A 288358-nucleotide genomic window follows, 5' to 3' on the forward strand; every position below is an offset into this window, starting at 1 on the left:
ATGGTCATTATGGCCAAACAGTTCTATTTTTGTTTCATCAGACCAGAGGAGATTTCTCCAAAAAGTACAATCTTCGTCCCCATGTGCACGCCATCGGGCATGGTTGTAGACTATTCATGTGCGTTTTATTGAATGACATAAATCTGGATGATGAATGAGTCTCACACATTGACCATAACATATTTTTTCAAAGGAAAAAGAAATATGTTAATAAGGCAATTTTAAGTGGTTAGTTGTTTTGGTAATCATATTCCCTCTATGAGCTCTGATTTGTCATTGTGTCATTTTAAATGGTACTGAGAGACTGGTGTCTCACAATAGATGTGCTCTTTCACCTGCTCCCCTGTCAATTCTTTGCTGTATGAAGAACAGTAGTTTAATACACAGCAGTTCCTCAGTTGAAAGTGCTTGAATCCTGGTTACACTGCATTCAATCTGAGAAAAAGTTTAAAGCCAATACCAACTTATCAACTAGTATGAAGCAGTACAACATTTATGATTGATTGACTGCCAAGCCTGATTTGTAAATTAATTCAGGATTTGCCAGAGTAAGTTCTCACTGCCACACACACTCATTACTAACCCTGTATTTTCATTAATACACTATTGGGGAATTAAATTCAGGCTTTATATTTTTCTCTTTCAGCACGAGAGAAGGGACATGGGGGGACAGCAGTGGTGGTAAAGGCCCCTTCCTTAGTGGGACGTCCGGCTCTTGAGGCTGGGGAGTGTCCCTGTCCTGCCCTTCTCTGGGCTAGCTGTTGTTCCCCTCCTGGCATTGGGCCAGCAGAGCTGCCATTATGGGGGCTTTGTTGGTTCTGGGAGGGTAATTGGCCAGCAGAAGCCATCTCTGCACCCTCTAGGCTTAGTGACAGCCAGGAGAAAGACCCAACTCCCCGTGTCTGCTGTGACAGCTGCCTCACCCAGCCACTCAGGCCTCACCCATTGTCTGAGGTTTCCTAATAGCTGCCTATGTATAATAAAGTAAAAAAACATGCTTTTATAAAGAAAATACATTTTTAAAAAGAAAGAAAAAACATGTTTTTGGAGGGTTTTGTTGTGAGGTGCAAATTTTACATTCTCATTGAAAGGTTGTGGTGCTGTTGAAAATTGAAGTCCCATCAGTCCATGCCGACCTCAAAATTGCTAACAGACCATTTTCTTCATAATTTTCTATCGCCTCAATGGACAGTATATTCAGATTAGACCTCCTCAGAGGCTGTATTCTATGTCCATCTCTAGCTGTCCATTGCCTGTCCACAATGTCAAGTGTTGGAAGTTGTGGTAACCATGGAGCTCCACATAGACAGAGAGAAGCTTATTGGGGGGGGGGGGTTCCTCCTCCACTCCCAGACTGCGGGCCAGGCAGAGCGGGTGGGTGGGTAGGAGGGCTTGTCCTCTCTTCTCCCTGAATCTAATGGACTGCCAGCCAGGAACACTCAATCTGTCATCAGCTGTCTGCCAGGCTATGCCGGGGCAAGTCCCTCCCCGTCACTGCCCACACTCTCTGGCTGAGTCAGGTCACACCCCAAAGGCCAGGGGATGAGCCGCTGTCTACTGGGAAGCCCTACTCCAGGCTAGCTGCCATTACATGTTGGGAAATACTCTCTGATCCCACCCAACTGGGATCAGTCATGCCTACTTACTATAGTTAGGGATGGTTTGCCACTCTTTGTTTGTTTACAAGCACGGTGCATTATGGAGTAGAAGTGCTACCTCTTTATTGAAACTGTTGTAATATAGGCAGTATGTTGAAATTTGTAGTTGCTCCAAAAACCCAAATCTAATGAGAATGTTAATTTATCACTTAATCACGCTTGATACTTTGTGTAAAGTTGTGGTATCAGATTTGACTTTTTCACCCCAAAAATTGAACCAAAAATAAGAGGCATATTTGAGAGGAAAACATGTCTGAAATGTTCCCTTTTGCCAAAAAATGACATGCTTGAAATTGGGGTTTTACAGTTGAGGACAGCAGTATTTTTTAATGAGGCAAAAGTCTAAAAAGTTATGGTTTTGTAAGCTTTCCAGAATCCCTTAGATGCTGCTAGGAAATGACAAGTCTGCTTGTATTTATGCCAGTCTTCAAATCAAACTTTGTCACATGCTTCATAGGTGAAACGCTTACTTACGGGCCCTTCCCAACAATGCAGAGAGAAACTTAAAAAGAATAGAAAGATAATAACACAAGGACTAATGTCCTTGATGAGTGACGATAACTTGGCTGTATACACAGGGTACCAGTTCTGAGTCAATGGGCAGGGGTACGAGGTAATTGAGGTAGATATGTACAGATAAGTAGGGGTAAAGTGACTAGGCAACAGGATACAGTTGAAGTCGGAAGTTTATATACACATAGGTTGGAGTCATTAAAACTTGTTTTTCAACCACTCCACAAATTTCTTGTTAACAAACTATAGTTTTGGCAAGTTGGTTAGGACATCTACTTTGTGCATGACACAAGTCATTTTTCCAACAATTGTTTACAGACAGATTATTTCACTGTATCACAATTCCAGTGGGTCAGAAGTTTACATGCACTAAGTTGACTGTGCCTTTAAACATAATGGAAAATTCCCGAAAATGATGTCATGGTTTTAGAAGCTTCTGATAGGCTAATTGACATCAATTGGGGGTGTACCTGTGGATGCATTTCAAGGCCTACCTTCCAACTCAGTGCCTCTTTGCTTGACATCATGGGAAAATCTAAAGAAATCAGCCAAGACCTCAGAAAAAAAAATTGTAGACCTCCACACATCTGGTTCATCCTTGGGAGCAATTTCCAAACGCATGAAGGTACCACGTTTATCTGTACAAACAATAGTACGCAAGTATAAACACCATGGGACCACACAGCCGTCATACCGCTCAGGAAGGAGACGCATTCTGTGTCCTAGAGATGAACGTACTTTGGTGCGAAAAGTGCAAATCAATCCAAGAACAACAGCAAACGACGTAACATAGTCAACTTAAATCCGGGTAACTCAAATGAGTATTATATGTTACATTTGGTATGGTTACATAAGACAGATGGTTGCAAGTTCGAATCTCATCATGGACAACTTTAGCATTTTAGCTAATTAGCAAACTTTTCAACTACTTACTACTTTGCAATGGGATGCACAGGAAGAGAACATAAGGAGCACTGGATTTAATAAATTAGTTTTGCGGCCAACAGAAATTCCCAATACAGTTATGTAGTTGTAGGCATTCAGTACATTCGGAAAGTATTCAGACCCCTTCTTTTTTCCCACATTTTGTTACGTTACAAACATATTCTAAAATAGTAAATCCAATTGATTGGAGATGGTTTGGAAAGGCACACATCTGTCTATATAAAAGGTCTCACAGTTGACAGTGCATATCACAGCAAAAACCAAGCCATGAGGTCGAAGAAATTGTCCATAGAGCTCCGAGACAGGATTGTGTCGAGGCACAGATCTGGGGAAGGGTACCAAAAAATGTCTGCAGCATTGAAGGTGGAACCACCAAGACTCTTACTAGAGCAGGCTGCCCGACCAAACTGAGCAATTGGGGGAGAAGGGCCTTGGTCAGGGAGGTGACCAAGAACCCGATGGTAATTTTGACAGAGCTCCAGAGTACCTCTGTGGAGATGGGAGAACCTTCCAGAAGGGCAACCTTCTCTGCTGCACTCCACCAATCAGGCCTTTATGGTAGAGTGGCCAGACAGAAGCCACTCCCCTCAGTAAAAGGCACAAGCCCGCTTGGAGTTTGCCAAAAGGCACCTAAAGGACTCTCAGACCATGACAAACAAGATTCTCTGGTCTAATGAAACCAAGATTGAACTCTTTGGCCTGAATGCCAAGCATCACGTCTGGAGGAAATCTGGCACCACTCCTACGGTGAAGCATGGTGGTGGCAGGATGATGCTGTGGGGATGTTTTTCAGCGGTAGGGACTGGGAGACTAGTCAGGATCTAGGTAAAGATGAACTGAGCAAAGAGATCTGAGATCCTTGATGAAAACCTGCTCCAGAGCACTCAGGACCTCAGACTGTGGCGAAGGTTCACCTTCCAACAGGACAACGACCCTATGTACACAGCAAAGACAACGCAGGAGTGGCTTCAGGAAATGTTTCTGAATGTCCTTGAGTGGCCCAGCCAGAGCCCGGACTTGAACCCGATCAAACATCTCTGGAGACACTTGAAAATAGCTGTGGAGCGACGCTCCACATCCAACCTGACAGAGCTTGAGAGGATCTACAGAGAAGAATAGGAGAAACTCCCTAAATACAGGTGTGCCAAGCTTGTACCATCATACCCAAGAAGACTCGAGGCTGTAATCACTGCCAAAGGTGCTTCAACAAAGTACTGAGTTAAGGGTCTGAATACTTATGTAAAATGTGATATTTCCATTTTTTTATTGTAATAAATTTGCTAAAAAATCTCAACATGTTTTTGCTTTGTCATTATGGGGTAGTGTGTGTGTGTGTGTGTGTGTGGATTGATGATGGAAAAACTATTTAATCAATTTTAGAATAAGGATGTGTCGTGTCTTTGACTATGCCAGATTAATTGCTATGACATGCTATTCAATAAAATAATTTCTCCGTAATTAATATTACCTGATTGAGCTAACCATGTAAACGTAATTAACTAGAAGAGGGACACCACGAAATAATATTTATAGAGCTGTTATCTTCCGAATAAACTCTTAAAGATTTAGTAATATTTTACATCCATAGCAGTCACATTAATCGTCATTTTATTCAGTCTCATCTGAAAGTGGTAAATCCTTGGTTATCTGCAAGAATCCTGGCTAACAAGTTGAATCAGCAATACAAAATTGGGTTTAATTATTTATTTACTGTGTTAGCTGTGTTATCGCAAATACAGTATCTTATGCATTCTAAATTACCACCCATTTGAAAAAGGAAAATGCAATAAATATTTACTCTGAGCTGAGCTTCAGTAGGTTGGTGGTAGATGGACGACCGTATCGCCAACCCGAGTCCTCTGTCCTTTGAAGAATGTCTCTGGTGGTCACTGGATTCGTTGGAGTAGCGTCGATGTGTAGTAGACGGGATACTCTGACTGTCCTTCCTAACCTGCGTTTGTAGCAGCTGTTGCTAACTCAACGGCTAGGAGGTATCACTTCTGTAGTGAATACGAGTTCAAAGTTCATACCATTTACAACCAAAGTCCATGCTGATGTTGGCTTAGTTCTGTAGTTATTATCTGAACCATTCTGACATCGGATCGTCATCCTAAATGTACCCGGAACAGGAAGTTATATTTTTGTCAATGGCTTTTATAGTGGAGGGAGAGGGGTGTGTCTGAAAAGTTTATAACCCATGTCTCTTCACAGGGGCGGGCCCCTAGTTGAGCAGAAGCCCAAATTTATGAAAATCCAAATCTCTCATTTGGAAGCTAAAATTACATTTAATCTCTTCACAAATAATTTAATATTCAAACATTTGAATTAAACAACAATTCCATGTGAATCCGATACCTCTGACGTTTAGACTTTCCACAGTAGAGTTTATGTCATTCTATCATTGATGAGAATGTGTCAGAGGGCAACCGAACTGACATAATATACCTTAAGTACCACCGCATATGTTCAGTTGGTCGGATTACCAGAATATAGTTCATTTCCCCCCACTTCTGATGTTCCCAGAATCTCTATGTTAACCAAGGGGTTTTCTTATGTCACATCAGTTATAGTAGGGAGAGGGAAAAGGGGGGAAAGAGGTATTTATGACTGTCATAAACCTACCCCTAGGCCAACGTCATGACAGATGTAACGTAACAAAATGTGGAAAAAGTCACAGGGTCGGAATACTTTCTGAATGCACTGTATATGTGATTTCTTTAGAATAAATTAAAACTATGGTGGAATCAATCAATTATATATCATACAATGTGGCTAGACTGTTCTTCATTTCAGTTCGGAGATCTTATGACAAATGTTTGTTTCAACTCCACCAAAAATGGCACATAGCTGATTAGAGAAGGCTACACTTGGCTACTTCAGAATGCAGTTTGAGTGTCTGTAATAAACTAAAAGAACCTAAGGTGAATAACAAGCATAGTTTCTGCTGCCTGCATTTTCTGGTTGCTATAGGACCATGCATGTAGTGGAAACCACTGAAAACCTGAACGTGTAATCATTGTGGGGAACTCTTGCCAGGGTTGTTCCCCAAGTGCCATGCTGAATAAAGATTAAATCTCTTTTTACTTCATGTTCTGCCGGTCGCAAGCGTACTGACTTGTTTTTATGTGCCTTTTATGTTCATATAAGAATAGGACAGAATATATTTTTTATATACATTTATAAGTTTCTCAATGAGGAAAGAAGTTGCTAAAAAAGTAGCAACGCTCAATGAAAATCTCAATCTTATTGATCTGCATGTAAGGACATATGACCATGAAAGGATCACAATTTAGCCTGTTTTGTTTAACCATCTACAAAGTGGAATATGTACGCATAATTGATCAGCTACTTTCTGTTGATTGGCTGCATAATCTGTCCATGTAGGTTTAGCCCAAGGAGAACTTTCCACGAGCCCTATTGATCGTCCACATATGGCGACCCCTTCTATCGACCATCACTCCCACACCTTCTGATTTAATCTCAACATCACATTTTCTAAAGGACTTACCAATAGATGGAAGCACAATGGAAACGGACAAGGTCATAACAGAACTGGTACCACCTAAAAAAAAAATATGTTTGCATAATCCACATGACTTTCCTCCTGTAATCACAATTCTACATTGTTTAATATGCTCTTGAAGTCAAATTCTTCCCCTTTATTTGATCTCCGAATCACATCTTCTCGTTACATTAACACGTCTGTATTTACAATATTATGCCTTAGAGAAATCTGACCAGACCCAAAGTATTGATCATACTACCTTCCTTGCATATAATGATTTTCAAGACCAATCGTAGCTGAGTGGCAATATAGATTGGGATGTTAAAATTTCACCCCTAAAGAGTGAATCTCTTTTCACTGACCTACCTGTGCACAGGTCAAGGGTAATAGGTTGTTCCGGCGCCGACCGAGATGGCCGCCTCGCTTCGCGTTCCTTGGAAAATATGCAGTATTTGTTTTTTTATGTGTTATTTCTTACATCGGTACCCCAGGTGATCTTAGGTTTCATTACATACAGTCGGGAGGAACTACTGAATATACGATTAACGTCAACTCACCATCGTTCCTACCAGGAATATGACTTTCCCGAAACGGATCCAGTGTTTTGCCTTCCACCCAATACAATGGATCTGATCCCAGCCGGCGACCCTACGCGACGCCGTAAAAGGGGCAAACGTAGCGGTCTTCTGGTCAGGCTTCGGAGACGGGCACATCGCGCTCCACTCCCTAGCATACTACTCGCCAATGTCCAGTCTCTTGACAATAAGGTTGATGAAATCCGAGCACGGGTAACATTCCAGAGAGATATCAGGGATTGCAACGTGCTCTGCTTCACGGAAACATGGCTAACTCAAGAGACGCTAACGGAGTCGGTGCAGCCAGCTGGTTTCTTCACGCATCGCGCCGACAGAAACAAACATCTTTCTGGTAAGAAGAGGGGCGGGGGGGTATAACTTATGATTAACGAGACGTGGTGTGATCATCATAACAACACACAGGAACTCAAGTCATTCTGTTCACCTGATCTAGAACTCCTCACAATCAAATGTCGACCGCATTATCTACCAAGGGAATTCTCTTCGATCATAATCACAGCCGTATATATTCCCCCCCAAGCAGACACATCGATGGCCCTGAACGAACTTTATCTGACTCTTTGTAAACTGGAAACCACACACCCTGAGGCTGCATTCATCGTAGCTGGGGATTTTAACAAGGCTAATCTAAAAACAAAACTCCCTAAATTCTATCAGCATATCGATTGTGCTACCAGGGCTGGTAAAACCCTGGATCATTGTTATACTAACTTCCGCGACGCATATAAGGCCCTCCCCCGCCCTCCTTTCGGAAAAGCTGACCACGACTCCATTTTGTTGATTCCAGCCTACAAACATAAACTAAAACAACAAGCTCCCGCGCTCAGGTCTGTTCAACGCTGGTCCGACCAATCTGATTCCACGCTTCAAGACTGCTTCGATCACGCGGATTGGAATATGTTCCGCATTGCGTCCAACAACAACATTGAAGAATATGCTGATTCGGTGAGCGAGTTCATTAGGAAGTGCATTGACGATGTCGTACCCACAGCAACGATTAAAACATTCCCAAACCAGAAACCGTGGATTGACGGCAGCATTCGCGTGAAACTGAAAGCGCGAACCACTGCTTTTAACCAGGGCAAGGTGACCGGAAACATGACCGAATACAAACAGTGTAGCTATTCTCTCCGCAAGGCAATCAAACAGGCTAAGTCCCAGTACAGAGACAAAATAGAGTCGCAATTCAACAGCTCAGACACAAGAGGTATGTGGCAGGGTCTACAGTCTATCACGGATTACAAAAAGAAAACCAGCCCCGTCGCGGACCAGGATGTCTTGCTCCCAGACAGGCTAAATAACTTTTTTGCCCGCTTTGAGGACAATACAGTGCCACTGACACGGCCCGCTACCAAAACCTGCGGGCTCTCCTTCACTGCAGCCGAGGTGAGTAAAACATTTAAACGTGTTAACCCTCGCAAGGCTGCAGGCCCAGACGGCATTCCCAGCCGCGTCCTCAGAGCATGCGCAGACCAGCTGGCTGGTGTGTTTACGGACATATTCAATCAATCCTTATCCCAGTCTGCTGTTCCCACATGCTTCAAGAGGGCCACCATTGTTCCTGTTCCCAAGAAAGCTAAGGTAACTGAGCTAAACGACTACCGCCCCGTAGCACTCACTTCCGTCATCATGAAGTGCTTTGAGAGACTAGTCAAGGACCATATCACCTCCACCCTACCGGACACCCTAGACCCACTCCAATTTGCTTACCGACCCAATAGGTCCACAGACGACGCAATCGCAACCACACTGCACACTGCCCTAACCCATCTGGACAAGAGGAATACCTATGTGAGAATGCTGTTCATCGACTACAGCTCAGCATTTAACACCATAGTACCCTCCAAACTCGTCATCAAGCTCGAGACCCTGGGTCTCGACCCCGCCCTGTGCAACTGGGTCCTGGACTTCCTGACGGGCCGCCCCCAGGTGGTGAGGGTAGGTAACAACATCTCCACCCCGCTGATCCTCAACACTGGGGCCCCACAATGGTGCGTTCTGAGCCCTCTCCTGTACTCCCTGTTCACCCACGACTGCGTGGCCATGCACGCCTCCAACTCAATCATCAAGTTTGCGGATGACACTACAGTGGTAGGCTTGATTAACAACAACGACGAGACGGCCTACAGGGAGGAGGTGAGGGCCCTCGGAGTGTGGTGTCAGGAAAATAACCTCACACTCAACGCCAACAAAACAAAGGAGATGATTGTGGACTTCAGGAAACAGCAGAGGGAGCACCCCCCTATCCACATCGACGGGTCAGTAGTGGAGAAGGTGGAAAGTTTTAAGTTCCTCGGTGTACACATCACGGACAAACTGAATTGGTCCACCCACACAGACAGCGTTGTGAAGAAGGCGCAGCAGCGCCTCTTCAACCTCAGGAGGCTGAAGAAATTCGGCTTGTCACCAAAAGCACTCACAAACTTCTACAGATGCACAATCGAGAGCATCCTGTCGGGCTGTATCACCGCCTGGTACGGCAACTGCTCCGCCCACAACCGTAAGGCTCTCCAGAGGGTAGTGAGGTCTGCAGAACGCATCACCGGGGGCAAACTACCTGCCCTCCAGGACACCTACACCACCCGATGTCACAGGAAGGCCATAAAGATCATCAAGGACAACAACCACCCAAGCCACTGCCTGTTCACCCCGCTATCATCCAGAAGGCGAGGTCAGTACAGGTGCATCAAAGCAGGGACCGAGAGACTGAAAAACAGCTTCTATCTCAAGGCCATCAGACTGTTAAACAGCCACCACTAACATTCAGCGGCCGCTGCCAACATACTGACTCAACTCCAGCCACTTTAATAATGGGAATTGATGGAAATTATGTAAAAATGTATCACTAGCCACTTTAAACAATGCCACTTAATATAATGTTTACATACCCTACATTACCCATCTCATATGTATATGTATATACTGTACTCTATATCATCTACTGCATCTTGCCATCTTTATGTAATACATGTACCACTAGCCACTTTAAACTATGCCACTTTATGTTTACATACCCTACAGTACTCATCTCATATGTATATACCGTACTCTATACCATCTACTGCATCTTGCCTATGCCGTTCTGTACCATCACTCATTCATATATCTTTATGTACATATTCTTTATCCCTTTACACTTGTGTGTATAAGGTAGTAGTTGTGGAATTGTTAGGTTAGATTACTTGTTGTTATTACTGCATTGTCGGAACTAGAAGCACAAGCATTTCGCTACACTCGCATTAACATCTGCTAACCATGTGTATGTGACTAATAAAATTTGATTTGATTTGATAATAAGCACACATAGCAAACCTGCACATACTCACATCAGCATTCTCTCTGTATCTGTCACGTTCCTGACCTGTTTTCCCTTGTTTTGTATTTATTTAGTATGGTCAGGGCGTGAGTTGGGTGGGTTGTCTATGTGTTGTTTTCTATGTTGGGGTTTTGTGTGTTCGGCCTGGTATGATTCTCAATCAGAGGCAGCTGTCAATCGTTGTCCCTGATTGAGAATCATACTTAGGCAGCCGGGGTTTCACGTGTGTTTTGTGGGTGTTTGTTCCTTGTTAGTGTTTCGCCACACGGGACTGTAACGGTAGTTTCATTTTGTTGTTTTGTATCGCATATGGTTTTTGTGTTATTAAATTACCATGGAAACTAACCACTCTGCATATTTGTGCGATCCTTCTCGCCTCTCCTCGTCCGATGAGGAGGACGACATAGACTATCGTTACAGTATCCCCCATATATGGAGAAAGAGCTCTCTCATTCTATCACTAAACTAATGGGGTCGGTCTCTTCCCCCCCACCCTTCTTAATCACCCCATCCCAGATTGAACCTAATTAATGTTGCCGTCCTGCATCACTCACTGGCTCTCTATCTGACAGAAACACTATTTCAGGCCCATTCAGGGATAGCTGCTACTCTGCAGCCCTGTCAGGAATGTGTCCTGGCTGAGTGAGAAGGTGGAGAGAGAGATAAGAGTTATTTATCAGTGGAGTTGAGCCCCAGAGTGATCCCAGTGGCAGGGTAAGGAGAGAGGTGGATTGGGGAGAGGAGAAGAGGGATTGGGAAAGTGGATTGAGGAGAGAGAGGAATAAGGAAAGAGAGGGAAAAGGGGCTTACGGGAGACAGCCTGTCCAGTCTTCCAATTCCACCCTCCTGATGCGAGGCTCCATCCCTGCATCCTTGGGCTCGTTTGGGCAGCCCCCGCTGCTTTGGTTTTAATGAGAGTGAGAGACAGATGAAAGAGACAGAGCGGTTGAGGCTGCTAACCCAGTCCCCCCTCCGACCCCTCACTGCGCTCCTCATCCCTTTTATTATGCTCAGGCTCACAGTGCTAGCCCTCCAGCAGCACTACATCCAAGAATGTCACTTTTTTAGGGAACAGAACTACTGTACAGTATACAGTATTGTGCCATAACATTCACAATAGTGCTATGTGAATTATGCAAAATGGAATGGAATTCATTTTTTCAGACGGTACCAATCATTTGTGCTCTCTCGTAAAATGTCAATTTCTATTGTGCTTCCATCTATTGCATTGACAAAATGTTGTGCCTTTTTACATCATAAACCACAAAAATGGTATGCTTCTACTTGTGAAAAGAAAGGCAGAGTATACCAAGATTTGTAATAGTACTCCCAAGCTCCAGAAAGAAAAAAATGAATCTGACATACATGTCTCAGGTTTAATTATGAGCATGAAAAGGTTTGAACCTGGCGTCACAGACATGTTATGCTACTTTGAGATTACCTGACTAGATCCACCACAACAGACTAAAAACATATTCAAATAATTATACATTATAAAAGCTATTCAGAATTGGGTTGTGTACATGCATGTAAAATGTGCATCTGGACATACAGTAGGAACAAAAAAATACTTTTGGGAGCAGAAAATCCCTGTTCTTACAAACATGTCCCCAACACAAGAACACATTTTGGATGTGCAGTGCATATTGCCTTGTTTGAGAGAAAATCTGTACACTTATTTACATTTTCTGCTGGTAAAATGTAGGTCAACATTCAATTAGATGTATTTTTATTAAACATAAATACATTCCCGGTATCCAGTAACAGGAAGGACCCTTGTGAAGAGGTTGTCTGGGGTTCCAGTCATGGACATCACACAGTCTAATCACTGCAGGATCTCCTACTGAGACCACAGTGTCAGAGCAGCCTACTGTTAAACGAGCTGCTTATCAGTCAGTCAACATCATACAGCATTAGACATCACAGTCTTCACAGACAAGCCCAGGCTGTATCTGACAGACAGACCATGATTGGCAAGGGAAAGGATTGACATTTTCTCAGATGCAATTGCACAATCACACCTTTATTCATAAAAAATTTGGTAAGTGTTAAATGTTTATAATGATAGTGCCTAAAAGATATTACGGAACAAAGAATCAAAATCATTCACACCTTACAAACGCACTGCTTGGTCAATTGATTTTTGAGATGAAATAACAAAGCAATGGTTCCCCCTTGTGGTGACTATGGCTCCAAACAAATGCTTTTCATAGATCCAGAGTTAAAGGGGAAGTTCACCCATTTTAACATGTTATTTTCACTCTTTCTGAGCTTGTAGCTGATCCCCCAAACAGTTTTGTTACAGAGAAAAATGTTTGTCACAATTTGATGGGTCAGGACTTGCCATTGACTACAATGCACTATATAAATCTGTCTAAAATATGTTATAAAACGCTCCATAACACTCCAAACCAACTCCTATTACATCAGAATCTCATTATGGACGATGTCCCTGCACAATTGTATTTTCATTTTTTCTCCCACTGTGGTATAAATGCATGTTTGAATGATGCGGTTTACAACAAAACTATGCAAATATGGATTTATAGGACAAAGGAATTTTTCAAACGTTTTGTGCGGAGACATTATCCAGAATAAGATTCTGAAATTAGTTAGTTGAGTGTTTCATAACACAATGTAGTCTATGGCAAGTGATGACTAACTAAACTTGCTTATTTTTTACAGTTGGGGATCAACTACACGCACAGAAAGAGTGAAAATAAGGCCCCATGTAAAAATGGGTGAACTTCCTCTTTAAGACTGGGAGATTCAAAAAATACTAACAGCTTGAGCCTCTGTTACTATTCAAATGTTGTGGATAATATATTTACAATGTATAGAAAGCCATCAAAAAGGAAATACATCAAAACAAAGATGAATTTTTGGTTTAAAAAGTGCTCACATTCTTGCCGATAATACTTGGGTCTGACGAATTGTATAATTGTTCATACATCCAAAGGCATAGAATTCTATTTGTATCTTATGCCAAACAGGGGGAGCTATTCCAAGTCAGAATGTAATTACCCCTGTGACCTACCCTTCTCAAACCACCACTAAGTATTTTACACCATGTGGGTCCTTCTCACTGACGAGTCCTCATCCAGTCCTTTGCTTATTGACCTCTCCAATGACAGCCTGCATTTTCTTGACTGATTGCATTATCACACGGAAGCTGTCGTGGAAGCTTGCCATTCCCTCCTGCATCCACGCTGCCTGTAGTTCTACAATCCACCTCAGGATTCCATCCAGCTGCTCTTGGACCTCTCTCTGCTCCTCCAGTTCAGCCAGCAAGGCCTGCCTGCCACACACCTCTGCCTGGTACACCAGTTGCAGCTCCGCCAGGGAAGACTCCAGATTAAAAACCTCCTCTAAACGTTGAAAGTACTTTTTGTGTGGCTGGTCATCAGGTAACAACACATTAGGCGGGACTGAGGGGACATTGTTGACTAAAACAGTTTCCATGCGACAAGACAGACGTTTGAAGCGTTCCTGAAGGAATATCTGCAACTTTTGGGAGCATTCTCTTGCCCTTGAACATAGTTGCTCTCCATTGGGCTCAGTCCCGCTTAGTTCTCACGAACACCGCTTCTACAACGAGCAGTAATTCATTCAGGCAGTCCTGAAAGGCGCTGTATACCCTCACCATGCAGGTCTGAGGGGTGAAACCAAAGAACTGTGCCCCGTACAGCTTGAGGGAGGAGGGAGACATTGCTTCCTCTAGAAAAAAGGCAGAATATTGTGTTTACATTGGGATAGCTCTACTCTGTATTTATATTGGTTAATACTGCTGTCTGTCTATTCCTTCAAGGACCACATTGGAAATAGGGCCTATCCTCTTGGCTCTAATGTGCTCTTGATGTTAGTGTAGCCTAACTGTAAAAATTCACCCAAAATGAAACAATCAAAACGCTCTTTTTGTCTTATTTATTTATAATTTTTTATTGTTTTTTGTCTTCTTCGATGCTGTTTGGATTCCAATAAATGTTGTATTATCGCCACCTACTAGACTGGAGTATAACTTTGATAGATGTTTTTGTGTGTGTATATATATATACATACAGTTGAAGTCGGAAGTTTACATACACTTATGTTGGAGTCATTAAAACTCGTTTTTCAACCACTCCACAAATTTCTTGTTAACAAAGTTTTGGCAAGTCGGTTAGGACATCTACTTTGTGCATGACACAAGTAATTTTTCCAACAATTGTTTACAGACAGATTATTTCACTGTATCACAATTCCAGTGGGTCAGAAGTTTACATGCACTAGATTGACTGTGCCTTTAAACAGCTTGGAAAATTCCCGAAAATGATGTCATGGCTTTAGAAGCTTCTGATAGGCTAAGGCTAATTGACATCAATTGGAGGTGTACCTGTGGATGTATTTCAAGGCCTACCTTCTAACTCAGTGCCTCTTTGCTTGACATCATGGGAAAATCAAAAGAAATCAGCCAAGACCTCAGAAAAAAAATTGTAGACCTCCACACGTCTGGTTTATCCATGGGAGTGTCACATTCGTCGTTAGAATCATCGGACCAAGGTGGAGCGTGATATGGTTTCTACATATTTATTTAGTGAAACGCACAAAAACAGTAAAGAAAGAACTAAACGTGAAGTCAATAAAGTGCTAACAGGCAACTAAACATAAACAAGATCCCACAAACACAGGTGGGAAAAATAACGACTTAAATATGATCCCCAATTAGAGACAACGATTACCAGCTGCCTCTAATTGGGAATCATACAAAAACACCAACATAGAAAAGAAACTAGAACACAACAGACATAGAAATACTAGATCACCCCCTATTCATGCCCTGACCTACAATACCATAGAGAAACAATGGCTCTCTATGGTCAGGGCGTGACAGGGAGCAATTTCCAAACGCCTGAAGGTACCACGTTCATCTGTACAAACAATAGTACGCAAGTATAAAAACCATGGGACCACGCAGCCGTCATACCACTCAGGAAGGAGACGCATTCTGTCTCCTAGAGATGAACGTACTTTGGTGCGAAAAGTGCAAATCAATCCCAGCAAAGGACCTTGTGAAGATGCTGGAGGAAACAGGTACAAAATTATCTATATCCACAGTAAAACAAATCCTATATCAACATAACCTGAAAGGCAAGGAAGAAGCCAATGCTCCAAAACCGCCATAAAAAAAGCCAGACTACGGTTTGCAACTGCACATGGGTACAAAGATCGAACTTTTTGGAGAAATGTCCTCTGGTCTGATGAAACAAAAATAGAACTGTTTGGCCATAATGACCATCGTTATGTTTGGAGGTTAAAGGGGGTGGCTTGCAAGCCGAAGAACACCATCCCAACCGTGAAGCACGGGGGTGGCAGCATCATGTTGTGGGGGTGCTTTGCTGAAGGAGGGACTGGTGCACTTCACAAAATAGATGGCATCATGAGGTAGGAAAATTATGTGGATAAATTGAAGCAACATCTCAAGACATCAGTCAGGAAGTTAAAGCTTGGTTGCAAATGGGTCTTCCAAATGGACAATGACCCCAAGCATACTTCCAAAGTTGTGGCAAAATGGCTTAAGGACAACAAAGTCAAGGTATTGGAGTGGCCATCAAAGCCCTGACCTCAACCCTATAGAACATTTGTGGGCAGAACTGAAAAAGCGTGTGCGAGCAAGGATGCCTACAAACCTGATTCAGTTACACCAGCTCTGTCAGGAGGAATGTGCCAAAATGCATCAACTTATTGTGGGAAGTGTGTGGAAGGCTTTCCAAAATGTTTGACCCAATTTAAAGGCAATGCTACCAAATACTAATTGAGTGCATGTAAACTTCTGACCCACTGGGAATGTGATGAAAGAAATAATAGCTGAAATAAATCATTCTCTCTACTATTAATCTGACATTTCACATTCTTAAAATAAAGTGGTGATCCTAACTGACCTAAGACAGGGAATTTTTACTAGGATTAAATGTTAGGAATTGTGAAAAACTGATTTTAAATGTATTTGGTTAAGGTGTATGTAAACCTACCGACTTCAACTGTATATATACACACTACACTCAAAAAAATGCAACATACTAAATCTATTTAGTCCTACATCAGGCCAACAGCCTGAAAGTATGGGACACCACCACTTAACACACCCTGTAACTCTTCTGATGTCAAATCTCACACACCCAAATACCTCTCTGCAGCTGCCACCACAACCTCTATTTTCTGCGACTTCTGTTCCATCCCTGCAGTACTGGTGATAACCATTGCTATAAATGCCAAAAATCCAATCTTACTGAAACATACATCACTTGTTGGTTTATCCCTCTGTACTGGTACAGATCTACTACTCACACCACTCCTCTCAGGATCCCTCCCCCTTGACCCATCTTCCTCTACTTTCTTCACTGCCTCAGCATATGACAACTTCTGCACTACTCTAACCCTGAAAACCTCAACCTGCCTCTCTCGCACGGGACATTTCTGATCCCCAGCCCAATGGGCACCCCTACAATAAACACATACCACTACTTTCCCCAATGCTACACATTCCTTTCCCCCATGCTACGCATGCCCTTCTGCACACTTCTCACACATAGGAACCACCCTGCTACACACTGTTGCCACATGTCCATAAGCTTGACATCTGTAACAACGTACTGTATTCTGCACAAAAGCTCGTACAGGATAACTTATATATCCTAACATCACTTTGTCAGGCAAAGACTCAACATCAAAACTCAAAAGAACAGACAAGCACTTTTTGTCAGTGGTCGTTTTCTTCTTCTATGGTATATTGGCTTTCGCACAATTTAGTGTGCATGTTGCCACCTACTGAAGTCCCAAAAACGTTTCTGCCTCAGCCACAATAATTTTCAGTTTCTTTTAGTTCTTTGACACTTGAGCCGTAAAGTTTATAACTGTGGCAATGAACGCCACAAAATCTACCTCTAATCTTTTGACTTGCAGCAAACATTTACTACTGGCTGTGGTGCATCCACTACCATATCTTCAAAAGGGTCACTTGTTTTCTAAACTCTTTTAATAGCCATAGGAGATTCGATTGACCACTCTAACTTTTGCCACCTCAATCTTCTTCACCCTTACAGGGCACTCCAGGAACTCAGGATCATGTTCCCCACCACAATTGCAACACCATCGTCATTCTACACACCGTTCTTCAGTTTCTCTGTCCATTTGCACAGACTTGAAACATGTCCAAATCCGTAACAATTTTTACACTGCCATAGTTTGGAAAAAGTTCTTACAGTGTATTTTACATAACCAAGCTTCACATGCACAGCTAGCTGTTCATTACCAAAAAACAACAGGACTGACAGACTTTCTTATTTTTCTCCATTCACCCAGCGTGTCAGACACCGGGCACCACCTGAACATCCGTCGCCACCCCTGAGATGACTCCTTTGAAGGGCGTTCTGTTCTGAAGTAGGGCTGTTGCTGTGACCGTATTACGCCCACACCGGCGGTCACAAGTCATGAAGGCAGTCAAATTCCACGTGACCATTTCGTCACCGTAATTAGGCTTCTCCAAGCTCTGATGCTGCTGATGGTCATTAGTAGCCTACCAAACTTGCCTGGTACTCAGCACTCTAGTTTCTCTAATCACTCTGACCATCAATGCAAATGTAATCGAAAATCTAATCAAACAGTTCATGTGTCAAGACTTCCACCGAAGTCGGTTCCTCTCCTTGTTCGGGCGGCGTTCGGCGGTCGGCGTCACCGGTCTTCTAGCCATCGTCGATCCACTTTTCATTTTCCATTTGTTTTGTCTTGTTTTCCTACACAGCTGGTTTTCATTTCCCTTATTAATTGTTGTGTATTTAACCCTCTGTTCCCCCCATGTCTTTGTGTGGAATTGTTTGTTGTTAGTGCTTGTGCACATGTTTACTGGTGCGCGTCGGGTTTTTGTACCCATGTTGGTTATTCCTTTATGCCGTTGGTTTTGCAATTAAACTGCTCCGGCTATTACCTAGTTCTGCTCTCCTGCGTCTGACTTCCCTGCCACCAGTTACACACCCCTTTACACCATGAGAGCCCATGAGCTCATGTTGCGCAACATTTCTTTAGGCTATGCAATTGCACGAGAAAACAGAGTGATGGCCTCTATTAAAAAGAGGAGGATCCCGTCAGCTTTCTATAGGCTAGTTCTACTATATTTATTTCTCAACTTTCTTAATATTAAGCACATTGCTTATCTTTACAACAGGAGTATAGTGTACCTGGCTGGCATGAAAATGAACCACGGGAAAAGCGTCCTCCATTCGCTATTTAAGTGCATAGATGACATGTATTTTTTCCCGCTGCCCTTGTTTCAAGACGAGTGCATGATAATGGTTCATTCTAAATCAAAACAAATGTCACACATATATTATTTAGTATATGTAAAGACAAGATTAAATCCAAAATATTCTGATGGGTGACAATATTAGCCTATCACTGATTTTTCAAATCATAGTGACACACCTCATGTAGCCTAGCCCATAGGCCTATATGTTTTGATAAGGTTTGTATCACAACTAAAGTGGCCAAATAACTTGTCACGATCGCCTTTCTGTGGAAGAGAGGACCAAGGCGCAGCGTGATACGAATACATCTTCTTTTAATATAACGAAGACAAAACAAACACTTTTACAAATATACAAAAAAACAACCGTGAAGCTACAAACCTACGTGCACACATGCAACATAGACATAGACAATTACCCACAACCTGTCTAATGCCTATGGCTGCCTTAAATATGGCTCCCAATCAGAGACAACGATAGACAGCTGTCTCTGATTGAGAACCACTCAGGCAACCATAGACATACCTAGACACCTACACTGAACACAACCCCATAAACTCTACCAAAACCCCCTAGACACTACAAACACCCTCGACTAGACAAAAACACACAAACCTCCCCCATATCACACCCTGACCTAACTAAAATAATAAAGAAAACAAAGATAACTAAGGCCAGGGCGTGACATAACTTCTTAAAATTTAGCACATTAATCCACTTTACAAGGGGTGTAGAGCGTAACTGGCATACATAAGCAGCGTGTGAGTTTCAAGTTTGGGGAAGATAATTTCATCATAAAAATGCACTTTTATAATAAAAGCCTTACATGCATAATCACATTTGCGGTCACTTTTAATAATGGTGTTTTCCTGCTAACTGAGCATTTGTGCTTATAGCCTACTGCCATGTGCACATTGCTGTGCTTATAGTGTGAAGAAATAGCCTAATAGTTTATCAACATTTAAAGCTAAATGTTCTGATCTGTTGCATCAGCCACATTGCATAACAAAGTTTTAGTTGTTGTTTACATTTACATTTACATTTAAGTCATTTAGCAGACGCTCTTATCCAGAGCGACTTACAAATTGGTGCATTCACCTTATGATATCCAGTGGAACAACCACTTTACAATAGTGCATCTAACTCTTTTAAAGGGGGGGGGGTTAGAAGGATTACTTTATCCTATCCTAGGTATTCCTTAAAGAGGTGGGGTTTCAGGTGTCTCCGGAAGGTGGTGATTGACTCCGCTGACCTGGCGTCGTGAGGGAGTTTGTTCCACCATTGGGGTGCCAGAGCAGCGAACAGTTTTGACTGGGCTGAGCGGGAACTGTACTTCCTCAGAGGTAGGGAGGCGAGCAGGCCAGAGGTGGATGAACGCAGTGCCCTTGTTTGGGTGTAGGGCCTGATCAGAGCCTGAAGGTACGGAGGTGCCGTTCCCCTCACAGCTCCGTAGGCAAGCATCATGGTCTTGTAGCGGATGCGAGCTTCAACTGGAAGCCAGTGGAGAGAGCGGAGGAGCGGGGTGACGTGAGAGAACTTGGGAAGGTTGAACACCAGACGGGCTGCGGCGTTCTGGATGAGTTGTAGGGGTTTAATGGCACAGGCAGGGAGCCCAGCCAACAGCGAGTTGCAGTAATCCAGACGGGAGATGACAAGTGCCTGGATTAGGACCTGCGCCGCTTCCTGTGTGAGGCAGGGTCGTACTCTGCGAATGTTGTAGAGCATGAACCTACAGGAACGGGTCACTGCCTTGATGTTAGTTGAGAACGACAGGGTGTTGTCCAGGATCACGCCAAGGTTCTTAGCACTCTGGGAGGAGGACACAATGGAGTTGTCAACCGTGATGGCGAGATCATGGAACGGGCAGTCCTTCCCCGGGAGGAAGAGCAGCTCCGTCTTGCCGAGGTTCAGCTTGAGGTGGTGATCCGTCATCCACACTGATATGTCTGCCAGACATGCAGAGATGCGATTCGCCACCTGGTTATCAGAAGGGGGAAAGGAGAAGATTAATTGTGTGTCGTCTGCATAGCAATGATAGGAGAGACCATGTGAGGATATGACAGAGCCAAGTGACTTGGTGTATAGCGAGAATAGGAGAGGGCCTAGAACAGAGCCCTGGGGGACACCAGTGGTGAGAGCACGTGGTGCGGAGACAGATTCTCGCCACGCCACCTGGTAGGAGCGACCTGTCAGGTAGGACGCAATCCAAGCGTGGGCCGCGCCGGAGATGCCCAACTCGGAGAGGGTGGAGAGGAGGATCTGATGGTTCACAGTATCAAAGGCAGCCGATAGGTCTAGAAGGATGAGAGCAGAGGAGAGAGAGTTAGCTTTAGCAGTGCGGAGCGTCTCCGTGACACAGAGAAGAGCAGTCTCAGTTGAATGACTAGTCTTGAAACCTGACTGATTTGGATCAAGAAGGTCATTCTGAGAGAGATAGCAGGAGAGCTGGCCAAGGACGGCACGTTCAAGAGTTTTGGAGAGAAAAGAAAGAAGGGATACTGGTCTGTAGTTGTTGACATCGGAGGGATCGAGTGTAGGTTTTTTCAGAAGGGGTGCAACTCTCGCTCTCTTGAAGACGGAAGGGACGTAGCCAGCGGTCAAGGATGAGTTGATGAGCGAGATGAGGTAAGGGAGAAGGTCTCCGGAAATGGTCTGGAGAAGAGAGGAGGGGATAGGGTCAAGCGGGCAGGTTGTTGGGCGGCCGGCCGTCACAAGACGCGAGATTTCATCTGGAGAGAGAGGGGAGAAAGAGGTCAAAGCACAGGGTAGGGCAGTGTGAGCAGAACCAGCGGTGTCGTTTGACTTAGCAAACGAGGATCGGATGTCGTCGACCTTCTTTTCAAAATGGTTGACGAAGTCATCCGCAGAGAGGGAGGAGGGGGCGGGAGGGGGAGGAGGATTCAGGAGGGAGGAGAAGGTGGCAAAGAGCTTCCTAGGGTTAGAGGCAGATGCTTGGAATTAATTTGGGATCTATCGCATCCCACAACTGTCTCAGACTATGTTTGGAATATTTATTTCTCACACAGAATAGGTCAACTTTTGTACTATTGGGGATAGTATATTGACATAGGTTTGTGCTTTTGCTGTTCGTTAGACCTACTCATCTTGTCAGCTGATTAAAAGTAAATATGGACAGTGCTTCCAATATCTTCAATATGCACCTCGGAATTGGATAAGGACTCATGCAGTTGCATCCCCGATGTGTCTGTCTTCACTTGTAGTCTGTGAGAAAGACCCGATCACGTGATGGAGAGCCATGTGAGTGAGAGGTGCTTCAGAGCGCGCAGGACTCAGTGAGAAGGGCATTCTGGGCCAAGGCCGCAAAAGGACACTGGTCGCAAAAGGCATGGATTTTTTTAGGGTGCATTACGGCCACACAAAGGGAATGCCGCTGGGAAATTCGAGGCATTATTAAGTGCATGTCAAATTGTGAATGAGAGACTGATAAAGTGTATACAGCTGGCGCAAAAAAACAAAGCAGAGCTCCTGCCTTTCAAGGCACTTTTTTCAAATCATCATTAGAGTCACATCATGCAGCCTTACATTTGTAGAACAACTAAAGTTACATTAATAACTCTAAATTGAGTACATAGGAGTACGTATTTCTTTGTTAAGCCCTCAACACAGAATAGCCTCATGTGCGCACTCCCTCAAATCTTTGGAGAAAATATCCTTTCTATTTTATTCAGCTTTATTCAATTGTATTCTTCATACTATAAAATAATATAAAATAATGCCATGGAATTCTAAGCAAATCTTGTCTGCTAAATTAACTAGTTAGCCCACAGCCATTTGGCACAGCCAGATCAGAACCTAACATAAGGACAACTCAGAGTATGATATTCTGTTCTTCTGAAATAGACTACATTTTCTTCATTTCATGTTTCTTTAGACCTGTCTAAAATAAATAATTGATTTACTGTGAAGGTGTAGGCTATATTACATGGATTTATTAGACTTTTTAAAATGTTGATGTTCCAAAGGTCTGCATCAGTGGCTTGTAGGCCACGTGTGGAAGCCAGGAGATGCTATTTATTTATTTATTTATTTATACAATTTCTATTTAACCTTTATTTAACTAGGCAAGTCAGTTAAGAACAAATTCTTATTTACAATGATGGCCTACCAAAAGGCAAAAGGCCTCCTGCGGGGACAGGGGCTGGGATAAAAATAAATTTAAAAAAATAAATATATATAGGACACATCACACCAAGAGAGACAACACAACACTACATAAAGAGAGACCTAACACAACAACATAGCAAGGCAGCAACACATGACAACACAGCATGGTAGCATCACAACATGACAACAACATGGTAGCAACACAACATGCTAGAAGCACAAAACATGGTACAAACATTATTGGGCACAGACAACAGCACAAAGGGCATTAAGGTAGAGACAACAATACATCACGCACAGCAGCCACAACTGTCAGTAAGAGTGTCCATGATTGAGTCTTTGAATGAAGAGATTGAGATAAAACTGTCCAGTTTGAGTGTTTGTTGCAGCTCGTTCCAGTCCTTAGCTGCAGCGAACTGAAAAGACGAGCAACCCAGGGATGTGTGTGCTTTCGGGACCTTTAACAGAATGTGACTGGCAGAACGGGTGTTGTATGTGGAGGATGAGGGCTGCAGTAGATATCTCAGATAGGGGGGAGTGAGGCCTAAGAGGGTTTTATAAATAAGCATCAACCAGTGGGTCTTGTGACAGGTATACAGAGATGACCAGTTTACAGAGGAGTATAGAGTGCAGTGATGTGTCCTATAAGGAGCATTGGTGGCAAATCTGATGGCCGAATGGTAAAGAACATCTAGCCGCTCGAGAGCACCCTTACCTGCCAATCTATAAATTATGTCTCCGTAATCTAGCATGGGTAGGATGGTCATCTGAATCAGGGTTAGTTTGGCAGCTGGGGTGAAAGAGGAGCGATTACGATACAGGAAACAAAGTCTAGATTTAACTTTAGCCTGCAGCTTTGATGTGTGCTGAGATAAGGACAATGTACCGTCTAGACACATACTCCCAAGTACTTGTATGAGGTGACTACCTCAAGCTCTAAACCCTCAGAGGTAGTAATCACATCTGTGGGGATAGGGGCATTCTTCTTACCAAACCACATTACCTTTGTTTTTGAGGTGTTCAGAACAAGGTTAAGGGTAGGAGATGTCTGGAGATGCTAAATGTGTTTATGTTAATTAACGTCAATTACCGTGAGACCGACAGTTATTTGCTTGACAATCACCGGCTGACGGAATTTCGTGACCGCCACAGCCCTACTCCGAAGTTCAAAGCATGATTCTGGATTATTTTGAGGCCCACTGCAATCTGTCGGTGGTTGTCAACTGGTACTACACAATGTTGTACGCATAGTATCGCCGCCTACAGATCTGGAGGCGCACATAAAGTGTTTGAACCTCTGGGTTAAACTAAGAACTCTGTGGTTGAACCAGGCTTTGGACCACAAGGCACAAGGACCACTGTGGAGACTGGAGACCCAAGAAGCCCAACAACGAACCATATGACCATTTTCACACACAAAAACGCATTGAATTACTAAAATGTTTAAAAAAAATCTATTTCAAATAGACCACATTTCTTTGGCTGCAAATGTAAGATTTATATCTGAGAATTGAGACCGCATCTATGGGCAGCTATAAAGACAAAAACTGAACTAATAAGGACCTTTAGCTAGATTTTCTAAATAGAAGGCTAGGTATTACTTTTGTCTAGACATAACATAATTAAAGTCCAAATCAAACTGCCTCAACTCCCACCCTTTCACCCGAAGCCAAACAGAGACATTCAATCTCCATTTCAATTTACATTTGTTGTTTGTTTTGCTTTTTATGCGTTTTGAGATTTTCTGTAATGAAATGCGCTATTAAAGCAAAATAAATATTATTATTATTAAGAATTTTGTATTATTCTAAATCTCCAGAATTCTGCGATTTTAGACCAGTAGGCCACAATTCTAATCTCATTACAATGCAACAAAATGGCTAGAACTACAGAATGAAGAACCAAAGAAAGAACCACTAGCCTGGACCAGAGTCATATATTTAGAAAATACATGGCTCTGACCTGGACCATCCACATTATAAAACTACAGCATAATTTCTTAAGTGTGTACTTTTTTTTAAACTCTTGACAACTGCATGAATCCGACCAACAGGTGAGTCAGAAAATAATATGTAGCTAAAAGTGTTTCAGTATCAGTAAGAAAAGTAGGCCTATTCACTAGTATTAACTAGATTATACCAGATAGCCTGAGGGTATCTGAAGTTCGAAATCTGGCATGGTCAGACAGTTGTAAGAAAAAGAAAGGAAAAAGATTCACACAGAATAAAAAATTATTAATACACTTTCTCCACATATCAATGCAGAGACGGGATAGTGAGGTGGAGAAAGAGATGACTGAAAGTGAGGAGATGGAGAAAGACATTAATAGAATACTGAAATGTAGAGCATGCAAAGGGAGAATGAAGAGAAATGGGTGAAACATAAATGGAGGAGGGAATTAAGGAGGAGGAAATAAAGCTAAACCAGTTGCAGAATGAGTAATAGCAGGCACAGTACTCCATTTAACCAGTCAAAGTTCAGGGAGGTCACAAGTCACCTAAGTATCATACTATAGATATGGAGTAATAATAATATCTCAGATCATTGTCTAACATAAAGTGCATTCGGAAAGTATTCAGACTCCTTCCTCCTTCCCCTCCTTCCCCACATTTTGTTACGTTACAGCCTTATTCTAAAATGATTTGGAAAATGTTTTATTTAATCCAATCTACACACAATACCCTACAATGACAAAGCAAAAACAGAAATACCTTTTTTACATAAGTATTCAGACCCTTTGCTATGAGACTCGACATTGAGCTCAGGTGCATCCTGTTTGCATTGATCATCCTTGATGTTTCTACACTCCAAAAAGAAAAGGTTCCTGGAGTATCCTTTAGGTGTTCTTCAAATTGAAACTGTGAGGGAACCCCTAAGTTCTTTGAATAACCCTTCAAAAGGGTTCTTCAAAGAGCTCCGTTTAATGGATCCTCGAAGAATCTTTTGGGGTTCATTTTTGTTATTATTATTATTATTATTATGAATAATAATACTCATAACAATAACAACAATAACACAATATTTGAGTTCTTAGTGTTTATTATGATTTTAGTGGCAAAGCAGAATAAGATCATTCAAATATGAGGTTGTAGCGGTATTAATTAGAGAAGGGTAAAGAAGATTTTGTTCGGGCGCCAGGCAGGTATTAACCATGCCGAAAGAAAAATAGTAGAACAGCGAGAGTACCACTACCAGACCCACACACATCAGCAGAAGAGACTGCCTAGAGTGTAGCCTGTTGACCAGATAGCCAGCAAAGAGAAAAAAGAATACACACCCTATAGATCCCACATCACAGCACAGTCCTTCCACAATTCTTGGTAACCCCACCAAGCATACTTCATATAATAATAATGGCAGAGCAAATAAACAGCAACTTCATACAATAAAGAATGAACCCAGTCATCACACAGAGGATTTGCAATAGTTTGTATTCTCTTCCAGTGGAGGAGTGCAGAGGGAATGAATGTGGGGTGTTCATATACACACTAGTCCAGCTCCAATGAACTTCAATGCATTTAGGAAAATAGAGTCTGTTGCAGAGTAAAGCACTGGAACATAGCGGGAAGAGAAAGAGAGAAAGGGAACAAGAGAGGTCTTAGCTGTGGTCTTGAGGTTGCAGGTGTACGGTCTGACTGTCCGATGGTGTGTTGGGTTGTAGTTTAACGCTTCGCAACAATGTTGCTACTAATCCCTTTGATCCATAACCGTCGCGGTCCCACATGAGAACAACCACGTCGTCGAGCGATCACACCGAGGATTGATTTAAATACTGTATAACTACATACGCTGAAGACAAACAAAAAACTTCTGCAGCATAGCACACACAATCAAAACTGTCGCGCCACCCAAGAGCTCCTCCCCAAAGAGCTGAACGAGCTCTTTTATTTCCTCCTTCCCTACTGCTCATGCGCTCTTAAAGTGGCAGCGCACGGTGAAGGCTCCGTGCAGGATTTCGCCACAAGGTAAACTCCCAACAGAACCCCAAGTCCAACGAATGGGTATACTGTATCATCTGGCATGTTGATGTTAATGTGTTGATGTTCTCCGTATCCATAGCCAGAATTATTTTGCAGTGCATGATGATCGAACAGGTTTCCTGTTATATTCATCAGAGGTGTAGGGCGGCTGAAGTCTGTGAATCCAAAAAATAGTAATTATACTGATGATTAACAAAACATGCACACAACAGTATTCATAGCTTGGTTTTTGTTGTGAATGTGAAACAAAAAAAACTGTTTTGATAATACCTTGTCCATAATGTAGAGGCCTATGGGATATTCATTGAAGAGGTAAGGGAGGAGGATGGTAAATGTGATCTGCATAACATGCCAATACCAATTGACATACCTCTTGTATGCCTCCTTGTCTGTATACCTGCAGACACAGACACAAATGTGAGCAGTTCAGTCATCTGCACCCTATACAGCTAGACTTCAACATATTCTTATAGCCTCTTTGGTGATTGATATCCATTGAATTGTGTCCATTTTAGAAAGATTTGCAAAATTATAAAAGATAGATATTATCATAATAAAACAATATCAATTTAGATCATTCAAGGGACACACCTTACCTTAAATTGAGGAGTGACTGCACCTGCTGTCCTTTCATTATTCAAATCCAAATATTTCAGTTGGGCAGTTAGGTTCCTGCAAGAACCCCCACCAACTAAGGAGGTTCCTTGATGAACATATAGTGTTCTTGGAAGAACCTTTTAGGGGTCATTTTCAGTGCCAAGAACCCTAAGGTTCTTCAAAGAACTTTGAGGATCTTAAAAGAACCCTTGATGAACCCCTAATTTTTAGAGTGTACAACTTGATTGGAGTCCACGTGTGGTAAATTCAATTGATTGGACATGATTTGGAAAGGCACACAGCTGTCAATATAAGGTCCCACAGTTGACAGTGCATGTTAGCGCAAAAACCAAGCCATGAGGTTGAAGGAATTGTCTATAGAGCTCCGAGACAGGATTGTGTTGAGGCAAAGATTGGGGGAAGGGTACCAAAAAATGTCTGCAGCATTGAAGATCCCCAAGAACACAGTGGCCTTCATCATTCTTAAATGGAAGAAGTTTGGAACCACCAAGACTCTTCCTAGAGCTGTCTGTCCGGCCAAACTGAGCAATCGAGGGAGAAGGGCCTTGGTCAGGCAGGTGACCAAGAACCCGATGGTCAGTCTGACAGAGCTCCAGAGTTCCTCTGTGGAGATGGGAGAACCTTCCAGAAGGACAACCATCTCTGCAGCACTCCACCAATCAAGCCTTCATGGAAGCCATTCCTCAGTAAAAGGCACATGACAGCCCGCTTGGAATTTGCCAAAATGCATCTAAAGGGCTCTCAGACCGTGAGAAACAAGATTCTCTCGTCTGATGAAACCAAGATGGAACTCTTTGGCCTGAATGGACTTGGCCTGACTGGACTTCCGGTGCCGACAGAGATGGCCGCCTCGCTTCGCGTTCCTAGGAAACTATGCAGTATTTTGTTTTTTATGTGTTATTTCTTACATTGGTACCCCAGGTAATCTTAGGTTTCATTACATACAGTCGGGAGGAACTACTGAATATAAGAGCAACGTCAACTCACCATCATTAAAACCAGGAATATGACTCTGCCGAAGCGGATCCTGTGTTTTGCCTTCCACCCAGTACAATGGATCTGATCCCAGCCGGCGACCCTAAACAACGACGCCGTAAAAGGGGCAAACGAAGCGGTCTTCTGGTCAGGCTTCGGAGACGGGCACATCGCGCTCCACTCCCTAGCATACTACTCGCCAATGTCCAGTCTCTTGACAACAAGGTTGATGAAATCCGAGCAAGGGTAACATTCCAGAGAGACATCAGAGACTGTAACGTTCTTTGCTTCACGGAAACATGGCTCACTCGAGAGACGCTAACGGAGTCGGTGCAGCCAGCTGGTTTCTTTACGCATCGCGCCGACAGAAACAAACATCTTTCTGGTAAGAAGAGGGGCGGGGGTGTATACCTTATGATTAACGAGACGTGGTGTGATCATAACAACATACAGGAACTCAAGTCATTCTGTTCACCTGATTTAGAATTCCTCACAATCAAATGTCGACCGCATTATCTACCAAGGGAATTCTCTTCGATTATAATCACAGCCGTATATATTCCCCCCCAAGCAGACACATCGATGGCCCTGAACGAACTTTATCTGACTCTATGTAAACTGGAAACCACACCCTGAGGCTGCATTCATCGTAGCTGGGGATTTTAACAAGGCTAATCTGAAAACAAAACTCCCTAAATTCTATCAGCATATCGATTGTGCTACCAGGGCTGGTAAAACCTTGGATCATTGTTATACTAACTTACGCGACGCATATAAGGCCCTCCCCCGCCCTCCTTTCGGAAAAGCTGACCACGACTCCATTTTGTTGCTTCCAGCCTACAAACAGAAACTAAAACAGCAAGCTCCCGCGCTCAGGTCTGTTCAACGCTGGTCCGACCAATCTGATTCCACGCTTCAAGACTGCTTCGATCACGTGGATTGGGATATGTTCCACAATGCGTCCAACAACAACATTGACGAATACGCTGATTCGGTGAGCGAGTTCATTAGAAAGTGCATTGACGATGTCGTACCCATAGCAACGATTAAAACATTCCCAAACCAGAAACCGTGGATTGATGGCAGCATTCGCGTGAAACTGAAAGCGCGAACCACTGCTTTTAACCAGGGCAAGGTGACCGGATACATGACCGAATACAAACAGTGTAGCTATTCTCTCCGCAAGGCAATCAAACAGGCTAAGTCCCAGTACAGAGACAAAATAGAGTCGCAATTCAACAGCTCAGACACAAGAGGTATGTGGCAGGGTCTACAGTCTATCACGGATTACAAAAAGAAAACCAGCCCCGTCGCGGACCAGGATGTCTTGCTCCCAGACAGGCTAAATAACTTTTTTGCCCGCTTTGAGGACAATACAGTGCCACTGACACGGCCCGCTACCAAAACCTGCGGGCTCTCCTTCACTGCAGCCGAGGTGAGTAAAACATTTAAACGTGTTAACCCTCGCAAGGCTGCAGGCCCAGACGGCATTCCCAGCCGCGTCCTCAGAGCATGCGCAGACCAGCTGGCTGGTGTGTTTACGGACATATTCAATCAATCCTTATCCCAGTCTGCTGTTCCCACATGCTTCAAGAGGGCCACCATTGTTCCTGTTCCCAAGAAAGCTAAGGTAACTGAGCTAAACGACTACCGCCCCGTAGCACTCACTTCCGTCATCATGAAGTGCTTTGAGAGACTAGTCAAGGACCATATCACCTCCACCCTACCGGACACCCTAGACCCACTCCAATTTGCTTACCGACCCAATAGGTCCACAGACGACGCAATCGCAACCACACTGCACACTGCCCTAACCCATCTGGACAAGAGGAATACCTATGTGAGAATGCTGTTCATCGACTACAGCTCAGCATTTAACACCATAGTACCCTCCAAACTCGTCATCAAGCTCGAGACCCTGGGTCTCGACCCCGCCCTTTGCAACTGGGTCCTGGACTTCCTGACGGGTCGCCCCCAGGTGGTGAGGGTAGGTAACAACATCTCCACCCCGCTGATCCTCAACAGTGGGGCCCCACAAGGGTGCGTTCTGAGCCCTCTCCTGTACTCCCTGTTCACCCACGACTGCGTGGCCATGCACACCTCCAACTCAATCATCAAGTTTGCGGACGACACTACAGTGGTAGGCTTGATTACCAACAACGACGAGACGGCCTACAGGGAGGAGGTGAGGGCCCTCGGAGTGTGGTGTCAGGAAAATAACCTCACACTCAACGTCAACAAAACAAAGGAGATGATTGTGGACTTCAGGAAACAGCAGACGGAGCACCCCCCTATCCACATCGACGGGACAGTAGTGGAGAAGGTGGAAAGTTTCAAGTTCCTCTGTGTACACATCACGGACAAACTGAATTGGTCCACCCACACAGACAGCGTTGTGAAGAAAGCGCAGCAGCGCCTCTTCAACCTCAGGAGGCTGAAGAAATTCGGCTTGTCACCAAAAGCACTCACAAACTTCTACAGATGCACAATCGAGAGCATCCTGTCGGGCTGTATCACCGCCTTGTACGGCAACTGCTCCGCCCACAACCGTAAGGCTCTCCAGAGGGTAGTGAGGTCTGCACAACGCATCACCGGGGGCAAACTACCTGCCCTCCAGGACACCTACACCACCCGATGTCACAGGAAGGCCATAAAGATCATCAAGGACAACAACCACCCGAGCCACTGCCTGTTCACCCCGCTATCATCCAGAAGGCGAGGTCAGTACAGGTGCATCAAAGCAGGGGCCAAGAGACTGAAAAACAGCTTCTATCTCAAGGCCATCAGATTGTTAAACAGCCACCACTAACATTTAGTGGCCGCTGCGAACATACTGACTCAACTCCAGCCACTTTAATAATGGGAATTGATGGAAATTATGTAAAAATGTATCACTAGCCACTTTAAACAATGCCACTTAATATAATGTTTACATACCCTACATTACTCATCTCATATGTATATGTATATACTGTACTCTATATCATCTACTGCATCTTACCATCTTTATGTAATACATGTATCACTAGCCACTTTAAACTATGCCACTTTATGTTTATATACCCTACATTACTCATCTCATATGTATATACTGTACTCTATACCATCTACTGCATCTTGCCTGTGCCGTTCTGTACCATCACTCATTCATATATATTTATGTACATATTCTTTATCCCTTTACACTTGTGTGTATAAGGTAGTAGTTGTGGAAGATTGTTGTGTTAGGTTAGATTAGATTACTTGTTGGTTATTACTGCATTGTCGGAACTAGAAGCACAAGCATTTCGCTACACTCGCATTAACATCTGCTAACCATGTGTATGTGACAAATACAAGTTGATTTGATTTGATTTGAATGCCAAGCGTCACGTCTGGAGGAAACCTGGCACCATCCCTACGGTGAAGCATGGTGGTGGCAGCAGTATCATGCTGTGGGGATGTTTTTTTCGCGGCAGGGAGACTAGTCAGGAACGAGGGAAAGAGGAACGGAGCAAAGTACAGAGAGATCTTTGATGAAAACCTGCTCCAGAGCGCTCAGGACCTCAGACTGGGGCGATGGTTCACCTTCCAACAGGACAACAACCCTAAGCACGCAGCCAAGACAATGCAGGAGTGGCTTCGGGACAAGTCTCTGAATGTCCTTAAGTGGCCCAGCCAGAGCCCAGACTTGAACCCGATCAAACATCTCTGGAGAGAACTTTAAAATAGCTGTGCAGCGACGCTCCACATCCAACCTGACAGAGCTTGAGAGGATCTGCAGAGAAGAATGAGAGAAACTCCCCAAATACAGGTGTGCCAAGCTTGTAGCGTCATACCTAAGAAGACTCGAGGCTGTAATCACTGCCAAAGGTGCTTCAACAGAGTACTGAGTAAAGGGTCTGAATATTTACGTAAATGTTATTTTTTCATATTTTTTATTATTATCACTATTTATTTTTTTAACTGTTTTTGCTTTGTCATAATGTGGTATTGTGTGTAGATTGATGAGGGGAAAAAATATTTGATCAATTTTAGAATAAGCCTGTAATGTAAGAAAATGTGGGAAAAGTCAAGGGTTCTGATTATTTTCAGATGATCCATCAATGTAAAGGTATGGAAACTAGAAGTGCCCAGAGAGACAGGGCAAAGCAGGAGAAAAAGGAGAGGAAAGAAAGATGGAGAGATGTTGGATAAGAACAAAGTAAAAGAGCCGCTCAGAGCTAAAACAGCAGAGAATGGTAGAAGTGAGGAAAAATAAGGAGGGTGAAAGCCCACCTTGTGGGCGTGGCGATGAAATATAACGAAAAGAAACAGAGAAAGAAACAGAAAACGTGTTGAAAAAGGCTTACGGCATAGAAAAATGGATGACGTACATCCCAGACCTCAAATTGAGGAAGATGTAAGAACCCAATGCAGATGGAAGAGAAAATAATGTCAGCTGTCATTGGTCAAAAGTTAATTGCTATGTTGATTCATTTTGTCGAATATTTCATAAATAAAATAATATGAGCAGAAGAAAACACAAAATATTTAAAAAAAGTACAAAATGTAGATTAAAGGTGGATGTGGTTACTGGATAATGCAATGCAAGTTAACTTGCAGACATACTGAATATATTTGAAATACTGTGGCTAAGTTCTTAACTGAGCTATAACAACAACGAACTTCTTGATGGATGAAAAATACATGGACGAAAAGGCGGTCCCATGTAGACAAAATCTCACTCCCCCTTCTCCCTATTCGCTGTAGAGACATACGCGGACCAATTAAGTATTGCCATTGTTTGGTCTACCATATGATTGACAGGTTTGTGGTTCGCTCAAACAAAATAAACAAACCAATGACAGATAACAAAAACTCACAGAAACTCCCCTTTATCACACCCTGTGATGACGTGTCAAGAAAGTGCCGGAAGCGTTCAGTTGTGCCAAAATGGCTTATCAGACTGTTCAGCAGGAATATTTACAGATTCCTTTTGTGACTCGGGCATACACAACTGCCTGTGTCCTTACTACCGCTGCTGTGGTAAGATATTTTAATTTAATCTGAAACATGTTCTTGTCGGCAATGTAGATGGGGTAAGGGCTTGGCCGTGGATGTCAGTCTGCTAAGGTTAGCTAGTAGCTAACGCCGTCTCGTTGGCAAAACACTACGAACCAAACGGGGAGGGACCTACCTGGATTTGTCCAATAGAAACTCTAGTTTTCGTTGCGAAACGAAACGTTTGACACCTGCTTGGACTAATGATTACATCCCAACAGTGTACGTCAATTAGCTACTGTAGACAGCTGTGTTAGTGTCGCCAAATAAACGTTATTGTTTGGACTGTAGTTGGGCTGTCACCGACCTTGATATAATTGATCAAATTTGCAAGGCTCAGTAACTAGCGCAGGTCTCCAACCGTTTTCTAGTATGAATTCTACTTTTAAAAAATGAAACACGTCGTGAGCTACTCATTTATTTTCTATCTTTCAAATAGGCATATTGTTCTCTTCTCTCCCCTGCAACTCTTCAGGTCTTTAGTGTACAAGAGAAAGGAGTGCACTGTTTGTCAATATACATGGTAAAATAATGGTTAATGAAACATCTATAATGGAGGCCCTATAAAATCTACTTGTTTTCCCTCATTCTGTTTTATATTTTCCCAAATTGTTTTCTCAGTTTTATTTTCACAGTTTTATTTTCACTGTTTTTAGATTTTTTGGGGGGTTTCACCCTCAAAATTAGAATTGTTCATAGTGAAACAATGACATTTGATTTTTTTTTTTGGGGGGGGGGGGTCTGGAAGAAAATGAGCATTTTTTTCATTTGAGTGCAGTTACTCTTTAATTGCACATCTTGTGTGCTTTCAAATGTGCCAGTCTAGTGATGGTACTGTAATGCTTCTGCTCATTTCATGGCAAAGTTTGCAAATAATATATACAAATTATATATATATTACTCATCATAGACTAGGTAAGCCTTCTTTTGCATTTAACATTCAATTGAGAAGGTTTTTGGGAAAGTATTTCTGTCAACCCACCAGACTGTTATCCCGACCCGACAACTTGCTTCTAGTGATGAACATTCCGTCTTTTCTGTGAGGTATATCATTTGATTCTGTTCACATAAAGGAAACCTTCATTTGGCTCCCAAACGGCTTAGTTCAGTAAAGCTTAGAAGTTGTTATTTTTATTTAACCGTTACTTAACTAGGAAAGTCAGTTAAGAACAAATTCTTATTTACAATGACAGCCTGCCCCGGCCAATCCCGGACGACGCCTGGCCAATTGTGCGCCACCCCATGGGACTCCCAGTCATAGCCAGATGTGATACAGCCTGGATTCGAACCAGGGACTGTAGTGATGCCTCTTGCACTGAGATGCAGTGCTTTCGACCACTGCACCACTCGGGAGCCCGATTGACCTAAAACCATGAAAAAAATAAATAGTACATTTCTAATTGAAAGCCTACAGTTGCCTACCATTATGTCAGATCGTGAAATGTGAGTAAAAATACATTAGATGACCTGCAAAAAAAAAAGGACACAATTTAACACACTGAAAAAGTGACTGGACCACTACAGTGCATTCGGGAAGTATTAAGAAGCTTAACTTTTTCCACATTTTGTTTACGTTACAGCCTTATTCTAAAATGGGATACATTTTTTATTATCAGTCTACACACAGTACCCCATAATGACATAGCAAAAACAGGTAAGCGTATTAAAAATAAACAGAAATTGCATTTACATGGCCTCCCGAGTGGCACGGTGGTCTAAAGCACTGCATCACAGTGCTAGCTGTGCCACTAGAGATTCTGGGTTCGAGTCCAGGCTCGGTCGCAGCCGATCACGACCGGAAGACCCATGGGGCGGCGCACAATTGGCCCAGCGTCGTCCGGGTTAGGGGAGGGTTTGGCCGGCAGGGATGTCCTTGTCCCATCGCGCACTAGCGACTCCTGTGGCGGGCCGGGTGCAGTGGACGCTGACATGGTCGCCAGGTGTACAGTGTTTCCTCCAACACATTGGTGCGGCTGGCTTCCGGGTTAAGTGGGCATTGTGTCAAGAAGCAGTGCGACTTGTCTGGGTTGTGTTTCGGAGGATGCATGGCTCTCGTGCATCCTCCGTACGGGAGTTGCAGTGATGGGACAAGACTAACTACCAATTGGATACCACGAAAATGGGTAAAAATAATATATATATATATATATATATTTTACAGCCTTGAGTCTTCTGGGGTATGACGTTACAAGCTTGGCACATCTGTATTTGGGGAGTTTCCCCCACTCTTCTCTGCAGATCCTCTTATGGTTGGATGGGAAGCGTCGCTGCACAGCTATTTTCAGGTCTCTCCAGAGATGTTCGATCGGGTTCAAGTCCGAGCTCTGGCTAGGCCAGTCAAGAATATTCAGAGTCTGGTCCTGAAGCCACTCCTGCGTTGTCTTGGCTGTGTGCTTATGGTCGTTGTCCTGTTGGAAGATGAACCTTCGCTCCAGTCTGAGGTCCTGAGCGCTCTGGAGCAGGTTTTCATCAAGGATCTCTCTGTACTTTACTCCATTCATCTTTCCCTCGATCCTGACTAGTCTCCCAGTTCCTGCCACTGAAAAACATCCCCACAGCATGATGCTGCCACCACCATGGTAGGGATAGTGCCAGGTTTCCTCCAGACGTGACACTTGGTATTCAGGCCAAAGAGTTCAATCTTGGTTTCATCAGATAAATCTTTTTCTCCTGGTCAGAGTCCTTTTAGGTGCATTTTGGCAAGCTCCAAGCGGGCTGTCATGTGCCTTTTACTGAGGAGTGGCTCCCGTCGGGCCACTCTACCATAAAGGCCTGATTTGGTGGAGTGCTGCAGAGATGATTGTCCTTCTGGAAGGTTCTCTGATCTCCACAGAGGAACTCTGGAGCTCTGTCAGTGACGATTGGGTTCTTGGTCACCTCCCTGACTAGGGCCCTCCTCCCCCGATTGCTCAGTTTGGCCGGGCGGCCAACTCTAGGACGAGTCTTGGTGGTTCCAAACTTCTTCCATTTCAGAATGATGGAGACCACTGTTCTTGGGGACCTTCAATGCTGCAGACATTTTTTGGTCCCCTTTCCCAGATCTGTGCCTCGACACAATCCTGTCTCTGAGCTCTACGGGCAATTCCTTCAACCTCATGGCTTGGTTTTTGCTCTGAGATGCACTGTCAACGGTGTGACCTTTTTGTATAGACAGGTGAGTGCCTTTCCAAATCATGTCCAATCAATTGAATTTACCACAGGTGAACTCCAATCAAGTTGTAAAAACCTCTCAAGGATGATCAATGGAAATGGGATGCACCTGTGTAGATAGATTGAGGATTTTTTATTTATTTAATCAATTTTAGAATAAGGTTGTAACATGACTGTGGGGAAGGGGTCTGAATATTTCTGAATGCACTGAAGGTCCATTATCTTTTCTACATACTTTATAGCTGGTTTAAGTTAACACTGAAAGTGTTTTGCCATCCCCAAAATGCATTAACATAATTGTAAAAAAAAAATGATACATTGTTCTTTTACATTTTTTGGCCCGCCTAAGGATTTCAGTGGCAGACAAATCCCTGTTATTGCCTACCTTTTACCTAACTACCATTTTGTACGCCAGATATGTGTTAATTGTGCGTTACATGAAAGGTCTATACAAGGGCCCAAAAAATCTTTAAATGTTTTGCCTGATTCAGTTTTTGCTCTCAATCACTTTTTTAATAGAAAACCTAAATTGGATATTCTAAGTCCACAACACTGCTTAAACCATGTCGGGAGGCCACTTTTGAAATTTGGGGGGGAATGAATTGAATTTTTGGTGTAATTACCCTTTCAACTGAGCTGCACTGGGGTCGAAGTGCCGTCATGGTTAGATTAAGACACTGCTGAGCCGGCGCAAGATATGGGTTTGAGAATGTTTCATTGAACAACAATTAAGCTGATTGGCTTACACTGCCATTTCAAAATGGCTGCGGTGTCTACTGCTAGCTAGCATGAGGATGAAAAGGGCATTTTTCCAGAAAAACTAGCATTATTTCAATCTTCTCAATGTTTCAGTTTGGATTAAGGTCAAATTTGGAGTACAGAGGCATATCCCATTGCTACATTGAGGTACGTTTTCCGCCTCCTCCGTGGCGTCTTAATTTAACCACGATGGCGTTCTGACCCCAGTGCAGCTCAGTATAAACAAACGTAACACAAGAGTTGGAATCTGCTGGCTATTGTAAGTGCGAAGTTTGCAAAACAAATGGCTACTGGATTGATGCAAATCATCATATCATTCTACCAGGTAGGCATAGGCAACTTTGTAGTTAAGATTTAATTGAAGGTTTTTGGGAAAGCCTTTCCATCTCTACCAGAAGGTTATCATAAGCATCATCGCTAACGGCTACACGAAGTGTAGACATACAGTACGCGCGCAACACAGACCAGGGCATTCCTGTGCCGAAAATACGAATCACTGATGCATATCAAATCAAGTTTTATTTGTCACATGAGCAGAATTCAACATGAGTATACCTTACCACAAGCCCTTAAGCAATTATGCCATTTTGTTCTTGAATTATGATTAATTTGGGCAAGTTAATGCATTTTCTAATAAGTTCAATACGTGTAATTGATTTCCTACTAAATTCAATAGCAATTTTTTAAAATATATATTGTTGAATTACGTGTTAATGTTTGTATTCCGTGATTCTGTCCGCGTTCTCTGCAACAGATTCTATAGGGCCCTACTATACAAAACGCCACCATCGATTTTTCTACTACCTTGTTCTTGGAAATTGACTTTATTTGTTCACGATTCGTCGAAAAGTGTCTTAAATGTCAGTGTGACAGCGCTAGCTGCGCCACCAGAGACTCTGGGTTCGCGCTCTGTCGCAGCCGGCCGAGACCGGGAGGTCCGTGGGGGTGACGCACAATTGACCTAGCGTCGTCTGGGTTAGGGAGTGTTTGGCCGGTAGGGATATCCTTGTCTCATCGCGCACCAGCGACTCCTGTGGCGGGCCGGGCGCAGTGCGTGCTAACCAAGGGAGCCGGGTGCACAGTGTTTCCTCCGACACATTGGTGCGGCTGACTTCCAGGTTGGAGGCGCGCTGTGTTAAGAAGCAGTGCGGCTTGGTTGGGTTGTGTTTCGGAGGACGCATGGCTTTTGACCTTCGTCTCTACCGAGCCCGTATGGGAGTTGTAGCGATGAGACAAGATAGTAATTACTAGTAATTGGATACCACGAAAATTGGGGAGAAAAGGGGGTAAAAAGATGAAAAAAAGAAAAATGGCAGTGTGCAGGTGGGTCTACAAAAATCTGAAAACTCAGAGATATTAAATCCATGTTTTGAGAGATGCCTCTTGAATGTGTGTAGATCTTTGTTTTGGTCGCACTGTGTTGCATGCTGTCATCTACTTGCAGCTAAAATGACGAGGGAACTCCTCACTCTGTGAAAAACTTGGATTGATTATCTTTGAGTTTTTGTAGAGCCACTTACAACTTGACAGACTTTTCTAAGATACTTTCTTAGTTCTAGATTCAGTAAAACATTTCTCGGCGACAACGGGTTAGTAGAAAAATCTATGGCAGTTTTTGTATAGGGCTTTCCTGTAACGCCAAGTACGGAAACATGGTTATCACATCAGGCGTACAAACTGGTAGCTACTTTTGACCTTAGTTAACCTCAGCATGCTAACCATAAAGTTGCAGTTTATCAAATCAAATCAAGTTTATTTCATATAGCCCTTCGTACATCAGCTAATATCTCGAAGTGCTGTGCAGAAACCCAGCCTAAAACCCCAAACAGCAAGCAATGCAGGTGTAGAAGCACGGTGGCTAGGAAAAACTCCCTAGAAAGGCCAAAACCTAGGAAGAAACCTAGAGAGGAACCAGGCTATGAGGGGTGGCCAGTCCTCTTCTGGCTGTGCCGGGTGGAGATTATAACAGAACATGGCCAAGATGTTCAAATGTTCATAAATGACCAGCATGGTCAAATAATAATCAGGAGTAAATGTCAGTTGGCTTTTCATAGCCGATCATTAAGAGTATCTCTAGAGTACCGCTCCTGCGGTCTCTAGAGAGTTGAAAACAGCAGGTCTGGGACAGGTAGCACGTCCGGTGGACAGGTCAGGGTTCCATAGCCGCAGGCAGAACAGTTGAAACTGGAATAGCAGCAAGGCCAGGTGGACTGGGGACAGCAAGGAGTCATCATGCCCGGTAGTCCTGACGCATGGTCCTAGGGCTCAGGTCCTCCGAGAGAGAGAAAGAAAGAGAGAATTAGAGAGAGCATACTTAAATTCACACAGGACACCGGATAAGACAGGAGAAGTACTCCAGATATAACCAACTGACCCTAGCCCCCCGACACATAAACTACTGCATAAATACTGGAGGCTGAGACAGGAGGGGTCAGGAGACACTGTGGCCCCATCCGATAATACCCCCGGACAGGGCCAAACAGGAAGGATATAACCCCACCCACTTTGCCAAAGCACAGCCCCCGCACCACTAGAGGGATATCTTCAACCACCAACTTACAATCCTGAGACAAGGCCGATTATAGCCCACAAAGATCTCCACCACGGCACAAACCAAGGGGGGGCGCCAACCCAGACAGGAAGATCACGTCAGTAACTCAACCCACTCAAGTGACGCACCCCTCCTAGGGATGGCATGGAAGAGCACCAGTAAGCCAGTGACTCAGCCCCTGTAATAGGGTTAGAGTCAGAGAATCCCAGTGGAGAGAGGGGAACCGGCCAGGCAGAGACAGCAACTTTATTAACTGCTATTAAAAGGAATGTCAAGAATTCCAAGATTGGTGGTTCATGGTTGACTTTACTTAGAATTTTCAGACGAGGTGTATAATCAGATAGACCAGCTGAACTACTGATTGAATTATGTTTTCTTTGCACCCACCCTCAGCAATTAGAACTCATCACACCTTTCCAACTATACTTCAATCCTGATTTGATACTAAGGAATTATCAGGTGAGTACATGCAATTATCTGCCGTTTAGCTACTGTATCAGGTATGAAAAACAATTTGGAGTTTTTAATCTTAGGCCTTTTGTGTAAATGTAGCAGGTTTTTAAAAAACTATGTGAGATGCAAGGTTGACTGATTTCTCTGTTCTGTCTTGTAGGTATGGAGACTCATAACCAACTTTTTATTTTTCGGGCCAGTTGGCTTCAACTTCCTTTTCAATATGATTTTTTTGTATCCTTTTTCCGCTGCACATGTCTTGCTCTGAGGTTACTTGTGAAATTGATGTTTGCATATTTTTTTTCTTCCCCTTTGATTGGAAGCACTATGCTACTCATAAAATGCTTGTCTTGAACAAGACTAGCCATATTTCATTCATTTGTAATCATGATGCATCTGTCTAATTATAGGCTAAGTGTTTGCTTTGCACTTGCCAGATTTCCTTAACCGTTGGCTTCCAGGTACCGATACTGTCGTATGCTGGAGGAGGGCTCTTTTAGGGGCCGCACCGCTGACTTTGTCTTTATGTTCCTCTTTGGTGGCCTTTTGATGACTGTATCCTTGTTCTACTGTTACTGTCATGGTCTTCGTTGATACTGCAGGAGTCAAGACATGTTCAATACCACATAGACTTTATATATTTGTCACATTCTTAGCAAGCTTCTGATTGAGCTCTTATTAGGGCCTACTGTTGTACAATGCTGTATGTGTGTACATTAAATATATATAGGCCTATGTTATCTACAGGTGCCCTTATGAGAAGCTCTTGAGAAACAGTCACACACCTTGCCCCCTGATTTCCTTTCAGCTGTGTTTAGGCTAGTTGTCATATTTATCATTAACTGGTTGGCTGCAGTTAATAGCAGCATAACCTAAGTAAAGAGGAAATCAACAAAAATAATTCTGACTGTTTATGGACTGCAAAACACCCACTGTATGCCAATTCAATCCACCAATAACTTTTTTTTTTCTCAGTAAGCACATAGATATTTGGCACCTTTGTGAGTCTGGTATTCTTGGGCCAAGCCTTCACCATCATGCTGGTGTACGTGTGGAGCAGGCGCAACCCCAACGTTCGCATGAACTTCTTTGGTCTGCTGAACTTTCAGGCGCCCTTTCTCCCGTGGGTGCTCATGGGATTCTCTCTGCTGCTGGGGAACTCCATCATTGTGGATTTACTAGGTACCAGTCACCCTAACCACCATGAATCTTTTCTGTAATGCATCAACATTATTAATGGCTTTAAGATCCAAAAGGGCATTGCCTTATTGAGGAGTGGGACCGGTACGATACCAGTATTGCGATACACGTAAGTATCGTGGCAAGGAAAAAGAACACAAAGTGGTTTTAACTCCTTCAGGAAAACAGCCCTAATGTTGTCATCCAGAGTCACATTTATTTATTTCCCAAGCTATAGCACACAATATTTTACATACAGCAGTTTTTTAAAGCACCAAAGAGTTTGATTTGCTTTATGTTTTCATTTTTGCCATGAAAAGAATATCGCGATCCTGATGTCGTCACATCCCTAGTGAATTAACTGGTCAATGTACTCCCTTCCCTAAGGTATCGCTGTGGGTCATGTCTACTTCTTTCTGGAGGATGTATTCCCAAACCAGCCAGGTGGTGGCAGATGGCTCAAGACTCCTTTTTTTCTGTAAGTTTGGCCATTTATAAGTTTGATATGGTTCTAGTCCAGGAATGAATGTATTATTGTCTTAGGATTGAAACTGCAGTGTTTAGGCCATGAGTCTGCTGAGAGATGGTAATGTTGCTGGAGAGACAGGGGGCATGTTAAGTAAGTAAGCAATAGTTATTCTTATATGGATATTGCCAACATTAACAATGTTATAATAACCAATGTTTTGGCATGGTCTTCTCAAGGTAAGCTGTCCTTGGAAAAGGCCATAAAAAAAATGGTTTGTTGATTGGTATGATGATTCTAGAAAAGGAAAGGCACATCAATAGCTAAAAGTAGAAATATACCATTCATTTATCAGATCAGCAATAGCGATGGGGGAAAAAATTGATAGGTACATGTCGCAATATTATTTTGGACGATATTATATTGATACTTTCACTCCAAGTATTGATTTGTAATAAATCTTATTTTTAAATAGTGAGCCAACATGTTTTCAGCCCTTTTATTTCCATGACTGATCAAAACTAATTTCTCATGCTCTCTGCAGCAGACGTGGTGAGCAAAATGTTTGGAATATCAAAACACAACAAAATCACAGTACAGAATCGTGATACAAATCGTATCGGCACCTAAGTATCGTGATAATATCGTATCGTGAGGTCCCTGGCAATTCCCAGCCCTAATGAGCAACATACAGTGCATTTGGAAAGTATTCAGACCCCTTGACTTTTTCCACATTTTGTTAGGTTACAGCCTTATTCTAAAATGTATTAAATTGTTTTACTTCCTCATCAATCTACACACAATACCCTATAATGACAAAGCAAAAACAGGTTTTTAGAAACTGAAATATATCACATTTACGTAAGTATTCAGACCCTTTACGCAGTACCTTGTTGAAGCGTCTTTGACAGTGATTACAGCTTTGAGTCTCTTTGGGTATGACACTACAAGCTTGGCACACCTGTATTTGGGGAGTTTCTCCCATTCTTCTCTGCAGATCCTCTCAAGCTCTGTCAGGTTAGATGTGGAGCGACGCTGCACAGCTATTTTCGGGTCTCTCCAGAGATGTTCGATCGGGTTCAAGTCCGGGCTCTGGCTGGGCCACTTAAGGACATTCAGAGACTTGTCCCGAAGCCACTCCTGCGTTGTCCTGTTGAAAGGTGAACCTTCATCCCATTCTGAGAACCTGCCCCAGAGTGCTCAGGACTTCAAGGCTTTCTCTGTACTTTGCTCTGTTCTATTCCTCAAGCCTGACTGCTTCACCGTAGGGATGGTGCCAGGTTTCCTCCAGATGTGACGCTTGGCTTTCAGGCCAAAAGAGTGAAATCTTGGTTTCATCAGACCAGAGAATCTTGTTTCTCATGGTCTGAGAGTCCTTTGGGTGCCTTTTGGCAAACTCCAAATGGGATGTCTAATGCCTTTTACTGGGGAGTGGCTTCAGTCAGGCCACTCTACCATAAAGGCCTGATTGGTGGAGTGCTGCAGAGATGATTGTCCTTCTGGGAGGTTCTCTGATCTCTACAGAGGAACTCTGGAGCTCTGTCAGAGTGACCATTGGGTTCGTGGTCACCTCCCTGACCAAGGCCCTTCTCCACCGATTGCTCAGTTTGGCCGGGCGGCCAACTCTAGGACGAGTCTTGGTGGTTCCAAACTTCTTCCATTTCAGAATGATGGAGACCACTGTTCTTGGGGACCTTCAATGCTGCAGACATTTTTTGGTCCCCTTTCCCAGATCTGTGCCTCGACACAATTCTGTCTCTGAGCTCTACGGGCAATTCCTTCAACCTCATGGCTTGGTTTTTGCTCTGAGATGCACTGTCAACTGTAGGACATTTTTATATAGACCGGTGAGTGCCTTTCTAAATCATGTCCAATCAATTGAATTTACCACAGGTGAACTCCAATCAAGTTGTAGAAACATCTCAAGGATGATCAATGGAAACGGGATGCACCTCGGCTCAATTTCGAGTCTCATAGCAAAGGGTCTGAATACTTATGTGACTTGTTAAACAACATTTTACTCTTGTTTAGGCTTGCCATACATAAGGGTTGAATACTTATTGAATCAAGACATTTCAGCTTTTTATTTTGGATAAATTAGCAAACATGTCTAAACTTCATAATTATGTGGTATTTTGTGTAAAATTATGTATTTAATCAATTTTAGAATACGAAATGTGGAAAAAGTCAAGAGGTCTGAATTCTTTCAGAATGCAAAGTATTCAGACCCCTTGATTTTTTCCCACATTGTCACAGCCTGAATTTAAAATGGATGAAATTGAGATTTTGTGGCATTATGTTTTTAGAAATGTTTACAAATAAATGAAAAGCTGAAATGTCTTGACTCAATGTATTCAACCCTTTTGTTATGGCAAGACAAAATAAGTTCAGGAGTGAAAATGTGCTTAAGTTGCATGGACTCACCGTGTGCAATAATGGTGTTTAACATGATTTGTAAATGAGTACCCCATCTCTGTACCCCACACATCAAATAAAATGTTATTTGTCACATGTTCCGAATACAACAGGTAGACCTTACTGTGAAATACTTACAAGCCCTTAACCAACAATGCCGTTCAAGAAAGAGTTAAGAAAAGATTTCCTAAATAAATAGTGACACAATAACGAGGCTATATACAGGGGGTACTGGTACCGAATCAATGTGAGGGGGTACAGGTTAGTCAAGTTATTTTGTACATATAGGTAGGGGTAAAGTGACTATGCATAGATAATAACCAGCGACTAGCAGCTGTGTAAAAACAAAGGGAGGGAGGGCATGTCAATGTAAATAGTCCGGGTGGCCATTTGATTAATTGTTCAGCAGTCTTATGGCTTGGGGGTAGAAGCTGTTGAGGAGCCTTTTGGTCCTAGACTTAACGCTCTGGTACCGCTTGCCGTGCGATAGCATAGAGAACAGCCTATGACTTGGGTAACTGGAGTCTTTGACAATTTTGGGGGGCCTTCCTCTGACACCGCCTGCTATAGAGGTCCTGGATAGTAGGAATCTTGGCCCCAGTGATGTACTGGGCCATACGCACTACCCTCTGTAGAGCCTTACGGTCAGATGCCGAGCAGTTGCCATACCAGGCGGTGCTGCAACCGGTCAGGATGCTCTTGATGGTGCAGCTAGGTGTAGAACCTTTTGACGATCTGGGGACCCATGCCAAATCTCCTGAGGGTGGAAAAGGTGTTGTCGTGCCCTCTTCACGACTGTCTTGGTGTGTTTGGACCATGATAGTTTGATGTGGACACCAAGGAACTTAACTCTCGACCCGCTCCACTACAGCCCCGACAATGTTAATGGGGGCCTGTTTGGCCCACCTTTTCCTGTAGTCCACGATCAGCTCCCTTTGTCTTCCTCACATTGAGGGAGAGGTTGTTGTCCTGGCACCACACTGCCGGGTCTCTGACGACCTCCCTGTAGGCTGTCTCATTATTGTTGGTGATCAGGCCTACCACTGTTGTCGTCAGCAAACTTAATGATGGTGTTGGAGTCGTGCTTGGCCACGCAGTCGTGGGTGAACAAGGAGTACAGGAGGGGACTAAGCACACACCCCTGAGGGGGCCCCAGTGTTGAGGATCAGCGTAGGAGATGTTGTTGCCTACCCTTACCACCTGGGGGCGGCCCGTCCGGAGTCCAGGATCCAGTTGCAGAGGGAGGTGTTTAGTCCCAGGATCCTTAGCTTAGTGATGAGCTTTGAGGGTACTATGGTGTTCAACGCTGAGCTGTAGTCAATGAATAGCATTCTCACATAGGTGTTCCTTTTGTCCAGCTGTGAAAGGGCAGTGTGGAGTGCAATGGAGATAGTATAATCTGTGGATCTGTTAGGGCGGTATGCGAATTGGAGTGGGTCTAGTGTTTCCGGAATAATGGTGTTGATGTGAGCCATGACCAGCCTCTCAAAGCACTTCATGGCTATTGACATGAGTGCTATGGGTCGGTAGTCATTTAGACAGGTGACCTTAGTGTTCTTGGGCACAGGGACTATGGTGGTCTGCTTGAAACATGTTGGTATTACTGACTCGGACAGGGAGAGGTTGAAAATGTCAGTGAAGACACTTGCCTGTTGGTCCACGCATGCTTTGAGTACACGTCCTGGTACTCCGTCTCGCCCCACGGCTTTGTGAATGTTGACCTGTTTAAAGGTCTTTCTCACATCGGCTTCCGAGAGCGTGATCACACAGTCGTCCGGAACGGCTGGTGCTCTCATGCGTGCTTCGGTGTTGCTTGCCGGGACGCGAGCATAAAAGGCATGTAGTCAATGAATAGCATTCTCACATAGGTGTTCCTTTTGTCCAGGTGGTAAAGGGCAGTGTGGAGTGTTGACCTGTTTAAAGGTCTAACTCACGTCGGCTACGGAGAGCGTGATCACGCAAACCAACTCTCTTTCCACCCATACATTTCTTCCAGGGTCGTTGCTCCATCACCTCGGCTGTTTTACACCTAAGCCTATATCATTAGTATCAAGAATTGAAAAGGTAGCATAAATAGCTTGTATAGAAATATATAATATACCTTTCTCTCGCTTAGAGAAGTGCTTCTGTAAATTTTAATCACTTTATCCCATTGTCAACCAGCCCGCCACACACTAGAGACAACCCTGTGACAATACCTAATCCATCCATTTTCCGGTGTGTATCGGAAGAATAATCATCCTTTTACATTTTTTATATTCAGATGTATTTTTTAAATGTAAAAGGTTAATAACACCAATTATTTTAGGATCATATAGGCCTGTTCCAATAGAGAACCTAGGCAGGTATTTAATTATATAATTGTTTGTCCTAGCCCCACAATAAATCTATTTGTTAAGTTTTATCTTAAAAGGTAATCGTTCCGATTCACATCGGCGAACAAGGGCCGCACTCTTAACAGCTTTTAAGTCATTACCCGACCTCTACAATTAGGCTATATCATATTAAACTAAAAAAACAACCTTGGTATTTATAATGTACAATCTTCAAATTAAATAAAGAAAAAATCATAAAGAAAAAAGGTCAGCCTTACCTATCTTCGCCTTCCCCTAAATCAAAACCTGATATTACGTCCATATAGTCCAAAGTTCCATATTGTCTAAAAAGCATAAGTTCATCATACCCATTCTGCATTACCATAAGTCTAACCTTATTTTAAGTCCAAACGGCATGAATATAAAATTAAAAAGTTGTTAATGCAACAAAAAAAACAAGTACAAAACAATGTTTTTGTCAAAAACAAATGAATCCATATTTGTAGTGCGGCGCAAATATATATATATATATATATATTTGGGACTACTTCAACAGGAGATAGCTATCACTCACAGCCACGTTGTAATCTTCGAGTCCTTGAACATTTTGTTGTTTACCTAACATTTATCAACCACTAGACGAACGTTCTGTTTCTCTGCTCGGAGCCTTTTGAAAGTGGGGTACAGGGCACATCGTCTCTCCACTATTTCATGAGGAAATTGTTCATTAATAGAGAATGGGGTGTTCAATTCCCTACCCTGTTGTAACAAGGCAATTTTCATTTTGTAGTGGGTTAGCATAACTACGATCGGACGGGGCCATCCCTCTGCTCTGCCACCGAAACGGTGAGCTCTTTGAAAATCAATTGTTTCCACCTGTTCGTCTGACACCTTGAGATTACGTTTCATGAACACCTTGACTTTTTCCCTCTGACAGATAATTTTCGTTTTTGTTCTCCTTTATTCCCATTTATAACAATTATTTTTCATAATAATGCACTTTAGATAGTAATTCGGCTGTCATTGTTTTATCATCATACCGTAGCCTCTCTGAAGTGTCTTTAAGGGAGTCCACGGTAGTTTTCAATATCTTATTTTCCGCTCGTATTTCTCCCATAATTTTATTATTGTAATCCATTCCTGTTTTTGAAGCCTCAACCTCCCCCAGTAGCCCAGGCAATAGATCCAGTTTAACTGCTCTCTCATGCTTGTAAGCAATGCTCTATCTTCTGGAGACGTAGTTATAAAAACGTCCCCCTCCAATGTTAAATTAAGAATTTTAGACGGCGGCTTCCCTCCGGTTTCGCTTGCAGAACTCGAGGAAAGGTCTTCCCTTGTTCGCTTCGATGTATCCGTTTCTTTTTCGAGCAAATCAAAATTCTGATCAATAAATGGTTCCAGATTCTCTATTATCCAGAATGTTTGTTTCGTAGTTATCAGCTAATCCTCATTTTTTTGTGTGATTAATTCATGGAACAAGCTGTGCTTGCTTACCACGCTGCCACGTCATCAACACCTGTTTTAGTACTTAAGCTCCCCCTCCTACCCGATAGTCTCCAGATTTCCATCTAACTAAAGGCAATTTTAAAGTATAGTTTCACCAGGTCATCTAACTTGGCATTTCAACGGTGGCGCGCACAACAACAGGGAGACGTGCACTTAAATCCCATACATTAATCTGGAAATATAACCAACTTTATTCTCAATGTATTTTGTTTATTCTCAACATATTGCAACTTTATTCACGAAATGTTATTTACTTTTCTCAAAATATTGGCACTTATTTTTTGCATGATAGTACTTTAAAAAAATATGTATTATTAAAAGTATCTTAAGCATATTGTACCTTGTTTTGGTTTGTGTATATATAACCTGTCTGTTATTTTGTCTCTACCACAGTAAAATGCTGTTTGACACTCCAGAAGAAGATGCCAACTACAACCCCCTTCCCGAGGAGCGTCCAGGGGGGTTCGCCTGGGGAGAGGGACAGCGCCTCGGGGGTTAATCTAGCCCCCCACCACAGGATCACTTTATAATGGACATTCCCTCAGCGAGACAGAGGGACTATTATTATTATTATTTTCTTGACTTATTTCTCTAGTTCTGGATGGAGAACGCCAATATCCAACCAGAGCTTTTCTGAGATTGGTGTGTGGCTTACATCTCCCTGAAACTATTCTATAAGCCAGACTGTCACTTTAAGACCACATGAGGACATAACAACAGCAAGGGACTTTTGATGGGGAACCTTTGGCTGTGTTGATGTTTGGCTTTATCTCTGGGGGAATATTGTCAATATGGGAAACGGAGGCCAAAATTGAATGAATTCAGATCTTGAGGGTTTTTTCCATTTTACTTTTAAAAATATATATATAATTAACGTGTGGCGAATGTAGATATTGCTGGATATATTTTCTTTGTCAGTTTTTTGTAAGGCGTTCCATATTTGATTTATTTCATTAATGTGATTTCAGTCCCAAAAGAGTGCTTGGATGCACTAGGCATCAACAATGTGAACTCTTGCATAACTTACATATTGAATAAAAGCACACATTTTGTTTATTGCAACTGTAGAAACAATTATTACTGTAACTGCAAACAAATCAAACTGCATATGTTATTTACCCTCCTCTGGTAGAAGGCAGTGTATGGAAGGTTTCAGAACTTTAGTTCAAAGGGGCAATTGGTACACCCATTTTTGGACTATATACTAATTGATTCTTAAAGAATATAATTTGTAAATCCCTCATGAGCGTAGTTCAACTGTCAGAACCCAAAATATAGATTGTGTGTATTTATACTCTGGTCAATATTCATATTGAAACTACACAGCTTCTCTTTTTTCTATACCTTCTAACTACAGGACAATAAGAGTTTCAATTACAAAGTATACCCTGAAACACAACTAAATTGTGTTGAATTCTTAGTTATAAGAAAGTACACATTGTAACAAGATATCTTCTCGGTAAATACCAGGCAGCTATACCAGTTGGCAGAGGACTGAAGTAAAGCATTACCAAATAAATTAGTAAACATTAAAGCTGTATCAGCTGAAGATGAGGATAGTCATAGTTGTACTAATATCTATTTTGGTCTAGCTGGAGTATACATTATGTGCCACCACAGTGTCTTTAAAATAGGCTCTGTTGCCTCTGGCCTTATCCCACATCATCATAGTCCTCCTCACTCTGACAGTCTGCTCCGATGTCATCGTAATCCTCTGAGATGCTGTCACGGTCATGGCACACGTCCTGACACACCACTGTCTCTGTGTGATGGTATGGCGGAGGGGCCTCGTTATCTACTTTCACATTGTAGGGTAGCTCTGCAAAGTTCTCACAGTTTTCGATCTCTGGAAAGCAAAGACACATTATTGACAGTTGAAGCTGCCCAAAAGGTGTTTTCTTACTGTGTGCTTAAAGGTTCCTATTGTGAATGTTATACACAACAGATTTATCCTTGTGTAATATTACTCCCATTGTGTGCTCATGATTGCATTTTAAGGCTCATCCCATGAAACCTGATGCTTACTGGGGTAGGATGTGAGAAACTGTGTCCTGGGTGGTAAAGGAGTCAAATCATCCTTCAGATCTTTGGGATGATATTTGCTGCTCCTGGATAAGGGAGAAACCCAAGAAATTAGGTGTCCACCTTGGAAAATACTTTTGACAAGCCCCCTCTCCCATCCCCGGACTACTGAAAATCCCTAAAACAAATGGCCCTATATTGTTGATTCAAAGGTTTGAGGGGAATAGAGGACCACAATGGTGGTTTTGTGTTAATGAATGATGAGTCAACAAAATCACTCTATAAATATCCATTGAAATGTTAAGTTATATCAACTGAATAGTGCAAGACACTTACTGGGCATAAGACTCAGGGATTGTGTGACTTGGCCAATTTGTATTGTATTGTTCAGCAGCTGGAAAAAAGATGATAGTTGTTGAGACAATGTGCACAGACTTTGAAACAGATAGTTCATATCAACAGTGTCTAGTATAGTCTCTGTTGCCTCTGGCCTTATCCCACATCATCATAGTCCTCCTCACTTTGACAGTCTGCTCCGATGTCATCATAGTCCTCTGAAATGCTGTCATGACACACGTCCTGACACACCTCTGTCTCTGTGTGATGGTATGGCGGAGGGGCCTCGTTATCTACTTTCACATTGTAGGGTAGCTCTGCAAGGTTCTCATAGCTTTCGATCTCTGGAAAGCAAACACACACATTGAACAGGTGCCCAAAAGGTGTTTTCTTACTGTGGGCTTAAAGGTTCCTATTGTGAATGTTATAACACAACAGCTTTATCCTTGTGTAACATTACTCCCATTGCGTGCTTATGATTGCATTTCAATGCTCATCCCATGAAAACTGATGCTTACCGGGGTAGGATGTGAGAAACTGTGTCCTGGGTGGTAAAGGAGGCAAATCCTCCTCCAGATCTTTGGGATGATATTTGCTGCTCCTGAATAAGGGAGAAACCTGAGAAATTAGGTGTCCACCTTGGAAAATGCTTTTGACAAGCCCCCTCTCCCATCCCCGGACTACTGAAAATCCCTAAAACAAATGGCCCTATATTGATTTAAAGGTTTGAGGGGAATTGAGGACCAAAAGTGTGGTTTTAATTGTGTTAATGAACAACAAAACCAATCTCTATATAATGTCAATAAAAATGTAGGTTACATATACATCAGCTGAAAACAGAATAGTGCAAGAGACTTACTGGGCATAAGACTCAGGGATTGTGTGACTTGGCCTATTTGTATTGTATTGTTCAGCAGCTGTAAAAGAAATATGATAGTTGTTGAGACAATGCACAGACTTTTAAATAGACTGTTCAAATAAGTAGTGATGAAAATGGACCTGAAATTCTAACAATAGTGCTTTTAGTGATGTACACTGAACAAAAATATAAACGCAACATGCAACAATTTCAAGATTTTAATGAGTTACAGTTCAGTCAGTCGATTGCAATAAATTGATTAGGCCCTAATCTATGGATTTCACATGACGGGGAATACTGGTATGCATATGTTGGTCACAGATACCTTAAAGAAAAGGTAGCGGCATGGATCAGAAAACCAGTCAGTATCTGGTCTGACCATCATTTGCCTCAAGCAGCATGACACATCTCCTTCACATAGAGTTGATCAGGCTGTTGATTGTGGCCTGTGGAATGTTGTCCCACTCCTCTTCAATGGATGTGGGAAGTTGCTGGATATTGGCGTGAACTGGAACACGCAGTTGTGCGCGTCGATCCAGAGCATCCCAAACAATGAGTGACATGTCTAGTGAGTATGCAGGCCATAGAAGAACTTGGACATTTTCAGCTTCCAGGAATTGTGTACAGATCCTTGCTACATGGGGCTGTGCATTATCATGCTGAAACATGAGTTGATGGCGGTGGATGAATGGCATGACACTGGGTCTTATCGCGATATCTCTGTGCATTCAAATTGCCATCGATAAAATCCAGTTGTGTTCGTTGTGTGTAGCTTATGCCTGCCCATACCATAACCCCACTGCCACCATGCGGCAATTTGTTCACATAGTTGACATCAGCAAACTCCTCACCCACATGATGCCAGACACGCTGTCTGCCATCAGCCTGGTACAGCTGAAACAGTGATTCATCCGTGAAGAGCACACCTCTCCAGCGGGCCAGTGGCCATCGAAGGTGAGCATTTGCCCACTGTAGTTGGTTACGACACCGAACTGCAGTCAGGTCAAGACCCTGAAGAGGATGACAAGCGCACAGATGAGCTTCCCTGAGAGGGTTTCTGACAGTCTGACAGTCAGAAATTCTTAATTTGTTCAAACCCACAATTTCATCAGCTGTCCGGGTGGCTGGTCTCAGACGATCACGCAGGTGAAGAAGCCAGGTGTGGAGGTCCTGGGCTGGTGTGGTTACACGTGGTCTGCGGTTGTGAGGCCGTTTGGACGTCATGCCAAATTTTCAAAAATTACTTTGGAGGAGGCTTATTGTAGTGAAATTAACATTAAATTATTGGTAACAGCTCTAGTGGACATTCCTGTAGTCAGCATGCCAATTGCACTCTCCCTCAACTTGAGACATCTGTGGTGGCATTGTGTTGTGTGACAAAACTGCACATTTTAAAGTAGCCTTTTATTGTCCACAGCACAAGGTGCACCTGTGTAATGATCATGCTGTTTAATCAGCTTATTGATATGCCACACCTGTCAGGTGGATGGATTATCTTGGCAAAGGAGAAATGCTCACTTACAGGGATGTAAACAAATGTGTGCACAAAATTTGAGAGAAATAAACTTTTTGTTTGTATGGAACATTTCTGGGATCTTTTATTTCAGCTCATGAAAGATGGGACCACTTTACATGTTGCAACACTTTACATGTTGCATTTATATTTTTGTTCAGTGTAATAGCATCATTGAAAAAACCTACCTTTCTTGGAGATACACTTGTTGATAAAGACAAAGATGAGGCCTATTACCAAGGATACAAAAATCATTCCAAGAACCACCCACAGCAAGAACTCTCGTAAAAGTGCCATTGGGGATCTAGTCCACTGCAAACAAAAGTGCCAAAATATACATGTAAGTAACTGATTATGAACTTGAGATGAATTTGAGGACCTCATGAATTCCACAGAAATGGCTACTTGAAATATTTTGCAAGGAAAGTAAATGAGTTGTGGGCACACATCAACATTGTTCTGCATTTCAACTTTTCAATTCAGTGCTTCAGTGCTTTATTGGAAACATGAGGAGGACTTTCAACATTTAAGTTTTGTTCTGAATCTCCATGGCATGTCACTTCCCCTTTTCTGACCTGACCAGGTCATGTGGTTATTTTATACTGCACTGTATATGAGCAGACAATTGTACTACATCAAAGGTGTAAGGCAAAAAGTGATTAGATTTTTACATAATATGTTGTTGTGACATCTCTGATTCTTCAGCTTTTTTGACTGTCAAGCTCAATCCTGAGCACCCTTACATATACACTACCGTTCAAAAGTTTGGAAATGTTCTTGTTTTTGAAAGAAAAGCAATTTTTTTTGTCCATTACAATAACATCAAATTGATCAGAAATACAGTGTAGACATTGTTAATGTTGTAAATGACTATTGTAACTGAAAACGGCACATTTTTTATGGAATATCTACATAGGCGTACAGAGGCCCATTATCAGCAACCATCACTCCTGTGTTCCAATGGCACGTTGTTAGCTAATCCAAGTTTGTCATTTTAAAAGGCTAATTGATCATTACAAAACCCTTTTGCGTCGTGCCTAAGAACAGTCCTTAGTCGGGGTATATTGGCCATATACACAATCTTCGGGCCTTATTGCTTAATTATATAATTGACAAATAATTTACATATAATACAAATTTACATTTTAACTATAATGAATGTTAAGTTTTAAAATGTCTCATTAACCATGTTTACAAAGAAGCATTTTCTTGTTCTTATGACAATAGAATACACTCAAAATGATAGCATATGCCTTACCTTACAAGGAAAGCCGAACAGCTGAAAACTAGGGTTGTGTGGGTAAATTATATTCTCACTTCTAAGCTGTGTACAGAAGATAGGGAAACTCTTATGGTGGCATGATGCATTTCTGAGATCTGCAGCCAACTCATTTCCTCTCAATCATATTTAAGGAACTCCCAGCTACTTCCCCCACCCATCACTCCGCTCTACTGGTTCAGATACTTTTATAGACCCTGTTGAGACCATGCAGTGTGTGAGGATGGGTGAGACAGTGAGGGGGGAGGGGGGGGGGTGAGTGTGTGTGTATGTGGCTGTTAATATTATCTAATTTGTTAGCTAGTTGGTATGGATAGTTCAACAAGTAGTTTGAGTCAAAGTAATATTGTCTTGGGTGAAAGCACCACATACTGAATGGCATCACGACATCTAGGATGTGATCTCTCGACTGATGGTGCGTTCAAAACAACTCAGAACTCAGAAACTCAGACATTTCCGACTTGGACTCGTTGTAGAAATGCCGCGTTCAAAACAACTCAGAACTCAGAAACTCAGACATTTCCGACTTGGACTCGTTGTAGAAATGCCGCATTGACGTCAATTTGGCAACTCGTAAATACAACCTTCCTACTGGGAAACGTGCATGTGAACGCCCCTCCAATCTGTAATTATGACTAGGAAAATTGGGAATGATCTCTTGACCCCGATCTTTCCCACATGTTGAACTTTGACACCATGCACCACTGAAAATGGCAACAAACACAGTGGTCAATGGTGAGAATGGTTATTGCGTTCCTTCCAAGCTCTGAGCACGTGAATGCCCAAATCGTTCCTCTGAAGTAAGCAAGTCGTTCCTCCGATCACTCCGACACGATTTGAATGCGGAAAAAGATGAGCTTCGCGTTTCCCCACTTGGAAATGATCAGAAGCAGCCAATAGGAAGCTCTACGCCAGGGGTGTCAAACACATTCGGTATTCAATGTATGGTTTATTTTATAAAATATAAATTTCGTAAGGATTAGGTTGTTAAGAGTGTACTGATACGAGTAGGACACGTGACATCCTAGCAAAATTGAGAAAGTCATAAACCCCGCCTATTTCTACATTGTATCTTCTTAAAATGTGATTTTAAACCTAACCACACGGTTAACCTTATGCCTAACCCTAATCTTGAATTAAAACAAAAAAGCACATTTTTGTTTTCAGGTATTTTTACCATATAGCCAAATGTTCATTTTGTGGCTGTGGTAACTAGTGGAAACCATTGTGTGTCGTTCACACGCGTATCTGCCCTCATGATCCCACCTGATCTTGCCTCCTACCGACTGCCTTCCATTTTTTAATAAATGCAATTTCGTTGTTAGAGCGGCCACTAGAGTATCTAGTCAATATAATGGATAATCTGGGATGTAGCCATTTGTGACTGTGGTAACTAGTGGAAACCCCCGATATTTATGTGGTAGTGTTCACACATGCGCAGTGAGCTGCTTCCCCAATGACGTTGTCTTCCATGTAGCAAGCGCTTCAAGCAGGCTGTTTTCTTGGACACGCCTAGCTAGCTAGCTTTCCTCCAACACCGCGCCGGTTATTGCAATTCCATCCCCTGGAAACCATGGCCGACCAGGCCTCGGGATCCGCCCGGCAGCCCCAGCATGACGGTAAAGATTTGTTATTTTTTGGTAGTCTTTATGTGGTATAGTCTCGAGCTAATCCAGATAATTAAACGGCCTGTGAATCATCGGGCTCAGCAAGCACCATCACCCGACGTGTCACTCCCTCTCCCTGGACATTATTTCAATGTTCTCAATGCTGGATATATTCAAACATAGCGAGCTACACAGGCCTAAAACTAGATTTCCATACGTTGTTGGAAAATAAATGCACCCATCATGGCGCTAGCTAGCTAGTCGAACGGTGTTGATGTTAACTAACTAGCTAGTTAGCTACCACTATACCTGTCATTGTTGTTTTGAAGCCCTTGACAGTAGGCGAGACCATCGACGCAGTGGAAACTGGAAAGGGATAATGCTGGCAGTCACATTTGTACAAGTATCAAACGTTTTCGAAAACAGTGTTTATTGAAACATTAATATTCTAACATTTAGCTAACGTTAGTTTTCCATCCCCATGTTTGCTAAATGTAGTTGGCTGCATAGCTTTTGTCTACTCTAACTAACAGGGGACTATCCCATTCATAGATGCTAACTGCTTTAGCTCCTATTGCCCGGGGGAGTTTTCATTAGAGCCCGACGCTTGCTCTAAACGTTATTAACGCACATCGCTTGCGGTAAGTTTTTGGAAACGCAGTGAGAAATAATTTTCAAAAAACAAAATGTTAAATTATTACACACCTTTTTGTTAGGGTTAGTGTTCCTATGTCAACAATGGACTAACGAAACAAATAGCAAAGTATCGTTTTCGGGTGGAATTTTTCTTTAACAACGTTTGATTATGGAAGAAACTGGGGAGGAAGTGTGCCTACACAACTTGTTGATCTGTGTAAAACGGCTACAGTAAGTGTTTTAATTTTTTAAATTTTAAATATTTCTCGCTGATATGAAAGATAAGGGGCATATGTTTAAAAAAAACAGTTTGAGGATTGACTTTTCTACATGTTAAAAGACCTTGTCTGAATTTGTAGTTAACATGGAGCCAAATGCGGGCCAATGTACACGGAGAAGGGTTTTCGAGAGCTAGCAGGGGACATGGACCAATTTTGAGTTTCAGACTCTAGCTAGTTTGCTAGTAGTAGCCACACAGATACATTGTTGGCCAAAATGTCTTGATAAATTCAGCCTATGACTGAATAAAATTTACAGGATTCTTGCCGATTTTGTCAAACTATCTACACCAGATCTTTCAATGGAGATAATGAGTTGTGTCAATGGTTGTTCTGTTACTGATGTCATCCCACTCTGAAATATGTCATGCTCTGCAATATGCACAAGCTGACATTTTCACACCTCTGTTCATTTTAATGGCCTCTGACTTGTATGCCATTTCTAGGAGTTGTCCAAAGTAGAGGTGCTCAATATCTGTCCTCAGTTTAGAACAATGTTTTTGGTTCAGTGTGTTTTTATAGCGACTTTGAGATTCTACTTCTAATGAAAAGTGCTATATAAAATACTATTATTATTATTAATGAGGCTACATTCACCAGGTGCTAAATGAGTGCAATAACAAACTTAATTGACTAAAGTAGAGGTCGAACGATTAATCGGAATGACCGATTAATTAGGGCCGATTTCAAGTTTTCATAACAATCGGTCATTTTGGACGCCAATTTTGCTGATTTTTATTATTATTATATATTTTTTTTACACCTTTATTTAACTAGGCAAGTCAGTTAAGAACACATTCTTATTTTCAATGACGGCCTAGGAACGGTGGGTTAACTGCCTTGTTCAGAGGCAGATTTTTACATTGTCAGCTCAGGGATTCAATCTTGCAACCTTACGGTTAACTAGTCCAACACTCTAACCACCTGCCTCACGAGGAGCCCGCCTTTTACGCGAATGCCGTAGGAAGCCAATGTAAGTTGCTAGCTAGCATAAAACCTATCTTATAAAAAAATAATCAATCATAATCACTAGTTATAATTACACATGGTTGATGATATTACTAGTTTATCTAGCGCACTCGCGCAATGCGCACTCGCGAAAAAGGACTCGTTGCTCCAACGTGTACCTAACCATAAACATCAATGCCTTTCTTAAAATCAATACACAGAAGTATATATTTTTAAACCTGCATATTTAGCTAAAAGAAATCCAGGTTAGCAGGCAATATTAACCAGGTGAAATTGTGTCACTTCTCTTGCGTTCATTGCACGCAGAGTCAGGGTATATTCAACAGTTTGGGCCGCCTGGCTCAATGCGAACTAATTTGCCAGAATTTTACGTAATTATGACATAACATTGAAGGTTGTGCAATGTAACAGGAATATTTAGACTTATGGATGCCACCCGTTAGATAAAATATGGAATGGTTCCGTATTTCACTGAAAGAATAAACGTTTTGTTTTCGAGTTTCCGGATTCGACCATAATAATGACCTAATGCTCGTATTTCTGTGTGTTATTATGTTATAATTAAGTCTATGATTTGATAGAGCAGTCTGACTGAGCGATGGTAGGCAGCAGCAGGCTCGTAAGCATTCATTCAAACAGCACTTTAGTGCGTTTTGCCAGCAGCTCTTCGCAATGCTTCAAGCATTGCGCTGTTTATGACTTCAAGCCTATCAACTCCCGAGATTAGGCTGGTGTAACCGATGTGAAATGGCTAGCTAGTTAGCGGGGTGCGCGCTAATAGTGTTTCAAACGTCACTCGCTCTGAGACTTGGAGTAGTTATTACCCTTGCTCTGCATGGGTAACGTTGCTTCGAGGGTGGCTGTTGTCGATGTGTTCCTGGTTCGAGCCCAGGTAGCGGAGAGGAGAGGGATGGAAGCTATACTGTTACACTGGCAATACTAAAGTACCTATAAGAACATCCAATAGTCAAAGGTATATGAAATACAAATCGTATAGAGAGAAATAGTCCTATAATTCCTATAATAACTACAACCTAAAACTTCTTACCTGGGAATATTGAAGACTCGTGTTAAAAGGAACCACCAGCTTTCATATGTTCTCATGTTCTGAGCAAGGAACTTAAACATTAGCTTTCTTACATGGCACATATTGCACTTTTACTTTCTTCTCCAACACTTAGTTTTTGCATTATTTAAACCAAATTGAACATGTTTCATTATTTATTTGAGGCTAAATTGATTTTATTGATGTATTATATTAAGTTAAAATAAGTGTTCATTCAGTATTGTTGTAATTGTCATCATTACAAATAAAATAAAAAAATCGGTGTTGAAAAATCATAATCGGTCGACCTCTAGACTAAAGACAGGCTTTGCAAAAGGCAACACTGATCTGACGATTTTACCGCTTAGTATGGCAAATGCACCTCCCTCGACCGCAAAGCGCTACAGAGGGTTGTGCGGACGGCCCAGTACATCACTGGGGCGGCGCTCCCTGCCATCCAGGACCTCTATATCAGGCGGTGTCAGGAAGGCCTGAAAAATTGCCAAAGACTTCAGCCACCCATGCCATAGACTGTTCTCTCTGCTACTGTCCGGCAAACGGTACTGGAGCATCGGCTTTCGAACCAACGGCTTCTACCCCAAGCCATAAGACTACTAAATAGTTAATTAAATGGTTACCTGGACAATCTGCATTGACCTTATCTTGTACTGATTCTATGCACACTCACAAGACTATATTCTGTTTATACACATTTACATACACTACTGTACAGACACACACGCATACACACATGCAGACACATTCACACTCATCCTATGCTGCCACTCTATTCTTTATTTTACTCTTACTATTATCTATCCTGATGCCTAGTCACTTGACCCTGACATTATGTACATAGCTACCTCAAATACCCCAGCACAGTGTTATGGTACTGGTACTCCCTGCATATAGCTTAATTCTTGTCTATTTTATTCCTCTTGTGTTTCTATTTGTCTTTTAACTCTGCACCATTGGGAAGGCCTCATAACAAGCATTTCAATGTAAAGTCTACACCCATTGTATTCGGCGCATGTGACAAATACATTTTTATTTGAATGGGAAAAGCTGTACAGTATGTAGCCTAAAGCTAGTGGAGAGAGTATCCCAGAGTAGGCCAAAAACCCCAAATCAAAGACTGGAACTGGCAACTAGTGTACTTTTTGAGCTGGAGATTGACTCTAAAAAGTAAATTATATTACTGTGCTATTTATATAACCATTATGTTGGACACAAGGGATATCAGGCAACTTATGCTATCTTATATGTAATGAAGTTGAATATTTTACCAACTTGGAAACCCCCTGGAGTTTGTTGATGATCAGGCCTGTGTCAAAGTCTTTGTTTAGTTCATTTGGGCATGTCTTTCTGGTCAAACCTCTTGCTTACACAGTCACTATGCTAATACAGTCATTAAATACTAATTTGATTCTAGCCCTAGAATGCTGCTTGGTATTTTGAACGGCATAGGTATTGTCCTTTTGGATTGGCTACAATTAGCGAGATTGATTTGTTTCCGAGCTGGTCATGGGTGCACCTCAGCCATGCTCAAGGTCCTAAACAATATCATAATTGCCATCAACAAAAGACTATACTGTGCAGCCGTATTCATCGACCTGGCCAAGGCTTTCAGCTCTGTCAATCACCGCATTCTTATCGGCAGACTCAAAAGCCTTGGTTTCTCAAATGACTGCCTCACCTGGTTCACCAACTACTAGTTCAGTGTGTCAAATCGGAGGGCCTGTTGTCCGGACCTCTGGCAGTCTCTATGGGGGTGCCACAGGGTTCAATTCTCGGGCCGACTCTTTTCTTTGTGTACATCAATGATGCCGCTCTTGCGGCTGGTGATTCTCTGATCCACCTTTACGCAGACGACACCATTCTGTATACTTCTGGCCCTTCTGACTATCCTGACTATCCTACTGATCCTTGACTTCGGCGATGTCATTTACAAAATAACCTCCAACACTCTACTCAGACTGCATCCAATTTGCTATCACAGTGCCATCCGTTTTGTCACCAAAGCCCCATATACTACCCACCACTGCGACCTGTATGCTCTCGCTGGCTGGCCCTCGCTTCATATTTGTCACCAAACCCACTGGCTCCAGGTCATCTATAAGTCTTTGCTAGGTAAAGCCCCGCCTTACGTCAGCTCACTGGTCAGCATAGCAGCACCCACCCGTAGCACACGCTCCAGCTGGTACAGTTGAAGTCGGAAGTTTACATACACTTATGTTGGAGTCATTAAAACTCATTTTTAAACCACTCCACAAATATATTGTTAACAAACTATAGTTTTGGCAAGTCTGTTAGGACACCTACTGTGTTCATGACACAAGTAATGTTTCCTACAATTGTTTACAGACAGATTATTTCACTTATAATTCACTGTATCACAGTTCTAGTGGGTCAGAAGTTTATATACAGTAAGTTGACTGTGCCTTTTTAAACCGCTTGAAAAATTCCAGAAAATTATTTTATGGCTTTAGAAGCTTCTGTTAAGCTAATTGACATCATTTGAGTCAATTGGAGGTGTAAATCCTTTGGAGCAATTTCCAAACACCTGAAGGTACCATGTTCATCTGTACAAACAATTGTACGCAAGTATATACACCATGGGACCACACAGCCGTCATACCGCTCAGGAAGGAGACGCGTTCTGTCTCCTAGAGATGAATGTACTTTGGTGTGAAAAGTGCAAATCAATCCCAGAACAACAGCCAAGGACATTGTGAAGATGCTGGAGGAAACGGGTACAAAAGTATATATATCCACAGTAAAACGAGTCATATATCGACACAACCTGAAAGGCCGCTCAGCAAGGAAGAAGCCACTGCTCCAAAACCGCCATAAAAAAGCCAGACTACGGTTTTCAACTGCACATGGGGACAAAGATTGTACTTTTTGGAGAAATGTCCTCTTGTCTGATGAAACAAAAATAGAACTGTTTGGCCATAATGACCACCGTTATGTTTGGAGGAAAAAGGGATGTTGCAAGCCAAAGAACACCATCCCAACCGTGAAGCACGGGGGTGGAAGCATCATGTTGTGGGGTGTGCTTTGCTGCAGGATGGACTGGTGCACTTCACAAAATAGATGGCATCATGAGGCAGGAAAAGTATGTGGATATATTGAAGCAACATCTCAAGACATCAGTCAGGAAGTTAAAGCTTGGTCGCAAATGGGTCATCCAAATGGACAATGACCCCAAGCATACTTCCAAAGTTGTGGCAAAATGGCTTAGGGACAACAAAGTCAAGGTATTGGAGTGGCCATCACAAAGCCCTGACCTCAATCCTATAGAACATTTGTGGGCAGAACTGAAAAAGCGTGTGCGAGCAAGGAGGCCTACAAACCTGACTCGGTTACACCAGCTCTGTCAGGAGGAATGGGCCAAAATTCACCCAACTTATTGTGGGAAGCATGTGGAAGGCTACCAAAATATGTTTGACCCAAGTTAAACAATTTAAAGGCAGTGCTACCAAATACTAATTAAGTGTATGTAAACTTCTGACCCACTCGGAATGTGATGAAAAACATAAGAGTGATTTATTTCAGCTCTACTATTATTCTGACATTTCACATTCTTCAAATAAAGTGGAGATCCTAACGGACCTAAGCCAGGGAATTTTTACTAGGATTAAATGTCAGGAATTGTGAAATTGAGTTTAAATGTATTTGGCTAAGGTGTATGTAAACTTCCGACTTCAACTGTACATTTCACTGGTCACCCCTAAAGATAATTCCTCTTTTGGCTGCCTTTCCTTCCAGTTGTCTGCTACAAATGACTGGAACGAATTGCAAAAATAACTGAAGCTAGAGACTCATATCTCCCTCACTAACTTTAAGCATCAGCTATCAGAGCAACTTACAGATCATTGAACCTGTACATAGCCCATCTGTAAATAGCCCATCCAACTACCTCATTCCCATATTGTTATTTATTTTATTTATATATATATTTTTGCTCCTTTGCACCCCAGTATCTCTACTTGTGCAATCATCTTCTGCACATCTATCACTCCAGTGTTTATTTGCGAAATTGTAAATATTTCGCCACTACGGCCTATTTATACTCTTACTTCATTTGCACACACTGTAATATAGACTTTTCTATTGTGTTATTGACTGTACGTTTGTTTATCCCACTTGTAACTCTGTGTTGTTGTTTATTGTCACACTGCTTTGCTTTATCTTGGCCAGGTCGCAGTTGTAAATGAGAACTTGTTCTCAACTGGCCTACCTGGTTAAATAAAAATCTGTCCACCAGTTAGACCTCCATTTATTGTATTATAAACAACACCAACAGGGATTGTTGAAGTGAAGACCAAGTGACCCTCCCACTCAGTCCTGCCTTGGCAATACCAAAAATGTAGTTATGGATTGCCCCTCGCAAAAGCTCTTACGAAGGCCTTGAGGCCGATACGTAAAGCTTATTAAAGAGCAGTGATACTATCAATAACAGTGCAGGTTTCTTTTTTTTTTTCTCATCTTATTCAACTGTTACCATGCACCTGCAACAAAGATAGCTCAGATGTGCGAGTGCCTTTTTAAATGTTCCCTTTAAATAAATTAAATCACTGCTTTCAGGCTGGTTGTATTGCAGTGTGTAGACAAATACCTATTATACTTTTTTTCTGGAAGTTTCTTTAGTGTTCTTGTTTTGTCCTTTCCCTTAGCGGTGCTCCAGCAGCGAGTGGCAGCCCTGGAGCAGGAGAGAGCTGAGTTTGTCAAGCGCAAACAGCAACTGGAGTCTGAGTTCAACCAGAAACGGGCCAAGTTCAAAGAGCTCTACCTGTCCAAAGAAGGTGACTGTTCAATCTGCTGTCTACATTATGCCATGTTGCTAATGGTAAACTTGTGTAGTTAGCTTCATGAATATGGACCCTGGTCTCCTGGAACATATCCAACCTTATCATGGGTTACCTCCTATATTTTCCTCACCGTTCCTCTCTTTCCTCCCAGAGGAACTGAAGTGCCAGGCAGCGTCTCTGGAGGGGGCCCAGTCGGAGCTGAGTCGTGTACAGGCCCAGCTGGAACAGGCCCAAGCTGACATGGAGAACATCAAGGCGGTGGCCACTGTGTCAGAGAGCACCAAGCAGGAGGCCATTGACCAGGTCAAGGGACAGTGGCAGGAGGAGGTGGCCTCCCTACAGGCCATCATGAAAGGTACTGTAGCTAGGCTAACTCTATATATTGCCGCCTCCTGGCCCTAATTTTGCCATTCAGTATCTAGTTGGTGACTCTGTTGGAAGGATTCCAGTAGCTGTAAATAACCCATGTAACATTTCCTCTAGACTAGGCCTGCATGAATGGCAGTCATTTTGATCCCATGTCATTGCCATGCTTCTGTTACAGCCTGGATGATGTAGCATCTTAGCTTGACACGCAGAAATGAACATAGAATAAAAAATTGTCAGCAGTTTATTTCATCCCTGGGGATCAATTTGTTAAATTGAGTTGAGTAGGTATACAGTAATGAGACTGATTTGAAAATCTACTGCTACTCTTTACACTGAGGATCAGTTATATGAGCACATTGACTGGTACTGTGTTGTGTTATCTCCCCTCCCCCCTCAGACACAGTGCGTGAGTATGAGTTGCAGTTCCACCAGCGCCTTGAGCAGGAGCGTGCCCAATGGAACCAGTACAGGGAGGTGGTGGAGAGGGAGATGGGCGAGCTGAGACACCGCCTCTCTGAGGGCGGCCAGGAGGAGGAGAACCTGGAGAACGACATGAAGAAGGTTGGCTGGTTTCACACCGGGGGGGGGGGGGGAGATCATCAAAGTACATTAATCCTTTCATCAGTGTTGGGGTCAATTCCATTGCAATTCAATCAATTTAATAAAAACAAAAAATCTCCATAGAGAAGCCTTGAAGAGAATTGGAATGTGACTCGATTTGAATGTGTTTTCCCCCAGGCCCAGGAAGATGCAGAGAAGCTACGGTCAGTGGTAATGCCTATGGAGCAGGAGATAGCAGCTCTGAAAGTCAAACTGACTGTGGCAGAGGACAGGGTGAAGGAGCTGGAGGCCTCGAAGGTTAGTCAAAAGAGTCTGGAAAGGAAAACAAAGACTTTTACAACACAGACAAGATCTCCATGCTTATTTTATTACCAAAACAATCTTATCCATCCAAGATGTCAATTGCAGTATGGGTTATATCTAGACTGGGGTAGGCTAGATTCAGCCGCGGGTCGATTTGACGGAGTGGATGGTCAGGGGGCCGGAACCTAATTATAATTTGTACACTGCAAATCGACCACAACTAAGCCTAAAAAGAGATTTGTATTTGAAAATGACAATTTCATTCTTTGAATTACAATGAGACACGATCACATGCGTCTCTTGGGAACAGATTTCCTAAATTAAACACATTTTTTGCTGAATTCCTGGTGATTTATTATTTTAAAAAATTTGCCCAAAACTTTTTTTTATTTTTTTTAATATCCCTTGCGGGCCGGTTTTGGCACGCAGGCCGCCTTTTGCTGACCCCTAATCTAGACCATTTGCAGAGGAACTTGAATTTAGGATCATTATTTATGACATTTACAGACAAATAATCTAGGCAAAACTGTCTGAAGTGATACAGTGGAAGAAATACTTCCTAAAAATGTCTTTCAGTTTAACTACACTGCTCAGAAAAATAAAGGGAACACTTAAACAACACAATGTAACTCCAAGTCAATCACACTTCTGTGAAATCAAACTGTCCACTTAGGAAGCAACACTAATTGACAATACATTTCACATACTGTTGTGCAAATGGAATAGACAAAAGGTGGAAATTATAGGCAATTAGCAAGACACCCCCAATAAAGGAGTGGTTCTGCAGGTGGTGACCACAGACCACTTCTCAGTTCCTATGCTTCCTGGCTGATGTTTTGGTCACTTTTGAATGCTGGCGGTGCTTTCACTCTAGTGGTAGCATGAGACGGAGTCTACAACCCACACAAGTGGCTCAGGTAGTGCAGCTCATCCAGGATGGCACATCAATGCGAGCTGTGGCAAGAAGGTTTGCTGTGTCTGTCAGCGTAGTGTCCAGAGCATGGAGGCGCTACCAGGAGACAGGCCAGTACATCAGGAGACGTGGAGAAGGCCGTAGGAGGGCAACAACCCAGCAGCAGGACCGCTACCTCCGCCTTTGTGCAAGGAGGAGCAGGTGGCGCACTGCCAGAGCCCTGCAAAATGACCTCCTGCAGGCCACAAATGTGCATGTGTCTGCTCAAACGGTCAGAAACAGACTCCATGAGGGTGGTATGAGGGCCCGGCGTCCACAGGTGGGGGTTGTGCTTACAGCCCAACACCGTGCAGGACGTTTGGCATTTGCCAGAGAACACCAAGATTGGTAAATTCGCCACTGGCGCCCTGTGCTCTTCACAGATGAAAGCAGGTTCACACTGAGCACATGAGCACATGTGACAGACGTGACAGAGTCTGGAGACGCCGTGGAGAACGTTCTGCTGCCTGCAACATCCTCCAGCATGACCGGTTTGGCGGTGGGTCAGTCATGGTGTGGGGTGGCATTTCTTTGGGGGGCCGCACAGCCCTCCATGTGCTCGCCAGAGGTAACCTGACTGCCATTAGGTACCGAGATGAGATCCTCAGACCCCTTGTGAGACCATATGCTGGTGCGGTTGGCCCTGGGTTCCTCCTAATGCAAGACAATGCTAGACCTCATGTGGCTGGAGTGTGTCAGCAGTTCCTGCAAGAGGAAGGCATTGATGCTATGGACTGGCCAGCCCGTTCCCCAGACCTGAATCGAATTGAGCACATCTGGGACATCATGTCTCGCTCCATCCACCAATGCCACGTTGCACCACAGACTGTCCAGCAGTTGGCGGATGCTTTAGTCCAGGTCTGGGAGGAGATCCCTCAGGAGACCATCTGCCACCTCATCAGGAGCATGCCCAGGCGTTGTAGGGAGGTCATACAGGCACGTGGAGGCCACACACACTACTGAGCCTCATTTTGACTTGTTTTAAGGACATTACATCAAAGTTGGATCAGCCTGTAGTGTGGTTTTCCACTTTAATTTTGAGTGTGACTCCAAATCCAGACCTCCATGGGTTGATAAATTTGATTTACATTGATCATTTTTGTGTGATTTTGTTGTCAGCACATTCAACTATGTAAAGAAAAAAGTATTTAATAAGAATATTTCATTCATTCAGATCTAGGATGTGTTATTTTAGTGTTCCCTTTATTTTTTTGAGCAGTGTATGTCATTTGAGTTACTGATAAATTACTTGTTTTCATTCTGAAGGTAAAGGAGCTCAATCATGTCCTGGAAGCAGAGAAATCCTGCCGCACAGACCTGGAGATGTACGTGGCGGTGCTCAACACTCAGAAGTCAGTCCTTCAGGAGGACGCAGAGAAACTACGAAAAGAGCTCCACGAAGGTGACACACTCGTAAAGCTTTCTTTTTAAGCAAGCTGTTAGCAGTTGATGCTATTCTTTAATAACACAGACCCCAAAGCAAATCAGGGGGAGGAAAATAGGTTTATTCAAATAGGACGAATCATGTTTGGATGTAGATGGTCATTCTCCCCTGTCCTCAGTGATGCTCTCCAGTGATTCTCCCCACAGAACAAAGGGACAGCATGTAGTTTTATAACCCAGCCCTAGCCTGTGGTTGACCAATTAGAATTCCTTGCAATAAAACTGGGCCAATGGCCAAATAACAAGTATCCTATTTCAGGCTCACTGTAGACAAATTCCTCCCATTAATCCCCTATTACAGAAAAAACACTATTTCCATTAATCGTTAGTACTCTATTGACTTTTAGTCTTCTGTCTCTCATACTCTATTGACCTCTTGTCCTCTGTCTCTGCGTTGTGTATTTATCTTTCAAATATTCTTATACTGTCAAACATAAGGATAAGAGATGTAAGACATTTCAATACAGAAGTACAGCACAGTATTGTCCCTTTTTTTTTTCTATCTCTCTATATATATATCTGTCATGTTTCTTCTTCCATGGTCAGTGTGTCACCTCTTGGAGCTGGAGCGGCAGCAGCACAACCAGCTGAAGCACACTTGGCAGCGGGCCAACGACCAGTTCCTGGAGTCCCAGAGGCTGCTGATGAGGGACATGCAGAGGATCGAGAACGTGCTCTCTTCTGAGCAGCTCCGGCAGGTGGAGGAGATCAAGAAGAGGGACCAGGTACGCACACCTGGAGTCAGAAGGGGTGTGGGGGGGTTAGTGGCCTGGTGTGTGTCTTGCCGTGCAAGATTGAATCAGACAATATATGAGGAATAGAGTAAATACTGACAGTGTAATGACAGACAATTTGACGTGATATTGTGTGTGCATGTGCTCTTATGGGAATGCCAGTCAGTTAAAAAGGCTAGAATACCCTGTCAAAGTGTAGTCCATTTATTGACATTGTGTTTGTTTCCCCAAGGAGGAGGATGAGAAGGAAAGGATCAGCCAGGCCAAGGAGCAGAACGAGGAAGACAGGACAGAAACCGAACCTTTAGAAGACTCATTCCTTGGGCTCAGTATTGAAGAGGTATGGATATGATGTCACCAACACCTTACAGAGAGCACATGCCTCAGACACACGCGATCTTCTCTCTTTAAAACATCTCTTCAGTTCATATTGAATATGAAATGGCCATAAAATCTGGACATTGTAACTCCACATCTTTACAATGACTTTGGGTCTCGTTGAATGTATAAGGTAACCTCTCCACCTAATCCGCTGTGACAAGCATGGTCAATTGTGGTCTGAAATGCCATCTCCTTAAATGTCTTGGAGAATTTCTTTAATGACACTAACATAAGTATTCCAGAAATTGGTCTAAAGCATGTGATTTTGTTCAAAGCACTATTCTCTGACAATGTACCTCTCATTTCCAGTTTTGACATCGCACTCACAACCAAAGCACATCCCCACCCATTTTCTTTCTTTCGTTCTCTGTCATTTTGAGTGTCTGAGGCTGTGTTTATACAGCCACCCAAAGAACCCAAATCTGATTTTCTTTCTATATCAATTTTTATTTTCTGACTCGCACTGTTTTACATGTGACCCATATTAGATTTGCACATTCACACAGATGCAATGCTTATTTCCTGTCACTGGTTGTCATGGTAACGCGTGGAAAAAATATATCAGACAGGTTGCATATGGAGGATTGGGTTTGTATCAGGATTCAGATCCACATGTGGAGGTGGTATAAATGGGAAGTCAAAAGATTAAATTCCATGTTTTTTTTGCTCTTTACACATTAGGGAAAAGATCGGATATGTAAATAATTGGCAAAAGATCTGAATGGGCTGACTGTGAACGCAGCCTGAAGTGCTACTCATCTACTTCTGATCATTACAACCATTCCCTCCCTCCCTCTTCTCTACTCCAGCCCCACAGTGCCCACGGCTCCATGCACTCCTTAGACTCTGACATGGTGGCAGGGGGCCCTATGGACCTCTACAAAGACGGCCTTCGGAGGGTCCAGTCCACAGACAGCCTGGGTTCCTCTCCTAGTCTCCAGGGCCTGGGGGGCTACAACCATAAGGCCAAGTCGGCCAGCCACCTAGACGAGTCCGACTTCGGACCCCTGGTGGGGGCGGACTGCGGGGCCCCCGAGGGCCTGGCGGGCTTTGGGGACACGCTATCGGTCAGCTCCATCCAGCTGACGGCCGGCCACTTCCTGCTCACCAAGGTCTTAAATCAACCTTTTATTAGACTTTCATGTATTGTGTCTGTAAAACGATCGATATTTTTAAATGCAGTTTTAAATAATGATTTGTTATGATCCAGGACCAGGAGAAGGCTATAAAGGCCATGACGCCGGAGCAGGAGGAGACGGCCTCGCTGATGTCCAGCATCTCCCACGCCCACGACACCACCTTCCTGACCCCGTCAGGCTACCGCCTGGTCAGTGACCAGGAGTGGAACCTGCTGCAGCAAGAGGTCAGACAGTTTCATACAGTGTTTTGGTTCATTTAAATTGTTTGATGTTTTTGTTGGGCTTTGTTTTTCAGTACAATATTGTCCGCTATACGTTGTTTACATGGTAACCATTGTTGGCTTGTAATCCCTTAACTACTTTGGTTCAAAAGCACCAATAAGTATAATTTAGTACCAAGTACTGTATTTGTTACTATTAGGAAAATACAATGTAGCCTAGTTGTTGAAATGGTACAGTAGAATAAAGTAAACATTCTTTACACTGCTAATTTAGAGTTTAGTTTAGTCTGCACACATAGACAGCCTGGGGTTTCTATATAAATATTTTGTATTTACCATGTGGTATTCCTCCTAACTTCATTCTTGTCTGTCTGTCACTAGGTGAAGAACGCAGGAAGGAAGTTGGGACGGCGGTGTGACATGTGTTCTAACTACGAAAAACAGCTGCAGGTCATCCAGGGCCAGGAGGCAGAGACACGCGATCAGGTAACGCCCTGTCTCTCATTCCCTGTGACACTCTATTACAGTTTAAATTTCTGTGATGTATACACCTATGTCAAGGATACTTAAAGGGAAAGTTCCTCCCAAGATCAAAGTCATCTTTAGTGATATTTAGTCTTTCTGTATTCCATGTCATATGTGTGGCTCCCACTAAGCTACATGCATTAGAAATCTGACCACAAGAATCCTAAATTAATGGGGGAAAGAAAAAGTGCAAGTTAGCTGGTGCCAATCTTTCTCATTCATTTGTCTCTGTATCTGGTCTCTCAGGTAAAGAAGCTCCAGGTGATGCTGCGGCAGGCCAACGACCAGCTGGAGAGAACCATGAGTGAAAAACAGGAGTTGGAGGACTCTGTGAAACAGGGCAACGAGGAAACCACTGCAAAGGTCTGTCCTCCTTACACACATTAACACACTTCAGAGTCCAAAAAGTGTCAAGGATAGTAAAGCGTCAGGTAATCTTTATGCTTAGCTCTTTTGTTGTTTGAGGAGTTATTTTTAATCTTCAAAGAATGTACAGTCGTGGCCAAAAGTTTTGAGAATGACACAAATATTAATTTCCACAAAGTTTGCTGCTTCAGTGTCTTTAGATATTTTTGTCAGGTGTTACTATGGAATACTGAAGTATAATTACAAGCATTTCATAAGTGTCAAAGGCTTTTATTGACAATTACATGAAGTTGATGCAAAGAGTCAATATTTCCAGTGTTGGCCCTTCTTTTTCAAGACCTCTGCAATCCGCCCTGGCATGCTGTCAATTAACTTCTGGGTCACATCCTGACTGATGGCAGCCCATTCTTGCATAATCAATGCTTGGAGTTTGTCAGAATTTGTGGGTTTTTGTTTGTCCACCTGCCTCTTGAGGATTGACCAAGTTCTCAATGGGATTAAGGTCTGGGGAGTTTCCTGGCCATGGACCCAAAATATCGATGTTTTGTTCCCCGAGCCACTTAGTTATCACTTTTGCCTTATGACAAGGTGCTCCATCATGCTGGAAAAGGCATTGATCGTCACCAAACTGTTCCTGGATGGTTGGGAGAAGTTCCTTGGCTGAGAAGCAACCCCACACATGAATGGTCTCAGGATGCTTTACTGTTGGCATGACACAGGACTGATGGTAGCGCTCACCTTGTCTTCTCCGGACAAGCTTTTTTCCGGATGCCCCAAACAATCAGAAAGGGGATTTATCAGAGAAAATGACTTTACCCCTGTACCTTTTGCAGAATATCAGTCTGTCCCTGATGTTTTTCCTGGAGAGAAGTGGCTTCTTTGCTGCCCTTCTTGACACCAGGCCATCCTCCAAAAGTCTTCACCTCACTGTGCGTGCAGATGCACTCACACCTGCCTGCTGCCATTCCTGAGCAAGCTCTGTACTGGTGGTGCCCCGATCCCGCAGCTGAATCAACTTTAGGAGACGGTCCTGGCGCTTGCTGGACTTTCTTGGGCGCCCTGAAGCCTTCACAACAATTAAACCGCTCTCCTTGAAGTTCTTGATGATCCGATAAATGGTTGATTTAGGTGCAGTCTTACTGGCAGCAATATCCTTGCCTGTGAAGCCCTTTTTGTGCAAAGCAATGTTGACGGCACATGTTTCCTTGCAGGTAACCATGTTTGACAGAGGAAGAACAATGATTCCAAGCACCACCCTCCTTTTGAAGCTTCCAGTCTGTTATTTGAACTCAATCAGCATGACAGAGTGATCTCCAGCCTTGTCCTCGTCAACACTCACACCTGTGTTAACGAGAGAATCACCGACATGATGTCAGCTGGTCCTTTTGTGGCAGGGCTGAAATGCAGTGGAAATGTTTTTGGGGGGGATTCAGTTCATTTGCATGGCAAAGAGGGACTTTGCAATTCATCTGATCACTCTTCATAACATTCTGGAGTATATGCAAATTGCCATCATACAAACTGAGGCAGCAGACTTTGAAAATTAATATTTGTGTCATTCTCAACTTTTGGCCACGACTGTACAATGCTTACGGTTGGAATGTGGATAAATCAGGATACGTCATTCTTTTTCTGTAGATTGTATGTTCAGTTATCCTCTGGAGTATGTGTATTTCTTGCTTTGTCCCAGGTCGCTGCTCTCATGCAGAGAGTCCAGGAGTCCGAGTCACTGCTTAAAACACTACAAGAGGCCTTCAGTCAGGCCAAGCGGAACACACAGGAACAGATGGTGAGCAGCACTTCTCTGCTACAGCCTCTCAATACAGCCTCTGTTTGGGCCTCCGGTGTCTCAATAGTGTCCGTCTGTGCCAGAAGGCCTGTGTAAATAAAGTTAGCAGCAAAAGCATTTGAACATTCCATCGCTGCGTGTGCCTTTTTTGATTTAGTGATTCAACCAGCTTCTTGCTGTAATTAAGAAGGATGTTTATCTTGCTGAGGAGAGAGCTAGTGGAAATGTTATGGAATGTTCTGCCTGATAGTAGACGCTTGACCTCTAATCACACTTGTAGTCTCTGTGTCCTTCAGTCTGTGTCCGGCAGTTCCATTTTACAGTACATTGAATCACCAGGAGGAAACAGGATGGTGCCACATGATTTGACGGAGTGCTGTTTTTGCCATAATCAGGCTGTGCTGATGCAGTCCAGGGAGCAGGTTGCTGAGGAACTGAGCAGACTGCAGAGGGACAACGACAGCCTAACAGGCAAACACAGACTCCACTTATCTCTCCAGCAGCAGGAGGACTTCAAACTACCCACCATGGTGCAAGTACGAGACAATCATTCACAGCCACCATTTTGAGAATTGCTCTCAGGCGCATCTCAATAGTCTAAAGGAGAGCCCCCTTCTTTTTTTCACACTAATTCATAGATTTACAGAAGAATGTCTCTTGACATCTGAATAATAAACAAGAGTTCATTGCAAGGACCATCCAGGCTCTTCATTTTTTCCCCCGTGCTTACATGGCATTGACAAAGATGAAAACATCAGTCATATTCCACATTTAAATGCAAGGGGGATAAGGTGATATGTATTTTATTCCTAGATTTAGTCAAGTCATGTTCTAAGACTTTATGTTCCAAATACATAGATTCTGCACAAATGATAGTGTTATGTCATGTTAATGTTGTAAAAAACAGAACACCTGGAATTGTAAAGATCTAGTAATGTTAGCAGACCTGCACAGAATCTGTCGTTCAGAACTGAAACCATCACCTTGACTGACCAGGTACTATTTCACTGACTGGTTAATGAACTGGCAGGGAGAACATACTAGGGCCCTTCAGGGTGTTAAAGATTCTATAGTGTACTTGTTGACTGCTTTAACATGAACAAGTCTTTAGAGTGAATCCAAAACTTGATGAAAATGCAGTATCTAAACTCTCGTAACCACCATAATGGTTATTGGCGTCTTTTCCTTCCATATAAACTCATATCTCAGTATTCAATTTAAAAAAACAAATTTAAATGAGGGATTGAAATAGGAATACATTGGAGTAAATGAAGAAAACAAAAATCTTGGAAGAACTGATAGTAACAGTATGAAAGGGATGGAACAACTGGGTCTGAAATGTATGAGTAAGTCACCATACACATCTCCACGTGCATGGTCCCCAGAAGCAGACGGCCGTCTGGTTCACACCATCGAGCTATTTACATGTCCATCAGGTACTTCTTTCACCATTCATATACCCATTGTGACTCACTTAAATTGGTACGTGCAACTATTTCTGCTCCCCTCTAGGAACTACAAGCCCTGGTGCTGCAGTTGCGGGAGGACATAGTTGTGGTGCGCACGGCTGCAGACCACCTGGAAGAGAAGCTGAAGGCGGAGATCCTGTTCCTGAAGGAGCAGCTCCAGGCAGAGCAGTGCTTCAAAGAGAACCTGGAGGACACACTACAGCTGGAGATAGATGGCTGCAAGGAGGAGATAGGTGAGGCTCACCTTCCCATTCCTTAGGCTTGACACATAAGGATAGATGAGAACCATAGATGTATATTTGACATATAGCTCTGGGAAAGATTAAGAGACCACTGCAAAATTATTTGTTTTTCTGGTTTTACTATTTGTAGGTATGTGTTTGGGGAAAATTTTAAATTATAGTTTTATTCTATAAACTACTGACAACATTTCTCCCAAATTCAAAAGAAAAATATTGTCATTTAGAGCAGTTATTTGCAGAAAATGACAACTGGTCAAAATAACGAAGATGCAGTGTTGTCAGACCTTGAATAATGCAAAGAAAATAAAGTTCATATTCATTTTTAAACAACAATACTAATGTTTTAACCTGTAGTTCAGAAATCAATATTTGGCAAAAATCTGGGTTATTCTAATCACAGTTTTCATGCGTCTTGGCACGATCTCCACGTCTTTCACATTGATGTTGGATGACTTTATGCCACCCCTGGCACAAAAAATCATGCAGCTCGGCTTTGTTTGATGGCTCGTCACCATCCATCGTCCTCTTGATCACATTCCAGAGGTTTTCAATGGGGTTCAGGTCTGGAGATTGGGCTGGCCATGACAGGGACTTGGATGTGGTGGTCCTCCATCCACACCTTGATTGACCTGGCTGTGTGGCATGGAGCATTGTCCTGCTGGAAAAACCAATCCTCAGAGTTGGGGAACATTGTCAGAGCAGAAGGAAGCAGGTTTTCTTTCAGGACAACCTTGTACGTGGCTTGATTCATGCGTCCTTCACAAAGACAAATCTGCCTGATTCCAGCACCCCCAGATCATCACCAATCCTCCACTAAATTTCACAGTGGGTACGAGACCTGGAGAGCCCTACAAGCTACAGTGTCTCTCACCCACTGTGTGAGACACTGTCACTTTGTTGTGCTATAATCCTCATGCTCATTAATCAAGATATCTATTGATTAATGTGCCAGATTTACCGAAAGTTTACATTTCATCTGTAGATGTTTATCTATGGCTCTGAGTTGAGCTATCTGGACACCTGTTGAGGAACTGCTGGTGCAGAGTGAATATGAGCAATAAAGAATCTTGAGTTGCATTTAATAAGAGCCAGATATGCTAAATATGATGCTTAGACGTCAGCTCAAACTTGTATGGCTTACAGTAGTTTCAGCGCTACAAATTACAGTAGAGTTAAGGGATTAAACATGTGCTGAGCAAGTGTTCAGATTCACGGTCACATACTGAACCCATCAGCGCAACTGAACTCGGCTTCTACACCATGAAATTGCCTGTCTTTTCCTTTGAATTTCATCAAAGCCTCGTTCTCTGAAGATTTTTCCCCCCTCTCCTTTGTACTCAAACATTTTTCTCCTTTCCTTTTTTCTCGGTTGGTGACTGTTGTTCAGACATCTTGGAAGGTACGAAACACACTGTCTGACGAACCTTCTTTAGGCTGTTTGTGTGTTAATGCTGTACATGTTGGATTAATGACTGTATGACACTGAAACTCACTCACTGCAGTAATGTTTTTGAAAATGTGGTATGCCAGATTGGTATGGGAATGAGAGGATTATGGACATGACATAGCACCTGTTATATGCTAGCATCGTCCAGTCATAGCCATTCACTTCAATCTTCTAAGTTAGCATGGTTATGACTAACCATGTAATACCATTAATATGGCATAACATCATAGCTTTCTTTTTTGTTTATTTTTGTCTTCAGAAATGTTAATCAAACACACTGCTTAAAGTGCGGAAAAGTTGTTGAATTCTGGCCCAAGTTATGAACACTTGATTGCTCTGTGTGTCAGTCTAATAGCATGGAGTATTTTGTTTGCATGCTTAGTAACACACACACACCTCACACTACACACACCACTCTCCTTGGCAGAGGAGATTCGCTCCCTTTAAGACTAGCCACACAGCGCTGATGCATTATTCATGAATTGACAACTAATTTTCCAAGACCTGCATTAGAATTCTAGAACGCATGTCTGGGGTTGACGTTCTGATTACCATCATAATGATACTTTATGTATCTGTTTTTTCTTTTCCCCAGCGTCATTATCCAGTCTGAAAACTGAGCTGCAGCGAGTGAAAGCCGAGAAAGAACAGGTACATGAACTGTAGGGGGACTGCATGAGTCACGCCTCTGAATGTGAAGTCAGATTGTCTTGAGTGGCTACCTTCAATAATGTAATCCCAGCTAAGGCCTAAACCACTGGCTTGTTAGATTAGTAGTTGCTGTTTGAAATGTATGGAACAATATGTACAAATGTAGGTGTGAATGATTTATTTACCATCACCAATGTCAAATCAAATCAAATTTTATTAGTCACATACACATGGTTAGCAGATGTTAATGCGAGTGTAGCGAAATGCTTGTGCTTCTAGTTCCGACAATGCAGTAATAACCAACAAGTAATCTAACCTAACAATTCCACAACTACTACCTTACACACACACACAAGTGTAAAGGGATAAAGAATATGTACATAAAGATATATGAATGAGTGGTGGTACAGAACGGCATGGCAGATGCAGTAGATGGTATAGAGTACGGTATATACATATGAGATGAGTACTGTAGGGTATGTAAACATAAAGTGGCATAGTTTAAAGTGGCTAGTGGTACATGTATTACATGAAGATGGCAAGATGCAGTAGATGATATAGAGTACAGTATATACATATGAGATGGGTAATGTAGGGTATGTAAACATTATATTAAGTGGCATTGTTTAAAGTGGCTAGTGGTACATTTTTACATAATTTCCATCAATTCCCATTTTTAAAGTGGCTGGAGTTGAGTCAGTATGTTGGCAGCGGCCGCTAAATGTTAGTGGTGGCTGTTTAACAGTCTGATGGCCTTGAGATAGAAGCTGTTTTTCAGTCTCTCGGTCCCTGCTTTGATGCACCTGTACTGACCTCGCCTTCTGGATGATAGCGGGGTGAACAGGCAGTGGCTTGGGTGGTTGTTGTCCTTGATGATCTTTATGGCCTTCCTGTGACATCGGGTGGTGTAGGTGTCCTGGAGGGCAGGTAGTTTGCCCCCGGTGATGCGTTCTGCAGACCTCACTACCCTCTGGAGAGCCTTACGGTTGTGGGCGGAGCAGTTGCCGTACCAGGCGGTGATACAGCCCGACAGGATGCTCTCGATTGTGCATCTGTAGAAGTTTGTGAGTGCTTTTGGTGACAAGCCGAATTTCTTCAGCCTCCTGAGGTTGAAGAGGCGCTGCTGCGCCTTCTTCACAACGCTGTCTGTGTGGGTGGACCAATTCAGTTTGTCCGTGATGTGTACACCGAGGAACTTAAAACTTTCCACCTTCTCCACTACTGACCCGTCGATGTGGATAGGGGGGTGCTCCCTCTGCTGTTTCCTGAAGTCCACAATCATCTCCTTTGTTTTGTTGACGTTGAGTGTGAGGTTATTTTCCTGACACCACACTCCGAGGGCCCTCACCTCCTCCCTGTAGGCCGTCTCGTCGTTGTTGGTAATCAAGCCTACCACTGTAGTGTCATCCGCAAACTTGATGATTGAGTTGGAGGCGTGCATGGCCACGCAGTCGTGGGTGAACAGGGAGTACAGGAGAGGGCTCAGAACGCACCCTTGTGGGGCCCCAGTGTTGAGGATCAGCGGGGTGGAGATGTTGTTACCTACCCTCACCACCTGGGGGCGGCCCGTCAGGAAGTCCAGGACCCAGTTGCACAGGGCGGGGTCGAGACCCAGGGTCTCGAGCTTGATGACGAGTTTGGAGGGTACTATGGTGTTAAATGCTGAGCTGTAATCGATGAACAGCATTCTCACATGGGTATTCCTCTTGTCCAGATGGGTTAGGGCAGTGTGCAGTGTGGTTGCGATTGCGTCGTCTGTGGACCTATTGGGTCGGTAAGCAAATTGGAGTGGGTCTAGGGTGTCCGGTAGGGTGGAGGTGATATGGTCCTTGACTAGTCTCTCAAAGCACTTCATGATGACGGAAGTGAGTGCTACGGGGCGGTAGTCGTTTAGCTCAGTTACCTTAGCTTTCTTGGGAACAGGAACAATGGTGGCCCTCTTGAAGCATGTGGGAACAGCAGACTGGGATAAGGATTGATTGAATATGTCCGTAAACACACCAGCCAGCTGGTCTGCGCATGCTCTGAGGACGCGGCTGGGAATGCCGTCTGGGCCTGCAGCCTTGCGAGGGTTAACACGTTTAAATGTTTTACTCACCTCGGCTGCAGTGAAGGAGAGCCCGCAGGTTTTGGTAGGGGGCCGTGTCAGTGGCACTGTATTGTCCTCAAAGCGGGCAAAAAAGTTGTTTAGCCTGTCTGGGAGCAAGACATCCTGGTCCGCGACGGGGCTGGTTTTCTTTTTGTAATCCGTGATTGACTGTAGACCCTGCCACATACCTCTTGTGTCTGAGCTGTTGAATTGCGACTCGATTTTGTCTCTGTACTGGGACTTAGCCTGTTTGATTGCCTTGCGGAGAGAATAGCTACACTGTTTGTATTCGGTCATGCTTCCGGTCACCTTGCCCTGGTTAAAAGCAGTGGTTCGCGCTTTCAGTTTCACGCGAATGCTGCCGTCAATCCACGGTTTCTGGTTTGGGAATGTTTTAATCGTTGCTGTGGGTACGACATCGTCAATGCACTTCCTAATGAACTCGCTCACCGAATCAGCATATTCCTCAATATTGTTGTTGGACGCGATGCGGAACATATTCCAATCCGCGTGATCGAAGCAGTCTTGAAGCGTGGATTCAGATTGGTCGGACCAGCGTTGAACAGACCTGAGCGCGGGAGCTTGTTGTTTGAGTTTCTGTTTGTAGGCTGGAATCAACAAAATGGAGTCGTGGTCAGCTTTTCCGAAAGGGGGGCGGGGGAGGGCCTTATATGCGTCGCGGAAATTAGTATAACAATGATCTATGGTTTTTCCAGCCCTGGTAGCACAATCGATATGCTGATAGAATTTAGGGAGTTTTGTTTTTAGATTAGCCTTGTTAAAATCCCCAGCTACGATGAATGCAGCCTCAGGGTGTGTGGTTTCCAGTTTACAAAGAGTCAGATAAAGTTCGTTCAGGGCCATCGATGTGTCTGCTTGGGGGGGAATATATACGGCTGTGATTATGATTGAAGAGAATTCCCTTGGTAGATAATGCGGTCGACATTTGATTGTGAGGAGTTCTAGATCAGGTGAACAGAATGACTTGAGTTCCTGTGTGTTGTTATGATGATCACACCACTTCTCGTTAATCATAAGGCATACCCCCCCGCCCCTCTTCTTACCGGAAAGATGTTTGTTTCTGTCGGCGCGATGCATGAAGAAACCAGCTGGCTGCACCGACTCCGTTAGCGTCCCTTGAGTTAGCCATGTTTCCGTGAAGCAGAGCACGTTGCAATCCCTGATGTCTCTCTGGAATGCTACCCGTGCTCGGATTTCATCAACCTTATTGTCAAGAGACTGGACATTGGCGAGTAGTATGCTAGGGAGTGGAGCGCGATGTGCCCGTCTCCGAAGCCTGACCACGAGACCGCCTCGTTTGCCCCTTTTTCGGCGTCGCACAGGGTCGCCGGCTGGGATCAGATCCATTGTATTGGGTGGAAGGCAAAACACTGGATCCGTTTCGGGAAAGTCATATTCCTGGTAGGAACGATGATGAGTTGACGTTAATCGTATATTCAGTAGTTCCTCCCGACTGTATGTAATGAAACCTAAGATTACCTGGGGTACCGATGTAAGAAATAACACATAAAAAAACAGAATACTGCATATTTTCCAAGGAACGCGAAGCGAGGCGGCCATCTCTTTTCGGCGCCGGAAGTTATCATATCAATGTGTTATGTGAAAGCCGTTGTAAATTAATGAGGTTATCAGTTTTCACCAACCATTGTTCCGGAGAGCTACAGGGGGTGCAGGCTTTTGCTCAAGCCTCGCACGTACACACCTGAATTAACCAAGGTCTTGATGTTTAGTTGGTTACTTGAATTGGGTGTTTGAGTACTGAGCTGGAACAAAGGCCTGTGCACCGAACTCTCTACCAGAACCAGGGTTGGAGACCATTGGCTTAACCTAATTGTTTTGCTCTGCATCGTAGTCTGTCTAGCCTAGCTGACGCACAGATCACGTGAAACAGCGAGAGGAGCTGTGTCCCACTGGTCTGGACAGGAGGCTGTTATAATTCCATATTCCGCTCTTATCAAGAGCTGACACATTGATCGTTTTTTCCCCCCATGGGGGATTAAGACCTCTCGTTTGGATTTGAAAATCAAACAGTTGTAATGGAAGGAGGTGACACTCCGTGTGTGGGTGTTTGAGTGAGAAAGACACAGAGGAGAACCTACCAGTAAGGCACAGCCCCCTTCATTATCAACACATCGTTCCAACAACATCAAACAGCCTCCCCAGACTGTGAAATCATGACTTTGAGTTTGGTAGTAGACTGTTTGTGCCAGTAGTTGATAATAACTGTGATGTGCTCATTTCCCAGCTGGAGAGCAGCCTGGCAGAAAAGAGGAAGACATTAGCGAGTGTCCAGGGTCTGAAGAGCAGTCTGGAGGAGCAGCTCAGAGAGCTCACCACAACCAAGGTCAGAGGTCATTCACTGCTCAGACATACCAGACAGCCTGTATCACAGAAGGTTGGTGGCATTTTAATTGGGGAGGACCGGCTTGTGGTAATGGCTGGCGCGGAATAGGTGGAATGGTGTCAAATACACAAACACGTTTCCGTGTGTTTGATGCCATTCCATTGGCTCTGTTCCAGCAATTATGAGTCATCCTCCCCACAGCAGACTCCACTGGCCTGTATGTTACAACTGGCCACTGCTGCTGTTCCTTTCTCAACTATCTGTGATGAGTCTCAGCATCGAGTGGTAGTGATACTCAGTGTGCTGTGTGTGGTGACAGACGGCCCTTGAGGCTCAGGCGTTGGATGAGAAGGACAAAGCCCTACGGTTGCAGACGGAGCTGGATGTTAGTGAGCAGGTGCAGAGGGACTTTGTCAAGCTCTCCCAGACACTCCAGGTATGGACAGTACTGCTGCTGGGTTACCATGGCCACTAGGCTCTCTGAGATCACAAACGGTGTTTACTCTTCAGTTGGTGGTGTTTAACATTCATAGATATATTCCGGTCAATAGGGCAGAAAATGCGCCTCCAAAATATGTGTCCTAGGTTATGTACGACCGTGCCGCTTTGTCTATTGGTAGGCAATGCATGCCTTCCCCTAAAATTGGAGGAACACTTACTTGCTTGTAAAATGCATAATAGTATTCAATCAACATTTGTGATGTAGATCTTAGCCATACCTTTCTCTTTGACAAATGGATCTGTACCTTGTCTGACCCATAGAAATAGAGTGAATTCATTCTATTTCTATAGTCTGACCTTACACTTGATAGGTGGGTCCGCATGATAGTGGTGTTACTATGGCAACATTACTCCAACTCTTATAGTACACCTCTTACCATGGCAACCATGAAGACACCTTGGTTGTCGAAACGTTGGATATTACATTTTTGCATCTGAGCTCCTAGAGTGTGCGGCTCTCCTTTTATTTTCAACCATATACAGCACCTCATTAGTGCTCATTACACTATTTGATAGTGACTTATTTTACTGTATCTCTGATGTGCGTCATCTACATGGCTGTATGTGTATTTCTAGATCTAGTAAATTCAATATAAATAATTCACTCTTCCCCCTCAGGTCCAGTTGGAGCAGATCAGACAGGCTGACTCTTTAGACCGTATCCGAGCCATCCTCAACGACACCAACTTGACTGACATCAGCCAGCTCCCAGAGACATGATACCCTTGGCTGAAACTCCATTCTCCCTCCTGCCCCTCATTTCCCTCTATCTCACTGGCCTAATGACATTCTCCCACCTTTCCAGGCCACTCCCCCACTTCTACCACCCAATGGAAGGATTCTGGAGGGGTGTGGGTGTTTTTAAATGAAGTCTAAATCCAAGATGGAGGACAAAAATCTATCATTACAGGAGAAAAGGCCTTTTCTGTATAGGATTTGAAGTACACAAGGCAGGAGTGAAGGTGAACACTACTACTAAGAGGTTGTAAATAACTAAATGACTGTTTCCTGCAGTGGCAATTCTTGTCTTTCCTGTGGTTCTACTGTAGACATTGGACTGGCCATATTAGCCCAACCAAAGGAGGAGTTTGTAGTCTTCTTCTAAGGCACTTTCATCTCCAACTTCTCTTTCAGGTAAAGGGAACAAATGGATCCATACAATTTCTGCAAGTGGTTAATAAAATGTTCTCGCTCCCACTTAGTTTCTTAGTCTTGCCCCCTTATGTTTACTGTTAATCTCCTTTTCTCGCTCCATGCAAGGGTTTTTCTGTATTTTTACTATTTTTCTACACTGTAGAATAATAGTGAAGACCTCAATTTTCCAATTGACTGACCTTCATGTCTTAAAGTAATGATGGACTGTCATTTCTCTTTTCTTATTTGAGCTGTTCTTGCCATAATATGGACTTGGTCTTTTTCCAAATAGGGCTATCTTCTGTATACCACCCCTACCTTGTCACAACACAACTGATTGGCTCAAACACATTAGGGAAAGAATGAAATTCCACAAATTAACTTTTAACAAGGGAAAGGGGGATACCTAGTCAGTTGTACAACTGAAGGCACACCTGTTAATTGAAAGGCATTCCAGGTGACTATCTCAATGAAATGGATAATCCATAGAACTAACTAATTGACTAATTCTTCTTAAGGGTGGATTTTTCATGGTCTGGGATCACCGTTGACAATATTCCTTTGATTACATTTTCAGTGTGTCATGCCTGAATGTTAATGGTAACTCATCGATGAAAAGTCTCTCTGGTTTTTATCCCTCTTTTGCTGAGAAAATGCACTCTTGTCTCTACCTTTTCTATGTATTTCATATTTCACTCGTATAGTTTTGTTTCTGGCTGCACCACAAATACTCTTTTGAAATGAGGGGGCTTTGACCAGGATATGTCATTTGTAAAGTCTGTCCACATTGAACACTACCTGATTCATCAACACTGTCCCTAGTGTCATGGAGTTTCTGGCACAACTTCTTGAGCACATTCTGAAGTTGCTTAAAGGCCCAGTGCTGTCAAATGTGATTTCTACCCTGTTTTTATGTCATATTGTACAACAGCTGATGAAACTAACACTGTTAAAAGTGTTATTTCCTGATAGTTGCTGGTTGAAAATACAATCTACACAGGACCTTCTAATCAGCAGGTTTGCATGGGCGGGGGTTTTGGCTTTCTGTAGTGACATCAGCATGTGTTAAATTGGTCAATAGACCAATAAGAAAGAGTTGCAAACCTCTGTCAATTACAGCTGGTATTCAGTTTTCCACTGCCAAGACAGTCCTAACAAAATTCTTGCTTGAGTGTTTTTCCTAAAAAGTAATTTTTACCAATTTTAATGGAAATCTATTATAGTAAGGTACCTTATTGTTACCCAGAAATTATTTGATATTAATATAAAAATGGTTCATTTGAGCTTTTTTAAGTCTAGGTGTCATGTCTCATTGGAAATGATGAATAGTGTGAAATCTGACTCATGGTCAGGTTTTACTAGGTTTCCATGGAACTGGTTGAGTACTCTTCCTGTTAAATTAGATCCGGTCATATTTTTCTGTGTTGGTTTCATGTCCCTTTTTCTTGGACAGAACTGTCAAATCATCCTGACAGATAATCACTGAACCCTAAGTGGGCACTAGGAGATGGAATTATTGAATCAGAATGAATATGGTTTTGGCAATGAAGGCTATGATCATTACTAATAGCAAGAGCTGTACAAAATAGAGGTCTCTAGCATCAGAAAAGTTCACCAATATAACGCACATTTTCGATATGGTTTGTCACTCAAGCAATCCCATCAGGCAGTTCACATGAAAGAGAATGGTTGGCTTTGGGGAGAAACTTTCCACATTAGAATTATCTACTTAATACAGACTTTTAGAAACACGTAATGCACCGTGAAGTATTTGCATTTTAATTTCTCTAAAGGAATGAACCTCTAGGCAAGGATTTAAATGGTGGTAGTGATGGACTTAACAGTTTGTGGATTTAATTGTGTGTGGTGGGTAAAATGCGTTTTCATTCATTGGCTGAGGTGACCGCAGTGCTTACAGCACTTAGGGTTGCTCTATGGAAAATGTTTAGACATGACCGCATGATTTATTGCTTTTAACTGTTGTAAAACAATCATCCTTATAGGAAAATGTTTCCTTAACACTGAACATAATACGACAATGTGATTTTTAAGGATTCATTGAATCTTTGACTTGCATGTACTACATCTGTATCAATTGGATACATCTGTAAATGTCTTGAGTTTATCAGAATCTTGCAATGTTTTGAGAGGATATGAGTAAGGAAGCCAGATTAACTTGCGCTGAAAGAAATGAATGTTTATGGCTTGTAAAATGATTGATTCTGTGTAATATTGTGAATTCCCTTCAGACCTGGGTTCAAATACATGTGTATTTTAAGTATCAAAGCTCTATCATTATAGTGATAATCACGAGTCACTACGACATGTTCACAGTACCCCATTCATTTCGAAGGAGTTGAATATCTGTCTATTTCAAATTGAATTCGTAACAGTCAGCATTAACAAGGCTTTTTGGTTCTATCATTTCTATAGAATAACTTGTCTACCCTTCCCTTGAATAGTACTGCTGTGTGTAATTGTCTTAAGGTCCTCAAACAACCCCTTTATTTGGGCTTTGAATAAACACATTTCTTGCGCTCCTACAGTTACTGAAATTCCAATGAAAAATGACAGTGGCTTTCATTTAAGACGTTTTAATTTAGGATTTCACTGTGGCGTAATGTTTCCTGCAGAACAGTCATTCTGATAATGGTGGGAGGAATCTTTGCAAAAAAGTTATTTTTGCATGCTTTGACTCTTCTGCTAGGGCCTCTTGCAAATGTATATACAGTACTGTGTACATTTCTGTATATATCTAATAAACCAAATTGTACTTTATGGAATGTGTGACTGTACCTCAAACACAATGGACCATTGGAGGGCAATCCTGTAAAAGGCTCTTAGTAGAACCCATAAAAAAACACTGGACAGCACAGCCTGTGAGTTCCAGATACTTAGTGACTAAAATGCGAAATGCATCTTGTTCAGAAAGCTCTTCCAACCGAGGATTGAAGATGTTTGCTATGGAAAACTATTACTTGCAATAAATGAATTTACATTTTTATAAACATTTCCCAACTTTTATTGCCCAGGTGGTACCTGACTGTCAAGATTTAATTTAGTTATTTCTCAGATGGGATTAAATATTTTCAGCATGCTTTCTGGTTTTTGTTTAAGTCGACACCGAAGCACTTTTTCCAACCTGAAAATTACCACTACCAGAAAAAAAACAGCCCCAATGACTAATTTCCCTGATTTTGGCAATGAAGCCATTTACCTACTTCCCCAGTCTGAACAGGAACAGCTGGCATGCTAACCTCCTGTCGATGTCATTGCGCTAACGTTAATTAGCATTGGCTCGTGAAACTACCTCAAACTTTCTTCATACTGGACGCAGAGACAATGGTATCCACGATGGTATTGTTGCAAAAAAATACCCCAAAATATTTAAATATTTTAATTGTGTAGCCCCAGTTTTAAAAGATCATGAGTAGAGTTTGCTACAGTTGATATAAACTCAATGCATCAAAGAATGTGTGGAGATTAAAAACTGCTGTCACACTTGAACCATGAGACCAACTCCCCTCCAAGGTGACAGCCCTGTAAATCACAGACGGGAGCAAGTCATGCAATATGAGAAACTGAGGTAAGTGCCTATTGGTGAAGCTGAAGAAAAGATCTCTACCCAGACCAGTATGTGGGGCTAACTGTTCATGCGGAGTTAAAATAAACACATTTGAAAAATAGGTAGTACTGTACATGCATTACTTTTATTCTCCAGATACCATTAATGTATATTTGTCTGTATAAAACCTTATGAAGACTCATGTATACAACATTTTCCCATTTCAATGACTGGTTCCAAAAATCTGACATGGCTGACAATGCCTTATGAGTCAATGAGTTGACATGTCATGAGACAGACTATTTTAGCAAGCGTTGACTAAGTATTCACAATAGCGCTTCATTATTATTTTGGTTGTTTGGAAAGCAGTGGGATAGCTGTATATGAAGGATGGCTCCTTTAACGGTCTCAGAAACTGAAATGGTTCTTGATGTCCTTGATCTGTTTCATAATTTCTCCTATGTGCTCTCCCCTGGAAGAGAGAGGGAAACCACACTGCTAGATCATATTAAACAAGACTGAGGACCAACATTAAACAGTAGGGACAACGTAAAAAATTTGGGACCATCTCCAAACAAAACGGGTCAATGGGTATCATACAGCCAGCAGGCTGGCATAACACCCAGGGAAGAGCTGCTCATACTCACTGTTCTTTTATAACCTCCTGGACACACTTCCTCTGGTGCGCGTTGAGGGCGACAGTAGCCCTGGCTGGAGACACCCCTTTGTCCATCTGTTTCTTCTGGTACTCCTTCTTCATATTTACCTGGGAGAAGATAAGACACTAGCCCAGTTATTACTGTGAACCAGTACGAGGCTCCATGAGGATGACGGCGACCCCAAGAGGGCAGCTCACCTGTTTGATGCCGTTGCCCAGGTGACGCAGCTGGTCGTTGATAGTCTGGAGCTCTTTCTTCATGTCTTTCTCACTGTCAGACAGAACAGGCAGCTGACTGCGCAGACTGCCCAGAACCTGCTTCACCCTAGAATAGTTGATGTAATAGAAGCTCTGAAGCAGATAGCTTTTTTGAGAGAGAGTTAATCAGTTCTTATGTTGATTGAGTGTGACTGTTTTGAAGACTTTAAAAACAAAATGTTTAAACAAATGTAGACTTCTGAAACAAGCCATGAAGATTAGATTTGAAAGAGGAGCGTAGAGTGACGGGTGTAGCTAGCTACCTGTTCATGGTGGCCTCCTGGCGATACTTGACATCCTCGTACTTATCAGCCAGACGCTCTGCAGACTCTCGCAGGCTTTTCCTATTGATAGAAAAATAAATACAAGATGAGGAATAGCTCCAAAGTATATGAAATGCATGGTAAAGCTCATGAAGCCTCAGTACTTCCATCACTGTAATTCAAAGAGTTCTTTTTGGCCTCTAATTGCATTATCAACCCCAGACTGCCAGTCATACCAAATCAGTCACATCACATTCAATTACATATGAATGTGACCTCATTGAATAATCATATTATATGTACACTGGGAGCAAACAGGATAATAAATACACATGAGCACATTTCTACCACTGCTGATAACTGATGCACTGTAAGACGCATTGTCTGAAGCCTTTCCCACATCTGCAGCTACCGCTACCTATTCTTCATGCAATACATGTCCCTGTCTTTCACTTTACCTCATTCTGTAAATAGAAAAGGCATAGCATAAGTGAAATGCATTAGTATTACAATGTTTCATTATTATTTTAAGTGCTTTCATTGTTATAGCACAATTCTGAGTTGCTGTAAGCCTTGGGAGTGCATAGCTATGGGCATCAAGCACTAAGTTTATTGGGAAACTCTATTTACCTTTCCTCTCTGCACAGGGCCAGGTCCTCAAGCTGTTTGTTATTCTGTCCTGTCAGCAGTTTCACCCTGAATAAGAAAAACCAATCAACAACATGCTTCCTGACATGGCTGTGTCCGATTACCCATACTTGAGTTCTAAATAGTATGCTTTTTGGGTATGCCTGAAATGTTTTATAGTATGTGAAATTTTGAACGTTTTGTATGCTTTAAATGTCAGGATGTCATACTCAGCATACTTTTCATCAAGTAGAATTCGCTGAACACATTGAGGAAGAGAATAGTCTTTTCACATTCACGTGTGTTTGACACAGCTGATAATTAGAATAGGGGAAGCGCTCTACAAAAATGTACGATAGGCGGGGAACAAACACGATTGAGATTTAGATGACGCCTTCTCAGTATGGATGAGTAGTATGTTGATATGTGTTGCTTACTGCATACGTTTTTACACAAAGTACGTTATAAATAGTATGTAATAATATTAGTACACAGTATTGAGTTTTAGTAAAAAGTAAGCAAGAAAGATTTTGTACACGGCCTGTGTGTGAGTGAGTGTATGTATCAGAACTACAACTACAAGTGATCATGTGTGTTGTTGATTAAATATGTGTGTATTTATCTGTTAATGAGTGACATTTACCTTCTCTGCATCTCCTCGCGGGCCTTATCCTGTTTGAGGATGTACTCCTCTCTGAACACCTGGGTGGCTCTGCTCAGCAGCTGGAGACACTCTGGAGGAGGGGACGATGTGTCCTTGTCCCCTGCCCTAAAAGCACAGGACAACACGACTGAGTCCACACAATAAACCAAGCATAATAGTGGTCTTTTTGTTTATAGCGGAAGCTGGGCATTCGGTAAAATTTGATTTAACCGTTATAAGGCAGTTCATTGAGAATAAATTGTCTTTCCAAAAACAGCCACAAGGGAGGATACTACATGTCAAAATGGCTCAGCATGATGCCAAAGCATGTTGCTATGGAGTCAAAATAAGCATCTGTACAAATCCAAGATCATCCTACAGGGGTGTTTTCAATGTACTGTGGTGAGTGTGTTACCTCAGCATGAGAGGATTGGTGGAGCTTCGGGCCAGGATGTTTCGAATGTGCTGCTCAAAGTAGTCGTTGTGCAATCCATGCAGAGGAGAGCTAGCTGAGCCTACCCCTGGGTAGGAACACAGCAGGGGAGGAGAGGGAGGCCGGATGGAACTGCTAGGACACACATAGACATGCACCATCAGCCTGTGACACACTTTCCTATCTATATATTTTTAAAATGTTTTTGACTGATAATGCTCCCTATATAGGGTTGCACATTTTGGGGAATATTCAGAGGTGGAAACTTTCTGTGGGAATTAACGGGAATATATGCAAATTAATATTAATACCATTTAAACGTAGATGTTTTTTGCATTGGATATATTTACCATATCATATGGACAGAAACAAACCTTTTACCTTATCATAAGTAGACATAATTACAAATTATTAAATCCTTCCAATAGAAAAACGAATTGAATTGAACTTTAATTAAATGAGTTGACTCTTCACATGGGATGATTTCATTTAACAAAAGGGAATATTGAATAATCCATCGCATCTCCCAAAAACATTTTTAACATACATCTGTAAAATAAAAAAATTATAGTCTAGAAACAAAAGCTTTGGTTATCTTCCTCTCAGGCTTCAATGTCTTCTCCCTGGACATCCTCAATGTCCACCTCTTGAACATCAGACTCTGTGGCCTCATCTTCACTGTCACTTTCCAACCTTGTTGTGTACAGATAGATAGTTAAGTAGTTAGATTAAACAACTCTTTTGTAAGATAAATGTTTTTAAATGAAACATGTATGGAAACAGGTGAATTAACACTCCTCAGTTAGCAGGCTCAAGCAAGGTAAAACCACATGGTAGCAAAAACTAACTAGCAGAAATTGTTGAGTAGAAATGATTTAAACACACTTTGCTGTAGGTTACTATTTACTAGTTAATAAAAAAAACACGTATGTCATATAAAATATACTCACCCCACCCAGTATTGTAATCAAAACTTCCCAGAAAGCATGTAATCCTTGGTTCAGACAGTGTAGTAGTGTGGGCTCAATAGCATCTCATTAGTGTGCAAGATCTTGAGAATCAGCTGTACATGGGATAGAAGAGTGCACTGCACATGTGATGGAAGAATGCACTGTACATGCAGAGGGTTGCAATTCCATTGAATTGGGGATAGTTTAACCAAAATATGCCACAAGACCTAGAATTGCCTTATGTGTATCCCACAAAAAAAAGGTTAACTGTTATAAGCTAACTTTTTTGATGAATTTAAGCAAAAATTCCAGGCTTAACTTCCCATGGAAAACTTCCGGAATTTTGCGGAAAGTTCCCGACCCTTTGCAACCCTACCCCTATATAATGAAATAAAAAAGAATAGGCCATTATCATTCCAGAATTGACTATCAAAAATGTAATTGACCAAAACACCATACTGAACCGTACAGGAGAGGCAGCAGTAGACACTCGTAGGTGCTGGTAATGCAGATCATGGTGGCACCCAAAGACAGGTCAGACACAATTCAGAAGCCCAGTACTGGAGCTGACAAACTGTGGCCAAAGAGTGAGAGAGAGATGTTTTTTACATTTTATTTTTAAATACACGAGCAAATAACATTTACTGCCACGTTGACAATCTATGACAACAGTCCCAAGTTGGTACTTATGACTAAGGGGTGCCAAGCAGAATCTCAATCTATTCAATGACGTCATATTAATATCTGGTGCCTTGATAGTTGGAGTGCTACCTGCTACTAAGAGGCCTGGTACAGAGGATGTGCTCTACGATGCAGCGGTGTTCAGCAGCCAGCTCCTGAAGACTATCCTTGTCCTCCTCATCTGTGGAGAGAGCATTATGGCACATCAGGCAAATTAATGCACTAACATGCACTAACCACCTCCGATGTATGTGGTAAACAACGCAATTGAATTGACACCCCATCTGGACATGAAGGCCTCACCTGACTGGAGGAACTTGTGCAGTTTGTTGAACCAAGTGAGGCCTACACTGTGCACTCCTGCCTCATGCGTGCAGTGGTATCTGTGCTGGCACAGTGGGTCTGCAATAGGGCATGAAGCAAGTTTCAATGAAACATAAAGAATACCACAGAAGAAAAAAAATCACATTCAAAGTACATTTGACAAACATGATGATGGGGTGTGGACTTTGAGACATCGAGACCTGGTGAGAAGCATCAATGGATCCCATTTTAGCATTCAACTATATCAACCAATCAGCATGACTCACTCACCTCTGTGCAGTCTGATTGGGCAGGTGAAGTCAGACTCCACAGGAGGCTCCTCCTCCCCAGCGGCTAGTTTGAGGGTGAGCTCCAGCTCCACACACTCAAACACATAGAGAGAGGGCACCACCTCCGAGCCCCGCATCCACCTCTCCACTGCCTGTCAATCACACACAGAGAAGAAAATTCCTCCATGGACATAGCGTGAGGTGAAATGTTCAGAATTGTACAGATATATGTAACGAATAGAGCCAACACGATTCCCTGTTCTACTGGATAGACAATCATCTGTTTATCACAGAACATTTCTATCGAAATATTCTGTAACGTTGCAGTCTAGTACAGTACTTACTCCTGTTTCCTCCTCTGCTTCCAGCACCACGCAGTGATACAGTGTGCCCGTTTCTGTGGCGATGACCAGGATGTTGGGCACGCAGGGCAGACAGAGCACGGCACAGGCGTCGTAACCATAGTTATCCTCTGCCGCGGGGTACATGGGTAAGGGCCCACTGGGCTTACTGAGGCTACCCGAACTGAAAGACAGAAAAATAGGGTCTAGGAATGAGATTCAAATGAGATTCCTATTATGGATGATATTTTATTACATTTTCCTCAAACAGTAGCATAATATACTGAACAAAAATATAAACGCAACATATAAAATCTCCCATCCGCACAAAAGGCGTATTTCTCTCAAATGTGCACAAATTTGTTTACATCCCTGTTAATGAGCATTTCTCCTTTATAATCCCTCCACCTGACAGGTGTGGCATATCAAGAAACTGATTAAACAGCATGATCATTACACAGTTGCACCTTGTGCTGGGGACAATAAAAAGCTACTAAAATGTGCAGTTTTGTCACAACACAATGCCACAGCTGTCTCAAGTTGAGGGAGCGTGCAATTGGCATGCTCACTGCAGGAATGTTCACCAGAGCTGTTGCCAGATAATTTAATGTGAATTTCTCTATCATAAGCCGCCTCCAGCTTCGTTTTAGAGAATTTAGCAGTACGTCCAAACGGCCTCACAACCGCAGACCACGTGTAACCACGCCAGCCCAGGACCTCCACATCCGGCTTCTTCACCTGCCGGATCGTGTGGGAACAGCCACCTGAACAGCTGATGAAACTGAGGAGTATTTATGTCTGTAATAAAGCTCTTTTGTGAGGAAAAACTAATTCTGATTGGCTGAGCCTGGCTCCCAAGTGAGTGGGCCTATGCCCTCCCAGGCCCAACCATGGCTGCGCCCCTGCCCAGGCATGTTGAAATCCATAGAATAGGGCCTAATTCATTTATTTAAATTGACTGATTTCCATATATGAACTGTAATTCAGTAAAATCGTTGAAATTGTTGCATGTTGCGTTTATATTTTTGTTCAGTATATATTTATAAGGTCGACTGAATAAGCCCCACCGTGTTTTATTCATTGGAATTCAATCAGACCAAGCCAGAGAACACAACTAACTGGAAGCCGACTCTGGCTTTCCCAGCCTCATACAAATCTTGGTCAACCGAGTCATCTGTTCTTTCAACCAATTGATTGTTCGAAAATTTTAAACGTGCATATCTCCATACATACAGTGCATTCGGAAAGTATTCAGACCCCTTGACTTTTTCCACATTTTGTTACTTTACAGCCTTACTCTAAAACCGATTAAACATGATACATTTTTATCAATTTATACCCAATAACGACAAAGTGAAAACAGGTTTAGAAATTTTTGCAAACGTATATACAGTGGGGAGAACAAGTATTTGATACACTGCCGATTTTGCAGGTTTTCCTACTTACAAAGCATGTAGAGGTCTGTAATTTTTATCATAGGTACACTTCAACTGTGAGAGACGGAATCTAAAACAAAAATCCAGAAAATCACATTGTATGATTTTTAAATAATTAATTTGCATTTTATTGCATGACATAAGTATTTGATCACCTACCAACCAGTAAGAATTCCGGCTCTCACAGACCTGTTAGTTTTTCTTTAAGAAGCCCTCCTGTTCTCCCCTCATTACCTGTATTAACTGCACCTGTTTGAACTCGTTACCTGTATAAAAGACACCTGTCCACACACTCAATCAAACAGATTCCAACCTCTCCACAATGGCCAAGACCAGAGAGCTGTGTAAGGACATCAGGGATAAAATTGTAGACCTGCACAAGGCTGGGATGGGCTACAGGACAATAGGCAAGCAGCTTGGTGAGAAGGAAACAACTGTTGGCGCAATTATTAGAAAATGGAAGAAGTTCAAGATGACGGGCAATCACCCTCGGTCTGGGGCTCCATGCAAGATTTCACCTCGTGGGGCATCAATGATCATGAGGAAGGTGAGGGATCAGCCCAGAACTACACGGCAGGACCTGGTCAATGACCTGAAGAGAGCTGGGACCACAGTCTCAAAGAAAACCATTAGTAACACACTACGCCGTCATGGATTAAAATCCTGCAGCGCACGCAAGGTCCCCCTGCTTAAGCCAGTGCATGTCCAGGCCTGTCTGAAGTTTGCCAATGACCATCTGGATGATCCAGAGGAGGAATGGGAGAAGGTCATGTGGTCTGATGAGACAAAAATAGAGCTTTTTGGTCTAACTCCACTCGCTGTGTTTGGAGGAAGAAGAAGTATGAGTACAACCCCAAGAACACCATCCCAACCGTGAAGCATGGAGGTGGAAACATCATTCTTTGGGGATGCTTTTCTGCAAAGGGGACAGGACGACTGCACCGTATTGAGGGGAGGATGGATGGGGCCATGTATCGCGAGATCTTGGCCAACAACCTCCTTCCCTCAGTAAGAGCATTGAAGATGGGTCGTGGCTGGGTCTTCCAGCATGACAACGACACAAAGCACACAGCCATGGCAACTAAGGAGTGGCTCCGTAAGAAGCATCTCAAGGTCCTGGAGTGGCCTAGCCAGTCTCCAGACCTGAACCCAATAGAAAATCTTTGGAGGGAGCTGAAACTCCGTATTGCCCAGCGACAGCCCCGAAACCTGAAGGATCTGGAGAAGATCTGTAGGGAGGAGTGGGCCAAAATCCCTGCTGCAGTGTGTGCAAACCTAGTCAAGAACTACAGGAAACGTATGATCTCTGTAATTGCAAACAAAGGTTTCTGTACCAAATATTAAGTTCTGCTTTTCTGATGTATCAAATACTTATGTCATGCAATAAAATGCAAATTAATTACTTAAAAATCATACAATGTGATTTTCTGGATTTTTGTTTTAGATTCCGTCTCTCATAGTTGAAGTGTACCTATGATAAAAATTACAGACCTCTACATGCTTTGTAAGAAGGAAAACCTGCAAAATCGGCAGTGTATCAAATACTTGTTCTCCCCACTGTATATAAAAAAACTGAAATAGCTTATTTACATAAGTATTCAGACCCTTTGCTATGAGACTCGAAATTGAGCTCAGGTGCATCCTGTTTCTATTGATCATCCTTGATGTTTCTACAACTTGATTGGAGTCCACCTGTGGTCAATTCAATTGAATGGACATGATTTGGAAAGGCACACACCTGTCTAAATAAGGTCCCACAGAACAAAAACCAAGCCATAATGTCAAAGGAATTGTCCGTAGAGCTCCAAGACAGGATTGTGTTGAGGCACAGATCTGGGGAAGGGTACCAAAAAATGTCCGCATCATTGAAGGTCCCCAAGAACACAGCCTCCATCATTTGTAAATGGAAGAAGTTTGGAACCACCAAGACTCTTCCTAGAGCTTGGGGGAAAAAGGGCCTTGGGGGGAGCAGGGCTTAGGTCAGGGAGGTGACCAAGAACCCAATGGTCACTCTGACAGAGCTCCAGAGTTCCTCTGTGGCGATGGGAGAACCATCCAGAAGGACAACCTTCTCTGTAGCACTCCACCAATCAGGCCTTTATGGTAGAGTGAACAGACGGAAGCCACTCCCCAGTAAAAGGCACATGACAGCCCGCTTGGAGTTTGCCAAAAGGCACCTAAAGGACTCTAAGACCATGATAACAAGACTCTCTGGTCTGATGAAACCAAGATTGAACTCTTTGGCCTGAATGCCAAGCGCTTGTAGCGTGATACCCAAGACTCGAGACTGTAATCACTGCCAAAGGGGCTTCAACAAAGTACTGAGTAAAAGGTCTGAATACTTATGTAAATGTGATAGTTTATTTTATAAAAATGTCACAAAATTCTTAACCAGTTTTTGCTTTGTATTGTGCAGATTGATGAGGGTAAAAAAGTAAATAATAATAATTGTATCCATTTTAGAATAAGGCTTTAACGTAACAAAATGTGGAAATAGTCAAGGGATCTGAGTACTTTCCGAATGCACTGTATGTGTTTTAATAAAATCAACTATATGCACTGAGATCGTTTGATGCTTTAAGAGCACTGTTTGATGAAATAATTAAGAGACAATAACTCAAGATGGAGCCAAAGATCAAGATAACCAGAAGGAAAAAAACCTGTTCCCGACTCCCCTCCTCCCGCTGCTACTGGCCTCGCAGATTCCGTCATTATGCTCCTGAAGTTGCCGGTAATAGGCTACAAAAGGGGTCAGAAACTTTTTTCATGTGGAGGGACAATTTACAATTAATCTTACCATTTCTACCGAATGTCTTCGTATCTCAAAATCAATGTCATGTGGTTAATATAAATTATATCTAAATAATACAAATCTAAAAGTTTTAAATTAATCTAATGCAGGAGCGCCTGCCTCTGCCAAATGGACACATTGTCCATACACCGTTGCTGCTTTTTGACTGTAAAGCCAGTTTAACACTAGTGTACACACCCTTATGTTAAACTAGAGAATGTGTTTCCATAGCTAGGGCTGTCGGTGAGAACTTGTGAAGAGCAGAATCAACAACCTCTGTGTAATCAAAACAGATGGTCTGTGAGAAGGTGTTAAAATTCACAGTTAGCCATTGTTATGTAAACAGCGGATAAAAAGTACCAGTGGCCTTTCTTTGGCCCCAAGTGAGAGCAGGTCCGTCGAAGCCATGGCCCAGTGAGACACGGGTACCGACAGACCCATGTAGATGGAAACCGAAAAGTCTGAGCCTTTAGGGTAAAACACTGGGGTAAATCCTGTATGGAAATGCACGACGTGAGCTATTGGCAGGAAAATAACTTAGCACAAAATGCAGAATAGGCCTAACTTCCATTGCTAACTAGGTAAAAATAGTCTACATAAAGCCAACAAACAAAAACATTGCAGGTAGAAAATGTCCTGATAAAAAATAAATATCCTATAAAACACATTGTCTATGCATGGCAGTTTGTTCATGTTCTTTCAATCACATTCCTCTCTCTACTTCGCCTGTCTGCAACTACTGTATATCAACTATATCCAGCCTGAAGCTTGTGCTAGCAAACTTGCAACATTGTCTCAACTATTCTGGTCTCTCAGAGTTTCCCAGCTCAGGACAGACACACCTGTATGTGCGCACAGTATAAGAATAAATCAGGTATTTTATGACGTTTGCACTGGATCAGAGCATGACATTTTTCTGTTTCACACCAAGGCTAGGTGGTTATCGAAAGGGAGAGAGCTGGAAAGATTTTTCAAATACACAAAATGTAATTCTCAATGGATGTAAAAACAGACTTTGTTTACATGCCGTTTGAGGTGAAGAAAACATTTATTTGAGAAGCTCCACAACTCATTAGTGGTGGTGAGATAAGACAATCAGATATACTATCAGCCATCCCCAAATGTGCACATTTATACATTTGCGCACAGGCCAGTTAGCCGAGACCTACTTCTATACGTAATCACCAGTAGTCCATTTTCATTAATCCCCATAATTTATCATCTACAATGTTTGTTTGGATTCTGTTAATGCATTCAATATATTATTAATGTAGTCGTTTAATGTTCTCATTGTCGGAGTGGAAACATTTGCAGATCTCATAACCTATGCTACACTTGCGAGAAACAAGTTTTGGTTTATTTCATTCCATTTACGGGTTTTGTCAATTTATTCATTGTCTTTTGTTTGGAGCGCTCCTGTCAATGTTGAGTAAGGACGTGTTTTATCCTTAGTAAGGACGTGCTTTACCCTTACTCAACACTGACAGGATCGTGCCAAACAAAATAACGAATAAATTGACAAAACTCGTGAACGGAATTAAATAAACCAAAACTTGTTTCTCACAAGTGTAGCATAGGTTGTGCACTCTGCAAACGTGAGAACAGTAAACGACTGTAATAATAACATATTGAATGCATTAACAAAATCCAAACAAACACTGTAGATTAGAAATGATGGGGATTAAAGGAAAATGTACTACTGGTGATATATGTAATGGGGAATTGCTAGACTAACAATCAAAGGTCAAACAATTCACACAATGAAGTTATGAAACACTGAATGCGCACGAATTGGCGGGAGAAAGCTCATTCTGGAAAGAGGCTTGGCAGCCTTCAAGTTCGGAACTCAGGTAATTGTGCATCAAGACACTGCCTCTAAACCCCTTACCTGTGTGCGAGGCTAGTGTAGCTGAGATAGGTCTCTCCATTCTGATAGAGTATGTAGAGAGGGTACACCAGCACACCCTCCTTAGACCGCTGGCCTGTGAGCTGTCGAGGGGTACGTGCCACTGGTCCAAAGTCGAACGCAACAGCAATCTCCCCCAGAGAGGCTGCATAGGAGCGCCTGAGAAAGAGAATTGAGCGACAGATCTCATTAGTAAGCCAGATAGCAGGGTGTAGGTCAATTATATTTTGATTTGGTCAATTCAGAGGATGAAATAACTCACCCTTGAGTGTGTACACTGCTGTCCTCCTCTGATTGGAACACTGATAGCGCTCTAGCTGGAGTCTGAGGCTCTTTCAACCCATAGAACCTATACACACCAATACAATGTCAATGCAGTGCAGTTGTACGGCCAATACAGTGTAAAACTACTAATAGCCACATAAATCACTCGTAGGAGCTGGTGGTGCAGATCACAGTGGGGCACAATAGCTAACAAACCCATTGATTGATGAGACAAAAATATATTAGTGCTTTATAAACGGCATTGTGCATGTTCACCTGATGGTGTTGTCAGAGGTCAGCAGCACTAGGTGGGGCTCCTCCGTCTCACTGGGGAACCAGGCAGCCTGCCGCAGGGTCACTGAGGCTGAACTAGTAAAGAATCGCTCAGCTACAGGAATAGTCCTGGTAGAGGGTAAACCACGTTTCACTCAGCAGAGAATCATTTATTATTCTACCCCATGGAATAGAGTCAACACAGGATTTAGAGTGGTGTAAGAATGTTATTTGATATGAACCAAAATATGGGATTTTCTTTGAACTCAAGACAATAAGTGTGGAATGGGGATACTTCCTTACAGTAGGCTATATGGGCCACTTAGTTCCAGCCCATGACACGATTCTGTTCTAGTTTATTTTTCTCTATGATACAGGTGCTTCCTAACTGTTCAAGTAGGGACCCTGCAGAGTGTTCTTCAGATCCCTAAAGGGTCCAAGATATATATTTAAAAAAATGCTTTGTTGGAAATCTGAGTCAAGATAGTTATTTATGATAGAAATGGGAATTGGGATAACGTTTCATACTCACTTGCGGTTAACTTCGCTCCGTCCTCCTTCAAACTCAGACCTCTTGCCCCACCGCTGTGGTAATTCTAGAACGGTGGCACCCCGTTGTCCAATGAGTGCGACATGGCACTGTGTTGGGCTCAGCAACACCTGGCATACTTCGGACCGTGGTGGTTTGATGCACAACAGAGTCTGAGAAAAAAATATATAAAAAAAATACACTGACTACAAAACATGACAGACTGACCAGGTGAAAGCTATGATCCCTTATTGATGTCACCTGTTAAATCCACTTCAAATCAGTGTAGATGAAGGGGAGGGGACAGGTTAAACATAGGTTTTTAAAGTCTTGAGACATGGATTGTGTATGTGTGCCATTCAGAGTGTGAATGGGCAAGACAAAATATTTAAGTGCCTTTGAACAAGGTATGGTAGTAGGTGCCAGGTGCACCAGTTTGAGTGTGTCAAGAAGTGCAACACTGCTGGGTTTTTCCTGCTCAACAGTTTATCAAGAATGGTCCACCACCCAAAGGACATCCAGCCAACTTCACAACTGTGGGAAGCACTGGAGTCAACATGGGCCAGCATCTCTGAGGAAAGCTTTCGACACCTTGTAGAATCCATGCCCCGACGAATTGAAGCTGTTCTGAGGGCAAAAAGGGGTGCAATTCAATATTGGGAAGGTGTTCCTAATGTTTTGTACACTCAGTGTAGATGCTAACATTGATTAGAAGTTGATTAAGTCAGTGGCATTGTCCAGAAACAATCCTTAGTAGAGGTCGACCGATTATGGTTTTTCAACGCCGATACCGATTATTGGAGGACCAAAAAAGCCGATACCGAATAATCGGCCGATTTTACATTTTTATTTGTAATAATGACAATTACAACAATACTGAATGAACACTTATTTTAACTTAATATAATACATCAATAAAATCAATTTAGCCTCAAAAAAATAACGAAACATGTTCAATTTGGTTTAAATAATGCAAAAACAAAGTGTTGGAGAGAAAGTAAAAGTGCAATATGTGCAATGTACGAAAGCTAACGTTTAAGTTCCTTGCTCAGAACATGAGAACATATGAAAGCTGGTGGTTCCTTTTAACATGAGTCTTCAATATTCCCAGGTAAGAAGTTTTAGGTTGTAGTTATTATAGGAATTATAGGACTATTTCTCTCTATACCATTTGTATTTCATTAACCTTTGACTATTGGATGTTCTTATAGGCACTTTAGTATTGCCAGTGTAACAGTATAGCTTCCATCCCTCTCCTCGCTCCTACCTGGGCTCGAACCAGGAACACAACGACAACAGCCACCCTCGAAGCAGCGTTACCCATGCAGAGCAAGGGGAATAACTACTCCAAGTCTCAGAGCGAGTGACGTTTGAAACGCTATTAGCGCGCACCCCGCTAACTACCTAGCCATTTCACATCGGTTACACCAGCCTAATCTCGGGAGTTGATAGGCTTGAAGCACAGCAAAGAGCTTCTGGCAAAACGCACGAAAGTGCTTTGAATGATTGCTTACGAGCCTGCCTACCACCGCTCAGTCAGACTGCTCTATCAAATCATAGACTTAGTTATAACATAATAACACACAGAAATACGAGCCTTAGGTCATTAATATGGTAGAATCCGGAAACTATCATCTCGAAAACAAGACGTTTATTCTTTCAGTGAAATACGGAACCGTTCCGTATTTGATCTAACGGGTGGCATCCATAAGTCTAAATATTCCTGTTACATTGCACAACCTTCAATGTTATGTCATAATTACGTAAAATTCTGGCAAATTAGGCGGCCCAAACTGTTGCATATACACTGACTCTGCGTGCAATGAACGCAAGAGAAGTGACATAATTTCACCTGGTTAATATTGCCTGCTAACCTGGATTTCTTTTAGCTAAATATGTAGGTTTAAAAATATATACTTCTGTGTATTGATTTTAAGAAAGGCATTGATGTTTATGGTTAGGTACACATTGGAGCAACGATACGCACCGCATCGATTATATGCAACGCAGGACACGCTAGATAAACTAGTAATATCATCAACCATGTGTAGTTAACTAGTGATTATGATTGATTCATTGTTTTTTATAAGATAAGTTTAATGCTAGCTAGCAACTTACCTTGGCTTCTACTGCATTCGCGTAACAGGCAGGCTCCTCGTGGAGTGCAATGTAATCAGGTGGTTAGAGCGTTGGACTAGTTAACTGTAAGGTTGCAAGATTGAATTCCCCTGAGCTGACAAGGTAAAAATCTGTCGTTCTGCCATTAAGCGAGGCAGTTAACCCACCGTTCCTAGGCCGTCATTGAAAATAAGAATGTGTTCTTAACTGACTTGCCTAGTTAAATAAAGATTAAATAAAGGTGTGAAAAAAAAAAAAAACTTGAAATCGGCCCTAATTAATCGGCCATTTCGATTAATCGGTCGACCTCTAATCCCTAGCCCCTTAGAGATTTGAGAAGATTTCATTAGGTTTAGGCAATATAATAGCTCCACCTTGGCCGAGCTAGGTGGAATATTTGCCATATTGCCTACACCTATCCAATCCTCTCAGATCTCCACAAGTGCTAAGGTGTAGTATATAGAGGTAATGTGTTGTTTCTGGACAAGGCTCGAACCAGTATCTGGGCAGAGGAGGAGATGATAAATATGTCTCCTCTCTAGCCCAGTTAGCTACCATTCATTTACCCATTAGACAGCTCTGCAAGTGTTATGTCAAAATACTGTATGTTCATTAATCCCCAAATATGGAGTTTACTGCTGTCACGCCCGGTATGTACTTCCAAAAAAGGTACACGTTTATTTTATACGAGCAACCGAAAAAATGAATCATTCATTACTGTCGCACACAGGTCAGCTGATCCAGCAAAGGTTGCAGTATCCTGAAAGCTTATTATTATTTATTTATTTAACTAGGCAAATCAGTTAAGAACAAATTCTTAATTACAATGACAGTTAACCAGGGAACAGTGGGTTGAACTGCCTTGTTCAGGGGCAGAACGACCTTGTGAGCTCGGGGATTCGATCCAGCAACCTTTCGGTTACTGGCCCAACGCTCTAACCGCTAGGCTACCTGCCGCCCCATTTTATCACCTACAACAGTGTATGAATGTCATATCAACCTGTTGTTTCACATGCGCTACACGGAATGCAATAATATTTAAATTAAGTACACAATATAGGGTATGTTTTTAGTGATCTTCCCGAAGAGGTGGACTTACATTATACAGATACATTTTTATTTAGACCTTTTTTGGAAGTTCACACCGGGCGTGATGGCAGTAAATGACGATAGTTGCTAAATCTTGGCCTCCACTCCAAAAAATATTATTCAGGGTAAACTTAAACGACTAAAACCAGATATAAAAAAATGTATGTAGAAAATATAATGGAGCTATACATTTTTTAAAATAAGATCATCTTTGAGAACTAACAACCACCAGAATGAAAACTACAGTCCAAAAATGTCTAGGCATGGGGACCCCATTGATTTTGCTATGTTTGAGTCACTCAGATAGCATAAGAACATGCATAAGCCATGGCAAAATGTGTAGAATTGCAGGAAAATAGCTTTAAAGTCACTGTCCAGTGTTCCAGATTCCTATGAAATATGACCTATAATTACTTATGAAAGTTTCCCTACCAATTTTTTTTATTAAGTATGTTAAAACTTCTCTGATCTACGGATCCCGGATACGGGTTTGAATTCGACAACATACGGTGATCGCCACAAATAGTCATATTAAACATTCCTGAAAATACAAGTGTCTCACATGCTTCAAAAGCCTAGAATCTTGCTAATCCAACTGCGTTGTCAGATTTAAAAAAGGATTTACTGCGAAAGAATACGATGCGATTATCTGAGCACAGAGCCCCATACCAAACTACTTTTTCAACCAGTACAGGCGTAACAAAATCACAGATAGCAATGAAATAAATCGTTTACCTTTGAAGATCTTGCTCTGTTTGCAATCCCAAGGCTCATTGTTACACAATGAATGGTCTTTTGTTTGGTTAAATCCATTTTTATAGCCTAACACTAAACATTTTGTGAACGCTTATCTCGTTGAATTTCATGTCATTAAATTTTCGACGAAACATTCGATGGAAATACACAGACTAAACCTGACTTTATCCAGTCACGTTTGGTTTCCTTGCAATCAACTGTTTGTTTGTAACACAACCAAATTTGATGGGTCATTTCGCGGGACGTATTGACCCGAAAAAAACGATTGGAAGACAACAAGTAACGACCTCATTGTGCACCAATTATATGACCGCTGTTTCGTTGATTGACTGTATTTTAACCCAATGACCACTGATCGTCTTGAAATCTAGCTGGGTAGATAGCCAATGAGCAGAGGTAAACGGCAATATCTAATGTTTGTGTTTTGGAAGACCAACCCATGTAGTACACTCCGGCGTAAAGATCGTCATTCGCCATTGAAGTTCCATACTGGAAGTAGCCAAACTTGATCGTGAAAGTGAAACATATGCTTTTGGAAGACGACTCAGTTAGCGACCATGACTCAAATGGAAGCATATTTTTTGAACGGAGAGGACATTGTTTTGGACTGGTAAGTTCTTCTCATGCTAATGCCGTTGTTTGAAATTAATAATATAAAATATTATTTCTGATTGTTTTTACATTTTATTTGCAATATATAAAAATGTAATGAAATGTGTAAAGTACACATTGGCTATACTTCCTCCAGTGGCATGCTTCCTCAGTCTACATATTATGGATTAGAGGGAGCATGGTCGAGATGCGTGTGTCTGCCGCCAACGTGTCCATCCCCCTCTGAAGCTGGTTCATCCAGCTGGACCCCTGCTGTCTCTGGCTCCACACCTCCCGGGCCATCTAGAGGTAAACTGTTCATATTTACTCTTGAGGGCTATATAAATTGATTTGATTTGATAGAGGACGGAGGGTCTTCCAAATATTGAAAGTGTGTAAATAGTTACCCATGTTATTTTGTAAATGTATATTTTTTATTTCTTCATATTTTTTTCCCCCTATTTTTTTGGGGGGGGGGTGTTAGAATACCATTTTGGTATTTTGTATATAGTTATTTGTTTCAAAATGTATACCTTCACCAATTTGGCCACTTGGGTACATTTGGGCTACTTGTGTGGGACACCTGGGTGACTTCATGATAAATGTCATGTAGCACACTCATTTTGGAAGTTATCATTCTGAAACTTTGCACAAGTACTGTTGCCCTCTTATGTTTTCCACTGAAATTGTCCCCATATTCATATCTAAATGTTTGTTTTATCTTGTTCATTTTAAAGATGATGATACAACAATTAAAAAGAAAAAACGTATGGTTTTTTCATTGTATTATCTAAACCAAATCTATTGTGTTATATTCTCCTACATTCAATTCACATTTATACAAACTTCAGAGTGTTTTCTTTCAAATGGTACCAAGAATATGCATATCCTTGCTTCTGGGCCTGAGCTACAGGCAGTTAGTTACATTTGGGTATGTCTTCAGGTGGAAATTGAAAGAAGGAGGGGGGTAGATCTAAAAGGTTAAAGCAGCTTTCTGTGTTGGAATGAAGTGGGCGTACCCCAACAACCGAACCGAGTGGCTGAAAAAATATGAATATGAGTAGACCACTGATTAGCCAGTTCATCCTCTTTTAGACCGCTGATTGGCTAGCTCATCCTCCTCAGGAGTAAGGCATCATACTCTATGAATAAATGGCAAGCATTTTATAGTTTGAGGTGGAGTTTAAGTCGTTTTTCCCTATTTATGCTTTGGCCACAAATACGAATACAGGACGAGTCAACAACATTATTTGGGTAGGAGTTAACAGAATATGAACTTTCAAAAGTTAGATTTTCACTGGACAGTTACTTTAAAAAAAAATCTAATCTCCATGACAAAATATGTAGAATTGCAATTCTAAACGCATTCTGCTAATTTAGCCAGCGCTGCTGGAAAAAAATTCTAGGAAACATTGGGTTCAGGCAAGGCCAACGTGAAAGTGATTGCATATTGTGCCAGGAATTAATGGGAGTGGCAACTGACTGTAATTACACTGCAGAGACTATTCTATCTAATATAATTCGTTTAAAAAAACTTGTCAGAAAGTAGCTAGCTAGATTAACAACCAACCTTTAAAAACGCTATCTAGTAATTTAACGTTACTCACCTGGTATTTCACACTCTCAAACCTGTTCTCTGAATTGAGCTCCCTCAGGTTTGTCGTGTAAAAAACACTGTCTGCGTCATCCCACAAGAATATGTCACCATTGAGGCAAAATGTAAGACTCTTTGCAGTTCTTCTGCAATTCGCTTTGGGTTCCAAATCGAGTTCCTCTCGTAATTTATAAAAAATATCATGACTTGGTAGCTCGCTTCGCCATCGCTCTCCAGCAAACACCGCCATTTTTCCTGTCGTCTGAAAATTACGATTTTAGAATCCTGCCAATGAAAACGAGCTTCAGGATTCATTCAACTCAATAATCCAATCAGATCCAAAGGCAAACTGAATATGTAAAAAAAAAAGAAGGAATTTGAGTTTTTACAACCACTGACATTGAAACGAAAGTTACCTCAAGAGTTGATACATAGTAACAGCGTAGTTGCTACAAAATGATGCTATGTAACAACATTTTGGGGTATTTAGGAAATACAGGACTTCAGTAGGCAATAATAAAATACTGCCAAACAAAATTGTGGTAGAGGTTTATTACTGTTTATAACCTTTGCTTATAAACGACCATGCCTACCTGTGGTTGTCAGTGGCATTACATATTAGCTGCAAACGTGGTAAGTATGTGTCCCTGCATCTTGTATTGTCTCCGCCAACAGAAACGTTCCGTTCTCGCTACGCGGTCTGCTTCAACACTACACGCGCGTGCGGCTGTGCTATTCACTGCGAACGACATGGAACCAAATGGGTTTACAAACGAAGTCGTCTGAACTGCTTGTGAATGAATACAATGTCCCATTTTAAGGACACGAACTCTATCCCAGACGGGTACAGGGCTCTGAACACCAGTGAATTGCAGGAGCTTTTACAAGATGAAGAAAAAATGGACCAGATCGTCCGACTCAATGAGAAGGTATTTGGTTTTACAATGTGATAACTATCGAATAAAACCACAGTTTTGCTAAATGTATCTCTCAGTTACATGTGGTTGATATTACATTTTCCAGACTATTAGGCTACATTCAAACTCAAATAGGTCTCAACATTATGTTCTCTGCTGATTTCTATAGAGCGCGAAATAATTGCTTTGATGCCTCATCGTATGGCACATCATGTAGGCTATAGGCAATGCATGAGCTGCTTTATTATCCTCCTATGACACTATATTATTGTGCGTGGCTTCCAATGAGAAAAGCCTTTAATGTTTCCCCCCACGTTATCCTTCAATCCGATAGAGTTTACGTGAATGTAAATAGTATGTACAATTGACATTGTTCACATTCCATTCGTTTTTTACAGAATGTTTTTCCATACCAATCGACCTGAACAGGGAATTCCTGCTTGCCATACAGGACATGTTCAGTGAGCAGCAGGATCAACCTATTCAAAATGCTATAAAGGCACTAAAATGTTCCTTTGAAAACATATAATCGGTCTCTCTGTCCCGCACACATGCACATTTAAATGCAAATGCACCTCATTCTGTCTTTCTGTCTTATTCCTCACTAGAACATATATTCCTAAATGTAATGTTAAATTACTAGGGCAGTTTGTTCTTGTTCTATTTGTCTTGCACAGTTCAAAAAATTGTGATTCATGGTACATAGCCCTCTGCTTGAACTCATCAGGTGTGGCATTCATTCTTGGACAGAGAGAAAATCGTTATTCATTTGGGACTGGATGCGCATGTGTCCAATTCAGATCAAGACATGACATTTGAAACCTGCCTCACTGCTGCAGCGAATGAATTAGAGAGATGTTTCCAAAGTGGTTGCATCTCACTGAGAGAGGCCATGGAATGCTCCCAAGGGACTGGATCACAATTACTTAGCTAGAGGCATGTTAGGGATTTCAGTAATGGTTGTAGTAGCAGATGCATTCGACTTGACCAAGACATTTGATTGAACATACATTTATAAAGTGTTACATGCCAGTAATAAGCTAGGCAATATGATACTGTAGGTTAGTTGAGACATTCACACACAATTCTCATTTACAGTTTGTGTAACTAAACATCAGTAGGGTGTCTGGGTATGCCCCCCTCCCATTGTTTTTCCTGCAGTTGTCATTGTTAGTTTAATAAAGCCCACATATGCATGGTTGGCTGACATGTGAGCATGTGGTAGTGGTAGTTGAACTTATTGTACGGGCTGGCTCCACAACCACGATCCACTGGTGAGCAGCGCTGACAATTCATTAACACTTTGGGGTCTCCAAGTGCAACCGCTCTGAAAGGGTCATTAATGGCACAATAATGGCACAACAATGGACGCTTGTGTATATAGCCCACCTCTCACTAGCTACTGGCTAGCTCCCTCTAGAGAATGTTCTCAGCCTCCTGACTGGCATAATTGCTATCCTCTACTGGCTCCATGGGATTTGACATGGGTAGTAAGCACTAACTGGGAAAATTAAATTACAGTCATCTGGACACTGTAACTGCTCCAGTTGAAGACACTCAGTCCCTGAGCACCTCAGCTTACCACAAATGGCAGTGAAGGAGCAGAGCAACACTCAAGCCCTTTTCCCCCAAGACAAATCTAGCTGGTAAATTCTTGCAGATTGTACAGACTTGATGGAAAATGAGCCAGTATCCTCACGCTGGCATATTAATTCATAACACATTCATCATGTTTGTATAATATATTTCCCAATATCAAATGTCAAACAATTATATTTTATACTAGGTTCTAGAGGTCGACCAATTAATCGGAATGGCCGATTAATTAGGGCCGATTTCAAGTTTTCATAACAATCGGTAATCGGTATTTTTGGACACCGATTTGCCGATTATAAAAAAAAAAAATTGTTACACCTTTATTTAACTAGGCAAGTCAGTTAAGAACACATTCTTATTTTCAATGACGGCCTAGGAACGTGGGTTAACTGCCTTATTCAGGGGCAGAACAACAGATTTTACCTTGTCAGCTCAGGGATTCGTTTTTGTAATCTTCCGGTTACTAGTCCAACGCTCTAACCACCTGCCTTACATTGCACTCCACGAGGAGCCTGTGTGGCAGGCTGACTACCTGTTACGCGAGGGCAGCAAGAAGCCAAGGTAAGTTGCTAGCTAGCATTAAACTTATCTTATAAAAAACAATCAATCTTAACATAATCACTAGTTAACTACACATGGTTGATGATATTACTAGTTTATCTAGCGTGTCCTGCGTTTCATATAATCGATGCGCCTACTTCGACAAACGGTGATGATTTAACAAGCGCATTTGCGAAAAAAGCACTGTCGTTGTACCAATGTACCTAACTATAAACATCAATGCCTTTCTTTAAAATCAAAACACAAGTATATATTTTTAAACCTGCATATTTAGTTAATATTGCCTGCTAACAGGAATTTATTAGACTTAGGGATGCCATCCTTTACATAAAATACGGAACGGCTCCGTATTTCACTGCAAGAATAAACGTTTTGTTTTCGAAATGATAGTTTACGGATTCGACCATTTTAATGACCAAAGGCTCGTATTTCTGTGTGTTATTATATTATAATTAAGTCTATGATTTGATAGAGCAGTCTGACTGAGCGATGGTAGGCAGCAGCAGGCTCGTAAGCATTCATTCAAACAGCACTTTTGTGCGTTTGCCAGCAGCTATTGCGCTGTTTAGGACTTCAAGCCTATCAACTCCCGAGATTAGGCTGGTGTAACCGATGTGAAATGGCTAGCTAGTTAGCGGGGTGCGCGCTAATAGCGTTTCAAACGTCACTAGCTCTGAGACTTGGAGTAGTTGTTCCCCTTGCTCTGCATGGGTAACGCTGCTTCGAGGGTGGCTGTTGTCGATGTGTTCCTGGTTCGAGCCCAGGTAGGGGCGAGGAGAGGGAAGGAAGCTATACTGTTACACTGGCAATACTAAGGTGCCTATAAGAACATCCAATAGTCAAAGGTTAATGAAATACAAATGGTATAGAGAGAAATAGTCCTATAATTCCTATAATAACTACAACCTAAAACTTCTTACCTGGGAATATTGAAGACTCATGTTAAAAGGAACCACCAGCTTTCATATGTTCTCATGTTCTGAGCAAAGAACTTAAACGTTAGCTTTCTTACATGGCACATATTGCACTTTTACTTTCTTCTCCAACACTTTGTTTTTGCATTATTTAAACCAAATTGAACATGTTTCATTATTTATTTGAGGCTAAATTGATTTTATTGATGTATTATATTAAGTTAAAATAAGTGTTCATTCAGTATTGTTGTAATTGTCATTATTACAAATAACAACTAAAAAAATGGCCGATTAATCGGTATTGGCTTTTTTGGTCCTCCAATAATCGGTATCGGTATCGGCGTTGAAAAATCATAATCGGTCGACCTCTACTAGGTTCACATACATTTTTATTGTATATCCAGTTTTTGTGTCTTCACAGAAACTGCCACATCAGTACATTTTCAGCTCGAGAAGTTCACACAACATTGTACTTTTTTCCAAATCTGAAGTGCCCTTCAAGTGTTTTTGTCAGTGCCGGTAAACACTGTCTGGTGGTTTGCTTTACAACCAGTGCATCATCACAAGCACAGTCCCAGGGGCTCCTGGACCTCCCCCTTGCTAAACAGGGGTAGGAGCAGCCACAGTAGGAAATGGAAGGTCTGATGCTATTCCTGTTTAGGGAAAAACGCTGGTGATTATGAATAGCCATGGATGACAGGGATTTGGAGTGAAATAAGCGGTACAGTGTCCTTGTAGTCGCAGGAAATTCAAGGGAGAACAGTGGAGCTGCAGTGTCTTTGTGTACACAGTGCTTATTTTGACTCTGGGCCAAATGCTCCGGATTCCACAGAACATGGGGCTCTGATTGCCTTGCAAATGATCATTATACAAACCACAAGTGTGAGAGAAATGAACAGTAAGACACTTGTGAAGGGACTGAAGTAGCCCAGTGTTGAGGGAGACTATTGAAAAACACTTGGAGCTAAATTACACTTTAGCAAAATCACAGGAACTGTTAGACACTGCTAGAATCTTTAGAGCACTTTCAAATGGGCTGCAAAGATTTGTGGTTTCTCTAAATTGCATGCGGGCCACACAGTGTGGCGTCATAGAAGTAGTTTAATACCCTGTAGACTTTGCCATCTTGCCTGCTGTGACGTGACAATGCAGATATTTCAAGCTGTTTCGATGACAATAATTAAGTATGCACAAAGAGGTGTGACAAGCCTAAGAGACAGGATATTGGCCCAGATACAAAAACTAGAGGGGCTCAGTTTAGAAAGTTCAAATGCATTTGGGAATGGAAAATATACTCCATAAACCTACAATGAATAACTAGACTAAATGTTAACATTCAGATTATTTTACTACATGGAATGAGTGTTTTAAATATTTAATTCTCAATTAAAATGAATACAGAAGTGGAATGCAAGAAGCAAATACCCCACATTTGGAGGATTCGTAACACAGAAAGGAAATCCAACCTCAAAGCAAACACACACAAGTCAAAATGTGTTTTAAAATCTTTTTCATGCTTATATATTTTAATTTGAACACATTTTAAAGTTACAATATTCTTAAAAGCAATCAACAAGTAATCCAGAAAAATGTAGCCTCTTGGGCATATTCTTGTTCAGATTAAGTCGTCAATGAAAAGGTATTGAAATCATTTATCACCCCACTAGATAATCTCCATAAAGTAAATCTTGACCTGACAAAGAAAAGTTGGTCAAGAAACAGTTCCAGAGAAAAGTGTTTGCACAGTATCTTGGGTAACATCTGTGGAATAAGTCACACATTTTCCTGATGACTTTCATGTCAACATGTCAGTGTCCACCGTCATTGGTTGCTTTGAAAAGTGTCACCTGACCGGCAGTAAAACGGCAGATGAGATGTTTCTCGGGGTTGAATTCTAACCTCTCAGCATCAGATGGTCACATATGCAGCCGTGATGTCCAGAGCCATGATCCAATTGAAGCCACAGTCTTTTATTCCCTGTGGCTTCCTAGTGGGCAAAAACTGGTTGAATCAACGTTGTTTCCACGTCTTTTCAATGTGATGACATTAAATCAACGTGGAAAACTGATTGGATTTGCAAAACGTCATCAACATAAGGGCATTGTGTTTTGTTCACCCAACTTTAAACCTAAATTCAATAACATGGTGAATTTGTTTCTTGATTTCACATTGAATTCACATTAGTGACAACTCAACCAAATGTAAATCAAAACTAGACGTTTAACTGACATCTATGCCCAGTTGGTTGTGACTGAGATCAGTGGAAATCATATTTCAAGCCATCACTACTTCATTAGATTATGCATTTATCATGTTGTACAGTACATCCTCCACAGCGTATTTTTTGTCATTGTAACACACAGACATACTTCTCATTTGTGTATACAGTCAGTCAGTTAGTGGTCTGAAACATCTGCATGTCCTTACATACCCAATCCTCCTGATGATGCTGAGGGAGAAGGCTGGGCCCTAAGCAGTTCTGAGAAGGCCCCTTCATTCATTTGAGAATGGGAGCCCTTGATAAAAAAGTCCCTAAGACTTTTTGTTCTTCTCCCCTATTTGATTCATCATTTTAAAGAACACAGATTAAAGCCTTGCTTATACATTGCACACTCCCCTCTCCTTTCAGCCTATCATAGCTAAATGAAATACTTTTTTCAAAGTGATTCTTCAACCTCGAAGTCTGAGACGATTAGGGGTTTAAGTATCGAAGGGGAAATAAATGTATTTTGGACCCGCAAAGCTTCTTTGATTATTACAGTGCAAGGTTTGTAAAAAGCCTGATATGTCCAGCCAGACACTTTCCACTGAACTGGATTCCCGGGAGCGATGACATAGTTTTGTAGTTGGCCAAAGTTAGAAACAGCCTTCTTCATGCTGACTGCCGAGTGAAGCTTTTAATTAGCAATTGATTATCACCCTGAGCCAGAAGTCTTGGACTCAACCCTCTTCTCAGATAAGGTGGGCAAATTTGAAATGTTCTCTCATTCCCTGTACATAGAACTGGCTCCAATTAAAGAAGAAGTCTTATCTAGCATCTTGCTCTGCGGTTTCAGCTTGCAGGAATGGAAATATTTAATCCGAAGAAGACTATATTCCCCTCCATTTTGGGAGGTGTGAGGCATACAATGCGCCTTTGCTTGGAGACCACTATGATTGGATCAGTGGTTTCGGACTTTCTCTGGCTGGGGGGTGGCATTCGCTTTGGTTTCCTGTTGCAAGAAACTCATGTGGTTTCAGTCGAGAAGTGAGGGTTATACGTAAACTCTGAAGTCGAAAGAAACCGCTGTTGAGGAGCCATTGACTGAGCATTTCAAAACTGCTGCAAGAAAACTCAGTGCTACCCAGCTGCATCAATGACAAAGATTACTATCAGTGATTGTGACTCAGTAACTTGGGAAACATACCAATACAAGCTGTAGATAATAATCCTCCCACCTAATTCCCTTTGGCCACTCTGCAACAGTACGCCCTCTCAGTCTCATTAATTTTACCTCACTTAACCCCACTTTCTGATGTCACTGAGAAGTTCTTCCTCCTTGGCTCTTTTTCAGTCTAAAGCACTTTCAACTGACCCACTTTGTTGTGTGTTTGTTCATGATGCAATGAACATAAATTCTCACATTCCTGTAAGCAAATTAATTTCAAGTGGAGGCATGCCCCATGAGGACAGCCAAACTGTTTTTGGTCATGAGCAGAGTATTAGGCAAAAAGAGGCAAAAATCTCATTATCATTTAACAAAATAAACAATTTATCCTCGGTATGCTTTGGTGAGCTCAGCCAGAGTTAACAATATCCCTGAGGTTTTAAACAGTGCAATTGGCAGCTAAAGAATTCATAATTTTACTTCAGGCAGAATAGCGAATCTCAATAAAAGCCTCCACGCTCTTTTGACTTCAGACAATTTGAGTTAACAGTGGGGTTTGTGGTTTGCCATCCTGTCTGTGCTATGCAAATTTCGTTTTAGGAACAAGATGGACGGAGCTACAGATGACAAGCCACAGAATCCCTTCATCATGCAACTGTGTTTTTCTCATTGGGTCTAAAGCGATGCATAGCAAAAATGCCACTGGACGCACCATTAGTCCTGACCACTGAACCGCTGGCATACTTTGCAATACATTTTCTAATTGTCCTTTAGTTTGGGGATTATTCCCATATATTGACACTTACTTAAATGCAAAATACATTTTTGTTTAATTGAAACCTTTCACCTCGATCAAACCGACAGCGCCATTGTGTACACCAGAAGTACATACATTTCCAATGGAATGTTGCATTTGCCTTGCACCATTGCATTGCAGGCAAACACAACCACTATTTATCCAACATATGCATCAAATTGTGTGCGTAGACTTGACAGAAATAGTAGCAAAAGGTAAATGTTGAACTTTTGTTGCACATACATTACTAGTCAAATGTTTGGACACACCTACTCATTCCAGGGTTTTTCTTTGTTTTTACTATTTTCTACATTGTAGAATAATAATGAAGACATCAAAACGATGAAATAACACATATGGAATCATGTAGTAACCAAAAAAGTGTTAAACAAATCTAAATGTATTTTATATTTTATATTCTTCAAAGTAGCCACCCTTTGCCTTGATGACAGCTTTGCACATTGTTGGCATTCTCTCAACCAGATTCATGAGGTAGTCACCTGGAATGTATTTCAATTAACAGTTGTGCCTTGTTAAAAGTTAATTAATGCGTTTGAGACAATCAATTGTGTTGTGACAAGGTAGAGTAGGTGTACAGAAGATAGCCCTATTTGGTAAAATACCAAATCCATATTATGGCAAGAACAACTCAAGTAAGCAAAGAGTGTCAGATGTGTGCGTACTGGTAGCGAAGTCAGGTGCAGGAGAGCAGAGATTTGTGAACAGGCGGACACTTTATTTAGGCAAAAGTGCAAAACGCGCAAAACAGTCACAAGAATTATGTTTAACAATAAACATCTTTGTGAAAAAAATAACACGGAAAAAACAAGCCAGTCTGGCGCGTCAACAATACACACGTAACACAAACAATCTTACACAAAGACATGATGGGGAACAGAGGAATAAATACATGTAGATTGATTGGGGAATGAAAAGCAGGTGTGCAGGGAACAAGACAAAAAAACAAATGGATACATGAAAAATGGAGCGGCGATGGCTAGAAAGCCGGTGACGTCGACCGCCGAACGCTGCCCGAACAAGGAGAGGAGCCGACTTCGGCCGGAAGTCGTGACAAAGAGAAATGACAGTCTATCATTATTTTAAGACAGTCTATCATTATTTTAAGACATTTCAATATGGAACATTTGTGAACATTTATTCAAGTGCAGTCGCAAAAACCATCAAGCGCTATGATGAAACTGGCTCTCATGAGGACCACCACAGGAAAGGAAGACCCAGAGTTACCTCTGCTGCAGAGGATAAGTTCATTAGAGTTAACTGCACCTCAGATTGCAGCCCAAATAAATGCTTCACAGAGTTCAAGTAAGAGACACATCTCAACATCAACTGTTCAGAGGAGACAGCGGGAATCAGGCCTTCATGGTCGAATTGCTGCAAAGAAACCACTACTAAAGGACACCAATAATAAGAAAATACTTGCTTGAGCCACAAGCAATGGACATTAGACCGGTGGAAATCTGTCCTTTGGTCTGATGAGTCCAAATTTGAGTTTTTTGGTTCCAACCGGCTTGTCTTTGTGAGACAGAGTAGAGGAACGGATGATCTCTGCATGTGTGGTTCCCACCGTGAAGCATGGAGGAGGAGATTGGGATGGTGCTTTGCTGGTGGCACTGTCTGTGATGTATTTAGAATTCAAGGTACACTTAACCAGCATGGCTACCACAGCATTCTGCAGCAATACGCCATCCCATCTGGTTTGCACTTAGTGGAATTATCATTGGTTTTTCAACAGGACAATGACACCTCCAGGCTGTGTAAAGGCTATTTCGCCAAGAAGGAGAGTGATGGAGTGCAGCATCAGATGACCTGAACTCCACAATCACCCGACCTCAACCTAAATGAGATGGTTTGGGATGAGTTGGACTGCAGAGTGAAGGAAAAGCAGCCAACAAGTGCTCAGCATATGTGGGAACTCCTTCAAGACTGTTGGAAAAGCATGAAATACATTCCAGGTGACTACCTCATGAAGCTGGTTGAGAGAATGCCAAGAGTGTGCAAAGCTGTCATCAAGGCAAAGGGTGGCTACTTTGAAGAATCTCAAATATAGAATATATTTTAATTTGTTTAACACTTTTTTGATTACTACATGATGCCATATGTGTTATTTCATAGTTTTGATGTCTTCACTACTATTCTACAGTGTAGAAAATAGTGAAAATTAAGAAAAACCCTTGAATGAATAGGTGTGTCAAAACTTTTGACTGGTACAATATATCCACAAAAATGTTGGATTAGATCATGGGAAAGTTTGACTGAAGAATTTATTACGCAGTATTGATGCAATGATGCTGTCGGTCTGATTGAGGCGTTAGTCTGTGGAACTGTCACTATTAATGACTCTACATGTATACATTTTCTTGCCTGTGGTATGAAGATTCTTGAAAGTGTAAGCAATAGCCTGACTTTAGTCTTGAGTTTGGTTTTTGAACAACTTTAAAGGGCTGATATGTGAAGTAAGCAAAATGTTACTTCGCTAGTGCCAAGTCATCAACTGAATCCTCCCAGTGTGTATGCCAAAGCCACAAGCGTATCATGCGGTCCATGTGTAACATGAGCGAGGCTCTTGACCAGGAATTCAAAGTCCGCTATTTGCCAGAGGTGGAAAGTCACATTGGTTTGGGAATGTGGCCTATAAGTTATTTTTTTAACATCAATTTTTATTGATCTTGTTTAACACATCTTGACTCAACCGTCACATGAAATTAAGTATCAAGTATCAAGCCCTCAGTTTTATTAACCCTGACTGGGAAAGTCCTTTGATATATTCAATATTTAGTATAGACCTACTGCTTGAAGTTCACACCTTGGAACAGGTTTTTGTTCTTAAGTAACTCACCATCAAACATTCATGTATATACAGTACACCCTTGTTCCTTCCTGTGTTTCTGGCCCTCAATGACCCTGCTGTTTCTCACAGTTTCATACTTTCCACATTGACTAACCCCTTTGCTGTTGCTTTCTCTGCTCAAACCCTGTGAGAAAACATTTTCCAGCTCAATACATTTCAAACTCAGTGTGTAGAGCATTTCCTGCAGAGTGAGGTTAACCTTGAAGATCTATTGTTGCTTGACACATTTTTTATTTAACTATGAATTCTGTGAAGGCTCAGTTGAGCAGATTTGTAAACATCAGTCTTTAAATAGCTAAATAAATATGTACATTTCTAACTGTTATGCCAACTTTAAACTCCTATTTATCAAGATGCTATAAGGTGGTTGATACACGTACACCTGTATTACTGGAATACTATTTTAAACATGGCACCCTACCATCACAGTCTGCTATTGATTCAGTTAATCCATTTACCTTTTCTTTGTGTGTGCTGAGCTGTACATTCTCAGGGTTCTGACTCCATGCCCGTCTCCAGTTTCAGGAGCTGCAGGTGGACAGAGAGATTCTGCTGACCTCCAACCGGAGTTTGGCCGAGGAGAGCCTCGCCAGGCGACCCCGCCTCAACAACGGCAAACTCCAGCTGGCTGAGAAATATAGGGATCTGACCAATCTGGCAACCGCCTGCCGTGAAAAACAGAGCCGGCTCGGTGAGTCTACATGTGACCAAGAGAGGCAGAGGAGAAAGGAAGATTGTCTCTGTTTCTGGGTGTACATGGAATATTGCTGTCAGCCATGAGTCAGGATTAAGAATATAAAAATACATCTGGATAAGAATTTATGGAAATATAATGTCTGTGTGCGGAGTGATCATAGACCAGGGAACGAGAGTTTGATGAGCTGTTGTAGCTGACTATTTTTTAGGTAAGCCGCAAATTCTACAATGGTTTATTAATAACATCTAAACAACCCCAGGGTGTGTGCCTTTGTGTCTGTGGAAACACATCACAGAGAAACAGTGTTCCATAACAACGCCCTAATGTCGGCTGTTTAATTTATGAGGCCCGCGCTGATCAGTGTCGCAACCTCTTGTGTGGATTGTTATTACATTTGACAGGTTGGTGGGTGAAATCTGCTGGCATTGTTGGGATCCAAACTCTGGACCTGGTCCATGCCCCTCCCCTCCAGTCCCGCTCATGGGTGTGAGAGGCGAAGGTGGGGTCTTGCAGAACTATTGTGTCCCCATGGGTGAGCTCAGGCAAAGGGGTTCCCACCTGGCTGTTCCACCCCTCTTTCAACACTAGCCAAGAGTAACCACTGGAGCATGTATGAAATATGACTCCTGCTCCACATGAGCCTGTTTCATTTCCCAAACAGTTAACAGGGGCGCTCCTCTGCTAAGGGACCTGTTTTTTAAAATGTTTATTCTATTTGGCCAAAAGGACTGAATATTGTGTTTCTCCTGGTTTCCTTCTTGGCAGTGTAAGAAGCTGACTGTTTTCTCACGGTCAGACAGACTCGCACATCTCAGGGTCATCTTTGACTCGCTGAATCAAAGAATATGTTATTTAAACAGACAAACAAATAAACAGAATACAAAATAACATATTTTTTCTTGTGGTACTGTTCATGCAAAATGCTGAGCTACCCACAAGGCCAAAGTAAACTAGGCAGAAACCTCAGTACCCAAAGGAGCGCCATCACTCTAACCTCCTCGGGCTGAGTAATTGCATGGTTTAGTCCGCGGTGGCCCTCATTGCCTTACCTCGTGTTTTCTAAGAGACAAAGTGGCCCCTTTTTGGGGCAGTCCTTCCGAGACTTGAGAGAGAACTTCAGTCTCGCTGTCTTGTCGTAGCCCTTTACACTCAGTTGAAAATGGCAGATTTGGGCACTAATAAGTGCTTAAATTGAAACATAGTGGCTGCACAGTAACATGCTATACATGATGCCAGAGATCTGGCTCTGCACTTCACAGCACTGTATGGGTTTTGACTGACAGAACTGCGCCCGACAAGAAGTTGGCCCCATCCCTCCCAGTAATTGGAGAACTTTAGAAATGTTTTGGGTTGGCTGAGTGAGGGAAAAGCTGTAAATTAAGATTACTCTATGTATTTGGAAAGACAAGACATTGAGGATTATAAAAAATACCGCTTGGATGTCATAAAAGGAAGCCAAACACCCGTGAGTCCAAATGTACACTTCACATTTCCAAATCATAAAACTCATGTCATATACAGTGTCAAAGTTTATGATCACCATGTTTGATGTACAGCTACAAGATGACATAGCGTCATACCCTGGGTTGTTCTGAACAGAATGAGCCTATGTTTGTTTATTGTGAAGAAAATTTGCCGCGTCACACTTCACCTGAATGCATTTATGACCTATGTTCCCTCAAAAAAAAATATCACTGAGCAAATTTCAGGTCTGCTGAGCGCAAACATGAACGTTGTGAAAACTTCCGGGACACGTTTACTGTGGACACAGGCTGTACCCGCTTTAAGAAACAGTTTTAAGTAGGCTACTATGGCTATTTGATCATAATGTAGGACTATCAGTGTGGGCCACAATCAAAAACATGCATCCCATATCATTTTAACATGGAAATAGCCGTTCACTCTTCAGCCTACAGTAGCAGCCAATGTGTGTTCAATGTAGCTCTACATTCTATGAGACCTTTGAAAAAAAACATGCAGCGCTTGACATTAACTTGTTTATAACCACTTGTCCTTCAGACAAGGAGGTAACTGAAAATGTTGTGTTGTTTGATGCAAGAAACCACTTTGCAAAATAAAATGCATCATTATTTCCATGCCGTTATTACAGAGAATAAGGCAAATCATGCTACCCTCTGCCAATTGGCTACTTAGCTTATTCAAGCTTATTCAAGTCTCAAAATACAACACTGCACCTTTAAGACAAAGAAGCTCTTTACCTGACTTGCTTTTGAAAGATGAAATGCACACGTTTTGTAGGAAGCAATCACTCACCCATTGCTGACTACAACTTATCTGTAACTGGATTAATAACTCAGTAACTAGCAAAGGATATGAACAAATGCACAACTGTGCATACTTCACTACATGTAGCTCTGGCTTTGATCTCAAAACAAGCACATCTACTCAGGACCGCTCATGCTGTAAAGACAGTCCAGCTCAAGGTGAATGGCACAGATCCATATATGGCAATCGTCTATTTGTATATAGGCCTGCTGCAGCTCTGATTGGTTATGGCGTACCGGTCTGTGTAGAGTATGGGCCTGAGTCGTGCCTGTCAATGCAATAGAATCCTACTCAGATGCATTCTCCCTACAACAAAATCTCTTGCATAGTTAGTTTTGTATACTAAGTTTTGCATTGTTCATTTTGTTTCGGTATGTTGCATTGAAAGCGACTAATATTGTGTTAATTTGATCACAATTCCCACAGTAAAGGGAAAAGTTGATAGTGTTAACTAACGGGGAAAACTCTAGAAAGTTGAGTGAAGTTCAATCTCGTGTTTCTCTGTGCGGGCTTATATTTATTCTGCATAGTAGTCCCGGGGAGCTGCGTGCCCGCGCACAGTTTAGAGGGAACATTTCTCATGTCTCCTTTCTATGCACACCAAAATTACGATCTGTTTCTCTGATTTGCCTTGTGAAACCTAACACTGAAACCTAACACACACAATCATATTTTATAACATAGCTAGTTATGTTGGCAATAGAACAAGCTTTCAAATCATGCCTACCTGTCCCAGATTGCCATTTATAATGGATCGTTTTTGGGATTGTGTAAACAACAGTAAATGTGTGAGGGTGGGTTGTGTTCTAAATGAAACGACTACAAGTGTGCTTGCTCTAGTTCCTCAATGGCACGGCTAGGAGAGCAAAAAAAATAACAATTCTTTGAGTCATAAAAGTGCATTGACATTGCTTAGGAACTGTGCACATTTGGAGACACCAGTTAGTCCTTTCACTCAAACCCTTGTAATGTTTTAGTCATATGTTGCACCTATATAGACCAAATCCCACGAGTGTAAAGGGTTAAACGGTAATCTTTGTTTGAACTCCACTCGGCTCTTCAACAACCCGGGCTCAGCGTATTGCGAATGAATTATTTAGATTATGGAAATTTAGGGGAGCACAAAACAAAGTCTAGATTAGCTATAAATCTCCCAGGTGCACCAAGTCATGCAGTAGATATGAGGACAAGCATAGGAATGAGATTGCAACACCTCCTAATCCTACTTCCATTCAATCCCACTCCCAACCTGCATTTCCCTACGGCCTCAGCCAGTGTTCTAGCATTCAAATCAAACAAGGAGATATTAATTATTTGTTGACTTTAACACCCCCCCAACTGTTGTACAGTCCAAGTGGTGCTGCAAATCTACACTACAGGTCAGTTTTAGAATACCTACTCATTCAAGGGTTTTTCTTTATTTTTACTATTTTCTACATTGTAGAATAATAGTGAAGACATCAAAACTATGAAATTAGTTATTTTATGTCAAATTCTTATTTACAATGACAGCCTACTAGGGTGGGTGGGTTAACTGCCTTGTTCAGGGTGACAGATTTTAACTTGTCAGCTCGGGGATTCGATCCAGTAACCTTTCGGTTACTAGCCCAATGCTCTAACCACTAGGCTACCTGCCACCCCTGAAATAACACATATAGAATCATGTAGTAACCAAAAAAGTGATAAACAATTCAAAATATATTTTATATTCGAGATTCTTTGAATAGCCACCCTTTGCCTTGATGACAGCTTTGCACACTATTGGCATTCTCTCAACCAGCTTCATGAGGTAGTCACCTGGAATGCATTTCAATTAACAGGTGTGCCTTGTTAAAAGTTAATTTGTGGAATTTATTTTCTTCGTTCTTGCGTTTGAGCCAATCAGTTGTGTTGTGACGGGGGGGGGGTATCTGGAGATGTGTTCTTTGGTCTGCAGTCCAAATTGGAGATTTTAGGTTCCCACCGCTGTTTCTTTGTGAGACGCGGTGTGGGTGAACGGATGATTTCTGCATGTGTATTTCCCACCGTAAAGCATGGAGGAGGAAGTGTTATGGTGTGGGGGTGCTTTGCTAGTGATTTATTTAGAATTCAAGGTACACTTAACCAGCATGGCTAACACAGCATTCTGCAGCGATACGCCATCCCATCTGGTTAGGGCTTAGTGGGACTAGGATTTGTTTTTCAACAGGACAATGACCCAACACACCGCCAGGCGTGTAAGAGCTATTTTACCAAGAAGGAGAGTGATGGAGTGCTGCATCAGATGACCTGGCCTACACAGTCCCCCGACCTCAACCAAATTGAGATGGTTTGGGATGAGTCAGACCGCAGAGTGAAGGAAAAGCAGCCAACAAGTGCTCAGCATATGTGGGAACTCCCTTGAAGACTGTTGGAAAATCATTCCAGGTGAAGCTGGTTGAGAGAATGCCAAGAGTGTGCAAAGCTGTCATCAAGGCAAAGGGTGGCTATTTGAAGAATCTCAAATATAAAATATATTTTGATTTGTTTAACACTTTCTTTGGTTACTACATGATTCCATGTGTCATTTCATAGTTTTGACATCTTCACTATTAGTCTACAATGTAGAAAATAGTAAAAAAAAAAAAAAAAAACTTTGACCGGTAGTGTATACGAAAGGCTTTTGTCTGCTGCTCTCCCACTAGCTGGTAGTTCAAAGACAATGGCACATGACTGTGTAGATAGTTGCTTCGAAAAGCCTCTTAAGGCAAACGGCCCACCCCTCAGGCTGGGTTTTTGCTGCTGTAACTGTGTGCAAACTCACCAGCTAATGGTCATGGGAAAGATTGGGCGCATAAATGCCAGCAGGAAACTGAGCAGTTGTCAGGGGATTTGGGGGTGGAAAGGGGCCTTGTCTTTGCTTAGCAGAGGCATGATGTTGACAGGACGACAGTAGAGCTGCACCAGTGGGGTATGTTAGAGCTCTTAAATGCTTTAGCAGAGCAGCAGCCGCTCGGTAGAGGAAGCCGTAAAACTCCTCTTCTTGAGCCTCATGGGTGAAACTCAGAAATATGTAACTTTTTACTCAATTGGGGATAAAGCAGGTGCTGCTCAGATCCACAGATGTTTAAATCAGTTAAATTGTTGAACACCTATTTTGATGTTTAGACGGATTTATCCATATTATTTACAGAGGAAATCTCAAAAGCATTCGATTTAAATTAACCCTCATGTACAACAGGCATGTTTTGAAGCCAATCGTTCCTCCCCTTTTATCCCCTTCTACAGCCTTAGCAGCTGTCCAATGATGGAAGGAGGGTGGAATGTTCACCTTCTTGTCACCACACACACACATACTGTCCCAACACTCCAGCTGCACCAACAAAGCAGGATGGTTGGGAGTCCGTCCTTCCTCCACAAAACATCTGATTCTCATTTGGCCAGAGAAGAGGGGAAAAGGGGGAAAAAAGGAACAATTCCTGAGGCAAGAAATCGCAGAAGAGTTACACTGTGTTCTGGCTCAACGTATTGTGTGTATTGCGTAATGCAGCTTGCTTAGAGATGGAAGACATCAAGTGCGGAATGTGGTCAAGGTTGCTGTGGTCACAGGTGGACCTGCAGCCTTTGTCTGTTTGTCTGTCACTTGTCACATCAACTTCCCACCACCAGCTCACGTTCTATTATTTTCAGCTTGTTCCCACTATTGATAATTAGTAGTGTAATAACCTTGTTAAAACCAGGTATAGAGTTTATTTGTTATAATTAATTGGTATTAGATTTAAAAGGTGATCGAATTGCTCCTGAATTGTAATGTCGTTAATGCATTTATTTTGAATAAATATTTATTTAATGTACAAGTGAATAGGTTGGTTTACTTTTAAGTTAAAATGTTGACCACTAAGGTAGCTTGTTAAGCTGTGGCCAATGGGAGAGTTGACCTCGTTAACAGGAGGCCTGGGGGAAAGAGACATTTTCAGTGTTGGTGAAGAAAAACTATAAAAGATGATGAGAAAAGTATAACAAAACCCATATCTACTGAGTTTTGAAGGGAAATACTGATTTTATTTTATAATATAGTTATTATTTTGTTAAGAAAGACTTAGTAGAGACTGAAGCTACCGACGTACCGTCTCATCGTGGAAGTATTTGACAGCTCGAGGTTAGCCTAGCATCGTGTGAGACTTGGAGAGAATTGCTTGTGGAAGATTAACAAGTTCATGTTTCTATGGGATATCTGTTGCTCCTAAGGAGTACTGTCTGCATTGATAGCTGTGCTTGCTGTGGATCTTGTGACACCTGCACGGAACTGCTATAAGTTACTTCATTGAGGAAATGTCTACGAGTAGTGAGTAACCACAACGGTGGGGTGCTTCGGGACTTTGTGTGTAGTATTTTTTTTTTTGCTCCAACGCGCTCCAACAGGTCTAAGCAAGCTTGCAAGTAATTTGGACATGGGTTGTGCACGACTCATTGGGGTTCATTATTTTTATTTATTTTGATGTGGCACATTGAAAATGTGGTAATATACATCTTGAACCTTATCTCTGTTGCATTGGTGGAGTCATTTACTGTTTCAGTGTCATTTAATGCATGGGAAAGCATATCCTTATATAATAACAAAAATCTATAATCAGTCTATCTGAAGTTAATACCCTAGCGCACACCTGTCACCATCGTTACTCGCACCTGCGCGACATCAGACTCCCCTAGACTCCATCACCTCCCTGATTACCGTCCTTATATATATGGCACTCCCTTTGGTTCCTTCCCCAGGCGTTATTGTTTCTGTTCCAGTGTCATGTCTGTGTGCTGTTAGTGGTTCTTGTTTTGTATTATATTCTGTTTGTTTTATTAAAACACTCACTTCCTGAACTTGCTTCCCAACTGTCATCGCACATCGTTACAACCCTAGCGAGTTTACAATAGGGATTCTTATTGGAGATGTCCTTCTCACCTAATGTCCCATGTTGTTCAGATATTCTAAGTAAGGTAATGTTGTGAGAGTCAAATTCGAGCCTGGTAAGAGGGTTACAGTAGTATTGACTTCCAAGTTTAGATATATTTCTCCCCCTCGTTTCAAATTACTGTCAGCACTGAGGCTTAGGCTTATTTGTGGGATTCAAAATACCCAGAAGGTGAATTCAGAGCTGTTTCCCTTTGAGTTGTGAATTTTGTTTGCGCAAGTTTGGGCTCTAACTTCTGACAGAAAGTAGGCAACAAATCTGATCTATGTATTTAGAGTTTCTTATTTTTCTCTATAGACGGCATGTGTTTCCGACGTCACCTCCTCTCTTCAGAACACACAGAAAGAAACCTGTGGTTGATGCTTCCGCCCACATTGAATGTACACAGAATGGGACTGCTGCAGAAAAGTATGCCCCCCTGCTCTACAACGTGGGCTCTTCCCACCCACAGATATCTTTCAGTGTGACTTGAGATACATCTGGAACTATTACAATAAATTACAATAAATCAGGTCATTATACATGCAAACGTGAAAAGAAGCACCAAGACAAACAAAGCCCACTTCTCTGAGTGACCATGAAGCGCAAGGCTTTTATTGGCCGCTTACACTCCCACGGCTTCAGACTGATTGGAAGCCAGCCACTTTACTGCTAGGGTGTGAGATTGCACTGTGACTGGTGGGAGTCAGTAATTAAGTCAGTTTCATTTTGGTATGTGTGTTGGTGGGGGTAGTTATCAAAGTTGGATTAAGGCTACTGAACTCCCCTTATACAGACCTTACCACATGGGGGGAGAATGGGGCCCTTTGCAGGCTTTTGTACTCAATCCCCCTGGGAATCAAACCACAACTGCCAGATAGACAAAGACAGCCCTCACGTATGTGTAACAAATGATACATAAAGTAGTTATGTAACAAATGGAGAACAGTTTTTCTCAACATTGCACATTCCAATGGGAATTGTGTACCCATAGTTTCACACAGCATTGTACGAGAGAGAGAGTAATCTCTGCAGCATGAGGAGACCTTCAGTGGCCTGAAGTCTTTTTTTTGCCCGCACCCATATTTAACTATATTCTTCCCATGACCTTGACCTTTTCGAGATCTGTTAAATCTGACGTGAGGGGGGAGGGAATTAAACATGTTAGCATTTGCCTAATTAAACATGTTAGCATTGGCCTATGTAAGGAGCTTTCCCTCCATTACCTCACACAGTGTAGGCCTGCTGTATACTGCCAAGTTGTCATAAAGAGATTGTGAAATAATTAGCTCGATGTCTAATATTTTGGGGAGCTGTAAGGAGAAAATAAAAATGCCCAACAAATGTGATATAGTGGTGAGCTGTGAAAGCACACATTGTAGGAAGATATCTAGAGACAAAATCCTTCACCTTTCAACGAGCCTGAAGGTGTAATCAATCTTGCTGGATTTGTGTTTTGAATTCTTCTCATGTTATTCTCATGTTAGCTGCTGAAGGCACTAGAAGATGCAAACGGTGTTGCTATTGTCAGACTGTAGTAAAGTAAAGATGAAGCCACTCGGCTCCAATCTGGAGTGCTAGCACTGCTCTAACCTCCTCTGCACGCACACAGTCTTCTTGGATCTGAGGAGAGCTGAGAAACCATTCTGTACAAATCTCATTACACAAGATGCTGGGGCCTCATTTATAACCGTTTCGTAAGTTTCACACTAAATATCTGCGTGCGCCATTTCTGAAAAGAATACTGACATCTAAAAATATTGAGATTTATAAACTTGGCGCATGCCATACATAGGCTATGCATGTTTTCCGTTCTAAATCAGACCTGTTGTAAAACTGCTGTGCGTGTGTGTAACATGGTGGGTTATGTGTCCACTTGACACTTCAGAAATATGTATCTGAAATACTATATTCTATTATCATATTAACATGTGTACGAGTTCACTATGTACATGTCCAGATTTATTTACAGTGCCGTCAGAAACTATTCACAACCCTTGACTTTTTTCACATTTTGTTGTGTTACAACCTGAATTTTAAATGTATAAAATTGAGATCAGTGGCGGTCGGTGACGTTTAAAATGAGGGAGGACAATTTTTATTTTATAAGCATGGCCTTATTTCTATTACAGCATATTGGATGACTGCATTCATATTCCATTAACCCAGCTCCATGTAACACCCAGCTCCATGTAACATTAGGCTACTACATGATATTCAAATTTTCCGTATACCCATCATGAGGTTGCTAAAACCTAGCCTATGAATTAAAGTTCACAACGTAGGTGCACAGGTCGAGATAAACATTTGAGTAATCAAGGTGACAAACTGTGACACATTCAATACCGCCATGCAGACTCTTTCCTGCATTTAGCTGATCTAGGGTGTACTGTAATACTTAGTACAACAGTTGCAAACAAGAGTTTCGATTGGACAAATTCATGTATGTTTATCCTCATTTTGTTTGCTTCCGTTTAACTTTTTTCAACAGAATCGGCGGAATGAATACACCCCTTGTCACGCCCTGACCGTAGAGAGCTTTTTACGTCTCTATTTTGGTTTGGTCAAGGTGTGATTTGGGTGGGCATTCTATGTAAATTTTCTATGTTTTGTATTTCTTTGTTGTTTGGCCTGGTGTGGTTCTCAATCAGAGGCAGTTGTCTCTGATTGAGAACCATACTTAGGTAGCTTTTTCCCACATGGTTTTTGTGGGTAGTTGTTTTCTGTTTTGTGTCTGCACCAGACAGAACTGTTTTCGTGTTGTTCTATTTTTGGTTATTTTGTCTCAGTGTTCAGTTTTAATAAAGAAAGCATGAACACTTACCACGCTGCTCTTTGGTCCACTCCTTCTTCAGACGACGGCCGTTACAGAACTACCCACCAGAAACGGACCAAGCAGCGTGGTAACGAGGAGCAGAGGGTTCAAACTCCTGGACTTGGGAGGAGATATTGGACGGACAGGGACAATGGAGACAGGCTGGGGAATATCGCCGCCCGAAAAAGAGCTGGAGGCAGCTAAAGCGGAGAGGCGGCGATATGAGGCAAGGCAGCGCAGCAGGAATGAGAGGCAGCGGGGGGGGGGGGAACGGGGGGATTGGCGGAGTCAGGCGATAGACCTGAGCCAACTCCCCGTGCTTACCGGAAGCAGCGTGGTACTGGTCAGGCACCGTGTTATGTGGTGAAGCGCACGGTGTCTCCAGTGCGCGCTCATAGCCCGGAGCGCTATATGCCAGCCCCCCGCAAGTGCCATGCTCCAGTGCTCCCCCACAGCCCGGTTCATCCGGTGCCTCCTCTACGCACCAGGCCTCCTGTAGGCACCAGGCTGTCTCTGCGTCTCCTCCCTCCAGAGTCGCCCTCCAGTCAGGAGCTTCCAGCGACGCCCTCCAGTCCAGAGCCTCCAGTGTTGCCCTCCAGTCAGGAGCTTCCAGCGACGCCCTCCAGTCCGGACCCTCCTGAGGCGCCCTTCAGTCCGGAGCTCCCAACGAGGGTCCCCAGTCCGGGGCCCGCTACGAGGGTCCCCAGTCCGGGGTCGGCGGCGAGGGTTCCCGCACCAGAGCCGCCACCGCGGAGAAATGCCCACCCAGACCCTCCCCTATAGGTTTAGGTTTTGCGGCCGGAGTCCGCACCTTTGGGGGGGGGTACTGTCACGCCCTGACCGTTACACCCCTGATCACATGCAAACACAGTTCACTTTGATAACAGCCACATACAAACAGCATGATCATTTTGCTCTTTATATAATTCCTTCTCGCATCTATGAGCTCTCCTACTCTCAGCTGTCGTGCACAACACAACAGCTGTCTGTGACCAGACGAAAAAACATTTCCAAGCCAAACCTTCATATCATTACCGCTAACCGCTACACACAGTCTACATTGATGTCACCATTTTAGCAAACGTCATAATCAACATAGCTACTAGAACTAACGCGTCAGTAAACCCGCTACAATAACGCAATACAGTGTACAGTCAGCAATCAGTTTAGCAGTTACCCGGTGTCAATACATTAATAAAACCAAAAGTTTACCTTTCCTTGGAAGAGTTCTAGTGTTGGATGGCCATAACCACCTAGCAAACATAGCATCACTCTCTGTTTGAGCTGGGTTTTTGAGTAGGCTGAACTAGCTAGCTGCATAGCTAAGTGAAAGTAAAAAAAATAACTAAATATAGCTAGCTCTCCCACTCTTGCTTCTCCTTCATTTTTAAATGAATAAATTTGTTCAAACTGTTCAACTATTGTATTTCTCTCACTTTGAGTCAACTACTCCCCATATATTATGCACTGCATAAATGTACGAGATTAAATGTAAATGTACTTCAGTACTAGATTCATTCTCTGATTCTTTGATTGGGTGGACAACATTTCAGTTCATGCTGCAAGAACTCTGATAGGTTGGAGGACATCCTCCGGAAGTTGTCATAATTACTGTGTAAGTCTAAGGAAGGGGGTGAGAACCATGAGCCTCCTAGGTTTTGTATTGAAGTCAGTGTACCCAGAGGGGGACGGAAACTAGCTGCCCTCTGGCTACACCATGCTGCTACCCTACAGAGTACTGTTGAGGCTACTGGAGACCTTCATTGCAAAACAGTGTGTTTTAATAAATTATTTGGTGACGTGAATATATTTAGTATAGTTATATTTATAAAGGATAACTTTTGAAATGTTTTTCACTGAGGAGGATGGTCCTCCCCTTCCTCCTGTCAGAGTGTGTGCAACTGGTCAAAGGAAGTCAGGTGCAGGAGAGCAGAGATTAGTGAACAGGCACACTTTAATCAGGCAGAGGAAAACAGCCGGACGCAACTGCGTCAACACTTTGGCCCAAGGAACAAGCGATAGCGCACAAAATCACACAACATGGTACAAAATAACAAAACCACGGGTTAACAATACCCGGCGCAAAACCAGCCTGTAGCGTCACACACGTAACGAACGAACAAAACCACACACAGACATGGGGGGAACAGAGGATAATATACATGTAGAGTAATGAGGGGATGTAAACCAGGTGTGCGGGAAAACAAGACAAAACAAATGGAAAATGAAAGGTGGAGCGGCGATGGCTAGAAGACCGGTGACGTCGACCGCCGAAAGCCACCCGAACAAGGAGAGGGACCGACTTCGGCGGGAGTAGTGACAGGAGCCTCCACTGATTTAGATTTTTTTTGTCACTGGCCTACACACAATACCCCATCATTTGTACAAATTAATTCGAAATGAAAAGCTGGAATGTCTTGAGTCAATAAGTATTCAACCCCTTTGTTATGGTAAGCCTAAACACGTTCAGGAGTAAAACATTTGCTTAACAATTCACATAATAAGTTGCATGGACTATGTGTTTAATAATAGTTTTTAACATGCTTTTCGAATGACTACCTCATCTCTGTACCCCACACATACAATTATCTGTAAGGTCCCTCAGTCGAGCAGTGAATTTCAAACACAGATTCAACCACAAAGACCAGAGAGGTTTTCCAATCCCTCGCAAAGAAGGGCACCTATTAGTCGATGGGTAAAATAAAATTAAAAGCAGACATTGAATATCCCTTTGAGCATGGTGAAGTTATAAATTACACTTTGGATGGTGTATCAATACACCCAGTCACTGCAAAGATACAGGCGTCCTTCCTAACTCAGTTGCCGGAGAGGAAGGAAACCGCTCAGGGATTTCACCATGAGGCCAATGGTGACTAAAACAGATACAGAGTTTAATGGCTGGAAAACCTGGTTCAGTTTGCTTTCCACTGGGAGATAAATTCACCTTTCAGCGGGACAATAACCCAAAACACAAGGCCAAATCTACACTGGAGTTGGTTACCAACTGAGTGGCTGAGTTAAAGTTTTGACTTAAATCTGATTGAAAATCTATGGCAAGACCTGAAAATGGTTGTCTAGCAATGATCAACAAGCGATTTGACAGAGCTTGAAAAATTATAAAATGGGCAAATGTTGCACAATCCAGGTGTGGAAAGCTCTTAGAGAGTTACCCAGAAAGACTTACAGCTGTAATCGCTGCCAACGGTGATTCTAACATGTATTCACCCAGGGGGTTAATCTAATCAAGATATAATAAATAACTAAAAAATGTAAATAAATGTTAGAATTTTTCTTCCACTTTGATATTACTGAGTATTTTGTGTACATCGTTGAAGGGAAAAAAAGACAATTTAATACATTTTAATCCCACTTTGTAACACAATCAAATTTGTCCAGGTTTACTGTATATGTGTACAGTGCCTGTTAGATATTGGAAGCATCTTGGGATGTGCTTTACTATTGTATTGCTGTAAGAGCGAGTTAGCTTGCATGCTCTAATTGTAATGGCCGCAATAACTCCCTGCTAATTCACAATGATTTTCACACTACATTTTACATATAGTCATTTAACAGACACTCTTATCCAGAGCGACTTACAGGTGCAATTAGTTAAGTGCCTTGCTCAAGGGCACATTTTTCATCTAGTCTGCTCTGGGATTTGAACCAACAAACTTTCGATTTTTGTCAAATCAAGAATCTACAGCCATCAACATACTGTTCTCCTGCACATCTAATGTGCTTCTTGTGTCCATCGTCAGAATAAACACCAATCAACTGGGATCGCTGGCTGGACAATCCTTTCTTTAAAAACATAACGCAAGAGTTACACTGGTGCCGAGACCAGTCTTCTTGTCTTTGTTGGACATCTGTTACATGTGAACAAGCATTAAAACTTTGCCTGGAAAACACCCTCCATTCACCTTTTATGGTGACAATAACACCCTCTATTTGCTGTATAATTTGCCACTATTGGAATTAGACCACTGCAGTTTGTAAAAGAAAGTGCAATGGCATATTTGATCACATTTCTGCAGAGGTTTGGGCGAACATTTAGATATTTTACTGTGAACTTTTCAAACTAAACATGCATGCTGCCTATAGCGAGTGCCTGTCCATGCACTCTGAAAGATTGGTTGCATATTGGAAAATGTGCATGTGTCAGCATATGGTCTCACAAGGGGTCTGAGGATCTCATCTCCGTACCTAATGGCAGTCAGGCTACCTCTGGCGAGCACATGGAGGGCTGTGCGGCCCCACAAAGAAATGCCACCCCACACCATGACTGACTCACCGCCAAACCGGTCATGCTGGAGGATGTTGCAGGCAGCAGAACGTTCTCCACGGCGTCTCCAGACTCTGTCACGTCTGTCACATGTGCTCATGTGCTCAGTGTGAACCTGCTTTCATCTGTGAAGAGCACAGGGCGCCAGTGGCGAATTTGCCAATCTTGGTGTTCTCTGGCAAATGCCAAACGTCCTGCACGGTGTTGGGCTGTAAGCACAACCCCCACCTGTGGACGTCGGGCCCTCATACCACCCTCATGGAGTCTGTTTCTGACCGTTTGAGCAGACACATGCACATTTGTGGCCTGCTGGAGGTCATTTTGCAGGGCTCTGGCAGTGCTCCTCCTTGCACAAAGGCGGAGGTAGCGGTCCTGCTGCTGGGTTGTTGCCCTCCTACGGCCTCCTCCACGTCTCCTGATGTACTGGCCTGTCTCCTGGTAGCGCCTCCATGCTCTGGACACTACGCTGACAGACACAGCAAACCTTCTTGCCACAGCTCGCATTGATGTGCCATCCTGGATGAGCTGCACTACCTGAGCCACTTGTGTGGGTTGTAGACTCCGTCTCATGCTACCACTAGAGTGAAAGCACCGCCAGCATTCAAAAGTGACCAAAACATCAGCCAGGAAGCATAGGAACTGAGAAGTGGTCTGTGGTCACCACCTGCAGAACCACTCCTTTATTGGGGGTGTCTTGCTAATTGCCTATAATTTCCACCTTTTGTCTATTCCATTTGCACAGCATGTGAAATTTATTGTCAATCAGTGTTGCTTCCTAAGTGGACAGTTTGATTTCACAGAAGTGTGATTGACTTGGAGTTACATTGTGTTGTTTAAGTGTTCCCTTTATTTTTTTGAGCAGTGTATATACAGTGGGGAGAACAAGTATTTGATACACTGCCGATTTTGCAGGTTTTCCTACTTACAAAGCATGTAGAGGTCTGTAATTTTTATCATAGGTACACTTCAACTGTGAGAGACGGAATCTAAAACAAAAATCCAGAAAATCACATTGTATGATTTTTAAATAATTAATTTGCATTTTATTGCATGACATAAGTATTTGATCACCTACCAACCAGTAAGAATTCCGGCTCTCACAGACCTGTTAGTTTTTCTTTAAGAAGCCCTCCTGTTCTCCACTCATTACCTGTATTAACTGCACCTGTTTGAACTCGTTACCTGTATAAAAGACACCTGTCCACACACAATCAAACAGATTCCAACCTCTCCACAATGGCCAAGACCAGAGAGCTGTGTAAGGACATCAGGGATAAAATTGTAGACCTGCACAAGGCTGGGATGGGCTACAGGACAATAGGCAAGCAGCTTGGTGAGAAGGAAACAACTGTTGGCGCAATTATTAGAAAATGGAAGAAGTTCAAGATGACGGTCAATCACCCTCGGTCTGGGGCTCCATGCAAGATTTCACCTCGTGGGGCATCAATGATCATGAGGAAGGTGAGGGATCAGCCCAGAACTACACGGCAGGACCTGGTCAATGACCTGAAGAGAGCTGGGACCACAGTCTCAAAGAAAACCATTAGTAACACACTACGCCGTCATGGATTAAAATCCTGCAGCGCACGCAAGGTCCCCCTGCTTAAGCCAGTGCATGTCCAGGCCTGTCTGAAGTTTGCCAATGACCATCTGGATGATCCAGAGGAGGAATGGGAGAAGGTCATGTGGTCTGATGAGACAAAAATAGAGCTTTTTGGTCTAAACTCCACTCGCCGTGTTTGGAGGAAGACGAAGGATGAGTACAACCCCAAGAACACCATCCCAACCCTGAAGCATGGAGGTGGAAACATCATTCTTTGGGGATGCTTTTCTGCAAAGGGGACAGGACGACTGCACCGTATTGAGGGGAGGATGGATGGGGCCATGTATCGCGAGATCTTGGCCAACAACCTCCTTCCCTCAGTAAGAGCATTGAAGATGGGTCGTGGCTGGGTCTTCCAGCATGACAACGACCCGAAACACACAGCCAGGGCAACTAAGGAGTGGCTCCGTAAGAAGCATCTCAAGGTCCTGGAGTGGCCTAGCCAATCTCCAGACCTGAACCCAATAGAAAATCTTTGGAGGGAGCTGAAAGTCCGTATTGCCCAGCGACAGCCCCGAAACCTGAAGGATTTGGAGAAGGTCTGTATGGAGGAGTGGGCCAAAATCCCTGCTGCAGTGTGTGCAAACCTGGTCAAGAACTACAGGAAACGTATGATCTCTGTAATTGCAAACAAAGGTTTCTGTACCAAATATTAAGTTCTGCTTTTCTGATGTATCAAATACTTATGTCATGCAATAAAATGCAAATTAATTACTTAAAAATCATACAATGTGATTTTCTGGATTTTTGTTTTAGATTCCGTCTCTCATAGTTGAAGTGTACCTATGATAAAAATTACAGACCTCTACATGCTTTGTAAGTAGGAAAACCTGCAAAATCGGCAGTGTATCAAATACTTGTTCTCCCCACTGTATAATACAGTTGAAGTTGGAAGTTTACATACACTTAGGTTGGAGTCATTAAAACTCGTTTTTCAACCACTCCACAAATTTCTTGTTAACAAACTATAGTTTTGGCAAGTCGATTAGGACATCTACTTTGTGCATGACACAAGTAATTTCTCCAACAATTGTTTACAGACAAATTATTTCACTTATAATTCACTGTATCACAATTCCAGTGGGTCAGAAGTTTACATACACTAAGTTGACTGTGCCTGTAAACAAATCAAATCAAATGTATTTATATAGCCCTTCGAAAACCAGCCTAAAACCCCAAACAGCAAGCAATGCAGGTGTAGAAGCACGGTGGCTAGGAAAAACTCCCTAGAAAGGCCAAAACCTAGGAAGTAACCTAGAGAGGAACCAGGCTATGAGGGGTGGCCAGTCCTCTTCTGGCTGTGCCGGGTGGAGATTATAACAGAACATGGCCAAGATGTTCAAATGTTCATAAATGACCAGCATGGTCAAATAATAATAATCACAGTAGTTGTCGAGGGTGCAACAAGTCAGAACCTCAGGAGTAAATGTCAGTTGGCTTTTCATAGCCGATCATTGAGAGTATCTCTACTGCTCCTGCTGTCTCTAGAGAGTTGAAAACAGCAGGTCTGGGACATGTAGCACGTCCGGTGAACAGGTCAGAATTCCATAGCCGCAGGCAGAACAGTTGAAACTGGAGCAGCACCACGGCCAGGTGGACTGGGGACAGCAAGGAGTCATCATGCCCGGTAGTCCTGAGGCATGGTCCTAGGGCTCAGGTCCTCCGAGAGAGAGAAAGAAAGAGAGAAAGAGATAATTAGAGAGAGCATACTTAAATTCACACAGGACACCGAATAAGACAGGAAAAGTACTCCAGATATAACAGACTGACCCTAGCCCCCCGACACATATCCTACTGCAGCATAAATACTGGAGGCTGAGACAGGAGGGGTCAGGAGACACTGTGGCCCCATCCGATGATACCCCCGGACAGGGCCAAACAGGCAGGATATAACCCCACCCACTTTGCCAAAACACAGCCCCCACACCACTAGAGGGATATCTTCAACCACCAACTTACCATCCTGAGACAAGGCCGAGTAAAGCCCACAAAGATCTCCACCACGGCACAACCCAAGGGGGGGCGCCAACCCAGACAGGAAGATCACGTCAGCGACTCAACCCACTCAAGTGACGCACCCCTCCTAGGGACGGCATGGAAGAGCACCAGTAAGCCAGTGACTCAGCCCCTGTAATAAGGTTAAAGGCAGAGACTCCCAGTGGAGAGAGGGGAACCGGCCAGGCAGAGACAGCAAGGGCGGTTCGTTGCTCCAGAGCCTTTCCGTTCACCTTCACACTCCTGGGCCAGACTACACTCAATCATATGACCCACTGAAGAGATGAGTCTTCAGTAAAGACTTAAAGGGTGAGACCGAGTCAGCGTCTCTCACATGGGTAGGCAGACCATTCCATAAAAATGGAGCTCTATAGGAGAAAGCCCTGCCTCCAACTGTTTGCTTAGAAATTTTAGGGACAATTAGGAGGCCTGCGTCTTCTGACTGTAGCGTACGTGTAGGTATGTACGGCAGGACCAAATCGGAAAGATAGGTAGGAGCAAGCCCATATAATGCTTTGTAGGTTAGCAGTAAAACCTTGAAATCAGCCCTTGCCTTAACAGGAAGCCAGTGTAGGGAGGCTAGCACTGGAGTAATATGATCAAATTTTGGGGTTCTAGTCAGGATTCTAGCAGCCGTATTTAGCACTAACTGAAGTTTATTTAGTGCTTTATCCGGGTAGCCGGAAAGTAGAGCATTGCAGTAGTCTAACCTAGATGTAACAAAAGCATGGATACATTTTTCTGCATAATTTTTGGACAGAAAGTTTCAGATTTTTGCAATGTTACGTAGATGGAAAAAAGCTGTCCTTGAAACAGTCTTGATATGTTCGTGAAAAGAGAGATCAGGGTCCAGAGTGACGCCGAGGTCCTTCGCAGTTTTATTTGAGACGACTGTACAACTATCAAGATTAATTGTCAGATTCAACAGAAGATCTCTTTATTTCTTGGGACCTAGAACAAGCATCTCTGTTTTGTCCGAGTTTGCAGCCATCCACTTCCTTATGTCTGAAACACAGGCTTCTAGGGAGGGCAATTTTGGGGCTTCACCATGTTTCATTGAAATGTACAGCTGTGTGTCATCCGCATAGCAGTGAATGTTAACATTATGTTTTCGAATGACATCCCCAAGATGTAAAATAGGTTCCTAAAACGGAACCTTGAGGAAGACCAAAATTTACAGTTGATTTGTCAGAGGACAAACCATTCACAGAGACAAACTGATATCTTTCCGACAGATAAGATCTAAACCAGGCCAGAACTTGTCCGTGTAGACCAATTTGGGTTTCCAATCTCTCCAAAAGAATGTGGTGATCGATGGTATCAAAAGCAGCACTAAGGTTTAGGAGCACAAGGACAGATGCAGAGCCTCGGTCTGACGCCATTAAAAGGTAATTTACCACCTTCACAAGTGCAGTCTCAGTGCTATGATGGGGTCTAAAACGAGACTGAAGCATTTCGTATACATTGTTTGTCTTCAGGAAGGCAGTGAGTTGCTGCGCAACAGCTTTTTCAAAATGTTTTGAGAGGAATGGAAGATTCGATATAGGCCGATAGTTTTTTATATTTTCTGGGTCAAGGTTTGGCTTTTTCAAGAGAGGCTTTATTACTGCCACTTTTAGTGAGTTTGGTACACATCCGGTGGATAGAGAGCCGTTTATTATGTTCAACATAGGAGGGCCAAGCACAGGAAGCATCTCTTTCAGTAGTTTAGTTGGAATAGGGTCCAGTATGCAGCTTGAAGGTTTAGAGGCTGTCACGTTCTGACCTTAGTTCCTTTTTTATGTCTTTATTTTAGTTTGGTCAGGGCGTGAGTTGGGGTGGGCATTCTATGTTGTTATTCTATGTTTTGTTCTGTGTGTTATATTTCTATGTGTTTGGCCTAGTATGGTTCTCAGTCAGAGGCAGTTGTCGATCGTTGTCTCTGATTGAGAATCATACTTAGGTAGCCTGTTTTCCCACTATGGGTTGTGGGTAGTTATTTTCTGTGTCTGTGTTTCACCATACAGAACTGTTTCGGTTGTTTGTTTGTTTGTGCTTTTGTTATTTTGTTCAGTGTTCAGTTGATTTATTAAAAATCTAATTATGGACACTTACCACGCTGCACATTGGTCCGATATTTCCTACTCCTCCTCATACGAAGAGGAGAATCGTTACAGAGGCCATGATTATTTTCATCATTGTGTCAATAGATATAATACTAAAACACTTGAGTGTCTCTCTTGATCCTAGGTCCTGGCAGAGTTGTGCAGACTCAGGACAACTGAGCTTTGGAGGAATACGCAGATTTAAAGAGGAGTCCGTAATTTGCTTTCTAATGATCATGATCTTTTCCTCAAAGAAGTTCATGAATTTATTACTGATGAAGTGAAAGCCATCCTCTCTTGGGGAATGCTGCTTTTTAGTTAGCTTTGCGACAGTATCAAAAAGACATTTCGGATAAACAGCTTGGAAAAGTGCAGAAAATGATGTCATGGCTTTAGAAGCTTCTGATAGGCTAATTGACAGAATTTGACTCAATTGGAGGTGTACCTGTGGATGTATTTCAAGGCCTACCTTCAAACTCAGTGCCTCTTTGCTTGACATCATGGGAAAATCAAAAGAAATCAGCCAAGACCACCACAAGTCTGGTTCATCCTTGGGAGCATTTTCCAAACACCTGAAGGTACCACGTTCATCTGTACAAACAATAGTACACAAGTATAAACACCATGGGACCACGCAGCCGTCACACCGCTCAGGAAGGAGACGCGTTCTGTCCCCTAGAGATGAACGTACTTTGGTGCGAAAAGTGCAAATCAATTCCAGAACAACAGCAAAGGACCTTGTGAAGATGCTGGAGGAAACAAGCACAAAAGTATCTATATCCACAGTAAAACAAGTCCCATATCAACATAACCTGAAAGGCCACTCAGCAAGAAAGAAGCCACTGCTCCAAAACTGCCATAAAAAAGGCAGACTATCATCCCAACCGTGAAGCATGGGGGTGGCAGCATCATGTTGTGGGGGTGCTTTGCTGCAGGAGAGTCTGGTGCACTTCACAAAATAGATGGCATCATGAGGTAGGAAAATTATGTGGATGTATTGAAGCAACATCTCAAGACATCAGTCAGGAAGTTAAAGTTTGGTCGCAAATGGTTCTTCCAAATGGACAATGACCCCAAGCATACTTCCAAAGTTGTGGCAAAATGGCTTAGGGACAACAAAGTCAAGGTATTGGAGTGGCCATCACAAAGCCCTGGCCTCAATCCTATAGAAAATCTGTGAACAGAACTGAAAAAGCGTGTGCGAGCAAGGAGGCCTACAAACCTGACTCAGTTACACCAGCTCTGTCAGGAGGAATGGGCCAAAATTGGCCCAACTTGTTGTGGGAAGCTTGTGGAAGGCTTCCCGAAACGTTTGACACAAGTTAAACAATTTAAAGGCAATGCTATCAAAAAGTAATTGAGTATATGTGAACTTCTGACCCACTAGGAATGTGATGAAAGAAATAAAAGCTGAAATAAATCATTCTTTCTATTATTATTCTGACATTTTACATTCTTGAAATAAAGTGGTGATCCTAACTGACCTAAGACAGGGAATTTTTACTGGGATTAAATGTCAGGAATTGTGAAAAACTGAGTTCACGTGTATTTGGCTAAGGTGTATGTAAACTTCTGACTACAACTGTACGTACTGTTTATAAATGAGGCCCCAGGTATGCATTTTATCCGCCTCATCTACATCCTAAAAGATTTCTGGGAACTCTACCAAACTTGTCAGAGGGAGGCATAGCAGATGTCAGCACAGTGCCTTTATGTTATAAAAAGCTTGAAACATTGCAAAGAGACAGGGTGACACATTCAGGAAACATCACTGTGTGTCTCTTTGTGTGAAGCCCATCAAGCTCATTTTATCATCCCCATTCAAGAGGAGCAGCAGCAGACCGCAGTATTTACAGTATCTCCACATACCAAAGAGAACACCCACTGTTATGTCAGGAAGAGTGTGTGCATGTGTCTGGGGGAGAGGGCTTTCATTTCGCTGAATAAAATGGTCTAGGAGCTTGCGTGCTTTGTCTTTTTCATCCTGACCTAATTTGAGAGAGAAGACATGTTGTGCTATGTAGGCATCTAAACCGGGCCAGGGTCCTGCAGAGTTATAATTTACTGCTGACCCACTGGCTAATTTTGAGGGCTCTAATACACCAAACCCTGCGACACCCCACCTGTGATATTATGACCTATTTGCGTAGCATCAGTATACAACAGTATGAGCTTCCACGTTAGACGTCTTAATATGAATTCCCATATTAATTTGACAGGACACTACCATTGGAAAAGGACATTCCTGTGGACACATGTCCTTTTATTTTTATTTAACCTTTATTTACCTAGGCAAGTGTCACGTCCTGACCATAGAGAGTCCTTATTTTCTATGGTGGAGTAGGTCAGGGCGTGACTGGAGGGTTAGTCTAGTTTATATTTTCTATGTGGGGTTCTAGTTCTGTGCCAGCTCCACGCACCAGGCCTCCAGTGCGCCTCCCCAGTCCGGTACATCCTGTGCCTGCTCCCCGCACTCGCCCTGAGGTGTGTGTCACCAGTCCGGTGCCACCTGTGCCGGCCCCACGCATCAGGCCTCCAGTGCGTTTCCCCAGTCCAGAGCTTCCGGTGACGGTTCCCAGTCCAGAGCTTCCAGACGACGGTTCCCAGTCCAGAGCTTCCGGTGATGAGTCCCAGTCCAGAGCTTCCGGCGACGGTTCACAGTCCAGAGCTTCTGGCGACGTTTCACAGTCCGGAACCTCCAACGACGGTCCACAGTCCGGAACCTCCTGAGACGGTCCACGGTCCGGAATCTCCTGCGACGGTCCACTGTCCGGAACCTCCTGCGACGGTCCACGGTCTAGAACCTCCAGCTCCAGGGCAGGAACCTTCCTCTGCGCCGATGCCCAGTCCGAGCACGGCGTCCAGTCCAGCTACAAGGCAGGAACCTTCCTCTGCGCCGATGTCCAGTCCAAACACGGCGTCCAGTCCAGCTCCATGGCAGGAGTCTTCCTCTGCACCGATGTCCAGGCCAGGGCCGGTGTCCAGTCCCGCTCCATGGCAGGAGCCTTCCTCGGCAGGTCCTCTAGGTCCAGTCCAGGCACAGTGTTCAGCCTGGGTCCATGGCTGGATCCGCAGGATGAGCGGGTTCTTCGGCCCGCACCAGAGCCACCACCAAAGATGGTTGATCCGCGGGATGAGCGGGTTCTTCGTCCCGCACCAGAGCCGCCTCCGATGCTAGCGGATCCACGGGATGAGAGGGTTCTTCGTCCTGCACCAGAGCCGCCACCGACACTAGACACTCCCCCAACCCTCCCTTTTAGTTTCAGGTTTTGCGGCCGGAGTCCACACCTTTGGGGGGGGATACTGTCACGTCCTGACCATAGAGTCCTTATTTTCTATGGTAGAGTAGGTCAGGGCGTGACTGTGGGGTTAGTCTAGTTTATATTTTCTATGTGGGGTTCTAGTTTTGTTTTCTATGTTGGTGTTTTCTATGTTGGCGCACTGGAGGCCTGGTGTGTGGAGCTGGCACAGGACGTACTGGGCTGTGAAGGCGCACTGGAGACCTGGTGCGTATAGCCGGCATCAATTGTACCGGAACTTTAACACACTTCGCACAGTGACTACGAGGAGTTGGCACAGGACGTACTGGGCTGTGAAGGCGTACTGGAGAGGCCTTTCTAGGGAGTTTTTCCTCGCCACCGTGCTTCTACACCTGCATCGCTTGCTGTTTGGGGTTTTAGGCTGGGTTTCTGTACAGCACTTCGAGATATTAGCTGATGTACGAAGGGCTATATAAATACATTTGATTTGGTATGATTCCCAATTAGAGGCAGCTAGCTATCGTTGTCTCTAATTGGGGATCATATTTAAGTAGCATTTTTCCACCTGTGTTTGGTGGGATATTGTTTATGGGTAGTAATATGTCAGCACTCCATTGTCATCACGTTTCGTTCTTGCTTTATTGTTTTGTGCGTTTCACTAAATAAAGATGTGGAACCCAGATCACGCTGCACGTTGGTCCGAGTATGCTTCAAACGATCGTGACAGCAAGTCAGTTAAGAACACATTCTTATTTACAATGACGGCCTACCCCGGCCAAACCAGGACGACGCTGGGCCAATTGTGCGCCGCACTATGGGACTCCCAATTACAGCCAAATGTGATACAGCCTGGTCCTTGCATTGGTGTCTATATGCAGTGCTGCAGGCATACCAGTCAGCAGTAATGCTATCTAATAGCCATTGACAAGAGACAATGTCAGCTGCAGTTCAATCATAAAATCGGTCTTCTTTCTGTTGGCTTGCTTGGAGAACAGACCTTTTCAAATGTGCAAAATCCTAAATCCTCTGCTGTGGGTGTCAGCACGCCAACCGCCACTCCCAGAGGTTGGGGGTGGTGTTGCTCCCCCCCTACACCATTTCCCCCAGAGGTGGACCCGCTACCGCTAGTGCTATTGTGTTAGCCAGTTACCCTTCAGGCCTGCTGAATTATTTCTGCCCTCAATGTAGGTCACATGCAGCTGCTCCTGTAGTGTTTTGATGTCTCCTCCCATTACACCCCAACATCTGTAGCACAGGGTCATGCACGTGACACGCCTCACCCCACCATTTCCCACATGCATGGTTCTCACGCATTTGGAGATACATGTTCACACAGCTCTTGCCAGAAGAGGCCTTAATGTTGGTTTGGATTATTCATGTTCAGGCAATGGAGACATGAACGGAGGCGTAGGTACAGAGTTGTCATGGGCTTGTTATTGGAATGTTTACTATGGTTTGTTGTTTTTGTGTGAACACTGCCTGTGGTGCTCTGTATAAATCATTAGCATGCTAAAATCCATTATCACAGGTCAACTGAAGTGACATGTTAAAGGGAACATCTTGTGGAGACATGTTCAACTAAAACTATGCTGAAAACACCACTAATTGGCTGGACAAACAAGGAGATCTGTGTACAATTAGCTATTATGCATTTTCTGAATAACAGTAGGCCTGTTTGCCACAGCTGTTGGGCTGGTCTTTGCATATCCTGCATTTTTAGCTCCATCTGTCTAGATACAAGGGTGGGGGCTTCTCTCTGTAGTGCAGAAAGATAGTGTCATCACCGTGACCTTTCTTAGCTCCACGGTTACACTGGCCAACTTGCCTGGGCCACTTACTACCCTGCGGCCGTAAACAAATGAGGGCACGTTAATATGATGACACGTTTCCATAGTAACAGCAAAGCTACACGTCAAGGGACAAGCCCCCATTTTTCATCAGCTGGGTTGAGCTAATAGATTGTGTTTGCCTTATTCCCCTGCCCCGGGGCCTACTGATGACACTGCAAACATTATTCAATGGAAGTGGAGCCTTGCTGTGTGAGGATGCCTCTTTCTCGTGTTGACAGGCTGAGAGAGAAGAGCTAGAGGCTTTTCTTAATTTGAGCAAACCTCAATGTTTTTAAATGTTTACTCACAGGTAACATTTACAGCTCCCCAGCCCCTCACACACCCCTAAAGGGGACTACAGACAATACGCAAACAGGGCCAACGGGACGTAGCGCAGTGTTGCAATGTCGTTTTGCGCCACAAAAGAGGCAGTTCCTTGTAATACCTGGAAATTGAGACCCGACGTATCATTCCTTGCGAATACTGAGGGGCAGTATTAAGTTGGTTTTGCAATGTAAGTCCCCGCCCCTGTGTCTACGTCATATATTTTCCGGTATCCCTTCTGGTGTAAACACAGAACAGATGGTCTGCTACTTTGCTTCTACTACTTGCAAGCTTCCTTTTTTATTTGAGATTTGCTAAGTGCAATTTTGTCTATGTCCAGTTTGGAGGAGCGTCTGTGCGAGCCGATGAGACAATAGGAGAACCTTTACAACCCTTCGATGCGGTTATATTCGGACAAGCCAGCAAAAGTCAACAGCTGGAGGGAGATATCACGAAATTTGAACACCGATACTGATATCAAAGAAACATGTAGAAAGATTCGGAACTGGTATGTTCACAATCTGAAAAGTGAATTTGGCAAGAGGAGTGGGGCTGCTGGTGGTGTATGTCCCACCGATTCTCAGACAACTAGATTGGCTTTGTGTTCACGTGAAACATCAACAGACAGACACCGATATGCCAGATACAGTATGTAGTCGTTATGCAACCGAGTCCTTTTGTACATTATGTGTGTGGGTGTTTGTGATCTTATGTTTAGCAGACCTAGTTAGAACATATGACATCAGCTCTTTTCTGGATGCGGGAAACTGTGAGTGGGAAATATTCAGTGCTTGTGTTATAATAATGATGTCAAGTTCAAACATCAGAAAACAGACGGTGTGTTGTGTGTGTTAATTAGATTGAGATGTTTATGAAATCCATTTTAACTCCATGGAGCCCATGGAGATATTTTAAGATTGCTTGCATTGTATTCTAATGTATTCGCCATGTGCTTGTACTTGTTGGATGTGGGTGATGTTTTGGACAGTCCAGAGATGGAGATGAGGGCCCATCTACAGGTGGTTCATCGCCCCTTGATTCATCATCTCCCCAGCCTGGTTCATCACCTGTCCGGCACCTCTCTCCAACACCTAGGCCCTTCTCACAAACACCCAACCCACTGTCCAGGCGCACCTGTGCCCTCTGCCATGCAACTCCATCAACCTCCACCCCATCTCCCTGACCCATCTCTCCGAGAAAGACAGCTGAGGATCCTTTGGACACTGACATTATGCAGTGGGTGGATGACTTAAATAAACTGCACCAGGAGTTACAGAAACAGCAACAGAGTCCAGCAAAGGCCGTCTACGATGTCATGGTACAATGGATGATGTCTATTCCTGATCAACGTCTCCTGTTTGTCTCACCGCAAAAACTGTTGTGTGCTTTTTTTCTTTCTCATTCATACATACATTAGGGTGGTGGGTAATTTACTGGGGATTTTTGTGCAGTACAGTAAAGTTGTACTGCTTTGTACATGATATCAAATCCCCCCAAAAATGTATTGGTCACATACACATGGTTAGCAGATGTTAATGCGAGTGTAGCGAAATGCTTGTGCTTCTAGTTCCAACCTTGCAGTAAAATCTAACAAGTAATCTAACAATTTCACAACAACTACCTTATACACACCAGTGTAAAGGAATTAATAAGAATATGTACATATAAATATATGGATGAGCGATGGCCGAACAGCATAGGCAATATGCAGTAGATGGTATAGAGTACAGTAGATACAGTTGAAGTTGGAAGTTTACATACACCTTACACGGAACCCAAACCGGCTGTGCGCGTGCGCCATCGTGCACTATCGTGCACTATCGTGCATACATTTATTTGTCCCCCTACACCAAACGCGATCACTACACGCAGGTTAAAATATCAAAACAAACTCTGAACCAATTACATTCATTTGGGGCCAGGTCGAAAAGCATTAAACATGTATGGCTAGTTAGCTTGCACTTGCTAGATAAATTGTCCTATTTAGCTAGCTTGCTGTTGCTAGCTAATTTGTCCTGGGATATAAACATTGAGTTGTTATTTTACCTGAAATGCACAAGGTCTTCTACCCCGACAATTAATCCACACATAAAACGGCCAACCGAATCGTTTCTAGTCATCTCTCCTCCTTCCAGGCTTTTTCATCTTTAAACTTATATGGTGATTGGCATCTACACTTTTACCACGACAACCGGCATAAAACATTTCGTCTTTCAATCACCCACGTGGGTATAACCAATGAGGAAATGGCACGTGGGTACCTGGTTCTATAAACCAATGAGGAGATGGGAGAGGCAGGACTTTCAGAAATAGGAATGACTTCAATTTTAGCCCTTGCAACGCAGACGCTCGTTGACGAGCACGAGCAGTGTGGGTGCAATAATTGAAAAACATAGATTTCTAAATTTATTTTGCGATTTTCCGGTCTGGTCAGCCTGTTAGCCAAATACATTTAAACTCAGTTTTTCACAGTTCCTGACATTTAATCCTAGTAAAAAATACCCTGTCTTAGGTCAGTTAGTATCAACACTTTATTTTAAGAATGTGAAATGTCAGAAAAATAGTAGAGAGAATGATATTTCAGCTTTTATTTATTTCAACACATTCCCAGTGGGTCAGAAGTTTACATACACTCAATTAGTATTTGGTAGCATTGCCTTTAAATTGTTTAACTTGGGTCAAACGTTTCGGGTAGCCTTCCACAAGCTTCCCACAATAAGTTGGGCGAATTTTGGCCCATTCCTCCTGACAGAGCTGGTGTAACTGAGTCAGGTTTGTAGGCATCCTTGTAGGCCTCCTTGCTCGCACACATTTTTTCAGTTCTGCCCACAAATTTTCTATGGGATTGAGGTCAGGGCTTTGTGGTGGCCACTCCAATACCTTGACTTTGCTGTCCTTAAGCCATTTTGCCACAACTTTGGAAGTATGCTTGGGATCATTGTCCATTTGGAAGACCCATTTACGACCAAGCTTTAACTTCCTGACTGATGTCTTGAGATGTTGCTTCAATATATCCACATACTTTTCCTACCTCATGATGCCATCTATTTTGTGAAGTGCACCAGTCCCTCCTGCAGCAAAGCACCCCCACAACATGATGCTGCCACCCCCATGCTTCACGGTTGGGATGGTGTTCTTCGGCTTGCAAGCATTCCCCTTTTTCCTCCAAACATTAGGATGGTCACTATGGCCAAACTGTTCTATTTTTATTTCATCAGACCAGAGAACATTTCTCCAGAAAGTACGATCTTTGTCCCCATGTGCAGTTGCAAACCATAGTCTGGCTTTTTTATGGCAGTTTTGGAGCAGTGGCTTCTTCCTTGCTGAGCGGGCTTTCAGGTTATGTCGATATAGGACTTGTTTTACTGTGGATATAGATACTTTTGTGCCTGTTTCCTCCAGCATCTTCACGAGGTCCTTTGCTGTTGTTCTGGGATTTATTTGCACTTTTGCACCGAAGTACGTTCATCTCTAGGAGACAGAATGCTTCTCCTTCCTGACCGGTATGATGGCTGTGTGGTCCTATGGTGTTTATACTTGCATACTATTGTTTGTACAGATGAACGTGGTACCTTCAGGCATTTGGAAATTGCTCCCAAGGATGAACCAGATTTGTGGAGATCTACAATTTTTTTCTGAGGTCTTGGCTGATTTCTTTTGATTTTCCCATGATGTCAAGCAAAAAGGCACTGAGTTGGAAGGTAGGCCTTGAAATACATCCACAGGTACACCTCCAATTGACTCAAATTATGTCAATTAGCCTATCAGAAGCTTCTAAAGCCATGACATCATTTTCTGGAATTTTCCAAGCTGTTTAAAAGGCACAGTCAACTTAGTGTATGTAAACTTCTGACCCACTGGAATTGGGGTAGAGTGAATTATAAGTGAAATAATCTGTCTGTAAACAATTGCTAGGAAAATGACTTGTGTCATGCACAAAGTAGGTGTCCTAACCAACTTGCCAAAACTATAGTTTGTTAACAAGAAATTTGTGGAGTGGTTGAAAAACGAGTTTTAATGACTCCAACCTAAGTGTATGTAAACTTCCGACTTCAACTGTACATATGAGATGAGTAATGTAGGGTATGTAACCATTATATAAAGTGGCATTGTTTAAAGTGACTAGTGATACATTTATTACATCCAATTTTGAATTATTAAAGTGGCTAGAGATTTGAGTCAGTATGGTGGCAGCAGCCACTCAATGTTAGTGATGGCTGTTTAACAGTCTGATGGCCTTGAGATAGAAGCTGTTTTTCATTCTCTCGGTCCAAGCTTTGATGCACTTGTACTGACCTCACCTTCTGGATGATAGCGGGGTGAACAGGCAGTGGCTCGGGTGGTTGTAGTCCTTGATGATCTTTTTGGCCTTCCTGTGACATCGGGTGGTGTAGGTGTCCTGGAGGGCAGGTAGTTTGCCCCCGATGATGCGTTGTGCAGACCTCACTACCCTCTGGAGACCCTTACGGTTGTGGGCGGAGCAGTTGCCGTACCAGGCGGTGATGCAGCCCGACAGGATGCTCTCGATTGTGCATCTGTAAAAGTTTGTGAGTGTTTTTGGTGACAAGCCAAATTGCTTTAGCCTCTTGAGGTTGAAGAGGCGATGTTGCACCTTCTTCACCACGCTGTCTGTGTGGGTGGACCATTTCAGTATGTCCGTGATGTGTACGCCGAGGAACTTAAAAATGTACACCTTCTCCAATACTGTCCTGTCAATGTGGATAGGGGGGGGTGCTCCCTCTGCTGTTTCCTGAAGTCCACGATCATCTCCTTTGTTTTGTTGATGTTGATTGTGAGGTTATTTTCCTGGCACCACACTCCAAGGGCCCTCACCCCCTCCCTGTAGGCCGTCTCGTCGTTGTTGGTAATCAAACCTAACACTGTAGTGTCGTCTGCAAACTTGATGATTGAGTTGGAGGCGTGCATGGCCACGCAGTCATGGGTGAACAGGGAGTACAGGAGAGGGCTGACAACGCACCCTTGTGGGGCCCCAGTGTTGAGGATCAGCGGGGTGGAGATGTTGTTTCCTACCCTCACCACTTGGGAGCAGCCCGTCAGAAAGTCCAGGACCCAGTTGCACAGGGCTGGGTCGAGACCCAAGGTCTCGAGCTTAATGGCGAGTTTGGAGGGTACTATGGTGTTAAATGCTGAGCTGTAATCGATGAACAGCCTTCTTACATAGGTATTCCTCTTGTCCAGATGGGTTAGGGCAGTGTGCAGTGTGATTGCGATTGCGTCGTCTGTGGACCTATTGGTGCGGTAAGCAAATTGGAGTGGGTCTAGGGTGTCAGGTAGGGTGGAGGTGATATGATCCTTGACTAGTCTCTCAAAGCACTTCATGATGACGGAAGTGAGTGCTACGGGGCTGTAGTCATTTAGCTCAGTTACCTTAGCTTTCTTGGAAACAGGTACAATGGTGGCCCTCTTGAAGCATGTGGGAACAGCAGACTGGGATAAGGATTGATTGAATATGTCCGTAAACACACCAGCCAGCTGGTCTGCGCATGCTCTGAGGATGCAACTAGGAATGCCGTCTGGGCCGAGGGTTAACACGTTTAAATGTTTTACTCACGTTGGCTGCGGTGAAGGAGAGCCCGCAAGTTTTGGTAGCGGCCGTGTCAGTGGCACTGTATTGTCCTCAAAGCGAGCAAAGAAGTTGTTTAGTTTGTCTGGGACCAAGACATCGGTGTCCGTGACGGGGCTGGTTTTCTTTTTGTAATCCATGATTGACTGTAGACCCTGCCACATACATCTCGTGTCTGAGCTGTTGTACTGCAACTCTACTTTGTCTCTACACTGACGCTTAGCTTGTTTGATCACCTTGCGGAGGGAATAGCTACACTGTTTGTATGCTGTCATGTTTCCGGTCGCCTTGCTATGATTAAAAGCAGTGGTTCGCGCTTTCAGTTTGGCGCGAATGCTGCCATCAATCCACGGTTTCTGGTTGGGGAAGGTTTTAATAGTCACCATGGGTACAACTTCACCGATGCACTTGCTGATAAACTCGCTCACCGAATCAGCGTATACATCAATGTTATTGTCAGATGCTATCCGGAACATATCCCAGTACACGTGATTGAAGCAATCTTGAAACGTGGAATCAGATTGGTCGGACCAGCGTTGAACAGACCTGAGCACGGGCGTTTCCGGTTTTAGTTTCTGTCTATAGGCTGGGAGCAACAAAATGGAGTCGTGGTCAGATTTGCCAAAAGGAGGGCGAGGGAGGGCTTTGTATGCGTCGCGGATCCAGAATCTTTCCAGCCCGGGTCGCGCATTCAATATGCTGATAAAATTTAGGGAGCCTTGTTTTCAGATTAGCCTTGTTAAAATCCCTAGCTACAATAAATACAGCCTCAGGATATGTGGTTTACAGTTTACATAAGCTACGTAGATGAGATTAATGTCTTGGGGGGTCTGTCCTTATTGTCTACAGCTGGACATTAATTTCTCCCCCATGTAACAAAGCAGGAAGGTCTCCATTAAAAGGCCACTACACATGACCATGTACAACCTTGTGTTATGTCGATGAGGTTAATGTCTCGAGGGTTTAGCCTTATTGTCTACAGCTGGACAGCCATTCTCACCCATTTGCTATAGCAGGAAAGTTCTCATTAATAGGCCACAACACAACACAAGGTTAGGTAAATGACTTGAGGGTCTAGCCTCCCAAAAAATACGGAAAACTGAAAAAAGAATGACGTGATGGTCATTATAGTAATAAACCAGAAGAAGAGAATGTATGTGTGCACGTTTTCCAAACCATACTCCAACATTTTACTGTAGGGTGCCATGTGTGATAGCAGCATCCTGGAAAGACACTTAACCTGTTGATGTGAGGAAGTAGTCCTTGAGGTTGTTGCACACGTCTAAAGCAACTCTGGTTTCCCTGTCTGCCGACATGTTTTTTGGGTCAATGAAGCTGATGTCCGCTTGTACCACCTCCTGGAAGCAGGCCCACAGTCGGTGTGGAGTGGTCAACAAACGTTGGGTGGATGTACCGTATTGATGAATCTGTGTTGTCTATGATGCAAAGGTAGTTGTGGAAGGCCATATAGGCCTTCACAATGGTCTCAGCTTTCTCTGGATCCTCCATCTTGCAGCAAGGATCCCAAAGCAGTTCTCTGAAATTCTTCTGGCTCTTGAGTGGCGGTAGTTGTAGATCTTCTTGGCGTAATCAAGGCCAGAAGAATCTTTGAATAAAATTTGTGTTTCCATTAGTATTGAACAGGAACTTGAAAGCTATCAAATGTGTACTGTAACAACTGTGTAGCCTACAGTTGAAGTCGGAAGTTTACATACACCTTAGCCAAATACATTTAAACTCAGTTTTTCACAATTCCTGATTCCAATTCACAATTCCACAATTTAATCCTAGTAAATATGCCCTGTCTTAGGTCAGTTAGGATCATCACTTTATTTTAAGAATGTGAAATGTCAGAATAATAGTAGAGAGAATGATTTATTTCAGCTTTTATTTATTTCATCACATTCCCAGTGGGTCAGAAGTTTACATACACTCAATTAGTATTTGGTAGCATTGCCTTTAAATTGTTTAACTTGTGTCAAAAGTTTTGGGTAGCCTTCCACAAGCTTCCCAATTTTGGCCCATTCCTCCTGACAGAGCTGGTGTAACTGAGTCAGGTTTGTAGGCCTCCTTGCTCGCACACGCTTTTTCAGTTCTGTTCACAGATTTTCTATAGGATTGAGGCCAGGGCTTTGTGATGGCCACCATAATACCTTGACTTTGTTGTCCCTAAGTCATTTTGCCACAACTTTGGAAGTATGGTTGGGGTCATTGTCCATTTGGAAGACCCATTTGCGACCAAGCTTTAACTTCCTGACTGATGTCTTGAGATGTTGCTTCAATATATCCACATACTTTTCCTACCTCATGATGCCATCTATTTTGTGAAGTGCACCATACCCTCCTGCAGCAAAGCACCCTCACAACATGATGCTGCCACCCCGGTGCTTCACGGTTGGGATGGTGTTCTTCGGCTTGCAAGCCTCCCCCTTTTTCCTCCAAACATAACAATGGTCATTATGGCCAAACTGTTCTACTTTTGTTTCATCAGACCAGAGGACATTTCTCCAGAAAGTATGATCTTTGTCCCCATGTGCAGTTGCAAACCGTAGTCTGGCTTTTCTTTATGGCGGTTTTGGAGCAGTGGCTTCTTCCTTGCTGAGCGGCCTTTCAGGTTATGTCGATATAGGACTCATTTTACTATGGATATAGATAGTTTTGTACCTGTTTCCTCCAGCATCTTCACAAGGTCCTTTGCTGTTGTTCTTGGATTGATTTGCACTTTTCGCACCAAAGTACGTTCATCTCTAGGAGACAGAACGCGTCTCCTTCCTGACCGGTATGACGGCTGCGTGGTCCAATGGTGTTTATACTTGCGTACTATTGTTTGTACAGATGAACGTGGTACCTTCAGGCGTTTGGAAAATGCTCCCAAGGATGAACCATACTTGTGAACCATACTTGGCTGATTTCTTTTGAATTCCCCATGATGTCAAGCAAAGAGGCACTGAGTTTGAAGGTATGCCTTGAAATACATCCACATGTACACCTCCAATTGACTCAAATTATGTCAATTAGCCTATCAGAAGCTTCTTAAGCCATGACATAATTTTCTGGAATTTTCCAAGCTGTTTACAGGCACAGTCAACTTAGTGTATGTAAATGTCTGACCCACTGGAATTGTGATACAGTGAATTATAAATGAAATAATCTGTCTGTAAACAATTGTTGGAAAAATGACTTGTGTCATGCACAAAGTAGATGTCCTAACCGACTTGCCAAAACTATAGTTTGTTAACAAGACATTTGTGGAGTGGTTGAAAAACAAGTTTTACTGACTCCAACCTAAGTGTATGTAAACTTCCAACTTCAACTGTATGCTTTGGACATAGGCCCCCATCCTCTTATTGAGATACCAGATCACTTTCATGTGAGACATATCATTGCAACGTATATATTGGTACTATTTTCATATCATATGTGTATAGTTGCATGTATTTAGCGTATCTTAACTGGATATGGCCGGTACCTTGCATCGCAGACTGCCATCAGGACCATTGAGAAAAAGCCCTTGTAGTAATCGCTGCCCGAGTTTGCCAGGTCTTGGATCCGAACATGTTTTCCGTCGACAGCTCCTGCACAATACGGATAATTCCAACGATCCCCAAAATCTCTGCAGATTTCTGCCCATTGTGCTATGGAGGGATAAACAAAAAAAATAATCTTTCAAGACATGCCAGATAGCCTGGCACACTTCCGTGACGATGGCACAAACTGTTGAGATTCCTAGCTTATAAATTATAACTTGCAGTGATACTTGTCCGTGTGCTGCCACTCGCCAAAAACCAAAGGGTCACACAGCCTTTGTGCAGCAATTACGGGCAAGCTGTGAGTTCTCTCGTACGAGATGTAAGGGGAAAGCCGCTGAAGCAAGTCGTCAAATCTGGCAACCGACATATGAAAGTATTGAACATGTCTTTCCTTGTCAATGCTTTGCATAGGTTGTACAAGAGACGTGTATTCTCCATTTTCTCAGTTTTTTCTTTCTTCTTCTTCTTCTCCTGAGTAGTAATAGCAGTTCAATCTCTTGCTGTTCAAGCTCTAGCAAAAGCAATTCAAAAAGAGACATGTTTGCTTCTGTGGCTAAAAAGTTGTATCGTAAAGCATTGAACACCAGACTAGCCTGACATGTAGCTAGCATTTGTAAACAGGCATATAACACCGGATCCGGAAGTTCAAACGTCGTCGCTAGCTAGATTGAAAAAGAGTTCCTCGGCTCCTCTTGCTTGGTAGCTTCTCTGGTTCCCTAAGCCCCTAGTGGATATACACTACACAAGGCGGACTTCCTCTCTGGGGAACGACTCCACCCACGAACATGCATGCATGTACTGTAGATCTACGCACGTTAATCGTGTAGACCCCTTAATGGACGGATCAAAATGTACAGAATGGATACCTGGAAGAAAATGGGGAAGGGTCATACTTTTTCAATTTCAGTCCAGGGGATGGGCATGTAATTTGTAATTGATGAAATTTAAATATTTCTCAGGGGTTTTAGAATTAGTTGCTAAGCTATATATCGATGTGTGCCCATCACACTGATTGAAGTGGATTTAACAAGTAATTTAACAAGTAAGTTTTTCACACTCAGTGTATAATGTGATCTATAACAGTGCTTTGGTTTGCGAAACAAGCTGTAAAATACCCGGGAAAGATGTGATTCCGATGCATATTGGGATATCGTTGTTTCGTGTCTTAGACATTCAGAGGCTGACTTTGCTTGGGAAAAAATTAAATTATGTCACTAGCAATTGATTAAGCTATTCACTTCAGCCACCCCTCAGAGCCTGGTTCCTCTCTAGGTTTCTTCCTAGGTTCCTGCCTTTCTAGGGAGTTTTTCCTAGCCACCGTGCTTCTACATCTGCATTGCTTGTGGTTTGGGGTTTCTGTATAAGCATTTTATGACATCTGCTGATGTAAAAAGGGCTTTATAAATAAATGTGATTGATTGATTGACTTTCTGTAAAATAGAAGAGGTTTAAACCCAGATAGCTTTTAGGGAATCACTTGTGACCTTCTCTCATTGGGTTAAGGTAGGCCTAACTTTTCAAAGTACCATTCCCAGATTCCTAATGATGTCTCAGATTTAATCAATCGACAGCCCATGCATCCCATGAGAAACCGGGGAGCCACAATGGAGCAGGAGTCATGTGACAGCTCTCAGTTGTCTCTCTCCAGAATGAAAGGACTCCCCCAACCCCCATAGCCTAGCCTATACTGTATGTCCACATCACATTTCATTAATAACGCTCTGTATTCCACACAGCCTGCTCAAGGATCTTTACCATGAGCCACAACCTTCTGGCCTGCAGCCCTGTGTATCAGAATTCCTGCGGTGCCATGTAATGCTTACAGTACGAAGAACCGTTTCTAAATCTGCATATTTAAGGCTCTGGTCTGTCCAACAAGTGAGGGTAAACGGTAGACATGTTCTCTGCAATCCATTTTGTTGAAATTATTATTTGGGGGTATAGAGGAGGGTCACTTGTTTTATTTTCAAGCATTCAGAGAGGGTTTAGGTCAAATATATTTTGCTGGAGGCAGGGCCATCCATTTTCATTTCAGAGGTCCGATTTTGAAATAATGTTCATTCCCTGAAAGGATATTTGTTTTTAAATGATTTAATCTCACCTGGTTTCTCAGTGACTAAACCGCCCTCAGTCTTGAGCTAGTCATAAGTCACTGTTTTGGTAGGCTCTTTTTCTTAACTGTTCCCTCTGTCACTGTCATTCCCTGTGAATAAATTATGTTTCTTTGTCCTTGCAGAGGCCGACATACAGAAGCACAGCCTCCAGACAGCACAGAATCTTCTCCAGGAAGATGTGGCGCGTGCTGAGGAACAGTCTGAGGTAAATCCAAAGCCTGAACTCTAATGTTTAGTCTTAGCATAAACAACTGAGTGTGTTCTTTGCATTGTCAGCACTAGTGTAGTATAATTGAAAAGCCTCCATGCCAGTCAACAGCCAGGCCACTTTTGTTCATTCTGCACTCCGGTAAAGATGGACAGATTACTGCTTATTCTAGGAATAGTCCATGAAACTCATGCACACTTGAGTATTCAAGAATGCAGGAGTTATGATCCACACTGTACTGTTTGCCTTTTTCAAGTGAGATTTAAAAAAAAATAAAAAATGTTTTCTGTGCACTATACTACATCTATCTGGTCACGATTTCAATAGAAATGTCTACAGTTTGAAAGAGAGCATTTGCCTAGACCTTTTGATTTCAAAAGAACAGGGTCTTTCAAATGTTAATTTGCGCATTAAACACACAATGTTATTGACAACCAGACAGTTAACAGAAATCCATACATGTGGATGATCCGCTCCATTTCCAAAAATGTCCACCTAGACTGAGCAATAGTGTAATCACTGTTCAAATCAATCGACAGCCCATGCATCCCAAGAGAAACCGGGTAGCCACAATGGAGCAGGAGTCATGTGACAGCTCTCAGTTGTCTCTCTCCAGAATGAAAGGACTCCCCCAACCCCCATAGCCTAGCCTATACTGTATGTCCACATCACATTTCATTAATAACGCTCTGTATTCCACACAGCCTGCTCAAGGGTCTTTACCATGAGCCATAGCACAGAACCCCCCCTAACGCTTCATCTTAGTACGTGTGATATTCCGCAAATACCTGTGCGTGAAGGAAGACAGGGAATATTGATAATGTTTACAGTGCTGGGAAATGTAACACTCAAACACTGACATGGTTGGGTGGATTTACAGATATAGGCCTACCTTTGATGAATTATAGCATGTGCCTACATTTACATAAATGTGTATATTCAGCTACTTTTTAATGTGTACTGCAGGTTAACCGTCACGGTTTACTGAAAGATGTAAATACCTCAGTAACCTAAAGCTTCAATTTGATATATCTACACTCAACAAAAATATAAATGCAATATGTAAAGTGTTGGTCCCATGTTTCACAAGCTAAAATAAAAGATCCCAGAAATATTCTCTAAAAGCTTATTTCTCTGATCAAGTCTATGTGAAGGAGATGTGTCGCGCTGCATGAGGCAAATGGTGGTCACACCAGATACTGACTGGTTTTCTGATCCACGCCCCTACCTTTAAAAAAAAGGTAGCTGTGACCAATAGATGCATATCTGTATTCCCATTCATGTGAAATCCATAGATTAGGGACTAATGAATGGGTGGACCTGGCTCTCAAGTGGGGGGGCTATGCCCACCCATGGCTGCGACCCTGCCCAGTCCATAGATGAATGAATTGATTTCAATTGACTGATTTCCTTATATGACTGTAACTCAGTAAAGTATTTTAAATTGTTGCATGTTGCGTTTATATTTTTGTTCAGTGTACTTTCAGCTCGATACTACAACCTATACACTACCCAGCAAACATGCCCACATTGGCACGACGTGGGCCCAATGCGGTCTGAAATGTATAGGCTGCCTACATTGGGCTGATGCAACTTTGCTTATCGGCTCCACATTGGCTCCAATGCGCGTGCATTGCAATGATGTCCAAGGGGGAAAACGATGGCAATGTCTGAATACCCATATTTGCATCCTAAATAGGAGGCCGTTTAAGTATGCGGGGAAATAAAGTTTAATAGTATGTGACATTTCGAAAATCTAGTATACTTTAAAATGCACGGATGTCATAATACTTTTGGCTTTGACAACAGCTGATCAATTAGATATGGGGATGCGCTACCGAAATTAACGAATAGCGGGAAACAACGCCATCGTGCATGACGTATTTTCAGTATGCGAAAATAAAAATGTTGCATATTATGTGAATTTTCTAAAAATGAGTATGCTTCAATGCCAGGATGTTATGCTAATTTCGGCTCTTCATCTGGCATATCCGCATTGGAAGAGGTGGGCTGCGAGTAATAGTCCTTAGTTCTCTTCAAGTAGCCAAACAATACAACTAGCCTACTTAAATGGTGCCGAATAGCGATGTTTCTGCGGTGGTGTTCAATAGTAGGCCAAGTAGTTTTTGTTCTCCTTCAAATTAACAAGATAATTGCATCGTATGCTTTTTGTTTTCTCATTGAAAAGTGTTTCTTGTTAGCTTGGCCTTTGTCAGAGCTTTAAAACTAAATAATAAACCATATTTTGATTTCTGAATGTGTTGGCAACGGGGACTCTGGGTGTGGCTGCGTTATTGATGTTAATCAGACCTTTAATTTTGATATTGTTTGTTTTAGTTTTGTAGGCTAGGCTACCTATTTAATTATTTAAGTATGGATCAAGCTTCAGCAGTCAGTCTGATCTCGTTCCCAATTAGCAGTGCTTTACATGCTGACCAGACCGGACACGTCGGGTGCGCGAGCGTTGCAAAATAAATTTAAAAATCCATGTTATTCAATTCATGTTATTCAACGAGCGTCTGCGATGCCAAGGGCTAAAATAGAACTCCTTTCTATTTCTGATGCAGATCGAGCTGAAAGTCCTGCCTCTCCCATCTCCTCATTGGTTTATAGAAGCAGGTACCCACGTGCCATCTCCTCAATGGTTATACCCACGTGGGTGATTGAAAGACGTACTGTTTTGCCGGTGGTCGTGGTAATACTATGAAAGTTTAGATGCGATCACCATATAAGTTCAAAGATGAAAAAGCCTGGATGGAGGAGAGATGACTAGAAACGATTCAGTTGGCCGTTTTATGTGTGGATTAATTGTCGGAGTAGAGGACCTTGTGCATTTCAGGTAAAATAACTCAATGTTTCTATCCCAGGACAAATTAGCTAGCAACAGCAAGCTAGTTAAATAGGACAAATTAGCTAGCAAATGTAAGCTAACTAGCTAAATTGCCATACATGTTTAATGTTTTTCGACCTGTCCCCAAATTAATGTAATTGGTTCAGAGTTTGTTTTGATATTTTAACCTGCGTGTCGTGATCGCGTTTGGTGTAGGGGGACAAAATAAATGTATGCACGATAGCGCACGCGCGCAGCCGGTTTGGGTTCCGTGTTAGTTTTATGTTGCTGTCCGGCGTTTCTGAAATTGCGATGCAGCAGACGGTCTACGTTTTTCTGTGCAATAGCCTTTCGATTTTAACATTAAAAGGTTTTATGTGTACTAGGATATTTGATTTCATTTATATACAGTTACAGTCAAAAGTTTGGACACACCTACTCATTCCAGGGGTTTTCTTTATTTTTACTATTGAGATAAAGCCAAGAGTGTGCAAAGCTGTCATCAAGGCAAAGGGTGGCTACTTTGAAGAATCTAAAATCAAAAATATATTTTTATGATGATTCCATATGTGTTATTTCATTGTTTTGATGTCCACTAGAATATAGTAAAAATAAAGAAAAACCTTGGAATGAGTTGGTGTCCAAACGTTTGACTGGTACTGTATGTTACAGGACTATGGTTTCACTAATAAATATTGAAATTGAACCAAATTATCTGTTTCTGTCGTCAGTCCATTTTAAATAGGATAGATGGGCTACGGTATATGTCGAATGTGATAGTCTGCCTATAACTTGCCTGAGTAGGGCCTATAACTACATTCCTATTCTATTCAGAGTTTAGATAAATTAATTGAATTGGAAATGAGCTATTATCAGGCTGGTTAATGCTATGCACGTCTGGAATTTTGAAAAATCCACCCGCACTCTGCCACACACCTACTCAGCCAGTCAGGAGCCGCTACTGCGTTGGTTGCAGCCGTGGCATACTGCATACTTTTTACTAAATGGTACGTGCTAAATAGTATGCGACAATGAGTACATATTATGCAGTTTAAGTATGTAGTATGCTAGTATGGGTATTCGGATATGGCCTATGTTGTTTTCAGTAACTTATTTGTTCTTGTAATATCGCAAACAGATGTGGCTAGCCCATCTTAATGTTTCCAGCTTTAAGGTATTTAGCAAAGACAACCAAGTTGTTGCTTTCATTCATACATTTTATTAGAGAAACTGTTAAGTCTAATATGTCACATGTACTTAAAGCTGGAATCCTTAAATGGTGAAACTGCCACATCCATTTGCAATATCACAACAACAAAGAAAGTTACTGCAAACAACACTTTTTTTTCACCTCGGAAATCATTGCACGTGTGCTAGAAGAGCATACTGCATTTTTTTTTACCATGCTGCACGACGCTCCTCAGCTTGACAAAAAAAAACTATCACGGAGGTGGGGCGGCCAGTGGCACAATTTCCCCCTACTGCGGATTCCATCTTTGTCTTTTTAAAGACTTCAATGTTGACAGTGTACAAGATCAAATATTTTTGGCGTCACACAACAGAACACTCTCAGTAATGGTTGCACAAAAAGAACTGTGTGCAAACCATATCCCAAAATATTCTAATGAGCCTCTGCCTCTATATTATGAAGTAGCTAGGCTTGGTGTGGGCTAGCCTGTGCACACCTTGCCAACCGCACAGGGCCAATGGAAATGGAGTCACGGGGTCAAGTTTGCTGGGCACATACCGGTATGTTTTTACCCTTGTGTGAAAGGTTATTTTTTACCAAACAATTTGTGCAACCTCGACACATTTAATCCGCCCTCGTACTGTCCTAGGTGATAAAACATTTTTATTTGGCGAGGAACACATGGCGCAACACATTTATTGAGCTTGATCCATTAGCAAGTGGTCCTTGTAATCCTTCATTTCACAAACCCTTTAAGTAGGTGACCGAATGCATAACTGTGAACAGACTACAGTCCTATACAGCACATTCCCATCAAGAGAAAGGCTTACTTCCAGAGACTACCCCCCCACACACAATCCTTCCAACAGTTTTGATTTATCCATGCAAGGCTGTCCAGCTCACAGACTTAAATAAACTGTGCTTCCTCCACCTCATACAACCCCGATTGATGGCTCCATGACTCAAAGTTGTTAGGGCAGCAGTCAGCCTGATTGATTGGGTGACCCTCATCATAATAGGACTGTGTTGAGTGATGGCTCTTAGCCAGCACTGAAAAAACATGGGTCTCTCAAAAATAGACGACCCTCAGCCCATTTGTTTATGAGATGGATTTCACACAATTTCTCTAACGTATGGCATTAAGGGTGGGACCTTTTGCGTGTTCCAGCCTTCTAACACCATTTGGTTTTATGTATCGCCGCACTATCTTTGGCGGCTCCCTGTTGAAGACGCCAGATTTCAGCCCCAGAGGCTGAAGGTAATATCATAGTGTTGATTATGTCAAGCCCTCTACAGCTGGCAACTGTGAAGAAAGAAACAGTGTCCAGGGCAATTATGGTGGTACTGTGGGGACCATTTGCGCTGATCCGATATGGAAGAGACACAGTAATGACCCAAGCCTTTTTTGTGTGCGTAGCCAGTAGCTGCCTGTTAATTGAGTAATTTCCATTGGCTGTGCTCAGACAGAGGTTAGAGTGTTTGGGGAGGTGGGCTGTGCGTGCATACTAGACTGTCATGAATTATTCACTCCCCCCATACTGGGCTAGACGGGTCTTCCACCTGCTCCCCATCACTGGGGGCACAGTTGCCAGTCAGACTGATTACAATCATTCTAGGGCTGTTCCAGTGGAAGTGTGGTGAACACTGTATTAATGGAAAAACATAAGTTAATGTGAAATCTACGTTTACATGTGGGGCTGTGTTTGAACTGTTCCCAGGGGTTGGGAATCCTTTTGTTTGAATTCCTGTCTTCTGATACCCGTTTATTTGTGGGCCTCTGATTTGCAGGACCTCCTGGAGAAGTTCATGGAGGGGAACGTGCCCCTGGAGGGGTTTCTGGACTCCTTCCAAAGCTCCAGGAAGAGCTACCACATCCGCCGTGCTCAGGCCGAGAAAATCCAGGAGTTCAACCGAGCCAAACGGAATTCCAGCAAACCCAAAAAGCCAGAGGAGCGAGAGGACAAGATTCGGGACGAGAACCCGGAACCCCAGCGGACCAACGGCTTCATGGCCCAGGGCCCGCCCCGGGTCTTCCAGCTCCGCTACGGCCTCACCCCCGCCATCCTGCTTCCCCACTTCCCCCTGCCACCATCCTCCACCACCTCGCCATCTGCCCCGACCCACACCAGTCTACCTCCGCTGGACTCCCAGCCGGGCCAGACCCAAATCCTGAGCCCCAGTACCCCGCTCTCTGGACATGGGCATCCTGTGAACCTACGGGTCATTGGACAGTTACCCGGAGGCTGGTCAACCAGACCGATGCGGTTACAGCAGCTCTATAGACCCGCCCCTCACCAGCCTGAGCCTCCATACCGATAACAGAGGCATGGGCCCTAGAGGTCTCTAGACATGGAACCAAACAGTGGCTACCAGACTCATGCACGCAAAGATGGCTTTTGAAGCGTTTGTGGAATTGATCTGAAACATATGTTCGCCATCCATGACACAAAACGTAAACATACCTAAAATGGGATATAACCAGAAGCCATAAAGCACGGAATAAGTTTAGTTGAAAGCAAGGGAGTAAATGAAGGAGAAACAGGGCATGGTTTTCATTTTTATTTGAATGTTACACTTCCAGGGCGTCACAGCTATGATAAGGAAATGTCACAGATGGACTAGTGTCTCCAGCTTGTCATAAAGGACCCCATTGTCCATCCATCCGACTGAGAATTGCAAGGTTTCTATGAAATGGCCTGGTGTCGTTTTGCTGATGATCAATAAAGTCCAAATCATGGTTTTTATTATTAACCTAAATCCTTGTTGTTACTTGTTTCATAGTTAGATCCGAGCAAAACAGTCATATTTATGCAGCTTTGGAACCATTTCCAAGCCATCTTTCTGAAATTGCAACACAAAGATGAACCAAGAACACGATATGTGGCAGTGTTTATGCAGCTTCCCTTTTCAAATGCACATTTAGGGCAGATGGTCTTCAAAAAATGGTGTTGTCACATGGATTGTTACAGTCATTGTTATCTTTGGACCGGCTCCCAAATAGGGCTACATTTTCTAAAAGGTCACCAAGATTCTCAGCCGAAGTTGATTACCGTCACAAATAAACCTTGAAGAGCGCCAAACTCTGTGTTATTTCACAAACAGTGTTGAAGCGTTCACATTGGCAAATTATTTACTTATGGAAATCCTATTTGAAATGACCAGCAACAAAGGCTGTTTATTTATTCTGATAGATGAGAAACTGCATTTACATTTTAGTCATTTTATACAGAGCGACTTACAGTAGTGTGTACATACATTGTTTTTGTACTTTTGCATACTGGTCCCCCATGGGAATCGAACCCACAACCCTGGTGTTGTAAGCACTATGCTCTACCAACTGAGCCACACAGGATCTTTCAGGACTTCAGCTTTTTTTTCTCCTCCCAACTGAGTAGGAGAGCATGTACATTTTATCTCAGTGAGAAAGCCAACCTTCTGCAGGCTGATCTTAGACAGCACATACTGTTATGATTTAATATGAAACAATTTATTTCCTCAAATTTCCTTACTACCAGTCCAGCATATAAATGCACTTTGGGGAAAATAGGATAATTAAGCAATAAGGCCAGATGGGGTGTGGTGTATGGCCAATATACCACGGCTAAGGGCTGTTCTTATTCACGACACAACGCTGAGTGCCTGGATACAGCCCTTAGCCTGGGTATATTGGCCATATACCACACCCCATCGGGCCTTATTGCTTAAGGCTCCAAGGTGAGGGTGAACTTTATAGCTCAGATCTTGTGCCCTCTCATAGGAGAAGCCTGCCAGGGCAAGCCAGAGCGAACAACCAAGACTTCACTGTGGTCACAAACAAGTCTTCCCCTATGTCCTCAATATGTTATTATGGCAATAAGATTGTACGGAGCTTATAAGTGACTTAAGGGCCAAGAATTAGAGGACTTTATTTAGCCCACATTAATTGTTGACCAGGCCTTTCAGCTCATGTTGGAGTACTGAAGTTACTCGTGTTTTAACATTTGTGACAGTGTGGATTCAATTATAACCCAGATATTAGGCCTAATGATAATAAACAGAAGCTATCACAAAAGTCTTTATGAAAGGGAATGGTGTACATATCAATGTGAGGTTTCCATTCTGTTTCAGGATCACAACTAAAGCTTTTAGCATTTTGTCCAGTATAGTATCTTTCTCTTCCCTCCTCAAGGTAACTGAATACTCCTGCATCTTTCCTGAAAATGGATGGGAATGTGAATTACAGTACATCAAATTGAATGTGGTGGTTATTCACTAGCCAAAAACAATACTATTGACATGAAAAGCCCACAGCTTTTCATATCAGTGGATTGTGGTTGCAAGCGCTTCTACAAAATGCCCAGTGTATGTCAAAATGTATCAGTGTGTATTCCATTGAAAATGAGCACTATATAACACTCAAGTCAAGTCAATTTCTCCTTTCTGCCTGTTGTGTATTTAACTGCAATGTCTCAGTATGAATGCGTGTGGCGTATGAAAATATGAGTGGGGCATGCCACTCCGAATAAGATCATGGCGTCTCAGTAGGTAAATGTCTACTTGTATGGATGTCTGGACACTGAACTGCCAGTGACCTGATTGCGTGAGGAGAAAAAAACAGAGTCGGCGCTGTGTATGGTGAAGCAAACTAAATGAGAGACAACAATGATTCGTTACAATACTTACATCACTTACTATGAATTCATTGATCTCATTATTTAAGCTTGGCCTACATCATTCAACATTATCAAATCTTATGCTAAAGCCTACAGTATATCGTAAATTAAAGACGTTGGCCTTACTTGTATTCCCTGCAGGCGACACGCAGAAAGCCTGGCCATCTCGCGGTTGACCCCCCCCCCCCCCCCCATGGGTCATCTGGAGTCTCATCAGCCTCATGTGCTCTCTCTAACAGGCCCCAGGGGCAACACAGTGGCTGGACAGAGGGGGCAAGGCTTGACAATGGGTAGTAGAACCACAGGCCTTGTCAAATAAAGGAATGTTTCCTGCGCTCTTTAGCAACATTTTATGTCAACAACAGCTTTTGTCACTGGTGGTTTATCTGACAAAATTGCCCTCTGTCATCAGCTCATTTCTAACCTTTAGCTCTATGTCTTTGGGCAAGGAGTTTTATTTTAAAAGTACCCATGCTCGGGGCCTCCCGAGTGGCACAGCGGTCTAAGGCATTGCATTGCAGTGCTAGGGATGTCACTACAGATCCGTGTTCAATCCCAGGATGGGTCACGACCGGGAGAATCGGCGCTCAATTGGGCCAGCGTTGTCCGGGTTAGGGGAGGGTTTGGCCGGCTAGGATGTCCTTGTACCATCGCGCTCTAACGACTCCTTGTGGCGGCTGGGCGCATGCACGCTGACATCGGTCGACAGCTGTACGGTGTTTCCTCTAACACAATGGTGTGGCTGGCTTCTGCGTTAAGCGAGCAGTGTGTCAAGAAGCACTGCGGCATGGCGGGGTCATTTTTCGGAGGACGCAACATTCGCCTCTCCCAAGTCTGTACGGGAGTTGCAGCGATGGGACAAGACTGTAACTACCAGTTGGGGGAGAAAAAGGGGTAAAAATAATGACATTAAAAAAAAGAAGTACCCATGCTCACTTTCTCCCAGTGTTTTTTGTCCCTGCCAATTTAATCTAAACTCAGCAAAAAAAGAAACGTCCTCTCACTGTCAACTGTGTTTATTTTCAGCAAACTTAACATGTGTAAATATTTGTATGAACATAACAGGATTCAACAACTGAGACATAAACTGAACAAGTTCCACAGACATGTGACTAACAGAAATTGAATAATGTAACAGTCAGTAACAGTCAGTATCTGGTGTGGCCACCAAAGTAACAGTCAGTATCTGGTGTGGCCACCAGCTGCATTAAGTAATGCAGTGCATCTCCTCCTCATGGACTGCACCACATTTGCCAGTTCTTGCCGTGAGATGTTACGCCACTCTTCCACCAAGGCAACTGTAAGTTCCCGGACATTTCTGGGGGGAATGGCCCTAGCCCTCACCCTCCGATCCAACAGGTCCCAGAGGTGCTCAATGGGATTGAGATCCGGGCTCTTCGCTGGCCATGGCAGAACACTGACATTCCGGTCTTGTAGGAAATAACGCACAGAACGAGCAGTATGGCTGGTGGCATTGTCATGCTGGAGGGTCATGTCAGGATGAGCCTGCAGGAAGGGTACCACTTGAGGGAGGAGGATGTCTTCCCTGTAAAGCACAGCGTTGAGATTGCCTGCAATGACAACAAGCTCAGTCCAATGATGCTGTGACACACCGATCCAGACCATGACGTACCCTCCACCTCCAAATCGATCCCGCTCCAGAGTACAGGCCTCGGTGTAACGCTCAGTCCTTCGACGATAAACGAGAATCTGACCATCTCCCCTGGTGAGACAAAACCGCGACTCGTCAGTGAAGAGCACTTTTTGCCAGTACTGTCTGGTCCAGCGACTGTGGGTTTGTGCCCATAGGCGACGTTGTTGCTGGTGATGTCTGGTGAGGACCTGCCTTACAACAGGCCTACAAGCCCTCAGTCCAGCCTCTCTCAGCCTATTGTGGACAGTCTGAGCACTGATGGAGGGATTGAGCCTTCCTGGTGTAACTCGGGCAGGTGTTGTTGCCATCCTGTACCTGTCCCGCAGGTTTTTCTTTCCATTTTTTCCCCCACATTTATTTAACCAGGAGGCCAGTTGAGTACAAGTTCTCATTGACAACTGCGACCTGGCCAAGATAAAGCAAAGCAGTGCGACAATAAACAACAACACAGAGTTACAAGTGGGATAAACAAGCGTACAGTCAATAACACAACAGAAAAATCTATATACAATGTGTGCAAATGGAGTAAGGAGGTAAGGCAATAAATAGGCCATAGTGCGAAGTAATTACAATTCAGCAAATTAACACTGGAGTGATAGATGTGCAGATGATGATGGGCAAGTAGAAATACTGGTGTGCAAAAGAGCAACAACAACAAAAAGTAAATAAAAACAATATGGGGATAAGGTAGGTAGTTGGATGGGCTATTTACAGATGGGCTGTGTACAGCTGCAGCGATCGGTAAGCTGCTCAGATAGCTGATGCTTAAAGTTAGTGAGGGAGATATAAGTCTCCAACTTCAGTGATTTTTGCAATTCGTTCCAGTCATTGGCAGCAGAGAATTGGACGGAAAGGCGGCCAAAGGAGGTGTTGGCTTTGGGGATGACCAGTGAGATATACCTGCTGGAGTGCGTGCTACGGGTGGGTGTTGTTATAGTGACCAGTGAGCTGAGGCAGAGCTTTACCTAGCAAAGACTTATAGATGACCTGGAGCCAGTGGGTCTGACGACGAATATGTAGTGAGGGCCAGCTGATGAGAGCATACAGGTCGCAGTGGTGGGTGGTATATGGGGCTTTGGTGACAAAACGGATGGCACTGTGATAGACTGCATCCAATTTGCTGAGTAGAGTGTTGGAGGCTATTCTGTAAATGACATCGCTGAAGTCGAGGATCGGTAGAATAGTCAGTTTTACGAGGGTATGTTTGGCAGTGTGAGTGAAGGAGGCTTTGTTGCGAAATAGGAAGCCGATTCTATATTTAATTTTGGATTGGAGATGCTTAATATGAGTCTGGAAGGAGAGTTTACAGTCTAGCCAGACACCTAGGTATTTGTAGTTGTCCACCTATTCTAAGTCAGAACAGTCCAGAGTAGTGATGCTAGTCGGGCAGGCGGGTGCTGGCAGCGATCGGTTGAAGAGCATGCATTTAGTTTTACTAGCGTTTAAGAGCAGTTGGAGGCCACGGAAGGAGTGTTGTATTGCATTGAAGCTCGTTTGGAGGTTTGTTAACACAGTGTCCAAAGAAGGGCCAGATGTATACAGAATGGTGTCGTCTGCGTAGAGGTGGATCAAGGAATCACCAGCAGCAAGAGCGACATCATTGATATATACAGAGCAAAGAGTCTGCCCGAGAATTGAACCCTGTGGTACATCCCATAGAGACTGCCAGAGGTCCGGACAACAGGCACTCTAATTTGGCACACTGAACTCTGTCTGAGAAGTAGTTGGTGAACCAGGCGAGGCTGTCATTTGAGAAACCAAGGCTATTGAGTCTGCCGATAAGAATACTGTGATTGACAGAGTCGAAAGCCTTGGCTAGGTCAATGAAGACGGCTGCACAGTACTGTCTTTATCGATGGCGGTTATGATATCGTTTAGTACCTTGAGCGTGGCTGAGGTGCACCCATGACCAGCTCGGAAACCGGATTACACAGCGGAGAAGGTGGGATTCGAAATGGTCAGTGATCATTTTGTTAACTTGGCTTTTGAAGACTTTAGAAAGGCAAGTCAGGATGGATATACAGTTGAAGTCGGAGGTTTACAGACACAGGCTGGAGTCAGTAAAACTCGTTTTTCAACCACTCCACAAATTTCTTATTAACAAACTATAGTTTTGGCAAGTCGGTTAGGACATCTACTTTGTGCATGACACAAGTCATTTCCCCCCCAAAAAAAATTCTACAAAAAATTCCCCAAAGAATTGTTCACAGACAGATTATTTAATTTATAATCACTGTATCATAATTCCAGTGGATCAGAAGTTTACATACACTAAGTTGACTGTGCCTTTAAACAGCTTGTAAAATTCCCCAAAAATTATGTCATGGCTTTAGAAGCTTCTGATAGGTTAATTGACAGAATTTGAGTCAATTGGAGGTGTACCTGTGGATGTATTTCAAGGCCTACATTCAAACTCGGTGTCTCTTTGCTTGACATCATGGGAAAATCAAAAGAAATCAGCCAAGACCTCAGAAAAATAAAATTGTAGAACTTCACAAGTCTGGCTAATCCTTGGGAGCATTTTCCAAATTGAAGGTACCACGTTCATCTGTACAAACAATAGTACGCAAGTATAAACACCATGGGACCAAGCAGCCGCCATACCGCTCAGGAAGGAGACACGTTCTGTCTCCTTCCTGTACTTTGGTGGCAAAAGTGCAAATCAATCCCAGAACAACAACAAAGGACCTTGTGAAGATGCTGGAGGAAACAAGCACAAAAGTATCTATATCCACAGTAAAACAAGTCCTATATCGACATAACCTGAAAGGCCACTCAGCAAGGAAATAGCCACTGCTCCAAAACCGTCATAAAAAAGCCAGACTACGGTTTGCAACTGCACATGGGGACAAAGATCGTACTTTTTGGAGAAATGTCTTCTGGTCTGATGAAACAAAAATAGAACTATTTGGCCATGTTTGGAGGAAAAAGGGGGACGCTTGCAAGCCGAAGAACACCATCCCAACCGTGAAGCACGGGGGTGGCAGCATCATGTTGTGGGGGTGCTTTGCTGCACGAGGGACTGGTGAACTTCACAAAATAGATGGCATCATGAGACAGGAAAATTACGTGGATATATTGAAGCAACATCTCAAGACATCAGTCAGGAAGTTAAAGCTTGGTCGCAAATGGGTCTTCCAAATGGGCAATGACCCCAAGCATACTTCCAAAGTTGTGGCAAAATGGCTTAAGGACAACAGTCAAGGTATTGGAGTGGCCATCACAAGGCCCTGACCTCAATCCCATAGAAAATCTGTGTGCAGAACTGAAAAAGCATGTGCGAGCAAGGAGGCCTACAAACCTGACTCAGTTACACCAGCTTTGTCAGGAGGAATGGGCCAAAATTCACCCAACTTATTGTGGGAAGCTTGTGGAGGGCTACCCGAAACATTTGACCCAAGTTAAACAATTTAAAGGCAATGCTACCAAATACTAATTGAGTGTATGTAAACCATGACCCACTGGGAATGTGATGAAAGAAATAAAAGCTGAAATAAATCATTAGCTTTGCTATTATTCTGACATTTCACATTCTTAAAATAAAGTGGTGATCCTAACTGACCTAAAACAGGGAATTTTTACTAGGATTAAATGTCAGGAATTGTGAAAAACTGAGTTTAAATGTATTGGCTAAGGCGTATGTAAACTTCCGACTTCAACTGTAGGTCTGTAACAGTTTGGGTAGACCCCCTTTGAAGAGGGGGATGACCGCAGCAGCATTCCCCTCTTTAGGAATCTCGGACAATACGAAAGAAAGGTTGTACAGACTAGTAATAGGGGTTGCAACAATGGCGGCAGATCATTTTAGAAAGAGAGGGTCCAGATTGTGTAGCCCAGCTGATTTGTACGGGTCCAGTTTTTTTTTTAGCTCTTTCAGAACATCTGCTATCTGGATTTGGGTGAAGGAGAAGCTGGGGAGGCTTGGGCAAGTAGCTGCGGGGGGTGCAGAGCTGTTGGCCGGGGTTGGGGTAGCCAGGAGGAAGCATGGCCAGCCGTAGAGAAATTGAAATTCTCGATTATCGTGGATTTATCGGTGGTGACACAGTTTCCTAGCCTCAGTGCAGTGGGCAGCTGGGAGGAGGTGCTCTTATTCTCCATGGACTTTACAGTGTCCCAAAACTTTTTGGAATTAGTGCTACAGGATACCCATTTCTGTTTGAAAAAGCTAGCCTTAGCTTTCCTAACTGACTGTGTGTATTGGTTCCTGACTTCCCTGAAAAGTTGTATATCGCGGGGACTATTCGATGCTAGGGCTGTACACCACAGGATGTTTTTGTGCTGGTCGAGGGCAGTCAGGTCTGGAGTGAACCAAAGGCTATATCTGTTCTTAGTTCTACATTTTTTGAATAGGGCATGCTTATTAAAGATGGTGAGGAAATTACTTTTAAAGAACAACCAGGCATCCTCTACTGACGGGATGAGGTCAATATCCTTCCAGGATACCTAGGCCAGGTTGATTAGAAAGGCCTGCTCACAGAAGTGTTTTAGGGAGCGTTTGACAGTGATGAGGGGTGGTCGTTTGACCGCGGACCCATAACGGATGCAGGCAATGAGGCAGTGATTGCTGAGATCCTGATTGAAAACAGCAGAGGTGTATTTGGAGGGCAAATTGGTCAGAATAATATCTATGAGGGTGCCCATGTTTACGGATTTAGGGTTGTACCTGGTGGGTTCCTTGATAATTTGTGTGAGATTGAGGGCATCTAGCTTAAATTGTAGGACGGCCGGGGTGTTAAGCATATCCCCTTTTAGGTCACATAACAGAATGAAGTCTGAAGATAGATGGGGGAAATCAATTCACATATGGTGTCCAGGGCACAGCTGGGAGCTGAGGGGGGTCTATAACAGGCAGCAACAGTGAGAGACGTATTTCTGGAGAGATTCATTTTTTAAATTAGAAGCTCGAACTGTTTGGGCATAGACCTGGAAAGTATGACAGAACTTTGCAGGCTAACTCCTCCCCTTTGGCAGTTCTATCTTGACAGAAAATGTTGTAGTTGGGGATGGAAATCTCAGAATTTTTGGTGGCCTTCGTAAGCCAGGATTCTGACACGGCAAGGACATCAGGGTTGGCGGAGTGCGCTAAAGCAGTGAGTAAAACAAACTTAGGCAGGAGGCTTCTGATGTTAAATTGCATGAAACCAAGGCTTTTATGGTTACAGAAGTCAACAAATGAGAGCGCCTGGGGACACACAGGGCCTGAGTTAGCCATTACATCACCCGAGGAACAGAGGAGGCTATTAAAACTGGTTGTCTAGTGCGACATGGACAGAGAATAAAAGGAGCAGATTTCTGGGCGTGGTAGGATAGATTCAGGGCATAATGTACAGACAGGGGTATGGTAGGGTGCGGGTACAGTGGAGGTAAATCTAGGCATTGAGTGACAATAAGAGAGGTTGCATCTCTGGAGGCACTAGTTATGCTAAATGAGGTCACCGCATGTGTGGGAGATGGGACAAAAGAGGTATCTGAGGCACGTTGAGTGGGACTAGGGGCTCCGCAGTAAAATGAAACAATGATAACTACCCTAAACAGCAGTATACAAGGCAAATTGACATTAGAGAGACATAAAGCGAGGCATAAAGCAATCACAGGTGTTGATTGGGAGAGATAGCTAAGACAACGGGTAAGACAACAACAGCTAATCAGCTAAGACAACAACAGGTAAAATGGCATTGAATGGGCAGAGACGGTCAGTTAACTACACACAGGGCCTGAGTTTGAGGCTGGGGCCGACAGATATATAAAATAAACAAAATGGAGTAATGAACAGTCCAGCAGGCATCAGCTATGTAGCCAAGTGATCATAGTGATGTTCAGATGTACCGATGTGTGCAGGTGTTGTTACACGTGGTCTGCCACTGCGAGGACGATCAGTTGTCCGTCCTGTCTCCCTGTAGTCTCCCTGTAGCGCAGTCTTAGGCGTCTCACAGTACAGACATGGCAATTTATTGCACTGGCCACATCTGCAGTCCGCATGCCTCCTTGCAGCATGCCTAAGGCACGTTCACGCAGATGAGCAGGGACCCTGGGCATCTTTCTTTTGGTGTTTTTCAGAGTCAGTAGAAAGGCTTTTGTGTCCTAAGTTTTCATAACTGTGACCTTAATTGCCTACCGTCTATATGCTGTTAGTGTCTTAACGACCGTTCCACAGGTGCATGTTCATTAATTGTTTATGGTTCATTGAACAAGCATGCGAAACAGTGTTCAAACCCTTTACAATGAATATCTGTGAAGTTATTTGGATCTTTACAAATTATCTTTGAAAGACAGGGTCCTGAAAAAGGGACGTTTCTTTTTTTGCTACATTTATTAGGAAGAAACACTCTTTTTGAATTCATGAAAGCAGCATTGATAATGTTAGAAATATGGACTGATCAGGAACAGCAAATACTTCAGGTTTGAGATATTCACTTACATTAGAGCACAATGAATGCAGCATTTTGCTCTAGTCTTAACCTACCACACCCTAACATTGATGTGATCTTATAAAACGTGGCCATGTGTGGAATAATTACCATTTTCCCCATAGTAACCCAGTCAATGCAAATTAAATGTTTTGGCACAGTGATTAGGTGGGCCTTCAATTTCCTTGAAGCTTAACTCCAACTCCAATCCTTTGCATACACACCATAAAAATCATCAGCTATATTTCATAGTTGAATGATAAATTTGATCTATGAAAGCATATTTGCCTTTTTCCTATGTACAGTATAGAGATTTAAGTCAGGTGAATGTTTGATGTTTAATTAAGGCAGAAATATTTCATATTTATTTTCCCTTCAACTATTCACAGTATGGGATCAGGTGAAAACAATGTGTGCGCGTGCGATTGTTTATGTTGCTTATTAGCCCTATCAAATGCCCCTGTAGGGGTTGTTGGGGGAGGGGGGTTCAGTCAAGTGAAGGCCCAACGAAAGACAGGGTCAGTTGAAAGGCAACACAGGGAGAAGCTGTGATGTTCTGTCCAGACAGTTATCCGCCTTTGATCTTTTAGCAGGGTCTATCTGGTGAGTGGTTTGGGTTAGAACTGAATTTGAGGAGAGGAAGGGGCAGGGCCGATCGATGTCAAATTCACGAGAGCCGTATCAAATTAACATAAGCCCCTGTGCCCCAAAGACAGGGGGCTGTAGCACAGCATATAGTCCATCTCACTCAGTCTCCCTTTCTCTGGCTGATGTTCTCTTGCTTGCTAATCCCCAATTTGGACCCATCTGCATGTTTTAAACATCCCATCGTATGTGTGCTACATGTTACGTAACTGGCACATCCCTGCTGACATTAAGATGCTGTGGGCGTAATAGGGAAAATTAAATAATTTTTACTAGAGCCCACACAACGCCTCCAGAGAATGCCACGCAGAGCGAGTGGCATAAACAAGTCCTGTACCCTAGAGAGAAACTCTATGGGAGGTTGGGGGGACTGAGGGGTAACCGAGCAAGGGGTGAGTACAGTGTCCACTTTAGTCAGGGAGCTGTTGTGAGAGCTGCCACAGCCTATTAAGGTATGGGCTGACATTAATTGAGGGAGTCTTCGAGTGCATTCACAAACCAGCTCAGACAGAGTTTACTGGGAGAAACCATCCCTGTTGCTTCCGGACCTCCCTCAACCTGTTAATAAAGCATATGTGCATGCACAAACGCAGGAATGAACAAACACACACACACACACACACACACACACACACACACACACACACACACACACACACACACACACACACACACACACACACACACACACACACACACACACACACACACACACACACACACACACACACACACACACACACACAGTAAGTGTGTATGGTGTATGTGTGCCTATTGGGAGTTCAATTGAGTTTATATCTGCCTGGTTGCCTCGACATAAACATTCTCCCTACGGTTGATGTGTAAAGGGGGGAAATATCCCTATTGCTTTCTGTTTAGGATTTAACCAGTCTAATTAATTCAGATGCAATGAGTTGATGCATTTTGAGTGTGTATCATATTTGCCTTGCGTAATTGCCGCTCTCGGAGGGACTGAAAGTAAGCCTAATTGAAACTCTGTAACACTGTGGCTTTGACCATTCAGAGTATTTTGCATAAGAGTTGTTATATGTTTATTGTCATAACAGAGACCATCGATTGTGTGTTGGCTTTGGTATCAATAGGTGAGGTTAGGGTGCTCTGTACTGAGCAACATGCATGATGTTGATGTTCAAAGTCTGACTAGGAAAACTACACTAAATATAACAAAATATTGCTATTATGGAAAGGAATGGAGTTATTTTTTTAAGGCTAACCTTACGCTCACTCCTCTCCTGGGTGATGCTAATGCATCATCTTATGCCAACATGCCCAACAAGCATTAGTTGTTGAGCAATGACCAATAAAGAAATCATGCGTCAAGTAGGGGAGTTGGTTACATTGTCACAATAAATGGGATGTCATTTTTAATGGGCTGTGGAATATGTTTTTCAAGGCAGGATCAAGCCAAGTCTCCCAAGCTTTTGCCTTTAAAGGGGCAAAACCGCTGTTGAAACAATAACAAAGCATTGCCCCAACCACTGTTTCGGTAAAAAGCTGAGGGATGGGGCTGGAGTAATGCAACCACTCAAATTCAAAGACAGAGCTATGGATGTAAGTACTGACCATTATATCAAAATTATAGTTTTAAGCTTGTTTTGAGTCTATACAGAATCTGTTTACATTTATTTTGTTCACAAACATTGGAGTAAAACAAGCTTAGGCTATATTTTGGGTTCTGATTGGGTATGACTGTTGAACTAAAGCTCATGAGGCATTTATAAGTTAAAATTGATGTGAAATAAATTGCCATCCTTGCACCTTTCTTAAATAATTCCCAATTTCTTCTAAAAATGATTTGAAATAATAATGAATAAAACATTTGGTCACCACACCTTGTTATTGGGATTTCTACATTGCAGAACCAATTGTATTTTTGTAAACTTAAGTTGTAATGGAGACAAATGGCATGGACAAAATTATAATTATTGGCACCCCGGAGCTAGTACTTGGTTACACAGCCTTTTCCCATGATAACTGCAAACAAACACTTATTGTAGCCATCAATGAGCTTGCTACACCTTTGTGATTTGGCCCACTTTTTTTTACCAGCAAACTGTTCTAATTCTTCAATGTTTGAGGGGTGCCCTCCATCAACTGCTGTTTTATGATCTCACCGTAGATAATCTGCTGACTTAGTACCAGAGAGAGCAAAGCAACCCCACAGCATTATCAAAACTCCCCATGTTTGATTGTTTGAGAATTTCAATAAATGTTTCACAAAAATATATTTATTTCTGTAATGTTGAAAATCCAATAACGAGAAAATTCAATAATCAATTTCTATTTATTTTAGAATAAATCGAAAAATGTTTATTTTTTAAGTGCAAAGATGCCAATATATATGGCCGCAATTAGATATTCTTAAAAAATCAATGGGTACATATCATTAATTTATGTCCACAAATGGTAGTAGAAACTGAAGATTGGCCGATTAAACTAGGGCAGGGTTCCCCAACTGGCGGCCCACGTGCCTAATTTGGTCCGTGGGTAATTTTACTTGGTCTCCAAGTTTTCTGAGCCAACATTTATTTTTAATTGCATTTTTGTAAATTGTTGGACATAAAATACTCTAAAAACACCAGCAAATCAGCTCCAAGTGATTTTAATTTTGGAAATCTGTTCCAAAGTATCCCCATGCATAATCCTTCCCCATTTCTCCTTCTCCCAAATCCAGTCAGCTGATGTTCTGAAAGAGCTGCAAAATCTGGACCCCTACAAATCCGCCGGGCTAGACAATCTGGACCCTTTCTTTCTAAAATTATCTGCCGAAATTGTTGCAACCCCTATTACTAGCCTGTTCAACCTCTCTTTGGTGTCGTCTGAGATTCCCAAAGATTGGAAAGCAGCTGCAGTCATCCCCTTCTTCAAGGGGGGGGGGGGGACACTCTTGACCCTAACTGCTACAGACCTATATCTATCCTACCCTGCCTTTCTAAGGTCTTCGAAAGCCAAGTCAACAAACAGATTACCGACCATTTCGAATCCCACCGCACCTTCTCCGCTATGCAATCTGGTTTCAGAGCTGGTCATGGGGGCACCTCAGCCTCTCCTTCCAGTTCTCTGCTGCCAATGACTGGAACGAACTACAAAAATCTCTGCAACTGGAAACATATATCTCCCTCACTAGCTTTAAGCACCAGCTGTCAGAGCAGCTCACAGATTACTGCACCTGTACATAGCCCATCTATAATGTAGCCCAAACAACTACCTCTTCCCCTACTGTATTTATTTATTTTGCTCCTTTGCACCCCATTATTTCTATTTCTACTTTACACATTCTTCCTCTGCAAATCTACCATTCCAGTGTTTTACTTGCTATATTGTATTTACTTCGCCACCATGGCCCTTTTCTGCCTTTACCTCCCTTATCTCACCTCATTTGCTCACATTGTATATAGACTTATTTTTCTACTGTAATATTGACTGTATGTTTGTTTTACTCCATGTGTAACTCTGTGTTGTTGTACGTGTCGAAATGCTTTGCTTTATCTTGGCCAGGTCGCAATTGTAAATGAGAACTTGTTCTCAACTTGCCTACCTGGTTAAATAAAGGTTAAATAAATAAAAAATATGTGATTGTACACATAATATAAGCAAGGTTTAATCAAACGTTATATCTGTTTGGGCTTCATGCGGTCAATTTGCAGTCTACAAATTATTTTTAATTATGTTCCCGGCCCCCTGACCATCCGCTCAATATTTTTTTTTAATAAAACATGTATTTGATGATCCCTGAACTAGGGGGAGGAGTGCCCCCTATTGGCCTATCAAGACTTCTGCATTACAACTTTGTCAAGGAGGTGATACTTTAGAATAACACTCTGCAAGGTAAATCAACTACCTTCATTTGAAAGAACATCGTTCATTGTGTTTTTCTACGAGTGCCTGCCTAATATACCAACAGTAAAATAATAACCAATTTAGCACAATACTCATTTATAATTTCCAGGAATGCACCCACCAGTACGCTAGGCGGAGCTAAACCTTGTTCTTACAAATCAATGTAGAAGAAGACAAACATCATATTCGAAAGATGGCGGTGATCAAGGAAAAAGATGGGAGACCAGGGAAACCGCCAGGAAAGGAATCGCAACCTTTGATTATAGCCAAAACTCCAGCAGAGGAGCAACGCCTGAAGTTGGAGAGATTGATGAGAAACCCTGTAAGTGGCTGGGGAGGTTCGGGCCTTTGAGGATATCTTCAAATGGCACATGTTTATCTCCACAGCTAGCCAGGCTAACTAACGACGTTAGTACCAGCGAATATGTGCTTAACGTTACGGTAGACAGAACAGTGTGTGACTATAGCTACTATTTAGTTAATTTATCGTAAAAATCTATGAATACTCACATATGTTTGCAGGATAAACCTGCTCCTATCCCAGACCGACCGAAAGAATGGAACCCCCGGGCTCCTCCGGAGTTTGTGCGGGATGTGATGGGTAAGCCTGCAATTTGGCGGATGAATTTGTGAAATCTCAGGTAGCGACAAGGACATGTGCGATTCCCTTTTTTTGCAGTCCAAGAGTAGAGCGAGCCCTTGCAAGAGAGGCGTATGGACGCATTTTTCAAAAACACTAAAGCCTAAGCAATATGTTTTAAACCCACTGATGAGATATTTAATTAATCTTCTCCAGGCTCCAGTGCAGGAGCTGGCAGTGGAGAATTCCATGTGTACAGACACCTTCGCAGACGAGAGTATCAGAGACAGGACTTCCTGGACAAGATGACTGAGAAGGTGGGCATTTTTTATTACGGGCTCCCCAAGGACACCCGACTACATCGTTTCTCATGGGACCCAATTTCATTCAAGTGGTGGGGGTAACCAATAAGATTTTAATAATAAAATGTTCTTGCAGCAAAAGATGGATTTGGACTATGTTGACAAGGTGTCAGATAACCAACAGGCAGCTGATGAAAGAACAGCCAAACGCAGGAAGAAAAGGTTGGTGCAGTAATCATGGATCCGCTAAAAAATGTATAGAGCATACATGGCCTTTATTCTTTGAGTCTCTGCTGTAAACTGTATACTTGCTGATGGTTTATGTTACACACATGTATGTGTATTTCAGGGAAAAGCTGAAGCAGAAGAAGCTTATGGCAAAAAAAGCCAAGCTGGATGCCAACAAAGGTGAAGGTAAATGGAAAAAATGACATTTAAGTGATGGATTTTATTGAAACATGTTCCCTTCAGACGCTTGGAAGTGCAAGTCCACTACTCGTGTTGCTATGGCCTCCCTTACAAAAAAAGTTAACAGTTTTGAAACTACAGTAAAAGTTCATTAACTGCAGTTGACTGTGGTATTTTGGACACAGTAATAGCAGAATTACACTGCAAAATTACGGTAGTAAAAAAACTTATTTTGGATGCAGTATTTGCAGCATACTGCACTGCAGTTATACTACACTCTGACTGCAATATTTTTTCGTAAGTGCAGTGCAAGAGCCAAATTGTACTTGCATATTGTGCTACAGAACAGGGCTAGGTTTCCCAATAGCATGCAACTTAAGCCTATGAGTGTTTTAAGGATGCATTGTTTTCGTAACAGGCAAAGATGTAACATGCGTTTCCCAAAACACATTTTCATTTTTGTAATTTAGCAGAAGCTCTTATCCAGAGTGACTTACAGGAGCAATTAGGGTTAAGTGCCTTGCTCAAGGGCACATTGACAGATTTGTCAGCTCGTGTATTAGAACCAGCAACCGTTTGGTTACTGGCCCAATGCTCTTAACTGCTAGGCTAGCACCTAGAGAACGCTCACTAAAGCCTTGTTCACACTGGCAGTTTGAAGTGACTCAAATTCTATTTTTGCATATTTAAATCTGATATTTTTTCCTATAGTCTGAATAGCCAAAGAGCACTTGGAATCAGATATTTCCAGCCAAATTTCAAACAACTCATATAAATAAATCTGATTCCTGGCCATGCAACTCTTCGGGAACAGTCAACTAGGTTGTTAAAACTTTACAAACAAATGAGTGAATTCTCGTCAGTTATCGCCACAGCTGTGTACATTCCCCCTCAAGCAGACACCAAGACGGCCCTCAAGGAACTTCACTGGACTCGATGTAAACTGGAAAACATATATCCTGAGGCTGCATTCATTGTAGCTGGGGATTTTAACAAAGCAAATTTGAAAGGCTACCTAAATTCTATCAGCATATTGATTGCACTACGCTTGGGTGTAATACACTCGATCATTGCTACTCTAACTTCCGCGATGCATACAAAGCCCTCCCCCGCCCTCCCTTCGGCAAATCCGGCCACGACTCCATCTTGCTCCTACCGTCTTATAGGCAGAAACTCAAATAGGTACCAGTGACTAGAACCATTCAACGCTGGTCTGACCAATCAGAATCCACACTTCAAAATTGTTTTGATCACGTGGATCGCGATATGTTCCGGTCAGCCTCAGATAACATCGATCTATACGCTGACTCTGTGAGTACGTTTATAAAGAAGTGCATTGGAGATGTTGTACCCACTGGGACTATTAAAACCTACCCTAACCAGAAACCGTGGATGGATGGCGGCATTCGCGCAAAACTGAAAGTGCGAACCACCGCATTTAACCATGGAAAGAGGTCTGGGAATATGGCTGAATATAAACAGTGTAGTTATTCCGTCCGCAAGGCAATCAAATAAGTGAAATGTCTGTACATAGACAAAGTGAAGTCGCAATTCAACGGCTCGGACACGAGAAGTATGTGGCAGGGTTTACAGGAAATCAGACTACAAAAAGAAAACCAGCCACGTCACGGACACCGACGTCACGCTTCCAGACAAACTAACCACCGTCTTTGTCCGCTTTGAGGATAATACAGTGCCACCGTTGCGGCCCACTAACAAGGACATAAGTAAAATATTTAAACGTGTTAACCCTCGCAAGGCTGCCAGCCCAGACGGCATTCCTAGCCGCGTCCTCAGAGCATGCGCAGACCTGCTGGCTGGTGTGTTTACGGACATATTCAATCGCTCCCTGTCCCAGTCTGCTGTCCCCACATGCTTCAAGAGGGCCACCATTGTTCCTGTACCCAAGTAGGCAAAGATAACTGAACTAAATGACTATCGCCCCGTAGCACTCACTTCTGTCATCATGAAGTGCTTTGAGAGACTTCAAGGATCATATCACCTCCACCTTACCAGCCACCCTAGACCCACTTCAGTTTGCATACCACCCCAGCAGGTCCACAGACGATGCAATCGCCATCATTCTGCAACCTGCCCTATCTCATATGGACAAGTGGAATACCTATGTAAGAATGCTGTTCATTGACTACAGCTCAGCATTCAACACCATAGTACCCTCCAAGCTCATCATCAAGCTGGAGGCCCTGTGTCTCAACCCCTCCCTGTGCAATTAGGTCCTGGACTTTCTGACCGGCTGCCCCCAGGTGGTGAAGGTAGGAAACAACATCTCCACTTTGCTGACCCTCAACACTGGGGCCCCACAAGGGTGTGTGCTCTCCTGTACTCCCTGTTCACCCACGACTACGTGGCCATGCACACCTCCAACTCAATCATCAAGTTTGCAGACGACACAACAGTAGTAGGCTTGATCCGTGGCCTCGAACTGCTCTTAAATGCAAGTAAAACAAAATGCATGCTCTTCAACCGATCGCTGCCCGCCCGTCCAGCATCACTACTCTGGACGGTTCTGACTTAGAATATGTGGACAACTACAAATACCTAGGTGTCTGGTTAGACTGTAAACTCTCCTTCCAGACTCATTAAGCATCTCCAATCCAAAGTTAAATCTAGAATCGGTGCTGCTGCCTACATTGAGACCCAATCACTGGACACTTTTTAATGAATGGGTCACTAGTCACTTTAAACAATGCCACTTGAATAATGTTTACATATCTTACATTACTCGTGTCATATTTTATACCATCTATTGCACCTTGCCTATGCCGCCCGACCGTCACTCATCCATATACTTATATGTACATATTCTCATCCACCTCTTTAGATTTGTGTGTATAAGGTAGTTGTTTGGGAATTGTTAGATTACTTGTTAGATATTACTGCACTGTTGGAAGTAGAAGCACAAGCATTTTGCTACACTCGCATTAACATCTGCTAACCATGAGTATGTGACCAATAAAATTTGATTTGATGTGCTAGCAAGCTAACCAGCTAGCTAGCTAGTTGACTGTTGTGGTAAGCCAAAAAGGACTTGATTCAAAACATCTTATTCTTTGAGGCTCTAAAAGTGTTCTTACACTATGATTTCGAACGTTCAAAGCAACTGGGATACTTCCAATGGCAGGCAATGACATCTTAGCTTACCACACAACTTCTGAGTGAGAGGACGCATCACCACCAATTACCCTATGCCACTGCATACATACCTGCCATTACCATGACAACTAGTGTAGCAATGTCAGCAAATGACTACAGTCTGAACACACAAATCCAATGTCTTTTCTGTTTGGACAGTCAGTATTCCAAAAGGGATTTGAAAAACAACTGATTTGAGCATTAAGGCCTGCAGTGTGAACAAGGTTTAAGTGTGTTGTTGTATACTGAGTGAACAAAACATTAGGAACACCTTCCTAATATTGAGTTGCACTGCATCCCCTTTTGCCCTTAAAACTGTTGAGCGTGATAAACCCAGCAGCGTTGCAGTTCTTGACACACTCAAACTGGTGTGACGTGCACCTACCATGCCCCGTTCAAAGGCACTTAAATCTATTGTCTTGCCTGTTCACCCTCTGAATGGCACCCATACCAAATCCATGTCTCAATTGTCTACACTTACACAATCCATGTCTCAAGGCTTAAAAATCCTTCTTTAACCTGTCTCCTCCCCTTCATGTACCCTGATTTGAAGTGAATTTAACAGGTGTAATCAATAAGGGATCATAGCGTTCACCTGGTCAGTCTCATGGAAATAAGTGTTCCTAATTTTTTGTGCGCTCGGTGTATGTTGATACGGATAGGATCGAAAGAAGGCGACACTGCCTTCGGATCAGCTTTCTCTATTCACATTCTTACCTTCACATGAGAATGATTACACAATGCTGACAAATATTGGAAAAATAACTAAATAAATTATTTCAATATGATTGAAATATGTAGCCTATAAAAGCTATATTGTAACATTAATGCAGTCATTGGTTTTCATTAGATCTTTATTTTTTATTTTTTTACCTTGATTCGCTTGTTTATAACATTGCCATCTTCATATTTGTATTAAACAATGACGTTATCGACGGTCACAAAGAGACAGATATACATTTTGATCTGTGTTTGGCTGAGATCTTGTGTGTAAAGCATAGAAAGTGAACTTCTCTTTGTATCTCTATCTGCCATTATGGTATCTGTGACAGCATGGATAGCACCATTGAGGCCATCTCAATTTTAAAGCAGTACATTTTCTTCTGTTGTATTTATTATAGATCCCCATTTTTTTCTGGTGTCCAGCAACATAAGACAGTTACATACAGTTTAAAATACTACATTACATTTCATCATTTCCACCACCACATATTTACAATACAACATCCATGTGCACATGTGTGTGGAGTTTGTGTCTTATGTGTGTATTTTCACAGTCCCCACTCTTCCATAAGGTGTATTATCTGTTTTTAAATCCGATTCTACTGCTTGCATCAGTTACCTGATGTGGAATAGAGTTCCATGTTGCAATGGCCCTATGTAGTACTGTGTGCCTCCCATAGTCTGTTCTTGACTTGGGGGACTGTAAAGAGATCTCTGGTGGCATGCCTTGTGGGGTATGCATGAATATCTGAGCTGTGTGCCAGTTGTTCAGACAGCTCGGTGCATTCAACATGTCAACACCTCTCACAAATACAAGTAGTGATGAAGTCAATCTCTCCTCCACTTTGAGCCAGGAGAGATTGACATGCATATTATTAATGTTAGCTCTCTATGTATATCCAACGGCCAGCTGTGCTGCCCTGTTCTGGGCAAATTGCAATTTCCCTAAGTCCCTCTTTGTGGCACTTGACCACACGACTGAACAGTAGTCCAGGTGCAACACAACTAGGGCCTTTAGGACCTGTCTTGTTGATAGTGCTGTTAAGAATGCAGAGCAATGCTTTATTATGGACAGACTTCTCCCCATCGTAGCTACTGTTGTATCAATATGTTTTGACCATGACAGTTTACAAGCCAGGGTTACTCCAAGCAGTTTAATCACGTCAACTTGCTCAATTTCACATGATTCATTACAAGATTTAGTTGAGGTTTAGGTTTTAGTGAATGATTTGTCCCAAATACCATGCTTTTAGTTTTTGAAATATTTATGACCAACTTATTCCTTGCCACCATTCTGAAACTAACTGCAGCTCTTTGTTAAGTGTTGCTGTCATTTCAGTTGCTGTGGTAGCTGATGTGTATAGTCATCCGCATGCATAGACACTGGCTTTACTCAAAGCCAGTGGTATGTCGTGGTATGTCGTTAGTAAAGATTGAAAAAGTAAGGGACCTAGACCGCTTCCCAGGGGAATTCCTGATTCTACCTGGATTATGTTGGAGAGGCTTCCATTAAAGAACACCCTCTGTGTTCTGTTAGACAGGTAACTCTTTATCCATAATATAGCAAGGGGTGTAAAGCCATAACACAAGGTTTTCCATCAGCAGACTATGATCGATAATGTCAAAAGCCTCACTGAAGTCTAACAAAACAGCTCCCACATATTTTTATAAATTTCTCTCAGCCATTCATCAGTCATTTGTGTAAGTGCTGTGCTTGTTGAATGTCTGTCAATTTGTTTACAGTAAAATATCATTGTATCTGGTCAAACACATTTTTCCCCAAAAGTTTACTACGGGTTGGTAACAGGCTGATTGGTTGGCTATTTAAGCCAGTAAACGGGGCTTTACTATTCTTGGGTAGCGGAATGGCTTTAGCTTCCCTCCAGGCCCGAGTGCACACACTTTCTAGGAGGCTTAGATTGAAGATGTGACATATCGTCCGCTATTATCCTCGGTCATTTTCCATCCAAGTTGTCAGACCCCGGTGGCTTGTCATTGTTGATAGACAACAATCATTTTTTTCACTTCCACACTCACTTTACGGAATTCAAAATTACAATGCTTGTCTTTCATAATTCTATTAGTTATACTTGGATGTGTAGTGTCCACTTTAGTTTTTTTTTAATTGAACCTTTATTTAACTAGGCAAGACAAATGCTTATTTACAATGACGGCCTACCGGGGAACAGCGGGTTAACTGCCTTGCTCAGGGGCAGAATGACAGATTTTTACCTTGTCAGCTCTGGGATTCGATCCATCAACCTTTCGGTTACTGGCCCAACTCTCTAACCATTAGTCTACCTGCCGCCCCAAAATAGCTCACATCTACCACTTCTTAGACTTGCTTTCAATTAGTGACAGATCTATAACACATTTCTATGTGGATTTGGTCAGGTAGCCCAAAAAGTGACGTATTGCAGCTTTAAGTACAGCCAAAAGTAAAGCCTAAAGCCAGGCAGAGATCAGGTAGGGACCCCTGACCAGTGACAGGTTTGAGCTGACAGACCACAGACAGCGGGGTGTTAGTATATGTGTAACAGGATCCACCACCAGGGTTAGCCTACCGCTGACAAGTAGATCAGACAGGTGTTAAGTAGAAAAGGAAAAGAAATGGAGAGAATTCAAGCTCAGGGAAATCTGAAATACCTCAGGGACGGGATAGATTTTCTTTACTCTGTCTTTCTCTTTCTCCTGCTAGAAGTGGTTAATGGTAACGGTTATACCTATTTGAACAAACGTTAAAAAGGGATGGCTTAATGTCATTTAAACCATGATATTGAGACAAAGCCGTACAGGCTTCGCCGAAGGACTATCTACACTTTTCATCGTACACAAAACCAAGGAGAAAAAGACAAACGTGTTGACTGTTTCTGGAGATACATGAAAAACAAACATAGTAGGGAGTTAACATTAAAGTGATAATAAGGTATTTATTAATTAAACAGTAGCCCCAGTAGCAAATGTTAAAGGTGAAAGACCCTATGAACATGGGTCGTATTAATTAGGCACCAACCGGGAGAAAAACTAACTAAAACATGGAGGGACTGGGCCTCCTGGGTGGCGTAGCGGTCTAAGGCGCTGCATCGCAGTGCTGAAGGCGTCACTACAGACCTGGGTTCGATCCCAGGCTACCTCGCAGCCGGCCGCGACCGAGAGACCCATGAGGCAGCGCACAATTGGCCCAGCATCGTCCGGGTTAGGGGAGGGTTTGGCCGGCCGGGATGTCCTTGTCCGTGAGGCTGGCTTCCGGGTTAAGCGAGCAGTGTGGCTTGGCAGGGTTGTGTTTTGGACCAATGCATGGCTCTCAACCTTCGCCTCTTCCGAGCCCGTACGGGAGTTGCAGCGAAGGGACAAGACTAACTACCAATTAGATACCACAAAAAAGGGGTCAGAAATTGTCCAATAACAAACACCCACTATTCATTTTTGGTTGCAGAGCATTTTACTATGGTGTGCTCTATTGAATAGAACCCTGTAGTTGCTGGCATGTGATGCCTAAGTTGCTAATCTTACCAATGGAAAAAAATCATTTAAAGTAGTTGGCAATATCAGTGGGTTTTGTGATGAACGAGCCAGCTAATTCAATGAATGATGGAGCTGTGTTTGCCTTTTTTTGCCCAAAACATAATTTTAAAGTGCTCCAAAGCTTTTTACTATCATTTGTTGTGTATCTTTATTTCATAGTGTAGATTTATTTTTATTCAGTTTAATCACATTATTTCTCAAATTGCAGTACATTTGCCAATCAGTTGTGCAGACACTTATTTGCTATTCCTTTTTCCTCATCCCGCTCAGACAAACAATTTTTCAATTCAAATGTGGATTTAAGTTTTTACCGTATTTTTCTTAATGGATGCATGCTTATTAGTAACTGGGATAAGCAATTTCGTAAATGTGTCAAGTGCAGTGTCTGGTTGCCGACCTGCCTATGCCTGACTGTGCCTCTCACTTTTGCTCGTGCAAGATGCAAGAGTTTCTGTTATCTGAAGTAGCCTACGGCCACTATTCGGTCTCCTCCGTTGCAAAAATGCTGACTCTAAGGAGTCGTTTCCCAGTGAAATCTAAGCTTTACACCCAGAAATGGGAGTCGACACCGGGAGTCAAAGGGCAAGGAGTAGAGGAATCAATTATTTTGGAGTCGACTCTCCACTAGCAGGTAGTGGTGAATGACTCCGGCTCCTGCTCTGACTCAAATTTGACAAAACGGACCAAAATTAGCACAAGTGCTACAGCTGCAATGTCAGATGTGCACACACAATAATTAACTGGGTGATTGATTATGAATGCATATGGAGCCGTCTGACAATGTATACTAACCTAAATATTCAAGGCTAATTGGTAGCCTACGTCAGCCTAGCTGCCTAGGCAAGTTGTATTTCTTTTTGGAGTCTACTCTCCCGCACATACTTGTTCGCTAGCCTAGCATGGCTCTCAACTTGGTTTTTATAACGTCATTGATGACTATAGCTTATAAATGTCCACACTCACCAAGATGATATTTGGTAGCTCATTTCAGCATGGTGGTGATTTTTATGGGTGTATTTTACCATCTTTACAAACCAGAAAACATGCAGAGTTATGCTCACTGTAGTACAGATAATGGAGGCATTTTGGAGGTGAGTGTGTGCGTTGGGAGGAGATGGAGACAGTTTGATATAAATGCATTCAGGTAGCAAAACAATTATCAATTTACACTACTGAAATTGGGATAGTATATCTACTACTTGAATCAAGTTGATAATACATTCATTTTAGCAAATATATTTTTATGACGGTTATTTTTTTCATTCAAGTCGGTTACACGATTATACAATTAGCGTGCTAGCCCTAGTGCCGATCATTGCCTGATCACTCCCAACCCATAGAAATCTCCACCATCTTGACTACTTTTAAATGGTGGAAGCCCTCAATGACAATCTCTATGCTAAAAGGATTTACATCCATCTAGAGCCCGCTTTATACCTCATGTTGTCAAGTGACTTGGGAATGCAAAATATAATCTAACGGCACACTTGGCTGTTCTACGAGTGGTCTGATGCATTCGTTAGATTACAAGCGCAATGTTATTAACGATGGTTTTGGGAAACAGATCAGAGATGTTAACGTTTCTAAACCCGGTCCAGTACAGTTTCTTAGTGGAAAATGGTAATGGTAAAAAGTTATGGCAGAAGAGACTGATTTTGACTATTTTTGGTGTCCCCTCTCTTTAGATTCTGAGAAGTCCTCCTCCAGCAGTGAAGAGGACGACCAGGAGAGGGAGGCTGAGGATGATGCAGAGGCGCCCAGTTTCGTCATGGGGAAGAGATGAGTGCATGGCTCCGGGTCATGAGACATGCTCCAAGACGAAATTGAACGGTGGGACAACATCTAATACCAGTTCAGAAGTCAACACAGCCTAGCTTTGATCAATGTCATGGATTCGAGACATTATCTGAGAGCGAACCAAGGGAGATAAGCCTCTGTTAGGTAACTGCTATTCTTCCCAACTTGTGGTTGTAGTTAGATTCTTTGAATTGAGGTTGACAAAGCTGGGTTGTATTCATTAGGCACCAAATGGTCTGTAACGGGGAGGGACTACCTGAACTTGAAATAAGACGTCCTCATTTCTGTTTTTCGTTGCAAAAACCTTTTGCTACAGTGTGCCCTGATGAATATGATTATCAAGGTGTTAATTTCATGCATGTCTCTACTTTGAAACAGTTTCTTGTTGTGTGGTAGCGTCATTTCTCAATTTTTTATTTTATACTATGCTTGTGTATATATTTTTCATGAACATCTGGGAAGAATTGGGCCTATATTTGCTGTATTTTACCCCTATAGAATCTTCTGGAATGTATTACTAAATGATAACCCAATTTCACTAGATATACAATTACTTTAGGTAGCACTTTCAAGCTATTTCCACAATGCTGAGCAGGACGTAATACTCATTCATAGGGGTCACTCCACTCATTCCACCCTCCATGTGAAATTAATTTGGGGAAGGATAATATAATTGGTCTAGTATTTGTAACAAGAGTAGTCTAGTACTAGTATTTGTAGTCTTTAATGGAATGAGTTTTGAACTAGTTTGCTGGTATGGCATACCTTTTGACCTTGACTTGCAAATCGGCTATTGGTGGTTCCATTGTACAATAAGATTGGTGTAATGCTTTATTTTCCTTCCTCAAATATGTGTATTGTTGGTTGCTAAGGACTATCACCCACAGTTACTCAGTTTTCATACCTGCCAGACCGGTTCGGTGGCTATTGTCAAGGGTTCTCCAGTGACCTATCACTACAGTTTTACATAGATGAGGAATCAGGTTTTGTCCTATTTTGAAAAACACATCCTAAACCGTTTAATCTCTGTATCAAGTCCTACAGTAAGTGTTTGTTTGACCTGCATAGGATAAGTTACTTTTTTCCCCTACTGAACTTATGTGAAGGTTGTGAGCATACACTATATATACAAAAGTATGTGGACACCCCCTTCAAATGAGTGGATTTGGCTATTTCAGCCACACCTGTTGCTGACAGGTGTATAAAGTCAAGCACACAGCCATGCAATCTCTATAGACAAACATTGGCAGTAGAATGGCCTTATTGAAGAGCTTAGTGACTTTCAACGTGGCACAGTCATAGAGTGCCATCTTTCTAACAAGTCAGTTTGTTAAATTACTGTCCTGCTAGAGCTGCCCCGGTCAACTGTAAGTGCTGTTATTGTGAAGTGGAAACATCTAGCCACAACGGCCCAGCTGCGAAGTGGTAGGCCACATAAGCTCACAGAACGGGACCGCTGAAGCGTGTAGCGCGTAAAAATCGTCTGTCCTCGGTTGCAACACTCCTTACCTCTGGAAGCAACGTCGGCACAAACACTGTTTGTCAGGAGCTTAATGAAATGGATTTCCATGGCCGAGCAGCCGCACACAAGCCTAAGGTACCATGCGCAGTGCCAAGCGTTGACTGGAGTGGTGTCAAGCTTGCCGCCATTGGACTCTAGAGCAGTGGAAACGCGTTCTCTGGAGTGATGAACCACGCTTCACCATCTGGCAGTCCGACGGACGAATCTGGGTTTGGCGGATGCTAGGAGAACGCTACCTGCCCCAATGCATAGTGCCAACTGTATAGTTTGGTGGAAGAGGTATAATGGTCTGGGGCTGTTTTTCATTGTTTGGGCTAGGCTCCTTAGTCCTGTTGAAAAACAAATTATAGTCCCATTAAGCACAAACCAGATGGGAGGGTGTATCGCTGCAGAATGCTGTGGTAGCCATGCTGGTTACGTGTGCCTTGAATTCTAAATAAATCAGACACCAGCAAAGCATCATCACACCACCTCCTCCATGCTTCACGGTGGGAACCACACATGTGGAGATAATCCGTTCACCTACTCTGCGTCTCACAAAGACATGACGGTTCGAACCAAAAATCTCAAATTTGGACTCAGACCAAAGGACAGATTTCCACCGGTCTAATGTCAATTGCTTGTGTTTCTTGGCCCAAGCAAGTCTCTTCTTCTTATTGGTGTCCTTATTTTGTGGTTTCTTTGCGGCAATTCAACCATGAAGGCCTGATTCACACAGTCTCCTCTGAACAGTTGATGTTGAGATGTGTCTGTGACATAAACTCTGAAGCATTTATTTGGGCTGCAATTTCTGAGGCTGGTAACTTTAATGAACTTATCCTCTGCAGCAGAGGTAACTCTGGGTCTTCCTTTTCTGTGGCAGTCCTCATGAGATCCAGTTTAATCAGCGCTTGGTTTTTGCGGCTGCACTTGAAGAAACTTTCAAAGTTTTTAATGTTCCACATTGACTGACCTTCATGTCTTAAAGTAATGATGGACTGTCGTTTCTCTTTGCTTATTTAAGCTGTTCTTGCCATAATATGGACTTAGTCATTTACCGAATAGGGCTATCTTCTGTATACCACCCCTACCATGTCACAACACAACTGATTGACTCAAACACAGTAAGGAGGAAAGAAATTCTACAAATTAACTTTTAACAAGGCACACCTGTTAATTGAAAGGCATTCCAGGTGGCTACCTCATGGAGCTGGTTGAGAGAATGCCAAGTGTGCAAAGCTGCCATAAAGGCAAAGGGTGGCTACTTTGAAGAATCAAAAATATATTGTGATTTGTTTAACACTTTTTTGGTTACTACATGATTCCATGTGTGTTATGTCTTCACTGTTATTCTACAATGTAAAAAATAAAAACCCTTGAATGAGTAGATGTGTCAACTTTTGACTGGTACTGTGTGTGTGTATATATATATATATATATATTTTTTTTTTTTTATTTTTTTTTTTTTACACATTTAACCCCTTTTTGGGGGTTGGCACAAAACTACACTGTACAAGAAAATATTCAGACCCCTTGACTTTTCCACTTTGTTACTTTACAGACCTTTTTCTAAAATTGATTAAATAAAAAATCCTCATCAATCTACACACAATACTCTATGGAACAGGTTTTAAATATGTTAGCAAATTGATTAAAAAAATAGTATTCAGACCCTTTTGCTAATCGAAATTGAGCTCCGGTGCATCCAGTTTCCATTGATCATCCTTGAGCTTTTTCTACAACTTGATTGGAGTCCACCTGTGGTAAATTTAATTGATTGGACATGATTTGGAAAGGCTAACACTTGTCTATATAAGTTCCCACAGTTGACTGTGCATGTCAGAGCAAAAACCAAGCCACGAGGTTGAAGGAATTGTTCGTAAAGCTCCGAGGTGGGATTGTCAAGGCACAGATCTGGGGAAGTGTACCAAAACAATTCTGCCGCATTGAAGGTCCCCAAGAACACAGTGGCCTCCATCATTCTTAAATGGAAGAAGTTTGGAACCACAAAGACTCATCCTAGAGCTTGCCGCCTGGCCATACTGAGCAATCGGGGGAGAAGGACCTTGGTCAGGCAGGTGACCAAGAACCTGATGGTCAGTCTGATAGAGCTCCAGAGTAACTCTGTGGAGATGGGAAAACCTTCCAGAAGGACAACCATCTCTGCAGCACTCCACCAGTCAGGTTTTTATGGTCGAGGGGACAGACGGAAGCCATTCCTCAGTAAAAGGCATATGACAGCCCGCTTGGAGTTTGCCAAAAGGCAGTTAAAGGACTCTCAGTGCAGGAGAAACAAGATTCTCTGGTCTGATGAAACAAAGATTGAACTCTTTGGCCTGAATGCCAAGTGTCACATCTGGAGGAAACCTGGCACCATCCCTACGGTGAAGCATGATGGTGGCAGACGTTTTTCAACGGCAGGGACTGGGACTGACTAGTCAGTCAGGATCGTGGACAAGAATGGATCAAAGTACAAAGATCCTTGATGAAAACCTGCTCCAGAGCGCTCAGGACCTCAGACTGGGGCGAAGGTTCACCTTCCAACAGGACAACGACCCTAACACAGCCAAGACAACGCAGGACTGGCTTCGGGACAAGTCTCTGAATGTCTTTGAGCGGCCCAGCCAGAGTCCAGACTTGAACCCGATCTAACATCTCTGGAGAGACCTGAAAATAGCTGTGCAGCGACGCTACCCATCCAACCTGACAGAGCTTGAGAGGATCTGCAGAGAATAATGGGAGAAACTCCCCAAATACAGGTATGCCAAGCTTGTAGCGTCATACCCAAGAAGACTCGACGCTGCAAAGGTGCTTCAGCTAAGTACTGAATAAATGGTCTGAATACTTATGTAAATGTAATATTTCAGTTCTTTATTTTTAATAAATCTGCTAGATTGAGGGGGGTGGAAATGTCATCAATTTTAGAATAAGGCTGTAACGTAACAAAATGTGGAAAAAGTCAAGGGGTCTGAATACTTTCCGAATGCACTGTACCTCCATACTGCCATTCATTTTTTTTAAACTGGTACCAGTTATCTTCAGACGAGTCCCATGACACTTGTGGGGTCATAGAGCAACAATATCACTCTTTACTCTTGTAAGTGCTCTCAAACGGAACAATCAGACCCAAACCCAAATGGACCCTAGGACAACCAGTCCTAGATCCCGTACCCTAACAAGTCCGGCTCTAGACCAGACCCGATTGGACCAAAGTGACAAAATTATGTTTATCAGCCAAATTTGAACTTTCAGCACTTTGTGACATCGGCTGATGTAAAAAGGGCTTGATAAATACATTTGATTGGTTGATTGATTGCTTTTCTGGTTAACAATAGATCTTTAAATGTTGGCTAGGCCTTCTATAACTCAATAAATTCACCTTATTAGCATAAAATAAATATGCTATAAGCTATGTAGAGCCATGGTCGGGTCCACTCGGGTCTATCAGCTGTAGTTACATAGACCCAAGACCCGATGACAATCAAACAGGACCTGATTCAGACAGCGGGACAAGTTAGAATTCTGGACCTGGACCCGCTGGGGTCTCAGGCATTCTGGTTCAGGTAGACCTTTATGATGCAGAAACAAATTTTTAAACATCACCTTGTGTATTCTACTATTTTAACTCTCAACACTAAGTTTTGTATATATTTTTGGTGGCGGGACCCAAATTGGCCGCTTATATCGCTTATTCATAGGTCTGGCCCTGAGTATAAGTATGTACAGTAGCCTATGTAAACTGGCATTTATTTATTTTTGTAGGAATTTATTAATCTTATATTAACATTGGAGGCTTACGATTTTGTGGTTATAATTTAGCAAATGTAATTATACTTTTAAAGTTTTGTCCTTGACAAACGTTTGATAGCGTTTCTCCGGGAACTGTGAACTCCCACAGACTACTAACGTAACACCTACAGTTTTAGTTCACCTGCACACACCACAGAGAAGGCACGGTAACTTACTGGAAAATATATTTTGTCGCGCGAAATACTAATAGTAGAAACATCGGGGGCACATTTTTGACATTATCAACCCCAAAATATCTGCGATGTCTTGGACGTACATGTTATCATATACATCTTTCTTCAGTGCATTTTTGTTCGGAGTCCGACCGCAAAGTAAGTGTTGCAGCCAAGCCTATATGTTTCGGGGGAGGTAGTGATGTGAGCACAGGGTTTTATTGATAACTTGGACAATGTTTGTTAATCTTTTAATATGCCACAATTTTTTGAATAGACCTAATACTTTATTTTATTCTAACCACCCTTCACGTACATACAGGCTATCATGTTGAAAGAATGCTCTTAATTTAGTTTGTATTATATTTAAGTTATTGTACATAGGCTATCACTAATAAAGATCAAAGTGTTACAAGACCCAAATCAATGTTTGATGATCGTAAACAGAATACTTAACAATACTTTATAGCTTTATGTAGCCATACTGGTTAACATGTTTTATTAACAGATTGAATGATTCGATTTGGTCTTATCAATATCAATTGATAAGCTAAAATTGATAAATGCTGTTGATGTAGAATAGGTCATAGAATCGTTTTTAGGGCTGTTTTACTCCATAGATTATGCTTTTGGGCAACATTAAAAGTGGCACGAACAGGTGAAGGATGGTTACTTGAATATAAGTGTTTGTTTTTAGTTGGATGTGAAATGTGTCCTTATTCTAAACATGCCCTTGTAACCATTCAATATTTTTCGAATGGAAAAATTCCTCGTGGATGATAAATAATAGGATAGACTGGTTTTTCAGGAAAATGGACATGGTGCTTTCTCCTGCTCAGGGTGCTTACCCCCGCATGTTTTACTGTTCAACCTTAAGAGATGTTTGCAGTGCAAATGTTGTCTGTATACACCATGGCCTAGCTCCTCATTGAGCCACTACATACGTGTGGGATTTTCACTATCCAAAACAAGAAATGAGATTTGTATGCACTTTTACTGCAGCATCAGAGATCAGTACAGCTAGTTATGATATTAATAGTTACTGTAGTGAATACAATTATCCATATGAAAGTAATGACAATCTGAGAAAGCATAATTAGACCTTTCTACAGTAATTATCATTTGAGCATGTATTGTCCTCCCATTGTCTGAGACTAGGGACAGATTCAATAATTTTGTAACATGACAAGACTGGGAGGAAGAACAAGAGTCAAGTTTCTTATGCTCTCCCACAGATAGCATCCAAACCCTGGTAGATTGGTAGTGAGTGGTGTACATCTGTATAAATGTCTTGCATCAGGATCAGACAGCAAAATCAAGAGTATGTTTCTCAGAATGTAGAATCTAGTCCACTAGCTAGATAATGAGCAAGTAAACACCCCTTCCTCTTAAGGGCTGTTTATCATCTTCCATGGGAGGTTATTAGGGAAAGAGGCCATTAGATAAACTACTCACAAACTGATATCTTCTCCGGAAATGTTTCTGATCTTACTTCTAAGACAGCAGTGTGGCCCAGCTTTGAGAAAAAGAGTTTGATACAGAGCCATACTGTGAGGTTTCTTGTGGCTCTGGTTTAAAATGTACAGCATAAAAAGTAGTAAATAGTTTTTCTGTTCTATTTGTGTAGTTGTGTCTCTGGATCATATTCCTGAGATTCTCCCCTATGAGGTGAGTGGCAGGGTAACCAGCACTACCATTGTGCTGGGCCAGCCTCTGTGCTACTTCAACACACTGACCCAGCTCAAATGCAGTCAAAGCACCTGTCAAGTATGGGCTGCCATCGCCTCTGGACCAGGTAGGTCTCAACTGGATGTGGCAAAGTATTTAAAGACATCGAGGGACGTATCTTAACTTTGATACAATTATTAATAATGATTCATACATCAGATTAGAATTCCAGTGCAGCTAAATCAAAATCAAATCAGATACTAGATAGATGTACGATTGTCCAGCCCATTGATCATTTTGTCTTTTCTCGTGGCCCTTTTCCACATCAGGCATCAACAACTTTGACATTGACAAGCTGGTAGCAGTACAGATCGTCAGTGCCTCTCCATACCCTATTGCCTTCAGCAGCCAGACTAATAGAATGTACTTTGTAACCAAATTGGGTCGCCCTAAGGACTTCCCCTGTGGCCAGTTGCCTGGCATCAAGTACTTCAGAGTAGGTGCGGAGGGCAACTGCACCAACACCAACTGCAATGGGATCCTACCTCCGGGTTCCACTGTCAGGTATCATAATACCATAGCAATATACATCAAGGATGCTTTTGTCATTGTCAGTCTTGAAAGCAACTGACTTTTAACAGCTAGGAATGTCTAAATCCCAACTAATTGAAAAGTATAATTGATGGATTTGTTGTGGTCTTTTTAAGGTCAGTGCGGGTCACGTGTAAATGTGTATTTTCTTATTTTTCAGGGTGAAGTACATCCTCATTGATCCAGTGTCCAGAGGAGTGGTCTCAGAGTCTAAATGGTCATATCCCATTTCTCTAACATCAAGTAAGATAAAGCCACTAAAATAAACTATGAACATTATTATTACACAGATATAGCCTATAATCGGCACAAGATGTTTAACGGTCGTTCCACTCGGGGGAGCTAATAGCCCTGGCCTGAATTGAAAATGGTTTATTGTGTTCCCTCTTAAAGGCCAATTTTACTCAGAGGTTTAAAAAAAGAATAATCTCCGTCTGTGCAGCGAGGTCCTGGTCCTCCATAGATGAGTGGATAGGGAAGCACTCTGGGGGAATGGTGGTCATCACAGTCATCTCTTCCTGTCTGCTGGCTGTCCTGCTACTGCTGCTGGGAGCTGTGCTGCTACTGGACGGGTGAGACACACACGTATTTTACATTTTAGTCATTTAGCAGACGCTCTTATCGAGAGCGACTTAAAATTCATGCCATACAATACAATACCATATCCAGAGTTTACCCTGAGATGTTTTTCAGCAGCGGGGGCAAAGCTAGTCGGGGGATATTTGTTTTTGTAGAATGACTGTGAGAAGGTCACTTCTGGTGACTTTTTGCAAAGGACATTCTATTCCAAAATGCATGAAAATGTAATTATGTTGACACCATCTGAAATATAATTTACCCTTTAAAAGCATTATAACCTGTAGCCCAAGTGATGCAGTATATATGTTTTAAATAATTAGGCTGCAGCATAGGGTTGCCCATCTGCATTTACCTAATTGAAAACCCCCAAAGGACTCTGAATGCATCAAAAGCTTTTAAAATGTCTTTAATCGACACTGCTCACTCTGTTTGCTACAAATATACGTTGTAACTTGTCACTCTGAACTTAAAAGCGTGTCTCGGCAGGTGTGTGTGTGTGTGTGTGTGTGTGCATACAAAAATACATACATACATACAGTTGAAGTTGGAAGTTTACATACACTTGGGTTGGAGTCATTAACTTGTTTTTCAACCACTCCACAAATTTCTTGTTAACAAACTATAGTTTTGGCAAGTCGGTTAGGACATCTACTTTGTGCATGACACAAGTAATTCTTCCAACAATTGTTTACAGACAGATTATTTCACTTATAATTCACTGTATCACAATTCCAGTGGGTCAGAGGTTTACATACACTAAGTTGACTGTGCTTTTTAACAGCTTGGAAAATTCCAGAAAATGATGTCATGGCTTTAGAAGCTTCTAATAGGCTAATTGACATAATTTGAGTCAATAGGAGGTGTACCTGTGGATGTATTTCAAGGCCTACCTTCAAACTCAGTGCCTCTTTGCTTGACATCATGGGAAAATCAAAATAAATCAGCCAAGACCTCCACAAGTCTGGTTCATCCTTGGGAGCAATTTCCAAACGCCTGAAGGTACCACGTTCATCTGTACAAACAATAGTACGCAAGTATAAACACCATGGGACCACGCAGCCGTCATACCACTCAGGAAGGAGATGCGTTCTGTCTCCTAGAGATGAAAGTACTTTGGTGCGAAAAGTGCAAATAAATCCCAGAACAACAGCAAAGGACCTTGTGAAGATGCTGGAGGAAACAGGTACAAAAGTATCTATATCCACAGTAAATTAGTCCTATATCGACATAACCTGAAAGGCCACTCAGCAAGGAAGAAGCCACTGCTCCAAAACTGCCATAAAAAAGCCAGACTATGGTTTGCAACTGCACATGGGGACAAAAAGTGCAAATAAATCCCAGAACAACAGCAAAGGACCTTGTGAAGATGCTGGAGGAAACAGGTACAAAAGTATCTATATCCACAGTAAATGAGTCCTATATCGACATAACCTGAAAGGCCACTCAGCAAGGAAGAACCCACTGCTCCAAAACTGCCATAAAAAAGCCAGACTATGGTTTGCAACTGCACATGGGGACAAAGATGGTACTTTTGGAGAAATGTCCTCTGGTCTGATGAAACAAAAATAGAACTGTTTGGCCATAATGACCATCGTTATGTTTGGAGGAAAACGGGGGAGGCTTGCAAGCCAAAGAACACCATCCCAACCGTGAAGCACGGGGGTGGCAGCATCATGTTGTGGGGGTGCTTTGCTGCATGAAGGACTGGTGCACTTCACAAAATAGATGGCTTCATGAGGTAGGAAAATTATGTGGATATATTGAAGCAACATCTCAAGACATCAGTCAGGAAGTTAAAGCTTGGTCGCAAATGGGTCTTCCAAAATGGGCAATGACCCCAAGCATACTTCCAAAGTTGTGGCAAAATGGCTTAAGGACAACAGTCAAGGTATTGGAGTGGCCATCACAAGGCCCTGACCTCAATCCCATAGAAAATTTGTGGGCAGAACTGAAAAAGCGTGTGCAAGCAAGGAGGCCTACAAACCTAACTCAGTTACACCAGCTCTGTCAGGAGGAATGGGCCGAAATTCACCCAACTTATTGTGGGAAGCTTGTGGAAGGCTTTCCAAAATGTTTGACCCAAGTTAAACAATTTAAAGGCAATGCTACCAAATACTAATTGAGTGTATGTAAACTTCTGACCCACTGGGAATGTGATGAAAGAAATAAAAGCTGAAATGAATCATTCTCTCTACTATTATTCTGACATTTCACATTCTTAAAATAAAGTGGTGATCCTAACTGACCTAAAACACGGAATTTTTACTAGGATTAAATGTCAGGAATTGTGAAAAACTGAGTTGAAATATATTTGGCTAAGGTGTATGTAAACTTCAACTGTACATACATACATACATACAGTACCAGTCAAAAGTTTGCACACACCTGCTCATTCAAGGGTTTTTCTTTACTATTTTCTACATTGTAGAATAAATGTGAAGACATCAAAACTATGAAATAACACATGGAATCATGTAGTAAGCAAAAAAGTGTTAAACAAATCAAAATACATTTTAGAGTCTTCAAAGTCTTCACCCTTTGCCTTGATGACAGCTTTGCACACTATTGTTATTCTATCAACCAGCTTCATGAGGAATGCTTTTCTGACAATCTTGAAGGAGTTCCCACATATGCTAAGCAATTGTTGGGTGCTTTTCCTTCACTCTGTGGTCCAAGTTATCCCAAACCATCTCAATTGGGTTCAGGTCAGGTGATTGTGGAAGACATCATCTGATGCTGCACTCCATCACTCTCCTTCTCGGTCACAGAGCCCTTACACAGCCTCGAGGTGTGTTTTGGGTCATTGTCCTGTTGAAAAACAAATGATAGTCCCACTAAGCGCAAACTAGATGGGATGGCATATCGCTGCAGAATGCTGTGGTAGCCATGCTGGTTAAGTGTGCCTTGAATTCTAAATAAATCACTGACAGTGTCACCAGCAAAGCACCATCACACCTCCTCCTTCATGCTTCACATGTGGAGGTCATCCGTTCACCTATTCTGCGTCTCACAAAGACACGGCGGTTGGAACCAAAAATCTCAAATTTGGACTCATCAGACCGAAGGACAGATTTCCACTGGTCTAATGTCCATTGCTCGTGTCTCTTGGCACAAGCAAGTCTCTTCTTATTATTGGTGTCCTTTAGAAGGTCTGATTCAATCAGTCTCCTCTGAACAGTTGATGTTGAGATGTGTCTCTTACTTGAACTCTGTGATGCATTTATTTGGGCTGTAATTTCTGAGGCGGGTAACTCTAATGAACTTATCCTCTGCAGCGGAGGTAACTCTGTGTCTTCCTTTCCTGTGGCGGTCCTCATGAGAGCCAGTTTCATCATTGCGCTTGATGGTTTTTGCGACTGCACTTGAAGAAACTTTAAAAGTTCTTGAAATGTTCCGCATTGACTTACCTTCATGTCTTAAAGTAACGATGGACTGTCGTTTCTCTTTGCTTATTTTAGCTGTTCTTGCCATAATATGGACTTGGTCTTTTACCAAATAGGGCTATCTTCTGTATACTACCCCTACCTTGTCACAACACAACTGATTGGCTCAAACGCAGTAAGGAGGAAATAAATTCCACAAATTAACGTTTAACAAGGCACACCTGTTAATTGAAATGCATTTCAGGTGACTACCTCATGAAGCTGGTTGAGCTGGTGCAAAGCTTTCATCAAGGCAAAGGGTGGAAACTTTGAAGAATCTTATATATATAAAATTTATTTGATTTGTTTAACACTTTTTTGGTTACTACATGATTCCATATGTTATATTTCATAGTTTTGATGTCTTCACTATTATTATACAATGTAAAAAATAAAGAAAAACCCTGTAATGAGTAGGTGTGCCAAACTTTTGAATGGTAATGTATATATTTAAAATGTTTCACATTTATTAGATTTTGGGGAGGGGCGTCAACATGCTAAATTAATATTGGGGATACACTGCTATACCATAGTAGCACATATCCTAGGAAATAGAATCTTCACCCTACCTTGCTCAACACAAAAATGACTTCAAGGCACTGGCAGCATTGGGGTTAGAAATGACAAAAATGTTCTACTGACCTGATAATGTGGTTGCATATAAACATGTGAGCCTTACGAGAAACGTTGTGTTTCCTGCCTTTCCCTTAACACAGTTTGGGATCATTCCGTGGAGGCCATGACATCACCACTGGACCTGGGATACTGGGACAATACTCATACTAACTTCCTCCACTCTCAGACCAGTACAGCACTCCTCAAGACATTTCTGTGACCATTGATGTGGACACTTCACTGTGCATCTAGCAGAGACCTAGGATGGAAAGATGCATATGGTTAAACCTTATGTTAATGTTCTGATGTCATTTCTACATGAACATTGCCTTGCAAAAGTATTCAGACCCCTTGGATTCCTTCACATAATTTTTGTGTTACAAAGTGGGATTAAAATAGATGTAATTGTCATTTTTTGTCAACAATCTACACAAAATACTCTAAAGTCCAAGTCGAAGAAAAATGCAAGCATTTCTTAATCAAATGTAGATAGACGTTGCATCAGTATTCACCTCCCTGAGTCCATACACATTAGAAACACCTTTGACAGCGATAACAGCTGTGAGTCTTCTTGGGTAAGTCTCTAAGAGCTTTGCACACCTGGAATGTGCAATATTTGCATATTATTATTTTCAAAATTGTTCAAGCTCTTTCAGAATAATGGTTAAACAGCAATTTTCTTTCCATAGTATTTCAAGCAGATTTAAGTCAAAACTGTAACTTGGCCACTTAGGAACATTCACTGACTTCTTAGTAAGCAACTCCAGTGTAGATTTGGCTTTGTGTTGTAGTTTATTGTCCTGCTGAAAGGTGAAATCCTCTCACAGTGTCTGGTGTAAAGCAAACTGAAGTAGGTTTTGCTCTAGGATTTTACCTGTGCTTAGCTCCATCCCGTTTCATTTTATCCTGAGAAACTCCCCAATATTTGCCGATGCAACCACCACCATGCTAGAAAATAAGGAGGCTGTTACTCAGTGATGTGTTGCATTTAGACCAGAAAGTGTATTCCTTTACCAGGTTATTTTTTTTCTTCAAAATTACTTTAATGCTTTGTTGTATACAATATGCATGTTTTGGAATTTTTTGTATATTTGTGTTCTTTTCACGCTGTCATTTACGTCATTATTGTGGAGTCACTACAATGTTGTTGTCCATCCTCAGTTCTCTCCCATCAGAGCCATTGAACTCTGTGGCTGTTTTAAAATCACCAATGGGCTCATTGTAACATCCCTGAGCAATTTCATTCCTGTCCTACAGTTCAGTTCAGAAGGACTGTATCTTAGAGGTGTCTGGGTGGTTTAATATATAATGCACATAATTAATAACTAGACCATGCTTAAAGAGATATTCAATGTCTGATTAGTCATTGTTACCCATCTACCACTGCTCTTTTCACTGCTCTTTTGTATGATGCTTTCGAAAATCTCTCTGGTCTTTAATAGTTTAATCTGTGCTTAATCTGTAGTTTAATCTGTGCTTGAAATTCAATACTTGACCGAGGGACCTTACAGATGTTCTATGTATGGGGGACAGAGGAAGGGTTAGTCATTTAAAAATCATGTCAACCCCGTATTATTTCACACAGTGAGTCCAGGTAACTTTTTATGTAATTTGTTAAGCCAAATATTACTCCTGATCTAATTTAGGCTTGTCTAAACAAAGGGTTGAATACTAATGCAAAAACGATTTTTTTGTTATTTAATTAAAACAAATAATAATCTTCCACTTTGACATTAAGGAATATTTTGTGTATATTATTGACCGAAAATGACGATTCATTTTAATCCCACTTTGTAACACTATAAAATGTGAAGAGATCCATGGGGTTTGAATACTTTTGCAAAGTACTTTTGTAATGCAAACTGCTACAATACTTAATCAAATGTCTATGGGAACCATAATTAATCAAGCCTTTCTCTCTCCCTATCTATCTGACATCACAATCTTAAACCTTTCTTGGACTGCAACAGATTATTTAAAAGATGTTTGTATATGTCTAAATGTTTGAATCTATTTGTAGTACATATCTATTTTTGTTATATATATACTGAACAAAAATATAAATGCAATATGCAACAATTTCACTGAGTTAGTTCATTTAAGGAAATCAGTAAACTGAAAAATTAATTAGGCCCTCATTTATGAATTTCACATGACTAGGCAGGGGTGCAGGGAAAAGGCCCCACCCCCTTGGGAGCCAGGCACTGCCAATCAGAGTGAGTTTTTCCCTACAAAAGGGCTTCATTACAGACATAAATAAATACATTCAATTCTCTGGCAACAGTTCTGGTGAACATTTCTGCAGTCAGAATGGCAATTGCATGCTCCCTCAACTTGAGACATCTGTGGCATTGTGTTGTGTGACACAACTGCATATTTTAGAGTTACGTTTTATTGTCCCCAGCACAAGATGCACCTGTGTAATGATCATGCTATTTAATCAGCTTTTTGACATGGTAATTGGTAATTTCCTGTATTACTAAATGAGGAGAGTTTACAAACCACACACAAGTCAGAGTTATATTTTAAAGTCCATCTTTAATTATATGAGCTTCACCATAACCCTTTGACTCTCAGATCAATTCAGTGTCTATAAATGAATTCTCTGAGAGTCCTTACAAAAGAATACTTAGTATCTTTTATAGCCAAGATACACCCCTCTCAACTCACATGATGAACCACAGATCTTAGGAACTTCACAAAGGGCCTTTTACTTGAGAGAGGAGTATCCCATAGCCAGATAGCATTAGCTATAAATTATCGTTCAGTTTGGTCTCTTAGACGAGGTTCTACTTCTCGTTCTTGGTACTTCATAGTACCAAAACATTACCTCATCCAATGGCATATATCAATTGTCAATTCTAGATACTCCCATCTCAAATACACCCCCTCCTGGACAAGCTCACGGAGGGGAGTGAGCCTCTAGGTCATATACTAGGTCAAGAGAAGGGCAACATCAGAGGGGACATACAATAGTTACAGACACATTCACATATGAAGACAATGTTCAAACCTGACTTCTCCCTTTCTGATATTCTGCATATTACCAGACATGTAAAAGACAAGCCTGACCTCTCCCCTCTCTGGGTCCCAAGTGACTTTTCCCTAGAGAAGAAAGGAAAATGCAACTGCCAACAGTATAGTCCAAAAGAAGACATTCTAATGACAAGTATAAAATAAATAAAACATCTTATTTATCTATGTTACCTAACTAATTCTGATTCAGCTACGACACATGCCACACCTGGCAGGTGGATGAATTATCTTGGCAAAGGAGAAATGCTCACTAACATGGATGTAAACACATTTGTGCACAAAGTTTGAGAGAAATTACCTTTTTGTGCATATGGAACATTTCTGGGGACTTTTATTTCAGTTCATGAAACATGGGAACAAAAACTTAAGATGTGATGGGTTAAATCCAATACAACACAGAGTGAAACCTGTATTTTCAAGTATTGTGGTGGCAGCATCATGTTATGGGTATGCTTGCCACCGGCAGGGACTGGGGAGTTTTCTGAATATCTAACCCTGGGATAGAGCGGGACAATTACACACATTTTTCTGCCAAAAACAGACCAGAATGGCTTTCCAAGTTGTGTTGCTTAGTGCTCCAGTCTCAGTCCTGACTTAAATTTGCTTGAAAATCACAGACAATGTTTGAATATTGCTGTCCATCAATGATTCCTAACCAAATTTAGCCTACTGAGCTTGAGCAATGTTGACAAAACCAATCGATATACAGTATTTTTTACCCTAAAAGTTGTGCAAAGTTGTTAGAATCTTATTCAAAATGATTCACAGCTGTAATAACATTCACAGCTGTAATGGCTGCCTGAGGTGCTTCCACCATCACAAAGTATTAATTATTGGGTGTGAGAACATACACAATCAAGACATCATAGACATAAGACATAATAATAATAATAATTGGAAAATGCTCTATAATTTTATTTCACTTTGAAAATGTCAAGTAGGCTGTGTAGATCGGTAGCAAAAGCTTTACCCGTTTTAGTTTTAAATCCCGTTTTAGATTTAAATTAAGGCAGCAAAATGTGACTGCAAAGGATGTAGACTTTCACTAGCGACTGTATATTTTGTTACACTCCAGCACGATAGGCGGTGATAGAGGTACCTGTCGCGTTGAACTCAAGGGAAAAACTGAGAAAGAGGAAACGAAGGAAGTACACACGAGGAATCCTCAACGTTACCTCCTCGCGTGCTCTCTCATCCAGTGATGCCAATTTAGCAATTTTGTTGCTAGATTTAGAAACTTTTCAGACTACCCTGGCAACTTTTTTTTCAAACAGCACCTAGCAACAAATTGTACAGACAGAAGTACAGAAAAGAGTGTGAGTCTGTACCTGAATTTAAAGGGTGGCTGAAGCCAGTAATTGGGGATGCTTGTTGGGCATACTGCAAATCAGATATGCTTGCAAAAATGTATGACATCAAAAAAACATTGTTTTTACAGCAAAGCATATACATAAATCAAAACTACAACCCCACAACGCATTCTACATTACCACAGTTGGTTAAGAAAGTGGATAACTGCAAAAGAGCAGAAGCTACTATGCCAATGGCCATTGTGGAGCATTGTTCGCTGCTAGCATGCGACCATTTAGGTATGGCTTGCAAAGCTGCCTTTTCAGATTCTGTGACAGCAACAAACTTCCAAATGCACTGCACCAAGTGCACAGAAATGATTAGGGGAGTACTGGCTCCTTATTTTCTCAAAAGAGTAACATCAGATGTGGGGAATGAGAAGTTCAGTCTCCTTTTGGATGAGTCCACTGATGTCAGTGTCTCGAAATACCTGGGTGTGGTGATTCTGTATTTCAGTGCTAAAAAAGGAACCGTTGTGTCCACATTTCTCGGGCTGGTTGAATTGGAGGGGGGCGATGCCAGATCAATAGCAAAGGCAGTAGTTGAGTTTCTTGAGAAGTGTAACCTTAAAAAAGAGAATCTTCAGGGTATTGGCACTGATAATGCGTCTGTGATGACTGAGGTGCACAACGGGGTGCACAAAAAGGAAGAATGTGCATTGCCCAATTTGGTACTCATCCGCTGTGTGTGCCATTCTTTACAATTGGCTGTCAGTTCAGCATCCAAAGAAACCATTCCTAGGAGTGTTGAGTACTTAATCAAGGAAACCTACAACTGGTTTTCGATTTCCCCAAAACGGTGCGAGGCGTACAAAGCAGTGTATGCCACCATTAATTGTGGCCAGAAACCCCTGCAGATCACCAAAGTGTGTGCCACACGTTGGCTATTGATTGAGCTTGCGGTAACTCGTATATTGAGCCAGTGGGAAGAACTGAAACTCCACTTTGAATTGACCAAGGCCAGTGAGCGTTGCTACATGGCGAATGTGCTCCACTCAATGTACATGGACAAGACCAACTATGTCTACCTGACATTTTTTTAATTAATCCTGTCCGATGTACAAGTTGCAGTGAAGTCATTTGAGGGAGAGCAAACAGATCCTGTCAAGCTTTTGGACAATCTGGTACACCTCTTAACATCAATTTGCAGCAGAGTAGTCAACCCTATGACAAAAATTGATGTCCTGAAGGATGCCATTGATGGACATCTCAGTCCATCACCATACCTTGGGTACCTTTTCGAGAGCACACTGTACCAACTCAGTCTTGCGCCAGAGGACAAAAAGGTCATTCGGAGACAGTGCATCAACTACATTGTTGCTTTAAGCAAGGAGCTGCAAGCAAGGCTCCCAGACAACCTTGAAGCCTTGCGAAACATGGCCTTGTTCAGTGTTAAGGAAACGCTAAAGCACAATAAAGGCACCACTGAAATTATTAAAGTAGCTGACCTAATGGGGTACCAGCACCAAACAATTGATAAAATTGTTTCCCAATGGAGAAACATCCATCTGTTTAGGTGGGACTCAACTGAAAATAAAGTCGAGTTTTGGAGTGAAGTCAATGACTACACAGACTCTTCCGGGTCAAATCCATTTGAAGAACTGTGCAAAGCTACACTCGCTGCCCTCTCCTTGCCACACTCAAATGCGGAGGTGAACGGCTGCTCAGACAAATAAGTGTGGTCAAGTCAAAGTTAAGAAATAGAATGTCACTGCACACTCACAACTCCATACTCCTGATGCGGTATGGACTGAAGCTGGCTGGGGATACCTGTTACCAGCATAAACTACCAAGTGAAGTTCTGCAACAGTTTGGCACCACAGCAGCATACAGCTTTAAGGCCACTCCATCCTCTACTGCTGGTTCCAGCTCCGTGACAATGCAGTTGGACAGTGAAGATGAAGAGGATTTCCTTGCCAATCTATGATTCATCATATTTACAGTACGTATGCAAGGTGTGGACTTTCTGGAACTGGCAGAGACACACAGCTGATGGTGGCAGTGTGCACTGCAGTGTGTGCGAGAACAGTGGCAATATCTGGAGGAAACCATTGAGCAGCTAGCCAGCCAAGCAGCACAGCAACATGGAGAGAGCTGGAGAGAGATGCCTAGCGCACACATCATTATTTGAGTTAAGTTGCTTGTTCAATAAGATAGCATATATACCTTGTACCTATAATTGTTGATCAGTTAGGTAGCATGTTAACTAACTACCAATACACTGCTTAAAACTATATTTGTTCAGAATGTGTTTACTAGTTAAAAAGAAAATAGATCAAATGTAATTGTTCAATAATGTGTAATTGTTCAATAATTCAATGTGTTGTGTTTAAAAATAAAAATATGTGATCATATAAAATGGGTTGTGTTTATATTACTTTTACAAATAAAAATATATGATAATAAACAAACACATCTAAACTAACAAATGTCAAATCATATTTTTCGCCGAGATGGCCAGTCAATTTGAGTATTTCTTTTTTTATTTATTTATTTAATTTTATTATTATTATATATTTTTTTGTATTTGTATTTTTGTATTTTTTATTTTATCAACAACAAATCAATACATAAAGTACATGAGGGAACAGAAGTATATATACAATGGACAATCGAGCTAGGGGGTACAATATCACATTACAATTACACAAGGACCTTAAGGGACATACATATACTTACAATTCTAACAGCTTTTTTGTTAGTAGAGTATTTAACTGTCTTAAAATACAGTTCAATTTCTTTTTGTAGGGTAAGAAAATGTGTTTTTTTGTTTGTAAATGTACATTTGTGTATATGAAATTTGGCCAAAAGAATAATGAAATGAATTACATAAAAATGTTTAAGCTTATTTTTATCGTATGTAAAGAATCCAAACAGTACATCTTTCCACAATAGTGTCAAATCTTCATAAATGTGTTCAATTATAAACCTACTGATGTCTTGCCACAGTTTTCTTACATGCATACAATGCCAAAAAAGATGCAACACTGTTTCTGGGTGGTCATTACAAAAGGAGCAATTTGAGTTGATGTTTGCCTTAAATTTCTTCATATAGTGGTTGGCAGGATAATATTTATGAATAATTTTAAAGGAAACTTCCTTAATTTTGTTAACAAGTAGGTATGTGTGTGGCAACATCCAAACTTTTTCCCAACAGATATTATCAATAAATCCATTCCAATAAGGCATGACATAAGGTGTCCTGTACAATATATTTCCACAGCTGGTAAAGAAATTATTATAAGCCAGCTGGCTGATGATACTACACTTTTTCTGAAAGACGCTAACCAAATTCCCATATCGATCAATGTGATACAATCCTTTTCCAAAGCGTCTGGTTTATATCTTAACATTAATAACCTGCTGACCTGCTGTTTTCAACTCTCTAGAGACCGCAGGAGCGGTAGAGATACTCTTAATGATCGGCTATGAAAAGCCAACTGACATTTACTCCTGAGGTGCTGACTTGCTGCACCCTCGACAACTACTGTGATTATTAATATTTGACCATGCTGGTCATTTATGAACATTTGAACATCTTGGCCATGTTCTGTTATAATCTCCACCCGGCACAGCCAGAAGAGGACTGGCCACCCCTCATAGCCTGGTTCCTCTCTAGGTTTCTTCCTAGGTTTTGGCCTTTCTAGGGAGTTTTTCCTAGCCACCGTGCTTCTACACCTGCATTGCTTGCTGTTTGGGGTTTTAGGCTGGGTTTCTGTACAGCACTTTGAGATATCAGCTGATGTACGAAGGGCTATATCAATACATTTCATTTGATTTGATTTGAATAAATGTGAACTCATAGCTGTCAAAGATTGTGTGACACCTTCATATTATGGTATTCCAGTAAAAGAAGAACTTGCATATTTAGGCATAACCATTACAAAGGATCAGAAGTCTAGAGGCTTACTAAATTTTAACCCTCTTATTAAAAAACCCCAGAAGAAGCTAAATCAATGGTTACAGAGGGACTTATCTTTAAAAGGTAGAGTCCTAATAACCAAGGCTGAAGGTATATCTAGACTAACATATGGCGCTCTATCTTTATATCTTGACAGTAAAATAAGCAAGGAGATAGACCAGATGCTTTTCAACTTTCTTTGGAGAAACCGTACCCATTACATTAGGAAAACTGTTGTAATGAACACTTATGAGAATGGTGGACTGAATTTTCTGGACTTTACTACTTTAAATAATACTTTTAAGATCAATTGGATAAAAAAATTCCTAAGAAGACCCACTTCTATCTGGAATTTTATTCCTCATCATGTCTTCTCTACTTTTGGTGGCCTTAACTTCATGTTGTTTTGCAATTATAATATTGACAAAGTTCCAGTGAAACTTTCTGCTTTTCATCGGCAGGTTTTCTTATCATGGTCCTTAATTTATAAACACAATTTTTCTCCACACAGATATTATATATGGAATAATCGGGATATATTGTATAAAAATACTTCTTTGTTTTTAGAATATTGGTTCCGAAATAATATCCTATTGGTGAGCCAACTGGTAAATGCAGAGGGTCTTTTACTCAGTTATAAGGAATTCTTATCACTTTACAAGGTCCCTGTAACACCTAAAGATTTTGCAATTGTTTTAGATGCCATTCCCTCAGGTGTTGCTATGTTATTCAGAAACGTGTCAAGACCTGACCCTCAGAACCTACCTTCTATTGACCCTGTTGACTCATCAGTAGGAAAGATTTGTTTCTCTTTTGGGGCCCATTCAACAACAGAGCGATACGAACCTTGTTTCAGCAGGATGTTGTATCTATTATTATTTAAAGAATTTGCAAGAAGTTGGGTGATTAATAAAAACAGGTACGGAGAGATAGGACAACCTTGCCTAATTCCTCTCTTTAACTCAAATCTAGGTGAGGTGCCATATTTCAATTTGATAGAGCTGTTACTATTTGCATAGAGAGTCTTAATAGCCTTACAGAAAAAATCCCCAAAGCCAAGTCTCTCAAGGGAGTGGAAGAGAAACTGATGCTCTACTGTGTCAAATGCTTTATAAAAATCTAAAAATAATATGAAGCTATCCTCAGTTATTAGGTCTGAGTAGTCAAGTATGTCTAATACTAGTCTGACATTGTTAGAAATATGTCTGTTCCTCATGAAGCCAGACTGTGTTTCATCAATGATTGCATCCAGGACTTCTTTAATTATTTTTGCAAGTAGTAAGGCTAATATCTTATAGTCATTATTAAGAAGACAAATTGGACGCCAGTTATCGATGAGCAGCACTTCTTTTTTAGGCTTAGGTATCAGTGTTATTAACCCCTGACTCATTGTAGGAGGGAGAACATTGTTTTTAATACTCTCTAAAAAGACTTCAAATAGGAAGGAAGCTATTTGTTCAGAAAATAATTTGTAAAATTCTGATGTAATTCCATCAACACCTGGTGACTTATTGTTCTTTAGATGTTTGATAGACTCTATAATCTCTTCAACTTTGATGGGTTCATCACACTGTTTAGATTCTATATCACTGATAGAAAGTCAATTTGAGTAACGTTATTGTGTATTCTACGTATTGACGCAGTTTTACGTTATTACGCAATGGCGTCATCGCGCAATGACATCACAACGTCATTTAGCAACAAATCGACCTGCCTCTAGCAACTTCCCCTGAAAATTTGTTGGCAACACCGCTCTCCTCGCCTCTTTCTCAAAACCCATTGGATGAGAAAAACAGCTGGTCCAGACCTTCTGACCTTCTCCTCCAATGGGTTTTGAGAAGTAGGAGAGAGGACGCGAGGAGAGACAATTGAGATTCTCCCACAGTTTGGTATGAGGAGGAAATCTTTGGGCGCATTTTTTTTTGGTCAGCACGGTCATCTAGCTAGCTACAGTCATACAATAAACGATGGCAACGTTTTTCGGAGAGGTTTTATCTGTTTACTCGCGTGCAGTCGAAGAAGACGACGATGATCTGGATGATGAAAACGAAGATGAGCAAATTCACAGAGAGATAGAAGAAAAGAGGTAGCTAACAGCCAGCTAGCTAACGACTAACTGCACGCGATTGAGCTTTCAGTTTCACTTGGTAACTAGTTAGCGAAGGCTTTGAAATGGTTCGCGTTTGTAGCTTAGTTTAGAGCAGATGGTTCTTTTGAAATATCCATCGCTTGTCAATAATATAACATGTCCTCTGTTCTCAACTGTACACAGCTCCTTTTATTATTTAAATAAGTTAGGACACGGTGACTGAGTGTAAAGATGTGCACGATTTTGACTGACTGGTGTTCGTTCTGGTTTAACAGGGAGGTCCATATTGCGTGGTGCCCTGAAGTCGCACAATCACTTGAGGACTCTGGCAGCAACAAATTGCAATGCTCAGACCTCATCATTGCCGTGGGCACTAATGCTGCAGGTAAGCTCCCGAGTGGCGCGGCGGACAAAAGCACTGCATCTCAGTGCTAGATGCGTCACTACAGACCATGGTTCGATTCCAAGCTGTATCACAACTGGTCGTGATTGGGAGACCCGTAGGGCGGCGCACAATTTTCCCAGCGTCGTCCGGGTTAGGCCGGGGTAGGCCGTCATTGTAAATAAGAATTTGTTCTTAACTGACTTGCCTAGTTAAATAAAAGCTCACCTGTGATGACTGGGCTGTATTCATTAGTCGGATTCCGTTGTAAAACGTTTTACAACAGTTTACTCAATGTTCTTCAATGTGAAAAGCTGTTGAGTCCTGTTTTGTTCTTAAACGGAAGTTGTAGTTCAGTCACGTCTCTTAAAAAAAATAAAGTGACTGGCGGAAGGAACCCTATGGACTTCACTCCACTTTGTAGTATGGAAGATTCTGTAATTTATAGATGTACAGCTTGTGCCAAGCCGTCTGCAGACTTGGGATAAACATGGCAACGCATGAAAACCATACTTTTAAAATTAACTACAACTTCCGTTTAAGAACGAAATACAACCAAACAGCTTTTCCGTCAAGTTTTGCAACAGAATCCAACTAATGAATACACTCCTGGTCTAACTCTTTCTCTCAAGGAATGAACATTCTCTCCTATTGTTTTCAGGATTTCTGTCTGCATATGTGTTGAACACTGAAAGCTGGGATGCAGTGGGCCATGTGTCACTATGGAATGAGAGGAGTAGGGGCTCCAGTAGACAGAGCATTGCCCTACTGCCTGGAGAGCCAGCCTGTCTCTTCTACCGACACAGGGACAACCCAGCAGTGAGTGGCTGATCAAACACAATGCACACCAACAATTGTACACAGGATACACTTAAAGGTCTAAGCCTTGTCCAAACCACAATGGCCCATAGTTCAGAAGCTTGTGTTTGGACACTAGTCTGTTGCAGCATTAATCCATCTGCTGAGTGCCAAGCAGAGAGGCATATGGTCCTGTTCGTTGGTATGACTCAACCAGGGATCGATCTTCCAATTTCAAGACGGACACTCTAACCACAAGGCCACTGAGTTGGTATACAAATTAAACTGAGACGTAGTGATGTGACGTTGCCACGAGCAGTAGGATGAACCGCAAATATTGCAGACAAATAAAGACACGTGCGCTTCACACTGCTGCAATATTATAGCTGCGGGATAAAAACAGAAGTTAAGCCTTGCGCTTCACCTTCTTCATTGTTTCTGAATTGCTGACTACCTTTAAAGGTGTGTTCCAACAATATTTTCATTGCTACTGTAGTCAGTGACTCAGCGATTATAGCAGATTCTGTAAAGCAGTGCTCACCAACCTTTCATGGGCTGAGATCACTTTGTCAAAATGCAGGCCGTGATCAATTTTTTTCATGACTTCACCCTAAGCCTATGCAACATTAACCTATCAAAATCAGTTCTGTAGCAGTCAGGTTTGTGCGTAGGCTATAAGCTCAATACATTCTCACTGCATATAGACTATTCTTGAATTGCCCTGCCAATGTCGTGCTTCTCAGACCATTTTTTAAAATTATATTTCAAAACGTGAGGTATATGATCCCACTGGTAATAGATAATTTGTAGCATTACTAATTGAAATTGTTTATTTTACTGGACTGATGGTGTCTGCATCTGATGGTCAGTCTCAGCAGAGGGTGGGTTTCGTGAGAGGCTACCTCTGATGGTTTTCTGACTCATGCACCAATTCATGTTACTCGTATGATCAGAGAACGTGAAATAGGCTACTCCTCTATATTAGAAAGGCAAGCCGCTAATAGCGACGCAAGTCTATCGATAAACTTTGTAGTCCGAGTGGATCAAATAAAATGTTATTTGTCACATGCGCCGAATGCAACAGGTGTAGACCTTACAGTGAAATTCATACTTACAAGCCCTTAACCAGCAATGCAGTTTTAAGAAAAAATACCTCTGTAGTGGCTTGCGGTTGGAGGCTGAGCAGTTGCCATACCAGGCAGTGATGCAACCAGTCAGGATGCTCTTGATGGTGCAGCTGTAGAACCTTTTGAGGATTTGAAATCTTTTCAGTCTCTTGGGGGGGGGGGGGGATAGGTTTTGTCGTGCCCTTTTGACGACTGTCTTGGTGTGCTTGGACCATGTTAGTTTGTTGGTGATGTGGACACCAAGGAACTTGAAGTTCTCAACCTGCTCCACTACAGCCCCGTCGATGAAAATGGGGGAGTGCTAGGCCCACTTTTTCCTGTAGTCCACCATCTCCTTTGTCTTGATCACGTTGAGAGAGAGGTTGTTGTCCTTGCACCACACGGCCAGGTATCTGACCTCCTCCCTATAGGTTGTCTCGTTGTCGGTGATCAGCAAACTTAATAATGGTGTTGGAGTCGTGCTTGGCCATGCAGTCATGAGTGAACAGGGAGTATAGGAGGGGTCTGAGCATGCACCCATGAGTAGCACCCATGTTGAAGATCGTAATGGCGGCTGTGTTGTTACCTACCCTTACCACCTGGTGCGGCCCGTCAGGAAGTCCAGGATCCAGTTGTAGTGGGGGGTGTTTAGTCCCAGGGTGCTTAGCTTAGTGATGAGCTTTGAGGGCACTATGGTGTTGAAAACTGAGCTGTAGTCAATGAACAGCATTCTCACATAGGTGTTCCTTTTGTCCAGGTGTGAATGGGCAGTGTGGAGTGCAATGGAGATTGTATCATCTGTGGATCTGTTGGGGCGGTATGCAAATTTGAGTGGATCTAGGGTTTCTTGCATAATGGTGATGATGTGAACCATGACCAGCCTTTTAAAGCACTTCATGGCTACAGACGTGAGTGCTATGGGTCAGTAGTCATTTAGGCAGGTTACCTTAGTGTTCTTGGACACGGGGACTATGGCGGTCAGCTTAAAACATGTTGGTATTACAGACTCGGACAGGGAGAGGTTGAAAATGTCAGTGAAGACACTTGCAAGCTGGTCAGCGCATGCTATGAGTAAGCATAATCAGACAGTCGTCCGGAACAGCTCATGCTCTCATGCATGCTTCAGTGTTACTTGCCTCAAAGCAAGCATAGAACTAAATTAGCTCGTCTGGTATGCTCGTGTCACTGGGCAGCTCTCGGCTGTGCTTCCCTTTGTAGTTTGTAATAGTTTGCAAGCCCTGCCACATCCGACGAGTGTCGGAGCCGGTTTAGTACGATTCGATCTTAGTCTTGTATTGACACTTTTCCTGTTTGATGGTTCGTTGGAGGGCATAGCGGGATTTCTTATAAGCTTCTGGGTTAGAGTCCAGCTCCTTGAAAGTGGCAGCTCTACCCTTTAGCTCAGTGTGAATGTTGCCTGTAATCTATGGCTTCTGGTTGAGGTATATACGTACAGTCACTGTGGGAACGACGTCGTCAATGGCCTTATTGATGAAGCCAGTGACTGATGTGTTGTACTCCTGAATGCCATCGGAAGAATCCCGGTACATTTTCCAGTCTGTGCTAGCAAAACAGTCCTGTAGCTTAGCATATGCTTCATCTGACCACTTTCTTATTGACCGAGTCACTGGTGCTTCACTGGGAGGTTTCTTTTATGGCTTATAAATGTGACCGTGCTGATTTTAAAATCTTAAATATGAACTCACACATAAGAACAGCAGCTCTTTGCTGTTTTCTTTGACAGGTTCTAGTCATGATTGATCACGTTTTGAAATCTCACACCGAGTCACCTATCAGCTTCGCTGTGGGCTCGTGGAAGCTCCAGACACAGTGATCTGAGCTATCTGATTGGCCAGCGGTAGACCTATGGGTGCACTTAATTTGCTCCCGGGCGAGTAGAGTTTATACCTTCAGACACATGAAATGGTTCAAAATGGGAACATTACGATACCCGGTGTGAAGGGCAGTTGAATCAAGTGCACCTACCACAAACAGTGCAAAACAAATAAAAAAAATAGTAACTCAAGGCTTTATCGTTGGGCTTTTTTTTTAACGCCAGCTATACAGTGTTAACTCTGAAACACTGGTGCTACTGGCTTCCGGGTTACGCGAGCAGTGTCAAGCAGTGCAGGTTGTGTTTCGGAGGACGCATGGCTCTCAACCTTTGCCCCTCCTGAGTCTGTACGGGAGTTGTAGCTATTGGACAAGACTGTAATTACCAATTGGATATCCTAAAAGTGGGGAGAAAAAGGGGTAAAAAGTGTTTTAAAAACAAGGAAAGCCTTGGAGGAAGGGAAAAACTAGGAAAGCCTTGCGATTGACTGGTTGGTGACGACTGCTTTAAAGTATATACTTGTGTTGCTTTTGTAGGTCCTGGTCTGCCAAAGCACTTGTTACATTGCGGAGGACCAACTGTTTCAATGGACAGAAAAGGTAATGCTCTTGTGATTTTATACATGCCTTATAGAGGGTCAGGTTGATGCCCACTGCTTGATATGACTATAAGTAGATGTGACTGTAAAAGCACTGGTCAACAATGACTACGGCCTCTTAACTTTCTCCCTCCTTCCTTCTGGTTCTAGGTGTTTGGCTGCCTCCAGAAGAGAGGGCTCAGTGTGATGGTGCTGTCGGACAGCCCTGTGGCTGAGTACAAAACGCCAGACTACCTCTACGGTAGCGCTGTCCCTTTCCTACGCTCCCTCAAGAGCAGTGCCTCCGAGAGCCAGGCCCTCTGCCCTGCACTAGAGCAGCCAAACATCCTCACTGGACTGCCAGCTGCAGGTACCACCATACTGATGTCTTTGATTCCCTGGGTTGAAGTCTTCCATATAATTCCACAGAATTAAATAATGGACTATTTTCAATTCATTAAATTGATTGACTTTGAAATGGAATTTGCCCCAACCATGTTCAGGCATGTATTATTAGCGTAAAAGCACTTGCATTAACGAAACATGATTTAATTTGTCAAAGATTCTTGCCATATCATGCATATTTGCCAACTTGCTGAATTTGTCATTCTTTCTCCGTAGGACCTTTCTATGGATTACATTCTGGAAATTTCCAAAACATTATGGTTATTTTTGGTTAATTTCTGGTTCCTTTTCACACAGAATGACCCAAATACTAAAACGGATCTCTATTCTTTCCTCAGTACTGAGCCACTGCCAAGTCCATCAGATTCCAGCTGTTCTGTACCAATGCTACACTGATGTCATCAGCCCAGACTCTATCACCATGGAAACCTACAAACCTGCCCTGTTGTGTCTAAGCAAGTTGGTCAAGGTGAGCGAATACATTGTAGAGCAGGGAGAATAAATTTTTTGCGCCCCCCATCGTGACAGCAAAGAGTTTTAAAAAATGTGCGTTTTAAATTTGATTTCATGAAATTCTGCCCATTTTTGCCGTGGGGTGGAGAGAAGACTTTGCAGTTTTATAACTCATTTCCTGCAGTTCTAGACATTTTGCCATAGGATAGAGGCAAATGTTAGCAGTTTTCATTATAACTGATGAACAATGTGGCCTATCCCAGTCAGTAATTCGACCATGCTTACTACAAGTCTAGCGGCCAGCTATCAAAACTAACTTACCAATCAAACAAATGTAGCTTACAACCACATTTTGAAATGGCAGCTTTTGTATTCTAACTCAACGTTAAGTTGCAACCCCGACTAAGTCATCCCAGTATCAGTATCAATGTCCTAATGGTAGCTATTCATCACTGTTCAGGGTTCTCAAAAGCTTTGTCTTCTTTTGCTGATCTCTCTCTCCCTCTCCCCACATTTTACCTCCAGTTGGAGCCTTGTCTGAGCGCTGACGTCCTCCGAAAGTTTGCCATAATCACGGAGGCTCAGAGTAATCTGTATACTTAAATGTGGAAGATGTATTTGTACTGAATAGGCTCTGTATTTGTCTTTTACCTAATGAACAGGTTCACTTTATTTTAACCAAATCTGTATTTTGGATGTATATGGCATTTTATAGAAGTGTCCAGACACTTTTTTGCAATTTCACTTGGTTTTGAGAAACTTACCCCACCAGCCATAGACTTCTTCATGCTCGTTCTGCAGTTGCAGGGGCACAGATATAACATGAACAAAAGCTCCAAAAACACCCAAATATGTCCTTTTAAAAACAGCATTGCTCTCAGTATAACGATGCAGGTCTTTAGATGTCATTCCAAACTTTTCATTCTAATTTGTTGGACTCGAGCGATACTTCTCCGTGTAGGCCTTCTCTTGGCATTGCTCAAGACCTGCATTGCTATACTGAGAGCGTTACCGTTTCTAAAATAATGTGTTTGGGTGTTTTTGGAGTGTTTGTTCATGTTTTATCTGTGACCCTGCAACTGCAGAACAAGCATAATGAAGTTTATCGCCAGTGGGGTAAGTGTCAAAACCAAGTGAAAACTATAATAAAAAGTTTGGACACTTCCATAACATTCCATTTACAAAAAAAATTAACCTTTCATTTAAACTATAACATAATATGTAAGTAATGTTTTAATTTGGAAGAAGTGAAGGGCACCTTCATTGAAAATAAAAAGGCGCAACACTCTCAGCATTTAAAAACTCATTGTTTTATTTAAGCAAAGTTAAAAAGCTTGATGTTTCTGCCATCAACCTAGTTCTGATGAAGGCCATTAATGGCCGAAACATCAAGCATTTTAACTTAGGATGTTAAGTCTCCTATATGGGGCACTTTGCGCGGTTCTGGAGCGATTCCGACTGACAGTTTGGTGTACGAGGCGCTGTTTGAATGTCATAGGGACCTGTGCCTCATAGTGCCAGACAGCCCCATCTGTCTGCTCCCACTCGCTCAGTGGACCCGACATTTGCAAAGGGAGCGACGTGTCACATTTTCTGCCCTATCCAGACAAACAATCGATTTGCTCTTCCTCTGAGTGATGGATACATATATAAGAGGGGACAGCGAATCCAACAGCTGTGGTTTCATCTCTGTGATATTCAGCCGAATTTAGAGCTCTTAACATGAAAGAATACTAATTAATTTCTTAAAAATGAAACAAGACCACTTCTTCTTGGTCACAGATTGATGAAATCACTTTGTGCTTAAAGGTGAAGTAACGGGTCTGCACACATTTGAATTCTCTCTGTGCTGCTCAGTGGACATTTAGGAGAAAGTTCTGTCAGTTATATGAAATAGTGCCAATATTGATTGTACTGTAACGAAGTATGATCATATTTATTTTAGTTATAAGAAAGGTGCAATTTTATATTAAGTCATTTATAATTTGATTGTTACTATATTTACAAAGCATCAGTCATTTCAAGCCCTATTGCTCCACTTTTGTTGAATAGAAAGAAAAAAATCCAGATTTTTTCTTTTTCTTATTATTTTCATGTTTTTACTATGTACTTGAGCTTGTGTCCTCAAAAGTGAGTACACCTCAGCAATTTCAACAACAAAAAAATTATCAGAAAGGTGAGTTCCAGACATTTCTAAAACTATGCAACATTACCTGTTGTTGTTTATGGCCGTCATTCAATTTTTTTGGGGTATGTCTATTTAGGCGGAATTTAGGCGGAAATCTACAGTTTGCCCTATCATTCAAGAGGTAATTAAAAACAACTTTCAAGTAATGTTACATTTAAAATGTAAATAAACACCCTGAAATTCTGTATTTATTTTCATTCATCTTAACACTTTGAAAATTAACTGGTATTATTATAACTTATTAAACGTTTCTAAATAAATACCATCCCCAAATCTTTGTCTCAAATATGCCTTAAACGGTCAGACTGTACACTGACTATACAAAACATATTAAGAACACTTGCTCTTTCCATGAGACTGACCAGCTGAGCGCTATGATCCCTTATTGATGTCACTTTGTAAATTCACATAAATCAGTGTAGATGAAAGTGAGAAGAGGTTCAAGAAGGATTTTTAAACCTTGAGACAATTGAAACATTGATTGTGTATATGTGCCATTCAGAGGGTGAATGGGCAAGACAAAAATATTTAAGTGCCTTTGAATGGGGTATGGTAGTAGGTGCCAGGCACACCGGTTTGTGTCAAGAACTGCACCGCTGCTTGGTTTTTCATGCTCAACAGTTTCCCATGTCTATCAAGAATGGTCCACCACCCAAATGACATCCAGCCAACTTGACACAACTGTGGGAAGCATTGGAGTCAGCATGGGCCAGCATATCTGTGGAATGCTTTCAATACCTTTGAGTCCATGCCCTGGCGAATTTAGGCTGTTCTGAGTGAAAGGGGGTGCAACTCCATATTAGGAAGGTGCGCCTAATGTTTGGTACTGTATACTCCGTGTATATGGCCCTGCCCGGTCCCAGTCAGCCGAGCGCCATACAGTCCCCATAACAAGGTCTGTTTCCCAAATGGCACCCTGTTCGCTGCATAGTGCAGAACCCTATGGGCCCTGGTCAAAAGTAGTGCACTATAAAGGAAATGGGGTGCCATTTGGGACTCCTCCCCGGTTACACTTGAGCCACTCACACATCTAATTCATAAGTGGAATGACTGGTGATGAGAGGCTACGTTTTTGCTGTAATATTTTAGTTGTTTTCTGGCTTCTTTCCTTCCTGTATGTCGCTACCATATGTTCCCCAGACGTAGCCTTGGCAGTGTGCTTATTTACCTTCAACAACAGTCCATTCTCCTGGGAGGGTCTCTCTTCCTTATGCTCCGTCTTTGTATTTTTCTAACCTATTTCTCTTTCTATCCCTCTTTCCCTTAAACCAACGAATTGTCTCCTATTCATCATGTGAGACCTTCAATGACCACTTCAGTTCCTGGAAATCTACGTAGCAAATTTGGCACTTTTTTCCCCCTCCACACAGTCGTGACAGAGTAACAATCATTAAGTCTATGGTCAATCTTCTGTGTATGTTTATGAACAACATTTTCTGAATGAAGCACATTGATGATAAAGTGTTCTGGAACTTTGTCATGGAAATCATATGGTTCACATACACTATAATGTGCATTCGGAAAGTATTCAGACCCCTTGACTTTTTCCACATTTTGTTACGTTACAGCCTTATTTTAAAATGGATTACATACATTCTGTCCCTCATCAATCTATGCACAATACCCCATAATGACAAAGCAAAAACAGGAACAGGTTTGTGGAAATTTTTGCTGATTTATTACAAATAAAAACAGATACCTTTTATTTACATAAGTATTCAGACCATTTGCTATGAGACTTGAAATTGAGCTCAGGTGCATCCTGTTTCCATTGATCATCCTTGATGTTTCTACTACTTGATTGGAGTCCACCTGTGGTAAATTCAATTGATTGGACATGATTTGGAAAGGCACACGCCTATCTATATAGGGTCCCACAGTTGACAGTCCATGTCAGAGCAAAAACCAAGCCATGAGGTTGAAGGAATTGTCCGTAGATCTCTTGAGACAGGATTGTGTCGAGGCACAGATCTGGGGAAGGGTACCGAAAAATGACTGCTGCATTGAAGGTCCCCAGGACCTCCATCATTCTTAAATGGAATAAGTTTGGAGCTACAAAGACTCTTGCTAGAGCTGGCCGCCTGTCCAAACTGCAATCGGGGGAGAAGGGCCTTGGTCAGGGAGGTGACCAAGAACTCGATGTTCAGTCTGACAGAGCTCCAGAGTAACTCTGTGGAGATGGGAGAACCTTCCAGAAGGACAACCATTTCTGCAGCACTCCACCAATCAGGCCTTTATGGTAGAGTGGCCAGATGGAAGCCAATCCTCAGTAAAAGGCACAGAACGGCCTGCGGACCTCAGAGTGGGGTGGAGGTTCACCTTCCAACAGGACAACGACCCTAAGCACACAGCCAAGACAACACAAGAGTAGCTTTTGGGACCAGTCTATGAATGTCCTTGTGGCCTAGCCAGAGCCCAGACTTGAACCTGATCTAACATCTCTGGAGAGACCTGAAAATAGATTGGATGCTCCCCATCCAATCTGACAGAGCTTGAGAGGGTCTGCAGAGAAGAAGGGGAGAAACTCCCCAAATACATGTGTACCAAGCTTGTAGCGTCATACCCAAGAAGACTCGAGGCTGTAATCGCTGCCAAAGGTGCTTCAACAAAGTACTGAGTTAACGGGTCTGAATACTTGTGTAAATGGGATATTTCAGTTTAATTTTTTTTATACATTTCCAAATAAATAAACAGTTTTTGGCTTTGTCATTATGGGGTATTTGTGTAGATTTAGGGAAAAAACGATTTAATCAATTTTAGAATAAGGCTGTAACATAACAAAATGATTGGCCACATGCTTACAGCACAGGACCGCCTAGTGCTGAAGCGCGGGTAGGGCTGCTGTGCTTCAAGCTCTTAGGAAACTTTGCAGTATTTTATTTGTGTTATTTCTTACATTAATAGCCCAGGAAACGTTTTGTGTTATTACATACAGCCGGGAAGAACTTTTGCATATCAGAGCGGTGGTAACTCGCCATCATTACGACCAGGAATACAACTTTCCCGAACCGGATCCTTTGTTCGTACCCCCCAGTGCAATTTAACTGATCCCAGAGGCTGTTCCAAAACTCGGAGTGGATTTTTAGTCTGACTCAGGAGCCGTGCACACCACGCTGATGTTCAGTTTCTGGATAATAAAGTTGACAAGCTCAGGGCAAGGATTTCCTTCCATCTTCCACATGGCTCTCTCGGGATATACTGTCTGAGTCCGTTCAGCCATTTGGGTTCTCAGTTCATTGCGCAGACAGGAATAAATATCTCTCCGGGAAGATCAAGGGCGGGGGTGTATGTTTCATGATTAACTACTCATGGTGTGATTGTGATAACATACAGGAACTCCAGTCCTTCTGTTCACCAGACTTAGAATACTTCACAATCAAATGCTGACTGTATTACCTCCCAAGAGAATTCTCTTCGGTTATAGTCACAGCCGTGTATATTCCCCCTCGAGCCAATACCACGACGGCCCTCTAACTTCACTGGACTTTATGCAAACTGGAAAACGCATATCCTGAGGCCGTATTTATTTTAGTTGGGAATTTTAACAATGCAAATTTTAGGAAAATGTTCTATCAACACATTAACTGTAGTACTCACACTACTAAAACACTCGACCACTGCTACTCCAACTTCCGGGATGCCTACAAGGCCTTCCCCTGCCCTCTCTTCGGCATATTTGATCACGACTCCATTTTGCTCCTCCCTTCCTATAGGCAGAAACTCAAACAGGAAGTACCTGTGCTAAGGACTATTCAACACTGGTCTGACCAATTTGATATCCATGCTTCAAGATTGTTTTGATCACGTGGACTGGGATATGTTCTGGGTAGCCTCTGAGAACAACAGACGAATACACTGATACGGTGACGGATGTTTATCAGGAAGTGTATAGAAGATGTTGTACCCACTGTGACTATTAAAACCTACTCTAACCAGAAACCGTGGATAGATGGCAGCATTTGCGCAAAACTGAAAGCGTGAATCATCGCATTTAACCATGGCAAGGTGACTGGAAATATGGCCAAATACAGTGTAGTTATTCCTTCCGTAAGGCAATCAAACAGGAAAACCGTCAGTATAGAGACAAAGTGGAGTCGCAATTCAACGGCTCGGACACGAGGCGTATGTGGCAGGGTCTACAGACAATCACGGACTATAAAGGGAAAACCAGCCACGTGGCGGACACTGATGTCTTGCTTCCGGACAAGCTAAACACCTTCGCCCGCTTTGAGAATAAAACAGTGCCACGGACGCGGCCTGCTACCAAGGACTGTGGGCTCTCCTCCGTGGCTGACGTAAGTATGACATTTAAGCGTGTTAACCCTTGCAAGGCTGCCGGTCCAGATGGCATCCCAAGCTGCGTCCTCAGAGCATGCGCAGACCAGCTGGCTGGAGTGTTTACGGACATATTTAATCTCTCCCTATCCCAGTCTGTTGTCCCCACATGCTTCAATATGTCCACCATTGTTTCTGTACCCAAGAAAGCAAAGGTAATTAAAGTAAATTACTATTTCCCTGTAGCACTCACTTTTGTCATCATGAAGTGCTTTGAGAGACTAGTGATATGATCCTTGACCTCTACCTTACCTGACACCCTAGACCCACTTCAATTTGCTTACCGCCCCAATTGATCCACAGACGATCCAATCGTCATCGCACCACACACTGCCTTATCCCATCTGGACAAGAGGAATACCTATGTAAGAATGCTGTTAATTGACTATAGCTCAGCATTCAACACCATAGTACCCTCCAAGCTCATCATTAAGCTTGAGGCCCTGGGTCTGAACCACGTTCTGTGCAACTGGGTCCTGGACTTCCTGAAGTGCCACTTCCAGGTGGTGAAGGTAGGAAACAACACCTCCACTTTGCTGATCCTCAACAGTGTGGCCCCACAAGGATGCATACTCAGCCCCCTCCTGTACTCCCTGTTCACCCATGACTGCGTGGCCACGCACGCCTCCAACTCAATCATCAAGTTTGCAGACGACACAACAGTAGTAGGCCTGACTTCCAACAATGATGAGACTGCCTACAAAGAGGAGGTGATGGCCCTGGGAGTGTGGTGCCAACCTCTCACCCAACGTCATCAAAACAGATGAGCTGATCGTGGACTTCCGGAAACAGCAGAGGGAGCACCCCCCCTATCCACATCAACAGGACCGTAGTGGAGAAGGTGGAAAGCTTCATGTTCCTCGGTGTACCCATCACAGCGTCTCTTCATTTTGCTTGGCACCTAAATCTGGCTTGGCACCTAAAATCCTCACAAACTTTTACAGATGCAAAATTGTGAGCATCCTAATGGGCTGTATCACCGCCTGGTATGGCAACTGCACCGCCTGCAACCACAGGGATCTCCAGAGGGTGGCGCGGTCTACTCAACGCATCATCGGGGGCAAACTACCTGCCCTCCAGGACACCTACAGCACCTGACATCAGGTGCTGTAGGTGTCCTGGTGATAATCAAGGTGCTGTAGATAATCTGTAGATAATCAAGGACAACAACCACCCGAGCCACTGCCTATTCACCCTGCTATCATCCAGAAGGCGTGGTCCGTACAGGTGCATCAAAGCTGGGACCGAGAGACTGAAAAACAGCTTCTATCTCAAGGCCATCAGACTGTTTAAATAGCCATTGAGTTCCCACATGTGCTTGTTGGCTGCTATTCCTTCACTCTGCGGTCCGACACATCCCCAAACAATCTCAATTTTGTTGAGGTCGGGGGATTGTGTAACTCAGGTCATTTGACGCAGCACTCCATCACTCTCCTTCTTGGTAAAATAGCCCGTACACAGCCTGGAGGTGTGATGGGTCATTGTCCTGTTGAAAAACAAATGATAGTCCCACTGAGCCCAAACCAGATGGGATGGTGTATCGCTGCAGAATGCTGTGGTAGCCATGTTGGTTAAGTGTGCCATGAATTCTAAATAAATCACAGGCAGTGTCACCAGCAAAGCCACCCCACACCATAACACCACCTTCTCCATGATTTATAGTGGGAAATACACATTAGGAGATCATCTTTTCACACCCCCCGTGTCTCACAAAGACACGGCGGTTGGATCCAAAAATCTCAAATTTGGACTCCAGACCAAAGGACAAATTTCCACCGGTCTAATGTCCATTGCTCGTGTTTCTTGGCACAAACAAGTTTTTTCTTATTGGTGTCCTTTAGTAGTGGTTTCTTTGCAGCAATTCGACCATGAAGGCCTGATTCGCAGTATCCTCTGAACAGTGGATGTTGAGATGTCTGTTACTTGAACTCTGTGAAGCATTTATTTGGGCTGCAATTTCTGAGGTGCTGTTAACTCTAATGAACGTATCCTCTGCCACAGAGAACTCTGGGTCTTCCGTTCCTGTTCCGGTCCTCATGAGAGCCAGTTTCATCATAGCGCTTGATGGGTTTTGCGACTGCACTTGAAGAAACTTTCAAAGTTCTTGAAATGTTCCGTATTGACTTACCCTCATGTCTTAAAGTAATGGACTGTCGTTTCTCTTTGCTTATTTGAGCCGCTCTTCTGTATACCCCCCACCTTGTCACAACTCAACTGATTGGCTCAAACACATTAAGAATAAAATAAATTCCACAAATTAACTTTTAAGAAGGTACACCTGTTAATTGAACAGCATTCCAGGTGACTACCTCATGAAGCTGGTTGAGAGAATACCAAGAGAGTGCAAAGCTGTCAACAAGGCAAAGGGTGGCTGTTTGAAGAATCTTAAATATAAAATATATTTTGATTTGTTTAGCACTTTTTTTTGGTTACGACGTGATTCCATATGTGTTATTTCATAGTTTTGATGTACTAATATTCTACAATGTTGAAAATGGTCCAAAAAAAATAAAGAAAAACCTTTGAATGTGTAGGTGTTCTAAAACTTTTGACCGGTAGTGTACATAGACTTAAAATCACTGGCTGCTTTAATAATGTTTACATATTTTGCATTACTCATCTCATATCTATATAATGTATTCTATCCTATTCTACTATATTCTATCCTAATCTACTGTATCCTATTCTACTGTATATGTCTATGCCTCTCTGACATTGCTCGTCCCCAAATATTTATATATTCTTATTTCCATTCCGTTACTTTAGATTTGTGTGTGTTGTTATTTATTACGACACTGTTGGAGCTAGAAACACAAGCATTTCACTACACCCGCAATAACATATGGTAAGCACATGTATGTGACAAATATGTATTTGGATTTGATAAATCGTCTGTCCTCGTTTGCAACACTCACTACCGAGGTCCAAACTGCCTCTGGAAGCAACGTCAGCACAATAACTATTCGTTGGGTGATTTCTGAAATGGGTTTCCATGGCTGAGCAGCTGCACACAAGCCGAAGATCATGCGCAATGCCAAGCGTCGGCAGGAGTGGTGTAAAGCTTGCCGCCATTGGACTCTGGAGCAGTGGAAACGTTTTCTCTGGACTGATGGATCACACTTCATCATCTGGCAGTCCGACAGATGAATTTGGGTTTGACGGATGCCAGGAGAACGCTACCTGCCCCAATGCATAGTGCCAACAGTAAAGTTTGGGGCTGTTTTTTCATGGTTCGGACTAGGCCCCTTAGTTCCTGTGAAGGGAATTCTTAACTCTACAGCATACAATGACATTCTAGACGATTCTGTGCAAGTTTGGGAAAGGCCCCCGTGCACAAATCGAGGTCCAGACAGAAATGGCTTGTCAAGATCTGTGTGGAAGAACTTGACTGGCCTGCACGGAGCCCGACCTCAACCCCTTTGAACACCTTTGGGATGAATTGGAACGCCGACTACGAGCCAGGCCTAATCGCCCAACATCAGTGCCCGACCTCACTAATGCTCTTGTGGCTGAATGGAAGCAAGTAATGTTCCAACATCTAGTGGAAAGCCTTCCCAGAAGAGTGGAGGCTGTTATAGCAGCAAAGGGGGGACCAACTTCATATTAATGCCCATGATTTTGGAATGAGTTGTTCGACGAGCAGGTGTCCACATACTTTTGGTTATGTAGTTTATATAAACCATTAGTAAGTAGTCTTCTGTTTAACTGATAAATTAACCTGAGCGGGGGTGTGTTTTTTTTCTTTCTTTGATTGTTCATTTTTCTCTGGATTTGCCATTTTTATTTTCAAATTTGCAATATTATATTTGTCCACAAGATGGAGCAGGTCACCATACTTGTATTTACCTTCAATAAGCAAAGTCAGCCCTCTGTGTGACTAGACTGCAACACCTTTGTCACACCCTCAATGTATTCGTTTTTTTCTTATTTCATTCATTCTTCATAGTTTGGCACTGGTGGTTTGCACTAATAAGGGAAAAGTGATAGAGGACTGTTATTGTTTAGTCTGAAAAATTGACATTTGTACTGCAATGAAACATCAATGATACAAGACCTTTAGAGGACTTACATCAATAGTTCTAAGCAGCTCTAATTTGAATGCAAGTAATCTATTTTATAATACATACGAGTAAGGCATCTTACATTGCATCTTGGTGAACAAACCTTGCACAAAGATTATGACCAGTCAGGTTATCCGGAATTGAATGAATCTTTTAATCTTGAGGTCTACAGAATTCTGATAAATGTTTTGCATACATCCTGTGATGTGAAAAGGAGAAAAATGACAGTCCCAATGAATATGATTACATGCCAGATAGCTTAATATGGGCATGCAATTAATTTGGTTTACATGGAGATTTGTTGAAGTGTGATGGTCCGTAGAGTTAGCGAAATCAAGACTTTGCTGCAATGAGTAAAGATTTTCCTTACAAGTCTTCAGTGATCACTTCACATTGAGAAGTTAACAGTTTTTGCTTTAGCCTGGTTCTGGTGCTCATCTGTGGTTTTCAAAGAACTCTTTGTACTCACACTCCCTCCATCCTTCCACAGCCAGAGTGTTGGGGTGCTAATGATCGCTCCCTCCCCCTGACATACTGTATGTGATCATTACTCATCATTGAGCCAACATGGTGGCTTGTTGCCCAGTTGCCAGCCTGTGCCTTTTGGATGGGTGATGTGTTAGTGCTCAAGACTATCTCCACTGACATTCTGCTATTGCCTTTATGAGCTACTCTTGTCCCTGAGGGGGTTTTGTATAGCATGGAACACAGCGTCCTAGTGTTATTCGCAGGCACTTTAGTTACGTTTTTTGCTGTTGTATTTATTATGTATCCCCATTAGCTGCTGACAAGGCAAAATTAAGGCAGTTATACAATTTAAAAAACATTACAATACATTCATTACAGAATTCACAACACACTAAGTGTGTGCCCTCAGGCCCATACTCCACTACCATATATGTACAACGCAAAAACCATATGTTATGTGTGTGTATGCATGTGTCTGTGCCTATGTTTGTGTTACTTCACAGTCCCGCTGTTCCATAAGGTGTATTTTTACCTGCTTTTTGAATCTGATTCCACTGCTTGCATCAGTTACCTGATGTGGAATAGAGTTCTATGTAGTCATGGCTCTATGTAGTACTTTGCGCCTCCCATAGTCTGTTCTGGACTTGGGGACTGTGAAGAGACCTCTGGTGGCATGTCTTGTGGGGTATGCATGGATGTCCGAGCTGTGTGCTAGTATTTTAAACAGACAGCTCGGTACCTTCAGCTTATCAACACCTCTTACAAAAACAAGGAATGAGGAAGTCAATCTCTTTTCCACTTTGAGCCATGAGAGATTGACATGCATGTCATTAATGTTAGCTCTCTGTGTACTTTTAAGGGCCAGCCTTGCTGCCCTGTTCTGAACCCAAGGTAGAAGCCACCAGAGAGGGAGACAGAACAGAGGAAGAAGACGCAGGAACCTCCGGAGACGATCTTGAATGGGAAGCTCCCAAGGAAGAAGGCGCTGGAACTTCTGGATCCAGGGCGGCAAAGCTGTTTCTGGTCTGTATCAGGTCCGGGCTCAACATCTCCAAGGAGACCCTCGTTGCAAAAAAGCACCTAAAGACTGAGCATGAGAAACAAGATTCTCTGGTCTGATACCTCTTTGGCCTGAATGCCATGCGTCTCGTCTGGAGGAAACCTGGCACCATCCCTACGGTGAAGCATTGTGGTGGCAGCATCAAGCTGTGGTTATGTTTTTCAGTGGCAGGGACATGAAGACTAGTCAGGATTGAGGGAAAGATGTACAGAGATCCTTAATGAACCTGCTCCAGAGCACTCAGACTGGGGCAAAGGTTGGCCTTCCAACAGGACAACGCAGGAGTGGCTTTGGGACAAGTCTCAACGTCCTTGACTGACCCAGCAAAGCCCAGACTTGAACCCGAACGAACATCTCTGGAGTGACCTGAAAATAGCTGTGCATCAATGCTCCCCATCCAACCTGACAGAGCTTGAGAGGATCTGCAGAGAAGAATGGGAGAAGCACTCCAAATATAGGTGTGCCAAGCTTGTAGCGTCACACTTAAGAAGCCTTGTCTGTAATCGCTGCCAAAGGTGCTTTAACAAATCACTGAGTAAAGGGTTTGAACTCTTACGTAAATGTGAGATTTCAGTTTTTTTAAATACATTTGCAAAAATGTCAGTTTTTTTCTTTGTCATTATGGGGTATTGTGTTTAGATTGAGGGGGGGAAAAATATTTAATAAATTTTAGAATAAGGCTGTAACATATATGTATATATTTTAAGTCTGAGTACTTTCCGAATGCACTGTATGTCATGTTTCTTTCTTACTGAGTTGTCTATAGATGTTTATGGTGTTGAGCACTGCAGAAAATATGGAGAGATTGGGGTTTACACAAGAAAACACATTACATCACTGATGACCCTGTCAGTATAATTTGGAATTCCCGAGATGACATCTTTAAAACATATATTCAGTAATGAACAATGATTGAAAATTATACTACGAATGTAGTCTATTCTGCTGTTAAACATCACTTTCCAGTTACATACAGTGCCTTCAGAAAGTATTCACATCCCTTGACTTTTTCCAAATTTTGTTGTGTTACAGCCTGAATTTAAAATTGAATAAATATAGATTTTTCTTTCACTGGCCTACGCACAATACCCCATAATGTCAAAGTGGAATTTTGTTTTTTGAAAGATGTACAAATTAATTAAAAATGAAAAGCTGAAATGTTTTGAGTTAATAAGTATTCAACCTTTTTTTGTTATGGCAAGCCTAAAGTACAGAAGTAAAAATGTGCTTAACAAGTTACATGGACTCATTCTGTGCGCAATAATATTTGTTATTTTTATTTTTTATGACTACCTCATCTCTGTTCCGCACACATACAATGATCTGTAAGGTCCCTCAGTCGAGCAGTGAATTTCAAACACAGATTCAACCACAAAGCCAGGGAGGTTTTCCAATGCCTCGCAAAGAAGGGCACCTATTGGTTGGTGAAAAAAACACACCCAGTCACTACAAAGATACAGGCTTCCTTCCTAACTCAGTTGCTGGAGAGGAAGGAAACCGCTCAGGGATGTCACCATGGGACCAATAGTGACTTTTAAAACAGTTTAATGGCTGTGATAGGAGAAAACTGAGGATGGATCAGTAACTTTGTAGTTACTCCACAATACTAACCTAATTGACAGTGAAAAGAAAGAAGCCTGTACAGAATACAAATATTTTAAGATGCATCCTGTTTGCAATAAGGCACAAGTTAAACTGAAAAAAAATTGGCAAAGTAATTAACTTTTTGTCCTGAATACAAAGTGCTATGTTTGGGGCAAATCCAATACAACATATTACTGAGTACCACTCTCCATATTTTCAAGCAGTGGTGGCTTCATCATGTAATGGGTATGGTTGTAATCATTAAGGACTTGGGAATTTTTTAGGATAAAAGTAAATGGAATGGAGGCAAAATCTTAGAGGAAAACCTGGTTCAATATGCTTTCCACCAGACACAGGGAGATTAATTGACCTTTCAGTGTAACAGTATAACTTTAGACCGTCCCCTCGCCCCGACACGGGCGCGAACCAGGGACCCTCTGCACACATCAACAACTGACACCCACGAAGCGTCGTTACCCATCGCTCCACAAAAGCCGCGGCCCTTGCAGAGCAAGGTGCAACACTACATCTAGGTTTCAGAGCAAGTGACGTAACTGATTGAAACGCTACTAGCGCGTACCCGCTAACTAGCTAGCCATTTCACATCCGTTACACTCACCCCCCTTTCAACCTCCTCCTTTTCCGCAGCAACCAGTGATCCGGGTCAACAGCATCAATGTAACAGTATAACTTTAGACCGTCCCCTCGCCCCGACACGGGCGCGAACCAGGGACCCTCTGCACACATCAACAACTGACACCCACGAAGCGTCGTTACCCATCGCTCCACAAAAGCCGCGGCCCTTGCAGAGCAAGGTGCAACACTACATCTAGGTTTCAGAGCAAGTGACGTAACTGATTGAAACGCTACTAGCGCGTACCCGCTAACTAGCTAGCCATTTCACATCCGTTACATCAGCAGGACAATAACCTAAAACAGTGAATGTTCCTGAGTGGCCTAGTCAGAGTTTTGAATCTGCTTGAAAATCTGTCAAGACTTAAATGTTTTTCTATTTATGATCAACAACCAACTTGACAGAGTTTGAATAATTTTGAAAAGAATAATGGGCAAATATTGTACAATCCCAGTATGGAAAGCTCTTCGAGACTTACCCAGAAAGACTCACAGCTGTATTTGCTGCCAAAGGCCATTCTAACTTGTATTGACTCAGGGGTGTGAACTCTTATCTAAATGAGATATCTCTGTTTCCAATACATTTGCAAAAATTTCTGAAAACATGTTTTCATTTTGTCGTTATGGGATATTGTGTGTAGTGAATGAGTAATGAATTCAGGCTGTAACAACAAAATGTGTAATAGGTTAAGGGGTATAAATACTTTCTGGCACTGTAGTTGCCTAAAGTACTCTATGTCCATAGATTAGACTGTAACGATTAAATGATTCGAGGTATTATCAAAGTTTCCAAAGCATCACAATTCTTGGGAAGAGCGGAAGGTTTGGAATGTTAGATGGGGCACTGATTCTGATGTCACTTACACTGCAGTGTTAATCATGAATAGAAGTATGAAATTGCAGCTATTTGTCAGACTACTATCCTACCTACCATTAGGGAGCAGGGAGTTGCACTGAGTCATCGGTCGTGTGTGTGTTTGTGTGAGAGAGCGATACAGAGTGTGAATGTGCTGATAGGATGCATCATGCCACCCTGTTGGTTGCTTCACAAGGGCACTGGATACAATACGGGCTGAAGTCTGCGGGCATTTCCCTTGACAGATTCAAAGGTATTTCCTGACGTGTCACTACTAAGTGGGAAGAAAAATGTAAAAGTATGTTAAAGAAACAATTTTGGGCATTTCTTCTTTCATTGGCATGTCAAATGATTATTATTTATTTTTTTGTAATGTGTTAATCATAACAATCTATCCTTTCATTCATATTGTCCACCCTAAAATCAATACATTCAGTTTGTTTCATGCTACACACTTCATTGAGTAAAAACTTAATGATAATGTTGAGATGGAGTAGGAGTTTTTACAACTAAGCATCCATCTGAATGAAGCCCTGCATATTCTGCTGAAGATGTAACTGAGCTGGACCCTTGCTAGCTTGTTGCTATAGGGAAGCTTGGTGTGATTATCATAGCCCACACTAACAGAGAGTCAACTCAAATGCCTGCGTTAACTAAAGCGTCCACCATGTTCCCTCTGTAAGTACAGGGGAAATCCCTGGTGTAATGCAATACATCCCATTATGCATGCACGCACGCACACACACACACACATCAGCCTCCTGCTTCTTACCAGCCAGCCTTACATGGTAATCACTCTGTGTCTGTACTGGTGCTATTTTTTAAATAAAGGAGGATTACAGATTTGATGCAAACAGGCTGTCTTGAGTTCACGTGTGAACTGTGATGATTCGATGACATTCATTACACTGTTCTGATTAAGTGAATGATATTTACAATTTCTATGTTACTTGTTTTTAATGTCTGTACTGATCTCGTTATGCCAGTCCCCAGCATAATCTGTTGTTAAAAGGTTATCTGATTTGACCCCTGAGAGTTTCATATGCCTTTCCTTTCAAGGTTAGGATGTGATGACGTAGACCGCTTTAAAAAGCGTTCAATAAAAGCCTGATTTTGTTTGAGGACAGTTGATGTTCCAGGTGAGCATCTGTTTTACTGTTCCTCTGGGTCGTATACAAGCTGATAGACTATCAATGTTTGATGTCATAAAACTATAAAGGTGTGGCAGTGTCTATGTTGACACAAGTACAGACTACACTGAGTCACTCACACATTAACAGACCCCCCCACCCTACAGGTCAAACATTAGCTGTTGTGTCCTTGCTGAATGAGACTGTGATGACTTGGTTTCTTTCATATCTATATTGCTATATGACGTCAAAATATGCGCCTCCTTTTGTGCTGCGGTTTCACTTTGAATCATTGATGGTATGCTGCCGCCATGCGTCATATAAGCTTCCCTGTAAACCACAATGTACAAATCGATCAGTTCAATGTGCACGCTCAGCACAGCTTCCAACACAAAGAGAGAAGTAGAGAGAATGTGTACTTTTTTTCTTGGAGGGCACACATGAATCAGAGCTTTGAGATTTGGCTTGAGCTGTGTTCAAGGGAATCTTGTCTAGGTATTTCTCCAAATGTTTCATTTAATCTGAAATGTGCACATCTCTACTTCCGGGTGAGTCAACTGGCCCCAGCAGCACAATGTTCATCAAGCAAATGTTTGTTATATCCTGCTCTGTATATTACAGAAAACTCAGAAGAACACACAGTTATTTCTTAATGGGACAAGGGCTTACCGGTTGGTTGTAATGCAATAATGGGGCGGCCTAATCCATCATACAGTAGCCATTTCCTCTTTATGGTGAGGTTGTTGATGTTGCGAATGGTGATGTTGATAATGTTGCGAATAAGTGGGAGTCGTTGAAATTTGGCAATGCCAACAAGTGCAAGTGAGAACATTTTGAAATGGTGAAGCAATCAGAAGATGACACGTGCACTACCCGGGTGTTTCATGCTGATAGTGGTACATTATGTGTGCGATGCTCTGTATCATCACTGTTACTGTGTCTCACTACATGGGAACCACAGCAAACTTTTGATAAGATGCGTAATTCTTAAACATTACACATTTTTCACCTTGTTGTTTTTGCTGTGTTTTACAGATGGATACTATGAAATGCTCAAGCTGTCAAAATGACTTGACGTAATAAATTAAATATGGAGTTGACAAATCTGTTAAAATTTTGCTTATCACTTGTTTTCTTTGTGGGAGTCTGGTCTTTAAAGGAGCAATCTGTGATGGCTAGATATATTTTTTTGACTTTTAAATGAATTATGTAATGTATACCCATTAATTCTTGAAGAATTTAACTTAGAAATGCCTCATGAGCTTAGCTCAACTGTCGTACCCCATCAGAACCCAAAATATAATTGTCAGTACAGTTGAAAGTATGGATTATATCCCTCTCGCTCTGCGCAGGTCGAGTAATAATAACAACAAAGTCACGCCAGTGACGTGACAGCGTGGTAGGACGTGCCCCGCGGTTCATGTAAAACCATGCACGGTCTCTTATTTCTTCTCGCAAAGTTAGCTTAGCCGATTGCTCTGCGTCTCCCGTTTTTCTGATTGGTCTTCCCAGGTACCGGTTGGGTAATCTAAAGCTATTGTGTGTACTGTCAGTCTGTAACCAACAGCCCGTGACCTGTGGGTTGGAGTGTGAAATTTGCCCTCCAAGGCTGTGACAGCTCTCTCCTACCTATCCCTTTTATATCGGACGATATCGGGCTTCCTTGTCTTGTGCTGACTTGAATCAAATCAAATGTTATTTGTCACATGCGCCGAATATAGCAGGTGTAGTAGACCTTACAGTGAAATGCTTACTTACAAGACCTTAACCAACAATGCAATTTTAAGAAAATAGAGTTAAGAAAATAATGACTAAATAAACTAAAGTAAAAAAAAAAAAACTAATAACACAATACAATAACAATGAGGCTATATACAGGGGGTGTCGGTACCGAGTCAATGTGCGGGGGTACAGGTTAGTCGAGGTAATTTGTACATGTAGGTAGGGGTAAAGTGACTATGCATAGATAATAAACAGCGAGTAGCAGCAGTGTAAAAACAAAGGGGGGGATGTAAATGCCAATAGTCCGGGTGACTATTTGATTAATTGTTTGATTAATTATGGCTTGGGGTTAGAAGCTGTTAAGGAGCCTTTTGGACCTAGACTTGATGCTCCGGTACTGCTTTCTGTGTGGTTGCAGAGAGAACAGTCTATGACTTGGGTGACTGGAGTCTTTGTCAATTTTTTGGGCCTTCGTCTGACACCGCCTAGTATATAGGTCCAGGATTAGTCCACCAGGTAGTGTGTGTGTGTTGGCCACCATACTCTGGTGCTAACAATGTCAAGATATCCTCCACTGCCATGCTCGTTATCGAGGCCACCGGGCACTAGTCATCCGTCGACCATTTAAAACTCGAACAGGTCACTTTCCCTAGATAACCGTGTCTCAGCACTCACGCCGTCTAGGAAGATTGTTAGCCTAGCCAGCTATACCACGTGAGATTCGGACTGCTTCACCCAGGCATCCCTCTCCCCTGGTATTACTAGAACGCTACAAGCTAGCTAGCTTACCAACTCAACCTAGCTGCCACTGTGTGGCGTCAGTTTGGCGTACCAAACAACGGCCATTCGTGCGCGTTTCGCACAAATAAGCATACATTTAAACATGGTATCGCTTCTTCATCAGCCCTGCAGTAATAGCTAGGCACATCCGGAAATTATTATGTAGTTGCTGTACAACTTATATAATTACTCGTGTATAAACATAAATAAATAAAATCATTCAAAATACCACAGAGGAATCGAGGATCATTAGCTTCTTTAAAATAAATAGCTGTGGATTGTTTCAAATCACAAGCTCGTAGACCTATTTGGGAAGCGTGTGTGGCAGTAGGCCTAGCTGATTATTGAGTTGCGGCTGTCAGTGAAAAGTGTCTAAAATATGTGGGAATATAATGTATCTTGAGTATAATTTAAAATGTTGAGACAAGAAGAAGGGGAGGGGTGTGTGGTGAAGATATAGGCCAGTCTCTGTCCAGAATGGCTCAGCTGTCTCCCACCAATTCTTGTACATTCATTGTTTCATTGTGTGAACTGTTTGCCCTTAGATGTTTTGATATTATCAATTGCCCATTATGTATGTCACCAGTAGTAACTGTACCATTAATCCCTGTCATTTGGTTACATATATTTCTGTTAATATGGCCAATGCATGTATTATTTACAGTCATTTACCGTTCTCATTCTCGAAGTGGAAACGTTGTTTGCAGAGTTCACAACCTGCTACACTTGTAAGAAACAAGTTTTGGTTTATTTCATAACCATCATTTATGAGATTTTGTAAATGTTTTCGTTGTCTTTTGTTTGGAGTGAGCAATGAGCGTGTGTCTGGTTTTTCTGTCCTGATAATGCTGAGGGTGCGTGCGCACCTGAGCATCCATAGAAGTATCTGATGTAGTAATCATAATATCGTAGCCATATCTAGGAAAACCGAAGTTCCAAAGGTTGGGCCAAATATAGTGTATGAGGTTTTGTAGTGATTTCTATGTTGAAGTTATGAAGAATATTTGCTGGTCTGTTGTATGTAATGAACAGCAACCAGACGCTGCACTTGACACATTTATGAAATTGCTTTTTCCAGTTACTAATAATCATGCACCCATTAAGGAAATGACTGTAAAAACTGTTAAATCCCTGTGGATTGATGAGGAATTGAAATATTGTATGGTTGAGAGGGATGAGGCAAAATAAATGGCAAATAAGTTTGCTGCACAGCTGATCGTCAAACGTACTGTAAATTGAGAAATCATGTGACTAAACTAAACAAAAAGAAGAAGAAACTGTACTATGAAACAAAGATAAAATATATGAAGAACGATAGTACAAAGCATTGGAAAGTCAGTTGTACAACTGAATGCCTTCAACTGAAGTGCGGCTTCCGCATTTAACCCAACCCCTCTGAATTAGAGAGGTGCAGGGGGCTGCCTTAAATCGACATCCATGTCTTCGGCACCCAGGGAACAGTGGGTTAACTGCCTTGCTCAGGGGCAGAACGAGCACCTTAAATGAAATTTAGGGCAAAAATGTTAACTCATTGAATCGGATGGCTCATTCATCAAAACCCACTGATATTCCCAACTACTTTAATGCTTTTAAATGCTTTTCATTGACAAGATAAGCAAATTTAGGCATGACATGCCAACATCAAACTCTGAACCTACACATCCATTCATAACTGACCAAATTATGAAAGACAAGCGTTGTAGTTTTGAATTCCGTGAAGTGAGTGTGGAACGAATCATTGTTGTCTATCAACAATGACAAGCCACCTGGGTCTGAAAACTTGGATGGAAAATTACTGAGGATGATTGTGGACTAATATTACTGCCTCTCCTATTTACCATCTCTTCAATCTAAACCTACAGGAAAGTGTGTGCCCTCAGGCCTGGAGGGAAGCAAAAATAATTACGCTACCCAAGAATGCCAAAGCACCCTTTACTGGCTCAAAGAGTTGACCAATCAACCTGCTACCAACTGTTACTAAACTTTTGGAAAAAATTGTTTGACAAGATACAATACTATTTCATAGTAAACAAATAACAACTGACTTTCGGCATGCTTATAGAGAAGGACGCTCAACATGTACAGCACTTACACAAATGATGATTGGCTGAAATAAATGTATAATAAGAAGCGTGTGGGAGCTGTTTTGTTAGACTTCAATGCAGCTTTTGACATTATTGCTCATAGTCTGCTGCTGTCAAAATGTATGTGTTATGCTAATGTATATCGTGTATTGAGAGTTACCTGTCTAACAGAATACAGATATAATATAATCCAGGTAGAGTCAGGCATTCCCCAGGGCAGTTGTCTAGGCCCCTCGCTTTTTTCAATCTTTATTAATGACCTGCCACAGGCACAGAGTAAAGCCTGTGTGTCAATACATGCCGATGACTCAACATTATACACGTCAGCTACCACAGCAAGTGAAATCACTGCAACACTTAACAAAGAGCTGCAGTCAGTTTTAGAATGGGTGGCAAGTAAAAAGCTAATACTAAACATTTCAAAAACTGAAAGCACTGCATTTGGGACAAACCATTCACTAAACCCTAAACCTCAACTAAATCTTATAGAGAATAATGTGGGAATTGAAAATGTTGAGGAGACTAAACTGCTTGGCGTAACCCTGGATTGTAAACTGTCATGGTCAAAACATATTGATGCAACAGTAGCTAAGATGTTTTGCTATCAACAAAACAAGTCCTACAGGCAATAGTTTTGTCGCAACTGGACTAATGCACAGGCAAATTACAGTTTGCCCAGAACAGAGCAGCATGTGAATGACATGATGTCAATCTCTCCTGGCTCAAATTAGAGAAGAGATTGACTGCATCAATACTGGTCTTTGTGAGAGGTATTGACATGTTGAAAGCACTGAGATGTCTGTTCAAACAACTAGCACACAGCTCAGACACCCATGTATACCCCACAAGACATTACGCCAGGGGTGTCTTCACAGTCCCCAAGTCCAGGACTCCGGGAAATACACAGTGCTACACAGAGCCGTGACTACATGGAACTCTATTCCACATCAAGTAACTCATGCAGAAAAGCAGTAACATCTGATTTTTAAAAAAATGATTCAACTACACCTTATGAAACAACGCGGACTGTGAGGAGACACACACAGGCACAGACGCCCTCTACACACACGTACACTGTGGTATTGTTGTATGGTGATATTGTACATATTTTGCTGTGGATAAGTAGTGGTGTAGTAATGTTATTTGATGTACTGTTTCATTTGTCATTTTTATTTTTGTCATGTGCCTTAATGTGTTTGGACCCCAGGAAGAGTAGCAGCAGCTAATGGGTATCTCTAATCAAATACAAAATACCTGGCTTGCTGCACAGAAATGTAGGAAAGCATTTTTTTAACATCCATTGCGAATAATAATATATTCAGACTATATTTTCTCACAGTAAGCTATTTGAAAAATCTTTACAACAATCGCCTACTCGACAATCACCAATCCTTTGTTTGAAAGAGCAATATAAGTTATAGACCTACTGCTGTATTGGCCTATAGGCTATGAGTTCCATGCGCTAATATATTAAGCCACCAGTTGATAATTTAGCCACCAATTGATCATGCCCTCAATCTCACACAAACGATCAAGGAACCTACCAGGTATAACCCCAAATCCGTAAACATGGGCACCCTCATAGATATCATCCTGACCAACTTGCCCTCTAAATACACCTCTGCTGTTTTTAACCAGGATCTCAGCGATCAATGCCTCATTGCCTGCGTACGTTATTGGTCCGCGGTCAAATGACCCCCCCCCTCATCACTGTCAAATGCTCCCTAAAACACTTCTGCGAGCAGGCCTTTCTAATCGACCTGGCCCGGGTACCCTGGAAGGATATTGACCTCATAGTAGAGGATAGAGGATGCCTGGTTGTTCTTTAAAAGTGCCTTTCCTTACCATCTTAAATAAGCATGCCTCTTTCAAAAAATGTAGAACTAAGAACAGATATATCCCTTGGTTCACTTCAGACTGGACTGCCCTTGACCAGCACAACAACACCCTGTGGCGTACTGCATTAGCATCAAATAGTACCCGCGATATGCAACTTTTCAGAGAAGTCAGGAACCAATACACACAGTCAGTTGGGAAAGCAAAAGCTAGCTTTTTCAAACAGAAATTTGCATCCTGCAGCACTAATTCCAAAAAGTTTTGGGACACTGTAAAGTCCATGGAGAATAAGAGTACCTCCTCCCAGCTGCCCACTGCACTGAGACTAGGAAACACTGTCACCACTGATAAATCCACAATCATCTAAAATTTCAATAAGCATTTCTCTACGGCCGGCAATGCTTTCCACCTGACTACCCCAACCCCGGCCAACAGCTGTGCACCCCCGCAGCAACTGGCCCAAGCCCCCCCCCCACTTCTCCTTCACCCAAATCCAGACAGCTGGATCTCTACAAATCAACTGAGCTAGACAATCTGGACCTTCTCTTCCTAAAATTATCCGCCGCCATTGTTGCAACCCCTATTACTAGTCTATTCAACTTCTCTTTCATATCGTCTGAGATTCCTAAAGATTGGAAAGCAGCCGCGGTCCCAACCCTCTTCAAAGGGGGAGACACTCTAGACCCAAACTGTTACAGACCTGTATCCATCCTGCCCTGCCTTTCTAAAGTCTTCGAAAGCCAAGTGAACAAACAGATCACCGACCATTTCGAATCTCACTGTACCTTCTCTGCTATGTAATCTTGTTTCCGAGGTGGTCACAGGTGCACCTCAGCCACGCTCAAGGTCCTAAACAATATCATAACCACAGTCGATAAAAGACAATTCTGTGCAGCCGTATTCATCGACCTGGCCAAGGCTTTCGACTCTGTCAATCACCGTATTCTTATCGGCAGACTCAACAGCCTTGGTTTCTCTAATGACTGCCTTGCCTGGTTCAATAAGTACTTCTCAGAAAGAGTTCAGTGTGTCAAATCGGAGGGCCTGTTGTCCGGACCCTTGGCAGTCTCTATGTGGTGCTACAGGGTTCAATTCTCGGGTCGACTCTTTTCTCTGTACGTATATATCAATGATGTCGCTCTTGCGACACCATTCTGTATACAAATCAAATGTATTTATATAGCCCTTCTTACATCAGCTGATATCTCAAAGTGCTGTACAGAAACCCAGCCTAAAACCCCAAACAGCAAGCAATGCAGGTGTAGAAGCACGGTGGCTAGGAAAAACTCCCTAGAAAGGCCAAAACCTAGGAAGAAACCTAGAGAGGAACCAGGCTATGAGATGTGGCCAGTCCTCTTCTGGCGGTGCCGGGTGGAGATTCTAACAGAACATGGCCAAGATGTTCAAATGTTCATAAATGACCAGCATGGTCAAATAATAATAATCACAGTAGTTGTCGAGGGTGCAACAAGTCAGAACCTCAGGAGTAAATGTCAGTAGGCTTTTCATAGCCGATCATTGAGAGTATCTCTACCGCTCCTGCTGTCTCTAGAGAGTTGAAAATAGCAGGTCTGGGACAGGTAGCACGTCCGGTGAACAGGTCAGGGTTCCATAGCCGCAGGCAGAACAGTTGAAACTGGAACAGCAGCAAGGCCAGGTGGACTGGGGACAGCAAGGAGTCATCATGCCCGGTAGTCCTGACGTATGGTCCTAGGGCTCAGGTTCTCCGAGAGAGAGAAAGAAAGAGAGAAGGAGAGAATTAGAGAGAGCATACTTAAATTCACACAGGACACTGGATAAGACAGGAGAAGTACTCCAGATATAACAAACTGACCCTAGCCCCCCGACACATAAACTACTGCAGCATAAATACTGGAGGCTGAGACAGGAGGGGTCAGGAGACACTGTGGCCCCATCCGATGATACCCCCGGACAGGGCCAAACAGGAAGGATATAACCCCACCCACTTTGCCAAAGCACAGCCCCCACTAGAGAGATATCTTCAACTTACCATCCTGAGACAAGGCAGAGTATAGCCCACAAAGATCTCCGCCATGGCACAACCCAAGGGGGGGGCGCCAACCCAGACAGGAAGATCACGTCAGTGACTCAACCCACTCAAGTGACGCACCCCTCCCAGGGACGCATGAAAGACCACCAGTAAGCCAGTGACTCAGCCCCTGTAATAGGGTTAGAGGCAGAGAATCACAGTCGAGAGAGGGGAACCGGCCAGGCAGAGACAGCAAGGGCGGTTCGTTGCTCCAGAGCCTTTCCGTTCACCTTCACACTCCTGGGCCAGACTACACTCAATCATATGACACACTGAAGAGATAAGTCTTCAGTAAAGACTTAAAGGTTGAGACCGAGTCTGCGTCTCTCACATGGGTAGGCAGACCATTCCATAAAAATGGAGATCTATAGGAGAAAGCCCTGCCTCCAGCTGGGAGAAAGCCCTGCCTCATGTCCGTGTCCAGCTCCCACACTACCGGTGCCACCAGGCAGGAGGCCGGGAGTATGGGGGTGGGATCCATGGGCAGCTCCTCTGTGTCATAGGCAGCCGGGACAGTGCGTCTGCCTTCACGTTCTGGGAACCTGGTCTGTACAAAAGGGTGAAAACAAAACGGGTGAAACCTTGCCTGGCGAGGGTTCAGTCTCCTCGCTGCCCGGATGTACTCCAGATTGCGGTGGTCAGTCTAGATGAGAAAAGGGTGTTTAGCCCCCTCAAGCCAATGTCTCCACGCCTTCAGAGCCTTGACGAACAGCCAACAGCTCCCGGTCCCCCACGTCATAGTTTCGCTCCGCCGGACTGAGCTTCCTCGAGAAGAAGGCACAGGGGCGGAGCTTCAGTGGCATACCCGAGCGTTGAGAGAGCACGGCTCCTCCTATCCCAGCCTCGGACGCGTCCACCTCCACTATGAACGCCAAAGAGGGATCCGGATGGGCCGGCACGGGAGCCGAGGTAAACAGAGCCCTCAGGTGACCAAAAGCCCTGTCCGCCTCAGCCGACCACTGCAAACGTACCGGTCCCCCCTTCAGCAGTGAGGTAATGGGTGCCGCTACCTGACCTAAACCCCGGATAAACCTCCGGTAGTAATTGGCAAACCCTAGAAACCCGCACCTCCTTTACCGTGGTGGGAGTCGGCCAATTACGCACGGCTGAAATGCGGTCACTCTACATCTCCACCTCCGAGGTGGAAATGCGGTACCCTAGGAAGGAGACGGACTGTTGGAAGAACAGTCATTTCTCAGCCTTGACATACAGGTCATGCTCCAACAGTTAACCAAGCACCCTGCGCACCAGGGACACATGCTCGGCGCGTGTAGCGGAGTATATCAGAATGTCATCAATATACACAACTACACCCTGCCCGTGCAGGTCCCTGAAAATCTTGTCTACAAAGGCTTGGAAGACTGATGGAGCATTCAACAACCCGTACGGCATGACTAGGTACTCATAATGCCCTGAGGTCGTACTGAACGCCGTTTTCCACTCGTCTCCCTCCCGGATACGCACCAGGTTGTAAGCGCTCCTGAGATCTAGTTTGGTGAAGAAGCGCGCCCCGTGCATTGACTCAATCGCAGTGGCGATAAGAGGTAGCGGGTAACTGTACCTCACCGTGATCTGATTTAGGCCTCGGTAGTCAATACACGGGCACAGACCTCCCTCCTTCTTCTTCACAAAAAAGAAACTCGAGGAGGCGGGTGAAGTGGAGGACCGAATTTACCCCTGACGCAGGGATTCGGAGACATATGTTTCCATAGCCGCCGTCTCCGCCTGTGAAAGGGGATACACGTGACTCCTGGGAAGTGCGGCGTCTACCAGGAGATTTATCGCACAACCCCCCGTCGATGGGGTGATAATTGAGTCGCATTCTTTTTGGAGAAGGCGAGAGCCAAATCGGCATATTCGGGGAGAATGCGCACGGTGGAGACCTGGTCAGGCCATTCCACCGTAGTAGCACCAACGGAAACCCCTAAACACCTCCCTGAGCACTCTCGCGACCACCCCGTGAGAGCCCTCTGTTGCCATGAAATGGTGGAGTCATGACGAGCTAACCAGGGAAGGCCTAGTACCACGGGAAACGCAGGAGAGTCAATGAGGAAGAGACTGATTCTCTCCTCGTGACCCCCCTGCGTCACTATGCCCAGGGGAATGGTAGCCTCCCTAATCAACCCGGACCCTAATGGTCGACTGTCCAGAGCGCGAACTGGGACAGGCCTAACCACTGGAGCAATAGGGATCCCTAACCTATGGGCGAATGCTCTGTCGATAAAATTTCCAGCTGCGCCTGAATCGATGAGAGCCTTACGCTGGGAATGCGGGGAAAACTCAGGAAAGTAAACATGCACAAACAGGTGTACAACAGAGGGCTCTGGATGAGCGTTGTGCAGGCTCACCTGGGGCGACGCCAGAGTGCCCTGCCTGCTGCCTCGACCCCAAGAGGAACCAACCCGGCACCGACCAGCAGTGTGACCTCTGCGGCCACAGATGGTACACGTGAAAGCCCCTCCTCCGGCCTCCCTGAGTGCAGCACCTTCCAGCTCTATAGCACCGGAGCGGTGATGCTGGGAGGGGGAATCGACAGAACCCTCTCTGGACGTCCGCGGGTGACCAGCAGGTTATCCAACCCAATGGACAGGTCCACCAGCTGGTCGAAGGTGAGGGTGGTATCCCTGCAGGCCAACTCCCGACAAACATCCTGCAGCGGTAGTGGTCGATAAGGGCCCTGTCGTTCCATCCCGCTCCTGCGGCCAGGGTCTGAAAATCCAGGGCGAACTCCTGGGCGCTCCTCGTCCCTTGCCTCAGGTGGAAGAGACGTTCACTCGCCACTCTACCCTCGGGCGGGTGGTCGAAGACTGCCTGGAAGCGGCGGGTGAACTCCTCGAAGTCGTCCAACGCCGCATCTCCTTCTCCCCACACGGCGTTAGCCCACTCCAGAGCTCTCCCCGAGAGGCACGAGACGAGGGCGGACACTCTCTCCCTTCCCGAGGGAGCCGGGTAAACGGTGCCCAGGTATAAGTCCAGCTGTAGCAGGAAACCCTGTAGCAGGAAACCCATCATACTCCCTGGGAAGGGCGAGACGCATCCCACTGGGACCGGGTACAGGAGAGACGAGTAGTGGTAACCCCTGTTGTGCTGGTGGAGGCGCTAGAGGGACTCTCTGTCTCTCCCAGCGGTCCATGGTCTGAACGACGCGGTCCATTGCGACGCCGAGATGTTGTAGCATCGCCGCGTGTTCTCTGACGCGCTCCTCGACTCCTATAACCGGGCTACCTGCTCCTGCTGACTCTATGGTCAGGTGTGGAATTCTGTTAGGTATGCGTAACTGGCTGTAAGGGAGTCAGGCGCAGGAGAGCAGAAGTTGGGTAGCCAAAGGAGCCTTTTATTTCGGCGAACAAAAACACACAGCACTAAGAACACTAAACACAATATGGGTTGACATAACCCAGCGCAAACCAGTCTAGCGTGCACATACACGAAACAACAAACAATTCCACACACAGACATGGGGGGGGGGGCGACAGAGGGTTATATACACGTCTAATACTGAGGGAATTGAAACCAGGTGTGTAGGAAAACAAGACAAGACAAATGGAAAAATTAAAGGTGGATCGGCGATGGCTAGAAAGCCGGTGACGTCGACCGCCGAACGCCGCCCAAACAAGGAGAGGAACCGACTTCAGCGGAAGTCGTGACACTGCAACCGTGGAGGAAGAGAACCTACCTGACTACAAGTGTCCCTACTGTCTGTCAAGGCGGGAAGTAGTGACAAACAATGTTTCACTAACAGGCTGAAGAGCAGCGTGACAATACAGGACTGTATGTGGAGAGTGGTGTCCCAGCTGGAGGAATGAGCACCTCACCGTGCTAGAACTTCAGACAGTTTACCGCCCTGAAACACTTTCTGCCTGTTCTCAAACAAACATGTCCTGATACAATCAGACAATACATTGACAGTGTTCTACATCAACCATCAAGGGGGAATGAGGTCTTTACGGTCCCTACAGGTGGCCCAATTACTTCTGACATGGGCCCTACCACATCTGGCCTCTCTAAGAGCCATTCATCGCCCAGGCAAGGTGAACGAGGTAGTATATTTCTTGATATGGCAGCGGTTTGGAACAGCACATGTGGACCTGTTTGCCTCAGAGCAAACATCCCACTGCTCCCTCTGGTTCTCTCTGGCAGAGACAAACAGCACACTGGGCATGGATGCCTTAGCCCACACATGGCCAGGGGGCCTACTTTATGCTTACCCCCCAACCACCCTGATCTTAGCAACGCTGCACAGTGTCGCTCAGGCTCAGCACAGGCTACTGCTTGTAGCCCCCAGATGGCCAGCGAGACCCTGGTTTCCAATCCTCCTCAGTCTTCTGGAGGGAGAACCATGGCAGCTCCCTCACATATAGAACCTGTTCTCACAGTTGGACGGCAGGATATGGCATCCGAGTCCAGACCAACTACGGCTATGGGTGTGGCCTCTGAAGAGCCAGACCCTTTACCGGTCGGATGCGATGCGATCATGCTATTATCGAGACGTTACTGAACGCTAGACCCCATCAACCAGGATGATGTATGCTGGTCACTGGAAAATGTTTACTGAATGGTGCTTTACCAGGGCAGAAGACCCTTTGTCTTTCTCCATGCCTGTCATACTGAGGTTCCTTCAGTCACTATTAGACAGGTGTATGCCTCAGCCATATCGGCAAACCATTTCCACATCGATTGTAAATCGTCAGGGGCCCACTACCTCGTCGGCCAATTCTTACAAGGTGTCCAGCGGCTGCATCCCCCCAGGGCCGCCCGCACGACATCCTGGGATCTGCCACTAGTGTTGGCGGCTTTGACCAAACCTTCATACAAGCATACGGAAGAGCCGGACATAAAATGGGTGTCTTTGAAAACAGCTTTCCTCTTAGCTCTTTCGTCAGCGAAATGTGTAAGTGATCTCCACACACTGTCTATGAGTCCTGTCTGCCTACAAGACTCATAGACAGACGACCTAGGTGTGACCTTATGACCCACTCCAGCTTTTTTCCCTAAGGTTTTATCACCCCTTCACATCAACCAAGCCATCAAGCTGGCAACCTACTGCTCCCTCTTTTCCAGAATGCGGAGGAGTGAGAAAATCTCCTCAGTCCGTTCCCTCAAACGCTATGGGTTGTGGATGACATCGCTCAGGCCTACAAGGGTGTAGGTCTGCCTGTTCCAGAGGGTGTGATGTCACTCTACCAGAAGTGTCGCCACATCCCTTTAATATATTTACACAGATCATTAAGCTCTTTTCATCATCTGAAAAGCACATGTCTGCTCTCGTATCCTCATCATGAGTCCATGATTCAGCTTGCCTGAATTTTACCACTCCTGTTAACCAGAGGTTAATGTAGAAACAAACATTCCACAGTGTCTACAGTCACTACAGATGCCTTTAATTAGAGAAAAGGCAAGTTGGTGAAATGTTGGAGTTAACATGTTATGGAATAAACCTGAACCCTCTCTGTTTGAGCCCCCTGAATACATTGTGTTTGAGAGCCTGCAGTGTGATTGGAGTGTTGATGCAGACTCCGCCTCCAGCCTTAGGGTGGAGGGCTCACTTACCGTAAGTGGAAGTGGGTGGAACACTTCCCACTTTCAGGGACAGACCTACCTTGACACAGAGAAGCCTTTGCACTTCTGTTTTGCCTTGGCCTCTACTGTCAAAGACAGCTGGCAACCTGCCACTTTAAACAAACAGCCAAGCCTAATCTGCTCTGATCAGATATGGGGCGATAAACTTCCCACAAGTTAGCACTGGCGAAGGCGTCAGTGTGGGGGCAGCATGTATAGTCTGCCCAAGGTTCCAAATACCTAAGAAATGTAGGGCCTCTCTCCTTTCACTTTGACTAAGGCATAGATTCAATCAGATCAAGTGCTAACCGCCGACAGCCGACACCTGCATAGCTGATGTTTTTCCACTGTGGGAGGTGTAACTGCGTTGGAGCTGTCAAATAGTTGAGCAGCTGCTCTTGATCATTGCCACGAAGCCACACCGGTCTCAGTCAAGTTAGAAGTATAGAACAAGAAAATGTAGGCTATTTATGCAATATGGCCCGAGGGGGTGTGGTATATGGCCAATATACCATGGCTAAGGGCTGTTCTTAAGCACGACGCAACACGGAGTGCCTGGACACTCCCCTTAGCTGTGGTATACTGGCCATATATCACAACCCCCGAGGTGCCTTATTGCTATTATAAACGGTTTACCAACGTAATTAGAGCAGAAAAAATAGCTGCTTTCCCTGTTTTGTCATACCCGTGGAATACGGTCTGATATACCACGGCTGTCAGCCAATCAGCATCAGCCCTCAAACCACCAATCAGCATTCAGGCCTCAAACCACCCAGTTTATAAATAGAAATAATGACACTCAAATAAAAAATTATTAAACTAAATAATGAGCATTTATATCAGCCTAATAGAGTTGAAGATTACATCTCACATTCCAGTGTTCAAACTTCTAAAAAAGGCTGCATGGGATTTCTCTTTTACGCGACTTCATATAGCCAATGGCAGTGTCTGCTTTAAGTGTAATGCCAGGAGCAGCTTGTGGATTTGACAGCTCTAATACGGTTCCACCACCTCCACCCCCAAACCAACCCCTCGCCTCTGTCCCCTTCCCTCTATCTACCACCTCCCTCTCCTCTGTCCCCTTCCCTCTACCACCTCCCACTCTCCTCTGTCCCCTTCCCTCTACCACCTCCCTCTCCTCTGTCCCCTTCCCTCTATCTACCAACTTTCACTTTCTTCTGTCCCCTTCCCTCTACCACCTCCCACCTCCCTCATTCCTCTGTCCCCTTCCCTCTACCACCTCCCTTGCTCCTCTGTCCCCTTCCCTATACCACCTCCCACTCTCCTCTGTCCCCATCCCTCTATCATCTCCCACTCTCCTCTGTCCCCTTCACTCTACCACCTCCCTCACTCCTCTGTCCCCTTCCTTCTACCATCTCCCACTATCCTCTGTTCCCTTCCCTCTACCACCTCCCACTCTCCTCTGTCCTCTTCCTTCCCTCTACCACCTCCCTCACTCAACCACCTCCCTCGCTCCTCTGTCCCCTTCCCTCTACCACCTCCCTCTCCTCTGTCCCCTTCCCTCTACAACCTCCCTTGCTCCTCTGTCCCTTCCCTCTACCACCTCCCACTCTCCTCTGTCCCCATCCCTCTATCATCTCCCACTCTCCTCTGTCCCCTTCACTCTACCACCTCCCTCACTCCTCTGTCCCCTTCCCTCGACCACCTCCCTCTCCTCTGTCCCCTTCCCTCTATCTACCACCTCCCTCTCCTCTGTCCCCTTCCCTCTACCACCTCCCACTCTCCTCTGTCCCCTTCCCTCTACCACCTCCCTCTCCTCTGTCCCCTTCCCTCTACAACCTCCCTTCCTCCTCTGTCCCTTCCCTCTACCACCTTCCACTCTCCTCTGTCCCCTTCCCTCTACTACCACCAATCAAATGTATTTATAAAGCCCTTTTTACATCAGCCGATATCACAAAGTGCTATACAGAAACCCAGCCTAAAACCCCAAACAGCAAGCAATGCAGGTGTAGAAGCACGGTGGCTAGGAAAAAATCCCTAGAAAGGCAGGAACCTAGGAAGAAACCTAGAGAGGGACCAGGCTCTGAGGGGCGGCCAGTAGTCTTCTGGCTGTGCCGGGTTGAGATTATAACAGTACATGGCTAAGATGTTCAAACGTTCATAGATGACCAGCATGGTCAAATAATAATAATAATCACAGTGGTTGTAGTGGGTGCAACAGGTCAGCACCTCAGGAGTAAATGTCAATTGGCTTTTCATAGCCGAGCATTCAGAGTTAGAGACAGCAGGTGCAGTAGAGAAAGAGAGTCAAAAACAGTAGGCCTGGGACAAGGTAGCTCGTCCGGCGAACAGGTCAGGGTTCCATAGCTGCAGGCAGAACAGTTGAAACTGGAGCAGCAGCACGACCAGGTGGATTGGGGACAGCAAGGAGTCATCAGGCCAGGAAGTCCTAGAGGGGAGAGAGGTCCTCCAGGAGGGGAGGGAGAGAGAGAATTAGAGGGAGCATACTTAAATTCACACAGAACACCGGATAAGACAGGATAAATACTCCAGATATAACAGACTGACCCTAGCCCCCCGACACATAAACTATTGCAGAATAAATACTGGAGGCTGAGACAGTAGGGGTCGGGAGACACTGTGGCCCTGTCCAATGATACCCCCGGACAGGGCCAACCAGGCAGGATATCACCCCACCCACTTTGCCAAAGCACAGCCCCCACACCACTAGAGGGATATCTTCAAACCACCAACTTACTACCCTGAGACAAGTCAGAGTATAGCTCACGAAGATCTCCCCCACGGCATGAACCCGAGGGGGGTGCTAGCCAGTACTCGTGCTGCAGCATTCTGTATGTTTTGCAGTTGACCAATGGCTTTCTTGGGTAGGCCAGACAGGAGCGCATTAGGCAAGCCTGATTGTAATAAAAGCATGGATGAGTCTCTCTGTATCAGCCTGAGAGAGAAACGGCCGCACCTTGGCAATGTTCCTTGGGTGGTATAAAGCTATTTTGGTCACATTCCTCGTGTGTGATGCCAAATTGAGTTCATAATCTAAAATAACACCTAGGTTTTTTACCTGGTGTTTTATCTTTATTGCCCGTGAATTAATATGTGCGGCCAGATTCTCTCCCTGTGCTTTGGCTCCAACAAGTACCTCGATCTTGTCTTATTTAGCTGGAGGAAGTTGTGAGCAATCCAAGTATTTAAATCACTAATACAGTCTAATAATTTATCAGTGGAGCTGAAATCCTCTGGTGACACAAAGGAAAAGGTGTGTATCGTCTGCGTAGCAGTGGAAATTAATGCTGTGCTTTCTGATAACGCTGCCAAGGGGTAACATGCTGTATATAAACTGGACAGTACCGGACCCAAAATCGAACCTTGTGGAACGCAACATGTGATATGTATTTATCATTTAGTTTGAAGTGTGCTGTGTGCTGCCATATCAACTCCTTTACAATGCCTTCATTGTAAGAGTGACATGAGGCTGGCCGTGACAGCTACAATGACTACCCGTCATTCTCTAATGACCATATAAATCTGTATTGACACATGAAACTGACAGCATGGTATGTTTGACAGGCACTGTGTAAACGTGCCATCACCTAATGCTCTACTATCATACTATTCAACTAATGAGAGAGATATGATGATGGGTATGGTGACTGATGAGTCTATGAAAGGTACAGTATGTTTCCCAGGGTAGCCTAAAGCCAATTTCCTCTTGTTTGTAAGGGGATGGTTACCATAGAAGCCAGACGTCACAGCCCAGTCTGATGATAGGGAAAGGTTATTGGTTTCTGACAACCTGACTACTCATAGTGTTTTGGTTGGAGCTACTGTGTAGGCTACTAAGTAGTGTCACAATGATTTTAAGCACAGCCAAAAAGGAACACCAAATCGATATGTAGATAAAATGTTACATTCATATGGAAATTGCAGGGGTTGTGTCACGCCCTGACCTTAGAGAGCCTTTTTATGTCTCTTTTTGGTTTGGTCAGGGTGTGATTTGGGTGGGATTTTCTATGTCCTTTATTTCTATGATTTGTGTTTCTTTGTTTTGGCCGGGTATGGTTCTCAATCAGGGACAGCTGTCTATTGTTGTCTCTGATTGGGAATCATACTTAGGCAGCCCTTTTTCCCACCTGTGATTGTGGGTAGTTATCTTTGTTAGTGGCACTATAGCCCTCGGAAGCTTCACGGTCGTTTTTTTTGTTTCTTGTTTTGTTGGCGACATTCGATAATAAAAGGAAATGTACGCTCACCAAAGTGCAGCGTCAACCTGTCACTTCGACGGCCGTGACAGGTTGATGCACTTTGCTACTATGAAACTATATCTTTGGTAATCTATTTGTGTAACTAAAGTGAATGTGTGGTAAAATAATTTGTTCTTACAATGTGTAATATACACTGTAGGTGTGAGGACACCGTCTTATAACCAACAAATATAAAAGTGCATCAGGAATTCTATTGGTTCAATCTGAAGTTATAAGGACACCATGATAAAGGAGTCAAAGCTACCAGAGAGGCATTGGACTAAGGAAACCCTTGCATAAGCTAGCTATTATGTGTCACTGTCTGGAACTAATGGAGGAAATCTGTAACTATAAATAGGAAAAATACCAGAGCAATGCAAGGTTACATATTTGACACCGTTCTATTTATTCCATTCATTACAACAATCCGATCCTCCTATAGTTCCTCCAACCAGCCTCCAGAGAGCTCCACTCCAGGGAAAGCACTTGTGTAACAGTATCTCTGACTCAGGCTGCAATGTAGTGCCATTTCCCCCCATAATGTGTAGCTCTCTGTAAAGACAGTGCTGACTTATGTAATGTTCTTCCAGATGTCCTCAGTTACTGCTTGCATTCCATATTCTACGATAAAGCACACCTACCCAACCGACATACCAGCCCACTCCATAACAACGTAAACAACTCAAAGCAGTGGGTTTTGCTTTGTGGAAGTTGTGGTCTGAACGTAATCTACAACTACAATATATGGCACTTCCCCATACATCTAGTGGCAGTGTGTACGTACAGTATCTACCTCCATCACTACAGTATTTCATATTTTCTAATCTTATTTCTCATGTGTTTTTTTCCAGTAATACATTGCTACTGTTGGGTTTTGAGTTTGCAAGAAAGGCATTTCACTGTACTTGTGCATGTGACATTAAAGCTTGAAACTTGAAATACCTTTGTCAGATAACACTGAAAAACTAAGAATTGATGCTATAGCTAGCAATCAAGAGGAAACTGAGCTGAACAACTCAAAAACTCCCCATCTTATGCTCTCCAAATGGACGTTAGTTGTGAGGCCCGAGATGCATTGACTTTTGTTCGTTACATGTCGGGGGATGCTATTCACAAAGACATATTGTTCAGTCTCACGATTCCCGAGCATGAATCGGCACAGGGGATGTTCAGTGCGCTGCGTGACTATATTGACGACAAACAGATTCCATGGGATCGAATGGTGGGCTTTTGCACAGATGGGGCTCCATCTATCACAGGACGGCGGGCCGGCCTCTGCACTCTAGTTATGAATGTGTCTCCCTCTGCCAAATGAACGCATTGTATGAACGCACTGAGCTATAATGGATACCATTTGTTTCCATTTGTTTTGTACACTGCTGTTACTCGCTGTTTATTATCTATGCATAGTCACTTCACCCCTACCTACATGTACAAATTACCTCAACTAACCTGTACCTCTGCACACTGACTCGGTACCGGTGCCCCCTGTATATAGCCTCGTTATTGTTATGCTATTGTGTTACTTTTTATAATTTTTTACTTTAGTTTATTTGGTAAATATTTTTATAACTCTTCTTGAACTGCACTGTTGGTTAAGGGCTTGTAAGTACGCATTTCACAGTAAGGTCTACACTTGCTGTATTCGGCGCATGTGACAAATAAAGTTTGATTTGATTTGATACACCGAGAACAACTGGTAGCAAAAGAGCTGAGCGCAGAACTCTGAGATGTGCAGTAGGTAACTTCGACATGCATCAAGCACACCCATCTAATTAGTGGTTGTGAGATATACAATCAGAAATTATGTTCGAATGTTTTGCAATTGACTGCCATAGCCCCAATGAAAAAATGTAACATTGGCTGTTAATTACACAATTTTTTTGTACATGGTTGGGTCCGCACAAATTTTCAGATATCAAAATGGGGTCGTGGGCCCAAAAAATTTTGGAAACCCTGACGTATGTGTATATGTTTCTCTGTGTTTTTTAGTACCAAAGTGTACATTGGAGTGGGACAGAGTATTTTGTCTGTATGTAAATCTTTGAATGTTTGAGGTGGGGAGATTGTATCTGAGTGTACATGAGTGGACAAGCGCAAGAGGGTGGTGTGTGGCTGGGGATCTGCTCCAACCTCTATTGGCTGGAGGCCAGCAGCACATTGCCTTATTCTCATTTAGGGTGTGACGTCCATGACAGTGCCAGGGGCAGTTTCTCAGGAAACGACTTGCAGATGGAACTGGCTAGCTGGGCCTCCCATAACCCTGTTCCTGGAACTGAACAGCCGCCGGGTGCCCTGAAAACAACACAGCACACAGTTTAGTACAGTACACAGCACTGTTTGATCAGAGGGAGTTTTTACTGTGTGTGTGAGCATTTTTTTGTCTAACTAGCATATTATGTTGTAGCATGTCTGCCATGCCATAACATGTTTTGCATGAGAATTGTAACTGTGCGTAATAAAGGTGATGAAGTGTCCTACTGTAGTGTACAGTAACGCACCTTTCATTGCATGGTATGCGTGTATTGTATTATCTGTCTGTCATCTCTCCCTGAGGAAAAAACATAGTCCGTGAGTAAACGTCTGACAATTCCATATGCTCATTATAGGTAGGCTTACTCATTGTGTCAATGTTTCCTAAGAATCTGTTATCAAAGATAGTAGAGGGTAATAAAGGGATATTTAAGATTGTGCTATCTGGTGTGTTGTAAAGCCTATTGTCACAGGCCCTGAATAATCAGTTGTGCTGCCCATTGATGGTAACAGTCCAGATATGAAAAGGAGTTTCCAGAAAAAGGCTATTACAGTGTTATTGGAGTACGCAGTGCAATCCTCCGGTGGCTTGTTTGAATTTGCCATGTGGTAGAAACAGGCAGGCTGGTTCCATTCATCTTTGTAGAGCAACTGAGACATGAGGTAGAAACTCAAAAATACCCCTTTTAAAAAGCATATTGTCCGAGCATTTGTAAAATGTTAACTAACACTGTTATATAATAACAGCAATCGGGGGAGAAGGGCGAAGGGAGAAGGGACTTGGTCCAAGAACCCGATGGTACCTCTGACAGAGCTCTAGAGTTCCTCTATGGAGATTTGAGAACCTTCTAGAAGGACAACCATCTCTGCAGCATTCCACCAATCAGGCCTTTATGGTAGAGTGGCCAGACGGAAGCCAATCCTCAGTAAAAGGCACATGACAGCCCACTTGGAGTTTGCCAAAAGGCACCTAAAGACTCTCAGACCATGAGAAACAAGATTCTAAGATTGAACTCTTTGGCCTGAATGCCAAGCGTCACGTTAAGCATGGTGGGGGCAGCATCATGCTGTGGGGATGTTTTTCAGAGGCAGGGACTGGGAGACTAGTCAGGATTTAGGGAAAGATGAACAGAGCAAAGTACAGAGAGATCCTTCATGAAAACGTGCTCCAAAGCGCTCAGGACCTCAGACTGGGGCAAAGGTTCGCCTTCCAACAGGACAACGACCCTAATCACACAGCCAAGACAACGCAGGAGTGGCTTCTGGACAAGTCTCTGAAGGTCCTTGAGTGGCCTAGCCAAAGCCCGGACTTGAACCCGATCAAACATCTCTGGAGAGACCTGAAAATAGCTGTGCAGCGACACTCCCCATCCAACCTGACAGAGCTTGAGAGGATCTGCAGAGAATAATGGGAGAAACTCCCCAAATACAGGTGTGCCAAGCTTGTAGCGTCATACCCAAGAAGACTCGAGGCTGTAATCGCTGCCAAAGGTGCTTCAACTAAGTACTGAATAAATTGTCTGAATACTTATGTAAATGTGATATTTCAGTTACTTATTTTTAACAAATCTGCAAAAATGTCTTAACCTGTTTTTGCTTTGTCATTGTGGGGTATGGTGTGTAGATTGAGGAGGGAAAAAACAATTTAATCCATTTTAGAAGAAGGCTGTAACGTAACAAAATGTAGAAAAAGTCAAGGGGTCTGAATACTTTCCCGAATGCACTGTATATCTATAGGTTATTTACTTGATGACATACTCAGAGCCGCAGGCATCAGCCAATTTCAATTGACAGTTCACTATCTGAACATGAGCATGAATCACATTACAGAGGGTGAAGCAGCAGTTGCTTCAGTAATAATTGCTTGTAGATGACAGACCTGTACTCTTTCAAACCATATATGCTACTACTTCCTTCCAGAGTATGTGAGCGGAGCTGGAGCGGAGCTAGGAGTGGACCATGTCCGATTTCACTGGAGCTCAGAGCGAGTTTCCCAAATGCTGGAATGTGAGCCTTCTTGCTCGATCCAATTTCGCTCCAGTAGCGCTCCAAGTAGTGCTCACTTCACGAGCTCATGGCATGCCCGGCCCAGCATGCAATTGTAGTCTACTTGTGTGCTGCTATAGGCTCCCGAGGAAGGCCCCTAAGATCCTAAGAAGGCCCCAATTTTTAGGGCCTTCCTCTGACACCGCCTTGTATAGAGGTCCTGGATGGCAGGAAGCTTGGCCCCATTGATGTACTGGGCAGTACGATGGGCCGTACCCTCTGTAGCACATTGCGGTCAGATGCCGAGCAGTTGCCATACCAGGCGGTGATGCAACCAGTCAGGATGCTCTTGATGGTGCAGCTGTAGAACTTTTGAGGATCTGAGGACCAATGCCAAATCTTTTCAGTCTCCTGAGGGGAATAGGCATTGTTGTGTCCTCTTCACGACTGTCTTGGTGTGTTTGGCCATGATAGTTTGTTGGTGATGTGGACACCAAGGAACTTGAAGCTCTCGACCTGCTCCACTACAGCCCTGTCAATGTGAATGGGGGCGTTCTTGGCCCTCCTTTTCGTGTAGGCCACGATCACCTTTGTCTTGAGGGAGGGGTTGTTGTCCTGGCACCACACTGTCAGGTCTCTGACCTCCTCCCTATAGGCTGTCTCATCGTTGTCGGTAATCAGGCCTACCACCGTTGTTGTCGGGGAGCAGTGAGGAGACGTTTTTACCAGAGCGGTTGGAAAGGACATGGAGCGCCCGCCGTGAGCAGAATTTTCTAAACACTCAACTCCACTCACATACTCTGCTTCCTCCGCTCATTCCTAAGAAACCATGTTCTGTACACTTCAGTGTTGCCCTTCACTGTAGAACACCATGTTCCACAAAAGATGAGTGTGTATTATATGTTATGTCAGGCACACAATGCAGAGACACAGTCGTGTTGGTCTTTGACTGCAAGATCAACACAATAGCTGCAGCATGTTAGGTTAAGGTTGTGTGTGAGTGCTGGCACTGTAGCAGCACTTGAGTTGAGTCTGTCATATGGAGGTTACTGCTTCCAGTAAACACTATGTTCATTTTTCATTTCCTTAGCAGTATTATTTCACTATCTTTTACCAATATTATTTGTAAGACTATAAGATGTGGGAGGGTTTGTGGAAATGATCAGAAATATAGTATTGTAATTCTTATGGCATGTATTTTGTTAACTCAACATAAAAATCCTAAGAGGTATGATCATTCAAGCAAATATACATTTAGTTAATGGCCTTAAACACGGAACTTAAAATGGCTGCGCGCGTGCGCCATCGTGCATAAATTAAATTTGTCCCCCCACACCAAACGCGATCACGACACGCAGGTTAAAATATCAAAACAAACTCTGAACCAATTATATTAATTTGGGGACAGGTCAAAAAGCATTAAACATTTATGGCAATTTAGCTAGTTAGCTTGCACTTGCTAGCTAATTTATCCTATTTAGCTAGCTTGCTGTTGCTAGCTAATTTGTCCTGGGATATAAACATTGAGTTGTTATTTTACCTGAAATGTACAAGGTCCTCTACTCCACCAATTAATCCCCACATAAAACGGTCAACAGAATCATTTCTAGTCATCTCTCTTCCTTCCAGGCTTTTTCTTCTCCTGACTTTATATTGCGATTGGCAACTTTCATAAATTAGGTGCATTACCGCACTGACCTCGTTCGTCTTTCAGTCACCCACGTGGGTATAACCAATGAGGAGATGGCACGTGGGTACCTGCTTCTATAAACCAATGAGGAGATGGGAGAGGCAGGACTTGCAGCGCGATCTGCGTCAGAAATAGAACGGATTTCTATTTTAGCCCTTGGCAACGCAGACGCTCGTTGGCGCGCGCAAGCAGTGTGGGTGCAATAATTGAATAACATAGATTTCTACATTTATTTTGCAACGCTCGCATACGCCAGCGGTGTAGTCAGCCTGTAAAGGTCCATTGCAGCCGTTTATATCTCAATACCAAAACATTTCTGGGTAACAATTTAGTACCTTATTGTGATTGTTTTCAATTAAAATGGTAAAAAATAAACCAAAATAGCTTCTTAACAAAAAGCTATTTCTCAAGCAAGAATTTTGCTATGACTATCTACAACTGTCTGATGTCACCAGGCAGGCCAAAACTCCATCCCACCAAAACAGGCTGAAATATCAGGCGATCTTTTCAAACAGCTCTTACACTAAAAGGGCATTATTATCATTTCACAATTTCACAGTATTATTCCAACCTCAGAGTGTGGACATATATATAAAACACAGAAAAATCACGGTTTTGGCTGCACTGGGCCTTTAAATGTAACTTTTTTTCTGAGTTTGTATATGTATGAGTAGTGTTTTAAGGCAGTTGTTAGTGTGCCCAAAACAGAGTAGTGTACAGTCAATTTGGAGCTGGATCAACTATGAACAGTATTAGGCAGTGGCATACTGTAGTGTTCATTCTTGTTTGCATTGACAGACCTGCCTATTGTGTTGCGATCACACCAACTTGTGGTTTGTGTTGCGCAATAGAGGTTATTATACAGATAGAACTCATTGTTCTTATAGCATTGACAGTAAACCCTGCTCATATATGTGTAATCACGCACGCAGGCACAGACACACACACTTTATTGCGGAGACAGATGTTGACAGTTAGTCTTTGAGTCATGTAGGTGAATACCCTGGACTACGACAGGGCCCAGTGTAGGCCATGTTGACACAGCTGTAGGAGGCTCGCTGGGCTGTGTGTGTAGTGTGTTGTGTACAGAGCTGGGACCGGGGAGCTGTCTGGACATATCAGATATGTGAGAGATCTCTCTCCACATGCTCTCAAAAGGAAAGAGGCAGCACGTCTCATGTAGCTAGAGCTTCACGTGACTATTTCATTTCGATTAATGATCATGGGATTATTATGTTCCAGCCATTATTATGAGCCGTTCTCCCCTCGACAGCCTCAACTACTTAGTAAATAGAACGCCGAAAGTGCATAAAGTTGTCGGCCCCCATGTACGTACCAAAAAGGCATCGTTTGCTAAGATCGCCGTATTGTACATTGCTCTCTATACATGATCCAAATTCTAGCTCCAAGACGGCGGCAATTTGAAAAACCCAAAAAGTAGATTGTGCTGATTTACTGGCACATTGGTGATTTACTGGCAGACTGAACATGTCGCACACCGTAGTTTAAGAACTCTGTGGGTAGTACTTAAAACAATGACGTCATATCTGAATCCCTCCATCGTTATTCACCTTCCCTTTGGAATGTATCCTTTTTACGTGGGTGTTTTTGCCTGGGTCAATAGATTACAGTGCATCAACGCATAGGGCTGTGATGATTAAGGAATTTTGGAATACGGTAATTGGCCAGCCAAATGACCACGTTCACCGTACTAATAACTGTTCAAATTAGGGTTTTTTAGTGCACATTTTCTCCTCTCCTCCACTCCTGCAGCTATTGAAGCCATATAAATAGTTAGCTGGTGCTGCATTGTGGGGTGGTTGCTTAGGCAACTAAAGATTCCTTTGCTTGTTTCAGGAATTATTGTTACGGAATTATCCATGTAGGGCAGAAACGGACTCAAATTCACAAATGCCGTCCCATCTTCAGTCAACAGTTCCACACAGATGTTTTTTCTTCTATAATTTTAAAACGGTTATGGCGGTTATTTATGATGGTCTTCATCCATAACCGTTGGTTGCACGGTTATACGGTCATTGCGCCAGCCCTAAAACTACACATATGAATCATTTAGCTATAAATGACTGATAATGATATACAAAAGACAACATGATTATAGTGCATAAATACAATAAAGTGCGTAATTCCCCAGCCTTGAACATTGCGAGCGTCACAACGAAAAGTCTAACCTTCCTAAGCTTATCCATGGGCTTACATACAGTAGGTGTTTGATCATTGTTGGGCTCCTGAGTGGCGCAGTGTTCTAAGGCACTGCATCTCAGTGCTAGAGGCGGCACTACAGACACCCTAGTTTGAATCCATGCTGTATCACAACTGGACGTGATTGGGAGTCCCATAGGGTGGCGCACAATTGACCCAGCGTCATCTGGTTTTGGCCGGTGTAGGCCGTCATTGTAAATAAGAATTTGTTCTTAACTGACTTTCCTAGTTAAATAAAGGTTAAATAAATAAAAAAATATCTATATTAAAAAAAATCCTGCACACATACACTATGAGGCAATGCATTTCATAAGACTATGCACTGGTGAGAAATTCATACCGTACATTGCTTGGCATTTTTGTAAATGGCAAAGGTGCTTGAGATGGAAGTAGCATCCGCTAAGATAAAATGTTCAATGGGCTAGTGTGCATTGAGACTAGCTGTGACAATAGACTTAACACAGAGAAACAAAGAAAAAAAACAATACTTTGGCAATTAAAAAAAAATCCCTTCTTAATTCTTGGCGTGACAGATTTTTATCCTATGGGCTTAAGAAACTCCCACACATTTTGGTACTCAAAAGAAAAAGTGATCTTTAAAAACCATGGCTCTTTAATTAGCTACCCTGTCACGATCGTCGTAGGAGTGAAACCAAGGTGCAGCGTGGTATGCGTACATTCTCTTTTAATGAATGAACACTTAACAAAAACATCAAAATCAACGGACGAAACGTGAAGCTATACAAATAGTGCAGACAGGCAACTAAACATAGACAAGATCCCACAAACACAAAAGGGAAATGTGACAACGATAAACAGCTGCCTCTGATTGGGAACCATATCAGGCCAACATAGACATACAAATACACCTAGATAACCCACCCAAGTCACCATCACGCCCCAACCAACACAGAGAAAAAACAGCTTACTATGTTCAGGGCGTGACAGTATCCCCCCCAAAGGTGCGGACTCCGACCGCAAAACCTGACTCAATAGGGGAGGGTCCGGGTGGGCATCTAGGATGGATGATGCAGGGCATCGGGGGCGGCTCCGGTGCGGGGCGCATCGCCGGAAACTCCGGACCGTGGGTTGTTGCTAGAGGCTCCGGACCGTGGATCGTCGCCGGAGGAACTGGACCATAGATCGTTGCAGGAGGCTCTGGACTGAGAACCCCTGCTGAAGGCTCCGGACCCGGGGACCGTCGCTGGAGGCTCCGGACCCGGGGACCGTCGCTGGAGGCTCCGGACCCGGGGACCGTCGCTGGAGGCTCCGGAGCGGGGACCGTCTCAGCAGGTTCCGGACCGTGGACCGTTGTTGGAGGTTCCGGACCGTGGCCCGTCGTTGGAGGTTCCGTACTGTGGCCCGTCGTTGGAGGTTCCGTACTGTGGCCCGTCGTTGGAGGTTCCGGACTGTGGCCCGTCGTAGGAGGTTCCGGGCTGGGAACTGTCGCCGGAAGCTCTGGACTGGGAACTGTCGCCGGAAGCTCTGGACTGTGAATGCGCACTGGCGACCTGATGCGTGGGACCGGTACAGGTAGCACCGGGCTGATGACACGCACCTCAGGGCGAGTGCGGAGAGGAGACACAGGACGTACTGGACTGTGGAGGCGCACTGGAGGTCTAGAGCGCAGAGCTGGCACAACCCTTCCTGACTGGATGCTCACTCCAGCCCGGCAAGTGCGGGACGCTAGCACAGGACGCACTGGGCTGTGAAGGCGCACTGGAGACCTGATGCGTGGGACCGGTACAAGTGGCACCGGGCTGATGACACGCACCTCAGCACGCCTGCTCTGCAGCGCTCTCAATGCCAGCACCTCTCTCCGGAATCTTGCGTCGAACTCCTCACTCGACTCCCTGACTGGCTCTGGTTCACTCCTCGGCTCCGCTGACTGCTCCATGTGCCCCCCCCAAATGTTTTTCTTGGGGTTGCCTCTCGTGCTTGCTCCGTTGAGCTATCTCCTCGTATCGTCGCCGTTCCGCTTTCGCTGCCTCTATCTCCTCCTTAGGACGGCGATACTCCCCGGCCTGCGTCCAGGGTCCTTTTCCATCCAGGATCTCCTCCCAAGTCCACTCCTCCTGTACACACTGCTTGGTCCATTTTTGGTGGGATCTTCTGTCACGATCGTCGTAGGAGTGAGACCAAGGCGCAGCGTAGTATGCGTACATTCTCTTTTAATGAATGAACACTTAACAAAAACAACAAAATCAACGGTCGAAACGTGAAGCTATACAAATAGTGCAGATAGGCAACTAAACATAGACAAGATCCCACAGACACAAAAGGGAAATGGCTGCCTAAATATGATCCCCAATCAGAGACAACGATAAACAGCTGCCTCTGATTGGTAACCATATCAGGCCACCATAGACATACAAATACACCTAGATAACCCACCCAAGTCACCATCACGCCCCAACCAACACAGAGAAAGAACAGCTTACTATGTTCAGGGCGTGACATACCCCTCTTTATATTAAGCTACCAAATGTCAATAAAAGAAACATAATACCATATAAAAATAAAGCTTTTATTAAAATGTCAAAGCCATTTTCCATTTAAAAACCATTGAAATGCTGACAAAGTAATTTAAGTAAAGTCATTATGATGAATAAGTTACACAGGTTTTTGGCATGCCGATGACATGCACATCTTTAGTTACAGCAAACAGCACAGCATGTCACGCTGCCAATTATATATTCAGAGCTTGGATGTTGTAGCAAGACCAACACTCTATTATAAAATAATGTACAATAACCCTGTTGCTTCACATGTCAGTTCAAAATGTTCTATATTATTAAGATTTCAACAACAGAATTCTTAAGATGATCTTACTTTTCATTGTTTTATACAATATCAATTAATAGAAGACGACTAAAATGATTAAGAGAACAGCATAAACACACATAGGCTAGTAAGGAATAAGATCGTACCCATGCCAAAATTATGCCATTTTTGTGTGTCTGTCATCTGTACAACAACTTGAAAAAGGCTGCTTTATCTTCTTCAGTAAATACACAGTGAATATTCATCGTATTTATAACAAGTACAGTAGTACCGATGTAATATATACACAGGGACTTTGGTATAGAATATAAAAACATACAACAAAATGGAACTATAGTTTAGAATAAACCATGTACATCCACATGTCGCTTTGGTCACATAAAAATAAATAAACAATCAATTCACAAATTTATCCCTGATAAACCTGCTACAAAAATAAATTATGATAGCTGCTACACCGTTACATTCGACCTTTAAAGCCATATTCACATGTGAATTGTGTATAACTCGCCAAACATGACAAAATATTCATATTTATAGAACAACAATTAAATTATTTCCTTTTTGATAGAGGAGAAATGCAATAGCCACAATGACTGGTATTCCAGTTGCGCTGCAAGCTGGTCAGCAGGACAATGCATTAGTAAGCACAACAGTAAAGGCAATCTTAGCTATTCCATAAAATCATGAATACATTCTCCATCAAAACTCCTATTTAAGGCGCTGGAGCCGCCACCTCAAAAGCATTCTTGTTTGGTAACCTCAAGATCATTCACAATAAGTCTAAATGTCCACTGTTCAGACTCTGTAAACATCATACTTGCTGAGTATAAAGCAAGAATGAAAAAATCAGCTATGTTACATTGATCACCATTGTCATCTGTGCAATTAACAGCTCTCCACTTTGCAGATGGATACAGAGCTGATCCATTACAACTTGCACAATAACACTTTCACCCAGAGGGAATGCTTGATTTAAATACTGGCACCCCTCTCAATCAAAGCTTGCACAACGATGCACATTGATGGCACAAGAGCCGAGACATGAGCTGCCTCTCCAAATTAGAGATGCTCACTGTCTGCCCACCAGTGTAGCCACTATCAGTGGACATCAATCAGTGCCACCTGTTCAATGACCAGAAATTACTTTCAGATGGCCTGTACCATTAGCAACTTTTGCTAAGTTGGGGTAGTGAAGCCCCACTGGCTACATCTCCAACCCCTTCCCTTTCGATAAAACACCAGTTGGTTCAATCCTCAGTGTCAGGCTGGACCCCTAGCATGATGTGGAGCTCTTCGGCCGAGTAGCCCAGAAGATTCTGCAGGTCGCAGACGAAGCGGTAGACGTATCGCTTGCCCGAGGTCTTGTGGATGATGTTCTTGTCGTAGTAGTATCGCAGGCCACGGCTCAGCTTCTCGTAGTTCATCTTGGGCTTGTTCTTCCTGCGGCCCCAGCGTCTAGCCACCTGGAGGAGGAAGGAGAGAATGATAAACACCAATGGAAAACAGAGTCTTACACTACATCTTGATGTCTTCTGATGGCTCTTGTGTTGAAGACATTTTAGTCCTGTAAACTAGCGGTGTTGCCAATCTCGTCATACTCGTTATTGTAATTGTATCCATTTTATCACACTTGATACTTGTAATCGGAAGACCCGGAAGTGTGGTTTAAATGCAGGTAAAGCCTATATCACAAGTGTGGGGATATTTATTTAAGCTACTCAGTAAGTACACAGACAAAAACAAACACATGTCCTCAGCAAAGTCGACAGAAATATAACTAGATTGATAGCTAGAACAACAATCACTCGCAATTCTGATTCCCACACAATATTTGTAGAAGTGGTGTAATGTGCCCTGAGAGAGACGGAGCCCCGCGTATGTCTGTCTGGGGAAATAAGAGCAGAGGGAGAACAGCTTTTTCTAATTCTAATTGCAGCAGGCTCAAACGATACCCCGCTCGTTTCTTACAGATGGAAGAACTAGCCAATAGTTATTTAGAGCATAAAGGGCTTCACACTGTTTGAGGGACAGAGAGATGCGTGCTGGCAGCTGACAATTACTATTTTAATTACAAAAAATACTTGTCATAATCGCATTCTGAAAATTCTCCACATCCGTTGCGATACTCTTTTTGTCAGAGTACTCGGTACACCCCTAATGTAAACCCTTGTGGCTATCTCCTCCACAACCTGATATACACATACTGTATGAGGCCAATTGACACTCACCTCATCTGGGTCAGTGAGTTTGAACTCCCAGCCGTCTCCCGTCCAGCTGATGATGGCCTGACAACTCTTATCAGTCAGGAGCTCCAGCAGGAACTGCCACAGCTGGATAGGACCGCTTCCTGTTGAGAGGAAAAAAGAGGCATAGGAGTCAGACGGCGATCAAAAGGCATAATTTGTGTATACACAACTGTAGTGTACTGTTTTGAACTGGAGTTGAAACTGGGGTTGACAGAGAGATAGATAGTATTTCATACAAGATGAGCTGGGTTTGACTGTGTCAGCGGGTTCATAAACTCACCAGTGAAGCCAGCCAGCACGGCAGCAGGTATGACAGGCTTTCCCAGTTCCACAGGCTCGTTCCTCTCCTGGACGTAGTCCTTGAAGGATAGGCCCTGATTCCCCAGGCTCAGGGTGCTGCTGTTGCACTCGTCCTCAAAGCTGTCGTGGGACGGCACCCTCTGGTTGTCCGCCAGGGAAGACTGGCTACCCCAGGATTGCAGCATGGACTCTGGCCCCTCGAAGCTGTCCATGCTCTCCAATGAACACAAACTCTGGTCCTGGGACGAGACTGTGGATAAACAAAGCACAGAGATGGTTAGTTCAACTGAAACTGAATCACGTTAAGGAACTATCACTGAATTCAAATATCTGTTGGGAATCACTTACATGTGATCCCTTGGAAAATGAACACTAATGAATTAACATTGATTAATAGCTTCTAGACAACAGTGAGTTGGCCTACTCACAGGCTTTGCAGAGTTGTGCTGCGTCTGGGTTGCTCCTGATGTAGCTGACGTTGACCGTGCTCAGTTGGGGCTTAGAGAACATGGAGAACTCCTGATCTCGGGTCAGCAGGGTAGTCTTGTCCGCAGTCTCAAACAGTTCTTTCAGCAGACTACCGCTGTTGTCAGGCACCTGCAGGGCACACTGGGTTTCCTCCAGACTGAAGCCTGTAGAGAAGAACATATGCCCACTTAGCTCATCTCATCACACCCACCCCTCAGACACCTCTTTGGACAGCTTAAAGGCCCAGTGCGGTCAAAAGCGTGATTTTTCTATGTTTTATATATATTTCCACACTGAGGTTGGAATAGTGATATCACTAGACAGTAAATTAGTTAATAGGCCAATAAAAAAAGTTTCTAACCTCTCTCTCTTTCCCCTCCCAACTCAGACCACTCCCAGACAGTTTCTTTTTGACCATTTTAATTGAAAACAATCACAGTAAAGTACTTAATTGTTAGCCAGAAATGATTTGATATTGAGATTTTTTTAAATGTCTGAATTGGGCCATTAAGGCTTCTGTTCAAATGAAGCTGAAGCCAAACTGTTTTGTCTATCTGATGTTTACTTGGATTTGAACCCTCTGGTGCTCTGTTTGTTTTTCTAATGGACACTCACCAACAGAGCTCATCCAGTTGGTTACTGAGGGCACAACACTGCTGAGGCTTTTGGATTCTTCTCTCTCTTGACATTCTGGAAGAAAACGGAGGATAAAGTCAGGAACCGTCAGAAATACTGTTATTTGATTTTAGCGTGTATAATTTAGCCAAAGGGTACAGTAATTCTACAGAATAAAGAAACCCTTTCCACCCGAATACAAAACAAACTGATGACTCCATCTATTCTTTCCCCCATCTTCCTTCCACACAAACAACATCTGACTAAAAAGTTCCACTGTTACCTTTCATCATCTGGTCCAGGTGCTCCCACAGGATGTCGCCCACAAAGTCTGGGGCCAGGTCCAGGAAGCTCTCCTTGCCCAGGTCACACAGCTCCTGGCCGTTCATGTCAAACTTAAAGAAGTGGACGTTGGCCAGGCTGAACTCACTGGCTGCCCAGTGGAGCCACTGCATCACGTGCTGCTTGGTCCACTTATGGGGGTCTGTGAAAGCGAGAAAGAAAAAAGATATGGCTTAATATACAGTCATTTTAAATTACTAAAAAGTTCATGCACAATTCCATGGAAACCTCACCAAAATACACCAGCCTTTGTCTTGATCTGACTTAATTAGGCTTACTTTTAATGATTAAGGGACAGGCAAAATGTTTTACCAAATCTCAATTTTTGATGTAAATGGCACGTTATAGAAGAGTCCAGACAGTTTTTTTTTTATTTCACTTGGTTTTGAGAAACTTACCCCACCAGCAATAGACTTCATTATTGCTTGTTCTGCAGTATGGATAAACATGAACAAATAAGTCATTTTCGAAACGGGCGATACTTTTCTGTGTGCGAGCATTTATGTATTTTTTGGTTCCCATTGTGGTGACACGAGAAATGAGAAAGCATGTGCATGCTCGCACACGGAAAAGTATCGCCCGAGTCCAATTAAATGGAATAGAATGGAATATAAATATAAATATAAAGAAAATAAAGTTCAGAATTACACAATTTCATGTGTACAACATCTAAAGACCTGCAACACTATGCTGAGAGCGTTGCCATTTCTAAAAGGACATATTTGGGTGTTTTTGGAGCCTTGGTTCATGTTTATCTGTGGCCCCCATCCTGCAGAACGAACAATGAGGAAGTCTATTGCTGGTGGGGAGCTCTCTTTCTCCAAACCAAGTGAAATCGCAAAAAAAGTGTCTGGACACTTCTATAATATGCTATTTACATCAAAAATAGAGATTTGGTTAAAAAAGGTGAACCTGTCCTTTAAAGAGGGGGGGGAATGACTTAAACACTCAACAAGTGGGAAAATGTCATACAAACATGGTGTTAACGAGTAAGAATCAGGAGCTAATATATTGTGGAGGCTGGACTGAGTGCAAAGCTTTCGAAATGAGCCCAAAATGACTGACCTCCAATCCAGTTCAAAATTAGCTAGGAAATGAGCAAATTGTCATCCTTGTAGAAAACATTTCAATAGAAATGAAGAAAAAGGGAGGACAATGAGATTGAGCAGGTGTAGAAAGTGACTCACTGTTGGAGATGCCACAGCAGCGTTGGACCTTGGAGAAGCCACTGAAGCTGTCCTTCAAGGCCTGACTCATCACTGCCTTACTGCACGGGGTCAAAAGTGGAACAGAGCAAGGGCCCATGTCTGGAGAGTTTACAAAAACAAATGTTTGATTACTCTATTAATCAACCTTTCTAGACCTTTCTTATGTAATAACATTGCTTTAACAGTGTCATAATTGTTTAAAGACCCAAATCAGTCAAAAACGCGCTTTTCCTTTGTGCCTGCGTGCATGATTACACATATATGAGCAGGGTTTACTGTCAATGCTATAAGAACAATGAGTTCTATCTGTATAATAACCTCCATTGCGCAACACAAACCACAAGTTGGTGTGATCGCAACACAATAGGCAGGTCTGTCAATGCAAACAAGAATGAACACTGTACAGTATGCCACTGCCTAATACTGTTCATAGTTGATCCAGCTCCAAATTGACTGTACACTACTCTGTTTTGTGTACACTAACAACGGCCTTAAAACACTACTCATACATATACAAACTCAAAAATAAAGTTACATTTAAAGGCCCAGTGCAGCCAAAACTGTGATTTCCCTGTGTTTTATATACATTTACACACTATGAGGTTAGAATAATACTGTGAAATTTTGAAAATGATGACGATGCCCTTTTAGTGCAAGAGCTGTTTGAAAAGACCGCCTAAAATGTTAGTCTGTTTAGGTAGGATGGAGTTTTGGCATGCCTGGTGACATCACCAGGTGTTTAATTAGTTAATAGACCAATAAGAAAGAGGTCCAAACCTCTCTGCCAATAAAAGCTAGTTTTCAGTTTTCCCCTCCCTACTCAGACCACTCCCAGCTAAAATTCTTGCTTGAGAAATTGCTCTTTGCAAAGAAGCTATTTTTATTTCATTTGAATTCAAAACAATCACAGTAAGGTACCTAATTGTTACCCAGTAATGATTTAATATTGAGATTGAAAAAAAAAACAGCTGCATTGGGCCTTATAAAAAAATCTAAATAGGGTTCAGACAGTTTAAATGGGCTAGCTACCATGGAACCGGATGAGAGATTGATTAACAAAGCTGGGGTTATGGATAATTGTTGACCTGTTTTTCTGTTCATCATTAATTAAAACAGTTTGTATGCAAGCAATCAGTTGAACTACATTGTTAACTTTGTCACCTCATGTCTCGCAAATAATCTTCCTAATAGGGTTTGGTCTAACTTTGGCCTGGGGTGATTAGTTGGTATTGGTGTTATGAAAGTGTTTTGGTGTAAAGTAGAGGGCTAGAGTGATGTGGCACTCGTTGGTAGGTTGTGGTGGTGGCGTACCATGTGAGACACAGTTGAGGCCAGAGGGCACCTCCTGAAAAGACTGCTCATCATCTGAGGGGAGGAAGTATCCCGAGAACAGAGACATGGGATCTTCAAAAAGGTCAAACGCTGCCTGCCGCTGTGGAGGACAAACACATAAAAAACAACATACTGTTAGTTTAATTTAAAAGACACAAAACATGTATTTTGCCTGATGATTTGAGAAAGCCCCATTCTACTGTATGTCTACATAATTGGATATATTAGGTGAGACAAGTATAGCCCTGAACAGATGACCAACACCTGATCACTCACAGATAATGTGAGTGAAATACCTTATTCACTTCTTTAGATGGAGTCACATAAAGTGAGATAAAAGACAAAAGATAACAGAGCAGGCAAAAGCAATGACAGAAAAAACTCTGTATGTGGGCACTCCCTTTCAGTAGAGCCAATCTGTCATCATTAGTCAAACACATCAGGCCTTTCTCATTCTCCCAGCTAAGCCTGGCCCTGAACCGCTGGGAGAGGATGACCATACATAGTCTTCCTGTTCCGTAGCAGAACTAGAAACTCCCTTGATGCAGCTGGCAGCAGTTCAGCTCTGAGGGTTTATAACACAGCGTAGGCTGCTGCTTTTTGAGAAAAAAAAACTCTACCCCCTCCTCCCTCTATCCTTCATCCTCCCTTTTCACTCTCTCTCGTTCCCCCTCTTCAAATCAGGTTAGACAAACCAGGCTCTTCTTCACAATTCTATTAGCTAAAAACAAGCCCTTTTTAAGATGAGCTCTGTTTGAATCTGCACTGTACCCATCTCAGCATTAGCCCTTTACAGATGCTGATGAGACTTCTTATGACGTTATACAACCAAGCCGCACATGAAACCTTAACAAATCATTAGGACATCGATAGTAAAGATGTACGCTAAAGTGCCATTTGTGCGCCTGTCTAATACTGTAAGGCACAATGATTTTTTATTCAAATAACTCCCCACAAAACACCATCCTTTTTTATCTATAAACTGTTTAATGATTTGTCTATTTATTTGGCCTTAGAAAAGGTAGGCTGGCACAAACAGGGCCCTCAATGTCTCGAGAGCATTTTTCCTGCTAGTTACCAAGGGGACTAATTGAGTTAATGGCAGTAGAGAAGGTGGAAAGACTGAGAGCCTCTCCTCCATCAGCTCCCCAATTATCTTCACATTTAATATGCCTGGCTTTGTCCTCTTTCCTTTCATTTATTATTTTATGGTTAAAGTTATGGGGAGAAGAATAGCAGACTCAAGTATGCTGCAACACAGGATTTAACAATAAATCTCTGCTGATATTTGATATTTGGAATCCGTGCTTTCTTAACTCCTCAATAGCCTTGAGTGAAGGGTGCTCCAATTCCAGTCCTGGAGAGCTATTGGGTGTGCAGGATTTTGATCCAGCCTTGCAGTATCAGTTGTGATACAGTAGTCCTATATCTACTATACACAACTCCATCTCCAGCACTACGATGTATGCGATTTTCCTACTTATCTACTGTATTAGTGGCACAGCCTTGTGAAGTCTCACCTTGAGGCTGGAGCGATAGCCAGTGGACAAGGGGGCCACTTGGTCCATGCTGAGGTCACACATCAGTAATCTTCAGGTAAATTACAGAGAGAAACTTTATGAGCAACACTAATACACATCAGTAATGACATCACACTGAATGGACATTTGTATGATACTGTATCTGTCTCTGAGGGTTGTAATACGTTTCTCTACAATGACAATGAATTCACATGCAACCTATAGATCAACTGTTCTCCTAAATAGCAACAACAAAATGTGCAATGTATAAATATGAGTATATTACAATGTCTTATTTTATACTGAGCACATAATGGCTTAATAGAGCCTAAATTGTGTTAGGCTATTACATTATATAAATAAAGCCTGCACATTGAATTCAATATCCTAATGCATTGGCACACTTTCCAAAGCAACCTGAACACTATTGAATAAATAGGCTATTGATTTGGCTAGTTTGGGGAATTACTTACACATGTTAAAAATATATATGTTTTACATTAGGCCAACAATTTCACACACACTATCACTATGACATCACGAATGGCTGAGACAGAAAAATAGCATAATTCTCTCATTGGTCACAAGTTTAATCGGTCCCCTGAAATGATTCAAGGCCCCTCATGGTAGGGGAGGGTGGTCCTTCATATTAGATTAGCGGCCACACATTCAATAGTGATTCCATTGACATAGCCATGTTGAATAATTCGTAAAGATATATTTAATATCAGTGATAAATTAATCATTACCCCAATTTAAATAATATTTCGCATAGCCCACAAGGCATGGAATGGGATTTACCTTTGGTTATTATTCCACCAGAAACAATTATCGCAAATGTCATGTAGAACAGAAACATACTATTCAGGAAAGCAGTACAGAGTCAAATGCCACATTGTCTGGGAATAGATCAAAGAACAAGAGAAGAGACACAAATCAGGGACCTACCTGTTGAATTGATCGGCTGTTCTTCAAAACAGCAACAGTGTAACGTTAAATTGTATTCCTTTTCGATATTGAATAATTATCCTATTCAGTGTTGTATGTGCGCAAGCCTATGCTGTATTTTAGTATTTGTACCTCCCAGATACACTGACCAGTATAACATCAAAACAATGCACAGCCTTGTTTCTTCGTGTGTGCTTGACGAGTGTATCTAGGCAATGAGGAAGTGCAGCTTTTTTTTCTGTTTTATTGCGCGCTGAGTAGCTCAGTGGGAGGAGCGTGTAGTAAGCAATGGAAAATGATCATAGTGGAACATATTCAACGCGCTTTACCGCATGTAAACAGTGTTGCAGTTCTGTCATAATAAAACATTTATTAACGCTGAAAACGTGCAGAAGCCAAGCAACTCTGACGCACTTATCCAGAAATATTGTCAGGGATGAATGCTGATCGAAATCACACTCAGCTCAGTAATTCATAATAGCCTATTGTGGAATGGCCCTGTCAATCTTATACTTTGAGGGTTCAAAGGCAGTGCGACTTGAGAATAAATAAAAAATATGAGAAAAGTTTCCTCAAGGATATTAACCAACAGCAATATTTTTGTTCACTGATATGTTTCAGCCCAGATCCAAAACATTGGCCAAAGAAAGATCAGGAAGTTATAGAACAAGAACATTAAGAATGGCCTGATTATTTTGTGTTGGTCTATTTAACATCTTTATGTCACAGCATTTCCCATCATGTCTGCATGAGTGGATACCTCCATCCCTAAATGATACAGTGTAAATGACATTGACTGTTGACACATCCTCCCAGACACACAACTGTGGGGGACAATGCCTGGACAAAAGAGAGATGTAGAGTGTGTGATGAAGTGTCACCCTTTATTCTCACCTCGACCACGAGAAAGACGGTAGGTATAGACCCCCTACTACAAGTGAATCAGTGAATAGGGTGTATCCGTATTGTAAAAAGTGCCCTCCCCACTACTTTCAGTCAAATGTAGTTGAGAACTCTTCCAGAGGTGTGTAATTTGGTAAACCTCATTGTGATTGGTGGGGCTTTGCTCTTTTGTTCTCTATTGCTCCTCTATTGTTCCTCGAGCAAAGGGGAGACCGATGACATCAGAAATTCCCATCAGACCAACTCTTTGAATGCCCTTCACCTTGAAGTTTTTTGATGAAAACATGTTTTTTTACCCTTTAGTGTGTGTAATTTACTGTATTTATACTTGGGATATCGCTTTTCAACAATAAAAGTTACAAAACCGCTGGAGGACTTCTTGAAACCCTTGGGAGAGAAGTTTTAGATGAGCAAAGTTTCAATTTCCAAGCTTGGTTGAGAAGGTTGTGTTTTGATTTGTAACAATGAACCTCAAAATTTGCTGTAATTATTTTGAATCGTGTAGTATTTGTACATGTCAGTCTGTTGGACACATGCAGTATCTAGCATGGTTCTACAGGCCATGGACCATTTTCATCAACATAAAGTATATCAGTGTCACGATCGTCTTCAGGTGAAAGAGAGGACCAAGGCGCAGCGTGATATAAATACATCTTCTTTTTATTTGAAGATGAAACGAACACTAATACTAATACAAACTAGACAAAACAACAAACGACCGTGAAGCTACAAAACGAAAGTGCAGACACAAGCAACTAACGTCAAGACATAGACAATTACCCACAACCTACCTAATGACTATGGCTGCCTAAATATGGCTCCCAATCAGAGACAACGATAGACAGCTGTCTCTAATTGAGAACCAATCTAGGCAACCATAGACTTACATAAACACCTACAATGAACACAACCCCATGAACTCTACAAACACCCCCTAGACAATACAAACACCCTAGACGAGACAAAAACACACAAACATCCCCCATGTCACACCCTGACCTAACTAAAATAATAAAGAAAACAAAGATAACTAAGGCCAGGGCGTGACAATCAGGTGTTTAGTCAGTTCTATCTCTATGTGTGGAATGCTTTGACACATTTCAATCCATTTGGAGGATGGGGTACATCTTTGGAATTTTACCCCAAAGTTTCAGGTAGTAGAATAGTAGAGGGCCAGACTTTGGTAGCCTTCATTGGACACAACAGAGGGCTCAAATAAAGTGTTGCCACTTGTGTCTTAGTGAGAATGAGGTATTTCTTATTATTATGAGGTCTATAAGCCTACAGTGACCACCTTTAAAAATCACACTTACATAAAAACCAGGAGAGAATAAAAGGAAACCATTTCAGAATGCTGGCACATAGCCTTGAAATTTATTGCTGATCTACAAAAGATGTGGAGTGCAGTACTAACCCTTAGAATGTCTACCTTGATATCACATTTACGTCATTTAGCAGACACTCTTATCCAGAGCAATTAGGGAAAGGGGATACCAGTTGCACAACTGAATGTATTTATCCAAAATGTGTCTACCGCATTTAACCCAACCCATCTGACTCAGAAAGATGCATTGGGGCTGCCTTAATCAACATCCACAGCGCAGTTGTTGGGGGTTAACTGCCTTGTTCAAGGGCTGAACGACAGACCTTTCACCTAGTCAGTTTGGGATTCAAACCAGCGACCTTTCGGTTACTGGTCCAATATTCTTAACCACTAGACTACCTGCCACTGCTTATATTATAGACATAAAACCTCACTGAAGGACTCCATGCTCCGTTTCCCCTTTTTTCTTGTATTGAAATCAACCTGTTAATTCATACATACTGTATGATGAAGATGATGATCCCAATGACTATTGCTTAATTTCAATGGACAGCAGCCCTGTATTGAAACGGCCATGAGAGGTCAGATGACAATGAGAAATTATGTGAAGCACTCATTTTTATGTAACATCGTTCAACCAATGAAAATATCAATCTGCCCTATTGAAAACATTGTTGGGTCGCAGGGCAACTTGCCTGGGTCTGCAAAACGTGATATAGCTTTTCATTGCATCTACTGTTGCTAAGCAACTCCCAACTCCTCTGTCTGTTTCAGTGCTAAATGTGAAAAGAGAGGGAGAGAGATGAAAGAGAGAGCGATGAGGGAGATAGAGATAAGGGGGAAAGAGATGAAGGAGAGAACGATATGGAGGAGAGAGAGAGGAGGGAAATGAGATGGAGAAAGAACTAGGGATGGGTGTGTGCTGACTGCTGACAGGACATAGACCTGCTTTGAAAATAGTATGTTTAAGGATGTTGATACCTGGCTGCCAATTCATCTACTGCAGATCTGGAGCCTATCACTGATTGATATAAAGAGCAGCATGTAGAAACAGTTATCTTGGAACCGTGAATCAAATTCTCTTGTGAACGCTGGCCTCCGCCCTGGTCAGTTATGGATGTTGGGAAAGACTACAAAAACAGTGGCAATGAAAGGTTTCTCATACACACGACTAACCATCACGACCAATCACTCATCTTCATTGATTGGTACACAATGTCTAACAAGAGGGCAATATATTTAATGGCACCTACATAGAAGACCTCTCAAACTACTCCCCATAAGACATTCTATGTGTTTCCCAGATAAGCTTATCCTACAAAATCATGACACGTTCTAACATGACCAACACATCACACCCTGAGTGATGCTACTTTCTTTTCAGTGTTTTTCTTTTTCACGGCTTTGTTTTGGCCTCACCATTTTCTTTTGCATGACTCATCAAGTTCTCTTCTTTTCTTTTCTTGGGGTATTCGCAAAGGCCTGAACGATTGAGCGTCCAAGTTCAACAGAAATAAAAGCTGAGTACAGTGCACACACAGCAGTGAAATGTGCTCAGGCATCTGGATGGACAGATCCCTGCCCCACCGTCAGGCCCCCCTGGAGTGAACCCATCATGCGAAAGTCCTCCATAAAATCATCTCCCAGAGTCGATCTGCTGCTTCGCTCAGAACACTGCCAAATAGGAGTTTGCATATTTGTATTTTCACTGGAGTCTTTTTCAGTCTTTTTCAGAGTGCATGATGGCTTTTCCATAGAGACCGGCACATGTTGAAGCTGATACTCATTGTATAGTAACGTTTCCCCTTTTTTTGAAGATTTACTGAGGCGTTTCACACTTAAGAGGCAGTCACTGTTACCATATCGACTCCTGGAAAGATTGGTGCCACTGTGTACCATTAAAACCATTGTGTATTACATGTGGTCATGACTTAGCTACTGTATGTTGGAATCAAATGTTCCTCTCCTTACTAAATATCTACACTGACGAGCACTAGCCTAGTTCTCTTTAAGATTCACTGATCCACAGAAACACAGAGACTCACCTAAGCCCAAGGCTCAATCAGTGGAATGAATGTAAGCCTAATGGGCATTGTAAAAGGTAGAGTACCAAATACATTTGAATCTTGACACTAAATCTACCTGGTCATCTGTCCATATAAAACTTTTGTTATTACTGACATCATCAGTCTGTGATAGATTGACCCATTTCTACATCTCCATTCAATTGACAGTTCTGTGAAAAGTACATGCAGCCATTTGTTTTGATTGGCTGGAGTTTATTTGCTTGGCTATACCTCCCTCTGCTGGCGAAATCAAATAGAAATAGACTTCGCAAATGTATACCAAAAAATACTTGAAATGAGCTGAGGTTTTCAGTCCAATTACTCTGCTTAATTTTATGGCCGAAATGTACACACCGGTTCACACATTTATTCATACTTATTTATGCAATAATTTGATTATAATTTGCTAAAATCATAATACTGAACTAGTCTTCAATTACAAAAATACCACATTATGCTTCAGATGGCCTTGTCTAGGGGCTTGTATGATTTGACACACTGGAGTGTACATTAAACATTTACAATAAATGTATCCAGGGATAACCGTATGAGTACACAATATATCCATACAGCATAAACAGTTATTTTTAAAAAGGCTATTGACAATGGGCACACAATTCAGCCTCTAACTAATACTTTGAGATATTCCAAAACATGATCTGGGCACAACAGCTTATTCAGAGAGCCAGCCTCCCCCACCCAGTTTTGTGTGTAAAAAAACAAGAAGCAAAGTGAAAAAATGATGTGACCATTTTTCATGTGTAATTAGGCAGTGAAATGCGATCCCTTTCTGCAGAGAGAGAGAGGCAACCCCGAGCTCCGAGCTGGAGTCAATGGCTTCCAGATTTCAATCCCAACCTCCACTGTCTAGACTCAACGTTGCTCTTTTTCTCTCCCCTCTCTCCCTCCCTCCCTCCCTCCCTCCCTCCCTCCCTCCCTCCCTCCCTCCCTCCCTCCCTGTTGAAAACAGATTCTACACAGAACAAACTCTACACGAAACACCAAGAAGCCGGGAGGTTCGGTTTTCTGCCCCCCACTCCTTCTCTCGCCCTCTCCCTCTCCCTATTTGGGGGGAGAGAGGGATGTGAAACACATTGTGGCAGGCCAGATGTGGCAGTGTTGTCGCTCTCTCCTCACACGCCACACGTGTCATCTAGGAGCGGCGAGAGTGGCGTGTCTTGGGTGCCATGGCGGGGTCACACAGACCCCCTTTTACACGGGACAGTCTAGCCCAGGTCCCTATCACTCAACACTAACCACTGGACCATTAGGCTCTACAACCTCAAAGTATCTACAGATGACATAGCTACTGAAAAATGACAGAAAGTGCAATAATGTCAGCAACATTCATGCTTGGTTTATTTGAACCTTTCCTGATGACAAGACAATGGTTAATATTCCATTGAGCATAGATGTTTAATGTGGGGATGAAGCAGATTTGGTGATGAATGACAACAGATCAACTGTTTTTTTTCTCATTCAACAGATCATTTGATTGTCTTCATTCAACCCAAAAGAGCTCAGTTCAAGGGTCCTGCTGGTTTATCCAATAAGGCATTGTACATGGGTTGTCATTGCCAATCAACACTGTTAGCTCTCTGAGCTAAAGCCTATAAGTTGCAGGCAAGATTACACATCACGGTAGGCTAGCTCTGTGAACTAACTTTTCTACACAGGTACAGCAAAACTATCTCAGACAGCAAAGTGCCATTGAGCCATCTGGGTACTTTTTCAGATAGCCAGTGTTCATTTTGCCATCTGGTACTTGTCAATTCTGCAAGACTGTGCTCTGTGTGCCTCAAGCTATCTACGGGAGGATTTTAATTCCCTAAATATTTCAATGTTGTTTGTTTAGAGGGAAGAATTGTATTCTATGTCTGCATTCTTTGTGTACTGTACATAAGGATTGATGTTTGTTTCCTATGATTTGACTAAAGTGGAACGTCCTCTGCTTGGCTGTCACAAGAAAGTAAATCCTGGCTCAGTCTGCCAATATTCTGTTTACTGACTTACTGGGACAATAGATACTTGAAGGAAGGGCACATAAGTATATCAAGCACACCTTACCTGGATACATTGCAGGCCTGGGGCAAATTTATGTAAAATGCTTTTAAATATGTCAGGTGCACTTGATTTAGCTTTCTCAGCACAATGGAACCAATAGAATAGTCCCAAAAGTATTAACTCCGCCTTTGACCATCTTGTCTGCCGGTCAAGCTAAAACACATGCACCACAAGTAATTGAAAGTAATGTATTTAAGAAATGTGCAGTCATGCCCTAATATCAGATTACAATATACGCTGAGTGTACAAAACATGCTCTTTCCATTATATTTTGTAGACTGACCAAGTGAATCCAGGTGAAAGCTATGATCCCTTATTGATGTCACCTCTCCACTTCAATCAGTGTAGATGATGGGGAGAAAAATAAGGATTTTTAAGCCAAGAGAAAATTGAGACATGGATTGTGAATGTGTGCCATTTAGAGGGTGAATGGGCAAGACAAAATATTTAAGTGCCTTTGAACGAGGTATTGTAGTAGGTGCCAACTGGTTTGAGTGTGCCAAGAACTGCAATGATGCTGGGTTTTTCACGCTCAACAGTTTCCCATGTGTATCAAGAATGGTACACCACCCAATGGTGGACATCCAGCCAACTTGACACAACTGTGGGAAGTATTGGAGTCAACATGGGCAAGCATCCCTGTGGAACGCTTTCGATACCTTGTAGAGTCCATGCCCTGACAAATGGAGGCTGTTCTGAGGGCAAAGGGGGTGCAACTCAATATTAGCAATATGTTCCTAATGTTTTGTACACTAAGTGTACTACATGATTCAATATTGAACTATCCATCTACTGGTACATTATTGGTGGGTGGATCTTTTCGGAGTAAAAGTGCTCTTTAGATGACCATTAGATTCCTCTGGTGCCTCCCATTTTGATAATGCAAATGATTATAGAGCATCTAAGAAAATATAGACAATTGCCATAAGTTTTTTTTGCACAAGCAACAACTATAGGGATCAGAATGATTGAGGGTGTTCAAACAGAGGTGGGGTGAGGGGAAGAGGGGCACGACGGGGCCCTCATTTTGCGTCTCCCCTGACCCAGACCTGGGGGTCCATGTGTGTGTGTGTGTGTGTGTGTGTGTGTGTGTGTGCGTGTGTGTGTGCGTGTGTGTGTGTGTGTGTTTCTTTCATATTCTACCTTTTTTCCCTCTTCATTTTCTGGCAGACTGAAGGAATGTCTGGGTGCTGAGGGGATTGAGCCTTCACTCGTGGTGCACCATTCTGAAATGAGAGAGGGAAAAAAGAGGGAAAGAGGGAAAGTTAGAGACTAAACCACAGAAATGTAAACATGTCTGGAGCTAAAATAACTTAGCTTTCATTGAAAACACCACTCCGTCACAAGCAGACTTCTGTGTGCTAGACCCTGTCCAAAACTGTCACCAAAGGGCAGTTTGTTCTGCAGAATGGTATTGTTTTGCAAATAAAAACACAAAGTATTTTCCCTTTGAAACCTTAAACCTTGAAAACAGCGCGCTGAAGTGGATATTACAAAAATAATAATTATTATAGTGTGTTCTTGCATAATGTAAGATTTGTGATTATTACCATTATTACCATGTTTTTCAATGTTTGACAAATCATTATTTGTAGGCCTATCAATAATTGTGGTTATTTCAATGACAAAAGCCATGCATGTCAGTATGCAAAAAAGTGCATTCAAATGTTAACACGTTTTTTATATGTAAGTCACTGACATTTACATAATTATTACAAATCATTTTGTGGTCATGTCTTATCATTGGGCCTTTGAATATATCTTGCTTATTACTGCTGATTATCATTTATACCACATCTCTGCTCTAATAGACACTATTGTTTTAATAAAGGAGACCTCTTTCACCAGGAACCTGATGCTTGACCTCACTTCGTGAGGGGGATTCTTTAAGCCTGGAGAGTTAGCAATTTGACACAATTACTTTATCATTAAAGTCAATTAGCTCTGTCCAGAAACTGGTCAAGCACAAAGAAATCTTTGTCTCCCACTCCACCAAATAACATTGGTGGTCTAGGCAAAAGGGCTGGCATTCTTAGATGTTCTGAAAGTTTTCACTGTATGAGTACACCTTGCTATCCACACCCTATACCTACCTGACAATACAGTACATTCAACATTCACCCCTTGAATCAAAATCGTTTTTACTTTTTGATTTGAATAGTATAGTAGTCACATTACTACTACTTCACATGTATTTTACTCCTCAGTTACGACTCTAGCTGCCGACCAACTCTCTCCCTCCCCCATCCATCCATTCTCTCTCTCTGTCTCTTTCTCTCGCTCTCGCTCTCTCTCTTTCTCTCTCGTGCGCAGTTGTGTTTTGTGTGTGACTTGCCTCCATTCTCCAATACTTAGTAGTAGATGCAGTTTGGTCGCATTGAAGAGCAGTTCATTGAAACATCGTGGCAGCTTTAGTTTTTCTCACCGACAACGATTCGACGTTTCACGACCAAACCGTAAGTCCAAGCGTTATTATGAAAGCTTTTACAAAAAAAGTTGATGTTTTAGGACATGTCGCTTTGCGCTGTAGCTGAGCTGGAAGCTAGCTGTTTAATATCAATGATTCAATTATAATGTTTGCTATCACAATTTTTTTATTAAAACGTTTTTGTGAACTTGAGGAAGGGGTTGCATTGAGCATTCTCAATGATGATGCATGATGCTCTGAAGTGATGGTCCGTGAGTGACAGTTGACAGGTAGGAGGATATTTTGGTCACTCCCTGATGAGAAGGCTACATTTATGGCAGACCTTTTAATCAAACCATTACAAAGCACAGGGCAAATAGAAATGATAGAAATGGGTGATGCAATACTGACAAAAGTTGTTGTGTTGTGGTTGTGGTAATTGTGAGCTAATAGTGTATAATTTGATCAACAATATGAATGATTGTTCACCACTTACTGTTTTATCCCACAGCTGTCCTTTTTGTTGTTTTGCCTTCTTACCTCTGTGTTTACATGTGTAGGCCCTATCTATCTTTTTTACTTCTATTTTGTATAATTTTCTACTATTGTTTTCTGCTGACTTTATAAGTATGCTGTGGCCTACTATACAGAAACTATTGTCATTTTGCTGACACTTTTCTCCAAAGCGACTTAAACCACTGTCGCTATTGACATTGATTCAGTATATCACTGCACACTCTTGGCCAGGTCATTATTGTAAAAGACAATGTGTTCTCAATAATCTACCAGGATAAATTAATAATAATATTTTTCTGTAGTTAGTCTGGGACTCTTAAATATTAGTCTCATGCTCTCTGTTAATTTATCTATATTTCTCCTGGATTGAAGGAAAGGGCCATGCATAATCTTGGAATGGGCTTGATCCAACCATGCTCCACCCATAGACACTACACATTAAGACAATTAAATCTTAAATTAATTTACCTGTTCAATAATGAGTTCAGTTAATCAGCTACTTTTATAATGAACACAATATAGTATTGACATACCTTCTGTAACTAAGCTTTCAGTGCCGAATCACAAATAATTAAATCAATTTAGAATTAAATCTACACAGTGATTTAAATATGTTATCAACCATTTATAAACCATTTATAACAATACTGTATATATTTATAGCTTTATCAACCACTTATAAACTAGTATAAGCTATGTAGGTTATTACCGCAATATCATTCCTTTAAATTTCTTTCAGTAAACAATTTTTTTGCAAGGCTCTTAAAGGACAACTGAACACAAAAGGGTCGTTCCACCAATTTGGTCCCTGTTGAGAAGTTTAACTTGGTCTAAACAAACTTCTGATTTTGCCTAGTGTAACAGGGAGTGGCAATTGAATGCTTAAAAAAATAAATAATACAATTGTGAAAATATTTTTTGCCTATCTATGGGTAACAGGGTTGATGTGTTATGCTCGACCCACTCAGTTTTCCACCACAAAACCCCAGAAAATGGCCAAAAAGAGTAGAACTGGCTCACCTGCTTTTACTCTATGATTTGACTACTAGATGTTCAATGTTCTTTTGCAAAACATATTTAAAAAGGAATCGTTTCACCGTATTAAAATGAGAGTTCAGGTCACATAAGAGGGTTGACCTTAAAATGAGGGACAAATGTAAATAAATTAATAAATTAAATAAGTAATAATCTTCTGAAATTACTTTGTCAAAGCAACAAACTAACTAGGGCTTTACAATGATTGTGATTTTGGGGTTAAGTGGCTTAACATTTTTGGGTTAAGTGAATCTTCCAGGAAATCACAGAGGGTGCACAGAGGGACATGTCAAAATGCTGAATTTTGGCCCCTAAGCAAGTCTTTATTCATATAAAAAAAATCTGATTTATTGAATTATCCATGTGGTCTATAGTAAAATGCACTTCATTTAATATAACAGGCTTTTCAAATTCAATATTGGTACACAATTTCCACAATATCAAAGGGGACGCAAAAGCACTCTTTTCATGGAACGACCCAAAAAGCAACTTCTCTGGTTGAAAACATTGATATTAGTCAGGGCTTGAATTACAATTATGCTCACTTGCCCAATAACACGGCATTGTACAGCTGCAAGGATTGCGCTCTATCCAATCATATCAGCGAACCTCCAGACAGTGAGACTGACCTGCCCAATACGCAGCACCTCTGACTCTGACTTGTTTACATAAGACAACATATCGCCAGGGAGCCCATAGACTTTTGAGTGCACTAAGCAAGATTTGGTTGGGAGGCTCCCCCACCTCGCGGGCAAAACATTTTAGTGTTCCACCTCTTGGCAGTGCATAATTTGTTTTGCAATGTTAAAGATAATTTCCTGCAATTCTACACATTTTTCCATGAGGCGGATAAATATTTTTCAGTTTTAAAGCTAATTTCCTGCAGTTCTACACATTTTGCCATGGGGCGGTGAGAAACTTTTCCAGTTTTAAAACAAATTTCCTGCAATTCTACACATTTTACCATGACTTATGCCATGTTCATATGCTATCTGAGTGAGTGACTAACAAAATCAATGGAGGCCCCCTGGTGGTCAATGCTAGACTACCTTACCTAGCTATCTAAAAAATTGCACCTTGGCTATTCTACTTTTCTAACTCTCAACAGTAAGTTGAGACCCCGACTGAGTTCCTTTTTTTGGTCAGGCCCTCTAGCGGCCGAGGGGCCGTATAGGCAGAGGCGGCACTGGCAATGTTATGTTGAAAGAACAAGGGGCGGACAAGAATTCAGCATTTTATGCAGAATAATTCCACCCCAGACATTTTATTCACACCAGCCCACTGTGCGCTCCGCCAACTCACCCCCCAAATCAGGAGTAATCATGGACGGACCCAAATAATAAGTAATCATCTTATAAAGTAATTCATAGTCTTTATTAAGTATGATACGTATAATAAATTGACTGCTGAGGTATTCAAGAAATAAGTTGTTTCATCTAATAAGTCCAAGCAGGAATAAATGATTCAAGATATTTTGATGTGCAACCTAATCCAGGGATTGTCATGAATTTTGGGTTGACAATTAGACTATAGTTGCTATATTTTACTGTCAAAATAGAACTCCAAAATTTCCAGAATGTTTTGTTTTGTTCAATAGAGATGAATTACATACATCTTTATGCGCACTAACTAATATCATAGGCTAATTAATTTTGGTTTCAACAACTCAAAACACTTTAAATAGACCACTAACTCTAAATATAAAACCCACTGCTCGTAGCCAAGTATTCATCCAACAGTAAACGTAATGTCATAAAAACATTTTTTTCAGTTGTAGGCTACTACCCACGAGACGTATAGGACTATACCCTCACAATGGCTGGTGTGCATTTCACGCACGTGCCGCTCCATATCTCAAAGCCATATCAAATTCCTTGGTTGTAAAATAGTTGCTATTGAACTGAATATTGAGAGTTAAGAAATACAAATTATACCCACAGAAAGCTGAGACCCTCCTCTCTTTGGCAGGGACAAGGGATGAAGCTTCCAAAGCTCATCACAGCAGCAGGCCCCAGCGAGGGCACAGGATCAGGGGCAGAGCAGACACTTTCATTACAGGAGGATATTGCACTTTACTGTTTGACCAAATCATGGTTTTATCTGCCCAAAACATTTGAAGTTTGGAGTGAGGTGACAATGTAGAATGTGCTCTTTTTACGTTATAGGCACACTTTCAGTTTTTTACGATCTATGATCTTGGCTGTCTAACTGATGACAGAGTCGGACTAGGTCTCTTTGCTGATGCCGCATTTGAATTTGAATGTGAGTTTGCGTGACATCAGCTCAGCCTATCAGAAAACGGTAGGTGAGCCAGCCATTGTCCACTGATCAGCCAAAGGCTAATTATAGATTAGTATAACAGAGAATTGCTCAAAATCTTTTTTAAAAATCATAACAGGCCAATGGGCCGCCGGCCATGTCACTTTTTCAATGTTTTATTTTTATATAAAAAATATTTTTGTGTGTGTCAATTTCAACCAGCCCACCCAACAAAAAAATGGTCCAGCCCATCTAGCATTTACCAGAATTGCCAGATGGCCAATCCACCCCTGGAAAGAACACTTGGCTCCTAAGCCATTTATGGAGTGGGCAATTGTTGATGTGTTTGATAGTGATCATTCGAGTCTTCCACTGTTTTGGGCAAAATGAGAATTGAGACTATGCGCACTTGCATCCCAACTGCCACTTGTCAATATTCCAAAATTCAAAAACCATTCGCGAGCATCTTGTGACCCGCCACAACCTGTTTTGTAACATGATTCCCTATGAAACACTGCCAGACAGACACACACTCTGGTAATAGATAATGACAAAGTTGTAACAACAAAATGTCACCGAAGCACACGTCGCCACTTGCCAGTGACTTGATAAGATGATTTAGCTAATGTGGCCTGCCTGCTCAATGTGCATGCTAGCTAGCTTCATTGACAAACACAGAGATGGAACAGCTAGCTAGTGATTTTGGGCACTGATAAACAGTGTGTAGCAGCTTGTGCTTCATTTATGATAGTTTGACAGCTTGCTGATGATTACATTTTAGACATTCTCAGAAATCAGTCCTGAGCACAGCCAGCAGCAGCTGACTTGATACTGTCTGCAGTGCACTGACTTTTTCATGCACATTTTTTTACTTCAGAAAACTGCACCAAACACCTCAGCTAGATGTAAAATTGTGAGACTAAGACCTCCTCGGCAAAAACTGCAAAATTCATTACAGATTTCTTGATTTATCTTAGATTAATTTGGACTATTTTGAGGAAGTGGTAGTGGCTATGTTGTTGCTACCGTGACTCAAGAGGGACAAACAACAGTAACTGCCAGGATACGATAAAGTAAACATAACACACCCACATTGAACCACACCCCCAAGACTCAAATACATTTTTTAATAAGAGCAGCAGAAAAACACATGCGGAATCAGCCGCTCTTTCAAGCCCATTTGACAACACACACACACACACACACACACACACACACACACACACACACACACACACACACACACACACACACACACACACACACACACACACACACACACACACACACACACACACACACACACACACACACACTCCTGACCATTATGCATAATTAAATAATTTACTGTCGTTTTGTAAGCTTATGTCTTGGTGATTTATGTGGTAGGGATCATTTTTGCAACATCTGGTTTGCTCCTCTATCGTATCAAAATTTAGATCACCATTCCAAAGGCAACATTTAACATTGGGTTGCCAGGTCTTTTCCAGCCCATTTGTCACATCTTCTGAATTCGATTTTGGCTGAACATTTACCCAGCATACTCTTTGTTTTTGTGTGAAAGAACTGATCCAATAATCCAACAAAGTGCCCATTTTGGGAAAATATTCAATGTCATTTTTTCATTTACACCTAATTCCAAATACGTTACTTTTCTTACCTGCCACTAAAATAACTCATTGTGAGAGGTGCTGATATCTTTTAGCTGACAAAATGTTTCCTCCACTTCAAATGGAAAATCCGTTGAAGCAGAGCCATCAATCAGCATTCACAAAAGACATCATAACTTGAGGTTAATGTCATTTCGATGCATTTTTTGAAATTGTATAAGTGTTTATGTAAATCGTTACAGCCAGTCAATGGTTATTAGTGATTTAAGCTTCACACATAATACTACATGTATGTGTACCACCCAGGGGTGGAATTGGGTAAAAATCACTCCAAGAACTCACCACTGTCAGAGCACCTGGCAGACAGCTTAACCAATCTAACCCCTGTTATGCTCCAGCCGCCCCAACCTCGATATTGAGTAACATATAGTGAGTGGTTGGGCTGGTGATGGTGAGGAAGGTGTGATGCGAGTGTTGAGGGGTGTGGTGTGGATGTGGTGATATTTAGTCCTCGTTGCCTGTGGGGCTGCTTTGACTCATATTGGCCCCCAACACACCTTCTATCATTTAGTCTAGCCTAGCTCTTTCCTCACCTCAGCCACAGGCCTGTCTGGTCAACCACAAGCTGTGGCACAGTAGGGGAAAGGAAGGGTGCAGAGGACATGAGAGTGGCCCAGGATGGTCCTCATACAGTAGAAATACAGTAATGATAGTGTGTATAAAAGGATTGAGTCTGTCTGGTTATGGGAATGCATTTACTGTCAGGGTTGTTGGTTCAATGTCACAGGGAGAGAGAGAGAGAAAGAGAGAAGCAGGAGAGAAAGAGAGACCCACTTTCTGTCATTGTACAGATGAGATGTTATCGTCCTCTATCACTGGTATAGATTGACAATTGGTTAATAGGATAGACAGGCCTTAGCAGCCAATGTTAAATTACGAAGACCAGAACAAATACTGTAATGTCCGTTTTCATTGGGCTAAAGAAGGAGCAAAACTTGTTTATGTTAAATGTTTCTTACTTGAATTGTAGCTTTTTTTTTGTCAGAATAGAAATATGGAAACTGTATTTCTTACAATTATGGCTTGAAGTGTCCTCTTCTGCTGAAGTGATGTGGGTTGGGTCTTCGCCACGTCTCTGAGCTGAGCAGAGTAAAGGCAGTCTAAGGCCTTCTAGTCCTCACTGACACCACATCCTGTACTGTGTGTGTGTCTGTACTGTGTGTGTGTGTGTGTGTGTGTGTGTGTGTGTGTGTGTGTGTGTGTGTGTGTGTGTGTGTGTGTGTGTGTGTGTGTGTGTGTGTGTGTGTGTGTGGGTGTGTGTGTGTGTGTGTGTACAAAAGAGAGTGAATCGAGGCAAGGCTATGTTACAGAAAAAGAGCCATAGAATCTTCAGAGTCACAGCCATACAGTAGTACAATGTGAATATCTGTCTGTGTATCAGTGTAGCTGTTTGAATGTGAACATGCACGTATATTTATGTGTGAAATGAAGAGCAGCAGTGTCGCAGCCGGCCACTGTGACACATTGCAGGCAACTACAGTATAAAAGCGGAGGAATGGCTCTGTAGACGGCCATAAAGGTCAGGCCTGGCTGAACCACTAGGAAGGAATGACTTGCCCCTGCACAGACACAGCACAGGCATGGTTGGCTAATTGAAAACGTGTGTGTGTGTGACGTGTGTGTGTATGATTGAGTGTGAGTGCAGATCCTGTATGTGCATAAGTGTGAGCGAGACATCGCACAAGTATGAGTCCGTCTGTGCTCATGGCGATATGTTCACCAGTTGTTTTGCAACACCAACGTCCCTTATCCTGTACCCAGTGGCGGTTCTAGACCATTTCAACTGGAGGGGCCAAGCTGGGGCCGTTTTCAAGCAAGCCGTTTTCTTCACTGCATTGCAGGCATTAGCAGGCAAAAGACCATGTTTATAATCATCATCGTTGCCACTGTCTAATAACGGTTGTAAAAAAAGAACGATAGCAAAAATTAGTTATGTAAAAATTATTTCATACTCCACATTTAGGGGGGCCACAAGGGTGTCCAAAATTGTTGTCACAGGGGCACTGGCCCCCCCTCCAGAACCACCACTGCCTGTACCCCTCTACCCCAGCTTCACCATCCACATGAACCAGGGCCAGCGCTTTTGTTTTTTGTTTTTTGTTCAGCAAGCTGCAGTTTCTTCACCCAGAGTCGGCAAATGAAACCATCCCGCAAATCTTCCATTATAGGTAGTAAAACCTAATTTTAGATTTCCTGCTCAGCACATCATCGTGGCTAATTGCTAGCATACTTGCAAGAGGGGGCCCGAGCCATTACAAGGGCAGTGGCTGTGCCGAGGGTGTGACGTGCTCAGGGGCCAGGGTAAACCAGGGTAAAGAGGTGCTTTATGGGCTGCCCCTCGCCCGTTAAAAACCTTTTATCACGTGGTAAACCTGCTGAACCACACGACTGTACACTAGAGCTTACCGGTCAACTTAGTAACCACAGGACTGATGGTCATCTTAATATGTATTTGTGTTTTTATTTATTATGCCAAGGCAGCAGCTACTCTTCCTGGGGTCCAGCAAAATAAAGGCAGTTACACATTTTTTACAACAATACAATAAATTCACAACAGATTTCACAACATATTAAGTGTGTGTCCTCAGGCCCCTACTCCACTACCACATATTTACATTTGACATTTAAGTCATTTAGCAGACGCTCTTATCCAGAGCGACTTACAAATTGGTGCATTCACCTTATGATATCCAGTGGAACAACCACTTTACAATAGTACATCTAACTCTTTTAAGGGGGGGGGGGGGGGTTAGAAGGATTACTTTATCCTATCCTAGGTATTCCTTAAAGAGGTGGGGTTTCAGGTGTCTCCGGAAGGTGGTGATTGACTCCGCTGACCTGGCGTCGTGGGGGAGTTTGTTCCACCATTGGGGTGCCAGAGCAGCGAACAGTTTTGACTGGGCTGAGCGGGAACTGTACTTCCTCAGAGGTAGGGAGGCGAGCAGGCCAGAGGTGGATGAACGCAGTGCCCTTGTTTGGGTGTAGGGCCTGATCAGAGCCTGAAGGTACGGAGGTGCCGTTCCCCTCACAGCTCCGTAGGCAAGCACCATGGTCTTGTAGCGGATGCGAGCTTCAACTGGAAGCCAGTGGAGAGAGCGGAGGAGCGGGGTGACGTGAGAGAACTTGGGAAGGTTGAACACCAGACGGGCTGCGGCGTTCTGGATGAGTTGTAGGGGTTTAATGGCACAGGCAGGGAGCCCAGCCAACAGCGAGTTGCAGTAATCCAGACGGGAGATGACAAGTGCCTGGATTAGGACCTGCGCCGCTTCCTGTGTGAGGCAGGGTCGTACTCTGCGAATGTTGTAGAGCATGAACCTACAGGAACGGGTCACCGCCTTGACATTAGTTGAGAACGACAGGGTGTTGTCCAGGATCACGCCAAGGTTCTTAGCACTCTGGGAGGAGGACACAATGGAGTTGTCAACCGTGATGGCGAGATCATGGAACGGGCAGTCCTTCCCCGGGAGGAAGAGCAGCTCCGTCTTGCCGAGGTTCAGCTTGAGGTGGTGATCCGTCATCCACACTGATATGTCTGCCAGACATGCAGAGATGCGATTCGCCACCTGGTTATCAGAAGGGGGAAAGGAGAAGATTAATTGTGTGTCGTCTGCATAGCAATGATAGGAGAGACCATGTGAGGATATGACAGAGCCAAGTGACTTGGTGTATAGCGAGAATAGGAGAGGGCCTAGAACAGAGCCCTGGGGGACACCAGTGGTGAGAGCACGTGGTGCGGAGACAGATTCTCGCCACGCCACCTGGTAGGAGCGACCTGTCAGGTAGGACGCAATCCAAGCGTGGGCCGCGCCGGAGATGCCCAACTCGGAGAGGGTGGAGAGGAGGATCTGATGGTTCACAGTATCAAAGGCAGCCGATAGGTCTAGAAGGATGAGAGCAGAGGAGAGAGAGTTAGCTTTAGCAGTGCGGAGCGCCTCCGTGACACAGAGAAGAGCAGTCTCAGTTGAATGACTAGTCTTGAAACCTGACTGATTTGGATCAAGAAGGTCATTCTGAGAGAGATAGCAGGAGAGCTGGCCAAGGACGGCACGTTCAAGAGTTTTGGAGAGAAAAGAAAGAAGGGATACTGGTCTGTAGTTGTTGACATCGGAGGGATCGAGTGTAGGTTTTTTCAGAAGGGGTGCAACTCTCGCTCTCTTGAAGACGGAAGGGACGTAGCCAGCGGTCAAGGATGAGTTGATGAGCGAGGTGAGGTAAGGGAGAAGGTCTCCGGAAATGGTCTGGAGAAGAGAGGAGGGGATAGGGTCAAGCGGGCAGGTTGTTGGGCGGCCGGCCGTCACAAGACGCGAGATTTCATCTGGAGAGAGAGGGGAGAAAGAGGTCAAAGCACAGGGTAGGGCAGTGTGAGCAGAACCAGCGGTGTCGTTTGACTTAGCAAACGAGGATCGGATGTCGTCGACCTCCATATCTACAACACAAAATCCATGTGTACATGTGTGTATAGTGTGTATTGTATTGTGTGTTTGTATGCATGTGTCTGTGTTTATGTTTGTGTTGCTTCACAGTCCCTGCTGTTCCATATTTGTATCTGTTTTTTAAATCTAATTTTACTACTTGCATGAGTTACTTGATGTGGATTAGAGTTCCATGTAGTCATGACTCTATGTAGTACTGTGCGCCTCCCATAGTCTGTTCTGGACCTGGGGACAGTGACGAGACCTCTGGTGGCATGTCTTGTGGGGTATACATGGGTGTCCTAGCTGTGTGCTAGTAGTCTAAACAGACAGCTCGGTGCATTCAACATGTCAATACCTCTCACAAATACAAGTAGGGATGAAGTCAATCTCTCCTCCACTTTGAGCCAGGAGAGATTGGCATGCATATTATTAATGTTAGCTCTCTGTGTACATCCAAATGCCAGCCGCGCTTCCCTGTTCTGAGCCAATTGCAATTTTCCTAAGTCCTTCTTTGTGGCACCTGATCACATGACTGAACAGCAGTCCAGGTGCGACAAAACTAGGGCCTGTAGGACTTGCCTTGTTGATAAAAAGTCAGAGCATGGCTTTAAAATGGACAGACGTCTCCCTATCTTAGCAACTGTTGTATCAACATGGTTTGACCAGGACAGTTTACAATCCAGGGTTACTCCAAGCAGTATCTTCACCTCAACAGCTCAATTTCCACATTATTTATTACAATATTTAGTTGAGGTTTATGGTTTAGTGAATGATTTGTCCCAAATACAATGCTTTTAGTTTTTGAAATATTTCAGACTAACTTATTCCTTGCCACCCATTCTGAAACTTACTGCAGCTCTTTGTTAAGTGTTGCAGTCATTTCAGTCGCTGTGGTAGCTGACGTGTATAGTGTTGAGTCATCCGCATACATAGACACATAGACGCTTTACTGGCACGTCGTTAGTAAAGATTGAAAAAATAAGGGGCCTAGACAGCTGCCCTGGGGAATTCCTGATTCTACCTGGATTTCCATTAAAGAACACCCTCTGTGTTCTGTTAGACAAGTAACTCTTTATCCACAATATAGCAGGGGGTGTAAAAGCCGTAACACATGTGTTTTTCCAGCAACAGATCGATAATGTCAACAGCAGCACTGAAGTCTAACAAAACACTCCCCACAATCATTTTATCGTCAATTTCTCTGCCAATCATCAGTAATTTAAACAGCTACACCTCCACCTTTGGCATTTCGGTCATTTCTGTAGATCAAAGTGAGTTTCAGAGATTGTCAGAATATGAATGTCATCTGTTACTAGCAAATTATTGATTTCATGAACCTTGTTTCTTAAGCTACAAATGTTAACGTGGGCTATTTTTAACACTTTTCTGGGATGCTTGATTGTTTTTCTTGCTTTACCGGGAAGCTTAGCAGAGGTAGACATGCTCGGGTTATTTATGCACACAGTGAACTTCCTGCTAGGGCACACCACCTCAGTTCTAACAGTATAACCTTGGTTTATTGGCATATGATTACTGCATACAATAGGTGTAGTATCAGCAGAGGCAGTAAGAGGGACATCAATTAGGTTACTTACATGGTGTCTTCCAACACCCCTGGGATAATGTACATTTGCTGAAGCATTCTTACAACTCAGTGACACAATGGTAGCGATTAAATGAGCTGGGCTTGGGTCATTAATAAGTCATTGTCTCAACACAGCCTTACATGATTTGGGTGGATCCCATCCTCCTTATAATACAAGCTTTGTTTCCAGAAGGTATCAAAATTGTCAATAAATGTTACACCCACAGAGCTGCAATAGTCTCATAGCCAGTTATAGAGGGATAAAAGTCTGCTGAACCGTTCAATGCCACGAGGGCAGAGGGGGGCCAGATATTATGGGGCGTTTGTTGGTGTCAAGTAGTGACCCAATCATTTCTTTAAAATCAATCTTCAGATGTTCTGAGCT

The 288358-nt window shown here is 42.7% G+C and overlaps 10 protein-coding genes and 1 pseudogene across 20 annotated transcripts in view; 7 read left to right on the plus strand and 4 right to left on the minus strand.

Moving 5' to 3' along the window:
• Positions 1–13595: 13595 nt before the first annotated feature.
• On the minus strand, positions 13596–16770 carry LOC139536724 (protein MIS12 homolog; annotated as a pseudogene).
• A 16544-nt stretch (positions 16771–33314) lies between these two features.
• Positions 33315–49385, plus strand: LOC139537521 (derlin-2-like). Of its 2 annotated transcripts, XM_071338935.1 has the most exons (8): positions 33350–33514; positions 40383–40448; positions 40603–40676; positions 40904–40997; positions 41429–41624; positions 42009–42099; positions 47608–47663; positions 48717–49385. In XM_071338935.1, the coding sequence occupies exons 1-7, from the start codon at positions 33422–33424 to the stop codon at positions 47618–47620; spliced, it is 627 nt and encodes a 208-aa protein (XP_071195036.1). In that variant the 5' UTR covers positions 33350–33421; the 3' UTR covers positions 47621–47663; positions 48717–49385. The 2 variants fall into 2 exon arrangements, with proteins under 2 accessions (XP_071195035.1, XP_071195036.1); XM_071338934.1 differs by lacking the exon at positions 47608–47663 and having other exon boundaries at positions 33315–33514.
• On the minus strand, positions 49359–54507 carry LOC139537520 (uncharacterized). 2 transcript variants are annotated; one of them, XM_071338931.1, is made up of 9 exons: positions 53242–53367; positions 52642–52795; positions 52392–52551; positions 51541–51598; positions 51200–51282; positions 50867–51025; positions 50682–50739; positions 50349–50431; positions 49359–50169 (listed from the first exon to the last, which is right to left on the minus strand). In XM_071338931.1, the coding sequence occupies exons 2-9, from the start codon at positions 52762–52764 to the stop codon at positions 49976–49978; spliced, it is 918 nt and encodes a 305-aa protein (XP_071195032.1). In that variant the 5' UTR covers positions 52765–52795; positions 53242–53367; the 3' UTR covers positions 49359–49975. The 2 variants fall into 2 exon arrangements, with proteins under 2 accessions (XP_071195032.1, XP_071195034.1); XM_071338933.1 differs by lacking the exons at positions 52392–52551; positions 52642–52795 and adding an exon at positions 54312–54507 and having other exon boundaries at positions 53242–53365.
• Positions 54508–55779: 1272 nt separating this feature from the next.
• Positions 55780–85140, plus strand: LOC139537522 (rab GTPase-binding effector protein 1-like). Of its 4 annotated transcripts, none has more exons than XM_071338936.1 (19): positions 55780–55951; positions 63547–63675; positions 63833–64036; positions 64448–64611; positions 64789–64908; positions 67133–67268; positions 67856–68034; positions 68276–68383; positions 69234–69536; positions 69635–69787; positions 70166–70270; positions 70556–70672; positions 72366–72464; positions 72860–73000; positions 73977–74166; positions 76218–76273; positions 80629–80778; positions 81047–81163; positions 81847–85140. In XM_071338936.1, exons 1-19 carry the CDS (start codon positions 55906–55908, stop codon positions 81946–81948), a joined length of 2619 nt encoding a protein of 872 aa, XP_071195037.1. In that variant the 5' UTR covers positions 55780–55905; the 3' UTR covers positions 81949–85140. The 4 variants fall into 4 exon arrangements, with proteins under 4 accessions (XP_071195037.1, XP_071195038.1, XP_071195039.1 ...); XM_071338937.1 differs by having other exon boundaries at positions 80629–80727; XM_071338939.1 differs by having other exon boundaries at positions 55822–56806.
• Positions 85141–86053: 913 nt separating this feature from the next.
• LOC139537525 (nucleoporin 88-like) lies at positions 86054–105057 on the minus strand. The gene is given in 17 exon segments (XM_071338941.1): positions 86054–86399; positions 86575–86693; positions 86784–86910; positions 87107–87187; positions 87737–87802; positions 88377–88502; positions 88792–88944; positions 90229–90333; positions 90531–90621; positions 90744–90842; positions 91035–91185; positions 91378–91558; positions 97490–97666; positions 97770–97856; positions 98048–98173; positions 98577–98746; positions 104735–105057. Coding segments are annotated over 17 exon segments (2160 nt in total). The 5' UTR covers positions 104972–105057; the 3' UTR covers positions 86054–86335.
• Positions 105058–105333: 276 nt separating this feature from the next.
• Positions 105334–160030, plus strand: vps37d (VPS37D subunit of ESCRT-I). Its single transcript, XM_071338940.1, has 4 exons — positions 105334–105650; positions 116262–116433; positions 153169–153251; positions 159062–160030. Exons 1-4 carry the CDS (start codon positions 105519–105521, stop codon positions 159590–159592), a joined length of 918 nt encoding a protein of 305 aa, XP_071195041.1. The 5' UTR covers positions 105334–105518; the 3' UTR covers positions 159593–160030.
• A 14622-nt stretch (positions 160031–174652) lies between these two features.
• Positions 174653–187866, plus strand: LOC139537526 (PRKR-interacting protein 1 homolog). 2 transcript variants are annotated; one of them, XM_071338942.1, is made up of 6 exons: positions 174653–174814; positions 175015–175093; positions 175289–175389; positions 175511–175596; positions 175724–175788; positions 184869–187866. In XM_071338942.1, the coding sequence occupies exons 1-6, from the start codon at positions 174686–174688 to the stop codon at positions 184964–184966; spliced, it is 558 nt and encodes a 185-aa protein (XP_071195043.1). In that variant the 5' UTR covers positions 174653–174685; the 3' UTR covers positions 184967–187866. The 2 variants fall into 2 exon arrangements, with proteins under 2 accessions (XP_071195043.1, XP_071195044.1); XM_071338943.1 differs by having other exon boundaries at positions 174658–174814; positions 175724–175782; positions 184869–185107.
• A 2540-nt stretch (positions 187867–190406) lies between these two features.
• On the plus strand, positions 190407–199001 carry LOC139537527 (uroplakin-3b-like). The gene is made up of 6 exons (XM_071338944.1): positions 190407–190602; positions 192071–192238; positions 192441–192675; positions 192863–192945; positions 193145–193274; positions 197420–199001. Exons 1-6 carry the CDS (start codon positions 190533–190535, stop codon positions 197487–197489), a joined length of 756 nt encoding a protein of 251 aa, XP_071195045.1. The 5' UTR covers positions 190407–190532; the 3' UTR covers positions 197490–199001.
• An 8451-nt stretch (positions 199002–207452) lies between these two features.
• Positions 207453–214542, plus strand: psmg1 (proteasome (prosome, macropain) assembly chaperone 1). Its single transcript, XM_071338946.1, has 7 exons — positions 207453–207690; positions 207969–208078; positions 208737–208894; positions 212350–212412; positions 212562–212760; positions 213134–213264; positions 213774–214542. The coding sequence occupies exons 1-7, from the start codon at positions 207572–207574 to the stop codon at positions 213849–213851; spliced, it is 858 nt and encodes a 285-aa protein (XP_071195047.1). The 5' UTR covers positions 207453–207571; the 3' UTR covers positions 213852–214542.
• A 43934-nt stretch (positions 214543–258476) lies between these two features.
• On the minus strand, positions 258477–267936 carry ets2 (v-ets avian erythroblastosis virus E26 oncogene homolog 2). The gene is made up of 10 exons (XM_071338947.1): positions 267730–267936; positions 266782–266851; positions 265241–265361; positions 263909–264028; positions 262663–262863; positions 262380–262454; positions 261725–261928; positions 261277–261546; positions 260979–261097; positions 258477–260213 (listed from the first exon to the last, which is right to left on the minus strand). The coding sequence occupies exons 2-10, from the start codon at positions 266842–266844 to the stop codon at positions 259998–260000; spliced, it is 1389 nt and encodes a 462-aa protein (XP_071195048.1). The 5' UTR covers positions 266845–266851; positions 267730–267936; the 3' UTR covers positions 258477–259997.
• Positions 267937–276399: 8463 nt separating this feature from the next.
• Positions 276400–288358, plus strand: part of LOC139537530 (transcriptional regulator Erg-like) — an 83610-nt gene continuing 71651 nt past the window's right edge. For all 5 annotated transcript variants that reach the window (XM_071338948.1, XM_071338951.1, XM_071338952.1 and 2 more), the window contains exon 1: positions 276400–276542. The gene's annotated coding sequence lies outside the window, so the exon portion shown is untranslated. The remainder of the gene's footprint in view (positions 276543–288358) is intronic.

Source organism: Salvelinus alpinus, chromosome 13, assembly GCF_045679555.1.
Source record: "Salvelinus alpinus chromosome 13, SLU_Salpinus.1, whole genome shotgun sequence".
NCBI lineage: Eukaryota > Metazoa > Chordata > Actinopteri > Salmoniformes > Salmonidae > Salvelinus > Salvelinus alpinus.

Bases quoted from the DNA above. Each gene is read 5' to 3' on its own strand.
- ets2 (XM_071338947.1), bottom strand. From the start codon at position 266,844: ATGTGTGACCTCAGCATGGACCAAGTGGCCCCCTTGTCCACTGGCTAT. The intron at 262,455-262,662 runs GTAACAGTGGAA...GTTTTCTTCCAG, and splicing joins CCTGGACCAGATGATGAAAG to AATGTCAAGAGAGAGAAGAA. The intron at 261,547-261,724 runs GTGAGTAGGCCA...GTTTATCCACAG, and splicing joins AGCACAACTCTGCAAAGCCT to TCTCGTCCCAGGACCAGAGT.
- LOC139537522 (XM_071338936.1), top strand. From the start codon at position 55,906: ATGGCCGACCAGGCCTCGGGATCCGCCCGGCAGCCCCAGCATGACG. The intron at 70,673-72,365 runs GTCTGTCCTCCT...GCTTTGTCCCAG, and splicing joins ACGAGGAAACCACTGCAAAG to GTCGCTGCTCTCATGCAGAG. The intron at 81,164-81,846 runs GTATGGACAGTA...CTTCCCCCTCAG, and splicing joins AGCTCTCCCAGACACTCCAG to GTCCAGTTGGAGCAGATCAG.
- vps37d (XM_071338940.1), top strand. From the start codon at position 105,519: ATGAATACAATGTCCCATTTTAAGGACACGAACTCTATCCCAGACGGG. The intron at 116,434-153,168 runs GTGAGTCTACAT...TTGTCCTTGCAG, and splicing joins TGAAAAACAGAGCCGGCTCG to AGGCCGACATACAGAAGCAC. The intron at 153,252-159,061 runs GTAAATCCAAAG...TCTGATTTGCAG, and splicing joins GTGCTGAGGAACAGTCTGAG to GACCTCCTGGAGAAGTTCAT.
- LOC139537527 (XM_071338944.1), top strand. From the start codon at position 190,533: ATGTCTTGGACGTACATGTTATCATATACATCTTTCTTCAGTGCATTT. The intron at 190,603-192,070 runs GTAAGTGTTGCA...CTATTTGTGTAG, and splicing joins GTTCGGAGTCCGACCGCAAA to TTGTGTCTCTGGATCATATT. The intron at 192,676-192,862 runs GTATCATAATAC...CTTATTTTTCAG, and splicing joins CCTCCGGGTTCCACTGTCAG to GGTGAAGTACATCCTCATTG.
- psmg1 (XM_071338946.1), top strand. From the start codon at position 207,572: ATGGCAACGTTTTTCGGAGAGGTTTTATCTGTTTACTCGCGTGCAGTC. The intron at 208,895-212,349 runs GTGAGTGGCTGA...TTGCTTTTGTAG, and splicing joins GACACAGGGACAACCCAGCA to GTCCTGGTCTGCCAAAGCAC. The intron at 213,265-213,773 runs GTGAGCGAATAC...TTTTACCTCCAG, and splicing joins GTCTAAGCAAGTTGGTCAAG to TTGGAGCCTTGTCTGAGCGC.
- LOC139537526 (XM_071338942.1), top strand. From the start codon at position 174,686: ATGGCGGTGATCAAGGAAAAAGATGGGAGACCAGGGAAACCGCCAGGA. The intron at 174,815-175,014 runs GTAAGTGGCTGG...ATATGTTTGCAG, and splicing joins AGAGATTGATGAGAAACCCT to GATAAACCTGCTCCTATCCC. The intron at 175,094-175,288 runs GTAAGCCTGCAA...AATCTTCTCCAG, and splicing joins GTTTGTGCGGGATGTGATGG to GCTCCAGTGCAGGAGCTGGC.
- LOC139537521 (XM_071338934.1), top strand. From the start codon at position 33,422: ATGGCTTATCAGACTGTTCAGCAGGAATATTTACAGATTCCTTTTGTG. The intron at 33,515-40,382 runs GTAAGATATTTT...ACCCACCCTCAG, and splicing joins TCCTTACTACCGCTGCTGTG to CAATTAGAACTCATCACACC. The intron at 40,998-41,428 runs GTATCCTTGTTC...GTAAGCACATAG, and splicing joins TTGGTGGCCTTTTGATGACT to ATATTTGGCACCTTTGTGAG.
- LOC139537520 (XM_071338931.1), bottom strand. From the start codon at position 52,764: ATGACGTCCAAACGGCCTCACAACCGCAGACCACGTGTAACCACACCA. The intron at 51,599-52,391 runs GTGAGGAGTTTG...TTTCTTTTACAG, and splicing joins GCGTGTCTGGCATCATGTGG to CTGCTGAACAATACAATACA. The intron at 51,283-51,540 runs GTAAGTCTCTTG...TCCCTTATTCAG, and splicing joins ATCCCTGAGTCTTATGCCCA to GAGCAGCAAATATCATCCCA.